The sequence below is a fragment of the Rhinopithecus roxellana genome, chromosome 14, assembly GCF_007565055.1.
Source record: "Rhinopithecus roxellana isolate Shanxi Qingling chromosome 14, ASM756505v1, whole genome shotgun sequence".
NCBI classification, from domain to species: domain Eukaryota; kingdom Metazoa; phylum Chordata; class Mammalia; order Primates; family Cercopithecidae; genus Rhinopithecus; species Rhinopithecus roxellana.
The window spans coordinates 44,968,472-45,256,829 of record NC_044562.1 but is presented as its reverse complement, the minus strand read 5'-3'; the positions used below and the strand labels follow the sequence as shown (position 1 = coordinate 45,256,829).

At 35.1% G+C, this 288,358-nt stretch overlaps 2 protein-coding genes and 1 non-coding gene across 3 annotated transcripts; 1 reads left to right on the top strand and 2 right to left on the bottom strand.

Annotated features, from left to right (window-relative positions):
* Positions 1-21,146: 21,146 nt before the first annotated feature.
* On the bottom strand, positions 21,147-21,207 carry LOC115893348. Its single transcript, XR_004053362.1, has one exon. It is a non-coding gene; the product is annotated as a U7 small nuclear RNA (small nuclear RNA).
* Positions 21,208-47,159: 25,952 nt separating this feature from the next.
* Positions 47,160-86,009, top strand: COL3A1 (collagen type III alpha 1 chain). The gene is made up of 51 exons (XM_010370287.2): positions 47,160-47,408; positions 57,395-57,597; positions 57,832-57,882; positions 58,316-58,429; positions 59,708-59,788; positions 60,719-60,772; positions 61,228-61,281; positions 62,048-62,101; positions 62,759-62,812; positions 62,970-63,023; positions 63,662-63,715; positions 64,144-64,188; positions 64,326-64,379; positions 64,839-64,883; positions 66,194-66,247; positions 66,664-66,762; positions 67,304-67,348; positions 67,500-67,598; positions 67,800-67,853; positions 67,988-68,095; positions 68,311-68,364; positions 68,953-69,051; positions 69,386-69,439; positions 69,610-69,708; positions 70,294-70,347; positions 70,465-70,518; positions 70,829-70,882; positions 71,389-71,442; positions 71,761-71,805; positions 72,362-72,460; positions 72,547-72,654; positions 72,932-72,985; positions 74,525-74,578; positions 74,664-74,717; positions 75,433-75,486; positions 76,087-76,194; positions 76,528-76,581; positions 76,848-76,901; positions 77,094-77,255; positions 77,369-77,476; positions 78,451-78,558; positions 79,292-79,345; positions 79,431-79,538; positions 80,024-80,077; positions 80,567-80,674; positions 80,952-81,005; positions 81,092-81,199; positions 81,984-82,281; positions 83,245-83,432; positions 83,894-84,136; positions 84,877-86,009. Exons 1-51 carry the CDS (start codon positions 47,330-47,332, stop codon positions 85,021-85,023), a joined length of 4,401 nt encoding a protein of 1,466 aa, XP_010368589.1. The 5' UTR covers positions 47,160-47,329; the 3' UTR covers positions 85,024-86,009.
* A 16,467-nt stretch (positions 86,010-102,476) lies between these two features.
* COL5A2 (collagen type V alpha 2 chain) lies at positions 102,477-262,458 on the bottom strand. The gene is made up of 54 exons (XM_010370285.2): positions 262,087-262,458; positions 188,213-188,437; positions 181,990-182,003; positions 177,851-177,883; positions 176,398-176,430; positions 174,956-175,009; positions 169,951-170,061; positions 166,394-166,471; positions 164,762-164,806; positions 163,756-163,809; positions 163,253-163,306; positions 162,067-162,120; positions 159,076-159,129; positions 158,048-158,101; positions 157,134-157,178; positions 155,296-155,349; positions 152,180-152,224; positions 148,820-148,873; positions 145,611-145,709; positions 138,880-138,924; positions 138,669-138,767; positions 137,386-137,439; positions 137,050-137,157; positions 135,360-135,413; positions 134,913-135,011; positions 134,322-134,375; positions 133,512-133,610; positions 133,350-133,403; positions 133,205-133,258; positions 131,634-131,687; positions 130,801-130,854; positions 128,913-128,957; positions 128,494-128,592; positions 127,384-127,491; positions 127,044-127,097; positions 124,174-124,227; positions 123,905-123,958; positions 123,438-123,491; positions 122,921-123,028; positions 122,759-122,812; positions 122,183-122,236; positions 121,309-121,470; positions 120,541-120,648; positions 119,316-119,423; positions 118,182-118,235; positions 115,786-115,893; positions 115,185-115,238; positions 113,178-113,285; positions 112,745-112,798; positions 111,612-111,719; positions 109,284-109,575; positions 106,592-106,779; positions 104,899-105,138; positions 102,477-104,179 (listed from the first exon to the last, which is right to left on the bottom strand). Exons 1-54 carry the CDS (start codon positions 262,181-262,183, stop codon positions 104,033-104,035), a joined length of 4,500 nt encoding a protein of 1,499 aa, XP_010368587.1. The 5' UTR covers positions 262,184-262,458; the 3' UTR covers positions 102,477-104,032.
* Positions 262,459-288,358: the final 25,900 nt, after the last annotated feature.

Sequence of the window (288,358 nt, the reverse complement as noted above, 5' to 3'; positions counted from 1 at the left end):
TTATGGTGTCCCATAATTCCTATGGTTCTTTATTCTTTTTCATTTTTTCTCAAAAAGAGATTGAATAATTTCAAATGTCTTCTCTTTGAGTCTGATGACTCTTTATTCTACTTAATCAGGTCTGCTGTTGAAGCTTTCTACTGAATGTTTCAGTTTAGTTCTTGTATTCTTTATCTCTAGGATTTCTATTTTTAATTGTTACTATGTCTTTTTCAAAATTCTCATTTTGTTCACACTTGTATTTCAAATTGTAATTACATTTCTATATTTTTTTATTTCCCTGAACTACTTCATAAGGACTATTTAAAATTATTTGTCAGTTATTTCATAGATCTTCATTTCTTCTAGGTACATTATTGGACCTAGTTTCTTTTGTGGTGCCATATTTTCCTGATTTTTTAATAATTCTTGTGTCTTTATGTTGATGCCTGCATATTTGATGAGACAAATCCTTCTTTCAGCCTTTGTGGACATTCTTTAGTGGTAATAATTCTTTACTATTTAGTCTAGGTTGAAAATTCTGGATGAGTTGGCTGATAGCAACACAAGGCAGAAAGATGTTGGTGTCAGATTTTCTAGTTGAATTGGGTCACTTCCTATTCTCTGAGGTCTAATGATTCTCTGTTGTCTATGCTGCATGCTCTGGTGAGACCACTGGCTAAATTCTGCTGTCAGGCAGAGTTGCTAGCTAGGTTCTGTGGTATTCTGTAACAAAGCAGGGTTGCAGGTTGTCCTTCCTGGTTAGGAGACACTGTTATTTGGAATCTATAGTTGGGCAGAGCCATGTGCTGGGATCTGAGGCTAGGTAAGGTATCTCAGGTTGCTACTTAGCCATACAAAGTGGGCAGTGTGAGAGGCAATGCTCCATATATATGATGAACTTGGGCTTGCTTTTCTGCCTAGGATAGGCTTAAATAGAGCACAAAGGCTTGGTGGAGTTGCTGTTCACCAGCTGGGGATGGATGGGTACAGATATGCCCTCTTCCCTTTATCACTGACTTGAATTTGTCTCCAGATGAGAGAAAGACTTAGCTAGAGCACAAAGGCTCTGTGAGGAAGCTGGCTAGGGACTCAAGCCTGGTAAACCTGTGAACTAAGATTCCTGCAATGTGATATCATTGGCTAGTCCTCTGACGTGGGTACTTTGTCGACCAGAATGCAGAACAATAAATTCTAAGATTATTCCCCAAATATCCTATTCTAATATCTGAGAATGTGAATAAAATAGATACTATTCCCATGATTAGATTATGCTATGGCACAGTTGACTCTAAAACAGAGATTATTTAAGTGGTCCTGACCTAATTGTAAGAGTCCGCAAAAGCCAAGAGTTTCTTATGGCTGATTACAGAAGAGAACATCAAGAATTTGAAATTCAGGAAGGATCTTACATGTCATTGCTGACTTGAAGATGGCAGACTTTACTTGCCAAAGAACGAGAGTGACCTTTAGGAGCTGAGAGCAATTCTCAATTGATAGTGAACAAGAGAATGAGAACCTCAGCCCTACAACTGCAAGAAATAAGCATAAGCTTAGAAATAATATTTTCACTGAGGCCAGCCACAATGGCTCGCACCTATAATCCCTACACTTTGGGAGGCCAAGACAAAAGAATTACTTGAAGCCATGAGTTCGAGACCAGCCTGGCCAAACTGGTGAAACCCCATCTCTACTGAAAACACAAAACTTATCCGGGCAGGGTGGCACATGCTTGTAATCCCAGCTACTCAGCAGGCTGAGGCATGAGAATCGCTTGTACTCAGGAAGTGGAGGTTGCAGTAAGCTGAGATAGTGCCAATGCACTCCAGCCTGGGCAACAAAGTGATACCCTGTCTCAAAAAAAAAAAAAAAGAAAAGAAAAGAAAAAAGAAAAAAGTAATATTTCCACTGAACCTCCAACTGAGAACTCAACCATTCAATATGTGGGTTTTAGCCTTGTGATACTCTGAGCAGAAAACCCAGCACACTATACCAAACTTCTAAATGATCGAATTTTAAACTAATTAGTGGATGTTGTTTCAGGCCACCAAGTTTGCAGTAATTTTTTGCACGAAAATAAAAAAAAAACTAATGCTAACCAAGCTGGCCTCATTTTTAAATGCAAGTTTAATAGTTATAAAAGCATACTACACAGAAAATTATCATTTAAAAAAATAAATAATTATATTTTTCGTGGAAGAGCTTTGATATGGCATTTCAAACTTTCTTTGGGCAAACATAAATCTAATTTATCCCCCCAGGTATGAACTATTCTATTTCTAAGCCATTCCAGAAAACCCTTTCCCAGTGTATTTCTGTGTTAAATAATTCTCACTACTATGACATTTCCTTCTAAGTCTTCATTTCTTCAGGTTAGTGGCAATTAGTGTAGTATATGGATACTATCCTACCTAGGCATGTTACACCTTATATAAAAAATGTACACATACTGCTGTGAAAACATAAAAATACATAAATAATCTCCTTAAAGCTCTTAGACCTGGGAGGTGGAAGTTGCAGTGAGCTGAGATATCGTGCCACTGCACTTCAGTCTGGCAACAGAGTGAGACTGTCTCAAAAAAAAAAAAAAAAGAAAAGAAAAAGAAAAAAAAGGAAAAGAAAAAATAATGTTAGCGATGGAAGGGAAAGTGGAAAGAACTGCAAATGGGACCTAGAATGGCAGCAAGAACCCAGGGAATTTTAGCAACCATTTTGTTTCTCTTTCATAAACTGCAGGATTTTTCTCAATGCATTTCTAACAACCAATTTTCTCTGACTTCTAAAAATTTTAGCTTCATTTTGTCGTAATATGATTCACATGTATAGCAATTTTTTGAGTTCTGATCTTTTTCTCAATTGGTAAATCATTTCCATATTTCTGACTCAGTGTTGTAAGGAGAGAACCTGGCTGGATAAGCTCACTTTATTCCACCACTCCACATTTAAGGCCAGTAGCCAGTCTAAGGAAGGCTACCACTGGATCCCTGAGGCTAAAGAAGGGTGAGATCACAAGCTCTAAAATTGATTGCCTGTGCAAACAATAGAGATATTTGCTTCCAAGAACAGACTTTGCCCAGTGGTCATCAGCTCTAATAAAGACCTCATATTTATTTTCTCCATCTCTCTGATTTACAAACTAAAATTTGCCTTATCTCCTCCTACTGAAATAAGAGAAAAATCACACTTACTAATAGGTGGGAGACATAGGTACAAAAACAAATCTCTGCAATTGAACAATTACAATGCAACTAAGCTTTCCACAGAAGATTTTACTCAAAAATAATTTTCTTGAATGTTACTATAGTTGTATAATAACTATATGTCTATAAAAGTAAATGGAAAATAAAACTGAGCCAAAGTTAATATTGAAACTACCAGATAATCAGAACTGAGCTGGGAATAAAGTTATTAAATTGTGTCCCTCAATCCTTCAAAAAATACCAGCTAATAAAGAATTTTGGTTTGACATTGCTTATATTAAAATCAACATTCTGGTCCTAATTAGCCAACAGTGAACAATGCTCCAATCAAACAGTTCTTTAATTTCAAGAATATAATAAATGCAATACAAGTTCCAAGGAAATGATATCACCTTTCTCTTGTATGACTAAAAACAACCTGTAAACTTAATCTTGCCTTTGGATAATTAATGATTCCTAGACTCATACAGGAGAGAAAGGCACAGCTGAAGGGGATAATAGTATGAGTAAAAGTATAGCAAAGGTGAAAATGGACAATGCCAGTAGAGATACTATGAAGACATGCAACAAACCATTAATAAAGTGTTTTAGAAGTTGGTTTGTAGTAAATTAAGCCCTTGATATACAGGATGTATGGATAGAAATGTGCAAAATACACTGTTCGTAACAATCTAATGAATATAAGATAATACATTTGACAGCCGGGCATGGTGGCTCACACCTGTAATCCCAGCACTTTGGGAGGCCAAGGCGGGCAGATCACCAGAGGTTGGGAGCTCGACACCAGCCTGACCGACATAGAGAAACCCTGTCTCTACTAAAAATACAAAATTAGCTGGACATGGTGGCACAAGCTTGTAATCCCAGCTACTCGGGTGGCTGAGGCAGGAGAATCGCTTCAACCCAGGAGACGAAGGTTGTGGTGAGCCGAGATCACACCATTGCACTTCAGCCTGGGTGACAAAAGCAAAACTTCACCTCAAAAAAAAAAAAAAAAAGAAGAAGATACTACATTTGATAACAACAACTGAGGTTTGTCCGGCCTTTAGTTAGCTTTATGTGAGGACCTCTTCTTTATGCGTATATGTGTGTGTGTGTGTGTGTGTGTGTGTGTATAAAATATGAACTTACATAGTTCTCACAATAATCTTGATGTAGATGTTATTATTAATTTCCATTTTAAGATGAGGAATCTGACGCAAAGTGGTTAAATGACTTGCCCAAGCTCAAATAGCTAAAAGAGAAAGTTAAAACCAAAAATATCTTATATGCTATTATCTACTTTTTGTCACTAAACCTACTTTTTCTACCCTGTTTACTTTTCTTTTTTGTATGTTTTAAGAAAATTAGCTACAGTCTGTAAAGAAATCAATTATATATATGTGAGTGCGTGGAGCTATAGATGAGTATGTTTCTGTGTTACTATCTCAAGGGCTAATTGGAGAGAAATGGCAACATGAAATCCAAGTTTGGCTTGGATTGGAACAAGCACAAACTTGTTGAACCTAAAAACTATATTCATTATATTCATTTTTAAATGCATTTGGAAAACTAATAAACAACAATTATTTTATGGGTAAATTTCCTAGTAGGCCATTTTAAACTCTGAAATATTTTGACTATCCAAGGCAACATTCAATATGCCATTTATTTCAAAGAGCATATAGTTTATAACTCTGAGTTGTTATTTATCCCCAGTTCCCACAATTTATCCATTTGGAGTCTACAAACTTGAATTTCTTTTTCAGAACCTAGCTACGTTTTCCTTCATCTAGGTTATAAAATTGAGATCTGTGGAAGTGTATTAGTTCTTGCACTGGCATAAAGAAATGCCTGAGACTTGGTAATTTATAAAGAAAAAATGTTTAATTGTTCTGCAGGCTGTACAGAAAATACAGTGCTGGCATCTGCTCCACTTCTGGGCAGGACTGAGGAAACTTACAATAATGGGGAAGGTAAGGGGGAGTGAGCATGGCTGGAATAGGAAGAAGAGAGATGTGAGAAGATGCCACACACTTAAACAACCAGATCTCATGAGAACTCTATCAGGAGAAAAGCATGAAATGCATGATGCTAAACCATTCATTAAGGACTCACTCCCATGATTCAATCACCTCCCACCAGGCTCCACCTTCAACACTGGGGATTACAATTGAACATGAGATTAGGGTGGGTACATAGATCCAAACCATACCAGGAAGCTTCTTGTCAATTTATTATTTGGAGGCCAACAATTTGTGATAAATACTAGTCTTAAAAATAAAATTAAAAAGTTGATTTTCATAAGAAAAAAAATCCTAGCATTTTTTTTGGTGTTTATGATTGTTGAACGGACTGCCATAGAAAAGAAAACATCAAATGAATTATCAATTAGTGATTTTTTTCTCTAAATTTGCACTTAGCTACTAATATTCATTGATCTAGCCCTTTTGTCAGTCAAGTTCAGGGAGCTGGAGAAGCATACTTCCTGATCACTCCATTTAGCCTCTTCAGGCACTAGAGCCCTATGTATTATTGATGTATTTTATTCTAATGATAGGCTTACACTCTTGGTTGAAAAACTCATTAATCAATTACTCATGTACTGAGTTTAACTGAAGCCTGGAGGAATCAAGATCCCAAAGAAATAGGACCACCATAAGCTTGCATAAAAATGTAGAGGTACTGATCTGTTCAAATGACAGTGGTTAGTAAATAAGCAGTTAATAGCAAATCAGTTTCATTTTAAATAAAATTAAGTTAGTAGTACATTAATGTTATTTTTAAACAATCTTTGAAATCTTTGAGTAACTGGTTTGCATTTTCCAAATGAAAGTTCTTTGCACATAAAAACTTCTACAACTTATTGAAATGTGATGGTTTCCTTTGATGCAGGAAACTCTTCATGTGGTCTCGTCTTGTCTTCATTGTCTCTTAAGTTAACTCTAGTGGTCTAACTGACCCAAAAATTTCAGCAACTTTGAAACAAACCACTGAGGCTTATATAGTTTTATTAGACATTTCTCTAAAGCCATTTCATTTCAAGCTATTTTAGCTTTATTCAGTCACTTTCAAAAGGCATGTTTGTTTTCTTTTATCTTTTGCTGTCCTGTCAAAGGTCTTAATTACTTTCTAAGTGGATATCTACTAGTTAAATTATAATCTAATATTTGTATGAAAGTTGAAGACTTTATTGCTTTAGACTTTCAATCTCCTGCAAAGATAAAAAGTCAGGTAATTTCTTTACCAAGTAACATCTGATTTGTATATGCAGTGTTTAATAAATATCACCTAAATGGTCTCTCAGTTGTTCATGCATATGTAAATAACTGAACAAGGAATGCATACCAGTGCTCAACTAAATTTCCAGTTTTATTCTGGCATTTTTTTCCTGGAATTTTTCTTCTAAGAGCAAACTTCAGGTCATATTTTCTTTATCTCATGAAAGGTGATCAGAGGTGGCATGCCAATTACCAGTAAGAACAACTAAGAGTGGTCCAGGCTGGGCTCAGTGGCTCACACCTGTAATCCCAGCACTTTGGGAGGCCGAGGTGGGTGGATCACGAGGTCAGGAGTTCAAGACTAGCCTGGTCAAGATGGTGAAACCCCATCTCTACTGAAAGTACAAAAATTAGCCAGGTGTGGTGGCGGGCGCCTGTAATCCCAGCTACTCGGGAGGCTGAGGAAGATAATTACTTGAACCTGGGAGGCGGAGGCTGCAGTGAGCTGAGATCACGACACTGCATTCCAGCCTGGGTGACAGAACGAGACTCCGCCCAAAAAAAAAAAAAAAAAAAAAAAAGTGGTCCAATTCTCTGTATTCTCTTCCCCTAACCTAGAGAACCCTAAAGTTAATATGACAGGAGAGCCTGTATCAGTCCAATTCCCTGTGTGACCTCAATGAGCAGAACCCATATTGATCTGTAGTGATATGTAGCATAAAGACAAAATAAATCTCTGTTATTTTAAGAGTTCTTGGTATACTATAAATACAAGTCTTTTATCAGATATGTGTATTTTCTCCCAGTCAGTGGCCTGTCTCTTCATTGTTATCATGTCATTTACAGAGAAAAACCTTTTAATTTTAATAAAGTGCAATTTATTTTTTTCAATGCATCATGCTTTTGGTATTGTATTTAAAACTAATACCTGAACACCTGGTCATGAAGATTTTCTCTTATTTTTCTTCTAGAAGTTTTATGGATTTGCATTTTACATTTATATCATTGATCCATTTTGACTTAATTTTCTGTGAGGTATGAGACTTATGTGTAGGTTTGGATATCCAATTATATCAATGGCATTTCTTGAAAAGACTCTCCTGTTTCCATTGAATAATGGCATCTTGTCAAAATCAAATGACTATATTTGTGTGTGTTTACTTTTGGGCTCTCTATTTTGTTCCATGAATTAATGTATCTAATTATTTGTGAATACCAGACTGTTTTGATTATAGTAATTTTATAATAAATTTTGAAATCTGTTAGTGAGATTACTCTAATTGTTTGTTTTCAGAATTGCCTTTGTTTTTCTAGTCTCTCTGCCTTTCCATATAAATTTCAGAATATTTTTTATATTTACAAAAAAAGGTTGCTGGGATTGTAATTGGTATTATATTTAATCTATAGATCAGACAGGGAAGAACTGACAACACTGTGGAGTCTCCTAATCCAGAGGCATATCATTTTTCCTATTTAGATATTGTTTGATTTATTTCCAGAGTAATTTGCAGTTTTCTACATACATATTTTTTACACATTTTGCTAGATTTACGACTATTTATTTCACTTTTATGTTTGTTGCTACTACTTTTTTTTTAACTTCAAATTCCAGTTTGTCATTGCTGGTACACAGGAAAACAACTGGCTTGTGCATCTCGCTTTAAACTATTGAAATTTTTGTTTCTTTATTTTGACAATTGACTATCTCTTAGTAATTATACAAATAGAACTTAAAGCATAATTATTCCCTTTAAAAAATCCTAAAATGTATCATGCTGTCTTAGGGACACAATAGCTGGTATTGGGAAAACTGAATCTGGAGACTGAAAAGACAGTGATGTTTGCCCTACAGCATGGAGATAAAACATTTGCTGAAGCAAGACATGCAAGACGGCTCGTGTTCCCAATGCACTTGTGGCTCTAGGGGAGCATATTGCAAAGCAAATGTTGGTTGTGTGTATTGGTTACCAATGGATAGTTTTGCAATAGATTGCAAGAAACAGAAGAACTCAGGAAAGAATTAGTCAGTTTCCAAAGACAAGGAGAAGGGAAATAGAATGAGTCCAGAAACTACTTTTTTCATACCAAACAACCAAAGATTAAGAAATACTTTGTGAGTCCAACATTCACTAAAACCTTTTAATTGATTAAATTACCTCTGGGCATGGAGCAAATTCGGGTATACAACTCAGTAATTTTGTTGTTAGTTTTTTCAAAAAGGATTCATTATTACATGCTCCAGTCTCAAAGGACCTAACACAAAGGACAGAGTGAGAGTGAGAAAGAGCATGAGAGAGAAAACAAAGAAATGTAGCAGTTCTGGCAACTGTGTCTCAGAAAATAGTGTCAGTCTGGTTACAGACCCATGATCAAAATCAGATAGATAATAAGTTCCATGAGTTTCTGAGAGAGCTGTACTTCCAAAAGAGCCAGGAGTCTGTTCCTCCAGACTTGAAATGATCTTTGAGCACCCAACCATATATAGGCAGGAAATGAGTTAAGAAAGCAGCACAGAGTATTCCCATTGCCTACTTTAGATGTGGCCAAGAAATATATTGGAAAAAGCAAACTCTTTCAGAGGGTGTAGCTAGTGACTTGCGAAACAATGAACAAAGGAGTTCTTCCCAAGGAATAGAATCAGAGCATAACCAAGGAACATTCCACACCTCCAGGATAGAGAAGCTGATAATATCTTCCCAGCGGAATTTTAGAATTGATGTGTGTCAGGGCCTATAGAAAGTAAGTCCCCTATTCTTCCTGTTTCTGAAGGAAAGTGTTTATTATCTTCCTTTTCCATCGTTGCATATTGTGGGTGGGGGGCAGCACAGGGTGGGTGAGTGGTTGAGTAGGTGGCACAATTTAGCTTTATTTAGGTCACTCCTCTCTAGATCAAAGCAAGCCAAATTCAGACCTAATGAACAGACCAGTGAACATCATCAGAGAGAGCCTGAATTTTAAGTTCCATACCGTGACTGGAATGACTATTGAGTTGTCTCTCTTTAAGTGGTATTGAGTATGCGCTGCCTGTGGGAAGGAGAGTAATCAGAATACTTAGTGATCAAAAAAGCAAACTGTAATAGATGTTATTATGATATTCTAAGAATTCTAGGTCTCCTCTGCTTCCATAATCATCCACTTTTTATGTCTAAGTATAGTCCTAAGACTTACCTTGGTTAATGAAATGTGAGTGAAAGTGATGTATCACTCTGAACAGAAGCATTTGAAAAACTCAATTCTCCATGTGTTTGTTGGTTTGTTATTTTCATCCTACCATGGCTAAGTCTGAGCCTCACTTCAAATGGCAAAATAACCTGAATCAAGGTAGTTTTTTTAGCAACTCCCTTCTCTGCCAACCCAGATTGCAAATATATTATGAGAAAAAGGAAAAAAAAAATCATAAACCACTGACATATGGGAGTTTTTCTTTTACAGCATAAGGCTACCCTGATTATTGCACCAGGCTTAGCAACACTTGACACTTTGGGAGATTAAATTCAAAAACTTTGTAGATAAATTAAAATGTTCAGATTATGCAGGAAATTATCAGGGAAAAAAATCGAGATTCTACATCCTTCCAAAATGCGGTAGTCATAATAAACACATAAGAAGAATAATACATGCCGATCTGAAGCTAGGAAACCACGTGAAGTTTGTTTTTTAAATCCTTCTACTTCCCTTTTCTGTGGATATTCTGTCTCCAGAGAGCCCTCATGTCTATCCACCAACCCTAACCTCTAAATATGTAATTGTACACAATTTAGAATATGATGGTTTTGGAGAATATGCAAAAGCAGTGCCACTTCGAGTTAGCAAAAATTATCTCTATTATTTGGTTTGGAAATTAGAGAAAATCATATAGGATATAAAAAATAATGAACAGGTTTATACACATTTATCCCTAGATGCAGTAGTCAATCATACTTTCCCTTCTCTTCTTTCTCTTAACTTCTCTTTTTTACTGTTATCTTTTTCCTATAGATAAGAGAAACATCTTTTTCCCACTTTGTATTATTAGTATATGCTTTTTAAAAAGGTAGTTTTAAGATAAAAAGCAACAATTTGGTAGGATTTATCAGGATAATATATGTAATGGTATATCCATTTAAGGTAATTTTTCTCAGAAATCTGTTTTAAGATGTCTTATCTACATATTATACAAAGTCAGAATGTGTCTCATTTTAGAACTTGAAAATTGAAACACAGAGAAGTTCATTTATCTGGAGTTTAATGATAACAGGGAAATTTAGGCGTTTTGCTGGTGGAAACAATTTTGACTAAATGGATCTCAAATTTCATAAGCATGAGGTATGCTATTCATTATATTGAGAAGTTTTACTAGATATTCAAAGATGTATTATAATTTTGTTATAAAATGAAGGCAGATGCCTTATGGAATACATCCTAGTTCTCCTATCTCCCAAGAAATTATTAACTATTATCCAGTTAACTGTTTTCTTATACATTTCTTAACACCTAGATATGGCCTAAACTTTCCAGTGTCTTACAGCTATAAGAAATTAAACATGTAATATAGTAAGCACCAGGAACAAGAAATCAACAAATACCTATTTGCAAACAGCACTTGTTTTCACTATTATTTCAACATTAAATGGAAAACATGTTGATTTTGATAAAATATTATTTTAAAAGTGTGAATTTGTAAAGCTATAAAGTGTCAACACAAAATACACACAACAAATTAAGCCTGTTAGTATAGAAGGCATTTTGATTCTCTCAGGATTATGTTCTCAAGATCAGACCATTTACTGAGTGCTGTTTTCCATGACTGTGATGAGATTCAGCTGGGCCACTAACAATCTCCAGGGAGCTGGCAAGTCAAAAGGGAATTGCTGCAATTGGCGTCCCTGCTCCCCACTCCCACTTCACTGCCCTCAGTGAAATTGACTGTCTGGGAAGACAAAAGCATACAGACAGAGAATTCAACATCAAGTTTAAAGCAGTGCCAAAACCCACTTTATTTAATGTAGACAGTGAGTTTCCACCCACAGCTTCCATGTCCTGTAAGTGTTCCAGTCCTGTCGGCTCATGAACAATCTTTTCCTGTGGACAACTGCCAGTTACTTGATTATTATATTTTTCTTTCTAACTTTGAACTTGAATTATCTTTAACCAGTTGAAAGTCTTTCAAAAATATCCTCCAATAAAAGTTAACTTTCTTTTAATTTTTCTTTTTATTTATAGAAAATTTAAGAACATGAGCCTCACTAGCAGCACTAAAGAAAAATTAGTCAAAAAAATAAAGTAGAATCTACACATTTTATTGGCAAAAAAGAAGAAACTGGTTGATAAAGGGAAAGTAGTTGATCTTTAATATTGTATATTATTTCTTTAAATGAAGGTCTCAACCTCTTCTTCTGTATCTTGTTTTAACTTTTTGGAAAGTTGCATTGAATTTTTTTCTCATATTCATTAGCATGGCCGTAGTGGCTGGGTTTCTCCAATGTAATATTTTTCCTCTTAGCATTCTTCATTATAGCTCCTCCTACTTGAGAATAAGGCACTGTATGTGACTTTATATATAATCCATTATGGCTGTATTAGGCAAAAGAGAATAAAAAAGCTTAACCTAGCTCATTATACTCTTAGTGCACTGACATTTTATCAATAAATATGATAGCAATATAGAAATGGTAACAATTGCCTCAAACACTGGACATAACTATCAAATCAAGAGACAACACATAGATATTCTTGAATTCTCATCTTCTATGTAAAAGTATAATAAATATTAAGCACTAGGTCTGGTTTACCTAGACCAACTAAAGTTTTCTATAAATTACAAAAATTTAAACTGCATTTCATTAGGAAAATAATGTGTTAGGCTTAAATTTCATGAGGGATTGGTAAAGCTTGTTTTTTTTTTATTTGTACACATACATTGGTCCATATATGAATATGAAATACCTAATATGAAAAGGAATATAAACATGTCCTACCTTCTACAGAAAAACAAAACAAACTTGAGACTTTAAAAAGTGGTATTTTCCTCAAAAACATTCTTACTCTGTTACATCCTCAGGACACACAACATTTTCAGTTCCAGGGTAAATGCTTCCATTTCATTTGAGGACAGGTGCCATATGAGGTCAAGAGTACAGTGGTAGAACACGTAGTACACGTTGGCAGTAGGAGACATGACTTTTGGGTAGAAGAATGAGAAACTAATATGTTTCCATCCAGAGTGTCAGTTAAAAACTCAGTATTTGGTAGTGATGACGGGTGGGTGGGGAGGGCTTTGCATGACTTTCTTTCTCTTGATTTTTTTATGATGTTTCAAAAATATATACACTGTTCCAAAATAAGCTGCCTAGTTTTAAATAATAATATAATTGGAGAATAGTACAAATTTGAATAGTGCTAATTGCTTTGATATTAAAAGTCTGCAAAAAAAAATATGGCTTTCCATAGGCAATTGTGGTATTCAAATAGTAATAATAACACAATTAGCAAAGAAAATTATCTATGGAACTTCTAAACAATTGCTATATGAGTAAATTCCTATCCAGTTGTGAAGTGACAGAAAGATTTATCTTTTTATTAAAATCCAAGATTTCCTTCCATCTTCACTAGAACACCTATTGTCAAAATCCATCAAAACTTTTAAGCAAGAGCCCTAGCTATAAATCTTCTTGATATTTAGTAAATTAGTTTTTGAAGTAATATTACTTGTCATTTGCATCTCCTCTATTTTCCTACCTCATAAATTTTAATTTGAGGTAACTAGTTTAATCTTTACAGATACTATATAGAAAGTACTTAGTTTATTACATCATTTGAGGAAACCTCTCCTTCCATATATTTGTTCACATAAGAGTCCAAGATAGTAATTGCCATTGGCTTGTAAGTTCATGTCAGGGAGAACCATAGTCTTTTACATTGATGGAAGGACTGAGTTTATATCAGTGTCCTTTCATTATTGTAAAAATTACCACAACATTGTGGCTTAAAACAACACATATTTATTTTCTCATAATTCTAGAGATCAGGAGTCCAAAATTAATTTCACAGGCTAAAATCATGATGTCAGCAGTGCTGCCTCCCTTTCAAGAGGCTCTAGAGGAGAGTCTGTGTTCCTGCCCTTGCCGACTTTTAGAGGCTGTCCACATGACTCCACATTACTTAGTTTGTTGTGTCCTCCCAAATTCAAAGTCAGCAATGACTTTCTCATGTCATGTCACTCTGACACTGACTCTTCTGCCTCTCTCTTCCACATTTATGGGCCCTTCTGATTACCTTGGCCCCACTCAGATAACACAGGATAATCACCCCATATTTATTTTTTTTTATTTATTTTATTTTATTTTTTTTTTATTATTATACTTTAAGTTCTAAGGTACATGTGCATAATGTGCAGGTTTGTTACATATGTATACTTGTGCCATGTTGGTGTGCTGCACCCATCAACTCGTCAGCACCCATCAACTCGTCATTTACATCAGGTATAACTCCCAATGCAATCCCTTCCCCCTCCCCCCTCCCCATGATAGGCCCCAGTGTGTGATGTTCCCCTTCCCAAGTCCAAGTGATCTCATTGTTCAGTTCCCACCTATGAGTGAGAGCATGCGGTGTTTGGTTTTCTGTTCTTGTGATAGTTTGCTGAGAATGATGGTTTCCAGCTGCATCCATGTCTCTACAAAGGACACAAACTCATCCTTTTTTATGGCTGCGTAGTATTCCATGGTATATATGTGCCACATTTTCTTAATCCAGTCTGTCACTGATGGACATTTGGGTTGATTCCAAGTCTTTGCTATTGCGAATAGTGTCGCAATAAACATACGTGTGCATGTGTCTTTATAGCAGCATGATTTATGATCCTTTGGTTATATATCCAGTAATGGGATGGCTGGGTCATATAATACATCTAGTTCTAGATCCTTGAGGAATCGCCATACTGTTTTCCATAATGGTTGAACTAGTTTACAATCCCACCAACAGTGTAAAAGTGTTCCTATTTCTCCACATCCTCTCCAGCACCTATTGTTTCCTGACTTTTTAATGATTGCCATTCTAACTGGTGTGAGATGGTATCACATTGTGGTTTTGATTTGGATTTCTCTGATGGCCAGTGATGATGAGCATTTTTTCATGTGTCTGTTGGCTGTATGAATGTCTTCTTTTGAGAAATGTCTGCTCATATCCTTTGCCCACTTTTTGATGGGGTTGTTTGTTTTTTTCTTGTAAATTTGCTTGAGTTCTTTGTAGGTTCTGAATATTAGCCCTTTGTCAGATGAGTAGATTGCAAAAATTTTCTCCCATTCTGTGGGTTGCCTGTTCAATCTGATGGTAGTTTCTTTTGCTGTGCAGAAGCTCTTTAGTTTAATTAGATCCCATTTGTCAATTTTGGCTTTTGTTGCCGTTGCTTTTGGTGTTTTAGACATGAAGTCCTTGCCCATGCCTATGTCCTGAATGGTACTACCTAGGTTTTCTTCTAGGGTTTTTATGGTATTAGGTCTAACATTTAAGTCTCTAATCCATCTTGAATTAATTTTCGTATAAGGAGTAAGGAAAGGATCCAGCTTCAGCTTTCTACTTATGGCTAGCCAATTTTCCCAGCACCATTTATTAAATAGGGAATCCTTTCCCCATTTCTTGTTTCTCTCAGGTTTGTCAAAGATGAGATGGCTGTAGATGTGTGGTATTATTTCTGAGGACTCTGTTCTGTTCCACTGGTCTATATCTCTGTGTTGGTACCAGTACCATGCTGTTTTGGTTACTGTAGCCTTGTAGTATAATTTGAAGTCAGGTAGCGTGATGCCTCCAGCTTTGTTCTTTTGACTGAGGATTGTCTTGGCAATGCGGGCTCTTAAAATCTAGAAGAAATGGATAATTTCCTGGACACTTACACTCTTCCAAGACTCAACCAGGAAGAAGTTGAATCCCTGAATAGACCAATAGCAGGCTCTGAAATTGAGGCAATAATTAATAGCCTACCAACCAAAAAAAGTCCAGGACCAGATGGATTCACAGCTGAATTCTACCAGAGGTACAAGGAGGAGCTGGTACCATTCCTTCTGAAACTATTCCAATCAATAGAGAAAGAGGGAATCCTCCCTAACTCATTTTATGAGGCCAACATCATCCTGATACTAAAGCCTGGCAGAGACACAACAAAAAAAGAGAATTTGAGACCAATATCCCTGATGAACATTGATGCAAAAATTCTCAATAAAATACTGGCAAACCGGATTCAGCAGCACATCAAAAACTATCCACCACGATCAAGTGGGCTTCATCCCTGGATTGCAAGGCTGGTTCAACATTCGCAAATCAATAAACGTAATCCAGCATATAAACAGAACCAAAGATAAGAACCACATGATTATCTCAATAGATGCAGAAAAGGCTTTTGACAAAATTCAACAGCCCTTCATGCTAAAAACGCTCAATAAATTCGGTATTGATGGAACGTACCTCAAAATAATAAGAGCTATTTATGACAAACCCACAGCTAATATCATACTGAATGGGCAAAAACTGGAAAAATTCCCTTTGAAATCTGGCACAAGACAGGGATGCCCTCTCTCACCACTCCTATTCAACATAGTGTTGGAAGTTCTGGCTAGGGCAATCAGGCAAGAGAAAGAAATCAAGGGTATTCAGTTAGGAAAAGAAGAAGTCAAATTGTCCCTGTTTGCAGATGACATGATTGTATATTTAGAAAACCCCATCGTCTCAGCCCAAAATCTCCTTAAGCTGATAAGCAACTTCAGCAAAGTCTCAGGATACAAAATTAATGTGCAAAAATCACAAGCATTCTTATACACCAGTAACAGTCAAAAAGAGAGCCAAATCAGGAATGAACTTCCATTCACAATTGCTTCAAAGAGAATAAAATACCTAGGAATCGAACTTACAAGGGATGTAAAGGACCTCTTCAAGGAGAACTACAAACCACTGCTCAGTGAAATCAAAGAGGACACAAACAAATGGAAGAAAATACCATGCTCATGGATAGGAAGAATCAATATCATGAAAATGGCCATACTGCCCAAGGTAATTTATAGATTCAATGCCATCCCCATCAAGCTACCAATCAGTTTCTTCACAGAATTGGAAAAAACTGCTTTAAAAATCACCCCATCTTTAGAGTCAACTGATAAGCAACCTCAATTCCATCTGCAGCTTTAATTCTTTTTGCCATTGAACCTAATATATTCACAGTTTCCAGGAATTAGAATATGGGCACCTTTGGCATGCTATTTTGCTGCTTGCTACAGAGATATTCTTTATACATTTGTGAAACTGAGCATCATAAGGAGGTGATTTTCAATATGAAATATTTGGTTACTAATATATTTTCATGAACTTTCCCAAAAACTAAAAACATCATCTGCTTCTTTTCTTAAGTCATATTTTCATTGTATTTAGCACTTTATTTCTCCAGAAAAAAAGTTTAGAAATCAATATTTCTTAAATGAGTCAGTTGCTGAGATTATATTCAGGCATGTAAATTAATTTAAAACTTTGTAGAATATTATGTAATTTCTAGATTTTAATAATGGCATATAGCTCAGCAATAGTTTCAATAGAGTAAATTAGTCTTTAATAATGACTGATTTGTAAGAAACTTTCCAAGTTTACACCAGTCTTCTTTAAGATTGTCTTATGTACTAAAATATTTTATACATTAAAAGAGGACTGGCCCGGCGCGGTGGCTCAAGCCTGTAATCCCAGCACTTTGGGAGGCCGAGACAGGCGGATCACGAGGTCAGGAGATCGAGACCATCCTGGCTAACATGGTGAAACCCCGTCTCTACTAAAAAATACAAAAAACTAGCCGGGCGAGGTGGCGGGCGCCTGTAGTCCCAGCTACTCGGGAGGCTGAGGCAGGAGAATGGCATAAACCCGGGAGGCAGAGCTTGCAGTGAGCTGAGATCTGGCCACTGCACTCCAGCCTGGGTGACAGAGTGAGACTCCGTCTCAAAAAAAAAAAATAATAAAATAAAATAAAAAATAAAAGAGGACTTTACTTAAATGCATACAACCTTACTTTTTAAATATTGCATATAGCAAATTTAACATATGAGCACTGCTTTATTTACTGTTCCATATTCTCTGAAAGTGTTGTACATACTTTATTTTAACAAATCATCAAGTCATAACCAGGCAAACAGGCATGTTACTATCCTTCCTTTGTAGATGAGAAAACAAGGGACTCAGGTGAATTAACTGCTTTATCTAACATCACTCTTCTAGAAAATGGTACAGACCAACCCTCAACTCAGGGGTTCTGATGACTTATGGTGAAGAGTACTTTCTACCATGGAATTTGTCACAGAGGATAACATAATAGGAAATACTCATAGAAACACAAACAAGATTAGCATCCATACTCAAACAAATAAATAACCAAAATTTAGAGAAAGAAAATAAATAACCCAATTTTAAAAAGGGCAAAAGATCTGAATACACATTTCTCAAAAGAAGACATGCAAATAGACAAAATGAGATATCACTTCATATCTGTTAGAATGGCCATTATAAAAAAGACTCGAAATAGGTGTTGGTGAGGATAAGGGAGAAAGGACAACCCTAGTACACCGTTATTAGAATGTAAATCAGTGAGGCCATTATATTATGGTTACTCAAAAAATAAAATTTAGAACTACCATATGATCCAACAATTCCACATCTGAGTGTATATCCAAAGGAAATAAAATCAGCATGTCAAAGAGATATTTGAATTCCAATATTCATTGCAACATTATTCACAATAGCCAAGATACGGAATCAACCTAAGTGTCCATCATCAGATGAGAGATAAAGAAAATGTGGTATATATGCACAATGGAATACTATCCGGCCTTAAAAAAGACAATTCTGTCATCTGCAACAAGTATGGATCTTGAGGAAATTATGTTACGTGAAACAACCCAGGCACAGAAAGAGAAATACCACATGATTTCATTAATAGGTGGAATCTAAAAAGAGTCAAAACTCTCAAAAGTGGAGTAGAATGGTGGTTACCAGTGGATGGAGGGCCAATGGAGAGATGATGAAATGTTACAAAATCTCAATTAGGAGGAATACATTCTAGAGATCTATTGCACAACATGGTAAGTGTAGTTAATAATGTATTGTATACTTGAAAATTGCTAGGAGAGTAGATTTTAAATGTTTTCATAATAATAAGCGTATGAAGTAACAAATATGTTAATTAGCTTAATCATTCCATATTATGTATATGAATCAGAACGTTGCTTTGTACCACCAAATATATATACAATTTTATTTGTCTGTCAAAAATAAATTTAAATAAGATTAGCATCATAATAATAAATTTATGAATACTCAGTGGAAACAAATTTACGAAAGTAAGTTTCAGCTTCACAGGGAGAAATTGTGATTTTGTCTTAGAATATGTTGCCATTCACCACTGGGATTTCACTTTTTCACTCATCATTGTCATTTCCCCCTTTAGGAATGTATGTCACCAAAATGAAATATCTGACCAATAATTATGGTCACCAAGTTTCCTTGCCTTTGTTTATTTGCTAGAAAGTGTACAAGTTGAAACTAGAACATTGAGTGACAAACAGAAGCCGAAAGAAGGAACTAAGAAAAACCTAGGATGAGATTCCAACAACTGTGTTCAAAGACACGAGAAGTTCGCTGTAAATACTGACTTCATGCCTCAGGAGGAACCAATTAATCTCTATGTGCCTCAATTTCCTCACTTATGAAACTGGGATAAAGTATTTCCCACAAAATTCACAAGAATAAAAATACAATGTGTAATTATAATTAATTTTTGGCTAATGCAAGGATATAATAAACTCAAGATCTTTATTTGAGAAATTTCACATTGTTGTTTTGTTTTCTGATACTGTAAGTCCTCCATAAGCATATTTCAAAGCACTTTTCTCTGTAATTACCAAGGTCAAAAAAAAAAAAACTAATCATGGAAAATTAGTTTTATTTTCCTTTACTTCTTTACCAGGCATCTTACAGTTTTCTTGACATAATCTTATCTATTAGGTACAGATCGCCAATACTTATTAGGTTTGGTTTTAATTTTGAAAATGCTGTGACTGAACCCCAAATCCATCTATTTTTGTAACCACAGTTAAGTCTTTCATGCTGTATCTATAAACTGGTTAAAAACAGATATTATGATGAGATAAAAATTAAACTCTGAAGAGCCCCATGTGTAATAGAAATGTACCCAGGTATTTCTTCTTCTGAAGGTAAAACTTCATGTGCTTTTAACTATCTATGTGATAAGAGTAATTTTTTCTATTCTTTTTTTTTTTTTTTTTTTTTTTTTGAGACCGAATCTCCCTCTGTCACCCAGGCTAGAGTGCAGTGACGTGATCTTGGCTCACTGAAACCTCTGCCCCCTGGGTTCAAGCAATTCCTCTGCCTCAGCCTCCCTAATAGCTGGGATTAAAGCTATTATACAACGTGTATTATGCTGAAATGGGAATAAGTAAAAGCAAATTTTATAGACTAAGTGAATGATAATTTGTGAGTTACCTGTATCTTGATTTTAGTCCTGTTCCCTAAGGCACTACCATGCCTTGCTTTTTTTTTTTTTTTTTTTTTAATTTTTAGTAGAGATGGGGTTTAACCATTTTGGCCAGGGTGGTCTCAAACTCCTAACCTCAGGAGATCCACCCGCCTCAACCTCCCAAAATGCTGGGATTACAGGCACGAGCCACCACGCCCAGCCAATTTTTTCTTTTTGTGCTCCATTAGTTGCTGTAAATCACACTACTTTTTGATTTGATTCATGACATTCTGGTAGGGCATGTATATTTCTTGGAGAGTCTAAAGTGTCTTTATATTTTTGTTGTTATTGACCAAAAAAAAAATGTTCTCTCAATCCTTAAATTTATCAATTTTTCATCAAAACTGTCTGATTTTCCTATGGATATATGCCCTGGAGCCCTCAAGCTTGTGCAGCACTTGAACACACACACGCAAAGATCTTGAATTGATCTGCCTCATATCAGCCTCATGTGTCACTCCCCTCTTTATATTTGCTAGCAATGACACTGAAATCCTCCCTCAACACCTATTGGACAATTAGACTGTCATCATCATCAACATGCCCAATTCTACTATTTTTAGAGTCCTGACCAAGAGAATAAACAGAGGCTACATGAATATGGCTAAATATTTAAAGGCTGTAAGTTTAGTCAACAAGCTGCTAATAAAGTTTGCTTTATCTTTGCTTCTTAACAAATTCATTCATTAATAAATTCAAAATTCTTAATAAATTCAAAATTCTTAATAAATTCAATTTCTTAACATTCAGAAAAACATAATTTAAAAATAGTTGTGTAAAGCCATAGTCTGTATATTACTGAAAGTCAAAATAATATCAAGGATGACTGAATGGAATCATTATTGTACATCTAGGCATTCTATCAGTGATCTGACATTTTTTAGGGAACAGAACTAAAATAAAGATACAGATAACTCACAAATTATCATTCACTTAGTCTATAAAATTTACTTTTACTTATTCCCATTTCAGCATAATACACTTTGTATAATAATATAGAAACACAAAATAAAAATTGATTGTATTAAAATACACATAATTTACTACTTGTATTAAAAATATAAATGTAAAAAATCAAAATGATTATGTTATATTTACACAGTTTTCCAAAAAAAAGATTTTTAATTTCACAATCATCTATTAGAATTTTGAGGAGAAAAGGGAATTATAATCAACAAATATTTAATATTTAAATCAAAATTATTTAAATAAAGCTAATTTTTTGGGGGGGGGGGGGGCTTTCCGGTATTTGCCGGAAAGCCTGCTAGACAAATTAAATAAAGTTAAATTTTTAATCAAACTAATGGAAATTAAATCGTATCTTATTATATCAATATCTATCTAGTTGCCAATTTAAAAAAATCAAAAATACACTTCAAATATGTTTGGTCTAGCCTCCCAGAGAAACAAAGTAAAAGTAATATGAATTATTTAAAATTTCAAAATACTCTTCAACTGCCATGGGCAATACTTGTGAATATAATGCTAATTTGTTAATGTCTCCAAAACCACATATGGAAACTTAAAATGAAACACAATAAATGGATCTTAGTACTACTGGGAAAGACCATTAGGTTAGACAATAATCTCTTACGATATTGTAGTGGAAGAAGATGATGCATTAATTATTTTGAATTTTCTCTTGTCTAAGCTCTTCCACCATTCTAATCCTCTGGACACTTCTAAGCACTGTATGTAGGTCCCCAATTTTGGCATCACACAAACTGGGTTGATTTTTGCTTCTAGAACATACAGCAGGAGAAACAGTTTCCTTGGGGTCTGAATGGTGTTAATGATACGGGAAGAGGGCAAGGAAATACTAGGTAGAAAAGGGCGAGTTCCCTGGTGAGGGTTCTACTCTCAAGATTGTACCTGGGAACCTAAATGAGAACAGGGACTCTTGTTTTCGCACCGGAATGTTGCATTTTCCAAGACCACTCTGGCCTGCCACGCCCCCTATCCTGTGCCCTATACACTGGAAGACTTAGCTGGCTCAGACGTAGTGACTGAATGTCGACAGGAACAGAGGAGCACAGTGGCAGAGAGGAGAAGGGCAGAGAGCCGCAGACCAGTCGACCGGCATGGCAGAGAAGGAGAGAAGAGAAGAGGTGTCTCGATTCCAGGGGAAGATTATCTCTGCCCCAACCTTCCACCCCACCTTCCCACTTCCAGCTCCCCATCCCGCTGAAAGCCACCTCTGCTGCTCAATAAAGTCTTCACATTCTTCATCTTTCAGTCTCTGTGACCTGATTTGTCCAGGACAGCCAGACAAGAACTTGAGGGTTAACACTCAGCCATCCCCGATGGCAGAGCAAAGGAGCATTGTAACACACACCTAGACTCTGCTGTGGGGCAGGAGCTCAAAGATGCTCGCCCCTGGCTCCTGTACTGGCTCACCTGTGTGCTCCCCCTTCCGAAAGGGGTTCTAAGCTGTGGGTTGAGTGAAACGAACCACTCCAGTTTCCTCCTGCCCGCCAAGGGGGTCAAGGGAATGCTCCCCGCTCATCAGTTCAAATTATGGATGTTTAGAGTAACGCATTGCTCTGTTTCGGTGCTAAGTGCTAGATTCTGAGTGAAGGATATACCAAATGTTGTACATATAGAAACATCACATAACAGAAGAACTCATAGGCTCCTTAGTGTACAGTGAATAATTAACTTTACTCAAAGAGGGGTCTGGCCTTTGTCCTTAACTACTAGGAGGTGATCTCTAGGTTCCTTCGATGTCTTAAGAGTGTTTTTGTTTACGGGGGCTTTGGCCACTAAGGCGGCCTAAGGATGTAATTTATGGCGGAGGCTTTGGAACGTACTATATAGTTCCAACCTCTGGAGGAAATGGAGACTAACCTAACTTCTGGATAATGGAGACCAAAGGTCAGCCATGTGGGCAAAATGTAATTGAAACCCAGTACAAATTCTGAACACCAATGGCTAGGGGGAGCTTCCCTGGTTGGTAATACAGTTAGCCCACCATTTCCGTGAATTCCACCAACTATGGATCAAAAATATTAAGAAAAAAGTAGCAATACAATAATAAAAATAATACAGACTAAAAACCAATAAAATATAACAACTATTTGCATAGCATTGACATTGTATTAGGTATTTATAAGCAGTCTAGACATGTTTTAAAGTATATGGGTGGATATGCATAGGTTATATGTAAATCCTATGCCATTTTATATAAGGGACTTGAGTATCTATGTATTTTGGTATCTGCAGAAGGTCCTTGAACCATTTCCCCATAGATACCAATGGACAACTGTATTCTTTGAGTATTGTCACACTTCAATACCAAGAAGGTAATGTGTCCGTGATAATGATGGAAACTTCATTTTCAGAACCCGCCCAGATTTGCTCTATGTTCTGTTCTTTCAGCTGGTTCTAATTTGTATACTTTCATTGTAATACAACTGTAAGCATAAGTATACAGTTTTCTTGAGTTCTGTGAGCTATTCTAGCAAATGACTGAATCTGAGGTGGTCGTGGGAACTCCCAAATTTGTGGCCAGTTGGTCTGAAGTAAGGGTGGTCTTGGGATCCCCAACTTTGTGGCTAGCATTTGAAGCAAGGGAAATATTGTAGGAACTATTCTCTCACTGTTTGCCTAAATGCCATTGCATTTAACACTTTGCATTTTGTGTGTTTGGGATATGTGAGCCCTCTATAGCAGACTGCCAAGTTTCTCTGTACCAAACAAAGTGTGGTCCTGTTCCCCAGAGCACCTCTGTATTTATTTTGTTTAATCCATGAGTACTATTTACCCACATTTCCTCTTGCAAGAAATCTCTTGTCTACTGATCATCCCCCCCATTTTCTTCACTTGTGTATGTTGTTTTTGTTTTATTTTTTAAACAGCTTAGTTTAAATACAGTAAACATAAAATAAGCTGCACATGATAAGATTTGACATATGTATACACCCATGAAAACGTCACCACAATCAACATAATAAACATATTATCTACAAAAGTTTCCTTGAGTCTCTGCAATCCTCTCCCGGCCCCTCCCAATCCCCTCCACCCCAGAAAATCATTTATTTGCTTTCTATCTATAAGCAAACTGTCTAAAGATAAGTTTGAATGTTATAGAATTTTACATAAATAGAATCATACAGCAGTACTCCTTTTAGTCTGGTTTCTTTCATTCAGCATAATTATTCTGTGAGTCTCAAGACTGATGAGTGATTCAGTAGTTATTGCTTTCTGTTGCTGAGTGGTATTCCATTGTATACAAAATTCCACAATGTTTCCCATTGACCTATTGTTGGAGATGTGTATTATTTTCAGTTTTGGTTGTCATAAATAGAGCTGCTATGAACATTTATGAATAAGTATGGACATATACTTTCCTTGCTATTGAGTAAATACTAAACATAGGATGATGGGGTCATGTGGTATAAGAAACATATATCAGTTTCTTAAGAAACTGAAAAACTGTTTTTCAAATCAGTTGTATCATTTTACACATTTTACATTTGTACTAATAACATATGAGAGTTTCAGTTGCAATGCATCCTCATCAACACTTTACACTTTAATTTTAGACTTTCTAATAAGTGTGTAGTGTTATGAAATTGCTGTTCTAATTTGCATTTCTCCAGTGATTAATGATGTTGAGCATCATTTCAATATACTTATTACCATCAATTTATATTCTTTGATAAAGTGTTCAAATCTTTTGATTTTTTTTTTAATTGGGTTCCTTATTGTCTTACTGAGTTTTGAGAGTTCTATATAAACTCTGGATACAAGAGGTTTTTTTTTATTAGATATACAATTTGCAAATATTTTCTTTCGACATGTGACTTCTTTTTTCAATCCCTTAACAATGTTGTTCAAGAGCCAGTTTTTTACTTTGATAACCTTCCATTTAACAACTTTCTTTTATGTGTAATGATTCTGGTGTTGTCTATTTAGTCAACCCAAGGTTAAAACAATGTGTTCTCATATTTTCCTCTAGTGAGTTTGTGGTCTGGGGTGTTACATTTAGGTCTATGACTTATTTTGAGTCTATTTTTTTGTATCTGGAGGTAGGTATGAAGAAAGGTTCTGTTTTTTAAATGAATATCCAATCCAGAACAATTAAACAATTATATTCTTTTTCATGGAATTAACTTCACACTTTTGCTGAATATCAATTGAATATGTAACTGTTTGATTAATCTACTTGTTTATACATAAACCATTATCAATTTGTGTTGAATACCTTAACTTTAAAATAAGTCCTGAAACCAGATACTTTGTCTTCCAACTTGAATGTTTTTTTCAAGTTATTTTGTCTATTCTAAGTGTTTTGTGTTTTTATATGAACCTTAGAATGAGCTCGCCAATTTCTGAAAACAAATCATGCTAAGATTTTGATTGAGACGGCATTAAATCTATAGTTCAACTTGAGGAGAATAGATACCTTAATATTATTATGTGTTCCAATTTATAAAGAAGGTACACCTTTTCATTTATTTAGATATTTTATCATTACATTTTACAATTTTTAGCACACAGGTAAGCCTTGCACATGTTTGTTCTTCAGATTTGTTCTTAAGTATTTTATATTTCATTATTACTACAGATGGTATTTATTTAAATTTCATTTTCCAACTGTAAGTTGCTGACATGTATAAATACAATTAATTTTAGTATATTCGTCTTTTACCCTGCAGTGTGCTAAACTCAGTAGTTCCAATTTCTTATTTTCTAATCTAAATTACTTTATTTTCTTGCCTTATTGCATGGTCAAAAACATCCTGCATGATGTTGGATAGAAGTGATGAGAGTGAACAGCCTTGCCTTCTTGCTGATCTGAGAGAAAAAGTATTCAGTCTTTCATCATAATGTATATTTAACTGTAGATTTTTCATGACCACTCTATCAGGTTGAGAAAGTTTCCTTATATGCTTAGAAAGCTGAACGTTTATGGATGATTGATGTCATCAGATGCTATTTCTGCACCTATTGGGATTATTATGTATTTTTATTTTCTAGTCTGCTGATATAATGAACTACATTGATTTTCAAACTTTAAACAAATTTTGTATTCCTCAGACAAAACCCACTTGGTCAGTGATTTTTATGGTTTATGAAGTATTCTTGGATTCAATTTGCTATCATTTTGTTATGAATTTTTGCACCCATGTTCACAAGGCATGTATGCTTGCTATGTTCTATTGGTTTAAAATCTTAGTCCGATTTTAGGATCACAGAATACAAGCCTCAAATAATGAGTTTTATTTTTATTGATGAGTTGATATAGTATGGATATTACATCTTCTTTATTTAATCGAATTCATCAGTTACCTAGAATTAAACTTCTTTTTATCTGCAAGATATTTTTTTATCTGCAATAACATTGTTATTAATAGACCTATGGCTGTTCAGGTTATCTATTTCTTCTTGAGTAAACATTATAGTTTGTGGTTTTTAAGGAATTTGCCTATTTCGTGTATATTGTCAAATTTACTGACAAGTTTTTATATCCGTTACTATCATTTTAATAACTGTAATATCTGTGCTGATGACACTTTTCTCATTACTATATTGGTAATTGGTTTCTTCTCTCTTTTTTCCCCCTATCAGCCAGATTAGAGTGTTACCAATTTTATTGGTCACCTCAAAAACCAGCTTTTGGTTTCATTGTTTCCCCTGTGGTTTTCCTGGTTGATATTGCATTTATTGTTGCCTTTACATTTATTATTTTCTATCTTGTGAATTTCATATATGCAGCCTCTAGTTGAGCTCACTTATTTATCTAATTTGATAAGCTTTACCTTTTAACAGGGTGTTTAGTCCATTTATATTTAAAGTTATTATTATTAAAATTAGCTTTCAATCTATTTCTGTAAGTTTTTATCTGTCTATATATCTATCTATTACTATATATTTTTCTGTACCATTTGAGAATTATATACACCATAAACCTTTGCCTTAGAAACTTTGATGTGTATTTTCTAAAAATGAAGAGGTACTCTTATGTAATCCCAGTACAATTATCAATTTTGTAAGTTTATATTGATACATTGCTTATATCTATTTTACCATCTATACCTTAATTTTATCAGTTGATCAATTAATGTCTTTTACATCATTTTCTGCTGTCAGACAGGATCCAGTCTAGAGTAAGATAGTGTGTTATCTGGCATGTATCTTTATTTTCCTTTAATCTGGTACATTTTCACAGTTTTTTAAAGAATCTTTTATGACATTGACAATAAAAATCACCTTTTAGACTCAAATTTTTCTTTATTTTTGTATTTGATGTTTTCTCATGATTGGATTATGGTTATGTATTCTCACCTAGAACACTACATAGTTGATTTTATGTCTTTCTAAATTATCACATCTGGAGGTACGTGTTGTCCATCTCTTCCTCACTGATGATGTTAAATTTTTGATCACCCGGTCACAATAGAGTGCTCAAATATCCATTGAATAATTACTGATTTTTTTCTCCATTGAAATTAATATGCAGCCTTTGGGTGACACTTTAAGACACTGCATATATTCTCCGAATGAAAAGTTCTTTCTAAGGTTAGCACAGACATGAGCCTGCCTAAATAAATATATTACATATTTACCAAATGATTATTTTCCAAGTCTAACATTTTCTCCACGTTTGTCAGTTAGTCCTCAATTTTTACCTTAAGGAAGATATCTCTTTTCTCCATTTATTGATTTCTCTATTTATAAATTCCCATTTGTTCAGAAGATTATAATTAATTAAGGTATGTAATTATTTTGGTGCTCAAATTGTCCTAGATTTGGCCAATTAGAGCCCCTTCAGCCTGGTACCTGTATCCTTATGATACACCTCCATTGTTTTTGTTTTGTTTTGTTTTGTTTTTTTAGTACTTCCTTACTTTCAAGCATAACCAGAAGGGCCACAATCATCTTGAACCTATACCTCAGCCCTGCTATTAGACATGTCTTCAAGGTGTCCTGGCTCATTTCAATGAAGAGAAGTAACAGAGAACAAAACAAGTGCATCCAGTGTGTTCGTTACTATTGCTATCTCTTCTTGAATGAGGGTATATATTTAAATACCATATTCATAAGTTACTTTGATTAGTTTGTCATTTAATTTATTTCCCTTCCTTGTGGTTATGATATTCAATAGAAATGCAATTAGATCCACTTGTTTCAGTGTTCTTTCAGTTTTTTAGTCATATTTCCCCTTTCACATTTCTATTAATTTATTTCTAAAATAAACGATGTAGACTTACACTGTTTCAAATGCCACAATTATACAAAGGGTATACTGAAGAAAATGTCATTCTCTCCCTTTATGACTCCCACCTTATTCTCACCTAAAGTTTTTCTACCACTAGTCTTTTTGAACTATGGTGAAATTTCATATAGCAAGCCATGACAGCATTTGAACTTTGTTACTGTTTGTCACTACTTGGTGATAAAAGAGTGGTATGTATTTTCTGAAGTATAAATATGTATATGTATGGTTGTGCATCATCAAAATGAAGACAAAAATATATAAAAGTGTCATAGATAACTCATTGACCTCTGGCAATTTATCTGTGGATTAAAGTACAAGAAATAAAGTACAAGAAATTAAAATAAGAAACTTCTTATTTTCTCTCAGGAATCTTACTGCATAATACAGAAAGAAAGAGATAAGGAAAGAGAGAAAGAGACAGCGAGAGAGAGAGAGCAAGAGAGAGAGAAAGCGAGAGAGAAAGAAAGAAGGAAAGAGATGGAAAGGAAGGAGGAAAGAAGGAGGGAGGGAGGAGGGATGGAGGGAGGAGGAAAGAAGGAAGGAGGAATGAAGGAAGGAAGGAGGAAGGAAGGAAGGAGGAAGGAAGGAAGGAGAAGAAAAAATACGGTAAAACTCCGAGGAGCAAAAGAAAAAGGAAAGAAGAAGAGAAAGAAAAAGAAAGAGAAAAGAAAGAAAGAGAGAGAGAGAGAGAGAAAGAAAGAAAGAAAGAAAGAAAGAAAGAAAGAAAGAAAGAAAGAAAGAAAGAAAGAAAGAAAGAAAGAAAGAGAGAAAGAAAGAAAGAGTGGGCTGCCATCTTTTTTGTTTATAAACCATTGCTTCAGCTCTGCAACAGTATATATTTTTCATGGGGTATATAAATAAAAAGTTATATGTTGAGAAAAGTAAGTAGTGTATGATGTAGGTTACAGTGAATACAATGCATGCTTATTCTTCCTAATGGTATGAATGTGGCCAAATATAAGAAAAAAACCTGTACTTAGCTAATAGGTTTTATTGCTCATATTCCTCACTTGAGTTTTGCTAGAGAGTGTACTTATTATACCAGATTATTTATTACCTGAAGAATTCATAGAAATTCAATAATAATATTCAAATTACGGATATAAAATAAAATAGGAGTACCCAATACCTGTTTGCCAAATCTCTTCTTCCTTTCCTCTATTGCACTCCTAACCCAGTCAACACTTCTGGTTCCTACATCGCAAACTTGTTCAATACTTTTTCCATCTGAAAATTCAATTCTGACTCAATTCCTCTTCCAAGTTATGTTATATGTTAATTGCACATTCTTTCCCCTCACTTCTAATATCTCACTTTCATATATCAAGTTTTGTTAGTCACATCATAATTCTAGAAATTACATTGCAATAAATTGAAAATTTTGAGGTGAATCCAACATATTATCAAATTGTTTTAGTAATTGAAGTAAAGCAGAAAAACAATAAGTAACCAGTATCAGACACTTGGATTTAAGTAACAAAATTTGATTAAATTTTATTTCCTTAGCATTTCATAACTTAATTCTCCTTCCCACATATTACCCTTTCATTTCGTTAGAAAATAGTTGTCTTAGTCATAAATATCTAAGCAGAACTATAAGAAAAGGATTACATTAAAATGTGATTAGAGATATTTTGACTGTGGCAAATAAAAAAATTCCAGGCACAATAAAAATAAAAAACAAATAAAATGTTCCTATGTAAACTCTGTATTTTTAAACTGTTGCTGTTGTTTTGTTTTTCAGTATATATATAATTTTGTTAATGTGATATGAAAGAGAAAGTTCTATTTACTAATATATGAGAGATTCTCATCAGTTATTTGTCTGAAGCATGAAGATCAAGTTCAGTTCTCTAATAATACCAGATGGTCTGCTATCCTTCTGTATTAGCTCATAGTCTGAGGAGAATTCTAACACGTGGCAGACTCAGTAAAGAGTTGAATTCCAAATTCTTAGCAGAGTTCTGAAAGATGGCAATAACATTTTGACAAGGAAAAATAATACACAGGTCTTGGCAGCAGTTTCTCAGGCTCAGACTGGTTCCTCCCTCTTTCTTCACCCACGTTTCCAACTTTTTTTTTTTTTTCAAATTGGTGTTTTGGTTTTGAGAAAAGTGCACAAACAAAAAGCCTCTTATTGGTCTATACATCCTTGAGAGTCTACCCTACCCTATCTGTATCACTCTAACGGGTGATTTTTGTTCCCTTTAAAGTAGCATATTCTTGCCAGCCTTCTACCTTCTTTTTCCTGCTTTATTTTTCTTCTCACCAGTTACGACCCTTTGATATACTATCTATTTTACCGTTTAATGTTACTGTCTTTATAAATGGAGATGTCAGGTCCACGCAGGGCTTCCAGGTCCATGCAGACTGTTTGGAAATATTTGCCTCTGTTTCCTTGAAAGGTAAAAGCAGATAAGAAATTTGATCAAAGTTAAGGAAAACAAGAAGAGATGCTAAGCCTTTGGTGGTTTGGAGTTGTTTGGGAAGTCCAAAAATATTTGAAGTGTTGGGCATCCCAGTAAGCTTTGAATAGGCAGTTTTAGAACAATTGAGAACACTTATTTAACACAGTGACTAATAACTTGATTGCCCAATAGTTGATACTGCCTAAAGATGTAAGCAATTTAATAGTAATTCTCATAATAAGATAATTAAAATACAGTTAGTTTAGAATTACTTGATTAAAATAACAGGAGACATATTGCAGTTGAAAGAGACAAACACATATTGAGACAACCTTTGAGAATCAATACATCCATTTCTACCTGTGATATCACTGTCAGTCTCTAGGTGAATACAAGGCTGGCTGGACCATGTCCTGGCCTGGAGGGCATTTTGAATGCTCTCACTAAAATATAGTAAATGGATTGAACAAGTAATCTATGCATACTCACAAAGTTTACCTCTAGCTATCTGTCTTATGTGTTAATTTTCAGATATTTATTTAGCACCCGTTATGGCCTAGGAAGAATATTGGGTTATTTAAACAAAAGAATGACTTAAGCATAACTGTTGAGATACTCTTTGCTGCGTTTTAGACATGTTTTTATTATCCAATGAAAAACTTTAAGAAAGTTTATTTCCATGGGTAATCTAAGCTGACCATCTTTTAAAACAATAAAATCTAATTCCACATCCTCCCTTCCATTCATTCTTACTCTTTCTCTCGTTTACTTTCAACAAATATCAAGCACATACTAGAAGCTAGGGGCTATGCTGACTTTTAGGGATCTAGGTGTGAGTGAAACAAACAAGATGAATATCTGCTTGATTCTTAGACTCTATTAAAGTTAATAGATAAATCATCCATTTAAATAACATGATGACTGTTTTGAGAAAGTGTAGGTGCGTATGAGAAACAACTGACTTTTCTATGCTTCAGAGAAAACTTCCCACACTATGGCCATCTGACAATGAAAAATGGATATGAGATAGTCTGATAAAGTGGGTTGTGGGAAGAGTGTCAAGTAGAATATATTTGATAATCTTGAGGTTAAGAAAGAAGGTGATCAGTTTTGAGGAACTTAAACTAGTTCAGCATGGTCAGAATGAAGACTAGCACATTGAGATCTGAGACAACAAAGTGAGATGAGGAAAAATTAGGTAATCCTTAAGGTGTAAATTTTTATCCTCTGGGTGGTGAAATGTCATTGACAATTTATGAGTTGGAGAGTGGAACGATGAGATTTGGATTTTAGAACAATTTCTTAAGAAAGTGAAAATAAATATTTTTATAAAACTGAAAACAGGGCTAGAAACTTGGAAGATGTTATATAAATCTAGGCAACAGCTAGACTATAGTGATGATCTCTGGGGTAGCGATGTTCATAGATTTGAAACAATGAATACATAAACGTATTTAAGTTGCCCATGAGACATTCAAGTGGATGCATTTAATAAACAGTTGGATATATGGCTTAGCAATTGGAAAAGAAATCAGAAGTGAAGTCAGTGTTTGAGTTTATTTTGTGATTCATTTATTTAAAAAATATTTGTTTATGACCTACCATGTCCCATATTGGGGACTGAAACTAGCTACTGGTACTGCAGAAAAGAACAAAGCAAGCAATGTTTATAAGTTCTTATAAGCCAGTTGGAGAGAGAATAACATAAAAAGAGGTAAAATAGATAGTATACCAAAGAATCATAAATAGTGAGAAGAAAAACAAAGCAGGATAGAGAAGTCAGAGTGCTGATAAGAATATGCCATTTTAAATGAAAGAAAAAAGTACTCACTAGGATTATATTTGAGCAAAGACCTGAAGAAGATGAGAAAGCACACCATGAAGCCATTGGGAAGGAGTGATCCAGGTGGCAGAACCAGCAAGTTCAAAAGCCCTAGGCAAGGATATGCCCAATAAATAAGTAAGGATATGTCCAATATATAAGTAAGGATACATTGGTAATTAAAATAATAGAATATGGTTTCAGGTCTTAGATTTAAGTCTTTGATCCATCTTGAGTTGATCTTTGTGTAAGGTTAGAGATGAGAATCCAGTTTCATTCTTCTACATGTAACTTGGCAATTATCCCAGCACCATGTGTTGAATAGGGTGCCCTTTCCCTACTTAAGGGTTTTGTTTGCTTTGTTGAAGATCATTGACTGAAAATATTTGGCTTCATTTCTGGGTTCTCTATTCTGTTCCATTGGTCTATGTGCCAATTTTTATATGAGTACCATGCCGTTTTGGTGACTATGGCCTTATAGTATAGTTTGAAGTCAGATAATGTGATGCCTTCAGATTTGTTCTTTTTGCTTAGTCTTGCTTTGGCTATATGGGCTGTTTTTTGGTTCAACATGAATTTCAGGATTGCTTTTTCTGGTTCTCTGATAATGATGGTGCTATTTTGATGGGAATTGCATTGAATTTGTAGATTGCTTTGGAGGTATGGTCATTTTCACAATATTGATTTTACCCATCCATGAGCATGGGTTGTGTTTTCATTTGTTTGTGTCATCTACGATTTCTTTCATCAGTGTTTTGTAGTTTTCCTTGTAGAGCTCTTTCACCTCCTTGGTTAGGTATATTCCTAAGTACTAAATTTTATTTTATTTTTTGCAGCTATTGTAAAAGGGGTTGAGTTCTTTATTTGATTTTTAGCTTGGTCGCTGTTGGTGTATAACAGAGCTATTGATTTGTGTACATTAATTTTGCATCCTGAAACTTTACTGAATTCATTTACCAGTTCCAGGAGCTTTTTGGATCAGTTTTAGGGTTTTCTAGGTATAGAATCATATCATCAGCAAACAGTGATAATTTGACTTTCTCCTTACCAATTTGGATGCCCTTCGTTTCTTTTTCTTGTCTGATTGCTCTGACTAGAACTTCCAATACTATGTTGAATAGAAAAGGTGAAGGTGGGCATCCTTGTCTTGTTCCAACTCTCAGGAGGAATGCTTTCAACTTTTCCTCCGATCAGGATAAGGTTGACTGTGGGTTTGCCATAGATGGCTTTTATTACTTTAATTTATGTCCCTTCTCTGTTGATTTTGCTGAGGGTTTTAATCATAAAGTGATGCTGGATTTGTCAAATGATTTTTCTGCATCTACTGAGATGATCAGGTGATTTTTGTTTTTAATTCTGTTTATGTTGTGTACCACATTTATTGACTTGTAAATGTCAAACCATCCCTACATTCCTAGTATGAAAACCACTTCATCATGGTGGATTATCTTTTTGATATGCTGTTGGATTCAGTTAGCTAGTAATTTGTTGAGGATTTTTGCATCCATGTTCATCAGGGATATTGGTCTGCAGTTTTCTTTTTTTATTATGTTCTTCTTTGGTTTTGGTATTAGGGTTATGCTGGCTTCATAGAAAGATTTAGGAATGGTTCCTTCCTTTCTTTTCCTGTGAAATAGTGTCTTAGGCAAAGACTTCGTGACCAAGAACCTGAAAGCAAAAGCAACAAAAACAAAAATTAAAAATGGAACTTAATTAAGCTAAAAAGCTTAGCAAAGGAAAAGAAATAATCAGCAGAGTTAACAGACAACCCACAGAATGGGAGAAAATCTTCATAATCTGCACATCTGACAAAGGACTAATATCCAGAATCTACAAATAACTCAAACAAATCAGCAAGAAAAAAACAAACAATCCCCTCAGAAAGTGGGCTAAGGACATGAATATACAATTCTCAAAAGAAGATATACAAATGGCCAACAAGCATATGGAAAAATGCTCAACATCACTAATTATCAGGAAAATGCAAATCAAAACCACAATGCAGTACCACCTCACTCCTGCAAGAATGGCCATAATCAAAAAATCAAAAAATAACAGATGTAGGCATAGATGCGGTGAAAAGGGAACACTTTTACACTGTTGGTGGGAATGTAAACTAGTACAGCCACTATGGGAACCAGTGTGGAGATTCCTTAAAAAACTAAAAGTAGATCTACCATTTGATCCAGCATTTCCACTACGAAGTATCTATCCAGAGGAAAAGAAGTCATTATACCAAAAAGATACTTGCACACACGTTTGTGGCAGCACAATTTGCAATTGTAAAAATATAGAACCAGCCCAAATGCCCATCAATCAACGAGTGGATAAAGAAAGTGTAGTAGGTATATACCACGGAATACTACTCAGCCATAAAAAGGAATGAAATAATGACATTTGTAGCAACCTAGGTGGAATTGGAGACTATTATTTTAAATGAAGTAACTCAGGAATGGAAAACCAAATAATGTATGTTCTCACTCATAATTGGAAGCTAAGCTATGAGGACGCAAAAGCATAAGAATGATACAATGGACTTTGGGGACTAGGGAGAAAGGGTGGGAGTGGAATGAGGGATAAAATACTACAATATTGAGTACAGTTTACACTGCTTGGGTGATGGGTGCACTAAAATCTCAGAAATCACCACTAAAGAACTTATTCATGTAATCAAACACCATCTGTTCCCCAAAAACCTATTGAAATATAAAATAAATTTTAAAAAAGAAAAAATATCATAGGATAATAAAGAAGGATTAGAAGAAGAAGGACAAGGAGAAGGAGGCAGGCAGGCAAATAGGCAAGCAGGCAGGCAAGAAGGAAAGAAGGAAGGAAGGAAAGAAGAGGAGAGGAGGGGAAGGGAGGCAAGGAAAGGGAAGGCAAGGGAAGAGAAAAGAAAAGAAAAGGTATTCTTTCCTTTAAAATTAAGATTATTGTATTACTGCCAAAATATCCATTTAGATAAAGCCTTCCTCACATGCATTACAATATTGCCTGTCTCCCTTGTGTAGTATATAACATTCCACTTTTACTGGTAAACATTATTGACAGAACTGTGGGATAGGGTATATTCAGGTTTTTGCAGATGTGCTTGCTCTAACTCTGAATATTTTAAGGATACTAGGATTATGATCTGTACATAAAAAAGAAAAACTAGTCTGCCTTTTATAGTGCTTTTATCTATTCTATTTCCTACTTTATATCATAGAAAAACTGATCTGAAACCCATCTAACTTTTTCATATCAACTAATACTGTGCAGCCATATTTCTCTTCACCATATTCTTGTGCAATCAACTTTTTTACCAATGATTCTACATTTATCTCTTATACAACCTTATTAGTCTAATAGAAAAACAAAAAACTTTTTTCTTTTAATCTTAAGGCTATCATGCAACGTGTAGCCTGGTCTTACCTGCAAATTTGATATGAATTTTTGCTATGTCTACTAATCGTTATTCTATAGAAATATTAGTAAAATAATTTCGTACATCTTATTTCAATATCATTTCACCAAGAGGTCTTAACTTACCTGGGAAGGGATAATATGAGCTTTGCCCAAATTCACTAACATGAACCCTGCAGTATCAGGAAGTAGGTTGAGCATCTCTGCTTATTCTCAAACATGTAGAATTGTCCAAGCATATGGTAGCAACTTTGCAATGTATGCCCTATCATTTTAAGTACACTCACTCTTCTTTACACAAATAAGTGTTATATCATGTTTCAATTTACCACTTTATAAGTGAGAGAATTTATGCCAAGAGTAACCAAATAATCTGTTTAATATTAACTAGATTATAATGTATTTAAGGCTAGGGCTTATGCATTGCTTTTCTGTTTATATCCTGACAAACTCAGTATGGTGCTTTGCATACAGTATGTATTTGAATAGTATATTTAACTAATTGAAGGAAAATTGTTTGAGCTGTAAATTATACCACTATCCACATAGAGGCACTTACTTAAATGATTGGAAAGTAATTTGGAAGCAATATGTACAAAGTGGATAATGCCCTTGAATACCCAAATCTATAAAGTGAGAGTAAATGACACATCCATCAAATGATTAATGTCTAAAAATTAAATACTATAAAAATTGGAATTTGGTTAGCTGTCTTTATTTATTTAACTGTTGGTAATGTATGATGTTCCTCAGTTAACTGTCTTTCATGTTCTTCAACTGCTTTTGGGCACTGCATAAATTATATATACATAATATGTACACACACATAACTATATGTATATATAACAATTAAAATGTTATTTGGAGCAAAAAATTTTCTTTGAAGAAACTGGGGAATTTATCAAGCTTGAAAAAGTGATAAAGAGATGTCTAAGTTGAGAAATGTTGGAAAGTCTGGGAGAGTGTTGTAAAGAAAAACCTATGATCCTTTTGGAAATACTTGCCTAAGTATGTCATTTCAGGACAGCTCCCTGCCACATAAGTAAGTTTTGTTGGAAACTGTGTTCATTTGTGCACTGTCAGGGTGGGATCATTTTGTACAGTTTACAACGTGGACAGGCCCTGAGGGGAGGGAAAGCCTAATTTTTCACTTTCTGGCTTTACTCAACTAATCTAAGCTTAATACTGACTACAGTAAAACTTGGATTATCCTAACAGATTTTAAGAAAAATAAAAATAGGATTAAAAATTCTAGTTTAGTAGAAGAATGTGAGTCTACTCATTCAGATCTTTTGTATTCCATTGTATGGTCACTACCATCTCAATTCAAAACAATAAATGTAAAGGAGCCTTCTATTGACTTTTAAATTTCATAGAGTACTGAGTTTTTCTCTTTTCTATTATTTACTTTTATTGTTGCAATCACAACAGAAAGAATGTGTGTTTGACTGGATCCTCACATATTTTTCAAAAACACTCTTGGAACTTTTCCACGGAATTTACTTTAGGATCATTTTATGAGACATTCATAAAATCAGAATCATTATCATATATTCATATTTTTTAATGCAATGTCAAACCACAACTTGCAACAAATTGCTTTTGGCATTTAAAAAAAGTTAAGCCTACCCTCAATGGTTCCACCAATAAGAACATGAAAATAATATGTTTTGAACAAATAAGTGACTGAGAAAAAATTGAACAAAATGTAGTTACTCAAAATTATTCCATCAAAGAGGAAACCACTCATTTGAATATACAGTTTTGAATATATTTCAAAACATAGGGCTATTAAATTCACATAATATATTGGGATTAAAAGAATGGATTCCAGAACCAGACTTCCTGGATTAGCATCTTGGCTCTGTCATTTACCAAGTGTGTATCTTAGACAAATCAGTTTACTCATTTAAAAAAAAAACATACAAAAGTAGTATACATTCATAAGAATGTGATGAGGGTACTTTCTATGTGTGTGTATGTGAGTGTGTTTGTGTGTGTGTGTATAGTACCTAGCATGCACAAGCCCTATTCTAAGTTGACATATGTGTGCATGTGTATCCATAGCCATTATTAGTCAGAAATGCTTTATTAATTATAAAAAATCATCTACAATTATTTTTTCATAACAACTTTTTCATACTAATAAAATCAACATACGTAGCTCATTTCATAATTCATCACTAAATAGACATTTACTGAGCAACTTACATGCCAGGAGCTTCATCAGACATTAGATATTTAATATTTCTCAGATTTTATTTTGAGATGATTGAAGCGCTCTGCATAACACTTTTGAGGGCTAACTACTTAAATCGCACAGTCAAAAGCCATTTCTGAGACTACTTTAACTGTGAAAGACTGTCTTCCTCTTCTTCACTCAACCCCATTTTTTGCCTTTATCTATGCAAACTAACACTTGTGAGCCAAGCTTTTTCTTACAAGCTTTTGGAAAAAAAAATTATCTCTTGGATAGAGATCCAAAATAAACAGTTCAAATAAGATAGGCTTTGGGAAAATGTTAATAAACTTGCCTCTGGCAAATTATTTGAGTTTCCTTGTATTTCTTTCACTTGGCAGGGATTTTAATTTGGAAGTTAAAAAAAATGCAGAAAAATATCTTAAGATTTCACACATGGATACTTTTATTATAAAGTGAAAATTTTCTTATAAAACCACAACTCAAGATTGAAAATTGGGGGGGGGGGGGAGGCTTAATTTAAACTTATATTAGATAAAATAGACTGGACAAATAATGATATTGCCAGAATCATCCATATTTGACTACAATCTCAGCATCTCATCAGTCAATAGGTCCTTACTAAATGTCTGCCCTTTTGGACTGCTTGCTAGGTGCTAAAGAAACAGTGACCACCAAAACAGAAACAACTCTTTCCCCGAGGAGCTTCCAGTGTTGCAGAAAACATAAAGTAATAATTATGAGCAAATTATTATAACTATCAGAAAATAAATGAAGCACTTTTGGAATGTAGCCATTCATTATGATCCATATTTTAGTATTCTTCTTCAATATATCTTTACCCAAAATTTTGATGCCCATTGTCCCTAAATTCTAAACTTTTGAGAAGAAATAAGAAGCGTTATCCTTATCTTTTCTAGTGAAGCAGAAGAAAAGTTAACTACAGCAATGTAGTGATGGGAATAACAGTGAAGAAAGCTGACACCATGATGGGTACATGTAGGCACTGGAGATGTTGACTAGCCAGTACACTACTGTTGCTGTTTCCTCTGGTTGCCTTGTCATACTTTCTTCTTAATAACAGCTAGGAAGGATTTTGCTAACTAGTGGGCTGCAATCATTAAGGACTTGGTGAAATTCCAAAATCCACAACCCCTAGGAATTTTCCTGGATCCCCTACTTGGAGAAACATTGTAAGCAACTTACAGCACACTAAATCAGAAAGGTTGGCCTGTAAAACCATTTATGTAATTTCTCTGCTTTTGTTTTGGGGAATCTTCCAAAAGAAGTGTCTAGAGAATCAGATATAATTTGAGCAGAGTATGCTAACGTGGCTTCAACAATGATTTTACTTTTCTCGTAATTTTGTACTCAACAATCATTTTTTCCAGTGATGTGTCATGCTGTCCCAGTTGACTGTCTGGCCATATTTTGCCCTGGTGTTTGCTATAGCAAAAAGTGCAGCTATAAAATTATCTTCTTCAGTTTGATGTTAATTTTGATGAAGTCTTCCAAGATGTATCTTTTCCCCCCTCTAAATCCATATGATAATAAAAGATCAAACAGTTCTGGATCATATTTTGAATGGGAAATATTGGTATCATAAAATAATTCAAGAGCCTTATTTTATCTACTTATTTCTTCCCAGTTAGTCATCATAACAAATAACCATAAAATGTACTTTTTTTCTCCCCTTCCTCACCATAAAAACTGTGTCACTTGCACAACTCCAAGTTAGGAAACGGGAAGGGTCAGGGAAATCTCACACAACACTACCCAGTTTGATCACACATTACCTCCAACGCTAGCTTTCAGTTGTTGATCTAACACCGCCAGCCACACCCTAACTAAAATTTTAGAAGTGACTGTTTCAGCTGGACACCAGGACACAATCCATGGCGACACACCCCTGATGCTGAATCTAGGTCAACATGGTTGCCCATTTTCCAGCTAACCTTGCTCTTAACAACCAAAAAATGGATTACAATTCCTACACATAAAGAGACCACTCTAGAATACTATTACCTGCCTTATATGTATCCTTAGCATGCTCAACTAAACAGATTGAAGTTCCCACAATTCTCATGGGAATTGAAGCTAATAAATCAAGCAATAAAATATAAAGCTTTAGATATTTGTCTTACATTACATGTGGGGTGTCTGTAATTTGTGGGAAGGTAAGGAATTTTCAGTATTTTGATTCATATTTTTCCTTTTTTTATTTGACATTTTGCACGATTTTTTCCTTTTGAAATTTTCACAGTAAGGAAATTGAGGCAAGAAAAGTGAAAACAATTTAAACAAAAAGTGTGATAATTCCTCTTTGAAACATTTTAATTTCATGATGCTCATTTATGTCTTTTTTTCTTTTTACCCTAAACTAAAAATAAATTACTATTATGATGCATTTCTAGTTCAATTATTTCAATTCATTTTGAAATTAACTTTTGGCTTTTCTGTCATTCTCTTTCATAATCCTTGGTAAATTACCTGTATTTCTTTCTATTTTATAAATTATTTTTAGTGGTCTCTGACTTGTAATACTTGTGGTGAACACAGTTTGACTGCTTTCAATTTATTTGCTAACTAGTTCTATTGTTTATTTTTTTTCTATTTTATAAATAAATTCATAACATCTGGAAGTTTTTAAATCCGTTATAAATCCAAAGACTTCCTATGCTGGAAAGAGTGACCTTCCTTTTTAAGAGTGATGGAAATACTGGAAATAATTAACTTATTGAAAATTACATGAGATCTAAAGGATACAAAGGAAATAGATTACTTCAGATGTGCTTTTCTGGATTAAGTGTTTCATATTTTAAATCATTTGCCATTTGATTCTTATTAATTTCCTTCTATGCACAAGGCCATGTAATAGCTACAGTGAAGTATAAAAGGAAAGATAAACCTTCGTTTTTTCCTGGAGTAGCTTTCAGCCTAGTAAAGGACATAAAAGGATGTAAATTAAAATAAACTAAGAGGCATAGGAAAGGTAAGGTAAATTAGAAGAAGAGCAAAATGATTTTAACAGGGAGGATCAGAAAGATTTTGTAGATTACTTAATCTTTGGGTTGAATCTTCAAAATAGGATTTGAACATATAGAATGAGGAACAATCATTTTAGACAGAAAGAGAGTATATGCAAAGGTATAGAAACCCAGAAATGTAGAGTAGGTATTGAAAAAAAAAAAAAAAAAAAAAGAGCCATTTGATTTGCTAAGAAGATAGTGCTTGGATCAAGATTAATTGTGTATCAAGAATTATCTAAAATAGTGTTTTGTATCCTGCTGGGTTTAGGTTGAGAAATAGAAAGGGTAGCTGGACATGAAATAATAGAAATCAAATTATATTAGTCTATTTAGTGTTATTATCCAAAGGTTAACACTTTGAGTAATCAATATGGCATAATTTTTATGTGAAGACTTTCTACTTGGAGTAGTTTATTTTCATGAGTCACATGTTTTACCTTAATCACTTTATGAAATGTATCTGGTATCTATAAAATAAAGAGGCGAAGAGCAAAAACTGATCCATGGTCTGGGTCCTATATTTTTTTTAAGAAATGCTTATATTATTAAACACTTCACATTTTAAATACTATTTAATACCATCCTAATTCAGTCAGTCTCCTTTACATCGATCAGTATTCATTATGCACAAGGGACTGTGTTTACTACTGTGTATGATTTTTAAAAGTGAGGGTAGGAAACAAAAAAGGTTATAAAAAGGAATAAAATAAGTACATAAAGAAGTATGAAACAATGCTTCTAAAATGGACATTGCCACAAGGAAACCAAATCTCCAGAGGGCAACACTTGAATCCTTGGGAACAAAAGGAGACTATTTGCTGTGACATCCCTCCTCCAAGAATAACGTTCCATATACCAAGAACATACCTAAACGTAGAGTCTTTAAACATGATTTAATATATAGACAAAATTGAAGGCTTTAGACAATTTAGTAGACAATTTAATAGTCATGGCAAGTTAAACACAGAAAGGCCTGTTTATGTCTGTTTATTTTAGGCAAGGGAGCCTGATGAGGAGGCTTTCAATTTTTGGGTACTTAAGAATTATTTGGAATCAAAGATCCTAAATCTGAGCCCCCACTGTGTATCTGAATAGAAAGAATATTGATAGGAATTAAAAATCAGTCTCCATTTGAAGCATGTAGATTCCCTGTTTGGCTTTGACCTAGCTCATGTATCTATCAGAAAATCATGATTTGGACGTTCCTTTTATCTTTACACAGAACTGGCTACATCTGAAGAGCTGTTACATCTGTGTTGGATATTGCTGAAAATTCCTAAGGATGACTCAGATGACAAATTATATTTGATGGAGAGTCTAGTGGGATTTGCAGAGTGGAGCTTCAACCCTGAGAATGATTAAGTTAACTGAAGACTCAACAGGGAACTCCTGAGCTGCTTCACGATGTGGCATCCCAGTTTCTGGGTCACTCCTGTGGTAAATTTATAAAGTAATCACACTATTCAGGAATGAGATTAGGTAAGGAGATGAATTTCAATTTTCTATGAATTTTCAAATACAATTACAATATTAATTATGATAGCAAATAAAGCTATAATTAAAAAATAAGTATGTAAGGGCTTCGTTCAAGAGAACATGCTTACAATACTTCAGAAAGTTTCACTATTCAAGTAGAGGCTTGCCAGTAGGCTCCCTTTCAATGATTAATAGTCTGTTATGTTAAATAAGATTTCAGGTGACAGGTTTATGTCTACATAAGAGAAAACTCATAGATACTTATCTACTTATGTGAAGGAACATTGATATAACAAATACAAGTTACCTTACATGTATATTAAGGAATTTTCCTAGAAAATTTTACTTGCTCGAATTTTTGTCAGCTTTTAAAAGTATATACATATGTATTTAGTTATACATATATGTGTTGGGGTATATAAACATATACACACATAAACACACAAAAACACATATGTAAATGGTTTTGCATGCTCTAAGATTGTACTTCATTAAGTGTAAAGTAGTGAACTTTTCCTTAAATACAATACTGAAAATTACTCAAAGATTAATGACAAGACAAAAAGCAGAATAGTAATTTTTGTAAATTGGCCATTAACTCCATAACACTATCATTTCACAAGTGCTTCATTAGAAAAAATACAAAATTAAGTGTCAGATTTGTATTCACCACACTCCTAAATTGCATAAAAATATCTTTACCACAATCAGTGATTAGTGGAAAGCATGGTGATAATATTTGTAAAGTGTGCTAGTTAGTTCCAATTGCAATGAATTACGTTGAGGGTCATGTAACCTCTTTGAACTTTCTGTTCAATCTTGGGATACTTCCCAGCTGCAAACTACAAAGATAAAAATTCAGATCCTTAGCTTTAATAGCAAAAAATAGATAGGAATCAAGACAGTTTTTTCTAACTAAATTTTACTGAAACTTTATTTTGCTAAATGTCAAGAAGATATGGATTTTGTACAAAAGTGAAAATTTTTAGTTAGTTACAATTCCAATGAGTAATTTTGAGAGTGATGTAACCTCTTTAAACTTTCTGTTCATTCTTGGGATACTTTTCAGCTGCAAAATACAAAGATAAAAATTTAGAACCTTAAGTTTAATAGAAAGAATAGATAGGAATTGAGATACTTCGTGTTTCCTAACTAAATTTTACCAAAACTTTATTTTACTAAATGTCAAGAAAATATAAATCTTGTACAAAAGTGAATGGAATCTTGTAAAAAGAAATGGTTATTAAAATAGTTCTATAAGAAAAAAAAAACAAGGGGTCAATGAACTCTACCTTGGGGACTAAGGGGAAGTTAAAGAAAAGGGTCTTGAAGTCTTGGTCATATAATCACTCAAATACTGGACTATCATGTCCCACTGCTGGTATAATTTGCCTCAATCCTGGAAATATCTATGGTTAAATATGTTTAAGTCCTGCAAGTACAACATGACTTTTCCAACTGTATTTCTGGCTCTACTATACACATACTAGTATTTGTTCAAATTCTTTTAAAGGAAACAAAGCTCTTCAAATGTGGTTTTAACCTTATCAACTGAGTGAACTGATCCATCTCTCTAGGAATAATAAAAAAGGACCTGCATTGTATTTTACAGTTGTATTGGTAGTTCTATTATCACAAGTACTTTTTAAAAGCCTTTACAGTGATTTGAAACCTAGAAAATGTCCCTAAAAATAAAGCATGTGGTTGGCTTCAAAAAGAAAATCACACATAAAGCAGCACAACAAAGGGGAGGGGAGAGGAAAGAGAGAAAGATTGAAACATTTCTGTTCCATGTGTTTTCCATGATGGAGATAATTGATTTTCTTAGTGGTCTTGTAGAAAGTGCTGCTGGCATTCACTGGCCTACTGAGTTCATCACAGCTGTGCTTGTGCATCTCTCTCAACCTCCACTTTCCACTGAATTGGAAAAGATTTGAATTTTTAGTTGATCATCTGCCACACCCTTGCTTTGCCTCATCTTTCCAGGCACTCTCTTTGTTAAAGGAGATCCAGATAAATCAGTGCTTTAGTTGGTGCAGGTATTTAGATTTGAGTTAAAACTCTAAATGCAATCCAAAAAGCAAAATGACATGTTTATGTGTCCTGGTTAACATCAGTGAAGTCAGGGAAGTATGGGCAGAAATGTGTGTCTAGATAACAATGAGGACAGCAGTTCCTGGATGGCATAATAGGATTCAGAAGTGTATGCATTTCACCTAGTTCAGACCCTGTATTAAGAAATGCTTTGACCCCGTATAAAGAAATGCTTTGACAGGAGGTAGAGAAATAGGATCTGGGACCCAGAATGCAAAGGATCCTAGTGCAAAACCTCCAGATATAATCACATATTTGAGGTAGTGAAGAATGGCAAATCAGAATATCCGGAGAATGAATTTTCTAGGTCTCTCCTGGAGACCTTAAAATGCAACAATCCTTCCATATGCAAAGCATCAGCTAATGTTTCTTGAGTGAGTGCATCAATCATGAATTTTTCTCATGAGTATAAGACTTTTATTTGAATAGCTAAGCTAAGTAAGAATTTTAGAACAGTAGTAATTTTATTTATAATGCCTAAAATAAAGCATAACAAGCATTATTTTTAAAATAACATTTGTCATTTTTCACAGTGGAAAATAAATCTGATGAAGAATTCAATAAATTTCAGCTTTTATTGACCACCTAAAACAATGAGAGAAATCTAATATAGATACATGAATTCTATGTAGATACAAAGACATCATGAGAAAAACTATGTTTCTGAATTGGTGTGAACACAGGAAATATTTTTTATGTACAGGACAAAGATGTTTGAAAGACAGAAAGATGCATACAGCAGCGTTTCCCCAACATCTCTACTGCGATCCAGTAGAAAAGCTTATATTCATGACCATTCTGAACAGTTACTTTTCTCCCACGCCCCCAAGCAGTGACTCTCCAATCTAAAATAAAGATACACAAGAGGTTGGTCTCGTTCTAGTTTTTCTTTCCTGTCATCAAATGATGTCATCTACATTGGGATGTCTTGGTTTGTGCTCCTTGTGACTAAAGATACAAGAAAGCTTGGGAGTCCGAGGCGGGCGGATTACGAGGTCAGGAGATCAAGACCATCCTGGCTAACATGGTGAAACCTCGTCTTTACTAAAAATACAAAAAATTAGCCAGGCGTGGTAGAGGGCGCCTGTAGTCCCAGCTACTCCTGAGGCTGAGGCAGGAGAATGGCGTGAAACCGGGAGGCGGAGCTTGCAGTGAGCTGAGATGGCGCCACTGCACTCCTGCCTGGGCGATAGAAGGAGACCCCGTCTCAAAAAACAAACAAACAAACAAACAAAAATATATAAGAAAGCAAGTGCGCCACTGTCCCTACTTACAGGATTCATGTACACCTGGGAATACACATATGAATTGAGTGAAAATTTAGTAACACAAATTAGAAGAAAGAGAAAGATGAAAGTAAGTTTAAAGGAGGTATTTTACTTAAGGAGGAAAGTTTTGCATTGGGGCATAAGGAAGTGACTTCCATGAATTGGTGTGAAATGGGGAGAATTTTATGTGCACAAGCATAGAGATGGACATGTTTAGGTGAACATGAAGAAAATTAGTTCAAGTGACCTTGATTAGAATTGAAATTTCCACTGTAGATTATAGAGATAGATGAACCAACTGTGAACTGATGATTAGGGTGTAAAGAAATATCTCCATTGCCAGATATATCCTTATACTGTGGACAAGCATATTTTTCCTGCAGAGATTTATCAAAGACCTATAAATGGTATTTGCCCCTCTTTCAAATATGACACAAAAATTACTGCTTGATAGATCCAGAAATACATTGGAAAGTTTTGTGGATGAGGATCTGGAAAGTATACACATAAAAGTCTAAATTAGAAATATTTATACTAAACTTTAGAGTAATGCAGGAAAAAAAGACCACTTTCTCTGGTACTCTTTTGCTATTCTATGTGATAAACTCTTTCTCTTCCAGTTTCCTAAAAAGTTATGTCATGAAAAGGCTGAATTTTTCTCTAGAAAGATCTGTTCTGTCTTTCCCAGGCAACATAAAAATTGGAAATCTCACAAGAAAGCACTCTGGCTTGCTAAAGAAATTTGTGAGAAATGGAAACAGCTATAGATAAGTATCTAACTTTTAGGAAGCCATTTAAACATAGCTCAAATACTTTGTCTTTTGACATTTGCCTGAAACTTAACTTCTAGGACTCAGGGTGGGTGGATGAGTCAAAGGGGCAAACGGAGGCTTTTCTTTCAGTGAATCTCTTACAGTCCCCTATTTAAATTGAGTTAGGATTAATTCTGGCAAAATCCCAACATAACAATCTTCTGGAAGATCAGTTCTGCAAATTAGACATACCAGATGAATAGGCATCCAGCAATTTTTCAAAATTATGGAGTTGTTAACTTTATAAGGGGAAATAAAAATTTATGCATTTACATTGTATATATTAAAACAAGGCAGAACATTTCTATATGTTCCTAAGTTATACAAACATATATGTAAGACTGAAATATGTAACAAACCTTTACATAAGCAGATGCATACAAACACCAGATGTGCTCTTTTTGTTACTGTGGGTTGTGTCTTCTATAAGGGAAAAAGAAATATTTATCATTTCTTTTACTGCTGAGGGGATGGGTGCGGCTCTCATATTTCAGAAAGGGGCTGGAAAGTGAGGGAAGCCAAACTTTTTCCTATTTAAGGCCAAAGCAAAGGAATCTCAGTGGCTGAGTTTTATGACGGGCCCGGTGCTGAAGGGCAGGGAACAACTTGATGGTGCTACTTTGAACTGCTTTTCTTTCCTCCTTTTTGCACAAAGAGTCTCATGTCTGATATTTAGACATGATGAGCTTTGTGCAAAAGGGGAGCTGGCTACTTCTTGCTCTGCTTCATCCCACTATTATTTTGGCACAACAGGAAGGTGAGTAGGTACTGATTTCAAGAAACTTTATGGGATTTTTGTCTTTTCTTCTCCTCACAAAGAGGGGTGTAAAGGGGAAAATCAGCTGCCTGATTAAAGATAATTTCCTCTATAAGCTCCAAATTGTGAAATGTTGAACTGACTATAGCTGTGCTTTTACATTACTTCAAAAATAATTGTGTCATGTGTGTATTTAAGAGTTCTGTGGTTGTTTAAGATAAAATGTTCTTGTACTAACTTGTTTTCATGTTAAAGGCACTGGAAACTTTTTAAAATGGCTTTAAAATTTTTCCCTCCTGGATTGTTAACATCTTGGAATACTTCCCCAGGCAGTCTGGAAGTTATTGGTCTTGCAATAATTTTATGTTCCTCTTTGTCTGCTAGATTCTTTGTAAGGTTAGAATATCGAGCATTGTTTTCTGAATAAGAATGCGTTTCAAATATCATGGATTAAGAACAGTCTAAAGGAAGGTACTATGCATTATCAGAATCATTGAATATATTTCTGTAAAACGGCAACAAAGTACCTATAAATATTCTTCAAAGGGATCAAACTGCTAAAATATTTTATTATTCCTGTTTTTATTTTTTTCAAGAATGATTGATTAATTCATCTTTTCTAGTAGCAAGATGTTAAGGGACTAGTATTTTCCACATATTCTACATTTTAACCGCATTCACATTAACGAAGAAAATATTTTTAAAAATGTTTTCAACAGGAGTTTTGACTTTGCTACAAACAAGGTAAAGATACTAGTACTGTTGGACTTCACAAAGCTGTTTAGCTATATTTTCTAATAATTGCATGTGATGTTTTTCATATTCTAATTTCTCCTAAAAATACATTTGTCTCATTATTTATGTGAAAATATTCTTTTATTTACCATAGTCATGAAAATACTGAACAAATTGGAATACAAACTTCCATAAAAATAAGTATTTAAATGCTAAATGTAAAGATAGCTAGGAGAAATCACTAGAGAATTTTTATTGCACATAACTAAACATGGTTACATTTAAACTTATAGATTTTGCAAAGGACATTGCATGATCATTTGTTTTTTGTTTGTAATATCAAATGTCTTTGTTGTCCTCACAGGTAATACATGTAAATGTGTGTATGAGGGGAGGGGTAGATGTACAGTGAAATGTCTTCGGTTATATTCAGCTCATGGACAAAAAAGAAAAGAAACACCCATATTCCTTGTTCCCTTAATTTCCTCTCCTTCTTACCCCTCCTCTCCTTCCCTTTCCCCTCCTCCTTATCTCTCTCCACCCCTTTTGGCTCCTTTAGACTTCTCTTCACTCATCACCCCACCCCTCCCTAGGCAAGCCCATCTCTACTCCTCTCTCCTCCTCTGTCTTCCCTGCCTGTTCCTCCCTTCCTACTCCCCATGTTGCCTCCTTATGCCTCCATTTCTTTTTTCAGTTCTCTCTCTCCTTGCCTCCTCGCCCCTTCTTTCCCCTGAACTCGCAATCCTTCTTTCTTTCTTATTCCTCTCCTCTTTTCCTCCCTATCCTGCTCCTCCCAGGAGATGCTACAACTCACAGTCCTTTCTTAGGATACCAAATGACTACTATCCCCCACCACCCATTTATTGAAAAGACTACAAACTTGGAGGTTTTAGCTCAAACAATTGTAAGGTATTTGTAGTTGCCTAGTGGTTACAAGCTTTTTATAAGCCCTGTGGCTATTTTTCTTCCCAGTCCAACTTTAGAGGGGGAGTGTTTGACACTTACAGTACCTTGACATCACATTAAATTGTATTTATTTCCCTTTTTCTCTTTAGATGCAGAAAATAATCAATAAGTATAAAATTTTACTGATAAGTGTTTGTGTGCTCTTAAGCTCAAAAAGAGTTGAAAGAGAACTATTCAGCCTATATATTTTTTTTTCATGAGTAAAAGTAAAGTTTAATTGACTTAAGACAGTACATCTTATGTTCCCTATGGGTTTTACAAGAAAATTCTGCTATTAGATAAGATTTGGAAAAGTTACAGGAGGTATCTGAATATTCAGCACACTGAGAACTGTTATAAAGTTCTAGGGTGGTGTTTCTTGTATATGTCCTCATAACTTCAGAGACAGCACAGCTCTAATGAACACTCACTTCTAGTTCACTCACAGGCATTTTTTGGGTATAAACAAGTCCTCAAAAAGAATTTTGGTCTTCTTACAAATTTGTGAAAATTGTATTTAATTCATGTGTTATATTCCACCAATGAAGAAACATGGTCTGTTTTATATTTCCTGTAGTTTATAAACATGCCAAATTTTAAGTGCAAAGATGCGTCACCTAGTGGCTGACAAGACAGGTTACCATTTACATAACGAATGCCAATATTAATGTTCCTTAACTGGCTTCAGTAGTTTATAATGAGCTTTAAAAAAATCATATGCGTGAATTTTAAATGTTAACGCTGCTTTCCTAAGGAAATTAGTATGCTACGGATAAATATTGCAAACACACATACTGACAGAAAAACACAATGGTAACAGTATTCAGAGTCTTTTTGGAAATTAGCTTAAATGTTATGGCCATTTAAAAAATTCCACATATGACTATTTTTTAAATATATTTTTCATTTCTTTGATGTAGTCCTTATTTGACATAAGTATTTTATTCGCTGCTTAATAGATAGATTATAGACAGCTGTTACTAAGTAATACTGCTTCATTAGGGCAGAAACAGAAACTTTAGTTTAATTAAATGTGTACTAATGTTTGAGTTTCTATATTTTGCTACAGTGATAGTTCCAGTAAAATAAACTGTGGAGCTTTAGTTGTTTGAGATTTTTAAAACTATAAATGGACTCAGAGAATCAGTTTCTTCTTAGATATCACGAGAGTATATTTTTCATTATGCTTTAAGAGGGAATTTGTAACTTGCTCAGGTAACATTCAGGTTTTCTGGTTTGCATTTGTCCCTACAATTAAACACATTGAACTACAGGAAAATGTTATAAATTTAGGAACAACTGCATTTTTAAGCAGAGAGGATGCATAGTTGCTCACACATCTCAGTGTCAGTCACCTAACATGGATCAGTGCTTTATTTGAGATTACAAAACTAGAAAATGACAAAGTCAAAGCTAGGACCAATATTCTGTTAAGTCTTAGATAATTACAGAACACACATTAAAATTAGAGTATTTGAATTTTCTTAGTTTTGTAACTATTTGCCATTGACAGGAGATACTGAAAAATTACATATCATCCTAGAAAGCACAGGAGCTAATAATGCATTTCTAAAGGTGAAGAAAGAATAGGTATTTTTCTGTTTAATACTCAATTTTATAGAGAGTAGTACATTTACTTTTTTAAACCCCAGCAGCTCAGGATCTTATTTTAAAAGAAATTATCACCAGTTCTGTGTGAGTAAATAAAGTATTATAATACAACACTTCGTGTTTTTCATTCATGATACTTGTATTTCCTTACCTGAGCTTTATTTCTAGGGAAGGAAAAAATGCTCAGGTAATACCAGAGCTTTGAAAAATTTGGATTTTCAAAAATACCTTTTTATGTATAGGCCTTTAGCTCATCTGATGTTGAATACTCTTTAGATGATCTAAAGGCCTATACATACAAAGGTATTTTTATTAAATTCTGGAATTAAACATTTCAGCATTATAAGAAAAGAAAGCAAAGCCACTGGAACAATTCTGGGAAAGAAGGAAAGACTGTGATTAAATGCCTTTTAACTAATTCAGATTCCTGGATTGATGTCTTATTTACAGGCTTCTTTTTAAAAATCAAGAATGATTGACTGTGAGTTTACCAGGATTATAGTTGAGGCTACAGGACAGCTCCTCAGGAAAGCCCCTGTTCTACATCTACAGTCACATGCTGGACTTGAGTTGTCACTCAGAGAAGAGTGCCATCTACCGAAACTCCACAGTTTCCATTGTGAATGGCTTCTTTGGTGCAGAGTTCCAAAAATTATGTAGCCCAGCTCTTTAATTTTGTAACATCTAGTGATATCCCCGCCTTGAAGTGATTAAAGTAGATTGTTTAAGAATTAAAGCTTTAAAGATGAAAGATGTTATTGCTTTTGCTGGACATGAGGAACAGTTGTAAAGTTTCCAGGTCTACAATAACTTTCTGGAACTCTCTCAGTGAACTGTTTCTTGTAAAAGTTTTCCCTAGGAAAAAAGCTCAATCCCATTGTTTCCATGCTCAAAAAAAAAAGTCATATAGTGTAAAAAAAAAACTCTCCAGACTTTTCAAAGGGGAAACTTTGCCTGTTTCATGTCAAGATGACAACGGAAAAAATGAGATAGCTATTCTTACATAAATCACTTGTGAACTGCAGTTTGGGGAGTTACATTAACCACCAGAGTTTCAGTCTGTGTCTAATGAAAACACAGCAGAAGTGGATTCCTTTCAGATTAACTAATAAAACCCTTGTTTTTTTCCATGACTTAGGTCAAGCACTGATGTTTAAAATGTAGTCTTAATGAGCAAAATGAAATGTTGAAAGAGGACAAGTCAAAATGCCCAAAAAATATAAACATCAAAGAGAAAAGATCCAGAAATTATTAAAAGTTAAATTTCCCTTGAATTCTAGTTTTAAGAAAGTACCGCTTGAGTAAAATGGCATACATTTTTCCGAAACTGTTTTTGTATAGTATTTTGTGTAGAGGATGACGGAGACTGCATTTCTCAAGTAAATTAAAATCATAGATATACTCTTTGGAATTGCATAGCATGTTCACAATGTTCGAGTTTCATTCAATGAAAACTTCTAACGAACTTAGATAAACATTAATAGGAATCATTTAATAACTATATTTTCTGACAAACAGTGTGTTAATGAGACATCTTAAACATATTTTTGCACTGGATGCAGAAGTCTTTTCTGTCTGGTACTATTGTTGTTATAATCCTACTTTTTTGTATATAGAAAAATGTATGCAGGGTTTCTGAGTCACACATTTATTCTGTTGGTGGTCTGGATGTCACCAGGGTGGCTTTAGAGATATAACCCTTCTTCATAAGGTCAAGAGAAAATAAACAGGAGAATTTAACCCCAGATGGCATCTTCCTGTTTTGAGGCCAGATAGAAAAGATATTTTGCAGAGAACTGTTCTCCTTAAAAATATACCTATCTAGATTCAGATTTTAACCTTGCAGTGATAAAAAAAATCATATGGGACAGAGCTTTGGAGTTGACTTCTTTAATCGTATTCAGTTTTGAAATAGCAGAAAGAAAAGAGAATGCAGTAATTAAGAGTATCAAATTTAGAGGAAGTCTTCTTACATTCAAATCTTCTTTTTTACCCTGACAGTGTAAACTTGGGAAATTACTTAATGTTTCTGTGGTTAAGATTCCTCATCTGTAAAATTAGGATTATGACAGCTCTAAGCTCATAAGGCCTTTGGGAGTACAAAGCAAAATAGATAAAACTACTCAGAGCAGTGCCTACAAGATAGGAGGTACTATACAAGCTCTACCTAGCACTAGTTTTACTAACGCTGGCAAATAAAATTACTCTAAGGAAGAAATTAAAGTACTTAGTAACTTAGTGATAAGGATGGTGAAATGTAAAATTTTATTTATAAGACTATACAACTTAAAGTTGTTTGCCAACTGTAATAAGTAGAATATATTCTCTTCAACGTTTTTATAATTTGACACTAAGCAGATTTTATTATATATGCAATTGCTGTTGGTTAGATATAAGATAATTTAAATTTTCTAATTATCTAATTATTTTTATTTTTAACAGGATAAAATATTAATCAACTTAAAGGACATTTCTAACTGGAGATTGAAAAATCATATATCTATAAAATATGAAACAAGAAAATATCTACAACTGATAATTTATCAATTTTTTTTCCTGGAGGTAGCAAGAATAAATAAAATCTTCTTTGTCTATGCAAAAGTGCTTTTAAATTAAAATTATTCACCTAGAATGTCTCCAGATACTTTCTTCAGAGCCCTTTTTGTTAAGTAATCTAACATATTTTAAGATACTGTAATAAAGATATAAGCAGCAAAAAAAATATTTTATTAAAATTTATGGTTTCCAAACAGTATCATTTAAAAGGCAAACTAAACGTATTTCAATTGGAAACTGTATGAATGCCAAATACCCACATGTACAAAATGTTCAGCTTTCTAAAGTAATGAAAATAAATTATTATAATTTACAAATCATATCTGTGATTCTTAGATTTTCAGATTATACATCTTTTCCCAGATAAGGATTCAGTAAGAAGAGAAGAGGAAAAAATATTCACTTTTCATTCAAGCCAAATTAACTATTTAATTAAGTGCTTTAGGGAATAATAATAATAATATTGCTCCAAAAATAGTATTAAGACAAACATATTATGCATTTTTTGTCCTAACAATATTATTTCTTCAAGTCAGCATAATTTAACATAAAGAATGGAAACAAAAGAATCACAAAAAAGTAAGCTTTATGCACACCTAAAAATATAAAATTATGTTATCTGGCTTTATTCTTCTCTAAAATTCCAAAATAGAAAACTAGGAAAGAAGCAGCTAAGAGTGGTTTAAGTCATGTGTTAGCTTCAATATGTTTTATATTATAGATCCCAACAAGGGGATGATTGAGCTTAATACATTGCTTGTGTGATCACAAGTAAATTTCTTTCAGAATTGTACTTTGTAGTAAGGAACAGAAACACCAAATGACATGGGAGATGGAATTTAAAATTAATTACAAATTGGAACAGAGAGATTTAAACAACTAAAATAACGGAAGTAATTGGAAAGTCCATTACTTTCCAATAGTAAAATGAAATTATTTGCCTTTTATTTAATATTTTTGGAAAAAATTAACTTATTATTTTAACCAAAGCTACTCTGAATACAGATTCCTAAGAAATGAAGAGAATAATATGAGATGACTTATTTCAAAATCCCATTTTCTATTCTATATCTAAATGTTGCAAATGGCTAACTAGAGTATTTTTATTCCTCTAGAAACAAAATATTCTTTTCCTTGACTTTGACTTTGCCATGATTTTCACACATATTACTAGGTCCATGAAACATTGATCTAAGAGGTTTAACTTTCAGTAGAATATATTGCTAACTATATTTTGTCATGCATGGAACGATAAAGGAAGCTACACAAAACTCTATTTTTTCAGCAAAGGTAACTAAGGTAGAAAAACAGAGAAAGGGCTAATTTTCAGCCACAAGTTTTTACAGGAACTGACTTTTCAGGAGAGCCAAATTTATTTCAAGTGGATATGAAATAACTTATGGCAATAAACAAAGTTGCATTCATTCTTATTTTTTAAGCATTCCAACTCTCTTCTTTAACTTAAAACAATATGACTTTCTAAAGTAAAACAAAACATGCATGCACCATGTTGACTGTCATGTGCAAGTGAGAAAAAAAAATTTTAAGAATATGACAATTTTTTAAATTGCACTAAAATAATCTTTATATTGAGGCTACTGTGTTTGAAAAAGTACTATAATATGTTTCTAATAAAATTTGGAAACAATAAGCTAAATGACAACCTTAATTTTTATAACATTGCATTTAATCCAATTTTAACAAACTCATTTACAATTTTAATAGGTCAATATTGTGCTTATTTATTTAGTAATTAGCAGAACAAATGGAAAGTACTGTATTTCTAATGATGTGAGGACACCTTTAATGAGACATAAACAGAGGAGGATGAATACACAGGAAGGAAAAGCATTTATGTTAATTTCTAGGCAGATCAAGAACACATAGAAAGTACTTAAAATAGGAAGTGTTTGAGTCTAGCTTTAACTACTATCTTCATTTGTCTTTAATATGCCTTTAGTATTCAATAGCTGTTTTTCATAACCCATATGCTGTATTAAGTGTGAAAAGATGTTCCTGATCCAGGGGCAAAAAGCTAAAAGAATCATCCATACAATCTAACAATGTTCTTGAGGATAGATCTGGGGGGCTTAAAATATACATTATTAATGAGAAAATCTTGAGCTGAAACTAATCTGTAGGAACATTTCATATAAAGTTGATTTGGAGAAAATGTTTAAGTGGTTCATTTTGAGAAAAGGAACCAATGTAATTACAGTGCTCCATGTAATTTTACGGCATAATCTTCCAACCCCAAATTTTCAGACCTTTTCTGCAAACTGGTGAACTTAGTACTTAAATACAAGATGCCAGTTCTGTAATGAGTTTAATGCATAGACTCACCTATGTTATTACTCTTCACACCAATGTGTAAATGACTGTTTGCTCTTCTCTTAAATATGTTTTCCATAACACCATTCAAATAGGCCTACTTCATTTGCACTGAGATAAGCATTTTGGTATTCAGCTTTTATATTCACTAAGAATTAAGAAATACTCCTTTAAAAGCTTAGGAAATGTTTATAGAAAATATATCCCATGTTCTCATATATGTGTTTCAAACATAGGGGAGGAATTAGAATAACTTTTCTAAATAAACTATTTGCCTACTTAAAATTGCATTTAAAAAATGAAGCTTTCCTTCATTAGCTGTAAACTACATTGAGAAATTGTAACATGAAGAAAGAATGGATTATCTATCTTCTCAAATAGATCAAGTGTGTTGTACAATATCATTAAATTTGTATCAGAACACATAAATGGAAATGAGAGGGGGAAGCAATTTCAGTACTCCCTAGAGTCTAGGTTTTGAAATGCTTTTTGGTGAACATTTACTAAATCAGCTAAACATTTCAACTCACTTAAATACAAACCTAAATTATTATTACCCTAGACAGAGAGAAGATATAGAAACAAGAACTTGAAAAGGTGATTTTTTGTGGCTGCATGTCGTGCCCAGATGGAAAAATCTTAGGACCTCTAAAAGGCCTCTTGACCACTAGGCAGCAAAAACTAATTTTGAACTACTTGCCTACTCGGAAGCAGGCCTCCTTCAGTAGACATTTTAAATATCTTGGCTTTGAGAAAATAAAAATTTCACTGTCTCACAAAAATATAAATTACTGAACAGTACATCATTTGTTGTTTGCAAAAATTTTTGCAGATGCTTAAAAACTTATTTATTTGCTTAATTACTGGCAAACTATCATACCAATCGTCAAGAACTAAAGTTGCATTTAACCACAATACACAGCTAATGCTTTAAGAATTGAGACTAGGTTTTGTTTTGGCAATTCCTAAGCTGATTCATAGTTAATAGCTGCTGAAATTTCAGTACCTTGTATATAATTATGAAGCAAGTCTAAAATTTTGGTTGAAGCAATTTTTTTTACCATTTTAAGCCACAAATACAGATGGTTATGATTCATATTTTCCCTATTATTTTTACCTATTCCTTGCCAATATTTATTTTAAAAACATCTTTTTCTTTTCTTTTTGGTGATTTGGAAATGTCTTTACATCCATATGGGATATACAATGTATTATGTCATATCATGTTGACCGAGTAATGCCAAACAGAGCTAACAGTGACATTTGATACGCACAATAAGTTCTATTAAAGCTTTCCCAGGAAAATCTGGTAGAGTTTTATGGTGCCAAGATTAGCTCAGTTTTCCCCTGAATTTCTCAACTAGGTTAATAAAATCCAGAAAGTCTTCAGAGTTAGTGACAAAATAATCTTTTTAGTTTAATGCTCCCATCTGCTGTTAAGGCAAAGAATAGCAATTGGGTAGAAAAGCTTATTTTCAATTGTGCCATTAATAAATAAATGTTTAAATGCTTGTGTGATATACATTGATATTAATTCTTACTATAAATGAAATTAAAATACCTGTTGGTCTTAAGGAAAATTGACTATGGTATGCCAATTTTATGATAATAAGCAGATATGATATTTTAATTAAATCCTTGCTACTTAGCAAATTACGTAGGACAAATATAATTTTCTAATGAAAGGAAGAAATTATTTGTTTCAAACCATTTCAACTTTGGCTATTGTTAGTAGTCCTGACAGAGTAACAAAAATCACATTTCAGCAAAACCTGAGGAAACTTCATGTCATCTAACTTGTTTTTCAGCTGTTGAAGGAGGATGTTCCCATCTTGGTCAGTCCTACGCGGATAGAGATGTCTGGAAGCCAGAACCATGCCAAATTTGTGTCTGTGACTCAGGATCCGTTCTCTGTGATGACATAATATGTGACGATCAAGAATTAGACTGCCCCAACCCAGAAATTCCATTTGGAGAATGTTGTGCAGTTTGCCCACAGCCTCCAACTGCTGTGAGTTCAAAGATAAACTGTGCACCTTCAATATTCATATTTAGACACATGAATAGTTCTTATATCATAGGAGCCTAAAAGGAAATGAAAGTCATGTTCGTCAAATAGCCATGTTTGTATTACAAGTAAATAGTGGACGTTTCAATGTAAAGATAAGGATTGGTTAGAATCTGGGTTAAGAAATAATATGCAAATTCCGTGTCTTCTTTAATTTGTTTCTTTTCCATTTATTAGCCTACTCGCCCTCCTAATGGTCAAGGACCTCAAGGCCCCAAGGGAGATCCAGTAAGTAAACATTCTTCAGTAAAATAAAATTAATACTAATGATAATTCTAGTAAGAGTTTGCTTTTTTTCTGTTCATACCCTTTCTAGATTTGAACTTTCATCACACATTCTCTTTATTTACCACATATTTGAATAATGGCACCAAACAACAGACTGGGAATCCATAATTGTATATGTAAAGATTTCAATTTCCCAAACTTCATATTATGTCTTCACCCCCATGATCAGTTTAAATAAAATATATAGGTCAATATGCAAAGGAATACGTTATACTTAAATTATTCATGTGATTTTGATTAAAAATATGTTATAAAGAAAATATATTACTTGTATTGATTCCTAATATTATAAAGTGGAGAAACAACAATCTGATAATGATTCTGAATCACCAGGATTTTTCACTATTTAATTTATTTTTACCTCTTTTTTTAGGGCCCTCCTGGTATTCCTGGGAGAAATGGTGACCCTGGTATTCCAGGACAACCAGGTTCCCCGGGTTCTCCTGGCCCCCCTGGAATCTGTGAATCATGCCCTACTGGTCCTCAGGTATAATAAATTGTGTTACTTTAAAAATCCCCTCATAAAACTATCTAGCTCATCTTCTTTCTTTACTCTATATTACATCTCACTATTATGAGTTCTTTGTATCTGTTCTCTGATTCTATGTATTTAATAAATCCTTATTTAGTGATTCTGTGTATTAGGCACTATTCTAAGTGCTTTATAAGTATTCATTCATCCTCAATGCTAATGTCATTGCTTCTATATACTTGGAAAAGTTGCCGATTTCTCAGCAGATGTATAGCATACACATTATGTTTAAGAAGTGAACTATCAACTTACAAAAAAATTAACCTACATAATTTAGTTAGTACTATATCTATACTTTATTCTCCTACTAACACCAATGTCAAAGCCTCTAAAAGTTTGGAAAAAAGAAGTTGAAGAACTGTGAATATTCCTATTGAACAGGATTATTTCTGCCTATGAAACTGCTCTTACTAATCCTTCAGAGCACATCTTGCTTCTCCTGAAGCATGGTAACCAAATAAATCTGCATGTAAAACAACCAAATAAAAAAATATGACAAAATTGCTGCTGCATGGAATTAGGTGAAATAAGAAAATATATTACACAAATCTTTGTGAGGTTAAAAAGTGCTTTTCGAAAAGCAATTCAACAAGAACTAAAGTGTATTGTCTAAGTTATTCTTATTCTAGTAACCAAATAGAACCTAACTCTAGATCTAAAACTTAGAATTTAAAAAAAGCTTCAAAGAAATCCAATAAGCATATGAGCTTTTCTACTAATTTTGGCTTATTTTCTGTGGAGATGTTTATTTTTGAGTGAATCTTTTAGTCATATTAACCAGAATCCAGGGGATATGAATTTCACTTGTATCATTAAGTGTTGGAAAAATAATTTGACTTCATTTTCTTTTGCTCAAAATGAGAAGGTGTATTATATGATCTTGAGACTCTTTTGGCCTCAAACAGCCTATGATCCTATGTTTGTAATGATGTAGATACTGCTTAGAAATAATAGCTGAAGTAAGAGTATAATAGGAAAAATTGGGGGAAACGAATGTTTAACACAGTGGAAAGATTTGTGCATCACACAAGAAAATGCTTCTGTAGGATATCTAATGTCTCAATCTACAGAAAAACAGAATAAACAAGATAATTAGTTAATACATACCACATCTTTTGGCACACAAAAACCTATCAGTGGTTACTAGATGTTGCATGCACCTCTAAATGCTTTTTAAAAGACTTATAAACTGTCTATTAAAATGATCATATCTATTTGGTCTCCTTGCCACAGAACTATTCTCCCCAGTATGATTCATATGATGTCAAGTCTGGAGTAGCAGTAGGAGGACTCGGTGGCTATCCTGGACCAGCTGTATGTACAAATGTTTCTCAGCATTTTAGAGCTTTGTTATCTTTCCAGTTTGTAAAATCTTGAATGGTTGCTCTTCTAGGAATTCAGTATTTGTATGGAATTGTACAAAATAGCTTATTCCTAATAAGGCTGGGAAAGAAAATGGTAGCATTATCATGTTCTTTCTATCTCATTCACATTATTAATCCAATTTTTGATCACATATAAACTTTTTACTAAAAAGCAAAAACCAAAGTCAACAGTTATTAACATTTCAGGAAAGTCTTTATAAGAGAAAATGGAAATGTACAAACTATTGTTTTATAAATTTGCTATCAGTATTTAGAAACAGCGTGTTACAAAACTGAAGCATACTGTTTTCAGCATGCTGAAGGTTTTCTAGTTTAATCTGTACTTCTGAACAATGATAAATCAATTGTCCTGTGTATGATGATTCTTGTGTGACCATATAAATCTCTAAGTCAATTAACTGTGATAGATATATCAACATAATTATGGACTTTATGGTTGATTCACATTATTATTTCAGATAACTGATTATAGGATTTGTAGTGTGCCAATAAATGTTTTTCTGCACTGAGTTGGGCTGCCAAGCGAGAAATTGCTTCTTCACCAGTGCAATATAATCCTAACATTGCAGGGATTTTCATAGCATTGTGTACTAATTTTTCCAAATTTTTTAATTCCCTTCCTTAGGAATTCAGGACAACATTTTATAACATTTATTAATAATTTATATGGAATCTGTGAGAATTTCATTACAGTAATGTTTGCTTGCTAAGATCACCATTGTAGGTCTCATCAATAGTTATCAAAAGATGAGATATATTTGTTCACAGTTTTAACAATGCAAGTGTCATTGCTTTGAAGCTTGGACAAAGTGTATTTTGCATTCATTTATTTTGTTTTTCATTCAAATTCACATTCCAGGGCCCCCCAGGCCCTCCCGGTCCCCCTGGTACATCTGGTCATCCTGGTTCCCCTGTAAGTATAGCCATTAGTGGTGTTTTCTTCTTCATTTTTAGAAAAATCAAATTAGTATACATTCTGCTGTAATTCAGCCATTCCAGCATGCATAATCCCAGTTAACTAGAGAAGTCATAACCAAGAAACTGATTAAGGCTTCAAAGATAGAATTCCATATTTAATTCCTTTCCACCAACAACTATTGGCAATTAAAACCCTGGTAAAATTAAACCACATTAATTTGCATGTGACAGGGCTTTTAGTTCAAAACCATTCAGTTTCAATGGATTGCAATGAATGCAATGAAATGCATTAACTCCATTCTGATCTGAAAAAAATTTGGTCTCAATATTTATAAACTGGAGTAAAATTTGCTGATTACATTCACAATTCTGATTTCTTACTGTCAAGATGTAAATGAATTATATGAAGATTTTGTTACTTTTAAAATATTTACATATTCTACTCACTAGGGATCTCCAGGATACCAAGGACCCCCTGGTGAACCTGGACAAGCTGGTCCTGCAGTAAGTAACAATTAAATTTATATTTATATATAAGTTGATAATTCTATATGGAACCTACCTTTGTTTTCTAAAACAAGTATAGGCCCTTACAGAATGGAGATTAAATTTACCCTTAAATTTGCAAATAACAAATAGCATTTTATCAAGTCTTTTGGACTCTTTCAATTGGTTAGCTATCTTAGAGACACTAGTTACTAAAGGAATTCTCTCATCATTAGCCATCAAAATAGTCCACTTCCCAGAGCTGGTACAAATTAAAATTTGTTTATATATTTTCTGTAACCACTCAGTTCACTCTTATATCTAATCTACTGATAAATATAATTATATATATTTACATATGTAAACATGCATATACATATATCTTAGACAGTAGAAATAAACATAATCTAAGAGAGTCCTTTAGAAGGATATGCTCTGTAAATAAGCAGGTAAAATAATTATTTAAATACATTATTTCACGAAATTTAGAAATACCTTTATATTTAGACATATTTAATATTCCAAAACATGTAGAAATACATTTGAATTTATAAATACACATGTGTAATATAAAATACAGATATATGATGTTTTTAATTTTTATTAACAGTAAGTTGATGTAATAGAGGTATAATATTAACTCAGGAAGTATCATTTTCATTATGAGAAACATTAAAAGTATTTTCTAAAAGGAGGTTCCTTCCAGGAATACATACACTGTATAATAATAAATTGTAACAGAAAAACTTACAAATCTATTCATTTTTTATTTTCTTATTTTCAGGGCCCTCCAGGACCTCCTGGTGCTATGGGTCCATCTGGTCCTGCTGGAAAAGATGTAAGTTTTTAAAAATTAAATAAGAATACAGCAAAATTTAACTTGGGGTATTCTAAACAGTATATGCTTTATGTCAGAATCCCAGAAGAAAAAAATGTTATTCAAAATATTGTTATCTTAACAACATTTTAGCTAATACTAATCTTTGAGTAGTTATACAGTATTTGCATACCTATACATATATTTATCATTTGTTGAATTCTAAAATAAAATCCCTAAAGTGCTTTTTGACTGCTGAGAAGACTCATCCATTGAATATAACATTTAACTGGAGGGGAAGTGTCTTTGCCTGCCTCTTGTAATGATGAAATTGATACCACTATTTAATGAACTTGAGAACTTACGGGCACCTTCAATTCAATGACATTCTTTCTTTCCCTTTTAATCTCCAATGACAAATTCTTTTCACTGGGTTGAGGAACGGTTATATTATTTCAGTGATTAGAAGCACCTGCATTATCTCTTTATAAGCTTATATCAAAGTGGGAAAGGTCTTCCTCATGCCTTCTACCCAGAAAGCTGATCTCAACTATACATTTTGTGTGACCATTTTAATGAGTCCTTCGTGAGAAGAATGCAAAGTAATCATTTTGCTTATTGTCTACAATGTATCTTGTCATACATGAACACTTATGTATTCTTTATTTCTCTACCTAGGGAGAATCAGGTAGACCCGGACGACCTGGAGAGCGAGGATTGCCTGGACCTCCAGTAAGTCTTCAGCATCTAATAAATTAATTGGAGTAATCTTTGCTTGAAAACTATTATGTAATTCAATTGAATTAAACTTAAAAACAAAAAGTGTTTTACTACTAGGTTGTGATTCTATTTGAAGGTTCATTAATATTTTTTCATTCATTATTTTTAGGGTATCAAAGGTCCAGCTGGGATACCTGGATTCCCTGGTATGAAAGGACACAGAGTAAGTAGAGTTTCTAAGTTGTTTACAAGGTATTGCACTGGGCTATGTTTACTTGACTAACTAATTTTACTGGATAATTATGTGCCCAAAAGGATGATTCTGTCAATGAATTAATTTGAAATTTTTAAGTCTACCAAGTTTATTTGTTGACCAAAGTAGCCATTTTTTGCAAAATAAAGGAGTTGATTTCTAGTGTATAAAATACTCTTGAAAAATATTTTCTTACTACCACTATCAGAAAAATAAAAACATTTTATGAAATATGTTTTTATTGACTTAATATGATTTATAGATTGAGTTGTACAACTTTATTCTATGCAAAACATTTCATACATTCAACCAACTGTGCCTATAACTTATTAACTTAATTATAATAAAATCTATGAAACTCATGTTTGCTACTCTATAGTTAAGGCAACTTTTTTAGCAGACCACATTGCACTTTCTAGTTAGTTCATATTTTCCTGCTGTAAAATCAGTATGAAATATCTTCAACCTCTTTAAACAAGTTTTAAATTATTTAAGTTAATTTTGCAAGTTGTGTTATAAAGACCAATTAGAAAAATTCAATGTAAACTTTATCAATCATTCTAGGTGAACAGATTTTAATAATTTTGCTATTTTTATACATTTCCTAGGGCTTCGATGGACGAAATGGAGAAAAGGGTGAAACAGGTGCTCCTGGATTAAAGGTAAATCACAACAAAATCACGTTTTCATAAGTAAATTCATTAAATATTAAAGCTACATTTAAGATTCATATTGTGAGGCTTAACTTGTTTGCTGAAATTTACCTGAACTTTCCCTATTAGGTGTGAGTAATGGTAACTAATTGAGATATTCTATTAACGCTTCCATGAAAACTGATAACTTGAAGAGTCTAGATTAGAAATAGTTGAGCATCTTAGTATAACTTATCAATTACTTCTCTTTAGTTTTTAAGTTTTTAAATACAGAAATTGAGATTTCTGGTAAATAAAATACTAACAGAAAATTAATATTGTTAAAATGTATATCTTTTTCTAGGCTCCATAAGCTTTTCCATAATATTCTGTATTTAAAAATCAATAATATATTCTTCCTCTTGTATAAAATAGTAACATATTTTATATGTATCTAGGGTGAAAATGGTCTTCCAGGTGAAAATGGAGCTCCTGGACCCATGGTAATTATGTTTCTTATGCATAATTTTCAGTTTTATTATTAACCTCATTGTTACCTAAAAGTGGCTTTACTCCCACCCCAACTGTTCTTACATATGTCAGGATTAGAGTAAGACCATATTTCAATTTTACTCTCTAGGGTCCAAGAGGGGCTCCTGGTGAGAGAGGACGGCCAGGACTTCCTGGAGCCGCGGTGAGTATTGTTACTAACATCGCACAATTACAACCCAAAGTGACAGATTAGTGTCTCAGTAAAGTTTCAGCCTGTAAAAATAGGTTAGAAAAAAGACCCTCCTACAAAATTATACTCGATACTGTGATAACGTTTTGGCTATAGTTAAAAGGAAATGAATAAATGTTTTACAATTATCTCTATTGAGAATTTTTGTGTTAACTGTTCATATGCAATTAGAGCTATTACATCTGCATTCAGTCCTGAAAACACAGATTCCAATCCTTCTACATTTGATTATTGCTGTATATATCAGAATTGTCTTTACCATATATTGACTTTGAAGTATATAATTAGTAAGCAGATTTTAATGTACTTGAAGAAAACTCAACTCCCTTGAGTCAGAATTTTAGTCAAAATATTATTCATGACCAGCCATTCAGAATTAAATAGATATTTAATGTAAACTTCTCTTTTTAGGGTGCTCGGGGTAATGACGGTGCTCGAGGCAGTGATGGTCAACCAGTAAGTAACTTTCTATCTCTTATTTGTTGTAGGGTAATGAGAAATTATGGATTGTGGGCCGGGCGTGGTGGCTCACGCCTGTAATCCCAGCACTTTGGGAGGCCGAGACGGGCGGATCACGAGGTCAGGAGATCCAGACCATCCTGGCTAACACAGTGAAACCCCGTCTCTACTAAAATACAAAAAAAATTAGCCGGGCGTGGTGGCGGCACCTGTAGTCCCAGCTACTCGGGAGGCTGAGGCAGGAGAATGGCTTGAACCCGGGAGGCGGAGCTTGCAGTGAGCCGAGATCGCGCCACTGCACTCCAGCCTGGGTGACAGAGCGAGACTCCATCTCAAAAAAAAAAAAAAAAAAAAAAAGAAAAGAAATTATGGATTGTGGATTATTTAATATTTTATATATATACACACACTCAGGTATATACATATATGTATATGTATATATCTAACACACACATTAGCATCTCTGTTGACCATTTGTACAATTTAAAAAGTGAAAAAATATCGTAGCCCCAATACTCAATATTATATATATGCATGTGATTAAAACTGACACTGGGCCGGGCGCGGTGGCTCAAGCCTGTAATCCCAGCACTTTGGGAGGCCGAGACGGGCGGATCACGAGGTCAGGAGATCGAGACCATCCTGGCTAACACGGTGAAACCCCGCCTCTACTAAAAAATACAAAAAAAAAAAAAACTAGCCGGGCGAGGTGGCGGCGCCTGTAGTCCCAGCTACTCGGGAGGCTGAGGCAGGAGAATGGCGGGAACCCGGGAGGCGGAGCTTGCAGTGAGCTGAGATCCGGCCACTGCATTCCAGCCCGGGCGACAGAGCGAGACTCTGTCTCAAAAAAAAAAAAAAAAAAAAAACAAAAAAAACTGACACTGAGCCCATAAGCAAAATCTAGGTTCTGACACTCATTCTGCTTGACCAACTGCTAACATTTAATGGTGCTCTCAATGTGAGTTAATATCTTACATAAGACGTGGCACTTTAAAGAGCCCTACAAAATGGATAAAATAGATGTTACCTCCATGTTGTAAAATTGGATACAAACGCTTAGGGAAAAGTAACCTGCACTAAGTCACGGAATTCATGGCAAAGTAGGGAGAAACCAAGAATTTGTAATTTTAGATTTCACTCTTTTCTTATTTTACCACATTGTTTCTCCACATAATATCCATAAAGTATGAATATCTTTTTATCTGCATAAATATCTTCTTTTCTTTATATGTGCTTACTTATTTACTAGTATTCCAGCTTTTGCTTATTTGAAAAGGAGCTTTTGAAATTGTATTTAATTTTTTTAGGGCCCTCCTGGTCCTCCTGGAACTGCTGGATTCCCTGGATCCCCTGGTGCTAAGGTAAACATGAGTTTCTACAGAAGGGTATAAAAATATCTTGGAGACAAGAGAAAACCACTAGATTGTTTCTTGCAACTGATTTTTTAAATCAGTCAAATGGATAGCTTTTATCTATACATGTCTTTAAAGCCCTATTCTTGATTCTAAAAGAGGTGTAGTCCCTAGCATTGAACTATTGATATTTCTTCTGATGCCTTCTTTTTTTCCCCAGACTCTTTCTGGGAAGCTGATAACACAATCACACACATAGTTACATTTTTCTCTGCCTGTATAATGATAGATTCCTTGCTTTACCTGCAGTATAGAGTCCTACTATTCCAACCTTTGGGAGATGTGTTTAAACAGGACTGAAGAGTGAAGTGGCTAAGTGAGTAGAAGTGGTGAGAGGAACTGACTACATAAGGTTTTACCATTAGGGTGAAGTTGGACCTGCAGGGTCTCCTGGTTCAAATGGTGCCCCTGGACAAAGAGGAGAACCTGGACCTCAGGGACATGCTGGTGCTCAAGGTCCTCCTGTAAGTATCATAGTTGGGAGGAAGAGTGCTGCTACACTTACTCCATGAAAGCATGTGCTTCAGTATGGCTATCAGTGAAAATTACTTTGAAAAAGTTGTTGCTTAGTGCTCTAAAATGATCCTCCTGTGACACATACTGCTTTGATTAGTAGTAAAAATGATAGTTTTTGACTGTTGCACTATTCCAGAATTCACGATTTTTTATGTTTATATAAAAGAAGATGGGATAGTTTTCTGATGCTTTCAAGAATGTGCCCCATGCTAATCACAATCATAAAAATTCAGAGAAGAACCAAATTCAAAATCTCTGCTATTTATGTATCATTTAATAATTTATACCAAGTACATATTATCTCTAATCTATTTAGATAATGATGAATCTTTTGACTACATTTCATATGTTGTGTTATAGTTGGAGGATTCACTTAATCTCTACAAAGCATAACACTCATCAATACATTAATTTTCACACAAACAACTTCAAATATATACGAACTATTTGCATTACTATTAATACATTAACTGTTTTTTATATACTTAGGGCCCTCCTGGGAGTAGTGGTAGTCCTGGTGGTAAAGGCGAAATGGTAAGCTGTCCCCACTCCTCACCTTTATCTCATCCACACATTACTGGCTTCTTTTGCATTTTGCATGACAATAGATTTGTGATATTTGAGTGAGATATTCATAAAAGAACGTTCAAGTTTGGCTAATGTAGTGTCTTTGGTTTGTTTTTAGGGTCCCGCTGGCATTCCTGGAGCTCCTGGACTGATGGGAGCCCGCGGTCCTCCAGGACCACCCGGTGCTAATGGTGCTCCTGGACTGCGAGGTGGTGCAGTAAGTTGCCTTGTTTTTTCTCTGTTGACTGAAAGGTATAGTTTAATTCCATCAACAAAAATTAATAGCAAAATTTTGCTCCTGTTCAGTTGAATTTATATTGACTTCACTCTTGTCTTATAACTGAATTATGTGTTGCTGGTGATGATTTTGTTAGTCGAATACTCCCTGTTTTTCAACCAAGACTCTGTTATACTTTAGGGTGAGCCTGGTAAGAATGGTGCCAAAGGAGAGCCAGGACCACGTGGTGAACGCGTAAGTATTACTGCAACAGATCTGGTTATTTCTTGAAAAAATGCAACCTAATTAGAAAGTAAACAGGCAAAAACTTTGAACTAAATTCAGTCATAATTTCTTATTTACCATCTTTTTTTTTTTTTTTTTTTCAGGGTGAGGCTGGTATTCCAGGTGTTCCAGGAGCTAAAGGCGAAGATGGCAAGGATGGATCACCTGGAGAACCTGGCGCAAATGGGCTTCCAGGAGCTGCAGGAGAAAGGGTACGTTTTCCTTGGGGCATCTAAAAGAAAAACAGTATCACTGTCATCTAAATAAAACTACCTTCAGGGTAAGACAGCCAATTTTTCTTAAGTTGAATGTTCAGTGAAAAATATTGTTTAAAGCACTTTATGACATAAAAATGTTTGCCACTCAAGAATTATGAAAAAGAATTGTAATCCTTTGGACTGAAATATTTGTCTTTCATTATTTTCAGGGTGCCCCTGGGTTCCGAGGACCTGCTGGACCAAATGGCATCCCAGGAGAAAAGGTAAATAACTTTAGTTTCTGTGTTCCTAAATGCTAGCACCACAAATAGGTAGTTCTTCCATATAATTTCCCATTCATGAAAACCTAAATATCTGAAAAGCATATACTGGAGTTAAAAAAATTCCAAATGTAATGCATCCTCTGTTCAGCCACTTTCTTGGCTTTGTAACTAAAGCCACTTACTTACCCTCTGTGATAATCCTTTACTTATCTGTTAATTGGAAATCATTTATCTGAGCATCATTGCAAGAGTACAATAAACTAAAATGCCTGAAAAGTCTTTGAAAACTCTAAAGTTAAATGCAAATATGATTTCATATCATTAAGATATTTTATTTTAGATGCACATAAATATATTGTTAAGCATACTAAATACTGTTGTTTTAAGCATGTGATATTCACACATTTGCTTCAAAATTTTTTCAATACAGCAATCCAAGCTAAGATAACTGATTTTACGTGCAAGTTTTTCAGCAACATGCGAACCCTTTTTAAAAGTTCAAATGATGTTCTCTATTTGTAACCAAAATATTGTTGATATCTAGGTTAGTGAAGGCTATTTTTTTTTTTTATTTCTTTCACTACTTAGGGTCCCGCTGGAGAGCGTGGTGCTCCAGGCCCTGCAGGGCCCAGAGGAGCGGCTGGAGAACCTGGCAGAGATGGTGTCCCTGGAGGTCCAGGAATGAGGGTACAGAGAAACATTTGTTTGAATGACACTTTAATTTAGACAGAAGAAAGGCAAGACAAATGAAGAGAGATCAAAAGCAACTGAAATCAATCAGATTACATATTTTGTAGGGCCCCAAACAAAACAAAATTCTTTTAAGTAAACTTAAACCATGATAGTTCAAGGAGAAGAAAACATAGAACACTTGCCTTAGATACTTTATAGACAGGAAAAAAGATGTGCAAATCTGAGACTTCACATGTAAGTGAAAATATCAGAATTGTACAAATAGTATATGTTGTAATTTTGTATTATTTCATTTGAAATCACCTAACAACTGACTTCTTTGCTTCAGGGCATGCCCGGAAGTCCAGGAGGACCAGGAAGTGACGGGAAACCAGGGCCTCCCGTATGTACATTTTTAAATCTCATTTTAAAAGGCCAGTTAAAATGGAATGTATATGTTGGCCTATCCTTGAGTGTGTGTGTGTATATATACACACACACACATACTATATATAGAGTATGTTTTAATCTTATCTTTATCAAACCTTTATTAATGTAATTTTTTCTTATTAGGGAAGTCAAGGAGAAAGCGGTCGACCAGGTCCTCCTGGGCCATCTGGTCCCCGAGGTCAGCCCGGTGTCATGGGTTTCCCCGGTCCTAAAGGAAATGATGTGAGTTCCTTCATTAATTTCTTCAATAAATACTTGACTGGAAGGTGTTTATTTTCCATGTGGAGTATAGAAGTGGTCAAAACTCAGTCTCCTCTTCAAAGCATGGAGGAGTATAGGAAAATCAAATTGCATGTAGGAAGGGAGCTAAATATATAATTGGTTATGGTTGTATGTGTGTGTATGGAGCAGGCAGATAAAACATATGAGACAGGCCGGGTGCACTGACTCACGCCTGTAATCCCAGCACTTTGGGAGGCTGAGGCAGGCAGATCACCTGAGGTCAGGAGTTTGAGACCAGCCTCGTCAACATGGTGAGGCTGTTTTAGTCTCCACTAAAAATACAAAAATTAGCCAGGCATGGTGGCGTGTGCCTGTAATCCCAGCTACCCAGGAGGCTGAGGCAAGAGAATCACTGGAACCCGGGGGGCAGAGGCTACAGTGAGCCAAGATTGCACCACTGCACTCCAGCCTGGGTGACAGAGCAAGACTCCATCTCAAAAATATGTGTATATATATATATGAGACAATAATATGATTAGTTATTGCCCTTTGAGAATTAGTAAATACTGACCACTTCTTCTTTAGGGTGCTCCTGGTAAGAATGGAGAACGAGGTGGCCCTGGAGGACCTGGCCCTCAGGTATATAGCTTTCATCAATTTATTTCTAGCCTTCTAATAGATGCATTAATCTCCAACCTTGTGACTTCTCTCTGTAATATGTATTATTTCTACTTCCCTAACTGTTCTTGTTTTTAGGGTCCTCCTGGAAAGAATGGTGAAACTGGACCTCAGGGACCCCCAGGGCCTACTGTAAGTTTACTCACATAAAATTGGAGATGAAAACAGGGTGGAGGTGGGGCAGGAAGAATGCTTCAAAAATTACATAATCTCTGACACTATGTTATTATAGTTTACCAAAGCAATGATGCAACTTGCTGACCTAGTTATCTAGCTAGATGTTAGCACTGAGTTTAGAGTGTATATGTGTGCTTTGGGTCCAGGTCCTCCCCTTTCTTCACATCACTACTTTTATAATTAAGCAACAGGCCTGTTGAAATGGATACCATAGACTAAATATTAAAGGATGTTTATAACAGAATGTATCATTATACTTTTCTAGGGGCCTGGTGGTGACAAAGGAGACACAGGACCCCCTGGTCCACAGGGATTACAAGTAAGAACTTGTTATTTAAATGTCATGGCATATCTGACCGTCAAATTTTTGTGTCCCTAACAGATTATAATTTATCTGAAGCTTAACTTGTGAGTCTGTCTTTCATCTGGAAATAAAATGTCAGGCAACGTTAACAGATAGGCATATCTTCCATGTCCATTCCAGAGCACATTAATAAGTTTTTAAAAGAATTAATGAAACTCAAATAATTCTATTTGCTTACACTTATTTTTATTATAATATAAATCCATATAGCCAAGTCTATCCTACCATGCTTGCCAATAAATTTTTATGTGTAGCAATTGAAAGAACAAAGAGAGATGAACATGGATTTGTAAGATATGATTATCACATATGTGTCACTGGATTTTGAGTGGCACAATGTTTCTACCCCTAAAAGACCACTGAAATTTTTTCAAATATCTTGCAGAAACGTGTACATATGAGAAGCTTTTCTATAAGCCATGTTTGAGGTAATTGCCTGATACAACTATGATTCTTTCTAGGGCTTGCCTGGTACAGGTGGTCCTCCAGGAGAAAATGGAAAACCTGGGGAACCAGTAAGTTACGTTTCATTTTTCAAAACTCAGAAACAAAAAGAATATATAATAATTGTTTGTCAACTATTAACTTTTTAATTTTCTTATGTCATGATATTTGAGATTTAACATTTAGTTTTGAAATATTATCAAAACAAAGACAAATTATTTAAAAGATAACTATTATATAGAGTTTGAATTTTATCATAAGATAGAGAGCTCATAATTTCAAGATTAGAAAAATTATACAGTATGCCAACATGACAAATGTGTATTTTGCTTATATTTACATAAAACGCATTCTGATATAGACCTAATCATATAATGCAAATCTCCCAGGGTCCAAAGGGTGATGCCGGTTCACCTGGAGCTCCAGGAGGCAAGGTAGTATTTCAATTTATTCTCTACCTTCTTCAGCATGTTATAGAGCAATTGATTAGTAGTATATTTTTAGTATATCAAGTGAAAATACTCTTTTTTTAAAAGAGTATCATTGCAAAGGTTTGGTAAGTACACTTAGAGAAACTCAAGACATTTTCAGTACATTAAATTTGCTTTAATCTGGAAGGTCCAATTCTCTGACATTCATAATCACTACAGAATCAAATATGAGCTTAAAATTTCAAATAGAAAAATATTGCCAATATGTTGATTCTATGTAGGAAAGCTGTTTTGGTAAAAGAACTTTAAAATATTGCCCTTATAAATAAAATAGTAAGTATTTCAATGACAGCTCACACTTAAGCAGACTAAGTATCCAAGTTTTCTTCTGGACACTCTTTTAAGCTTCCAGTTCCCACACAGCTGTTCAACTATTTATAAGTATACAAATTATCACAATGTAATAACCTAGTGGCCTGATTCAAAATGATGCAAGTTAAGGTGTTTTGTTTTTAGCTTTGGGTTGTCTAATATGGTTATTTACATATTTTTATCACAGGGTGATGCTGGTGCCCCTGGTGAACGTGGACCTCCTGGATTGGCTGGGGCCCCAGGACTTAGAGGTGGAGCTGGTCCCCCTGGTCCTGAAGGAGGAAAGGTGACTCCACAGAATTCCATTCACCTAGCTTTAAAAAGTACATTTGATTTCCTTCTGATCATTTATTATTTCTCACTTATTTTCAGGGCGCTGCTGGTCCTCCTGGGCCACCTGGTGCTGCTGGTACTCCTGGTCTGCAAGGAATGCCTGGAGAAAGAGGAGGTCCTGGAAGTCCTGGTCCAAAGGGTGACAAGGTATTGACTTGTTTTCTCTTAATTGTTTCATAAATCAGTCATTGTAGGTTTTGGAAAAAAAAAAAAAAGAAAGCAACACTCCTGGAAAGTAATCAACTGTATTTTCAAAATTAATGTTATCATTTTATAGTAAGTGAAATTTAAGATGGATTCCTAGAGCCACAATGAATTAGAACACCCAATATATATCCCAACAAATCCTGAGGGTTACTCCTCTTCTTGGCCAATTTTCACTGAAGATACTTTGAATCTGATGACATTGGCTTTTATTTGACAGGGTGAACCAGGCGGTCCAGGTGCTGATGGTGTCCCAGGGAAAGATGGTCCAAGGGTAAGTATTCCCAGTGAGGAGAAGCAGGCCTTACCTATATGTCATATGCGACAGTCCTGCACTTCAACTTTTATTTTTTCCAAAAACTACTCAAGATAAATTACATAGTTTACCACCTTTTGAGCATTAAAAAGACCCAAATGACTTGATTTATAATGAAATTCCTGGTCTATATCTATGGCTACTTGATAGGTCTACAGTGACCAAAGAATGAAAAAACCTCAAAAGTATGATAAAGGTCACAAACTAGCATTTGTGAGTCACTAAGATCTGAAATAATCACTGAAATTTAAGATAATCAATGCTGCTCATTAAGAAACTAAAAGTCATCACAATTCAATATAGCAAGTACTCCTAATTAATAGACTTTATATTCAAAAATTGTAATCCTATGGTGCATTCTCACTATGGAATAGTATTTAGCAACAAAAAGGCATGAACAATTGATGCTGTACACACAGCAAATTACAAAAACCTCAAGGACAACATACTCAGTGAAGAAAATTCAGTCTCCAAGGGATACATATTGCATGATTCCATTCCTATAATATTTGCAAAATAACATCCTTTTAGGGATGTAGAACAGATTAGTGGCTGCTAGGAGTTAGGAATGAGAAAGAGAGAGATGGATGTGGCTATGGAGGCATGACAGGTAGTCTCATGGTGATTGCACATTTGAGTATCTAGATTGTGGTCGTAGTCAGGCATATCTACAAATGGGATAAAATTCTATAGAGCTACATACACACACACATAAATAAGTGCGTGTATCACTGGTGAAATCTGAACAAGCTCTATGGATGGTATCAATGTCAATTTCCTAGTTTTGATATTATACTATAGTTGTGTAAGATGTTAACATTAGGGGAGGCTGGGAGAAAGGTGCACAGAATTTCCGGCATATTCCTTTACAACATTCTGTGAATCTATAATTCAAACTAAAAGTCAAAAACAAAACAGAAAACATCTTCTAAATATGATTATAAGTAAGTCATTTAATACATTTATATAATACTTGCCTTAAAGAAATTCATAAATGCTTCACTTTTGACAGATTAAGTAGACAAGCCATCATTCAAGTAAAAAAAAAAGTGCTCAATACTTCACTTTTGTAATATAGGTAAAACAACTATTTGAAAATTTCAAGTTGAAAAATTTAATATGTACAATGATACTTTGAGAAAACATTTAAATTATCAAGCAATTTAATACAGAAATGTACTTTAATTTAAAAAGACATTACTGTAAGATCTTACATGACATCCTATTCATCTTCTACAATGGAGATAAAGATAAATGAATCAATAAACCACTGCTGAACCCTATTTTCTCCCAGAGTTATCCCCAAAGAGTCTTGTGTTTACTGAGCTCTGCAGTATTTACACATCGAGTGAAAAGCACAGCATTCAAGCCATAAAAAAATTTAAAAAGTATGTTATCTAGTTTATTAAGTATCTGTGTCTATATACTTTCTGTTTGATTAATGCAGAAAATGATATTTGCATCTTCAAAATTAAAAAATAGTTTTATTTCCTCTAGGGTCCTACTGGTCCTATTGGTCCTCCTGGCCCAGCTGGCCAGCCTGGAGATAAGGTAACACTTAATACTATCTGGAAATGAAAAGAAAATGTCTCTGTCTCTTGGATGCAAGACAGTGACATGGTTTCTCTTTTTCCAGGGTGAAGGTGGTGCCCCTGGACTTCCAGGTATAGCTGGACCTCGTGGTGGCCCTGTAAGTGTTAAAGACATTCGCAACATACTTTTTAACCCCACACAGACAGCAGCTACTTATGCTTCCCTTTTTAGCAATTCTGCCCCCAGTTCCCTGAGCCTCAATTTGGAGACACTATCTTCAGGAACCATATAGCATGCAAGGGAATGTTAAATTTCTTAAATCTAACATTCACAAGAGACCATTTTAAATCAGGATTTGTTTCCAAAATAACTTCGGAAAAAATACATGAATTGCACAAGTAGTATATGTTTGTAATTAGGTATTTCTTAAGCCTATAGAATCTTTGCCTGAGACTCCTTCTGGATTTAAAATTCTTGACCTTTAGGATTTAAGACACTGGAAAGATATTTAGCAAATGTTTTTTAAAAATAAATCATTTAGTTAATTTTTCAGTTAAGGCTCTACCATATATTGAAATACATAAATAAATAAATATATAAATGTGTTAAATACTTTAAAATTCTCAAACTATTTTTCTTGCAAATAATATCACAGTGGGAGACAGAAGGAATCAATGGTTCTGGTATTTTCTACTCCTAATTTTATTGAGAAGTGGCAAAGTCTTCAGAAGTTTACTGGCTACTCTGCACATTTCCTGCTTAAAGGAAAGAAAAGATAAGATGATAAGATGACATTTCCTGCCTAAAGGAAATGACACACACTCCCCATGGGATATCTTCACTGTGACTAAGGAGGATATTTTTCTCTTCAGGGTGAGAGAGGTGAACCTGGCCCTCCAGGACCTGCTGGCTTCCCTGGTGCTCCTGTAAGTGTGAATATTTACACAGACATGTTCCATAGCCCAGGATCTCTATCACGCCGAAAAATTACAGAAGTATAGTCAAGTTTGGGTTCTAGTCTCATTTTAGCTGCTCATTCCCTATAGGATTATTGTACCCCTATTTTGTTTTACTTTACCCATATTGTTGCTCTTTAAAAGATGGAAATAAAAACACCTGTCCTGCCTTTATGACTAGGTAATGAACTAAAGCAGCACCACAGATTTAAATGCACTCTGAATTTTTGTAAGTTCTTCCATTATAAGATGGTACTAATTAAAATTTTCTCTTAAACCCAGTCTTTCTCAAAGAAATTTACTGGTGGTGATTTTCAAATGTTTAATCCTTAGAGAGAATTCCTCCATCCCTAATGGCAAATAATGTACAATTTATGCTTTCTTGGTCATGTTCTTTGATCATGAAAATATTCTGATTGGCTTTGCTTTGTCATGTCTTCAGAGAGCCTTGTTTTTAAATTTTATTTCAACTCCTTACATCTGAAGAATTCTATATTCTGAAGAGAAATAATAATAATCCAAGTATATCATAAAGAGTGTCAGCTGAGAGATTGTTGTTGCTGCATGTAGGGACAGAATGGTGAGCCTGGTGGTAAAGGAGAAAGAGGGGCTCCGGGTGAGAAAGGTGAAGGAGGCCCTCCTGGAGTTGCAGGACCCCCTGGAGGTTCTGGACCTGCTGTAAGTTCTCTCCTCTTTCTCTATCATCTATCTATCTATTTTTCTATCTATCTTTCCCTCTCTCTCTCCCTCTCCCCCCTTTCTAAGTGCTAAGTGTTCTAATGGAAAAACATGAAGGTTTATCAGTAATTTAATATTTTATACTGAGATAGCATGTCATAGTGGCAAGAGTATAATCTTTATATGAATATAGTTGAAGTGTGAATCTCAGCACCAGCAGTCTAAAAGTTATTTTAACCTCTTCATAGAGTTTCTGGTTTTCAAAGGCTTAATGTTTTTCCCAAATTTTGATTTTGGCACTATTCTTACATACCTTCCTTCCATTTCATATAGGGTCCTCCTGGTCCTCAAGGTGTCAAAGGTGAACGTGGCAGTCCTGGTGGACCCGTAAGTATTGATCCTCTTAACTATTATTGAAAAGTATTCATATCAACCTGCATAAAAGCTGCACTTGAGACACTAGATCCATAAAGAGAATGTAAAAAATGTAATCTCTCATTCATACATGAGTAATGTGTAAATTCCAAGGGGAAAAAGCAAACCATAAATGACTTTCAGGTACAATGTGTCTCATACCACACATTATACTTTTTGTTTGTTGTATAGTTGTTTGTTCTACTTTCTAAATTCAAAAATATATTACCACTTCACAGGGTGCTGCTGGCTTCCCTGGTGCTCGTGGTCTTCCTGGTCCTCCTGGTAATAATGTAAGTAATTGTTAAAGTATTTTCTCATCATACACTTCAGAAAGAGCATTCATATATATATATGATGAGAAACTTACACATTGCTACTTATTTCTCTAGAAAGTCTCAAATAAAATTATTTGAAGTAAGAAAGGAAAGAAAAAAATGCACTTTTTTATTATAAATATTCAAATTTCAAACAATTCTTTGTAGGGTAACCCAGGACCCCCAGGTCCCGGGGGTTCTCCAGGCAAGGATGGTCCCCCAGGTCCTGCGGGTAACACAGGTGCTCCTGGCAGCCCTGGAGTGTCTGGACCAAAAGGTGATGCTGGCCAACCAGGAGAGAAGGGATCACCTGGTGCCCAGGGGCCCCCAGTAAGTAACTTCATTTTTGTAAGTTGATTGTACTATTTTGGTTTTTATCACAAATTGGTTAGAGAAAAAGATTGTCACATAAAGATGAGCTAAGTCTTCATTATCTGTACTAGGGAGCTCCAGGCCCACTTGGAATTGCTGGGATTACTGGAGCACGGGGTCTTGCAGGACCACCAGGCATGCCAGGTCCTAGGGGAAGCCCTGGCCCTCAGGGTGTCAAGGTGAGTAGAGTCATTTTCCACGACACTCTTGCTTCCTTTGGTAGCCTTCAGACATCACTTAACCATATCAAGGATGAAAAGTTTTTCTGTCATTGGAGTAAATTAGCCAGGAGATTTTTTTTATATTTTTAGATTTTTAAAAGCATATATTTTAATAAATGGCTCCAGAACACAAAACAGGGCATATCAAAGACCAACCTTGAATATAAACACAAATAAATTAATATAACCAAAACAACATTACCATCTGAAACACCTCTTTTAGGAAACTTGTGAATGTTCTTCAATTTGTTGATTGTCAGTTTTGAAGGGGGAAATAGTGTTAGCTTATAGACCTAGGAAAGTCTTTCGCTGATGCTAGTTATCCATCCATTCAAGTCATCTTGCACTCCTGACTCTCTTTCACTAGTATTATATTCCTATAACATTCTCATGCTTGGCATCTAAAACACTCATTTGGTAAACAGGGTAATAAAATTGCATTTTTATTAGGGCTCGTATTTTAACACTTTAAGTACTTCTTTCAACAAAATGTTATGTACTATTGTCATAAAATTAATATTTAATATTTAAATGTATCCAATTGATATGATATTTCTAGTAAGTGTATATTCTTCAGATAGAGACAAGTAACCTAATTTTAAGGGTCACCATAAACCTCTAGTTTCATGATGGCTTATTATTATATCTTCTAATAATCATGTCTATGTGTTCATCTCAGATTAGAATGTACAGTATTCTGAATTAGATTATCAGTGTGACTATTCAGCCCTTTGCCATCCAGAGTCACTGAGCAAGTTAGAAAATTCAACAAGCTTGCTCCCCCAAACTTTTTCCCATAACAGGCATAGTTTTAATTTTAAAATTCAATAAAAATTAAATAAGATTTTTACCTGAAAATAAAGATATCTGATAACACCATTTTAATTGATTTCTTAAGTTAAACAAAATATTTTTCATTCCTTTGTATACAGGGTGAAAGTGGGAAACCAGGAGCTAATGGTCTCAATGGAGAACGTGGTCCCCCTGGACCCCAAGGTCTTCCTGGTCTGGCTGGTACAGCTGGTGAACCTGGAAGAGATGTGAGTAGCAGTTCTTATTCAACCAGCCAGGTAGAATTTGATAATTTATTTAAGCAAAGGTGAAATTGAGCCTTAATGTCTAAGAGTATAAATATGGCCACATAGCAAAGTTCTTCTCTCTCTAATAAATTCTTTCATTACAACTTAGAATAGACTTAAAAGCTCTTGCTCATTAATATTTAGTCAATGAATAATCATTAGTGGAGAAAATATTATCTCTAACTAAATTAAGATAAAAGTTAGTGGGGAGAACCACAATTCACATGTTTTCTGAGTGAAAATATTCTGTAGTTATCTGTGATTAGTCTTTTATTATTTTTAAAGAATTTAAAATTAATATTATTTATAATTAACAAACCATAATTGTATACATTTATAAGGTACAATGTGATGTTTTAATATATGTATACAATGTGGAATGATTAAAGCAAACTAAACTGTAGATTTCCATTAATAGTTTAGATCACTATTTCTTAAACTTTTATTTATTAGAGGTCTGTAAAGACTCTTTTTGGATATCATTTTTCTAGTCACCTCTCCTCCATGAATATACTATCTGCTTGGATATTGTGACCCTTTGAAGGGCTACTCCCCACTGTAATATCTAAGATTTCTTACCCCCAAGAACCATTTTCACCCCCTTGAGAATTATATTGTCCTGTTGAGAATGCATGATTAAATGGCATTTGGAAGGTTTTAAGAAACTTTATTTCCTTTCTCATTTTTTAATCAGGGAAACCCTGGATCAGATGGTCTTCCAGGCCGAGATGGATCTCCTGGTGGCAAGGTATAATAAACGCACGTGCAATAGATTTCCGTAATTAAAATAAGTGATCATCATGTTTATTTTGGACCTGTGAATTTGTTCACAGGGTGATCGTGGTGAAAACGGCTCTCCTGGTGCCCCTGGCGCTCCTGGTCATCCAGGCCCACCTGGTCCTGTCGGTCCAGCTGGAAAGAGTGGTGACAGGGGAGAAAGTGTGAGTTCCCAGAAGCAGCATCTCTCTTGTTTATCCGTTTCCTTCAATAAAGACATTTGTAGGCGGAAGACAGAATGTCAGATCTGCCAACCAAAATATCCACTATCATTTCTTTTACAGTTTTAATGCTAGTTGTTCCTTAGACAAATGTGTTAGTAAAGAAATACCAGAAGTACCTGGCAGTAGTCAATAAAGAATTCATTACTGAAACCCGAAATCAGTATTAATCAGACCATCTATCTATTTGCTGGGTAAATGCAAGGCCGAATTAACAGGGCTCTTGCCCAGCTTTTCTGTTTAGATCCCCTGATAAAGCTGTAAACAGGGCTTTAGCACTTTGAAGGCAAAAACAATATTAACTTCCAATAATTGCATGCATACTATAATTCTATTATAATGAAATTATTTACTTTTGAAAACAAAATTGTGTCAACACATAAAACTAATTCCGTGTATGTTTGCTCCATTGAATGTTTTCATCTTAGGGCCCTGCCGGCCCTGCTGGTGCTCCCGGTCCTGCTGGCTCCCGAGGTGCTCCTGTAAGTTTTCTAATTTTTTTGTTTTATTTTGTTTGGTTCTCTTATTTAACTCATTCTACAGTGTAGGAAATATTTTATTTTCCAGCATGTTCAGGAAAAAAACATATATTTGTTCTATCGGTAGATATAGCTAGCTAGCTAGCTAGCTAGCTAGATAGATAGATAGATAGATAGATAGACAGATAGATAGATGATAGATAGAACAAATATAAACTTTCCTTTAATGATGATGATATGGAAAGCAGTTCAGGATCTAAAAGTTCTTTGGAGCCAATGATAGAAACACCAGTTGTTAGGGATCTATGCCATTATCAGTCCAAAATTAAAACAACCACAAAAGCAATCTTATTTCATATCTGAAGTGTCTGTTGATGGGGGATTTTTTAGCTGATAGAAAGCCATAAAATAGACTTAATTATTATAAATTCTGTTTTATTTTTCCAATATGTATGTGTGTATATGACTTCAATTCAAAATATGTTTTTAAAGGGTCCTCAAGGCCCACGTGGTGACAAAGGTGAAACAGGTGAACGTGGAGCTAATGGCATTAAAGGACATCGAGGATTCCCTGGTAATCCAGGTGCCCCAGGTTCTCCAGTAAGTGCATTCATTCTGTTGCAAAATCCCTCCAATGTAAACAAATTTTATAGATTAAGAGAAGAAAGCTTTCCATCTCTAAAAATATGTACTAGAAGAGATGAGAAATGGATTTGAGAGCTAATTTGAAACAACAATCAGTATGAAACAATGGGAAGATTAAAGAAAGAAAAAAATATTTCATCATGATCCCCGTATTTCTTGATCTGATCTTAAATGTACAATTTCCCAGTGCTTTTTAAGGCCTTCACTCATATGCACACTTCTTTCCTTCCAGGGCCCTGCTGGTCAGCAGGGTGCAATCGGTAGTCCAGGACCTGCAGGCCCCAGAGTAAGTAGCACAGAAAGATAATTAGTTTCACATGTCTGCACTTCAGAAAGATATTCTGGCATTGTGATGTCATGATACTTTCTTAGGGACCTGTTGGACCCAGTGGACCTCCTGGCAAAGATGGAACCAGTGGACATCCAGGTCCCATTGGACCACCAGGGCCTCGAGGTAACAGAGGTGAAAGAGGATCTGAGGTAAGACATCACTTATATGTATGTGCATTTAATTTTCTATAATATTCCAGCTTTCAGAACCACTGCATTATCTTTAAATTGAAATAGTGAGTGAGATGCAATACAACCACTCAATTTAGAAAATGAACCATGACTTTAAGACATTCTCCATCACATTAAAAATGTTTCTACCATACTATAACAGGAGAAAAATATCTTTTTAAAAATTTGATCAGGTATCCATGGTATCAGAATAATGACATCTGCCCAATTAACCAAACAAGCCCTGTCTGCATTGCTATCACACTAGAGATCTCGGAATTACAACATTCATAATTATCAGCGTTTATGCAGTGCATTTTATTTCTCAAACAGCTTCCATGGTTACTATTTTGTTAATGATACTATCATTCCTAATACTTTGTATTCCACGCCTTTGGGGTAAATGAAATAAAAACTATTATCCTAACAAATTACACTCCCCTCTGTCATGTCAATATTAGAATTGTAGCCCATAGGCGTTTGCTTACATCATTCATCCAGAAGGAAGAATGATAGAGAAAACGTGTGCTCTGACACTACTGATTCTTACATAGTGGAACAATACCTTTCTTGATAATGAATTGCAGTTATTATACATCGGTGATCACATGACCCTAAAAGCACCCAAATAAATCTTTAGTAAAATAATTATGACGACACAATGAATGAATTATTTTTAAGACATTTTCTTGAACTGGCAATGTATTCTTAGAGTGGCACCCAAACATGCATATCTCAATGATCCATGTTTTACTCATTCTAGGGCTCCCCAGGCCACCCAGGGCAACCAGGCCCCCCTGGACCTCCTGGTGCCCCTGGTCCTTGCTGTGGTGGTGTTGGAGCCGCTGCCATTGCTGGGGTCGGAGGTGAAAAAGCTGGCGGTTTTGCCCCATATTATGGAGATGAACCAATGGATTTCAAAATCAACACCGATGAGATTATGACTTCACTCAAGTCTGTTAACGGTCAAATAGAAAGCCTCATTAGTCCTGATGGTTCTCGTAAAAACCCTGCTAGAAACTGCAGAGACCTGAAATTCTGCCATCCTGAACTCAAGAGTGGTATGTTTGGGAGTCTTTCATCTTCATGGCAACAGGATTACAGAGAAAGTTGTTTAGATTAGAATGAGAACGAAAAAATATCCACTTTCAATGGAAAGCTGAAATAGTACTCCAAGAAAGTTAACTGAATTGAAACTGCTTCATATAAAAGAGTAAACTTTGCAGATGTAAAATATAATGTAACTTCAGGACATGCCAAATATAGAAAAATATAAAGACAGTTTTATAGAAGTTGTAGTATAAATCATAAGTTTTTTGAGTATAAAGTAATGTATGTCTTTTTTCTCAGGATTAAATATACATAATTTGATGTAGACAATTATAATCTGATTATTATACTATTTACTTATTGCAATGAATCTAATTATTAAAATTTTCAAATTAAACACATGACAAATTTCAGAATACTATATAAAATTAAATAGAATATTGTAATAGTTTAAGGTTTTGCATATATTGGGTTAAATATTTCTGAAAAGCCAAATTATTTCAACTTTTCAAATATCTTGACATGGAACACTGCCTTTGCTAGGAGACATTTCTAGAAATTACTTAAAATAGGAGACAAGCATCAATCATAGGGACTTCAGCTTTAGAACTATTGGAATAAATCTGGGTTAGACAGCCAGCTTCTATTATTAAGCAAGATTACATATAATAATCATCTTTTTTTAAAAAAAGGAGAGACTTTTCAAATATTATACAGCCATCAAAAGGTCTTAGCTTAGTGTATCATCCAGATTAGAAACCAAGATGTTGCATTTTATTTCAGTGCTTTCTATAGTCATAGCTAACTCTTTTACCTCAGCAATTTCAATCCAAAAGTTTCTCTATCATTCTATACATAAAATGCAGTCACGTTAGCAGTCAACATTATTAATGCCTTTACAGGTAAACAAACAAAATCACTTTATTACTGGATTTTATAACCAATTCCCATTCTTCTTTTTTGTGGCTATTCAGGAGAATATTGGGTTGACCCTAACCAAGGATGCAAATTGGATGCCATCAAGGTATTCTGTAATATGGAAACTGGGGAAACATGCATAAGTGCCAGTCCTTTGAATGTTCCACGGAAACACTGGTGGACAGATTCTGGTGCTGAGAAGAAACACGTTTGGTTTGGAGAGTCCATGGATGGTGGTTTTCAGGTAAGAAAGGATATACCTTTTTTAAATAAGTCATCCCTATATCCTTTGTATTCTTCCTATATGTTCATCACAAGCAAACTTATTAGGTTGGTACAAACATAATTGCAGTTTTTGCCATTGAAAGTGATGGCAAAACACTGCAATTATGTTTGCACCAACCTAATAATTAATAACCAGAAGAGCTCAAATGATTTTATGTATCCAGGTGACTATACTTTTATAACTTTATTCTCAATAAAAGCTCAGTTAGATTAAATTATTTTTGTATGCAGATACCTTTCTTTCACATCTTAAGACCTTTTTTACTCTGTCATGCAATAAAAATATGTTCCCACATAAAATATTCGTACATAAAATACATAAACAGCCCATATTACAATATGCATACACATACTACATGAATCCCTTGCATGCAGTTGCAACTAAAATGTTTGATCCGTTTTATTTGTTCCCTATTACAGTTTAGCTATGGCAATCCTGAACTTCCTGAAGATGTCCTTGATGTGCAGCTGGCATTCCTTCGACTTCTCTCCAGCCGAGCTTCCCAGAACATCACGTATCACTGCAAAAATAGCATTGCGTACATGGATCAGGCCAGTGGAAATGTAAAGAAGGCCCTGAAGCTGATGGGGTCAAATGAAGGTGAATTCAAGGCTGAAGGAAATAGCAAATTCACCTACACAGTTCTGGAGGATGGTTGCACGGTAAGAAACATTTTTCTCAATATAAGTCATAATGCAGTCAGCATTTTAGTTTAATCATGCAAATTATTTTGAATAAAAGAAATAAAATTAATAGGATGAAATAAAGATAGCATTTGATATGAATTACATACATTGCATCTACTGATTCATTGCAGGGACTGTTAAATGCAACAAAAAGTGAATGGATCTTAGCCTCCAGATGAAAACCAGTTGAAATAAAAGCATTTAAAATTTAAATCCATAATGCAAACTTTATCAGATAATTGGGATAGTCTGTATGTTTTGAATAATATCTGTCACATTAACTCAATCTGAAATATCTGCTTTTAAAAATTTTAAAGGTTAACTTCAAATCTCTCCTTTGTTATTGTTATTTGTGAACAAAGGGAAAACTCATTTCTGATATTGGCAAATTTCACTGTGAGAGACCTATCCTCTTTTTAATAAACCAATTATAAACCTGTTAACAATGGCCGGAACCAGGCCTCCTGAAGATGCACTGGTCTATAGCAATTGCCCTGCTGCGTTTACTAAGAATCCTTACAAAGCATTTGTTTAAGAATATTGTTTATCAACTAAGAAGATTACAGCTTTGAAGTGGAGCAGGTCTCATATATATGAATAACACGGCACAATGAAAGCTCCTTTAGAGTAAAAAGGTGTTTTTTTTAACTTGATCAGTCAGAGTTGTTTAAGTAATTGTAATGTCATGATCACTTGCATTCTGTCCTTTTTTACAGAAACACACTGGGGAATGGAGCAAAACAGTCTTTGAATATCGAACACGCAAGGCTGTGAGACTACCTTTTGTAGATATTGCACCTTATGACATTGGTGGTCCTGATCAAGAATTTGGTGTGGACGTTGGCCCCGTTTGCTTTTTATAAACCAAACTCTATCTGAAATCCCAACAAAAAAAATTTAACTCCATACGTGTTCCTCTTGTTCTAATCTTGTCAACCAGTACAAGTGACCAACAAAATTCCAGTTATTTATTTCCAAAATGTTTGGAAAGAGTATAATTTGACAAAGAAAACTGATACTTCCTTTTTTTTTTTTTTTTTTTTTTTTTTGCTGTTTCACCAAATACAATTCAAATGCTTTTTGTTTTATTTTTTTACCAATTCCAATTTCAAAATGTCTCAATGGTGCTATAATAAATAAACTTCAACACTCTTAACGATAACAACACTGTGTTATATTCTTTGAATCCTAGCCCATCTGCAGAGCAATGACTATGCTCACCAGTAAAAGATAACCTTTCTTTCTGAAATGGTCAAATATGAAATTAGAAAAGCCCTCCCTATTTTAACTACCTCAACTGATCAGAAACACAGATTGTATTCTATGAGTCCCAGAAGACGAAAAAAATTTTATAAGTTGATAAAACTTATAAATTTCATGGATTAATCTCCTGGAAGATTGGTTTAAAAAGAAGAGTGTAGTGCAAGAATTTAAAGAAATATTTTTAAAGCCACAATTATTTTAATCTTGGATATCAACTGCTTTTAAAGGTGCTTCTCTTTTTTCTTGTCATTGCTGGTCAAGATTACTAATATTTGGGAAGGTTTTAAAGACGCATGTTATGGTGCTAATGTACTTTCACTTTTAAACTCTAGATCAGAATTGTTGACTTGCATTCAGAGCATAAATGCACAAAATCTGTACATGTCTCCTGTCAGAAAGTTTAATTGGCATGCCACGGAGGATTCTCTCCTTCATCCTGTAAAGGTCAACAATAAAAACCAAATTATGGGGCTGCTTTTGTCACACTAGCATAGAGGATGTGTTGAAATTTGTAAGCTTGTATGTGGTTGTTGATCTTTTTATTTTTCCTTACAGACACCCGTAATAAAATATCATATTAAAATTCTCTTGTTTTTTTGTCACTTTTCAAAGATTTAAAAAATGCATGTCTACACTAAGGAACTCCAGTAACCTTGAAAAAGTAGATTTAATTCTAACTCTATAGATTAATAATGTGATAACTTTTAAGAATATAAAATAACATATGTTCAGAATAGAGATATGCTCAGTGAGGAATCCTGCTGATATTTAGATCGTATTTACTGGAGCCCCCATGGATCATACTGAATGCTGAGGGCATTCTGTCTGAAAGGATCAGTCCCTGGAAATGGTAACATATTAAATCAAGGTGTCCCCAAAGTGGAATAATAAGGGAGGAAGATGTTTGATAGTTGATCAGAAAGTAATTGTAATATGGGTCTGGTGAAACACATTGATATTAAGAAAACTTGACAAGTACCACACGATCTCACTTCTATGTGGAATCTAAAAGAGTTGAATTCATTGATGTAGAATAGAATGGTGGTTACCAAGGGCTGAAGGTGGGGTGGGTTTGGGAGATTTTAATCTATGGATACACAATTACTGTAAGGTAGGAGTAATAAGCTCAAGAGATCTATTGTAAAACAGGGTGACCACACTTGAATATTGAATATTATATTTGATAATATAACAATGCTTTATAGTTTTGAAAATTGCTAAGAGAGTAAGTGTTCTCACCACAAGAAATGATGAGAACCTGAGGTACTGCCTATATATGTATATGTATCTCTGTCTCTCTACATATATACACACACATACATATATGTATACACACACACTATATATATAACATATATATATATATATAGAGAGAGAGAGAGAGAGAGAGAGAGAACTCAAATCAATAGTATGAATTAATAAACTAGATACTTGGAATTTTATTTTAGACCAAGAAAGATATCTGGAACACAATGTTCTGCCTCCTGCATTTGTAACTTAATATATCATGGAGAGTACATTATCTATAGTTCTAACTTATTGTGTGTTATTGATCCCAATACTCAGTTTAATGAACACACTACAGTTAAAATTAATTGTTTGCCTATTTGGTTATTTATTTGCTACCAAGCCTCTAAAGCCTTATCTTACTGCGGGGAAGTTACAGTTAAATGAGTCTTGGTTGAGGTTAGAGGCCATAGACAGTTGCTTTTCTAACCTCTCTTGAGTTAGGGTGTAGGCAAGTGGCCATGTGACCTGAGCTTGTCAAATTAGAGACACACACCTGAAGGTTTCAATCTGGGGATAGTTGTGTTCATTTCATATTACTGCTGTAGCAAGTTACCATAAATTTAGTGACTTAAAACCACACAGATTTGTTGTCTTACATTTCTGAACATCAAAAGTCTAAACTGAGTCTTGCTGGACTAAAATCCAAGTGTCAAACAAGGTTGTCTTCCTTTCTAGAGACACTAGGGAGAAACTGTGTGTTCCTTTTTCCAGCTTCTAGAGGCTGCCCAGCTTCCTTGGTTCACGAGCCACTTCCAACATCAAAGCCAGAAATATTTGGTCAAGTCTTTCTCATGTTGTCTCATTCTGACATTGACTCTTCTGTCTTCCTATTTCACTTATAAGGAACAAAATTTCTGCATTGGGCCCAGTTGAATAATCCAAGACACTCTCCCCATTTCAAGGTCAGTTGGTAAGCAACCTTGATGCCAGCTGCAACCTTAATTGCTCCTTGCCTTGTCAAAAAAGGTAATATATTTACTGGTTCTGGGAATTAGGGTATGAACACATTGGAGGGAGCATTATTCCACCTACCAACAAGAGTGATGTAAAGAAGTAAAAAGAATTAAAAATCCAGTTTGGTGGTGATCACAGCTCCAGTTGGGGCAGCAACTGCCAGATATCAAAAGAAGCAAGACCAACAGTGCCAGAAATGGCATCCAGTGTCCTTTATGATGTCTTTGCCAGGTTGCTTTTAGGGTATGATTTTGCAGATGGCTCTGAATGTCAGCATTCACTTCATTTTTGTTGATTTGATGCACCTGGATTGTATAGCTTTCTCTGAATTCCTCTGAATTTCAGATAAAAATCCATAAATTACATTTTTACTTCAGTCAGCTAAAGTTGGTTTAGATTGTTTACAACTAAGAAGCCTGACTAGGCCAGCAATTGGTAACAGCAGGGCTGACAGGAAGCAGAAATGCAAGCAAATGGAAAGACTCTGAGATCAAATGTTTGTACTAGTTAGGGGTAAAAATAGAAAACCCAGCTTGTATCCAGGCATGAGAATTTGGAAGTCCATGGAAATAGGATTAATCATTTATGATTACATGGAGTGAATTGCACTCTAAAGGCAAGGCTTCAGGAGAGAAGTGGCCTCTACTACACAACAGTACGTTTGAATTTCATGAGAAATTGCAGGACTGCATGTGAATGTGGCTGCTGTGAATGGTGATGAACAGAAAGAGAATGACAAGTTCAAATCCCTAACTTCTTGATTTAAGACATAGAAGAAAATATGTGCCCTTTCCCTGACTATGCTAAAATAAAAGCATACTATCTTTCTGGAAAAGAAGATTAAAAAACTCATATTTTTGCCAAAGGTTTGAGATAATATAAACCAAATACAAATCTTCATTGTGCAGATCACCAGATTTCAACATAAATCTAAATGGATTTTCCAATTCTCTATTTGATTCTCTACATTTGGGAAATAGCAAAACCCTGGAAATTTAAATGGGGTTTATGGAAGAATTATCTTTAAACATTCCAGTTTCACATTAAGTTTCTTTAGACATCTGCATTCCTTGCCTGGTAATTGTTCCCCCATTCTTAAAATGCAAGATGACTACAAGAAAAAAGCCAGTTATTTTCAGACCTCATTCTCACCACTGCTTATTGTCTCCAGATTTATAACTAAAATCAGATCCCGGAATGCCTCTAGGGGTAGCAATTTAAAGATCAATCTCAAGAAGAGGTTTACACGTAAAAAGAATGGAAGGATTTAATTAATTTATTTTGTTTAAAATCTGAGAAATGTGTGTAGGAGTGAGTTTTGAGATACTAGACAAAAAAGAACTGTGAAATTTGGACAAAATGTATCAATACATCAATGTAACAAAGAGTTATGGAACCATTGTAATTATTAACATGGTTGCACTGAACTCAGGCCTCAGAGGTTGCCCAAACTGAATGAATTGGAGACATTACAAACTTTCTGACAGGTGGAGAATGTAATTCAACAACTTAAGAAGATAGAAATATTGGAATGGATTTATCATATGTGACACAACCATTCACCTTCTAAGTACATTCTCAAGGTGGAAAAGTAAGGTTTTGAGAAACACGTGGTGGGCTGCATGCCAGCACCTTTGAAAAATCTCCTTGTGTGTCTGAGGTCTAAAGATGGAAGCAGAAAAAAAATCTATCTGAAATAGGCTTCTTGATTCCATGGAGATGACAGGATCGGAGCTTGCAGAGGACAAACGGCAACTCTAGACTACCAGAAACAAAGTGAGAATAATATTGTACAAGAGAGCAGGACTGTCATGGTAGAAAAAAATATAATGGCATAATTCAGAAGTAATGTTGTCCATGGCTGATTGATAATGAGAATGATGAGCTGTCTGGGACAGTCACACTTACATCTTTTATAAACAATAATGACAAATATATTTAGTTCAGGTTAAAGAGAACTCAGATCAGCAACCACACAGGCCTCAAGACTTTCCTCAATTCCCAGACTATAAGATGGTTAATAAACCTAGTCTCCTGTTCAGTGCTTTGGAGGAAATCTCCTGCAATAGAATCACAACTGATAAGCACTTACAGGGCCAAGCATTGTTCTAGTCACTTTAAACTTATTAATTTGTGTATTACCCACTTTATTTCAATGAAGTACTAGTATTTTCATTTAACCCCCCCCCCAAAAAAAAAAGAAAAGAAAGAAAATGAGGCACAAGAGATTAAGTAAGTTGTCCCAAGTCCGCTAACTAATAAGAGAGAGGGCTTAGATTTTAACCCAAACATTTTGGCTTTACAGCTAATACTCTAAGGCATGACACTAAACAGTCTAAAATATTTACTATGTTCTTTCTCCAAAAGAAACCTAAGTTAACATTTTTGTGGTACACTGAGGAAAGGTCAAATGCATGACTTTGGGGGAACTATGGAAGAGTAATGATAAATTATTACCAGTTACTACAGGTTCATAATGCCACTCTAAAACTTGAATTGGGATTTTGATAACTCACTCCCAGGGTGGTCATAGCTAATTCGGGTACCATAATTCAGGTAGGCATACATTTACCTTATTTAGTAAATCACTTAGTCACAAGATGTTTATTGAGCATCTAATGTGTACCATGTATGGACATCATATCTTATCCTAAGTGAATTTCCTCCCTTTTCTAGGCCATGCCTTCTCTATCTTCATTATCTTCCTCTACCTAGTCATTAGAGTACCGTCAGTCACTCTACTATCTCTCCTTGACAATCTTATCTATTTCCATAATGCTGGTCATCAATTACATTAAAAATAATTCACAAATTGACTTCTGGTTTTGTGGAACTAAAGCCCCGTATATTCTATGGACTAATTGAAATTCTCATCAAAGTTTTGAATATATTTAATGAAGCAAGTAATATAAAGCTTTTAAAGAGATCATTCCAGGAAGAGAGAAGAGCAATATCATGAGGAGAGGAATGTTCTGGATGTGTTCAAGGAAAAACAAAGGGAATATGGTTGGGACAAAGTGAGCATTTGGGGGAGGAGTATAAGAGAAAGCCATAGAAAAAGAGAGAGACAAATCATGTGGAGTCCTGTAAGAAGCGTGACCATAGGTGTAAGCTTTGCCTGGGAAAGTAACAGTTTATGCCTATGTTCCCAATGTCTAATAAGATTTAGTACTGTAGAACTCAGAAATATCCTGATCTGATGACATTATATGGTCACCCTAATTTTATCTGGCCACTGAGGATATTGGCTGTTGCCTCAGTTAGATGAGAAGCCACTATGATAATGGATGACACAATCTGGCTTGCAGTTTTAGAGTATTTCTGTGACTGCTCTTTTGAGATGACTGTGTGTTAAGAGCAGAAACCATGAGAACAGTCATGAGTCTATTGCAATATTCTAAGCCAAGGATGACAGTCGTTTCTACCTGGGCAGTAATAGAAGTCATGAAAAGTAGTCATGTTCTGGACACATTTTGAATACAGAGCCAATAGGAACTGCTGACAATTCGGATGTATGGTTTAAGAGAAAGAGAGATATCAAGCATGAATCCAAGGCTTTTGGTCCAAGTAGCTGGAATAATAGAGTTATAACTAAGATGGGGGAGACTAAGGTAAAATAATTTGAGGAACTCAGTACTTTGAAGCTAGGCACGTTACATTTTGGATGGTTATCACTCTTCTAACCAGACTTGCTGGAAATCAGAGGAGAGGTCCAGGCTAGAGAAACAAATTTAAGAGTTTCAGCATATTCCTTTTACATCCTTAGAAGTGGAAGACATCAGGCCAGGTGTAGTGGATTACACCTGTAATCCCAGCACTTTGGGAGGCCGAGGCAAGAGGATCACCTGAGGTCAGGACTTCGAGACCAGTTTGACCAACATGGTGAAACCTCACTTCTACTAAAAGTACAAAAAAGTAGCCACAGTGGCATGCGCCTGTAATCCCAGCTACACGGGCGGCTGAGGCGAGGGAATCACTTGAACCCAGGAGGCGGAGTTTGCAGTGAGCTGAAATTATGCCATTGCTTCCAGCTTGGGCAACATGAAACTCCATCTCAGAAAAAAAAAAAAAAAAAGAAGAAGAAGTAGAGGAGATCATGAAATAATGGAGTGTAGAAAGAAGAAAATATGAAAGCCTGAGATACTTTAATATTCACAAATTGGAGAAATGAAGAGGAAGCAACAAAGGAGACAAGGTCATTAAGATAGCTTGATACAATATTGGTGAAAACATTCTATATAACATGGCATACTTGAAAGATCTCCTCAAATCTCCATATTCTCTAGTCTGCCCCATTGAAGGTTTTCAGAAATCTTGCAAATAATCACCTTTTGAGTCAATGCTGTAAACAAAAAGGCTATCATCTATGGCTAATATTTTTTATTAAACAAGTTTTTCTCTGATATTTTGGTCATCCTTTTTCTCTTTATTGCTTTAATCTTCTTCAAAAATACCTCTACCTTTAAAACTCCTGAAGGCTTTCACTAAAATGCATTGAATTACTTTGTATTTTTGGACCATATCTGCTATGGTGTTTATTAATAGAAGCTGGGTTGCCCTTTGAGGTCCATAAAATTTAGAAATAGGAGTTATGATGTTTCTAAATCACATAGAAATATGTGTGATTGTGTGAGAGAAATCACACCAGTTTAGTGATTGTGTGAGAGAAATGATATACTTTCTATTGTCTTGAAAATGAGATACCCCATAATGGAGTAGGAAATGAAGCAAAAGTTAAGCTCTGTCTTTGGTTGAGTTCCCTGAAAACAGACTCTAAGGCAGCTAATGATGAGCAGAAGATTTACTGGGGAGTCATCTTGGGAGATACATCTGTAAGGAAATGAGAAATGTAGGTTTAGACAGAGGGGGAAGCTGACCCCATGCAATTGACGAAGGTTTCCGAGGACTCTACAGGGAACTCTGGAACTGAGATGGCCCTTCAGAGTTGCTATAATTCACAGTAAGAGGAATGGGTCTTTGTATTCCTGAGTTAGACAGTCGTTGACTGTGGGCTGAAATTTGGAAGGGGTGGAGATTATATTTGGTAAAGCAGTGTTCATGACTGGGGTAATTCTGTGTGACAGACACTGCTGTGAAACCTCAGTAACAACTATTTTCAGGTGGCTGCTATCAGCTGTTATCAATGTTTTGGCTTTGAAAAGGGCATACATGTGTATTACCAAATTATAAGCTCATCCTATATGTTCAGTACTCTTCTAAACACTATAGGGAAATATATCACATGATTTTCCCTCTTTAGGTGTGTGTTGTCTAGGGTAGATAGGTTTAACCCATATGAAGTGGCACAAAAGCATTCAAGACAAGCAATTAAGTGCTAAATTGTGCTGGGCTAACTAAAAAAGATATAGATAGTAGATAAGAAAAATAATTGGCCAATGATGATTATATTTTCAGGACTGTCTTCTTTAAAAAGATAAAATGTATTGTGCAATAAAAAAGAGTGTTATTTGAGTAAATGCTGGTGAAAGGGAAAACCACTTTGGACTAATAAGAAAAGAAGAGAACAAATAGAAGAATGATTATCCTGTGTCCACAGCACAGTGAAGGACCTAGGCTACCTAAATACATTCATTTTAATTCAGCCACAGTATTGAGCAATTATTAAATGCAAGACTCAGAACCAAGTGCCCAAGAGGATTCAAGGAGAATAAAAGATCATGAAATTTAGTAGAAGTATGATGACACAAGCATGTCATAAGACTTAATATAATAATTTGAATTAGAGAAATACAAGGCACTAGTGATGACAGTGGCTGTAGCCACCATGCAGGCTGTAGCAGGGAGGTGCAGGGAGGCACAGGGAGGCACGGCTGGGGCTGCACACTCCATGGAGCTGGTGGGAGCCCTCCTGCTTCTGAGTTGGTGCGGAAGCTCCCCAGGTGCCATTGCAGCTGCCCAAACTGCAGCTGCAGACACAGGCCTCCCACTCTGTGGAGCAGGCAGGAGCCCTGCCTTCCTGGGTGGGGATATAGCCACCAAAGCTGTGGCTGTGGATCCGAGCCTCCCTGCGCCCTTGGAGGGGGCAGGAGCTTCTATGTGCAGCTATAGCTGCTCTCTCAGGCCCAGGACCTGGGCATCTCTGTAGCCTGCATCCTTGAGGGCCGGGGAAGTTCCTCCTCGCACATCCCCGCAGGCCTGGGGGTGTCTGCTCTGGCTGTTTGGCGTCTCTCCTCTGCTGCCCCAGCTTTGATCTCACCCCCCGGTTGCAGCTGAGCCCTCAGGTCATGAATAACAGCGGGACACAGAGTCCTGGGCAGAAGTTGATGGGTCCCTGATAAGGCCCCACCTTCAGGCTAGAGAGGGCCTAAAGGTTAGGGGCCAGGCTGCCAGTCCCATAGGACTGGAGTGGGGACTCGTGGTGCCTCTCCTGGGTCACCCATGGCCACCCATGACCAATTGGCAGGCACTTCCGCCCCTCTGAGGTCCATAAAAGCCCTGGGCTCAGCCAGAGAGGGCAGATGGAGAGGACAGAGAGACAACAGGACAACCAACTGCAGAGAGGAACTACCCTCTCTGCTGAGAACTTCAGAGACCTGCAGAGGCATCTGAATGATCTGCAGAGAGGAGCTACCCTCTCCAGGGCTTCTTCTCTGCAGAGAACTGAACACTCCACAGATGACTTGCCTGTGGAGAGGAGCTACCCACTGTGGGTCTCATCTGAGCTGTTGTAAGACTCAATAAAGCTCATCTTTGTCTTATTCACACTTCACTTGTCTGTGTACCTCGTTCTTCCTGGATGCAGAACAAGAACTCAGGCTGAACGAGGCACCATGGCCACAGAGGTTTCCAGCCAGAAAATGGACACCCCAAAGATCCCATAACACGAGAATGGCACAAGGAATGAACAGTCATGTCCATTTGGAGGCTCTCAAGACAGGCTACATGAAGCAGGTGACATGTGGGGCCAACTTTAAATAATATAATGTTTTTCAGGTAGCAAGAGAAAGGAAGACCACAGAAAATACTGTAAGAAAAGAGGTGCAGAGTTAGGAGGCATACTTGGCAATTTAAATTATCCCAGTTTCAGACAGGGCATGGGTTTCAAGTAGTGGTGGTGTGAGAAATGAGGCTGGAAATACAGTCTAGACATGAGGCCTTAGAATAGCAAGGTGATGAGTTTTTATTTTGTCTGCTTCTCAATCTAGAGTCATAAAAAGGTTTAAATATTGGAAGGCTGTTGCTTGAGGAGAGCACAAAATCAAGGGAAACATAGGAAGCCATGGTCAGATTTACAGGCAATGAAGAGATAACCCGTTGTGGGAAGAAGGAGGCAGATTGGATCTCCATTTTAGGAAAGATGAGGATGAGACAAAACAATTTTAGCAGGGAATCAGAACACCTTTTCTTCAAAGATGAGACTGAAGAAAGAGTCATAGAATGTAGACATGCTTGCTGGGAAAATTAGGTTAAGGAGGGAAATGGGGTCAGGTGGAGGGAAATGGGGTCAGGTGGAGGGAAATGGGGTCAGGCTGAAGGACAATATCAAAAGTTAGGCAAGAGATGTTTCCATTTAATAAGGACTGAGTGGAAATTTACACAACTTCAGCCTTACTCGCAGCTTTCTACGTGGCAATTAAACATGGCAGTGATTCATTTGGAAGGGTGGTTGAACATGATAAAATGTGTGACTGATTGGAGAATACTAGGTCAGAGGCAGCTAAGTCTATTTGGAAATTATCCTTCTGCAGATGGTGGATGAAATCATCTGGCTCCAGAATGAAATCATCAGGGACCAAACTTCCAAAGGAAAGGGGAAAAGAACAGCATGGTGTGTACGTGGTGAGAAGGAGGATGTGGAGGAAACATCACCAAGGGTCTGACTGGGGATACTGTAGCTTTTAATCGTTTTTAAAAAGGAGGATTCAATTTTGAGGGCTGAGGTTGTGATTAATTCAGGGCTATGAGAAGAGAGAGGAAACTGAACAGAAGGAGGGATTCATTAGTGCTATTGATAAAAATGGTTTGGGACTGATTTTCAAATTTTGTCCTGAATTTAAACCACCTGGAGACTGTCCTCAGCCGAGTCAGCAAAAGCACAGCTTTGAAAGAGGTGATCACTTTCTGTGAGAACCCAACAAAGCACAGCATTATGCAAGGAAACATATCAAATGTCTCTGGGAGGGGCTTGTACTTTAGCTTCCTTTGAGTCTTTAGGGCTAAAATTCTGACTACAGATGTTTTCAATTTATGTTGCTGTTTTTTCTCATTAGATTGGCTAACAAGTGTGATCATTCTGTATCTCCAGCCGCCTTTCATTATAGGATCTATCTCGTAACAGTTTCAACTGCTGGGAAAATTGTTCACATTACCATTATAGTTCTACATTTCTCTATTTATTACCACTTGAATCTACATTTGTACTTCACATATATGCAGACTAATTTTCTGCTATATCAATGGCATTTAACCATAACTGCTTATCTGCATATGCTTTTGGTATGCACTCTTTAAAATGAGGTGAATCATATTCTTTGATTACAAATAAATGCATCTGGGAGGCCAAGGTGGGACGATCACTTGAGGCCAGGAGTTTGAGGTCAGCCTGGCCAACATAGTGAAACCCCGTCTCTACTAAAAATACAAAAATTAGCTGATGGTGCACACCTGTAATCCCAGCTACTCAGGAGGCTGACGCAGGAGACTTACTTGAACCCAGGAGCCAGAGGTGGCAATGAGCCAAGATCACACCACTGCTGTTTAATCTGAGCAACAGAGCAAGACTCTGTCTCAAAAGAAGATACAGAAATGACCAAGAAACATATTAAAAAATGCTCACCATCACTAATGATTAAAGAAATGCAATTAAGATCACAATGCAATACCATCTAACTCATGCAAAAAAAGGCCGTAATCAAAAAATCAAAAAATAATAGATGTTGGCATGGACACAGTGAACAGGAACACTTCTACACTGCTGGAGGGAATGTAAACTAGTACAACCACTGTGGAATACAGTGTGGAGATTCCTTAAAGGACTAAAAGTAGAATTACCATTTGATTCAGCAATTCCACTACTTGGTATCTACCTAGAGGGAAAGAAGTCATTACACCAAAAAAATACTTGCGTGAGCATGTTTATAGCAGCACAACTTGCAATTGCAAAAATGTGAAACCAACCCAAATGCCCATCAATCAACAGTTTCTTTATCCACCCATATATGTCTTTATCCACACACATATATATACCACCCATATATGTGTGTATATATGTATATGTATACACATATACATATTCCATCATATATGTGTGTGTGTATATACACATATATACGTATATACACACATATATATGATGGAATACTACTCAGCCATAAAAAGGAACTGAATTAATGGCATTTGCAGCAATGTGGATGAGTTGGAGACTATTGTTCTAAGTGAAGTAACTCATGAATGGAAAACCAAAACATTGTATGTTCTTACTCATAAGCGGGAGCTAAGCTATGAGGATGCAAAGGCATAGCAATGACACAGTGGATTTTGGGGAATCAGGGGGAAAGGGTGGAAAGGGAGTGAGCTATTAAAGACTACAAACTGGGTGCAGTGTATACTGCTTGGGTGATGGGTACACCAAAATCTCAGCAATCACCACTAAAGTACTTGCTCATGTAACAAAACACCATCTATTCCCCAATAAACTATGAAAATACAAAACTTTTTTAAAAAAAGAAAAAGAAAATCAAAATAAATGCAATCTTCAGGGCATTTTTTATCCTGTAAGATAGTCACATAATATGAATTAAATATCATTTGAGGTTTTTGTTGATAGCATCAAAATAAAATCCAGCAGAGAATTATGAGCAAATTTTTATAGGATTTTGCTAAATTTTTACAGTTTTATCTCTAGAGCTCCTTATTTATGTCTCACTAATGCTTTTGTCCAGTTCAATTTTCAAATATAATTTTCATTTTCTTTCACATTTCATTCTGTTGGTTTTATTGAGTTTAGTCATTAAAGTATAAAAATGAGAATAAGAGATGTGTTATAGCATTAGACATGGCTTCAAGCTCTCTTTTCTGACTTCACAGTTACCTCTGACATCCAAGGTTTAGAATTCTATGACTAAAAAGTAATATTCATATAATACATATTCCTCCTTCACTCTTTTCCTCTTGAACATCTGCATTCTCCAGTGGTCTGTTTCGGGCTCACTAGTCTCCACTTTTGTGAAAGATTGCACTCACACTGAAATCTCAAACAACTACTGGATGTGATGGCTCACCTATCTTTATGTATAACCCTGACTGTCTCCAGCTAGATGCTCCATGGACATAGAACACATGTCCTCAGCCTGCCCGCTTTGCTAGTCCCCATCTCAGTACATGCCAGCACCTTCCTTCCAGTTTCCTAAGCCGGAAACTTGGCAATAATCTTAAAATCTTGGTTCCTCACCCTCACTCTTTCATCAGATTGAGTTGATGCTTTTTCTTAAATATCTCTCAAATCCATCTCTCTTCATGTGCAGTGACATGAACTGCTCTTTCCTGCTTTTCTTATACATTGTTCAACTAATCTTTCTCTTTTCAGTCTTACTCACATTAAAAATTCTTCCTTCAGTATTGCTGCCAAGGTGATCTTTTTAACATGCAAATCACATGTCTTACTTGCCAAAACACTTCAATATTTTGCAGTGAAACTTGTATTGGTATTTTGGGTGGTTCAGATTTTGTTCTAAGGGATTGGCCTACATACAAGAATTTCAACATCCTTGGCCCATCTACAAAATCCCTAAAATATTCCCCAGTCTTTATTATAACCACTAACACCCTACTCACACATTTCCAAGGGCGCTCTAGAGGGTATGGTTACACACCCAGCTAAGAACCACAGATACTTTCCTTAAAACACCTTCAAAATAATTTTCAATCTCTTTATTTCTACACACAAGTCCCTCTATGATACCTCTTTCTGCTTCTCTAACTTCATCTCCCACCAACCCCTTGTATGCGATCTATTACAGAAACTTCCCACCAGGGGCTCCCCAGGCAAGGCCATGACTTTTAAGAACTCCGTGCCTTGATCTATGTTGTTCTTTGTGTCTTACCTTCTTTCATTGCTTAAGACACTGTCTTTAACCTTCAAGACTCATTAAGAAAGAGTGTATTCCAGCTACTCTTCCTTGCTTCCTCTCCTCTCCAAATTCCAGTCTAGCTTAGATGGCTAGGTCCCATGCTTCCCATATACATACCTAATTAATGTTAGTTATCACCATGTATTTATTCAGCTTAGTTGGTATGTTGGTCCATTTTACCCATTAAATGGTATAAGCAGCATATAAAGCATGGAATGATTTCCTGTACCATGTGCTGGGTAATAATTTTACATTGCAAAGCAAAATATCAGTATCTGACATGAAATCCACATGAAAAGCATGTACCCACAATAGATTCTTAGTCTGTAGTGTAAATAACCTGGCACCATTGTGAAATTGTTTTTGTCATGTTAATTTTTAAGTTCTATTCTATCTTATATCTATACTTATTACTTACATTTGTGGAGTGTTTTTTATCTTTTGTTGTTTTTTGTTTTACAAATACTGTTTTAATTTACTTGTCATCAGGTACAATCAACAGCCCCAGAGGACATCCTAGTATGTACTACTCTATCCTCAACCTCTGGCTCACTTTTGGGCCTACTACCTTCTCACATTTATGGGAACTGTGAATAAACCAATTAGAGAAAATGACTTTAACTATTCTTTCCACATTCCATGGGAAAAAACAGACAAAAAATATATGTGAGTGTTTTTCTCTGTCTTCTTTGACACTTAATACTATCAGGTATTTTAATGTTTGTCAAATTCTGATAGAATTCTATACCTTATTGTTTCTGTTGCATTTTTATTTCTAATGATATTAAATATCTTCCACATTTATCAGTTTTTATATTGTGGCTTTTGTAAATTACCTGTATAGGACTATGCATATTTTGGAGGTTTTTACAGAAACTGTATTAAACCATTTCTGTAATATATATTACATAAATGTTCCCAACTTGAACATGCTTTGAAGCATACTATTGAGAGTTTTATAATATAGTATTTTTTTTTTTTTTTTATGGTAGGAGCTATCTTGCAAGGGCTAGCCTTGAACTCCTGGATTCAAGTGATTGTCCCACCTCAGACTACTGAATAGGTGGAACTACAAGTGAGCAGCATTGTGTCTGGTTATAATACAGATTTAAGATGTATTTTAGAATCTGATTTTTCATCATTTTATTATTTATATATTTGTTTTCTACCGATTTAAGATGTATTTTAGAATCTGATCTTTCATCATTTTATTATTTACATATTTGTTTTCATCTCCATTCCAGGATTATTAAGCTACTCAATAATTTTTAGGCAAATATATTTAGAGGTTTTAAAAATTGAATTAGTTCATTTGGGAACTGTTTTGGTATAAGAATTAAAGAAAGAAACATGCTTTCAAATGATAGTTACAAATTTACTTTAATAGTATTTACTGAATAAACAGGAATTAATTTTTTCTATATTAATTCTAATATAGGTACATAGATTCACTTCTAAATATTTTTTGTTCCCTATGACCGGTAGCTTTTTATTATTTTTAAATATTTCCTTGGGCCAGGGTCCACCTTTATTCACCATTTCTGTTTTGGAGAGGATTTTTTTTTTATCACTTTTCTTGCAAATTTTTCATTCCAATGACCTTTAGAATAGTTTTGTCATGTTTTCAGTTTGTATGATCTTATAGGGATTTTCAGTGGGAGTATTTATTAATTTAGGAAAAATTTACATTTTTCAAATATTGAGCTTCCCTAGGTTAAGGTAGGTTTAGCCCTAATTTTATTTTACATGTCTCAGTCAAGTGTTATGGATTCTTTCAATCGGGTTCTGCAAATTTCTTGTCACGTTTAGGTATATGTTGTATGTTGCTATTGTTATTGGATAATAATCCTTTATTCAATTGTGTTTCTGTCCAGTAGTACTAATAGAAACAGTAACATAATATAATGGTAATAACGATGTATGCTTCACACTAGTACATAAATGAAGTATGATTACTCTCTGAATGTATTTTTCCAGTTACACATAGTATACAATGTTTCATCATTCAGTGAATGTATGTTGAACATGCACAAATACTAAGAAAATTTTTGGATCCTGTGTAAACAGTCCGTGCCTTTGTAACAAATAGAATTAATAGAAAAGACTGACACCTACCAAATAATCACACCCTTTATAAAACATTCTAATTTGTGCTATAAATATATTTATAAGAAGAAATACAGTGTGCCAAGAAAATTTAATGGGGACTATCTTACCTGGATTGTGGTAAGGAGTGAGGAGCCTAGTAAAGATTTTGTGAGGATGAGGCATTGAGAAGAGTTCTGAAAGGTAAGTACAAGTAAACTGGGCAAAAAGAATACACATACAAATGGTTTTCAGTAGGACAGGGAAGAAGCTTTTAGAAAATGGACAAAATCCCATGTGAGTGGAGCACAGAGAAAGGGAGATAGTGGTGTACGGAAGCCTGGGAAGAAAGCAGGAGTCAGGTCATGCCAGTACCTCATATTTGAAGATTTTTGTCTCTATCCTAGAAGCTACCACTGAAACTTTTTATAATAAGATGAGTGCATGTGTGCTGTGTTAGCTAGGGTGGTGGGAGGGGGGGAGGGAGAGGTGACATATTCAGATTTTTATTTCAAATTGATTTCTCTGGCTGTAGTGAGAAGAATGGATCAGAAGAGGGCAAGAGTGGATGCCTGGAAACCTGTCAGAGGCTATTGAAAAAGCTCAGGCGAGACATAATAATTATGTGACAAGGATAGTGGCAGTGTAGATCAAGAGAAGGATAGGACCTTAGGGAATATTTAGGGGGCAGAATTGGAAATATTTAACAAGGATGGGACTCGCGTGATCTGGGAGAGAGAGGTGACAAAAATGACTCTCAGGTTTCTGGCCTGCCTAAATGGATGGATAATGAGGCTATTGTCTTTTTTTTTTTTTTTTTTAATTTCTGTTAATTTTGAGAATTTTTATTTGTATTTTTAAATAAATCAACAAGAAATGTATGCCACCATCCTCCCCCAATGTAGATTATTTCACTTTTTATAGTGTAGAATTTGAGGTGTCTATGGGACATGAAAGTAAAGAAATCCACTGACAGATCAAATATATAGGCAAGAAATTTGAGAACCTTGGAATGGTCTGGGCAGGCTTTTATTGGTAGCATTCCCAAAATCCAAATAAGAAGTGTTATTTCTGTAGTTGGAAATTGTTAGTGTTTGTGACTTAATAGTATTACCACATATTTCTGATGCATCTATATGAACTTATATAATCTGTACAGTTTGAACTTGAAGGAAGTCAAAGAAAACTCACACATGTTTTTAGGCATATAAATACTCAAATTTAAGATATACAGGTCAAAATATAACCAGTTTGGGGGAAAATGATGTCGTAAACTAAATATTGAAAATAAAACTGAAAACAATTAGGCTAAATTCATATGTGATACACTTTGAGACATATGTCTTATTATTACAGTTTATTCAGTCATGAAAAATCTATTGCTTGCCCTTTTTATCAATACTACTACTCTGATATTTTTAAGGGCAGAGGCAGTGATAATTGGTGTCATGTTGCCTTTGTGGGTAATGTTGTAGATAGATTTTCATTTATAAGCCAGTACATATATGATGGAAGGTATTTGTTGTATCTTTTAAACAAATGGCAAACAAAGTATACCACCACATCTCCTTTTCACTATTGGAAATGAAATAGATCTAATATGGTCAAAGGAATTCCACAAAACAAAAACCACGGACATGACAAAAGCGTGCATTTAATTGGATGCTTTGCAGAGATACATGACCAAAGTTGTGTGCATGGCTTGTCTTTTGGGATGGTCCCAGCTGTTTATTTTAAAAGAAAAAAATTAAAATAAAGCCAACAAATGCAATTAAGAAAAAAAAAAAAAGTCTTGAGACACAAGGGGACCTACATGTTCTGGTCTAAGAAGCGTGCAAGTATCACAAAGCATTCCAGATACAGTATGACAGAGGAACAATGAACAAGCATTGGAACAATGCTCTTTCTTTCAGAAACGGGAAGTCTAACAGTTATGTTTTCACAATGGTAGTGATTAAACCATCTTTATTTTTAAAAAATTTTATAGGAAGAATTTTAGCACCATCATTAAAGGAAAAATAATAATACCTTTTCAGCCCTGCCTATCTCCAGTCTTGAAATAATAACAGAAGCACATAGCACCTTTCAGTATCTAAAATATAAACAAGAATAGTAAGTCCATCCCAGCTTCTAGAGATGAGGTAGCTCATGCTAAGAAATGTTGGGTCATTTTTCCTATGAAAGTTCAAAGGCCAAATGGTCTAATTCCGATCATCACATTTGATTAGAGTCAGCTCCACAACTGTTTCTAGATCTTTTTCTTCATTATAGGCTTCAGGATGATGAGATTGTACATGTGGAAGAGTCTCAACTTAGAGTCCTTGGACATATGTTTGTAAAGTTCTATATGTCAATTATTTTGCATTCAATATCTTCTTAAATAAGAAAGTGTAAATTTATTAAATGGTATATACTAGTGTAACTTCTATCCATATTGATAGATTGAGTCAAGAGGAGAAAGATATCTTTAAATTTGAATGAGAAAGATGTCTAAACTTATAGTCTTTTACAAAAATTTAAGAAGTTGAAGTAAATTCACTTTGTTCTCCAAAATGCCACTGAATATATACTATTGAAAAATTCTATTTAAGACAGTGAGAAACTTTTTTTTTTTAAGATTCTCCTAAAAGAGTTTCTATTATAGTTACACAATATCAAGACACGTATGTAGGTCTCAATCACAAGTTAAACATTTTAAACTCATTTTTAATTGACAATCTTGGAATGAGAGGTCACAAAAGGGCACTAATTCCTATTTTTCAACTGCAGCCAAGCAAACTAAACATGTGTTGTGGCTCTGTATACCCCACTCTTTAAGCTACCTGCCAGGAAGAAGAATTTCCTCATAAATACTAAGCAACTTTTTCATTACACTGAAATAAACTGAAGAAACAGAGATTTATTTATTCAATCAGTTTACTTTCTGCAAAGGCGGTCATTGTCATTGGTCATCTTAAACCTAAACTGTTGTATTGAAAAATATTTAAAATCAATTAAAACTTGAGGATTGTAAGTAAAATAAATATTCTGAAGGATAAGGAGGCCAGGCACTTAAGACCATATATACAATGCTGATGCAGGATCAGCCACTACTTCAAGAGTCTCAGGATCAACTTCAAACAGTCAGAGTTCTTGTGAATGGCGGTGGTCATTGATGGTGGTGCTCATTGTCAATGTATCTTGGCTCACTTTACACAAAACAAACTGGCCCAATTTCAACGCCGAATTCCTGGTCTGTGCCGCCAACATCCACAGGGGCAAGATCTAGGATGGGCAAGCGTGCCACATTCTGTGTTCTATATTCAAAGACAGTCTTGCCCACATTTCCATTTCGCTTCTGAAATTAAATGGTGCAATGGGTTAAACGTACATACAATTTTTTCCAAGTATGTTACACAGCAACCTTCCCAGACAACTTTTATAATGTAAAGGCAATGATTTTTAGAGTACTACCTAAAAAAAAAAAAAAAAAAAAAAAAAAAACAAAACGAATGAAAACATAAAGTGAGATATTAGTGTACTTATGTAACAGAATTTCTTTCATGCTTTAAGTAAATTTTCTTTGTTCTTCTGCAGCTTCCCAAATGGTCACTAGCAACATAAATTATGAAAGCTTTTGTGTTTTTCACAAATGAAACTATAATTCACCATTCAGTATTATTTTTGTTTTATATCTCAATATGCAAGTGGGGAGACTTACAAATTGGTGAAAAACTAAAGTATCTTGGATTGATTATGCATTTTAGAAATAAGGCATTTTAAGCATGGGACTGAGATTCTGTAAGTTAAATAACTTGGAAAAGAACCAAAGAAAGTCTGCAGAAGAACTGGATCAGATCTTAGGGATCCAGTTCTTTCTTTACTATATGGATTCAAACCTCTATCACGCTTCATGTGCTAACACACACTCAAGTTTACCCTAAGGAATGACTATAAACTGCTATTATGCTCATACACAAGGTAAAATCGCCCCCAGTTCTAGAGCCGTAATAGTATTTTTAACAAAAATATTTTTTTTTTCCTCAACCAGACCAATGTAGATCAAAAAGTACTTACAGAGCAAGTGTCTTGAAGAACGATATACCGGAATCTAATATTTCCCTCTGCTTTGATATCTAAGTCATTTGCCCCTTTGAGAACCACAGCTTTTTTGAGGTTCTTAGCTTGATCATCCATGTATCCTACACTGTTTTTACAGATGTAAGTAATGTTCTGGGAGGCTTCTTTTGATAAAAGGCGCAAGAAAGTCATCTGAGTAATGGCTGTATTAGGTGACTGGTGGTCTCCATAAGCAAACTAGAAAAACAAAGAGTCTTTGTCATACACAAGACTGAAGCATTTCATAATGCCTTACACATGTATAGATAAATACATAAATTGATTTCAGATAAATCAATTTTGAAGAGTATTACTTTAATTATTGTCATAAAGCAAGCTATTCTACCTGTACATCTAAACATATCTTAAAATGTCTATGAATACTCAAAAGAACCTCTGTTCTTACTAACCCAAAGGGTAATGAAACTAATAACAACAATAATTCACCAGAACAAGCATAAGTATTTTTAAATCTGCTTCAATCATGTATCAAAAATAACTCATTATTTTTATTGCTAATTATAATAAAAATTAGGAATTAACTAGTAGTATAAAATCTTTTTACCCCAACTATTACATAATTGTAGGAAATAAAAGTTTTCCATGAGCTAACAAAATAAATAATCAAAAAATTTTTTCTAAAGACTCTTTCCTACTCACCTTCTACTTTGAGCTTTGGTTTCAGCACTCCCATTTGAGGGTTTTATTTTACATATCATATTAGCTAAATTACATTTCAACTATTTATATTTAAAATTTAAAATTTTGTGCTCATTAAATAATGATAGATACTAGCTTATCTTGTATACACCCATAATGTTCTCATATAATGTTTATTCTGAATGTGATTTCTAGAAAAATGTCAGAAGCAGAAGTGAGAAGAAAATTTCAATTAGGCTGCCATAAAGAAATGCAATATGAAATATTCACATTGCAACAGGCAGTGGCAAGGCCAGAGAGTTGTCTGAACACCAGACCATGACAGAAACAGGGTAGACTGGGACTCAGAAAAATATCAATAGACTTCATAACATTACAAAGATGCCTTAAGTTTAAATAATATTAAAATTTTTACAAAATGATTCAATTATTTAAACATTATTATAGCAGTTATCTAATATTAATTTACCATCTATCCCATAGTACAAGACCCTAAACTAAGAATTTTATATCCACATGGAAACTATGGAATAAACATTATCACCCTTACTTTAAGCTAGCAAAACTGAGTCTCCAAAAAGTTCGGTGACTTTATAAGGCCCCAAAGTCAGTACGAGATCCTGGTGAGGTAACCAGGTCTCCTGAAGCTGAATATACAGAAATAACTGTTTATCAACTGTGGCAAGATCCCTTCTAGTACACTCCACAGTCCATGTCACATACATTAGAGGAATTTACAGTAAAAATAATTACTTTTCTATATTTCATCAATGAGAAAATTTTTAATTCAAAATTTTTGTTAACTTGACTCATAGCAAAACCTTGTTTATGCAATGGTATTACAATTGTAACTAATGAGAATATATCACTTCAAAATAAACATGGTAAAATAAGCCTGGTTAAAAAAATAGCAAAGTCCTAAATAAATCAAAAATATATAATAAGTAGTAAAAAGTAAAGAATATAATTTTAAGTAAGGATATGAAATTACCTGAGACCCTCTGTTCATATCAAGACCATACCAAACAGGCTTATTGTCAGGAGATTTACTGGCCCACCAGGTTTTACGTGGTACACTGGATGGGTTTGCTGAAATACATGTTTCTCCTGTTTCCATGTTGCAGTAAACTTTGATTGCATCTTCAACAGAGCCTTGGTTAGGATCAATCCAGTATTCACCTATTTTTCAAAATAGAAATTTTACTAAATAAAGACAATCTCAATCATGATTATAAGTGTCCAAAAAAATTAACAGAGGGTTTGAAAATATATACCTACTGATTAAGGATTATTTCAAACAAGAGCTCCCCTTAAGAAAACAGTAACTGTTATGCATTGGGGGCCTTCCTACAATCTAGTCGCTATTGTAAGGCACTTTGCCAAACCATGTACTTAAGGCTCAGAACATCCATGTGAAGGAAGTATCATTACCCCCATTTTACAGATGAGAAAACAATACTGAAAAGAGACAATCTACACAGTAAGTGGCTTTGCCAAAATAGATGTGTTCCTAATATTTTAAAGCAAATTAGAATTAGAGTGTAATAATGTAAATAATGTAATACAATAATGTACAATAATGTAATATCAAAACCATGAGTAAAGTGAATAAATGAGTTGAATTACAATTAGAATGCTATGAATCATTTCATTGGCTCTTTTTAAAATTAATTTTCTCATATATAAGAGATTCTTAAAACAGGAAATACCAAGGCAGTGGTCGGTGGTAGGCATACAGTCAAATACACAATTTAATATGCATTTGCATATATGGATGTGTGTATATATACATATTTGTGTGTATATTATATAAATAGTATGTGAGAATTGCACTTTAAATGAAAGTGCCAGAATGTAATATATAGAGTTAATAAAATTGCCCTTTCTTCAATGATAATAATTTTTAGCTATTCCTGTCAATGTCATTTCAAAGTTAACTTAAATTCTTAAGCACTTTGTAGCTCATTTGTCTCCTGTGACTTACGATCCCTCTTCTCTAGGTCGTATTGGATTAATTAAAACGACAGAATAAGGTAAACTTTAAGCTTGATACATGCAACTAGGGCAGAACAACTATTTGATTCCAAAATGTCTTGGAACCTCATAATAATATAATCCCACCAGCAGATATTCCAGAATTATGACTCACAGAACATTAAACTACATGAAAGGAATTACATATTTAAATAAATTTGGGAAATATATGCTTGATGATCCAACAATATGTTAACATTAAGACACTGACAGGTCATGTAAGTAAATAAACATTTTAAACAAAACCAATTATTTTCCACATTTCCACGAAATGCTTTTACTCCACAAAAATATCAATATTTTAAGATTTCTGGATGGAAATGGAACTACCATCATGAGACTGGATTATTAACAGGATATATAATCTATTATAGTACTTTTTTTTAAAAAAAAAGTTAACTTTTATTTTAGATACAAGGGGTACCTGTGCAGACTTGTTACATGGGAATATTGTATGATGTTGAGGTTTGGGGTACAGATCCTGTCACCCAGGTAGTGAGCATAGTATCCAATAGGTAATTTCTCAACCCTTGCTCCCATCCACACTCTCCCCACTGTAGTGACCTGCAGTGTTTATGGTGTCATATTTATGTCTATGTGTGCTCATTAGCTCTTACTTATAAATGAGAACATGCGATATTTGGTTTTCTGTTCCTGCATTAATTTGCTTAGGATTATGGTTTCCCGCTGCATTCATGTTGCTGCAAAGGACATGATTTCATTCTTTTTTATGGCCACATAATGTTCCATCATATGTATGTACCACATTTCCTTTATCCAATCTACCACTGATGGGCATCTGGGTCGATTTCATGTCTTTGCTATTGTGAATAGCACAGTGATGAATATACGAATTCATGGGTCTTTTTGATAGAATGATTTATTTTCCTTTGGTATAAACCCAGTAACAGGATTGTTAGGTCAAATGGTATCTCTGCTTTAAGTTCTTTGAGAAATCTCCAGACTGCTTTCCACAGTGGCTGAACTAATTTACATTCCCATCAATAAGTGTATAAGCATTCCCCTTTCTCCAAAGCCTTGTCAGCATCTGTCGTTTTGTGACTTTTTTTTTTTTTTTTTTTTTTTTTTTTGAGACAGAGTCTCGTTCTCTCGCTCAGGAAGTGGCGCGATCTCGGCTCACTGCAAGCTCCGCCTCGCGGTTTCACGCCATTCTCCTGCCTCAGTCTCCCAAGTAGCTGGGACTATAGGCGCCCGTCAGCACGCCCGGCTAATTTTTTGTATTTTTACTAGAGACGGGGTTTCACCCTGTTAGCCAGGATGGTCTCCATCTCCTGACCTCGTGATCCGGGCGCCTGGGCCTCCCAAAGAGCTGGGATTACAGGCGTGAGCCACTGCGCCCGGCCTGTTTCGTGACTTTTTAATGACAGCCATTCTGACTCACGCGAGATGGCATCTTATTGTGACTTTCATTTTCATTTCTCTGATAATTAGTGATGCTGAGCATTTTTTTTCATGTTTGCACAAAGTTGACTGTTTCCACCATTAAATTATAAGCTCCATGATATGTTTACTATTTTTATCTCAAATCTATCACTAAGTATAAAGTCAGTAGCATATTTTGGAATGCAGTTGAGAATAAAACAAACAGAAACAATGGGTTTTGCTCAAATGGGCTGCTGTCTACTCACCACTCTGCTTTGCGGAATGGCAAAGCTTTAGGTCATCACATGTGCGGGCGGGGTGCTTTTTCGAGCCATCGGGGCTGCGCATGGTTTCAATCTGACTACTGAGTGACTTCAGGGTAGCATGAACCCCTGGGTCCGTTTTGTTTTTGTCATCAGGAGCCGCCTGATCTTCAGTAAACTCAGGAAGTGGATCTGGCATGCTCTCATCATAGTGCCCCATGATATCCCCTAGAGCAGCTGTAAGGTGGCCAGGAGGACCCGGAGGGCCAGGTGGGCCAGGCTCACCAGGAGGGCCCTAATCAAAAAGAAATTGGAAAGACATTTAACACATTGTTTTGATTTTACTTAACTGGTAGAACTTGGTGCATAGGGAGTGCCAGTGAGACACTCCAATTTGACAGTAAAGGGAGATCTATGACTTGTGCCCTTTTGTAACTAGATGGGGGTGGTCTAACAGGCTGTAACATTCAAGGATGAGAAATGATGCCTAACCATTTTTCAGGCAACATGTCTTCAAGTCAGCATCTAAAATAAATAAAGATCAAAGCACAAAATATTTGCTTAGGTGTTTACCTTGAACATACAGCATATTTTCTGTTAATAGCATGGAGATGTGTGTTCATTTGCAAACTATTTTGGTCAAGGTACAATCAAAATGTTTTAAAAGTATTTTTGGACAGAAGCTGAACAAAGGATGCAGGAGAATAGTGGCTGCTGGTTCTATAAGATTACATGTCAATAACAAGAAAATACCCACAAGAAACACTCACAAGAGAATTATACTCCTACTTCTAAAGGAGAGGGAGAGACACACTAGGAAGTCCTTTTATGTGCATTAATTACTATACAGATAAAAATTATCTGCCTAAGCAAAATTGAAGAAATAGTCTTGGCTTTTAGAGACAGGGTCTTTCTACTATGTTGCCCAGGTTGGATTCAAACTACTGGGCTCAAGCAAGCCTCCTGCCTTCACCTCCTGAATAGCTAGAATTACAGGTGTGTGCCAGGGTGCCCAGTTCCTTAGCCTTTTAATTCACATAAATAAGGAGCCCTCCTGCCTTTTTTTTTTTTTTTTTTTTTTTTTTGCCAAATAAGATACACTGAAATGAGAGGGAGATAAGCACAAAAAGTGGCAGAGACTACGAAATGGATCCTCTCTATTAATTCCCTTCTGCACTTCCCCAAGGAAGAACTCAGCAACTTGAAAGAATCAGGTGACAACCTGAAGAGACACATAGTCCACATCTCATATAGCGAGTAAGATCTAGGAGCAAGAACTCTCCAGAAGGCTGGAGTTCTACCATTGGCTCTGCCACTTGTTATATGGCTCCAGACAAGTTGCTTTCACCTTCAGTGCCAATGTTTCCTCACTCTCAAAGGGCTGTTACATAATCTTTATTTCTTTCTGTCTCTAAGGTCATATATTGAGTCCATGCATTCCTTTATACTAATTTCAGGAGAAAAGACTTTTTTGATATATATCAAGGACCACTGAATCACAAAATAAAGTCAATCAACAGCCACATAAGCCAAAGGTATTCCAATTCTCTAGCTGTTTCCCATTCAGAGTTAGAGAAATAAATGAGTAGAAAACATTTCTCTTGTCCATAGGAAATATAAGACTATTGGATCCACATAAGAAATAAATATCTGGCTTAACAGTATTGCTATGAAGGGCAAAGCAAAAGTAAGGAAGAGAAGGTAAAGAAGACCAACGAGGAAGAAACACCAGAGAGAGAAGCATAAGGTCATATACAAACATGCACATGAGTACACTTGTGCATGGAAGATGTATGAAGATGTTTTCCAGACCTGAGAAGCAAGAATCTAACTAACACAGTATACAGCTTTGTATCATCCTCAAGTCAACACTACTGAAACTTTTTAACAAAAAGTTTTAATCAAAGTCCTCCCTGAATGTTGTTTTCAATGGAGAAAAACTTCAATTTCATACTCTTCATTGTCCAGCATTTTTAAGGAGTTTTCATGAAGTAATAACTATACTTCACAGACATTTAAAATATTGCCCTTGAGAGCAAATCAACATTTTCATCACTTTAATTATAAATACGATTATAACTTGTTCTTTGCTCTTATTAGTATCACATTATGCTAATGTCTGGGTAGGCTGGACTCTGATTTTATGTGCTCTAACGTATCTGTATTAAAATACTTGAAATGGTTACTTATATAAACTCTTGTGTAACTTCTAGGTTTGTTTTCAGGGTCCCTGAAGTCTTTTGTCAATCAGGCTGCACAGACATTTCTTGGATGGAATCCGTGCTATTGAAATGAATAGCATTTCTTGCATGTAAACCCTTGTGACTTTACCTCGGGTCCTGCTTCTCCTACACTGCCTCGTACACCTGGAGGTCCAATTGGCCCAAGTGGCCCAGGGTTTCCTTCTTTACCCGAAGGACCAACTGGGCCTGGAGGACCCTGCAAGAAACAAAGACCGCAGTTTAGATTCTGTGAAGAAAAAAATGTTACAATGCCTTTCTCTAATCAAAGAACTATTTTATATATGGAGCTGGTACAGTTATTTCTAAGACTCATTTTCTTACTGATTAATAAATGAACTTCTGGTACTTTGTAACATTTATGATTTCATGACATAAGAATTTTCCATCATCCATGCATGGTAAAAGACAAATATGAGTTTACATCTTTAATGGACTAGTCATCTACTTTTATTGGTAGTAACTTTCATTAAACCTCACATATTGTAAACTTAGAAATTCAATTAACTTGAAAGAAGAAAATGACAGAAGTTGGAGTGTTTAAGTGAAATTTCTGTGCTTATGCCTCAGAACATCATCATGGACTATTATTTTCAATTTTATGTAGGATTTGTTTACGCTGTATTTAGATACACAAGAATTGCTTTGAATTATTTTTTCAAATTTTTTCTGCAAAATGTTTTCTATTTTCCTAAATAATTATGTACATCAATTGTCTTATGCCATCAATGACTTATTACAAGCAACATTAATACTAATGGAGAATTTCTAAAAGCTTCAAATATTGGCTTCATTTTATTATTTACTTCCAAATTAGCGTTATGTAAACTACTTCTGAGGAATTATCACAATTACTTAAAAGACAAAATATATTCAGCTTCAAAATCTGTCTCCACTTCATAGTAAATCCTATTATACCATCTTAAAAATTGAAAGTTTAACAGAAATTTTAATTAACACAATGTAACAAAATGAACTAACAGAGGAATATATCCAAACCCTAGGTAAGAAATTTTAATGCGGGCCCATGAGGTAATATATCATATTTCATGACATTTCTACTTAAAATTAATTGCTAAATAGCTTGTCTCATACGTGTGTTGCCAACCTCAGAGATGAGCCAACTCCAGCTTCAACACCATGAAAATGATACTCAAGCATTAGCAGTACATCAACAAAGGCATTATTACTTACACCTGCAACTTATTACTTTTTGTTACTTACTCTTGGACCAAATGGTCCAGGGATTCCAGCACTTCCTTGTTCACCATTTGGACCCTAAGTAGGAATACAATAAAAAATGTTGCCAAAATATTTGGATCCTGCATTGTGCCATTCTCAAAAATGTGCTATCATTGACTTTAGCAGCATAAACTACTTTGATAAAGTCTTCAATCTCTGCAATGTCTACACGAGTTGACCAATGTTAAAGACATATCTGTAGGAGTAACAGTGCATATAGCTTTTGCTTTATTTCTCCCCTACAAAATTATAGCTTATTATTGGCAATTACCACTTGTTATTCATCAAGATATTCTTTGAACTGAAAAGAAGATACAAACATATCCATCTATTTTATAGGCAGATAAATGTTCATGTCAAGATACCCGTGTATTTTCAACTGGAGGGTAGAATAACACTTAAAGAAATAACTTACAGGAGGGCCAGGAAGACCCTGAAGACCAGTAAAGCCTCTGTGGCCCTTCTGACCTCTGTCGCCTCGGTCTCCATGATCACCTTTGTCACCACGAGGTCCTTGGGGTCCCTAGAAATAGAGATACGGCATGAAAATTACTTGCTACATATTATTGTTGAGACAATTTACTAAAATTTTGCTTTTTATAATTGTATTTACTACAATTTTGAATATGGTATTTTATATGGTTACTTATCTAAATAGTATTAGACCTAGAAATTTCTGTTTATTTTTCCCAAAGAATGGTAGGTGATCACTGAAAAAAGATATATAACAATAGTTTTCTAAATACTCATTTTTAAATGTTTATCTTACATTCATACTAAAATTAGATATTTTTGTTTGATCTAGCCTATCTGAAATGTTTTTTAAAGATTGTTTCACAGATTTAGTTGATATTATATATAAAAATATTGCCACCATATATAGATTCTTTTAAATTAAAACATTTCATACTTGCCATGTGTAACAATGAAATGATTTTAAATTTACATATGCAAATAAAACTAGCTGGATATGACAGTTGCAACTATATTAAGAAATTGGCAAAAACTTGTTTGAACAAATTAAACAGAAATATCATCTTTAAGCCACTTTCCTCTAAAGAACAAAGCAACTCTAAGTTATCCCATATCTGCAACATCTGTAACTAAATCCAGTGATCTTGATGCTGAGAAACTACAAAGAAAGCCATAGCTAAGGATCTTATTTTGGGATAGAAGCTACACCCAGAGAAGAGGTGAAAATTATCTGATCAATCTCAGATGTTTTGTTATTGTTGTTAGTGGTGTTGGTTTGGTTTTATTTCAAGTCCTGGGAAATTAAAAACAGCTCCAGGGAATCGGTGGTTCACAGTAAACTGACAAGTGACATAGAGTCATCTACTATAGAACTGGCTTCTGTTGCTTTTAGTGTTTTCCCAAAAGAGAACTGGATCCCTATTTATCTGATTTTGGAAGATGACTGCAATCAGCAAATCAATTGGCTCTCAGGTTAACTTTTCTCTTATTGTTTTGATTTTGAATTTATATTTCCTAATTATCATACAGTATAGGAACCCATTTATAATAAAAATAAGATGATTTCAGTAGCTTTTACATGTTTTATATAACAATGTAAATTTAAATACTATCAAAATCAGCCTGAAGTTTTTCATAATGTTCGAAAGGTTCTTTTATTTGGGGGATGACCCAAAGTTTCATCATTAAAAATAAACTAAATCAGAAGCCACCTATTTGAATTATTAACTACAATGTATTTATTCACAGAAAACAAAATTACGATGTTTCTATAACTGTTCAAAACACTGTTCACTTGACATGCATGCAACTATAAAATATTCACCAGTCAAGCTCAAATTAAAGCTTAGAATTATTTAATAATATGGCCATGATTTTAAAAGTATAATTGTTCTTTTTGAGAACAGACATTGATTTACCTGATGGGCATGAAAAAGCACGTGACCTATTAGATTGCACATGAGATGATTCATTCATGGTAAGACATCTACATAATAATGTTAACCTGAAAGTGATTGATTGCAAATAGCACAAAGATCAGAACATAGAAAGAAAAATCTCATTGAAAGTGAAACATAATATTTGAATAGTGCTTTTCAAGTTTACAGAGAGCTTTCAAATCCATTTTCCTATGTAGTTTTTAGAATAGCTCAGAGAGAAATACACTATAATCCCTATTATTTTAGGAGAAATCTGTGACTTTAAAAGCCTCCATGATTATTGATAGAATTCATGGTTAAATGCAGAAAAATTGTGTTAAAATTATAAAAATAAACTCATATTATTTTAAAAAATAAGAGTAAACTCATATAATTTTTAATTAATATTTTTGTTCAAGCTTGAGGAATTTCACATTTTTCGGTTATGAATCTTATACTATATTTCTTTGGTAGTATATTTTATATAAGAAAACATTAAAAAAAAAACAAAACAAAAACAGAGAACTTACAGGTAATCCACGTTTCCCAGCTCGACCAGGTGGTCCTATAGGACCCCGAGAACCCTAAATTTACAAAAAAAATTGGCATGTAAAAAAGATATTCACATATTATATAGATACAGGATGTCAAAAATATGTTTATAGTTGGATGCTTTTATATATATGTGAGTGTATGTGTATAGTCTTATGATTAATTAACTGAAATCAGGCAAATGTTTATCTGTAGATAAGACTGTGGTCACTATAACTTCAATGACACTTTTATGGTCAATTTTATTCATCGACTTCATTGAATAAGTATCACCTTAGTTGAATACAGTAAGACATTACTCATTTACATTTAACATGATGCATACTTATTACATTCTCAAACTACAGCATTTTCCCATGATGGAAGTCAAAGCATCAGTATCTTCTATTCCCTCTTAGAAATGAAATTTTGCCTTTCAGACTACGAAACATATACTAGTTCATAATTAGCTGTTTACCATTCATTATTTAGAGTTCTTAACGAAGTGCACATGTATGACTGTGTGTATGCATATATGCAGCTTATAACATAGCATATGGGTGTGCAAAACTGTCAGTGTGAAACTGACTCCCTCCTTACCGGATCTCCTCTTTGTCCTGCATCTCCTGGAGCACCCACAGGGCCAGGAGTTCCAGGGGCACCCTGAGAGCCTGGCAGACCTGCAGGCCCAGGGTCTCCACGATCACCCTGTCAAGAGTAACCATGATATTATTTTTTAACATTTATTCTAAACAACAATATTCCATATGCTTGTTATTCCTATAGTATTAACAATAGGAAAAAATACCCTTTATAACTTATTTTTATTTATTATTTTACTTAACTATTTTACTTATATTTACTAATTAACAAATCAAATTGAAAAGAATAAAGTTATTTCTCCCTAATTTCAGGTCTTATCCTTTCCCTCACCTACTCCCTATTGCTTGCACAGTCAAGATCATTGGGGTACAGGAGTGATCACCTCCAGAATTTATCATGTTTTCCAGGGCACCAATCTTTAAGCTGGAATATTGGTATACTTGGAATACACAAAGACTTTCCAAAGACTGTGAAAACAAAGAAAATTTTAAGGAAACCACCTTCCAGATTTTCCTCTCCATGTGTATTCTTTCAGAAAACTAAATTTTGATTATCCTTCCTTACTTCCCCTAAATAATCCACCTTCTCCCGTTTTGCAAAAGAAAAGCAGAAATCATACCATCTGCAATCTTATTATGATTCAATGTCCCAAGGAATAAATACCTCTAGGCACTGAACTAAGGGACTTTTCCAGAATGCAGAGTTTACTTGAGTATAAAGCTACTAAGGACTTGGAAAATAAAGAGGCTCCTTTTTATTTTATCCAGATGACACAATTATGACAAGGCTCCAAATATTACGTGTCTCCTTAAGAAGTCAGAGGTGAGATAAGCGTTATATGAACATGTCTAAACATAAATATTTGACTTGAAAAATTGAGTCAGACTATATTTTCTGACAAAAAAATTGTCTTATTTGATTGATAAATTTATCAAACTAGATAAACTTCGGCAATTAGGTTACAGAACGGACACATAATACATTGAATAAGCTAAACCAGCAACTTCAAGGTTTTGGAAAAAAAAAATACTTGCCCGGGCACAGTGGCTCACGCCTGTAATCTCAGCACTTTGGGAGGCCAAGGCAGGCAGATCACGAGGTCAAGAGATCGAGACCATCCTGGCCAATGCGGTGAAACCCTGTCTCTACTAAAAATACAAAAATTTGCTGGGTGTGGTGGCAGGCACCTGCAGTCCCAGCTACTGGGGAGGGTGAGGCAGGAGAATCACTTGAACCCGGAAAGTGGAGGTTGCAGTGAGCCGAGATAGCATCACTGCACTCCAGCCTGGCAACAGAGCAAGACTCTGTCTCAAAAAAAAAAAAATTACTTAAAGCACTTGTACATTTAGAGTTTACCAGGAATCACCTCCTTTGCAACTATTTAAACTTGTGATTTTAAAAAGGTGATGGCAACTTAAAATAAGTATAGAGATTTATAGATTTTCATAATTACTTCAGCAAAACCTTTGAAGATGGTTGCACTATATAATATAAATTGACAAAGGAAAAAGCCCAAGATGCCAAGAGAATTTGCAGTCTGTGAACTACAGTAGATGAGCGGACTTTAGCCCAAGCTTTCTCCAAATCCTTTCTTCCCCTTTTTTTCAACATGAGGTTGAGTGTCTATCCTCTACTAGAGTCTTTAAACATGTCTTTTAATATACAAATGCCCAATGGCATATGTATTAATTATATTTAAAGCATTTGAAAACGGAGGTTCAGAAAATCTGCTTAAGATTACATAGCTAATTACTTAGGGAAACAATATTCCAAATCAAGTCTGACTGGCTCCAAAGCTCATTCTGCTACATGATGAGCTTTAATTACATCATAGCAGACTTTGGAGTGGGGAGTGATTTTGCCTTCAGTGACTGATCTCAGCAGCCTGAGACAATTGTGCAACTGCCAGAAGGGACTGGGGCTTCAGAGAAAGTTGAGGACATGTTCAGTTCAGCACATTCTAATTTAAAACACATCATGGAATATACAGTGTTTAAAAGCCACACGGCTTATATTCTCATAGGGCATTCGCTTTAGGTGGTGAGTGGAAAAATTTAGACATTACACAGCACTATTTTGGCTTTCATACTTTTGTTAATGAGTTTAAAATTTGGAACACTTCATATATATCCTCATCCAAAGCCTTTATGTTGAACCAAAGACGGAATCAATTTTATCTTTCTGCTCTGAAAAAATACCATCTTAATTTGTTACATATTCAATATCATTTCACTTACAATATTTAAAAATTATGGCCTTACAGAAACAGTTGTTATTCAGAAAAATCAGAGGTGCTTTGGAACTATCAGGAAAAATGATGGTTTTTAGTGTAAATTAAAAAGATTTCAGATTTGCATGACTTTAGATTTTATAATAAGTGAAATGGCTCTTACACGTTCTCCAACGGCACCATCCCGTCCTGGGGTACCATCATTGCCAGCTGGACCCTATAAAGAATAATGATTTGAAAAACTACTTAACTGAGTAATTCTCATTCCAATTGTCAGAAAAATGACAGCATGTTTTACACTTCTGTTTTATAAACTGTAAATTAGCATTTATGCAAATGTCAGCAGAAGAAAGGTTTCTACCTCTTTTTCATTACTTTGAAATACTGTAAAATTACCACATTCTTACTTAATCCATATTCTTCATTTATATTTCTTCTTTTGAAAAGTGAAAAATCTACAAATATTTTGAAATTGACAGCAATTACATTCTTGCCACTTTATGTTTTGCTTGTATTACCAATGAAAGGTTTTTCTTACATTTGCTTCTGAAAATTATTCAAATCATATCTTTAAAGTTTTGAAATAAAATAACTGTTTCAATGATATTAAGCTAAGAAATATATAGTCTTCCTTTTCTATTTTATTGTGTTTTTTTCATAAACATGTCTTTACTATTTGATCAAAAATTGATCCAAAAGCTATTGATTCTTTCTTTCAACAAAATGTTACATTAACTGTTTGATGATTCACTACTTAAAATGCTGAACAGAGGATATTCCAACATTTAACTTCTCAAATTGACTATCAAACACTGATTTCCTCTCAAAAGTGCCTAAAGGAACATAATATCCATTATGTCACTTTATAGTGATATTTAAGTAAAATGATCTCTACTAACTTTGCCCTTTTCACAAGCTGGAATAGCTATATTAATCCTATCACCAAAAAACTTGGCAATTTTGATAAATATGCCATTACTAAATGAGATAATAACAAGGGGAAAGATGAATGGATGTGTCTTTTTACCTTCAAAACAGTTTGGCAACAGCTTAAATGAACTAAAATACTTAGCTCCAGACTAGATGAAGGTCAGTGCAAAGACACTGATCCTGTTACCTTTTCTTTATGTCATCACTTAGCCAACTCTCTAAGGAAGTAGAGTACATCAAATAACATTACTAAGAAACTTTCGTAAGGTCAAATACGCAATCAAATTCTAAATCAATTGCTAAATGAAAAAATTGTTCCCATGACACCAGATAACAACAGAAGAGTTATTTTCACTGTAGTACTCACTTCTGGTCCAGGTTCCCCTACAGGACCATTGGAGCCCGGGGGTCCCACAGGTCCAGGTGGACCTTTATCTCCTGTTGCACCAGTTGGTCCTACTTTTCCTGGTGTTCCCTGAAATAGAAGTATAAATGTCAAACACTTGTGAAGAAATTGAAGAAGGCTAGTTCCCATAAAGGCTAAGTTTTCAAAATGGTGCCCCTGGGCTCCTTCTATAACAATAATTTTGCATTATCTTACAACACCCATGTAATCATAATGCTTTCTTAGAGGCATGCCCACCTCCTATGAGACTCCTCTTGATATATCTAAGGGACCCAAAACCAACCATCCGTTGCCACCAGCACAGGTGTACATTTTGTGTTCTAATCATGTGTACCATAGTTGACTCTGGCTGCCCTTCTGAAATTTGAATCACTCTTATCCTTTTTCCCCACTCCGCTTTGTCTGTTCATTTTATTTCTATATTCTGATACTGTGATCTCACTCTTGAGAGATCTTACTTTCACGGCTTTGGTTCACTTCTGATAACAATAAGACATCCCTTAGCTCCTACTTTGTTGGTTTCATATTTCTACCCACATGTCTCTCAGTTCCAAGATCCCATACATCTCTCGATCTACATTACATATGAAAACATTATTAATTTTTTTCAAGCACCTGTAATCTTAAGCAATAAAACGTAGTCTCTTCAAAGCTAACTTTGAATCAAAGTTTTATCCATACTCCAGGGAATATAAAATCCTAAAGTACCCTCCAGCGAACAGAGATTACCTTCAGATCCTTCTTCAGCATTCCCTCCACATTCACCTCAAATATTACTTTAGCGCAACTAAGTCTTCCCTTTGATGGTTTACTGTGAAATATGGTGTTTTTGTTAAGCATGTTTACTTAAGAAGACACTACCTACTCACCAGGAGATTATCCCCCTCCTCTAGCTCCAGGGGATCTTTTTAATCTTTGAAGAAGGATTTAAAGGTCACCAAAAATCCATATCCTTATTTGCCTACTTTTCTAGTCTCAGGGTTAAACCAATATATATTTTCAAAGACTTTTGTTTTTAAATTCTTAACTACTAAAGGTAGTTAAGATTTTTAAGATACTCAAAAATTAATGTCCCTACAATACTGTTTAAATCTATTCATCAAGCAAAAAAATAAAATAAAATAAATTCTCTAAACAATTTGTATTGCACATATGAGATAAAATATTGACTGAAGCAGCTACTCACCGCTGGGCCTGGTAGGCCGGGCATGCCTCTCTCTCCACGTTGCCCAGGCATGCCAACAATTCCTCTCTGCCCGGTCGTTCCAGCTGGACCAGGGGGGCCATCTGGACCCTAATGTTGAGGACAAACTAAAATCAGAAACTATCCAGGGTAAAACTGTACCCAAGGAATTTACAATAAGTTGGGTGCAGCTTTACGGGTTTTTTAGTATGAAAAAGAAGTTCTCTGTTTCTCAAAATTATACTACATATGAGTAGTTATAAATTGTCATCCACACAGAACCTCTAACATTATTTAAAGGTGAAAACAGCTCATCAGTTGGAAAGAAACTGAAGATTAATGTGAATACTGACTCAATAAAAGAGGTAACTTCAGAGAAATACTTTTCCTTCTTCATAAAAAGACAAAAAGAAAGTTTAACAATAAAGAAAAAATAGTTATCTAAACACAATATTTAAAGGGATTTGCATATAAAATATAATATACATATATTTTTAAAGTTATTCATACATAATAAACATTTAACTAATAATTTTTTGGTTTAGGTTTTAGATATCATATCCATTACTGTTATTTTTAAAATCTATATATATACACATTTTTCCTAAATCAGAGAATTGTAAATTAAAATCTATAGGGCACAATGCACTTTAAAAATTTAGGAATGTGCCCAGCACAATATTTAAGCATTTTTGTGGCACTGATCATTACGAGTTTCTATTTGTAAGTATCTCAGTTGAAGGTGGTCTGGAACAAATATACCAAACTTACAGGTTGCCCATCTTCTCCTGGGTCCCCTTTGTCTCCTGGGCCACCAGGGGGGCCAGCTGGTCCTCGATCTCCCACGCGCCCATGAGAGCCAGGGTCCCCACGAAGACCTGGAGGTCCCTCCTTCCCGGGTTCCCCTAGGGGCCCTGCAGGTCCTGGAGCTCCCTAGTATAACAAAGAAAGAAACACCCAGGAGGGCAAAATGGAAGCCAAGTAACAGCGACTGACATAACATTGTCTGCCTCAGATGCAGATGTTCAAGCCTCACAGGTTCACTGTGACTGTTAGATAATCAGTTATTCAATAGGATTTAAACAAAACAAAACAAAACAAAACAAAACACAGCTGTAGATTCATTCCCCAGGGGGAAAACTAAATATCATTTGCAGTCAATTCCCTTTGAATAATTTTTTAAAGAGCGGTGCAACTCACTTGAATTTTCAAACTTATTTAAGCCTCCACTCCAATGATGAATATATAATACTTTATTCTGTGATAATTATTTATTCTTATGATTTGATCTTATAATGAATGACACTTATTAAAGAAAGTTTCATAGTTGCATCTTAACTGAAGAGAATGATTATTAGCACACAATACTATAAGTATTCAGTATTTAAATGGAATAATAATAAAACAATGGGGCTAAAAAGAACTTGCAAATTAGCTCCTCCAAGAAATACTATATTATTAATTTGCTTTGCTGAAATTATTAATTTGCTTTGCTGAAATGCCAGTATGCATTACTGGAATAAGAGTTGTTAAATAAGAAAATGCACCATTAAGAAATTAAATAAAATAATAAATATAACTCAAATGTATACGTGTGTGTGTAATTATTTCACTATCAGTGACTTGACTCACTAAGTTGACTTACAGCAGGGCCTGGAGGTCCAACTCTGCCAGCAGAACCAGGAAATCCTGTAGCACCCTAGAACCAGAATATCATATAAGCAATTTCTAAGCAATATAAATTAGTTACATGTATTTTCCTGAGATTTTTTTCACAGGAAGACTGAAGCCTTTAGATTGTCTTTCACGTTGTAAGCAATAATTTTTTTTTCTTCGTATGAATCCCATTTTTTGGGGAATTAATCCAGATTAACTGGTAGGAAGGGTACTATTTTCCTTTTTCCCTGCAAGTAGTACTAGAATCACATTGATATTTTATATAATTGAATTAAATAAAGTGCTTTCACATTATTTATTTACTCTTTTATATAGGTAATATGTTACTTACATTACAGGTGAGGCACCTGGGTCTCCAAGATTACAAACTTGATTTTAACCCAAATCTCCATCTGAGTTAAGTGCCCTTTGCACTATAGTACAGTTGATACAGGTAATAATTTGCTATTTCAGCCTCAGATGGAAATTATCTTTTACATGACCAGGAAGCACTAGAAAACTAGAATTAGCTGTGCATACTTTGCAGAGCGTCAAAGAAACTTACAGGCGGACCTTGGGTTCCTCGACCACCTTTTAGTCCAGGAACACCATTAGGACCCTAAATAGAAACAAACAAAAGAGCACTGTAGTGAAGCAAAAGAGGCTGAATGTACACTTCAAACATGGGACACTTAACTCAAGTTATGCCTTTTTCTTGTTAACTTACATGAGGGCCAGGGGATCCTGCTAACCCTTGTGGTCCAGGAGAACCAGCATCTCCCTTCTGTCCTGGCTCTCCAGGTTCACCTTTTACTCCAGGCTGTCCATCAGGACCCTATAGGAAATCATACAAACAAGCAATTGATTATAAGACTAATAGACAAATTACTTTAGAGTAATTATTACTAATGTATCAATTAATCATATATTGTGAAACAGTGCTTTGTAATCAGTATTAAAGCATAGTAAAGGAAAAAAAGTACTCTGATGAGATCTTTCAAGACAGCATAAAAAATAAGCTATCCCACTGCATTTTTATTGTAACAAATAATTATAGAAGCTCAACTAGCACAAACTCAAGTTTTGGCCAATCTATAAAAAATGTATTGAAAATGAGAATATTGTCTAGAAAACTGTAAACTTTCCAGAATTAATATGACTTCAAAACATATGACAATAATCATTAAACTTATTATAACAAGATAAGCATTTATTTGTAAATTAGGGATATTTGAAAATCATACCTGGGGTCCGGCAAAACCAACAGCTCCAGTTGGGCCATTTTCACCTCGAGAACCCTAGAAGGAGTCAAAGATTACTGTAGCTTTCACAAATTATTCTAAACAGGAACAGTATTTTAAAATATGATCATATAAATTTGATAGTTAGACATGTAAATATAGAAAAATTACACATATTGCTTAAGGAAGGACCTTAAGGATTACATAAAGATATAGGTCATAGAACAAAATTCCCAAGGTCAGAAGTCTCAAAGGAGCCTCCAAATTATAGTAAACAAACTGCCTAACTACACTTAACAGATTGCATAGCAGATAATTTTTAAGTTTAATTAGAAAAGCAAAAGCTAAAAACCAGGAAGTTATAAATAACCTAAAACCAGTAAGCATCATTTTATATAAATATCAGAACAAATGATGAATTGTTGTTTTGCTCAATCTCACACTAAAGAACACCAAGTACTGTCACTTACAGGATTGCCCCGGGAGCCAGGAGGGCCAACTAAACCTCGAGGACCAGGTTCACCCTAGAAAGCAGATTTTAGATGGTTACTGTCCAAAACAGTGGCTAAATATAATATAATTTTAGGATATTGGTCACTGTGTAGGGGGAGACAGCGGAAAAGAACTCTGAAATGATCTTGCTCAGATACCATATGTTATAAAATGAAAAGATTTATGAAAGAGCCAGCTATTCAGGATTCAGAATTTTGAGCGTACAAACTAACAACTTGTGACTTACCTTTTCTCCAGTAGGACCTGCAGGACCTGGAGGGCCCAAAGGACCTGGAAGACCCTGTCAATTAACAGAACATAGTCATATTGAGGTAAAAAATTCACAGAAATCTTCATGCTTAAGCAAATAAACAAAACAAAAAGGACTATTTTGTTATAATTTGGCTGTTTTTGTAAATCATTATCTATAATAAAAGATATAATCTATATATTTTCAAGATTTTTCTGTCTAGTTTAATACTATTTCCACCATATTTTCACCCTACAGTGTTTTAATCTCTTTCATGCAACTTAACTAATGCATACCTAAAACTGTTTTCAGGCATTAGCACTAAATTAATGCTAAGCTACAAAAATGTTTCTATTTCTTAGCATAATTAGCTTTGCTAATATCTATTCGGACATTTGACCACAAATTGAAAAGGGGCTTTCCTTCTTTTGCATATATTATATTCTTAAATTATAATAGCAAAATATCACTTTTTTATTTTTTAAAATTGAAATTGTGTTAAGGCATTTTAGGTTTTTTCTTTTATTATTATTATTATTATTATTATTATTATTAGGCACAGGATCTCCACTCTATGTTGCCCAGACTGGAGTGCAGTAGCTATTCACAGATGTGATCACAGCACATGCATCTTTGAACTCTTGCCCTGGACTCCAGAGATCCTCCCATTTCAGACTCCAAAGTAACTGGAACTACAGGCACAAGCCACTATCCCTGGCTTAGTTTTTCTCATTCTTTTTTTATTTTTTTTTTTGAGACGGAGTCTCGCTCTGTCGCCCAAGCTGGAGTGCAGTGGCGCGATCTCGGCTCATTGCAAGCTCCGCCTCCCGGCTTCCGGCCATTCTCCTGCCTCAGCCTCCCGAGCAGCTGGGACTAGAGGCGCCCGCCACCACGCCCAGCTAATTTTTTGTATTTTTAGTGGAGACGGGGTTTCACCGTTAGCCAGGATGGTCTCGATCTCCTGACCTCGTGATCCGCCGGCCTCAGCCTCCCAAAGTGTTGGGATTACAGGCATGAGTCACAGCGCCCAACCAGTTTTCTTCATTCTTTTGAGATGAAAAGGAAAAGTGGCTAAAATTTACAGCCCAAAACCCCAGCTGCTTTGAGATTTATGGGCATAGGAGAGCTAACACTTAAAGGATAGTACAGCTAACACATGGGGACACAACCTGAGTCTTCTTGAGGCGTAATCACAATCTTGAAACTGCGGGAATATTGGAGTCCTCGCTAAAACAAGTTCTCTATTTTATAACTGTGTATTGCCTCTTTACGTGCAACCCAAATATTCTTTCATCGTTTAATTTCTGTATGTATAACTGAAGAAACTTAAGGAACAAAAATGACTTTAATTTTATAGTTTTGACAAGAACATAAGAAATCTGTGTTCCTATAGTCTCTGGATCTACAATGGAATGATATCATTCCAATAATTTATGTAATATACTTCTTTAAAGGATTTGATGAAATATAAATATCACTTCATTACTTATGTTTATAGATATTTTATATAGAGAAAACATGTTATTCATTTTTTCCCTACTATTAGATTACAGTAAGTACTTTGCTCTGCTTCTTTCCTAAAACAATGTAGTGTCCTCATTAAAAATAAAGCAGTCATTGCTTACTTCCTGATCCTATCACATTGCAATTTCAAAGTTAGTTCATAGGCATAATAGATATGTATTTTGGATTTTCCCTTAAAACAAACTGCCAATGCATTATTCCTATAAATAGTACTGCACTACTTATGCATTCCAGGACATTCATGATGTAAAATGTTAAAAATATACCAGATTTACTTGACTATTTTTGAAATATTAAATTAAATATTAGATTTAACTAAAAGGGAAGGTATATCTTTTGTGCATAATTTGTTTAAAAAAGTGGTGCATCCTTAATTAAATTTGCATAAAAAGGACTAATTACCCTTAAGATGAAAATTTTCTACTACATTTCACTGTATTTCCTTAATCTAAAGCTATTATAACCAATGTACTAACAATGACTCAATGTGCAGAACCAAATAGCAGTTCTCTTTTATTATGTTACAACTGCTATTGCCAGGGCACACATGACAACTAACAGCAAACCATGTCATACTGAAACAGAAACCATTAGTCAAATATCAGGCACTATTCCAAAAAATGATAGATGTTTAAGCCACTGTGACTAGCCACTCTTACATGAAGAAATCATTTATGTCTGAAAATATATTGTCCTTTGAGTCTGACTGTCCTTGGAATTGTAAATGCATTCTAATTTCAAAGACCTAATGCTTGTTAAATGCCAATTTCTGACATGACATTAAACAATGCTTTGAGGGCAACCATCCTTCTTGACATTCTGCTTATTCAAACTCTTTATTAATGATAACATTAACGATAATTCACTGTGCAGTAAATTTCTCACCCCAACATCCAATATACTGAGAAACATTTATCATAACTTTGGTGACTCCACAAAGCTCTACTTGTCTATGCTGGAACGAGGTATTAGCCAACTCACTAGATTAGCATTTTAACAGAAATAAACTTTGTGTATGAAATAAAAAGATGATACAGAAAGATAAAGAGGGCCCCCACCCCCTTAAGGCACTTATCTCATAGGCACAATACATATGTTTTTAAGTTTCATTTAATTCAGGGCAAGCAAAATGAACATATGTTTTTATTTAAGTTTCATTTAATTCAGGGCAAGCAAAATGAATAACCCATGGTTGAATCACAGCAGATCTCACATGCCATTATTCTCCAACTCCTGACTACCAAGGAAACATGATTGACTTTATTTTGGAAACTTCTGGCAAACTCCTATGATACTGTAATGTTGGTTCCTAGCCCAGCTAGAAAAGGAATGTTTTTACTTACTCTCGCACCATCATTTCCAGCTGTGCCTTCAGCACCTTTTTCTCCTATGCCACCCTGGAAAAACATACAAAATACAACTGATTCATTTAATTGTCTCTTTCCCACACTTGTGTGTAAGTTTCATGAGAGTGAAGGCTATTTGTAATTTTCCTAGTTGTATCCAGTTGAACCTGGGATGGTGCCTCACACTGTGCACTTTCTCAGTAAATATTTATTAGAAAAATGAATAAATGAATGACTAGTGACTCAGGATGGTAGAAATAAAAGCCTCCTCAGGAAATCATTTTCAGTTGAAAGTCTGAATAAATGAACTAAAAAAAAAAAAAAAAAAAGTACTTACTCTGTCACCCTTGGGGCCTGGAGTTCCTGCAATTCCTCTTTCTCCTGGCATACCTTGAAGACCTGGTGGGCCTGTATCTCCAGGGGTCCCAGATGGACCTGGACTGCCCTAAAATGAACCAACATTAAGTGACCATATCAATATATTAAGATTAAACTGATGAAATTGCTTTTTAGTGGGTCAAAAATAGCTGTCAGCAATTTCAAGTAGTTCAACTTAGTGCTTATATTTTTCATCTGAGAAAGTTTCTTTGAGTGAGTTGATTTTTTTTGAAATTAAAAAAATCAGATTTTCTTTTTTGATTGTTGGTTTATATTTTTAACTTTTCCCTTAAGAGGCAATTGAACACTATTTCAAATAAAAAAGATAGAGTTGCCTTTTTTTCCCTCTGTTGGCAACATAATAGAAGATACTAAGAAAGAAAGACATTACAATTTGAGAAATATTTCATTCTCTCTTTAATAAAACTGATATTTGATATTAACCTGGTTTTCAGGCTAATATAGTATCTAAATTGTAGTAGACCGTATCAATCACTCTAAATCCTGAAAACAATAAGGGGTCTCATGTCACATGATCATGAAAAATTCTACTTCAATTGTTTATACTGAAGTTGGCCACATTATCTTCTACCAGTCACTAAATGGCACACATTTCTGCCTTATGATGCACTGTATTTTCAGATTTCAAAAGTTCTATATTTTCACATATGTAGTAAGCAGAACTGTGAAACCTGACACAAGGGAAATGGAGCATATTATCAGAAAAGCCTTCTAATAAATTATGCAATTTTCTATTTCTTTCCTCTGCTTATTCATAGAAGCCACTAATAAAATGTACATAAACATTAGGAATGTGTTTGTATACGGAAATCTATTACCATGTGCACTAAACCACAATCCCCATCACAGAAGAGAGTCTTCTTTTTAGCTGACATTTTAGTTGCAAGGAAAAAGCCTAGTAAGCGCTCATTAAATATTTGTGGAAGAAGAAAATGATATAATCAAATTATCTTTCAAAAACAAGACAAATGCATTCTTGCACCATCATGCGTTTATTGAGCAGTAATTTTAAAGCATTTTAAAACACTGAGATCACTATGACACTTACTTTTGGGCCATCGGGACCATGTCCTCCAGCCATTCCCTTCTCACCAGGGAGTCCAGTTATTCCAGGTTCTCCTCTTTCCCCGGGATTTCCTCGTTCTCCCTAGCACAAAATTGTGATGTCAAATAATCTCAACACTTGATCTAAAAATAATTTAAAATGTTTCTGAGAAATGGCTTCTACTGGTGGAAAATTTAGAAATGAGACATTACTAAATCTCAATTTTATAATTTAGTGATAAGAAACAAACTTCAAGTAAGGATATGCTAGCTTCATAGCACAAAATATTTCTCACAAAATTGATTTTTATCCAGTCAAAGAATTTACAGTTCAAATAAATCCCAGTTTAAGATTTTTAAAGATAGCTTTTAAAACTGAAGCCAGTGGGAAACAAAATTAATCATGAAGATTAAAGTACTTACTCTAGGTCCTAATGGGCCAACTGCTCCAGGATCTCCAGGAACACCCTATAAATACATTTTTTCTTTTTTTTAATGGAACAAGAGCTTTGAGTTTAGGCATTTATCAGAAAACTTTCCAGGTCATACACCTATTTTCTACTAATGTGCCATTAGAAGGCTGCATAAGCCAACAATTTAAAGAAAGAAAAGTACGTATATTTTTATAAATGAGGGAATATTACATGTTTTAGATGAAAACATTTTTCCAAAACACTTTGTATTATACCTGAATGTTTGATTTTTGGCAATGAGAATATGCAAAATACTATTTCACAACGATAGAGTGTTAGTTTTTTAGAGGCAACAAAATCTAAATGTCTTTTTTTTTAACTAATAGAAGATGAAAAAGCTTAAATAAAGAAAAGTTATACAAAAAGGGCTAAAGAGTTTTCTTTTAAATAGAACCAATTCAATTCTACTCAATTTAGTAAATCTTTCTTGAGCCTATAATATGGACAAAGCACTCTACTAGTATTGTGGGTTCAAACTAGTAAAGTCATGTCTACATTAAAAGTTTCAGTTTGTTCTTACACAAAAGAAAATTTGTCAGTTTGAAATTTCTTTCTTTTATGAAGATGATAACTTTATCAAATAGGTCTCCAATCTTATTCTCCGAAATGGACTGTCCTCATTGTGGTCTGATCTCCCTAAAAGCCAAATCTGATCATATTACTCCTTCCTTAAAAGCCCTTCTTTTTTTTGTTGTTTTATTTTGTTTTGTTTTGTGTTTTGAGACGGAGTCTCACTCTATCACCCATGCTAGAGTACAATGGCTTGATCTCGGCTCACCGCACCCTCCACCTCCTGGATTAAAGTGATTCTCCTGCCTTAGCCCGCCAAGTAGCTGGGATTACAGGCATGTGCCACCATGCCCAGGTAATTTTTGTATTTTTAGTAGAGACAGTTGGCCAGGCTGGTCTTGAACTCCTAACGCCAAGTGATTCACCTGCTCTGGTCTCCCAAAGTCCTGGGATTACAGGTGTGAGTCACTGTGCCAGGCCTAAAAACCCTTCCTTAGCTTCCCATTACTCTACTGATAAAGAACAAATTAGAATCAAATTAAAACCCTCCATAATCAGGTCCCTGGTTCACCCCTACAGAGTCCCCTTTCTATTTTCCCCAAATTACATTACCCACTCTGATTTGTAAGCTTGTCTCGTTTCCTGGAGGTTTTTCCTATCTTCCCTCCTTCATCTTTACCATCATTCATCCCTCAGATCTCATACAAGATATTATTTTGTCTGGAAAACCTTTCCTAAACCCCCCAAGTCTTATTCAGGTGCATCTTTTTTGTTTCCATAAGCATAGTACCTCCCCTATCATAGCATTTAGAGCATGATATTATTGTAATTGTCTTATAGTCTCTGAATCCTACTTTACTGTAAGGACAGCAAGGTCCAAATCCATTTTGTTCAGCTGGTTCAGGCCAGTGCTTTGTAGAGCCAAGCACACAGAGTGCTCAGCAAATATTTATTAAATGGTTAAATGAACAAATGAATCACTCAAAGAAAAATAAATAAATCTATGTGCCAGGAAAATGACAGAATAAAATTGTTAGTATTTGTTCATAATTGTTTATATAAAGTGGTTAAGAACACATCTTGGGAAGCAGATGACCTGGGTTCAAATCTATTAATCTTGTGACTTTGGGAAAGTTATCTAACATCTGTATGCCCCATTTTCCTCATCTATAAAATGGAGGTAATGATAGTACCCAGTACACAGGGCTGCTTTGAGAACTCAAAGAGATAATGTATGTAAAGGAAAGCACAACAGAGCCTCACGCATAAAAAGTGATAATTGAGCCAGCGATGTATAGTGTTGCCATTATTATTATTCCAACACTTACTTGATCACCTGGCTTTCCACCTTCTCCAGGAGGCCCTGGAGGACCAGGAAGCCCCTAAAACAAAAGTAAGAAAATAAAATTGTGAATCAATCTGTGAAAGTGCAATAGGCTACCAGTGTTAACAGTTTAACTTTTACAATTCATGGAGTCTCCAAGACTATATTTTCAAGGAAAATATATTGTTCAGACATTTTAAGCAAAAAATATTGTTCAGAAGCATTAAAAATGAACTACCAACAAAATAAACAGCTAGTTAATTTATAGGATTGTATTTTCATCAGTGCAACACTTAGCAAATAAAGAGATAATGTAACAGGAGGTTTTCATATCTGTAGAGTTTTTATGGCTCTGTGAACAACATTTTAGACTGCAAGAATATTATTTAAAGTCAGTCCAGAAAGTTTTTTTTACAAATTATGATCATCCTCCTATTAAATAATGTATGTACTGATATATGTAGATAAATTATGAAAATTTGTTCAATAAAAAATTCTAGTCACTGTGCCAATAAAATTAGATCAGCCTTAAAATGGCTGAATAAACTTTGTTGAGATATCAGAAACATTTTATTCCTGATATCTTTTTATCACTTTTTTGTTATTTTTTATTTGTTTTGTTCATAATTTGCAGGTTTGATTAGTTTTTTTAGAAGTCCATTCCTTTACTCGGAACAAAAATGTTTGATTTATCCAAATGTCTATCCTATCTACTAAAAGAGGGATGACTTTTTGAAAATTGTAGAATTTCAAATCTTCTGACCATATTTTTTTTTCTTTTTAAAAATAGCATTTTAGTTAATGGAAGATGAAATGGAAAACCAAATTAGTGCATACCTGAAAACCTGTGGGGCCCGGAGGTCCTTGTTCTCCTCTTTCACCAGCTAGACCCTAAGTTGTGAAGGAGAAAAAAAAATGTGAATATAGCCAGATCTTTGTCTGCTTCCTCTCTATATGAACCACTAGAAGTACTGATATTTCTTTGTATTTCTTCCAATCACATGTTCTTCTCTTTAGCCAGATAATAAACTAGTATTAGCAGTAAGCAAATGTTATTGTTTGAAGTCTCTGGACGTGAGAAAATATCTTCTAAAGCCAGTGAAGTGACTGATAATATGTATTTATTTTTTGACCCAAACTTAAATGTCTGGAGCCAATTGTAAACTTATGGGAAAATTGGATTGAATATAGGAAAATCCATTACTTTTGTATATCTAATCTAAAAACAAAATATTTTTATTATAGTTTATTTAATATTTAAACTGCCCTACCCCAAAACAAATAAATATGCCAAAATACTTCTGATAAACACTTCATTTTAAATTCCTAAAATGAAAATAGACCTCAAAGAATAAGTATTATTCCTTTTACCACCTAAAAAATACCTTAATTTTTTTTTTGAGACGGAGTCTTGCTCTGCCGCCCAGGCTGGAGTGCAATGGTGTGATCTCAGTTCACTGCAACCTCCGCCTCCCAAGTTCAAGTGATTCTCCCACCTCAGCCTCCTGAGTAGCTAGGATTACAGGCACATGCCACCATGCCTGGCTAATTTTTGTATTTTTAGTAGAGATGGGGTTTCACCATGTTGGCCAGGCTGGTCCTGAACTCCTGGCCTCAGGTAATCCACCCACTTTGGCCTCGCAAAGTGCTGGGATTACAGGCATGAGCCACCATGCCTGGCCTTAAATAAATTTTTATGAGATGCATTATTGAGAGAAGGTAGATAATTAAGTATTTAAATGTTTTAAATAAAATATTTTATAAAATATTTGTTACACACTATTTTCCTCAGTTGATATATTCTTTGACTGTGACATATAAAAACCTTTGCAGTCAGACTTTTAAAGAAGTTTAAAGCAAGAAGATTAATCATGGCCAGGTACAGTGGCTCACGCCTGTAATCCCAACATTTTGGGAGGCCGAGGCAGGCGGACCACGAGGTCAAGAAATCGAGACCATTCTGGATAACACAGTGAAACCCCATCTCTACTAAAAATACAAAAAATTAGCCATGTGTGGTGGCAGGCACCTGTAGTCCCAGCTACTAGGGAGGCTAAGGCAGGAGAATGACTTGAACCCGGGAGGTGGAGCTTGCAGTGAGTCGAGATTGCACCACTGCACTGCAGCCTGGGGACAGAGTCAGTCTCCATTTCAAAAAAAGAGAAAAAAAAAAAGAAAAGAGAAAAGATTCATCATTATATTTAAAAAGGCAGAAGACACTATACCACAGAAATCAAAAGAGAAGGTAAAACAGAAATTCTTCATTCCCATACATTCTTACTCACTTTCCCTGAAACTTATGCATAAGTCTTGAATAAACATCATTGAAAAATGCAGTGTGTTTATATTCTCTCTCTCTCTCTCTCACACACACACACACACACACACACACACACAAAATCACATACCGGTGGGCCCACGGGACCAGAAGGACCAACTTCACCATCTTTTCCAGGAGCTCCCTAGTATCACACACAGATATTTGTGAGGTGAGTCCATGAGAATTTAAATAGTCCTTATATTATTTTTCTTTAGCAGAAAATGTATATTTACCCTCTGCCCAGGAACTCCAGCATTTCCTGCTTCTCCAGGTTTCCCAGGGTCACCCTGAAGAATAAATGAAACTTTTGTAAAATTCCATCAATTTGTCACAAACATACCTCCTCCAAATGAGGATCATAATGAGGTGGCAAACATATTATACACTGTACTCACACTGCTACCTTTGGGGCCTGGAAGACCCATGCTCCCAGGCTGCCCTCTGATTCCTATGGAGCCTGGAGGACCTGGACGGCCATCTTCCCCTGGAGCACCCTATGGAATTGACAGGAGTCATGTAAGTTTCATGTAAGTTTTTCTAAATATGCCATCATCCAAAGTATCACTTGCATTTGCTTACTATGATGTTATATAAATTTTAAATTATCTTGAATTTTCATGTTAAATGATCAGGACAGTTGAACGGGTTTTTTTTAAAAAACACTGAAGTATTTTAAGTAACTAGAAGAGATATTTTATTCTTATTCTAGACATAAGCTTCCTCATCATGTCTCCTGACAATCATATTAATAGGGGAAATCTTTCTTCTTTCATTTACTCTGGTTTGTGGTAATGAAAATTCAGGACTTGTATTTCGTATTGCAGGATAAGGGAAGATCTTAGAATATATAAGTTGTCAAAATTCATACTACTTATCTCTTAAATAAAATTAAAAGAATATCAAAAATGAGAATATTGCTAATAGACAAATTTCACCAGTATTAAAAACTATATCATTTTAACTTTTTCACTGATGTCAGGTAGGGAAGCAATTTCAATCTCAAACATTTATCTTAGTAAAATTTAATCTACATTTTTGTCAACTTGGAAACAGATTCGAAGAATATGCTTCCAGAAGCTGTTTTAAGTATGTCAATATGACCAGCATCCACATAATCAAAAGCATTAACCTCAAATAAATATCATTTAAGTTGCATGTCTAATGAAAAATATTAGTGGTTGTGGACTTCTGTTTAAATTACTTACCAAAGGTCCAAGTTTTCCTTCAGGACCTTGAACACCAGGATTTCCTGTCAAACCCTGAAAATAAAAAAGCAACTGTCAGTTTGTTGCTGACCTGCAGCTGAAGTAAAGATTCTTAAGAGTAAAACTAGTGTTGCTTTTTTGTCAACTGAATAGAATGACAGTTCTGTAAATCAAATAAATTTTTAAGTGATATATTGTTAAAATAAAATTTGTCAGAATTTCTCTGCCAAAATTACTTTACTTGCTATATTGCTATAAAAGTATATTTACAAATATTTATAAATTCTTTACTTGCTAACAAGTAAAGTTATAAAAGTTGACAAACAGGATTTTTTTCTCATGCCAAGTGATAAAGCTATTAATACATACTCCTTTGAGAAAGAGAGACTAGAAGTTACTGTGTTTTCTATATATGATAAAAATAACAAATCAGTATTTTTTAAAATAATGAATTGGATCAAAACCATAAAAACAAAGAAATGTTCTAAACTGTAAAAACAAACTAAATTTAAAAACAAACAAAAACCCTTTCAATGCATGCTCAGGAGCACTTCTCCCCACTGATGTAGCAAACACTTGCTACATTCTTACCCGAGCACCTGGAAGCCCAGGTTCGCCTGGACGTCCTGGATCCCCCTGGCTTCCTTTGGGTCCTGAAGAACCTACAGGACCCCGTTCTCCTTGAGCACCCTGTACCGAGGCAAAGCAGATGCATGAAGAAAAACAGTATAGAAAAACAAAAGCAAGCCGAAGTAAAATTACTGTTTTACAAATCAAGGCACTAATATAACATCCAAATCAAGGAACTAATATAACATGCAAAATTTTGTCACCACATTCCTCCAACTAGCATCCTTCTCCCCTATGCCTCTTAATACAGAAATTACACAAGAGAGAATTGGGGTTAGGCCTGATATTTGTATCCATCTCCTTTCTGGATCTGAGCCCATGCAGGTCATAGCTAGATCACTGTGCTGAAAAATGGCATCTTCTGGAGCACCCCCCACGTAAGTATCAACATTGACAGGGCAACCTCACCTTTGGCCCAGGTAAACCATCAGAGCCTGGAAAACCACGATTGCCAGGAGCACCCTACAAATGACCAAAATGTGATTCTTAATTGCCATTGATATTTTTGCATATGTAATGAATAGATGAGTTTTATTTTTAGTACTATAAAGTTTTAGGAGCCATGTTCAAGCCAACATGGCTATAGGTATGTATGAGAAAAATCTGACTCAGTGGAAAAAATTTAAAATTTTGAAGAATAGATAAGTACTGAGCCAAATAATTCTTCAAATCAAGAAATATTCTGCACTTTGGGAGGCCAAGGCAGGCAGATCACCTGAGGTCAGGAGTTCAAGACCAGCCTGGCCAACATGGCGAAAACCTGTCTCTACTAAAAATACAAAAATTAGCTGGGTATAGTGGCAGGTACCTGTATCCCAGCTACTCAAGAGGCTGAGGCACAAGAATTTCTTGAACCTGGGAGGCAGAGGTTGTAGTGAGCCAAGATGGTGCCACTGCACTCCAGCCTGGGCAACAGAGCAAGACTCTGTCAGAAAAAAAAAAAAAAAAGGAAGGAAGGAAGGAAATATTCTAACGATTCATTGTAAAATTAAACAGAGAAAGCATAGCTAGAGATGAGAGGCAAAGGTACCATCTATAGCAATTAAAATGTCAACAATAACATTCATTAATGAGATTTTTGTGAAACCCTTTGCATTCTCCAAAGCTCTAGATAAATGTGAGATTATTGTTCTTCTTTTCAGACCTGTCTCACTATGCTCCAGTCACAGCTACCTCTTCTGGTCTTTAAAATCACCAGGTCCTTTCTGCCCTTCTAGCTTTGCATTTGCTTTTTCCTCTGCTAAGAATGTTCTTTCTTCCAAGTTTTCTACTGGCTTAAAGTCATCTTCAGGTCTCAGCTAAAATGCTATCTTCTCAGAGGATCCTATTTCCTAACCACCGAATCTATCATTACAACACTGACATACATATGTAGTTACTCTCCAACATGTCACGCCTTTATTTGGTGTGTGTATGGCACTTTTTAAAGTGTGTACATACATTTTTATTTACCTGTTGACTTGTTTATTGTTTACCTCTCCACTAAAATAAACAACTATTTACTAGTCTCCACATGAGGACTAGGACCATAGCCTTCTTGTTCACTGATACAATTCCAAGCACAGATGGCTCAAATTGGCATAGAGTAGTGATATAACCAATATTAGTTGAATAAATGGATAATGATTAGTCAGTTGTCTCTTTTTTTTTTTTTTTTTTTTGAGACGGAGTCTTGCTCTGTCGCCCAGGCTGGAGTGCAGTGGCGCAATCTTGGCTCACTGCAAGCTCCGCCCCCTGGGTTCACGCTATTCTCCTGCCTCAGCCTCCCGAGTAGCTGGGTCTACAGGCGCCGGCCACCACACTGGGCTCATTTTTTGTGTTTTTAGTAGAGACGGGGTTTCACCGTGTTAGCCAGGATGGTCTTGATCTCCTGACCTCGTGATCTGCCCGCCTCAGCCTCCCAAAGTGCTGGGATTACAGGCGTGAGCCATTGCGCCCGGCCATTAGTTGGCTCTTTCTATTTGCACATAACTGTACTGAACTGTGCAAGGAACCTGCAAGCATTTTTCTGAACTCCTCTAGTTTTCCTTACTATTCTTAGACTTACTCAAATAATTCCCCCACAACTATAAGAATGTGTTGTATTATTCAAATTTACCCTTTCTCCCACTGGCCCTGGAGGACCAACCGTTCCTGGGTCACCTCTGGGACCTCTTTTGCCTTCTTCACCGGGTGGGCCTATCGGGCCCTGAATACCATGTGGCCCCTGTTAAAAACAGAAGGATAGTTACCAGAAAGACCCATTCAACCAGTGAATTATAGTTGGAAGTCTCCTTTAACGAAGTCAGTCACAAATTTTAAAGTATATGGAATGATGAGATATTTTCATCTCAAGCTATTATAATTCTCATTATTATTTTAAACCCTTGAGCATTTTGAGCTGTACACTTCTAGACAATACTATGTTCTTCTTATTAAAACAATGAAACCTTACTGGTTCCCCTTTTGGGCCAGCTTCTCCTTTGAAACCTGGAACTCCTGGATCACCCTGAAAAAAATATATTGATATTTGTAAGAACCAGGACATTTAGCTAATCCAATCTGCTCAAATTAGTTATAGTAAATGGGTTTTAAAAATTCTCTCCAGTTGAGTCTGCTTTGCATCAGTAGTATAATATAACCATTTTTAAATGAATGTATGTGGATATGTTAATATGTGTAAATTTTTATAAAATTCAGTATAATTTGGTAGCTGCTTATTTAATTTATAGTGGTCTTTAAGATATTTATTTTTTAAATTATGTTTTTTATCATGTGTAGTAGAATAAATAGAATTATTGAGTTATTATTCAAATTTGAAAATTAAAATTGGAACTATCAATAACTTCTATAGATAAATATATTTAGGCTGTATTTTAGGATGTGAAACTGTTTACCCAGAATCAAAATAATTTTATATTTATGCTATATTTATTGAGAATTTAGCAACTTCAAATAGGGCATTTCACTCTTGGAGTGTTCGAGGGTTTTTCTGTAGGTGTATCTTTAAATACCAACTGTAATTTAGGTTGTAAGAACCGGATTGCAAAATTCAGAACTTGGTAAAATCAAATGTGACACTAGCAACATTCATGTTTTAATAAATCTGTCACCAGCACTTAAAGAGAATTTATCAGCACGACCACATTACTTGGAACAGAATTGAAAATATTTGTTTAAATATTTATTTTTATACATCAAGCTAAAAGCTATTAAGTACAACTTCTCAGTTGCTTTATTATGGGTTCATCAAAATATTTTTCTAATAAATAATTTCTGTAAAATATTAAAACATTCAATCTGACATTCAGTCTGATTAATATATTTTAATCACTCTTTAAGAATAACTCAAGAAATAGTTGCTGAACCAATTTTTAGCCAAATTGTCATTATAAATTCCTATTGAAGCTCCATACTTCCTCACACTGGCTTGCATAATATTTTTATAATATTTATTATTCAATTACTCATAAAAGTCTATGAGGTGAACCATAAAGTTATAACCTTATTATTTTAAATAAAAGAACACTAAAATTTAACATAATGCAATAATGTTCCCACTTAGAATTTAAACATCTACATTGTACCACAACATTTGGCTTTCACAAAGACTCCCATCTTCCCTCATTTGGATAAGTCATGTTATTTATGTTTCATTGCATCACATTACATGTTATTACTCTTGGTGCTCTTAGTTAGATTACACTAAAGGATGATAGTTCTTTCAAAGGTCATTACCGGTTGGCCTCGAATTCCCTGAGGACCAGTGCTACCCTGAGGTCCTGGAGATCCAGGAGGTCCTGCCGAGCCAGGAGGACCAGAGGTACCTGGAGAGCCCTATTGAACAGCAAGAGTGATGTGATAAGTAGAGACACAGGTAACAGTCTGGGGCCAATGTCTAAAGAATCATGTCCATTTGAGCTTCACATGGCATAAATGCATTACTCACCGTTGGGCCTTTGGCACCAGGAGTACCATCAGTTCCTATTGCACCCTAAAAGGTACATTAAAAGTATATAATGAAATATTAAGCAATATCTAGATACAAATGTGGTAGTATACAGATGTCCAGCCATCTTCAAAAAGGAAGTAGAAGCATTTTTTAAACATCAACCACCATTATATCATAAAAATTACTTTTTTGACTAATTCTCTTTTACATAAAATAGGTAAAACTTACAGAGTTGACAACGGAAATACATTTTTTCACAGTTGTAAGCACTCATTCAGAATTCAGAGAATATATTAAATTTTATAATTCAAAATAGCTAGAAAAAGAGGACTGAAAATGTTCCCAACACATAGAAGTGATATATGCTCAATGGGATGGATATCTTAAATACCCTGACTTGATTTTTACACATCTTAGGCATATAACAAAACATTACAGGTATCCCCCTAAATATGTATAAATGTTATGTATCAATAAAAAAAAATAGGTTGGAGAGGGCAGAGCAAGACGGCCGAATAGGAACAGCTCCAGTCTCCAACTCCCGGCACGAGCAACACAGAAGACCAGTGATTTCTGCATTTTCAACTGAGGTACTGGGGTCATCTCACTGGGGAGTGCCAGACAATTGGTGCTGGTCAGCTGCTGCAGCCCGACCAGCGAGAGCTGAAGCAGGGCGAGGCATTGCCTCACCTGGGAAGCGCAAGGGGAAGGGAATCCCTTTTCCTAGCCAGGCGAACTGAGACACACAACACCTGGAAAATCGGGTAATTCCCACCCCAATACTGCGATTTAAGCAAACGGGCACACCAGGACATTATACCCACACCTGGCCGGGAGGGTACCACGGCCACGGAGCCTCCCTCATTGCTAGCACAGCAGTCTGCGCTCTAACTGCAAGGCAGCAGCGAGGCTGGGGGAGGGGCGCCTGCCATTGCTGAGGCTTAAGTAGGTAAACAAAGCCGCTGGGAAGCTCGAATTGGGTGGAGCTCACAGCAGCTCAAGGAATCCTGCCTGTCTCTGTAGACTCCACCTCTGGGGACAGGGCAGAGCTAAAAAAACAACAGGGGAAGCAGCAGAGGCCTGTGCAGACCCAAACGACTCTGTCTGACAGCTTTAGAGAGCAGTGGATCTCCCAACACGGAGGTTGAGATCTGAGAACAGACAGACTGCCTGCTCAAGTGGGTCCCTGACCCCTGAGTAGCCTAACTGGGAGACATCCCCTACTAGGGGCAGTCTGACACCCCACACCTCACAGGGTGGAGTACACCCCTGAGAGGAAGCTTCCAAAGTAAGAATCAGACAGGTACACTCACTGTTCAGCAATATTCTATCTTCTGCAACCTCTGCTGCTGATACCCAGGCAAACAGGGTCTGGAGTGGACCTCAAGCAATCTCCAACAGACCTACAGCTGAGGGTCCTGACTTCAGAAGGAAAACTATCAAACAGGAAGAACACCTATACCAAAACCCCATCAGTACATCACCATCATCAAAGACCAGAGGCAGATAAAACCACAAAGATGGGGAAGAAGCAGGGCAGAAAAGCTGGAAACTCAAAAAATTAGAGCGCATCTCCCCCTGCAAAGGAGCGCAGCTCATCGCCAGCAACGGATCAAAGCTGGTCAGAGAATGACTTTCACGAGATGAGAGAAGAAGGCTTCAGTCCATCAAACTTCTCAGAGCTAAAGGAGGAATTACGTACCCAGCACAAAGAAACTGAAAATCTTGAAAAAAGAGTGGAAGAATTGATAGCTACAATAATTAATGCAGAGGTCATAGATGAAATGACAGAGATGAAAACCATTACACGAGAAATACGTGACAAATCCACAAGCTTCAGTAACCGACTTGATCAACTGGAAGAAAGAGTATCAGCGATTGAGGATCAAATGAATGAAATGAAGCAAGAAGAGAAACCAAAAGAAAAAAGAAGAAAAAGAAATGAACAAAGCCTGCAAGAAGTATGGGATTATGTAAAAAGACCAAATCTACGTCTGATTGGGGTGCCTGAAAGTGAGGGGGAAAATGGAACCAAGTTGGAAAACACTCTTCAGGATATCATCCAGGAGAACTTCCCCAACCTAGTAGGGCAGGCCAACATTCAAATTCAGGAAATACAGAGAACACCACAAAGATACTCCTCAAGAAGAGCAACTCCAAGACACATAATTGCCAGATTCACCAAAGTTGAAATGAAGGAAAAAATCTTAAGGGCAGCCAGAGAGAAAGGTCGGGTTAACCACAAAGGGAAGCCCATCAGACTAACAGCAGACCTCTCGGCAGAAACTCTACAAGCCAGAAGAGAGTGGGGGCCAATATTCAACATTCTTAAAGAAAAGAATTTTAAACCCAGAATTTCATATCCAGCCAAACTAAGTTTCATAAGTGAAGGAGAAATAAAATCCTTTACAGATCAGCAAATGCTTAGAGATTTTGCCACCACCAGGCCTGCCTTACAAGAGACCCTGAAGGAAGCCCTAAACATGGAAAGGAACAACCGGTACCAGCCATTGCAAAAACATGCCAAAATGTAAAGACCATCGAGGCTAGGAAGAAACTGCATCAACTAACGAGCAAAAAAAACCAGTTAATATCATAATGGCAGGATCAAGTTCACACATAACAATATTAACCTTAAATGTAAATGGACTAAATGCTCCAATTAAAAGACACAGACTGGCAAACTGGATAAAGAGTCAAGACCCATCAGTCTGCTGTATTCAGGAGACACATCTCACATGCAGAGACATACATAGGCTCAAAATAAAGGGATGGAGGAAGATCTACCAAGCAAATGGAGAACAAAAAAAAGCAGGGGTTGCAATCCTAGTCTCTGATAAAATAGACTTTAAACCATCAAAGATCAAAAGAGACAAAGAAGGCCATTACATAATGGTAAAGGGATCAATTCAACAGGAAGAGCTAACTCTCCTAAATATATATGCACCCAATACAGGAGCACCCAAATTCATAAAGCAAGTCCTTAGAGACTTACAAAGAGACTTAGACTCCCATACAATAATAATGGGAGACTTCAACACTCCACTGTCAACATTAGACAGATCAACGAGACAGAAAGTTAACAAGGATATCCAGGAATTGAACTCATCTCTGCACCAAGCAGACCTAATAGACATCTATAGAACTCTCCACCCCAAATCAACAGAATATACATTCTTCTCAGCACCACATCGCACTTATTCCAAAATTGACCACATAATTGGAAGTAAAGCACTCCTTAGCAAATGTAAAAGAACAGAAATTCTAACAAACTGTCTCTCAGACCACAGTGCAATCAAACTAGAACTCAGGACTAAGAAACTCAATCAAAACCGCTCAACTACATGGAAACTGAACAACCTGCTCCTGAATGACTACTGGGTACATAACGAAATGAAGGCAGAAATAAAGATGTTCTTTGAAACCAATGAGAACAAAGATACAACATACCAGAATCTCTGGGACACATTTAAAGCAGTGTGTAGAGGGAAATTTATAGCACTAAATGCCCACAAGAGAAAGCTGGAAAGATCTAAAATTGACACTCTAACATCACAATTAAAAGAACTGGAGAAGCAAGAGCAAACACATTCAAAAGCTAGCAGAAGGCAAGAAATAACTAAGATCAGAGCAGAACTGAAGGAGATAGAGACACAAAAAACCCTCCAAAAAATCAATGAATCCAGGAGTTGGTTTTTTGAAAAGATCAACAAAATTGACAGACCGCTAGCAAGACTAATAAAAAAGAAAAGAGAGAAGAATCAAATAGATGCAATAAAAAATGATAAAGGGGATATCACCACCGACCCCACAGAAATACAAACTACCATCAGAGAATACTATAAACACCTCTACGCAAATAAACTAGAAAATCTAGAAAAAATGGATAATTTCCTGGACACTTACACTCTCCCAAGACTAAACCAGGAAGAAGTTGAATCCCTGAACAGACCAATAGCAGGCTCTGAAATTGAGGCAATAATTAATAGCCTACCCACCAAAAAAAGTCCAGGACCAGATGGATTCACAGCTGAATTCTACCAGAGGTACAAAGAGGAGCTGGTACCATTCCTTCTGAAACTATTCCATTCAATTGAAAAAGAGGGAATCCTCCCTAACTCATTTTATGAGGCCAACATCATCTTGATACCAAAGCCTGGCAGAGACACAACAAAAAAAGAAAATTTTAGGCCAATATCCCTGATGAACATCGATGCAAAAATCCTCAATAAAATACTGGCAAACCGGATTCAGCAGCACATCAAAAAGCTATCCACCATGATCAAGTGGGCTTCATCCCTGGGATGCAAGGCTGGTTCAACATTCGCAAATCAATAAACGTAATCCAGCATATAAACAGAACCAAAGTCAAGAACCACATGATTATCTCAATAGATGCAGAAAAGGGTTTTGACAAAATTCAACAGCCCTTCATGCTAAAAACGCTCAATAAATTCGGTATTGATGGAACGTACCTCAAAATAATAAGAGCTATTTATGACAAACCCACAGCCAATATCATACTGAATGGGCAAAAACTGGAAAAATTCCCTTTGAAAATTGGCACAAGACAGGGATGCCCTCTCTCACCACTCCTATTCAACATAGTGTTGGAAGTTCTGGCTAGGGCAATCAGGTAAGAGAAAGAAATCAAGGGTATCCAGTTAGGAAAAGAAGAAGTTAAATTGTCCCTGTTTGCAGATGACATGATTGTATATTTAGAAAACCCCATTGTCTCAGCCCAAAATCTCCTTAAGCTGATAAGCAACTGCAGCAAAGTCTCAGGACACAAAATCAATGTGCAAAAATCACAAGCATTCTTATACACCAGTAACAGACAAACAGGAGCCAAATCATGAATGAACTTCCATTCACAATTGCTTCAAAGAGAATAAAATACCTAGGAATCCAACTTACAAGGGATGTCAAGGACCTCTTCAAGGAGAACTACAAACCACTGCTCAGTGAAATCAAAGAGGACACTAACAAATGGAAGAACATACCATGCTCATGGATAGGAAGAATCAATATCATGAAAATGGCCATACTGCTCAAGGTTATTTATAGATTCAATGCCATCCCCATCAAGGTACCAATGAGTTTCTTCACAGAACTGGAAAAAATGGCTTTAAAGTTCATATGGAACCAAAAAAGAGCCCGCATTGCCAAGACAATCCTAAGTCAAAAGAACAAAGCTGGAGGCATCACGCTACCTGACTTCAAACTATACTACAAGGCTACAGTAACCAAAACAGCATGGTACTGGTACCAAAACAGAGATATAGACCAATGGAACAGAACAGAGTCCTCAGAAATAATACCACACATCTACAGCCATCTGATCTTTGACAAATCTGAGAGAAACAAGAAATGGGGAAAGGACTCCCTGTTTAATAAAGGTGCTGGGAAAATTGGCTAGCCATAAGTAGAAAGCTGAAACTGGATCCTTTCCTTACTCCTTATACGAAAATTAATTCAAGATGGATTAGAGACTTAAATGTTAGACCTAATACCATAAAAACCCTAGAAGAAAACCTAGGTAGTACCATTGAGGACATAGGCATGGGCAAGGACTTCATGTCTAAAACACCAAAAGCAACGGCAGCAAAAGCCAAAATTGACAAATGGGATCTAATTAAACTAAAGAGCTTCTGCACAGCAAAAGAAACTATCATCAGAGTGAACAGGCAACCTACAGAATGGGAGAAAATTTTTGCAATCTACTCATCTGACAAAGGGCTAGTATCCAGAATCTACAAAGAACTCAAACAAATTTACAAGAAAAAAACAACCCCATCAAAAAGTGGGCAAAGGATATGAACAGACATTTCTCAAAAGAAGACATTCATACAGCCAACAGACACATGAAAAAATGCTCATCATCACTGGCCATCAGAGAAATCCAAATCAAAACCACAATGAGATACCATCTCACACCAGTTAGAATGGCAATCATTAAAAAGTCAGGAAACAACAGGTGCTGGAGAGGATGTGGAGAAATAGGAACACTTTTACACTGTTGGTGGGATTGTAAACTAGTTCAACCATTATGGAAAACAGTATGGTGATTCCTCAAGGATCTAGAACTAGATGTACCATATGACCCAGCCATCCCACTACTGGGTATATACCCAAAGGATTATAAATCATGCTCCTATAAAGACATATGCACACATATGTTTATTGCGGCACTATTCACAATAGCAAAGACTTGGAATCAACCCAAATGTCCATCTGTGACAGACTGGATTAAGAAAATGTGGCACATATACACCATGGATTATGCAGCCATAAAAAAGGATGAGTTTGCGTCCTTTGTAGGGACATGGATGCAGCTGGAAACCATCATTCTTAGCAAACTATCACAAGAACGGAAAACCAAACACCACATGTTCTCACTCATAGGTGGGAACTGAACAATGAGATCACTTGGACTTGGGAAGGGGAACATCACACACCAGGGCCTATCATGGGGAGGGGGGAGGGGGGAGGGATTGCACTGGGAGTTATACCTGATATAAATGATGAATTGATGGGTGCTGACGAGTTGATGGGTGCAGCACACCAACATGGCACAATTATACATATGTAACAAACCTGCACATTATGCACATGTATCCTAGAACTTAAAGTATAATAATAATAAAAAAAAAAAGGTTGAATTTGTTCTGATGTTACAAGAAATGTCCAGCTCTCTGGGCTGGTTCTTAGATACGCCACAAACTTACAGGAAGACCTGGAGAGCCAACTGGACCTGGGGGCCCAGTTTCACCTCTCTGCCCCTGAGGACCTTCAGGGCCTCGCGCCCCTGTAGGACCTGCTTCTCCCTAAAAGGGTGCAAAGGGAAATGTTAATTTAAGAAGAATACAAGAGTGACATTGTACAAAGTTGACTGCTTATTTGGAATTTTACATTTGAAACCCAAATATTTAAAGAGGCCAAGGAGGATTACAAGAGATATGTGCCCAACCAAGCTTAAGGAGTGTACTCACTTTCCCATTTCCTTCTTAAGGGATGATGCTAGTGGCCTCTTCACTAGGAATATTCTCCATATCCAATCTCCAGTTAGAGAAGCCCTACACCAGGGTTAGCTTAAGTTCCCTCTCCTCTGAACCTCCACAAAATCTGGACTTTTTCTTACCACATCTGTCAGAATTTATACTTATTACATATTAAACAGTTAAGATAATCTAAGTTCATAAAGAAAAACTAGAAACAGACCTACACCTCATGCACATCGAGTTACTCAAAGAATAAGATATTCTTAAATTTTTGTTATTTAAGATATTTATCAAAGAATAGATATTCTTAAATCTGCATGGTTTACTTTTAATATGTTCTTCCATAAATACTCAGGTTATTCAAGCCCATTTCTGTATAAATAGTGTATACATTCAGACTCTTCAACACAAATCAAATGAGGGAGAAAAACTGACCAACCCACTGTGTTTAAAGGGGTTGTTTCTGTTCAATGTAAAGCTAGACATTTCAAGCCTAGCAATTTACTACACAATTAAAGCTTCATGCAATCGTTAGAGGATAAATCATATTATTTTCCAATTTTTATAAAGCAACCTAATATCAGCTAAAATGTGCTGCAAGATTCAGACAATAGTTTTCCAAATGTGTGAGACTCACTGTAAAAAGTCTACATAAAATTTCATACCATCATTACAGAACACGAAATTGTTTCCTTGCTATATAAGCAATATAACAAATCATATTTCAGAGTATAAGATTTCAGTTGTAAAATTCAGTTCCACTGACCTTCAAGAAAGCATTTATCAGCAAAGTGAAAAACATCTGGACTACAAATGTCTAATCAACTTAATTTTTGGCAACCTTATAAGCAAAATACCATCTATTTTTAAACCAAAGAAACAACACTTCTTTGATAAGAATTAAAAGATATTTTTAAACTGCAACATTAAGAGCAGAGTGAAGTGGTTAAGGTAACTTAATAGCTCCCTTTATTTCAAGCCAAGATAGTGAGTCCAGCTGGCAAATAAAAATGCCTAGTTGAGTTTTAATTCATATAAACAATAACTTTTAGCATAAGTTTTTCCCATGCAATATTTGGGACATACACATACTACACATGTATTCTTTGCTTATCTGAAATTCAAACTTCACTTGGCTTCTGTATTTTATCTGGCTTATTATGTACCTATGTGGATCTAATCATAAAGGGGCCTGGAAAACCAAAATTCTAAGCCTTAGGAATCTCATCAGTATCAGTAAAGCATATTGAATCTCTGTTTCACTTCATTGAAATGCAAAGAACTGGATTTAGAAGTTTATTCTTTAGTCAGAGAGCAGAGACCATGGCAGAACTTTGTAGGAAAAGCAGGATCCTGTCCAAAAACAAAGATCCAGGAATTTTATGGTGGAGAGAAGCAGGAAGGAAAAGACAGAAAATTTCTAACAGAACAGTTTTGCTAGATGTTTGAGTTTTATTAAGCAATTTTCAGTAGCCAACAACCAGTACCACAAACACCCAGGAGGAGAGAGAAGTAACCAGAGTGAATGGTTGGGTTGTGTAAACTATGATTGCTAGTGAAGTTAAAGTAAATCCTATGAAAGTTGGAGTATAAACCTCTTTCTGCTAATTCATAGATCTGTGAGTATTTCCTTAACCAGAACTCAGCCTGGGGGCAGAGGGTCTCACAAAAAGAGGGAAGGGATTTTGCATGTTTTGACAGGGGTATACAGAGAGTCTGGGCCAGAGTCTGTGGTAGTGACATTATTAGGACTTCAGGGACAAGATTAGATTCAGAGGAGACCCAAGAAGATCCCACCCACTTGAGTTCACACTGAGTTCTCAGTGAACACGGGGAAAGGAATTAAGGCACCGTTTTCAAGCAGCGGCATCCCCATAGCACCGTATTTGAATATGTCATTAGAGAGAGCCTAAAGAATAATTTGACTTGGTGATTCTCACATTTTCAAGGAATATCTGAAATGTCAGCTACAGACATTTTTCTTAAAGTCCAATTTGAGTAGCACAACTAATAAGAAGCATGAACCTACATTTAGGGTGTCCTCTGCATCAGGCTCTATGTGATGGGTTCATGTAGATGATGTCACTTAATCCTCAACAAAATTCCATGAGAAAACAAGGTTTGGAGGGGCCAGGTGACTGTCTGTGACTGCAGTCATTTTTGTACAGCATAGTCTTGTGCATAATCTCTTCAGGATGAAGAAAGTCATTGCCAAAGGGAAACATGGCATCAGGGGGAATCAGATGTGTTATATTGCTTATGACTTGAAAGAGGTATTCTGAATTAATTCACCAGTTTATCTAATGTAATCCTAATGTCCTTCTACTGTCGTCCTTGAATTTATCTGAAAGTACTGAAAGAACCAATTGTGACTCACTACAAATGTAAGTCATCCCACAGAATACTTTAATCATTCCTACATGGAGAGCCAAATATTCTCCATGTCCACTCCTTTAATGGTTGCATAGACTTGGGTTGGGGGTCTGGGGGAGTGCAGAGTGATAACAAATGTTAGGTGAAAGAACAGCCTTTTGACAGCATCTAATTTATTTTAACCTACTATTGTTTGGAACCTTCTGTTGTTTACTACTTCCAAGTACTCTATTCAAGAATAGAGAATAGAGTTCCAATTCAGTTTAAAGCTCCTATTCCTTAGAGCTGTTTTGATTGGCTGGCATTAGAGTCCTAACACATCAGGTTCTTTGATATTATAAGGGTACAATTATAAGTGATTCTCCTTTAATTATATTTATACAGTTAATTTTATTTTTTCGTTTATCTTCTTCCATGTAATAATGAACAAAGGGCATACTCTAGGCTCTTTCCTTAGTTAAAAGTAACTTCCACACTTTTCAATTAATTAAATGTCATTCTTCACTTTGGGGCTCATGTAATCATGTAGAGTTAAATACTGTATATTAACATTAACGTCTTACCTTCATTCCAGGATTTCCTGGAAAACCAGAAGAGCCTGGTATCCCAAGAGGACCCTATTAAAAGAAACCAGAAAGGTAATCAGACATGTATTTAATTAGTATCTAATTAGGTCATTTTTAAGTCTTTGGTGTCATTTTGTATTTGACACATAAGAATAACCTGCCTTTCACTTTAAAATTACAAAGATAATAGTCTAATTTCATTATAAGTACCTTTCAACATCAATCTAAAGTAATGCTAAAAGACATATCCAAGGTATTAAATATAATTGGATTACTCAAATAGCATATAGGATTAAATCAATCACAAACATAAAGTGTTTCAAACAATTGCCTCTTGAGAGATGTACTTTCTTTGTGTCAATCAAATAATGTAGTTTTTAGAAAGTTTTATTTTATATCAAAATCTAGTACTTTGTTCTATAAAAATGATGCTTAAGAACCACCTGGAGGCCAGGCGTGGTGGCTCACGCCTGTAATCCCAGCACTTTGGGAGGCCAAGGCAGGCAGATCACCTGAGGTCAGGAGCTGGAGTCCAGCCTGGCCAATGCGGTGAAACCCAGTCTCTACTAAAAATACAAAAATTAGCTGGGTGTGATGGCGGGTGCCTATAATCCTGGCTACTTGGGAGGCTGAGGTAGGAGAATTGCTGGAACCTGGAAGGTGGAGGTTGCAGTGAGCTGTGATCGCACCATTGCACTCCAACCTAGAGTGAGACTCCATCTCCAAAAAAAAAAAAAAAAAAAAGCCTAGATATTTTAGAGAGGTTTTTCAGGCAATAACAAGTGGATATTTATATTACCCTCCATTTGGAAAGGCATGCATAGAATTTAAGCCATTGATTAAAAGACTAAATTTAAAAGAAGTGAGTATAAGAGGAATTCTAGTACAGATTATTCTGACTCTTCAAGGACTGTACTTTAATCCCATCAGTTTTGAATTAATAAAAGCCCTTTCAAAATACACTTATTTTTTCATCCTATGTTTTCTTTCCTACTTATGAGAAACAAGGAAGAAAAGATCCCTGGGGCAAATGATTTCAATTACTATAATTATGCTTTACTTTTGGCTAATAGCTTTAAATTTTTTTCTTTTTTGATCATTCAGTCTTGGCCCATGTTGACCATGAATATTTCCTACAATATCTTCTCTCTTTCCCTCATAATATTTTCTTTCCTTGGTGTTTTGTTAGCATAATTTACCTTGTAGAGCTTGACTCAACTTTTCCTATTGGAGTAAAATAAAATTGTTCTACGGACTATTTATTTAGGAGCATTTTCAGTAGCAACTTCGTGCTCAATTAGTACATTAAAAAATGACTAGAGATAACATTCTATAAATATATTTGTGCTATTATAAAACACCACTTTTTGGTTTCCTGCAGCAGCTATCCACATTAATGACCCTATGGAATCATCTGTAGAGCTTTAAAAAATACTGATTTCTGAGTCTACCTCTAGAGATTACGTTTAAATTGGATTGGACATCAATATTTTTAAGTTTCCAGGTAATTCTAATGTACAGCCAAAGTTGAGAACCACTAATTTCATGATGAACAGATAAAGTTTACTACATGATGCCTACAATACAACTATGTACATTTTACTAGCAACCAGTGTTAATCATATATGAAATAATTTATTCTAGATACCATTATATCTTCCTTTTAAAAGTCAGGGCACTGCTATTAAAATCACATAATTGATGGGAAAAGCACATGTATAACAAATTGCTCTAAATTTCAGAAAATAACTTTATGTCTTGAAGCTCTTTTTAAAAATTAAATTAGTTTTATTTTGCTTGTAAAGATATAATTTAAGTGTCCTTGACAGAATAGTAGTAGAGACCTTGATCCACAGCACTGTTTCAACTAAAATCTAGTTCAGCTCCACACATCTCTTAGGATCCTTTGTACCTCTGGGTAACTCAGCAGTTAATGAGCAGCAATTGAGGCTATTCACATGGGAGAACTATTGCAAGTAAGGGAATTTAAAAAAGGGAATATGTTTGAAATGTGTCAAATTTAAAATATTTGCCTTTGTTTATAATTTACAATTCATTCTTTGTTTATAATTTACAGATGATTCTTTAGTCTTAGCCATCTTCATTTCATCATCCACATTACCAGGAGATGATCTTTCTGGTCATAAAGTTCCTATGTTTAAAATCTCTGAATGATCTCACATTAATTATAATAGAAAAGAACTCAAAAGTCCTTTAAGTGTGTAAGTATAGCCCTTCATGATCTAGATCTAGTTATTTAGCTAATTTGCAATAGCTAAATAAGTGTCCAGATTTCCATCTTCAAGCGTGAATTAAAGGTTCATAGTTACAGAGGATTACCTATGAAATACTGCAAGATGGTCTGAAGCAAAATACAATAGCCTTGTCCATACTAAGCACAAAAAAGCACAGTATACAAAATATTGGTACACGTTGAGACCTCATCATTTCTCATTCCGTGTTACACTTTTACTCCCACAGCTGTATGTATTGCCTGTATGTTAAAAATTTCCAAAACTACATTTGAAATTCAAATTTCTATCCTGAGCTCCTCTTGCAAATCTAATCACAAAATTGAACTCATTTATTCCCATTCTAAACTCAAACCCACAAATGGTATCCTGTTCCTCTTTCTTTATTTCCAATTTCAGATAAATTACATCATCCATCAAACACTTTAAACCAGAAATCTACTGGGTCATGTCCATTAGAGTTGTTAGCTCACTGACTTGCAGTCGGCCTCTGTTACTACCATAATAAGTTTAGTTCACATCTTTGTAATTTCTTTCTGGAATTATGCCAGTGGTATTCAAACTCATTCTTTATTCTTAGCTGTCTTCATTTTATCTTCAAACATTACCAGCAGATTATCCTCTGGTCATAATGTTCTTATGTTTAAAATCCCTGAATGATCTCACATTAACTATAGAAAAAAGCTCAAAAACCATTTAACATGGTAAGTATAGTCCTTCATGATCTAGCTCCCGCCTCTGAATCCAATTTTGCCTTCCTGGAATTTTCTGAGCCCACTGTGTTTTCTCATCTATATATCCTCTGGCCAATGCTATATTCTTGCCCATTTTATATATTAAATACTTATCTTTCAGGACTTGACTTGAAAGTTGTTCCCACACCTGAAGTTGTCTACTATATTATGGAGTTAACAATTATGTTACATAACAATATGAATATCTCTCTGTTCCTTAATAGAACAGTGTGGAAGAAGTACTGTGTGTCCATCAGCTTTTTATTCCAAGTGTCTGGAACATGGTGAGTGCTCTGTAAATGTTTCTGAATATACAAATGGAAGAATGCATGAATAAATTAATGAATTAATATGAAAGTAATATAACTCACCATTGGTCCAGGTTTTCCAGGCATACCATGTGCACCTCGTTGTCCCTAATTAAGAGAAAAAGGACAAGATAGGATAAGATTACATTTTATACTACATTTTCTCATAATCTATTTGCTTTATAAAAAATTTCCATGTTACAAATTGAAGAATAAATATTAAAGTTAGCTGACAATAACCCTCACTCAGTTAATAGCAATATAAACACATTTACACAAGCTGATATGGTAGTCATAAATGCATCTATCCTTATAGCAATAAGAAATAAAATCAAGATTGAGAAAATGAAACTGATTAAAATGATTCTTTTTAATGTATCATCTTCTTACATATGAACTCAGAGACAATGAAAATTTGAACACCTCAATATTCTTAATAGCCAGATTAACTCAGAGAAGCAATGTCCAGAAAATAAAACACACAGAAAGAGATAAGTTATAATGAATCCTGTGGGTTTCACCCAGGGCTCCCTTAAGTACTGAAGTATTCATCCTGTCAGCTGGAAATATAACCTGCTGATGGCTCGCTATTGAGACATTCCCTAGGAATTGCCCTCAGCTAAAGGGAATTAGCTCTCTCAAGACTGTACTCTTTCCTTGGTCAATGCAGGGATACAAAGCATTGGCCCTTATTTGAGACAAGTCTGCAAGAGCCATCTCAACTCCATAGTTCCCCTGAAATTGACTGAGATCTCTGTTGCAATTGCAACACAATTCAATTTCTCCCTCTGACAAACCCTGCTTTTATTCATTCCTTCAAAAATAGTTTCTAAGAGTACTCACCAATAAATTTCCTGTACTGTATACAAGTCACTTTCCTGTGGCTGTTTCCTAGGAAACCTGACCTAATACCCTAAGACCATTGATGCCAGAGTGATTACAAGAAAGCAAACTCTAAAATGGGATTTTAAAGCTGGATTTCCCACTGGTCAGCTGGTGACAGTCAGAGTATGAATCATCCTTGGCATGCTGCGATGGCACAACAGCAAATATTGTCACCAATGGTGAACAGAGATATTTTAAGGGAATGGGATAGTGGTGCAATATCTCGGGCATTTGAGAAGAATTAAGAAAATAACAATTATAAAGTTGATGGAATTGCATGGGTCTTGTATAGTGTATTTATTGGAGAAAGATACTAAAAGGCTGATGGTGATTAATCACCAATGCAAGACTCCTTGGCAGCATTTTTTTTTTAATTCTCACCTTCTGCAACCAGAGAGAAGAAAAAGCTGAATAACAGGCCAAGCACAGGGCTTAATGCAAGACTATGAGAGCTCGTGGGATGGCTGAAATCTCAAACCTAGAAAGTCTGTTATGTCATGGTCAGGGTCCTGGATTGAGAGGAGTGGGACTCTGAGATATGGCATTAGGATATGTGCATCAACACACTGAAGAACTTCAGCTGGGCCTGGTAACTTATGCCTGTAATTCCAGCACTTTGGGAGCCTGAGACAGGAGGATTGCTTGAAGCCAGGAGTTTTAGACCAGCTTGGGCAACAATGTGAGACTCCGTTTCTTCAAAAAAAATTAGCCAGTATTGGTGGCATGCGCCTGTAGTCCCAGCTATTTGGGAGCCTGAGGTGAGAGTATCACTTGAGCCCAGGAGTTCAAGGCTACAGTGAGCTATGATTGTGCCACTACCCTGTAGCCTGGGCAACAGAGTAAGACCCTGTCCTCAAAATTTAAACGAAAATAAAAGAACTTAAAATCTCAGGTCCATCTAAAGTCACTGGGCCTAGAGAAGTGGCCCATTCCCCCCATTAATAGTTGGTACTTCTCTCTTGTTGAAGCTTCTACTTTGGCAGACAACTTAAGCCTCACTTCTGTACACCAGACCAATAACTAGCACTACTACTTTTTAAAAAGATATCATACACCAAAGCACCTATAAGACCTAAACATCAGGTAGAGGTGGGATCTGAGAAAGAATGTTATGGATCTTGGTCCTGAAGGCACTGTATCAAAAATCAGAATACAAAGTTGGAAACCTTTAATGATGTGGATATGCTGTCTCATGATATGACAATTTAACACCCTGGTAAGAACCCTGAGAAATAGTGCTAACATGGGAGACAGTTCTTAGAAATGTGGGAAGAGAAATAGCCCATGCTGGGGCAGAAATGTCAGACCTCCCTTGGCAGACAGTAGAAGAAAGCACAGAGAAGTGAGCATACTATATTGATAGATGATGTTAGCCTGGATAAGCCAATAGCTGACTATATTCTATAATATTCTCTATATCCCCTTAGGACACTCTGCTTACTAAACTGATATAGAATGGCCTGGTGAGACAGCCTTACACTTTCCAAATCAGGGCCCTGAATCTGGTACTGTTGAGTAACTCTGAGTTGGTTGTCCTCTATGGGCTGGAGGTAATAGCAGAGACAGTGTAAACCTGGGATTGCTAATAGTAATGGTGATGATCAGGATCTTGAAATAATAGAGGAAAGGTGACAGTCCTTAACTCTCTAAAGCAAAGTAGGTGCAAAGTAATGAACTATAAGTTTGAAATATTAGTCAGCATAGCCTGACCTTCAGAGAGTTGTGAAAGGAATAATTAGAATATGCCTCCTATACAGATTCAAGTTACATAAATAGTCTGCAAGAGTATTTCTCAATCTGTATAATTAAAATGAATCAAAGACAGGTGATCAGGAGACTCAGACCTTTCGAAGACTGCACTCAGAGTACTCACCTTTTAGGAGTATGAGGAACATAAAATAAAATGCTTGGAAGAATTCTTGGCATACAATAAGGTTTTGATAAATGTTTCTTATTATTGTAATTTTATTACTATATCCAAGTTTGTGTTTTTCTATGGACTATATTCAAAGCTGCTATATGTATTCATTATTTTCTTAATTTTTGTATTAAAGTAGACAACAAATGTACTGTGGCTGTATGTTAACATTAAAAGCAAAGGGAAGGTTGTTCAAGAATTCTCTGTGCTTTATTTTCAACTTTTCTGTAAAACTGACTTTATTCCAAAAGGAAAAGAAAAAAAAAAAGGTGACCAGTACTGTTAATTTCATTTAAAAGGCAAGTTCAGTAAACTAAATCTAAAAATGAATTGAAATATACATCTCAGCAGTATAAGTAAAAACAGATATACTTACAGGAGCACCCTGTGGCCCAAGTCTCCCTCTCTCTCCTGGCATTCCCCTCGGACCCTATGACGATAGAGAAGAAATATCTCTTGAAGCACCTAATTTGAAATGTAGGGTAGTCTGACTACCCCACTCAATCCAATTGAGACTCAAGATAATTGGCCACCAAGCAGTAGTATTTCCAGGGGCAATGTTGGGTTTGAAAAACTCTCCCCATTTGGAGATAAATAACCTATCACCCCTTACATAAATAGATTTCACTTAACTGGCTTTAATGGGCTGAATATACAATAATCTTGATTTGATCACTGAGTATAGAAAAAGAATAAGGGCATTCAACTGGTAAGAGAAACAATGAAATGTAGAAAGCCTTTTCTATTAGAAGGGCTCAACTCTCTTGTGCTTGTCTATCAGCTAGTAATCAAGATTATTTTACCAGCCAACTTATGCTCTCCATTTTTTATTTTACATTAAAACATTCTCTTGTTATAATCTAAAAGGCAAGGAAATATGACCTTAGAAATTTAAGAAACAGCCCTTTGTCAGATGAGTAGATTGCAAAAATTTTCTCCCATTCTGTAGGATGCCTGTTCACTCTGATGGTAGTTTCTTTTGCTATGCAGAAGCTCTTTAGTTTAATTAGATCCCATTTGTCAATTTTGACTTTTGCTGCCATTGCTTTTGGTGTTTTAGACATGAAGTCCTTGCCCATGCCTATGTCCTGAATGGAACTACCTAGGTTTTCTTCTAGGGTTTTTATGGTATTAGGTCTAACATTTAAGTCTCTAATCCATCTTGAATTAATCTTCGTATAAGGAGTAAGGAAAATATCCAGTTTCAGCTTTCTACTTATGGCTAGCCAATTTTCCCAGCACCATTTATTAAATAGGGAATCCTTTCTCCATTTCTTGTTTCTCTCAGGTTTGTCAAAGATCAGATGGCTGTAGATGTGTGGTATTATTTCTGAGGACTCCGTTCTGTTCCATTAGTCTATATCTCTGTTTTGGTACCAGTACCGTGCTGTTTTGGTTACTGTAGCCTTGTAGTATAGTTTGAAGTCAGGTAGCGTGACGCCTCCAGCTTTGTCCTTTTGACTTAGGATTGTCTTGGCAATGCGGGCTCTTTTTTGGTTCCATATGAACTGTAAAGCAGTTTTTTCCAATTCTGTGAAGAAACTCATTGGTAGCTTGATGGGGATGGCATTGAATCTATAAATAACCTTGGGCAGTATGGCCATTTTCACAATATTGATATCCAGAATCTACAAAGATTATAAATCATGCTGCTATAAAGACACATGCACACATATGTTTATTGCGGCACTATTCACAATAGCAAAGACTTGGAATCAACCCAAATGTTCATCTGTGACAGACTGGATTAAGAAAATGTGGCACATATACACCATGGAATACTATGCAGCCATAAAAAAGGATGAGTTTGCATCCTTTGTAGGGACATGGATGCAGCTGGAAACCATCATTCTTAGCAAACTATCACAAGAACAGAAAACCAAACACCGCATGTTCTCACTCATAGGTGGGAACTGAACAATGAGATCACTTGGACTCGGGAAGGGGAACATCACACACTGGGGCCTATCATGGGGAGGGGGGAGGGGGGAGGGATTGCATTGGGAGTTATACATGATATAAATGATGAGTTGATGGGTGCTGACGAGTTGATGGGTGCAGCACACCAACATGGCAGAAGTATACATATGTAACAAACCTGCACGTTATGCACATGTACCCTAGAACTTAAAGTATAATAAAAATAAATAAATAAATAATAAATAAATAAATAAATAAATAAGAAATTTAAGAAACAAGAAAACCAGCACATACCAGAGGACCCATGGCACCCATTGAACCAGTGGGGCCAGCTTCACCCTAAAACAAAAATGAGAATACATTACAATATGAGAAGCCTACAACTGATACTCACATCACTTTGCTGTGTGTGTGTAATTTTAAAAGCATATTTTCAAAGAGGGCATATGAAAGATGTACTTTTGACATAGGATCTCAGAATGTTCTATTACTTCTTCTCAAAATGCAATAGTAGTATAGTTTTAAAGAAATACATATAAATTAATATTGGGGACTTAAGATTGATGGAAACTATCATACCTAGCCACAGTAACTAGTCTCAGGAAAGGACTTATCTGGCTATGTCTGATATGTCTCAAGTAAAACTTTACAAAGCTAAAATTGATTGTAATATTCTCTTAAGATCTATTCTAGGAGACTTAGAAATAAAAAAATTTAAAGTCAAATGATTTCCACATTAGGTCATGATGTTTTCCACTAAAAATTCCGTTATAATTCCTTGATGTTTTTTCTCCCTATAGAAATACAAATAAATTTTGAGAAGAAACAATGGGTAGAGGGTCTTGGTATTAAAGGAGTACTCAATAATGGGACGAATGAACTATCTAAACCTTTCAGATATTTTTTAAGACGAAAAATGAACGACTGTATTTTAGAAGATAGATTCACAGTGCCATCTTCATATGAAGACAACACCCATCCTACACTGGCAGACACCCAGTGCCATGGAGGCTGTTCTTGGAGGCATATTAAGTCATGTCATCGTAAAGCCGTTGCCACTCATCTTTGAAAAATTACGTTTATTTACCTAACCATTTATTTATAGCCCTCTCTCCTGCTGAATTAAGATGGTTCTGAAAAATGTGTAAACATTTGAAGCAAAATTAAGAAGCCAAAGTGAGGCTACAGTGAGATAATTATAAGATTACCTTGGAACCAGGTGCTCCAACTTCACCTTTAGGGCCTTCAAGACCTTTGTGTCCCTGAGAAGAAAAATATAAATTTGTATTTGTATCCTGTTTTTTTTCAATTCTCAAAGGCACAAAAGAAGAACCAAAAATAAGCTTGCAGAAATTGCCTTATAAAAATGAATCTCAAATTTAAAGTTGTTGCTCAAAATATTTTCAAATTCTCAACCTATTCTGAAAGCTTATTCAAGGAAAATTAGAGTTTTCACCTTTAAATAACATTTTCAGCTTGCAATGTTCTCACCCTTCAAACATTTGTGACTTTGTAGAAATTTAATCTGTAGCTACAAATAAAAAACTTATAGTGGCGTTAGAGGAAACACATAACTACAGAGTTCATATAGTTCTAAAATATCATTTGTATTCAAGGTGAATGTTCAAAATACTTAATAACGAGTATAGCAGCAGACCAGACATCTTAATCAAAATCTCAATTACTGAAAACAGAGGCCAGTGTATATTGATTGAAAATCCCTATTTGATATTATGACAAATAGATTAGACAGATGATAGATTCTACATATGTAAACAATATATAATAGTTACATTGTAATTATCTTCAGTTATAAGAAAGGCATTCTATTGCTTTCCAAGTCTAGGTAGACTGGGCCCCTTCTGTGACCTAGTACTCTCTATCTCTACCACGTCACCTCTTCCACTATATAGGAATTGCCTAACTTTTCATCTGTATCCCCCATTAGCCTGAAGCTTCAGGTCAGAGATTTTTCTCATTCATCACTGTATCCTCTTTTGTAGCATAGTGTCCAGTACATAGTAATAACTCAAAATATATTTCTTTATCGAATCAAATTAAACCCAAAGGAAATGTATAAAAAAATTATGATTTCAGTAACCACAGATAAATACCGCAACGATAGGCAGTTAAGGACAATCAACAAATTGACTAGTAAAGATTTTGAAGGTAATGCTCCCCGGAGCCTATTCACTAAACTACAGTATCTGAGAGGATTACAATAGATTGAACTTACTCGGTGACCCTTCAGACCTGGAAGACCAGGAGCCCCAGGAAAGCCACGAGCTCCCTGGAAGGAAAACATAGATAAGGCAGTTTAGAGTCACTAATAAGGATGCAAAATTCCTTAATATATCATTTTCCCCAAAAAATACCTAGTACACAGTTTTCCAGCAACATATTAAGAAGAAGAACAACAACAACAAGCAATATACTTTTATCTGTCAAAATATATCTGGGTGACCAAAATTAGCAAAGTAAATATGCTGTTAGAAATGGAAACATGACTTATACAAGGATACAAATTAATACCAGGTATTGAGTTAATGACATTTAAAATTTTTCACATGACATCACTGTGTTATAATTATTAATGAAAACAAAACAAGAACATAAGCATGAATCAATATGTCCAATATGAGAATTGACTATACCAAGGTAGAGAAAAAATATTCAGGAGAGAAATTCAAGATAAAATATCCTTTTCTTTCTTTATTGTGCTTTATGGTACAACATTAAATGCCTTCGTAGCAAACCAATGTTTTTATTTTCTATGAATTTCTGAATATTGGCAGCAGAATATGATGGGAAGAATAGTATTATAATGTGATCAGGAATTTTTAAAATAAATTGTTTAGGATAAACTTTGTGGATTTATAATTATTTTAAAAACTAAATGAATAAACAAAATATCCAACAGAAAAGAAAGTCGAGAAATATGAGAATGCTTTGCTTCTTGACTAAAATTAATTTCTGCAAATTCTACGTAGCTTTCACCTAAACACATTAAATAAAAAACAACAGAAATACCACAGAAAATCAAATCCAGTGGTACAACTACTTTGAAATAATGCATAAAAGTTTTTTTTATACTGTCTTAAAATAGATACCAAGCTAGTGACTTACTTACTTACTTATTATCATGGCCTACATTAATTTGATTTTGCATTGAATTGGCATTACCACTGTCGCCAGTATATTTAGCACGATGATAGCATTGATTGGTATTATCACTTATTGATTATTATTGTTAATTTATGTATAGCTGGCAGTTAGCCTTATGTTTGGTTAATGGACATTCAATGAATAATCATTGGATAAACAACTGAATAAAGAAATGGTTTAATATTTCTTACTTTCATAGCCCTTTAACCTTTCCTAATGAACTTCTCTTGTCCTAGCATGATCTTACACAGATAACAAAATCCTTCTGCTCTGCAAATTATAGGTTTCATTCACTATTTCTAAATGGTTGAATAAGAACTCAATGAATGAAATTCATATAACAAAATCAAAGCAATAATTCCTCTGTGACCTCTTGAAAGAAAATTATTTCTTTAGTGTTTTAGAGGGTTATCACAGTAGGGGTAAAACAAATCATGCTCTCTGAACAAATGAAGTCCCATTAATTCTTCTGTTTACACAACCCTGCTCAAGAATTCTTTCACATCAAGAACTCCCGTTAAGTCTTCAACTTAAGGTCTCATTTTACAGAGATTTGTCTCCTCTCCATCCTTAGCAGGCAACTTAGTGCAGACCCATCTAAGCCTATAGGGGAATTGCTGAGCTATGTTATTTCAAATAATTAGTTAACTTCAGTTTTTATGGTCTGCAAGGGAAATTCTCATGTGATTACATATCCCTAATGTAACAAGAAAATGAACCAGATGTCCTAATGCTCATAAAAAATTCTCATTCTGCTGACCCAGGACTGTCATTACAGCACAATCACACATTGCACTGAGCTTGCACAGTGCATCTGTGGTGTGCTGGCGGGGCACCCTTCCTCCCCATGGAGGGCCCACACTGTGAGCATGAGCAAGAGTGCAGCAGGACATGGGAAGTTCAAACCTGGATGGGTTGAAAAGGACATCTGTGCTAATGATTAAACCTCATGCCTTTATCTGCATTTATTTCCCAGGCTGATGGAGGAGGAAAGAAAGCAGGGAGTTGGGAAACTGGTTTATGTTTGCAACCAAATAATCCTTTGAGCCTTGTAAATTTCCCTTAAAAGATAAGGGAGCATTCATTTGTTTAAAACATTTCCTAGCATTGAACCTCATCAATTTTCAGAAAGTAAACAGAAAGTAATGTGGTACTGTTGATTGTATTGAGTGGTAGAAACAAAAGGAAATTATAGAAAGCATAATAAATAGGAGAGTGAATGTTTGGGGCTATTGGGCAGGAGAAACTCAAGAAGTAGGAATGCTTGAGGAAGATTTTTGCTTGCTTATCATACTCTAATTTTCCCCATGGCCAGTGTAACACATTCTAGAAGAGGGCCTGGCAAAGCAATTTGAGTGACGAGAGACAGGTGGGTTCAGAGAAAGGCCAAGGGGCCAGGTCTTGGATTCTGGTGGAGTAGTTGCCAGGGGTCTATTCTTTTAGGGAGCCAAAGGGGAAGAAGACAGCTGTGTTAGGAGGGCTGGAAATCAGTGTATATTGTCATATGATTTTAGGACCCAGAACATTAATCAAGAATTTCAGCCAAAATTATGGTTTGGGGAGCAGCCAAAGAGGCATCTCGTCCATAATTTATTGTCCCTAGTTGATACAAAACAAGGCAACAAGCTTTTCTTCAAGCTATTGTTTAGACATATGTGACAATATAAAGTAAAAATATTCAAAGGATTTTAAAAAGCTAAAACAGGATTGAAGTGTGAACTGTAAATAAGTCAAGCTGGTAACTCATTTTAAGAGAAAAAAAAAAACTATTTTTTCTGAATTTTCTGAGGATTTGATACTCAGTTTGGACGGTATTCATGTTATGTTCGATATACTTCTCTAGCTCCAGAAGGCGTATTTATGGTGTCAATGCAAAGCAGAGAACTGGAGTTAACCATCAGTCTGGCAAAATGTCCTGTGACATTTCACATTTTTACAGAAACAAACAATGCTTGTTTGTCTCCATTTACTTAGTGCCTGATACATGTGCATACAGAGAATTGCAATTTACTTCAATGTTATTTATTTTTCAAAGTTTGCCTTATGTTGAGTATAAACTTACCGGAGATCCTGCAAATCCCACTTCACCAGGATTTCCATTTCTGCCAGGTTCACCCTTTATGGAAAAAATGTAGGAGATTGGGGAGGCAAAAGTGATTAAAAGGTTCTTCTTTGAAACTAAATGATAAATTACTGATAAAACAGCCTTCTTTAGAAAGCTAATGTGCAATTCGCCAAACAGTGCAAAAAAATAAAATAAAAATAGACTCTATTCCTTATATTCCTGATAGTACTCAATTCTATCAGGTTAGTCTGTGGCTTTCATTAATTTATCCAGAAGAATAAATTGCTGAAAATTTTCCTGGTCTGATCTAGCTCACTATTTTATGAATATCAAAATTTATACACACAAACATACATGTATGCTATAGGATATATACTATAGAATTCTATATGAGCACATGACACTGAATTAAAGTATTGCTTCTTAAAATACTACTTTCCATTTCTTTCCTGTGGTTAAAAAGAAAGGGCTACCAGAAATACGTGCTCTATAGCCAAATTCAATGTAACCTGTTTAAATGAATCTTATGACTCACAAAGAGAAAATATTTATTAATACTTGGTTTAGTATCACATAGTAATTAACGGCCTACCCATAATTTGATCCTCAACTTTGGTACAACTAAGAAAAGAATCTAGAAATGTAAGTCTGCTATTGCACACTGTTCTCTGATTACATGTCCTTAATGCTAAAATCTGGAGTTGGGTCTTAACTTTAATTAAAAATCCAATTGAAGAAATCATTTTTTCATCATTGGGGAGCCATATTGGCACTATACTACTAACACATTTTAAAAATTCCTTTTATATAAGACCTCATAATGATTTTTTATATACATTTTATTTCAGATAATTTATTTTTTCTTCAGATAATTTCAGTGGTTCCACTAGGAAAGGTTTTTGCTACTGTGACAACAAGCCTAGCATCTAATGGAAAAATCTTAACAAAAACCCAGGGAATGCAGGAAGAGACAGTAGTACCTAATAATACAATACTATGCAAATTAAGAGCCCCTTTTAGATATTTGTAAACTTCTATTCTGAGTTGTCCTGTTTCCATTGAATTTAATGGAAGCTAAAAGGGTGGGGAAATGTAATGGAAATTAATACAGAACATTCTTTTTAACACTGTAACTGCTTCGCCTCTTCAAAACCTTACTGGAAAATGAGGAATGGTAGCTTACATCTTCCCCAGGTTTACCAGGGGGGCCCTCTGGTCCACGTGCACCAATCGGACCCTAATAACAAAACAAAAGGAAAAAAAGAATATTTACTTTTACTTACCAATAATATAAATCAAAATATTATTGAGACAAATGAAATGTCACAATATTATTGAGACGAATGAAAATAATAAATATTGTTGAAAAAGAGAAAATAGTTTTATTAACGTTTTGAATTTTTTGTTGCATCCCTCAGATCATGTGCTCAACAAGAAAAAAAGTGTAATTGCATGAATGCAAATCACTCAGCACTGTCTAATGATCATAATCAGTCTTCGAATTTAAATATTCTGCTACGAGAAACATATAGCTTAAGAACGGGTCATAGAACAGGACTCCCAAACTGGATTGTTATGTCTTCCTACATTAGGGAGGACCTGGGAAGACAAATTAACTCAGTATTTGACATCATTATAATGGTGGACCCAAATGTAACTGGGTCTACATGCTTACTTGACATTTACCATTGGTCCAGGATCACCAGGTTCACCAGGAGGTCCTGTAGGTCCTGCACCACCCTACAATTGAGAACAAAGTATATATACAAACCAAGGAAAAATAGAATATTAAATCCTGTGCTCTCTCAATATACAGTGTAATTGTTCAGACAGCTGGCTCTGCCATCTTCATCTTAAGTGACTTTGGGCAAGTTACTTAATCTGTCTATAACTGTTTCCTAAAGTGCAAAATCAGAATAATATTGGTACTTACCTTATTAGGCTGTTATGGCTGCTTAAGTAATTAATGTATGTTAAGAACCTAGAATAGTGCTGGCACAGAGTGCGTGAGTGCTCAATCAGTGGCAGTTCTCCTCATCAACATCATCATCATCACCATCATCAACCACCTTTTCTATTCACTGATTGCTTGAAGTAAAATTCCACATACATGATAATGACAATGTGGTAATCTTGACTGAACTAAAGGTTATTTTCATTCTTTCTTTTAAAATATTATTTTCTGATGCCTGTTGAATTGCTATAAAAAATAAAAATAGCTCTACATCACTATTTTACTGGCATCTGATAGGCATTTTAAAAGTATATTGTATTATGTTCTTCCTAAATATCCCATGGAACAAACATCTTGATTCTTATTTCTAATAATATCACATGGGGATTGCCTCCTATTATCTGATTTCATAGCTTCAGAGTTGGCATATAACCAATTATGAACATTTTCATGACATAACATAATGAATTTCTTACTTCAGATGCAAAGGCATGTAATCTTGTTTTCGGAGGTCAGTCACATAAAGAAATCAGATGATGAAAATTTATCCCAATAAAATTTGCAAAAACATGCTGCATGTATTTCTAAATAAAAACTCTTTAATATATCCTATTTGAAGTGAGCATTACAATATAAAATTTTAAAACCAGCCAAAAGCAGTCATGTCACAGAGACCTTATGTAATATATGTGTGTATCTTTTTCCTATAGTATGTAACTTAATTATAAAGAGACTTACTTGCTGTCCTTGTAAACCTTGTGGTCCCCTTGGGCCAACAGGACCCTGAAAAACAAATGAGGAGAAACGTTGCATAGTACTCATGACAATTCAGTCAAATATTTCAAAAATGTTGAATCATCTCTAGAATCTGGAAAAGTGAAGCTTTGACAAAGGGGGATGATGACATTCTCCATCTGCATTCATTTGGAAGGCAGCTAAATTCACGATTAAAGCTTGGACAACATTTGGGATGATTTTATACATACCCTCAGTGTTATAAAGAGAAATGAGCCATATGTCTGTACACACCCCATGTCTTTAGAACAAGAACACTTGCGTGTTTAATGGATGGTTCTGTTAATGAAAACATCCAAATAAAGAAAAATCTTGGCAGACATAAGTTAGTTCTCAAACTGCCTATTTAATTCTATAGATTCACAGCAGATAATTCTTATAACTTACATAAGTTGAATTAAAGGTAGATGAAACGTCAACAATAATGACTAGATTATATTAAATGTGAGTTGAAAATGATCTGGGGCACTGAGTTTCCTGGGTGATTTCTTTCTTTGACAACATTGATTGAAATTATCCACACAGGCTTTCCTCATTTAAACATAAAATCGTTCCACTGAGGCATAACAAAAGGAAGAAAACAAAAATGCGATTTTAGAACATTTATTATTATATGTCTATTACTATTTTTAAATATCATACTTTTAAAAAAGTTGAATATATTAAAATCAAATTTATTCTTACGGCAAAATTTTAAATTTTTATTTTGAATGGAACATATAGTAAGAAAAGCTCCATTTAAAATTACATATGTAATTTAAACTCCAAATGGATAAAAACATGCAACTCAAAAAAGAATCCCAAAAGAATCCCTAAATGATGCCATATTACTAGTAACTTTAAAAATACACAAATAATATTTAAAATGCTCATAATGCTGGCCTTAAGGATGGATAGTAGGGGTGGTTATCTATGAGGTCTGATTTTGCACTTCTTACTGCCTGAAATTCTATTAACCTGGAATTATTTTGAATTATGTTATGAGCAATAAAATATGGAGAGTTGGTTTTAAAAGTGTTAATTTAGTCAATAAAATTGCATTGCTCCAAATATCCAGGGAAAAAATGGGAGTCTTTCTGATGTTGAAGAAATTCAAAAGAGGATAAAAATGTTGAGAAGACCCAGCCAGGAAACCATAGAGCTGTTGGAATAAGGCAGCCAGAGGATATTGAGTAGAAAATAATAAAAATGAAAATAGCAAAACATCTCATTTAAAAGTTTTACCAAACCACTGTTTCTAACAGCACCATAAAATAGTTTTGTTTTCTTTTTATAAAGCTATAGGTTTTATGATTGTGATTGTGGTTATATGTCTTAAACTCCTTTATTTTCTTCCAATATTAAATAAAATACACAGACCTTTATTAATGTCAGCAAACACTTTGCATAATTATGAATGAAACATGCTGGGCTTTTAACTGGCACACAGTAGAGTAAATAAATTAAATGAATGAATGAATGAATGAGTGTGTTTAAGAAGATGCATGTTATTCTTTGACTAGTTAACTCAAGATTCTCTTTTTAAAATAATTTTTTCACTGAAGTACTTCAATGAACAGTAAAATTTATGCTTACCACAGAGCCAGGCATTAGTCCTACTTGACTCCCAAGTCCAGATTTTTCATCCAACCCAGCCATTTGAGCTGAAAACGGCTGTAAAAGCAATATGTTGACATTATTTCTACAGTAAAAGACATACATCAACATCCTTTTCATATGGATAAATGGACACTCTCTGGAATTCTTACAGAATGCCTCTTCTAACAACCATTCTAAGTGCTTGATTTTAAAGCTTGGAAAAAGACTTAAGTTGTTTTGATTGTTTCTGCCTTTGATTGACCATTCTTTCCCAGAGTATTTTATAAGTATGTTGCTTCAGAGCAATTTCTGCAACGTGGCAAATGTCTGATACATGATAAAAACATGGGTTGTTCTGATAAGCACTAGCCAGTCTAATTGATTGCAGGTTTAAGTCTCTTTAACTGATGTCTTCCCACAGTTAGACAGGCCAAACATCTAAACAAAACCTAACAGATGCCTTTAGAACATTTGTCCTAAAGATTCCAGATTCCATTTTGGACTATTTTTGGATGATATTCTTTGTTCAATGTCCAGTAAACTTTAAATTATATTTATGTAAGTTGATAAAACTTTTATAGTCCTTTTAATTAATCCCTGACTGTTCCAAGATTGGAAACAGTTTGACCTACTCTCTTTCACAATTAAAAAACCCTAGTAATCAAACTGACCAAAATTGTTCATATACATTTTAGTAGTCACATTAGTTTCCAAATTTTGGTGGGAAAGAATGTGTGTGCTGTTTATAAATAAATTGACAATTGCTTCTATAATCTGTTGAAAGAAATGTGTATGAACTTTTGTAAAGCAAAAACCATATTCAGGCTTCATATGTATCCTTGCTAAGGTCTCAATCTACAGGCATGCCTCATTTTACTGTGCTTTACCAATATTATGTTTATTACAAATTCAAGTCTTGTGGCAACCCTGCACCAAGCAAGACAACTGGTGCCATTTTTGCAACAGCATGTGTTTACTCTGTGTCTCTGTGTCACATTTTGTTAGTTCTTATAATACTTTAGTATCTTTATTGTTCTTATATCGCTTATGATGATCTGTGTTCAGTGATCTTTGATGTTACTAAAGTAATTGTTTTGGGTGCCTTGAATCATGCTCATACAAGACAGTAAACTTGATCGATAAATACTGTGTGTGTTCTTCTACCAACCAGGTGTTCCCCATCTCTCTTCCTCTACATGGGCCTACTTATTCCCTGAGACACAACAGTGAAAGAAAGAGTCTCACATCTTTCACTTTACATTGCAAGCTAGAAATGGTCTAGTAAGGAAGGCATGTTGAAACCCAAGATAGGCCAAAGTTAGACCTCTTGCACCCAACAGTCATCCAACTTATGAACGCAAAGGAAAAGGTCTTAAAGAAAATTAGAAGTACTACTTCAGTAAACACAAATAATAAGAAAGTAAAACAGCCTTAATGCTAATATGGAGAAAGGTTTAGTAGTCTGGATAGAAGATCAAATGAGCCACAACATTATCTTACCCAAAATCGAATCCAGAGCAAGGCCCTAACCCTCTTCAATTCTGTGAAGGCTGAAAGAAGCAAGGAAGTGGCAGAAGAAAAGTTGGAAGCTAGAAAATGTTGGTTTATGAGGTTTAAGGAAAGAAGCCATCTCCATAATATAAAAGTGCAAAGTGAAGCAGCAAATGCTGATGTAGACACTGCAGCAAGTTATCCAGAAGATCAAGTTAACATCATTGATGAACGTGGCTACACTCGACAATAGATTTTCAATGTATACAAAACAGTCTTCTATTGGAAGAAGATGTCATCTAGGACTTTCATTTTTAGAGAGAAAAAGTCAATGCCTGGCTTCAAAGCTTCCAAGAACAGGCTTACTCTCTTGTTAGGGGTTAATGTAGCTGGTAACTTTAAGCTAAGACTGGGGTTTATTTCTTATTATGGAAATCCTAGCATCCTTAGGAATTATGATTAAAACTCCAGCCTGTACCCTATAAATGGAACAACAAGGCCTTGATAACAGCACATCTGTTCGCAGCCTTTACAGCATTGTTTACTGAATATTTCAAGCCCACTATTGAGACCTATTGCTCAGGAACAAAGGATTCCTTTCAAAATATTACTGCCCAGTGACAATGCACTAGGTCACATAAGAGCTCTGATGGAGATACACAAGGATATTAATGTCGTTTTCATGCCTGCTAATACAAAAACCATTTTGCAGCCCATGGATCAAAATAAATTTCAACTTTTAAATCTTATTACTTAAGAATATAATGGTCAAAATAAATTGAGAATCTTCTGGAAAGGATTCATCATTCTAGGTGCCATTAAGAACATTCTTGATTGATTGGTCAAAATATTAGCCTCAACAGAAGTTTGGAAGAAGCTGATTCCAGCCTTCATGAATGAATTTTAGTGGTTGAAGACTGCAATGGGGTAAGTAATTGCAGATATGATGGCAACAGCAACAGAACTAGAATTATAAGTAGAGCCTGAAGATGTTGCTTAATTGTTGTAATCTCATGATAAAAATTTAACAGATGAGGACTTGCTTCTTATGAATAAGCAAAGAAAGTAGTTTCTTAAGATGCAATCTAGTCCTGATGAAGATACTGTGAATAGTGTTGAAATGACAACAAAGGATTTTGATATGGCAAACTTCACTGTTGTCTTATTTTTAAAATTACCATAGCAACTCCAGCCTTCAGCAATACCACCCTTATTAGTCAGCAAATATCAGCATCAAAGCAAAACACCCCATCAGCAAAAAGATTATGGCTTCCTCAAGGGTCAGATGATTATTAGCAACTTTTAACAATAAGGTATTTTTAATTAAAGAATATACCTTGTTTTTTAGACATAATGCTATCACACACTTTATAACAGACCTACATTGTGGAAAAATGTAAGTTTATATGCACTGAGAAACAAAAAAAATTCACACAACTCATTTTACTGCAGTATTTCACTTTATTGAGGTGGTTTGGAACTGAACCCACAATATTTCCATGGTATGCCTGTACTCACAAATCCCCTATGTCTGCCACTAACAATTCAAAGAAGTAGGTATTGAAAGACATTTTGTTTGATTTTACTTCAAGTAAAAAAACTAAAATTGGAGAAATAATTAGGTGTCATTTTTAGTATCAACTCAATGGCCTTCTCACATCCCTCATCACGGATGTGTCATCCTCTCTTGTGGAGGATATGGAGCAGATTTTGTTGGCATTCTTAGCCTAGAGAATAAGACAGATGAATCTCTCATTTCATTTAAAGGGGGAAAAAGCAGTGGTTCTTTAGAATCAATAGAAAAAGCAAAGCTCATGAAATCCAGACCTGACATTGAGAAATACAAACAATTTGAAATAGTACTTTACAAAATAGTTCTTCAAATTTTTCCAACAATTCCCTGTGGGTTTATTAGTTTTATTGTCCACAGCAGTGTTGACCTTATTTAACTGCTCGTACAGTCAAGTGTCAATATCTGAACTGAGACAATTTAAAATCCTAACAATATATCAATAATTTAAAACACGACCTGTACATGACATTGAACAATGCACACAACTCACCCTGCTCATGCCATCGGGTCCTGGGTGGGACGGATGTCCAGGAGGTCCTGGAGCACCAGGTTGACCAGGAACACCTGGTTCTCCATCAATTCCCTGAGGTCCACGAGGACCCTAGAAAACAAGCCAGTTAAAATTAGAACCCACTGCCAAATATACACTTAGTAGAAAGCTAAAGGCACAGACTTCTTAATGGCAAGGGAGTGTTTATTGTTTTAAAAATAAATGGCAATCTAGCCACTTAGAGTAATTTCATCAGCCACATCACTGCTGATTTTAGCATAGGTCTGAACTTCTACCATTCAGATATGGTCTGGGTAAGAACTTTATTTAGTGTGTTAAATACCGAGAAATCAGCATTCTTAGAATAATTATTTTAAAATTTTTCAGTTCAATCCTATTCTAGAGTGAACTTCCTTATTTGATTGAGTTTTTGCCGTGCAAGGGTATTTGATCAAAAATTATAAATTCACTTGTCTGTCAGTAAAATTACAGTAACTATGTACATGTCTGCTTAACTTCTCCCTCCCCCCAAAAGTCAAGAACCCCTTGATTGGAGTTTGTAGAAATTTTCTATCTAATTGTTTAACTCTTTGCATAGTTCCTGGTACATACTAGACACTCAGTACATGCATATTGTGTTGTTACCTTTCAGTCCTCTTTTATACTTTAAGCCTGGCACCCTTTATTTTCCTTCCCACCCCCACAGGAAGACTAGACCATTGAGAAATTAGAGGCAAAGGCACTGTGACCCAGTCAAGTCTAAGTTCTCAGAGAAGTGAGCAATGATTTCTAGCTGCCAAATTCCACCCTTCTCCTAACCCACATTCTGAAGGCAGCTTGGGGAACAGCCACATCCTCAGTTCTGGAAATGCTCTATCTTCTAACTTCATCATTCCCACAAGGCTAGTTAAGTATTTTCTGGCTCCTTAACCCTAAAGAATCTTGACAGACTTTAAAAAGAAAGGACCAAAAAGTCATAAGACCATATGCTTTTTATAATTTTAAGCAGGGATCAAGGGAAATATGGTAAATGAAGTTTAATAATTAAAAAAAAAGAACACCCATGCTTAAACATGAGAATATCTATGGGCCCACAGTAAGCAATTCAAATGGGAGCAGATAGTGCAGAGGGAGCAAACATAGGACAAGCTCAGGTGGCAGAGGCGGCAGTTTGTATATGATGGTTTTAGGGAGGGTGGCATCATAGCTATTCAGAAATTTAATTATTGTAATATATTTAAACATTTATATAGACATTTATTTCTTGCAGTAGTGGGATAAATAGGCAAATTTATCTATTAAATAGAAGCAGAATACTTAGCCTGAAAAACTTATATTAAAAAATGATATCTTAGAAAAATATTCTTAGTATTTAAAAATCAAAACTTTTCTGACTCCTAAGCTACTATCAATTTACTTCTCACTTCATTATACAAAACAGAGGTTGATTTCAGTTGTTCTCTAGGACTCCTGGATCATATGAATGTGAGTAACATGAACTGGATATGTATAAGGCAGCATAGATAAAATAATAGTCTGGTTTATTCATACAGCCTTGTGTAGAAAACTCTGAATCTGTTCTTGCAATGTTCAGTTGCTAATTAATAACCAGATATTATTATATACACAAAGTGAACTAATGTATAATCTCTGCTCCCAATGAGATTTCCAAAGAGACACACACAAAACTATGTTTAGTGTCAATAGGAGTAGAGACAAGTTTGTGAAATATTCACTAGTCCTCCAAAGAGATTGTGACTTTCTCCATTCTTCTGTAATTAACAATCATATTTCAAAGTCTGATCCTAAGATTGTTTTCATTGATTCATGATATATTATATACCTCCATGGAATCCCCTCTAAATAGCTTATGAAATTTACTGTTGTACAAATAAGATTAAAATTAATAAAAACTTTTATAAAAATTATCTGAAATTAAGTGAACACAAGAATGTTTACTGGTAAATACCAAAGCAAATTAGAATTTGGGAGCTCATTAAAAGTATCTATTTTTATATCTCCAAGTGAGCTGAATTACATAATTCTTATATTAAGGTAAATGTTACATTTATTATCCCTCCCTTCCATTTCCAAGATACTCAAATATCTCCGCAGTAATCTACAATAAAAAAGTACTTCGAGGTTGCCACTAGGTGGCGATGTTTAAACATCCACAAGGAGAAAAGACGAATGACCAGGAACTGTCAAGAACTTCATTTCTCTCGTTTCTCTGTCTCTTTCTCTCTGAGACACACACACACACACACACACACACACACACACACACACACACACACACACACGTTATAGATGTTAAGATCTAGTATATTTCCCATTTTACCATTTTACAGATCAGGAAACATACCAATAGTGATTAAGGGTCACATGCAACTAGAACTTAGCACATCATTGACGGTCCATCTCCTGTCAGGTTGCTAGTTTGTCACTATAAAGTTATCTGAACAATACACTTAAAATTGAGGATGTGTGATGAAAGACAGTAGTGAAAATCATTGGCTAATCCTGAAGGCTTTATGGGAGTATCTCATACTGAACTACGACATAGTAGTTCTCAGTCCAGAGCTATTTTGCCTAGATTTGACAATGTCAGGAAACATTTTTAACTGTCACAATTGTATGGGGGATGGCAGTTTCAACTGGCATCCAGTGGGTAGATAACAGGAATGCTGAAAAACTTTCTACTATGCATATGGAATTATTTGGCCTAAAATATCAATAGTGTTGACAGTGAGAAACCGTGCTGTACATTGTGAGCCTTCTGTACTGTTTGATGGTTATATAATTGCACAGGCGGGGGGAATGCTATTTCTGATTGCAGAACCACCCTATATTGTGACAGCCATAATTTTAGTCCAGTTAAGCAGCTCCTAGAAGGCTCGAGGTATGAGGCAAAACATTCTGCCTATGGGCATTCTGTTACATCATGCCGATCATTTCATATACATCATTTCATGCAAAGCTATACATCATTTCATATCTTGAAACCCACGTAGGCGGGCATTAAAAGAGTTGTATCACACTATCTCTTTGCTAGGATTAACAGAGGAAGAGATTTCCTACTTGGATATCTGCCAGGGTTGTCTCACTTGATTCCTCATAAAAATCTACCCCCCTTTCTCTCTCTCTCTCTCTCTCTCTCTCTCTCTCTCTCTCTCTCTCTCTCGCTCGCTCGCTCGCTCTCTCTTTCTGACACACACACACAAAACGCACACACACTTACACCCAATTCGCATTGATTGTCTCAGGCCTAACCAAGGAGGAAACTGACCACATCACAAAGCCAAATAGGGAAAATAAGTGAGAAGTGTTGGGAAGCAGATTCTTCAGATCTTAACCAGCAACTCTGGAAGTCTGGTCCCACAACTTCTACGTAGATTTAGGACCCAATGTTGTCAATTACTTACAGTGTACAAATACACTGATGCAAAATCTTTTTTTTTTATGACCACCCATCCTCCACCCAACTGATGTTATTTTCTACCTATTTCTGTCTTTCTAGATGTAGGGCAGACATCTGGAGAGCTACAGCAGTGTTTAAGCTACCAACACTAGTGAGAAAACTCAATACAACCACAGTGAAGACTGGGGCATAAAATAATCTGAACACAGTTCTGTTGCTTACCTATATGGATATGTCCAACCTCTTGGGGCACTGCTTTGCACCTACATGCTTGCAAATACCATCCATACTGCAGCCCCATTTAAGAAAAAGTACTGACATCACACTATATATGAGGTGAAATGAGTAGAAGGATAATGTAGTAACAAGGATGAAACTAGTGGCAAGAGTTCCTAGGCATATGATCTAAAATATATTTTATCCTCATTTATACATTTCAAGTTGTCTATTGTTTCCTTAGCTTCTAATCTTCCCATTTAAATATGGATAAATATATATTTAAAAGGATAAAAATCTACTGAGAGTTTTAGTAGATATCATTAGAGAAAAAATTAAACAGTACAAACAAACTTTTCTAATTGAAACATGGGATAATGAGAGCAATATACAAATTAATACAGTTATGTAATATATGAAAGACATTAGATTTTAGAAGTGATATATAAGAAAAAACATTGTAGGGAGGCCGAGGTGGGCAGATCACGAGGTCAGGAGATCGAGACCATTCTGGCTAACACGGTGAAACCCCATCTCTACTAAAAAACACAAAAAACTAGCTGGGTGTGGTAGCTGGTGCCTGTAGTCCCAGCTACTCGGGAGACTGAGGCAGAAGAATGGCATGAACCCGGGAGGCAGAGCTTGCTGTGAGCCGAGATCACGCTACTGCACTCCAGCCTGGATGACAGAGTGAGGCACTCTCCAAAAAAAAAAAAAAAAAAAAAAAAATGAAAAGAAAAAATATTGTAACCTTAACACTTGAGAACAATATGTATTCTGTGCAGATAAGTAATAAAAGAAAACGTTTGGTATATATTATATAATATCCTTATGTTTTATCTCAAGGATATTGAGGTCATTAATTTATTTTAAAGGTATTTCACTTGTCTGGTAATGGGATTGCTGATTTTTAAAATTACTACTTTGATATCTCTGCAGTGGCTGCTGAGTGTAAAAGGCAGAGTGCTACCTGGGAAATAAACTTGTGCAACCACTTGAAAGAAAATTTTACCCTCTAACAATTGTTTCCCATATCCAGCTTGGTTATTCCTGTGGCAACCACAGATCACATAACTTGGATGTTTTATCTCAACAGTGCATTCTTGGCATTGCTTACTCATGAGTGAAACTCATGATATGTTAATTATGCTTCCTTAAGTTCTACTTTATTTTGATTTGACCTCATAAGAGACAAGGAAATATCATTTGTGTTATCTAATAAGATAATATACAATTATTATTGTATTTTTGTAACATTTAATGGAGGTGAAAGAGGAACAGTGCTCCCAGCTCCTTGCTGCATTCAGAGAACACAGTGTAAACTGACTGGCTACACGTTCCCCACAAGGAGCCCTCCTGTCAACTCACAGGTCTTCCTTTTGGCCCTCGCTCTCCTCTTGGTCCCTGTGATCCTGGAGGTCCCTAAAACAGAAAATGATGATTATGCATGCAAAAATTTATACTTTCTTATTGAATTTTTTAAAAGTTTACTTGATAAAAGAAAATTGGAAAACAGAAATACCACACTTAATTCAGTTCAGTTGAAGACTATAGAGAATAAAGCCATGTGCATATAAAAGTTCTGTACACTTAGAAGGGTTGTTTATTTTATCAGCAAAATTTAAAAACCTATAAAGAACTAGGTGTACATTATGGCATCATGAAGCATAGTGAGCTAAATAGATTAGCTTGATGAGTAATTGCAAATGTTTAAGGATCATATTTATTGTCTTCTCCCAGGTATAGCCTTTGCCACAAAACTCTGAGCATAAAAACTTACAGTTCTGATTTTGAAAAATTATATAAATGTGCAAACCACAAATTATTATCAATTATTCCAGGGACTGTATGAAATCAAATTGGTATATGATACCCCAAAATGTTCATTACTGTTCAAGTTGCTGATTAAAACAATGGAAAGGAAAGCCTCTTAAACTACTACAGTACTGCTTTATGTACATTCAAGCATCTTTTCTTTTTACTTTACTTAGAATACGGCATTATTTCCCTTGTATGTTTAAAACCTCTTAGAAATTTCCAATTCTTACAGTTACTTTTCCCTTATATTTCAAAAGTGGTGTTATAGTGCTGATATCTTAAAATGGCTTTTTTTCCCCTGGGAAATGGATGTTGTCAGGGGGACTTTGTTTCTCTTTAAAAGAGGATTTAAACTGAGTTATGAAGATTATATTGTGTATTTACTCAACCCAACATATAGCATCGTTTAAAAGTGAGGGCTTCAGAAGAACCAGAGTGAGACCATTAAAGCTGACTTAGTATTTTATTTAAGTTGATTTGATGTGCTTAACATTTATATGAAGTATGTGTATATGTTATGAATACTGCTGATAATCCAAACTTGAAAAAATTAGTCTTTTATACTAAGCCATAAATATGCTTTCTGGCTGTATGATTTCCCATATTCTACTGCAATATATAATTTAATTTTATTAAGCAGATAAAACTAGCCCACCATCAATCATAGTCAAACAACACACAAGTATGCCCTAATTTCAGTGAACAAAGTCAAACCAAAATTAACAAATGTAACAATAAAGTGTTTTGCCTTTTACATAACCAACAGCAAGACTAACATGATGTTTCTTCAGTTTCAGAATAAAACGACCCCTTATCTACCATTCACTGCTGCAAAGGAATGTCTAACTTGAAGATGGTTTAAGACAAAATGCTTTAAGAGACCAAGCATCGTTGTTTAATTCTTTTATCTTCTCATGGATATAATAAGTGTAAAGATTTTCAGTATATCAAGGAATACAAGAGTACCATGAATATTGGGAGAAGCTACTTACTGCCGGTCCTGGACGACCACGTATACCTGTTACCTAAACAATAAACAAGAAAATTTGTAAAGGTAAAGTTTCTGCAGATATTCAGAGAGGTCAACAGTCAACAAATAAGAATAACAACAAAAAAAACAGCAATTATTTTGACAAATGGATGTTGTCAGTTGATGCCCATTTCCTCCTCTCCTTAAGATTTAAGATATTATCTAATTTTAACTGTAACATAGGGAGGCAATGCTGGAGTAGTGATAAAGAGCACCAACACTGGAGCCAAGAGGCCTGGGTTCAAATTCCGACACTGCCCCTTACCAGATGTGTGACTTCTGACTAATTACTCATCCTCTTTGTTCTTAAGAACCTTAAGTGGAAACTTAAATGTAAAATGGTAGTGATGATTACGTAATTACCTCCCTCATAGAGTTATGAAGATAAATAATAAATATTTGTATTTGTAAAGCACTTAACACCTAAAACATAGTAAGCACACATAAATGCTTTTTAAAGTGAAATTAAACAATATGAATTATTTAATTTTTAGGTAATCTTTGTAAAAAAACACACACACAAGCCAATTAAAGGCAAATAAAGAATATAAACACTGCTAAATAAATCAACATGGATATTCTTTTTGTCTTGACAGACTGATGATAATGCCTTTAAAACCCAGGAGAATGAGGCTAAGGTGGGTGGATCACTTGAGGTCAGGAGTTGAAGACCAGCCCGGCCAAATTGGTGAAACCCCGTCTTTACTAAAAATACAAAATTTAGCCAGGCATGGTGGCTCTCGCCTGTAGTCCCAGCTACTCAGGAGGCTGAGGCACAAGAATCACTTGAAACTGGGAGGTGGAGGTTGTAGTGAGCTGAGGTTGTGCCACTGCACTCCAGCCTGGGTGACAGAGCGAGACTCTGTTTCAAAAAAATAAAAATAAAAAAAATAATGAAACCTAGGAGGATAGCTGAAGGTGACAGAGCAAGACTCTGTTTCAAAAAAATAAAAAAATAATGAAACCTAGGAGGATAGCTGAAGAGTTTTAATCCTGTTTAGTAATATACTTCTTGATCCATTAACAAGTTTAAAGAAGTCTTAGGAATTCTTATGCAACATGGAATTTTGATCAGGATCAGGGCATGACATATTTCCAGAAGTGTGGAACAATAAACTACTATCCTAATTAGTACTAATATTAACTATCAGTGTATATCCACATGTAATATATTTAACTTTTTAAAACACTGACTTTCTACCTTTAGTCATGGGAGTATAAAAGTCAGGAACACAGAATATCAAATATTGTATTAAGTAACTAATCTGTTCTGGTTTGCTTGTGTTATACTAAAAACTTGTTTTTAAAATAACTAATTTATTTTTGAGAGTATGTATATAAGCAATAATATACAATTATACTATAAGCTAAGTTTATTTAAGGTACAAGGAAACAATAATTATATATATACTTACAACAGGCACTAATCCTGGTTCTCCCTTTTGTCCCTATGACATTAAAAACAATTTAAAAGTTCAATTAGCACAATATAATGGCTTGCTGGGCAAAAACATGCCACCCTAGAATATGCCATGTAAACACAGGGAATTTCTATGTAAGAAATGCAAAAAAACTGCAAAAAGAAAGTTAACAATTTTTAGGATATTTAGTCAGACATCATTCATTAAAATATTACTGCTCACCTGAAAGACATTAAAAAAATCCAATGTGTGAAATATGTAAAGCTATTTTGCTTCAGTTTTTACATAGATCAGATCCAAAGAGTTGACTAGAGCACAAAATAGTTGCAACAAAAAGATGTAAAGACGAAGCACCAGAGGAAAAACTACTGAAAGACTGAAAATACAAAAAGAGTCAGAAATTGTAATACATCAAAATTAATATAAATTAATATATACAAATTACACACTTTTATTATATGACATATAGTTTTCAGGATCTAATCAGATGCCATTCCTGAACTACTAGCACCCTTTTTTAGTACTCATGGAAGGGCATTAAAAATGAGTACATGTGCTCATCTTTAGTAAAAAAGAAAGAAAAAATAATAATTCCACTCAGATAATTCTCAATACCTGAAGAAAATCTAGGAAAAAAAATCAATTGACTAAAAAAATCAAAAACAACATAAGAAACTATCATGTAAGTAAATAGGGTCAGGTCAGTATAATTGCTTTTATAATAGATGTAACAAATATAATAGATGTAGATAGAATTTATTTTGATTCTTACAACTTTTCTCAGAAATTGAATCCTCATTGCGTGATATCAGGTACATAGATTAAATAATATTGGACGAATTGTAGCTTTATATATTTCTACTTAATCATTTACTAATTTGTATTCTTCACTTCAAAATTTGTCTTCCAACAGATTTTGATCTCCTCAAAGTCATGGTTGTGTCTTAGTCTACTTTATATGCTGAGCATAGCATACGGAAGCATTCAATGAATTCTTAAAATGTATTACTTTCCATTAATGTATTATGAAATAATGCTTTTTACTGGGCAATTGTGTAGGATGAATACGCATTTAACAACTATCTCTAAAATGTAGAAAAAAAAGAAGAATGAGTTCTAGTTTATTTTATTTCTCCTTTAATATATATTATTCCTTAATCTGATTATAAAAATAATATCTGTTCATAGTAGGAAATTTTGAAAATAGAAGAAATATACAAAAAAAAAAAAAAAAAACCCTAACTATCCTACTCTACACCCTGGAGATAACCACTGTTAATGTTCTGGCATTCTTAGTTTTCCACCATCTACATGCACTTTGAGTATCTAATCAATGCCTCATTATCTTACTGTTAAATTATGTTTTCATTTTTAAGTTTAAGGATGACATTAAAATGAATATCCTTGTTCATAAATGTGTGCATGGTATCTCTATTAATACCTTATGATATGTTTTTAGAAGTTAAATTTGTAGATTAAAGACATTTTAAGATTTTTAACCCATATCACCAAATTGTACTACTAAAGACACAATCTTGTATCCTTCCAATACTATCCTGACAAAACTCCGTGAAGTGAAATGATGGACTTCACGGCAGACCTAATAATAACTCAATCATACTTGCTGATTCTAATGTTGAAGCAGTAAATACTCTGGAAGTCAGGAATAAATTGAGAATCCAAAAGAAGGAAAGGGCTCTCCAGAAGCAGGAGGCAGTTCTATAGGGTAAGTTCAAGATAGAAACACTAGGGACTAACAGCCAACCTACACAAAGCCTAGGACAAGAAAGAATCAACATATATGGGTTTCAAAGTAAAATAGGCTTATTTCTGCATGTTCACATCCACTAACTTCTAGAGCTTTATATTTTAAAAAATACAAAAATAATAAAAATTTACCATGTAAGAGCTATAATAAAAGATATTTTTCAAAATGCTGAAAGAATTTGAATTGTTTAGAAAGGGTACATAAATTTGTGTCCAATAAACAAAGGACTTTATGATGCTGAAACAATGCTCCTTCTAAAGCAAGACTAGAAGAACAAATAAAAAGAGAGGACAAATTATTTCAGTCAGAATGAGAAAAATGGAATAGTCTGCTAAGAACAGTTGTGAAATTTCCATCCTAAGAGACCTACAAGCAAAATGCATTTTATACTTACTTTGTATGTAGGGAAATAGAACTCTCTGATACCTGTCTTACCTAAATTGTAGGCTTTTTGATACAAAAAGCTGCACAATATTTAAAAGGGATTAAGTGCTCAATTATAAGTTTCTGATAATAAATTCCCTAATGATTCTATAGATTTCTTATTTTGTATATAAGCCACAAATGTAAATATTTGTTTCTACTGTTTTTATTAATACAGGCTCTGAAAGTTAATTTGTATGGAATAATGGTTTGTCTAAAGTTTTACTAAATTTAATTTTCATATCCACTGAGAAACATAAAGTTCATGTACTCAGATCCAGATGTGCATTACAATTACTTATCATTTAATACCATGTGGACATGCTTTGTAGAATGTCATTACTATGGAAGCAGTCATAGTGTTTTTCTCACATTTGCATCATCTACACCATTTGCCTCACAGCCATATAAAAAAGGTTCAGTAATTATGTTGGAGTTAACATGAATCAATCAATCAATCAATGAGTTGTAAGTAAATATCAATATGGCTATAAACCAAGAACAAATTGCATTTTTATAATATTGCTTTGCTCTTGCGTTTCTGATGATACCTGATGACAAATGAAAACGAGTCATGAAGATAGTGGCACACAACTACAGTCTGCTACATTGGCAGCTGCTTTGAGTATATTCCTCACCCAGCTCTCCCACACTGCCTTTGGAGAAAGGCAGCAAATGACACAGTCTACCAGTTATCTCTCTAAGTCGGGTAACTGCTAACTGAATTAAACTGATTATTTCATGGCAGTACTCATTGTTAGGTTTTTGTGTTGTTTCATAGATCGATCTGTCTGTCTATCCATGCATCCATGCATCCATCCATCTATCTTTCACCTATCTATCAACTTTGTTCAAGGCCTATACCAGTCTGCTAAGTTTCAATTTATTTTCATTTTCACAATAAATTAAATGTGAGACAGCATTTGCAGCCTTTCTCCTTTGACATATATTCATATCTAATTTATTCCAAATGAGACAAATTTATGAATTGCCTTCTGAAACAAAATGTGTAAAACTGGCCAAGATCTCCCCTTGACAGCATCACTCTCATTTATCAAGAAAGTGTAGAATAGCTTTGTCCGTTATCTGATAAATTTGTTTATTAAAGTTCCACTGTGTGCAAAAGTAAAGAAAATTTATGGAAATTGGGAGGACCAGTAACCATTTCTACTCCCTTGATCCCTGTGCCCATCTCATTTGGATAGGAATGAAGCAAATGCCATTATTTTCAAGATAACCAAAAAACAGAGAGCACTCTTGGGCAAAAAGAACTCTCTTCACTTCGTAGGATTACTTTACTGATGGCAAGTGACCAAGCTGACCAGCTATACTTGAGTCATGGATGCAGCCTACTACCCTGTTTTCAAGGGTAAAGCTTGTGTCCAGAATTAGATTTTAAGCTATCTGAAGGTGAAAGAGGGAAAAGGAGGGGAAGAAATGCCTGTTTGGTAAAATGTTCAATTAATTCTGGATCTTTACTTCCCAACCAATGAGAGAGGGGCTACAGGCCCATTGAAGTCAAATTGACATTCTTCATTCCTTCCTTCCTTCCTCCCTTTCTTCCTTCCTCCTTACCTTCCCCCTATCTTTTCTTTCTTCCATCAAATGTGTATTGTACTTCTAATATGTGCAAAGTATGTACTATGCAATCATAAATGCAAAGAATAAAAAGGTTAGTAAGACACTGTCAATCCCTAAAGATGTCACAACTTTCTGGCAGAAACAGATATACAAACAGAAATTAACCATAAAGTGAATGGTTAGAGGCATCTGTCCTTTGGAAACACAGTAGCTGAACTGTGCTCATATACTTGTCACAATGTATTTGTATGGTACTTTGTACTTTTCAAAAGCTTTCAAACGTTTCAGAGCACAGTTCTGTGTGGATAGTATTGGATATAACTCTGCTTATGAAAAAGAAACAATGCAAAGTAGCACTTACCTTTCTTCCTCTACCTGTAAAAAGAAAAGAGTAAATGTGTTATTTTATGAAGAAACAATGATTGAGAATCTGCTAAATATTTACTTTCAATAATAGATTTCTTCTGGAGTCAGAATTACGGTGATAGTGATTACACTCTTCAGCAGTAAGCAGAACTCAAAAGGTTTTGAATCAACACTTCCATAAAAGGCAAAAAATGCATCTTTTTGGAAAATTCTAACATGATATTAATATTCTTCACAAAATTTATATGACATTTAAAGTTCATTAAATTATTAAATTAACTATTAAAGCTATAATGAATTATTTCATCAATATTCTCTATTTTTGCTTTTTATAATTTTATGAGTAAGGCTGTTTATTCATATGGTTCAAAAGCAAAAATGTGTTAAAAGTATACAATTACACACGAAAAAATTTCATTCCATCCAGTCCTATTTTCCCTATTTCCACTTTACCCCCAACCCCACAGGAGGCCACTACTATTGGTTTCTTATATGTTGTTGTCAAGTTTAGTTTGGCATATTTAAGAAAATTGTTATAGACTCATTTTTCTACTTTTTCAATACTGTTCTTCACTTGTCTGTATATCACATAGATCGTTAAATCTTACAGATCTTGCTTATCAGTATATAGTTTATTGTTTTTCTTAATTTTTTATAAGATTCCACTATATTAATCTAACACAATCTATTTAATTAATCTTGACCTTTACCCATTAAGGACATTTGGATAGTTTCTAATCTTTTGTTATCACTGGAATGTACTTTATCAACTAACCAGGACAATTTTAAGAATGAAAGGGAAAGCTATTGTTTATTATACCAAGAAAATTGATATAATTTGAGGTTTTCCTGGGTAAGCTAGAATGGAGGTCATGCTGGCTATTAAAAATATTGTAATGAGTAATTGTTACATATATGCTACATGCAAGTATATTTGTAAGATAAATTCCCCAATATCCTTTTAGAGTTGAAAGGTATAGGCATTGGTAACTTGACAGATACTACCAATGTCCCTTCATAGAAATTATACCATTTTACACTCCACAAATCTGGACACATTTCCCTACAAGCAATACACAGTGATACCCAGTATGCTATCAAACATTTTAATTTTGGCCAATCTGATACGTAAAACATGATAGCTCAGTATAGTTTTCATTCACATTTATTTTATTATGAGAAAATTTGACAGTCTTGTCATATATTGAAAAATCATTTGTATTTCCTTGCTTGAATGATTAGCTAACTTCCCTTTCCTGTATTTTTATTGGTTTTTTTATATCTAGCATTTCTTTATATGTAAAGAATATTAATTCTTTGTGAATTGAGTTGCAAACATTTCTACTTTGCTCATTTTTTGTGTCACACAAATGTTATTATTTTTGTACATTTTTATGGCTTCTGGGCTTTGAGTCAGAATTAATAAAATCATATATTTTTAAAGTCTATAAAGAAATTATCCTATGTTATCTTTGAAATCATTATGATTTAATTTTTCTCATTTAAATCATTGCTTTATTTAGAATTTGTGCTAGTGCAGAATATATTTTTATTATTCAACTTAATTTTTTTTCCAGATGATTGCCTAGCTATTCCAACAAGGTTTATGAAATAATTCTTCTTTTCTCCACTGCGAAGATGCCATCCTTATTGTATTCAATCTGACCATGTATATTTGGATCTACTTCAAGATTTTATTTTATTCAGGTTTCTACATCACATTTTTTAAACTAATGAATCCTTTTAAAAATCTTGGAGGGCTAGTCATCCTTAATTGCTCTTATTCTTAAGGATTTGCCTGATTATTCTTTCTTATTTAATCTATGTAAACTTTAATTTACAATATGTTGAATTCTCAAAGAAAGTGTGCTATGTTTATACTGGCATCATGTTAAAGTCACTAATTAACTTATGGATAATTTATGTGAGTGTAATGTTTAGTCTTTCTAACCAAGAACATAATATGACATTCAGTTTTTTAAAGACTTAGTTTCAATTAGCAATATTTAAAAACGTTTGTCAAATCTCATACATTTTGTGTATCCTTAAGCATCTGTTGCTATTACAAATGAGGAATTTTTATTCCTATTATTTCTTCTATGATGTAATTGTTCATATATAGTAAATCTATTAATTTCTGCTTGTTTATTTTGCACTCTCGTGTCTTACCAAATTATTTTATTTTTTGTAGTTTTTTTTTTTTTTTTTTTTTTTTTTACTCAATTTAACAGGTTTGTAAGCATACAACTGTATTTTCTGCAAGTGGATAGTTTTTGCTCCTCTTTTTAGATTTTCAAAAACTCTGATTTCATTTTTTAATGTCAAATTATTTATTCAGGCACATTCAGTACTGTTAAATGGTAATGGTGATAATAGATACTCATTCTATCTTTGTGTTTAGTAGGGATGCTTTTAGTATTAAGCATAATGAAACTTTTAAATTGAGGTGTAAATATTGTATTGTGTTATTATCATTTATTACCAAGTTAGTAACTGTCTTTATCAAAAGTATTTACTGATCATTGTCAAACAGTTTTACTTTAATTATAAAGGAATTAATATGCTTTCTCTTCATAGATCTGTTAAGATAATTATTTTTATAATAGCTTTGTTAATATTCAATTATTTTGCATTTGTAGAATAAGCTCTACTTTTTCATGACTAATTACTCTCTTAATATGCTAATAGACTTAATATTTTATTTAGAATTTTAAAAAATATTTATAAGATCAGTTCATAGTTTTTTGTGCGTGTCATTGTTATTACTTTTGCTGTAAATAATATACTTCCTTCATAGCAAAACTTTGAAAGTTTGCTGTCTCAGTGTTCAAGAAGAGGTTTTAAAAGCATTAAAACCATCTTTTTAAGACCTTTTAGCTGTTTGACACAACTGTGAAAACATCTGGAGTCGCTGCTTTGGGAATCTAGCTGCTTTACAAATTTCTGTCTCTTCTAAGAAAATCCATGTTCTAAGATTTTCTCTTTCTACCAGGGCTAGTCTTAGTAAATTACATTGTCTTAGAAAATTATTCATTTCATATTGGTTTTCAAATTTATAAAGATACAATTGAATAAAGGGACCTCTTAATAATTCTTTTATGTTGTTTTATTTTCATTAGGCAATTTTTCTTTATCATTTTTTGCTTTAGGTTAGATCTTTTGGTTGGGTTTTTATAGGACCATATTTTGGATTTACATGTTATTTCCACTATATTTCAGTTTTCTCACTTTTCAACTTCTGTTTTTACCTTTACAATTTTTTCTTCTACTTACTTTCAGTTTATTTTGTTGATTTTTTTAACTTTTTGAGAAAGATGCTAAATGAATATGCTTTTATTCTTTCTTTTTTATTTATATAAGCATAGAACTATGATTTTTCATTAAAATTTTAAAAATAAAATGTTTCACTATGTTTTGAAGTATCTTTGGTGTATTAGAACTTCTTATGTTTAAAAAGATTTATATATAAGTTCTATCAATTATATTCCATATTCTGTTAAATTATGTTAACATTCTTTTACATTACTCATAGGTCTATAGTTGTTTAGACAGTTTCTATTAGTTCCACTAAAATGAGCAAAGATAAAATTGACAGTATTTCTTTTTTCTTACATGCCCCTCAGGTTTTCTTCTAGCATTCAATTTTAACAAGGAAATGTTCTTTTTAGCATTTACTTTTGTAGTGTTAAATGTGCCACTACTTTGTTCATGTGATTTATCAGGTTTGAATGATATTTTCTGACTTTCACCCAAACTCACTCTAGTTCATACGTTCTTTTGCCTCCCCCTTTCATTATATGTAAATTTTATAATTATTTCTGCATTGTCAGAAGCTATAATATTTACAGTCCCATCTGTCACCCTAACTTACACTTTTGTTTTAGTCTTTTTCTAGAGTTAAATATAATAAATGCTCACATAAGTTCTTTGACAGTTTCCTCAATTAACTCTTGGTTGTCTTGCATTTAGCCGATGGTAGTTTCCCTGGGAAATTTATAGAAACAATATCCCCAGAGAAATTTTTTCTATAGCTTTTATATTTGAAGGAGAGAATGGATTTATATTTAACATTAATTAACCATATTCTCTCCTTAAGAAATATGTATATATTGATCCACTATCTTCTGACACTGGATATTGTGGAGAAATTTGTGACCAGTCTTAATAACTTCTCCCTTTAGAAATAATCTGTTCTTATTCTTTGGAATTCTAAAGAAGTATTTATTTATCTTTAAAGTTTAATGACTTTAAATAAGTTACATATGTCTCTGTTAACTCTTTTGGATCAATTTTTCAGACATGTGGTTGCCATTTAAATATTGAAATTAAAGTTTTATTTTACTTCACAAAATTTTTATTGTATTATGTTGTTATTTGTTCCACTCAATTGTATTATTTTTTTCTTTGGGTACTTGTCTTCAGGGTTATCCCTTGCTTGTCTTCCACATCAATTATTTCTTAACTCTTTAAAAATTGTAATTCATTATTTTCCTATTCTCATGGCCCTTGCTTTATTTTGTGTAATATCAACTCTCCTTGTGATCCCTCCTATTTCATCTTCATTTTATTGTGATGACTTGATTTTCCATTTCTTTTCTGACCATTACTTTTTTCTGCTTTATAGCCTTCTTTCTTAAAGAGAATTACTTTATTAAGTTTTTTTTGGTTCACGGTAAAATGATAGGTCAGAATTTTCACGTGGTCTACAGTAATGCATTTTATGGTGTGTTCTTTATCTCATAAATTTAGCTGAACTCAACCACTTTTTACCTTATGGCATCTGTGTATAATGTGATTGCCAGCTCCTAGACCAACCATTTGAAGGAGACTGTACATTTTGGTGTGTTTTCTGATATTTGCCACCATTGTTCCCATTTGCTCTTCACTTATCCCCACAGATTTAATTTTACTTTATTCCTGGGCTTCTTTGATGATTGCATTTGCTTTGGGTAGCTCTTATATGTCTTGGTTTTAATTCTTTCTTTTATATATTTCTTATTACATTACTGAAAATTGAGTGTAGGTATTTATCCAAGGCACATTGCTTCTGTTCAAGAGGCAGAGAAGAGGTAAGTTGCTATCTATTTCCATGTACATACTGTTGAAACCCTTATTGTATTTGCTGTTATTTGCAATGAAATTTTGAAAAACAAAATAAAGCCTTGATATTGTCTTGACAATGATGAATTAGAAGTCTCATGATTGCTAACACAAATAACCTAAAGGTTTAATATTGCTCTTACTTAGTTTATTGAAACCTATAAATATAAACTTGTTTCCCTGACATGTATCTTTAAAATATGTACTCATACTGAAATACATAATATCTGTTAAACACAGAAACTTTTTCTTCAAAGAAGTTTTAAAAGCTATACTTTATATTATTTTTTCTCATGGAAATCTGTTTCATTCTTTACCTAGCCAACATGAAAAGCATTCTGCATTTAAGAGCCAATGTAGGCTGGGCGCGGTGGCTCACACCTGTGATCCAGCACTCTGGGAGGCCGAGGCGGGTGGATCACGAGGTCAGGAGATCGAGACCATCCTAGCTACTGTGAAACCCCGTCTCTACTAAAAATACAGAAAATTAGCTGGGCGTGGTGGCGGCCCCTGTAATCCCAGCTACTAGGGAGCTTGAGGCAGGAGAATGGTGTGAACCCGGGAGGCTGAGCTGGCAGTGAGCCCAGATCGCGCCACTGTACTCCAGCCTGGGCTACAGAGCGAGACTCCGTCTCAAAAAGAAAAAAAAAATAGAAGAGTCAATGTAATACAGGGTGCTGTGGCACTAAATTACATTAGGAATAAGTATTCCATTCACTAGGACAAAGTTGGCATCATTGAGGATAAATGTGTTTTCTAGATCTTCTCTTAGGCATTAATGGACTTAAAGGGAAACTGAAAAATAACTTGGAGGCACTCATCATGCATATGGTAACAAATGACCATCTTAAGTGATTCAAGAAATTCTCAGATTAGACATAACCACTCAAAATTCAGCCCCAAATACTTCAGATATTTAAGAAGACAGGAAATTACTGTCTGCTTCTATCTAACTTTAGATAAAGTGAGTGAGCAAAATCATTAATCATTAACCCCAAAAGCCCCCGAAAAAGCTGCTTAATTATTCTCTTGGGTTGCTGAACGCTGAAAGTGAAAAACACTGCGACTATAAAGGTGAGTAACTGGATCAATTATGAGTTGGCCCTAAACATTCTTACCAAAATTTGTATTGCCACCTCCAGGTGTTTGTGAACAGACAGGACAGCATTCCCCAGGGGGCGTTACAGGGTCGGCACAGTCCAGCACATCCTGGCACTCTATCTTGTCACAGAGAATGGCTCCATTGTCACAGACACAGATCTGGCAAGGGGCAGGTTTCCAAATGTCCCTGTTTAAGTACATCTGGCCATTCTGAGTGCAGGCTATTTCTTCACCATATCCTTCTAAAATAAGAAGAAAAGAAAGAAGAGGTTAGTAATCTGAAATTATGGAATTGGGAAAATATTTTAAAAGGTGAGCCATCTTGTGGATTCTAAAAAATTCTGGACTAAGAAGTAACCTTCCAAGGAGCCAAACACAAATGAACTGATTTCATTTTGTAACAAAATAATATGTAATTCACCATGAAATGATGATAATGTATCCTTGCATGATAGGGGAAGAAATAAAAGTGATACAATGGAAGTATATTTTTTAACCAGATAATGCTTCCTTCAAGATTTTATTCTTGAAGGTATGAATGATGAATGAGAATATCAGTAAAGAGGAATAAAAGAGAACCACCCGAAAATGGGGAAAAAATGAATAATTCAAAGGAGAATATATAATTTGAATGTTTGGTGAACCCTATTATGACTTGCAACTCACTGGAAACTTTAGTAAATTCCACAACAGGAGACAGTACGTTTTCATGTACCATAGAAAAAAACTGCAAAAAGGAAAAAAGGTATATGTTTTTATTAAAATTATTTTTAAATGTACAGGGAAAAAAGAATAACCATCTCCCATTTCATGGAGTAGAATTCCATTTGATATCCTAAATTAATGGTGTTTACTCAACTGTGGCAGAAATGTCAAAACTTACGCAGGTAATGAGTTAATTATGTTTGCATCAAAATTAATTAAGGAAAACCATAGCCAAAATAATACAGTAAGTTAATATATATTTGCCTAGTGCTTTTCTACATTTACATTACAATTAAGAAAACTTGGGAAAATACATATATATGTGTGTGTACATATATCGCACAAGAGCAGTTCTATTATACATTACTAATAAGTAAACACATATATTACATCATTAACTTTGTGATTTTATAACAATACTATAGAATTTTAAAACATAATGTGGATCAAATCATCCTTGCTTAAATACATCAAGAACTTCCCAACTACTTAAATTCAAAACTTCCTATAATTATAAAGGCTAAAGACCTTCTTTCTCATTTCTTACACAACTTGACCACTTTTGCCTAGCACTACCTCTCCTTCCTTCATCCCAGGACCACATGGCTATCTATCATTACTTCAATGTCATCTCCCCATGAAATTCTTTTCTGACTACCCTGCAAAAATTAGACTTCCTTTACCCAATTGATATTTTTCAGAGACCTTTTCAAAGAACTCATTCACTTGGCCATTCGTTCATTTATTCATTCATTCATTGTGTATTATATGCTAGGTAATTGAAGAGATACTAAAATGTGAACAAATAGGCAAAAATCACTGCCCTCAGGAAGTTTATTAGAATGAGTATTAATTTTTAATTATTGTTTATTTTATCTCCCTCACTAGAGAAAAACTACATGAAAGTAAGGACTAGGTGTCTTGTTCATCACTGTATTTCTTTTCTTTTCTTCTTTTCTTTTTTCTTTGAAATAACAAAATGGAGTTTTGTTCTTGTCACCCAGGCTGGAGTCCAATGGCGTGATCTCAGCTCATTGCAACCTCTGCCTCCTGGGTTCAAGCAATTCTCCTGCCTCAGCTTCCCAAGTAGCTGGGATTACTGGCGCCTGCACCATGCCCAGCGAATTTTTGTATTTTTAGTGGAGACAGGGTTTCACCATGTTTGCCAGGCTGGTCTCCTGACCTCAAGTGATCCGCCAGCCTCAGCCTCCCAAAGTGCTGGGATTACAGGCGTGAACCACTGTGCCTGGCCTCATCATTGTATTTCTAAAGCTTGATGCTATACCTTTCATAGAACTGCCATTTAATAAATACTTGTCTACTGGATGGATATAATGAATGAATCTAAACTATGGTAAACTAGTTTAATTGCACAGCATGAACTTTGTGCTTCATAAAAAGATGTTTTAATGTAGTTGTAATGTAGTTGTAAGAATGTAATGAAAGATATTATCATTTGGCATATAAATATATTCAAATGATAATGCAAAGCTACATATGAAAATTATTTTAGTTTACAATACAGATGTTAATCCAAAAATCTGCTTTATATCATTTTTATTTGTCAATTATACCTTTAAAAAGCTGGAATAAAAACATTTTTCTCACTGTCCTGTGGAATACTTTGCTTTATATATTTAGTCTTTCATCACAGATATTTGGCAAATGGAAAATTGCTCTCAGAGAGTAACACTACTATATGCTAATGGTTTGTGTGCTGTTTTATAAGATGAAGACTAAGTTTCTAATCTGTTTTATCTTCATTAAAAGACTTATATCACATAATACATATCTAATCAACAAAACAGTATTAGCTCCATGTCCATAGTGCTATTATAGTCATTTAAAACCAAGGGAAAAATAGAAATTATGTTTTAATATGCTTTTCTGGAAGATTATTTTGAAAAAATGAGAAATATATTCATCAAATAAAAAGTGTGACTTTTACATGAAATATCACTTTAACACAGTGTAATTCCATGATGAACATTTCCAGAGACACAACCTGTATAAAAATGGGCTTATGTCCGTAGTTCACTGAACAATTCCGTTAAGTAGATAACTTAAGAGTAACTTTGCTCATTAAGTTTTATGATTGAGAAGGAAATATCCACTTACAAATGTTAAATGCTATTACCTGAAAATGAGATACTACTTCAATTAGCTTGTTTCTCTCATTACACACTCTTGGGTGGGGGTGCTGGGAGTTAAGTGCATAAGTGTCTAGTACTAATTGTGCAAAATATTGAAAGCATATGTGGCTGGGTGTTGTGGCTCACACCTACAATCCCAGCACGTTGGGAGGCCAAGGTGAGAGGATTGCTTGAGGCCAAGAGTTCAAGACCAGCCTGGGCAATACAGTGAGACATTCTCTCTGCAAAAATTTAAAAGTTAGCCAGGCATAGTGGCACGTGCCTGTAGCTCCAGCTACTCTGAAGGTGAGGTGGGAAGATGATTTTAGCTCAGGAGTTCTAGGCTGCAGTGAGCTATGGCCATGCTATGCTGCTGCACTCCAGCTTGAGCAACAGAGTGAGACCCTGACTCACAAAAAGAAAAGAAGGAAGCATATGTGTTCCTTTCTGTCCTCAAAATATATATTATTGTGGAGTATTATATATATTATATATGTTACACATATAACTATATATATGTTTTATATATATAACATTGTGGAGTGCTATATTTGTTATATAATAAATGAATATAATTAACTTATTATATAATTATAATTATATAATATGTTTATTGTACAAATCTTGAAGGAGCCAGAGAACAGGATAAGCTATCCCCTGAAGATTTATAAAATGAATTATTATAACAATATATGTTATTATTGGATAGACATTATATATGAGGATATATATTGCTGATGGAATAATTAGATATTTGGAAGTAGAGAATATGAAAAACAAAAACCAGATGACATGTAACAATGTCAATTAAATATTAAAATATGTGAGGGACTCTTCAAGGAGTAGCTTATCTTGTTCTTTGTGGCTCCTTTAGGGTTGGAACAAAAAGACACATTGTTTCGTCTTGTGTTAACACCTAGAAGAGCAGTTTCTTTCTGAAAGTTTAAGACAACATAACTTCAACTCAAGGGGCAAAGAAGTAGGCCACTGGATTACTTTCTTTAAATGACAAAGCTAAAGGTTAGTTTTATACTCTGAGTCATCATGGGTTCCTTTCTCCTGAGAATTTATAATTAAATTTAAGATGATGTGGAAAGTTAGTTGGAATGCTTTTAAATAGTAAGGAGATGAAAAACCACATTCACTGTTAAACCTTGTCTCCTCTTCACTCAAAAAGAATCCATGCACATCAGAGAGGGCTCAAAAACTCAGTGAACTCTCATTGTTCATGTCTGAATGAAAGACATGTACAAAGAAACAGTGGGTAGAAAATACAGGGTGTCTTGCAGTTTTCACGGATCTACATGGTAGTTGTACACCATATGATTAAGTTGTCCCTTCTGTTTTCTACACACTTACTTAAACGAAAAGAAAAGTCAAAAAGAAAGCAAAATTGCAGCCAATTTGTTGAAAAAAATTGCAGTAAAGTTGTCATAATAGAATTATTTTATAAATGACAGTACAGTATAAAATAACAAACATTTTCAAATGACATTCTGAGAAATTCAATTCTGTCCTCCTGGTTTCCCTATCCAAATCACAAAATTAACCCAAGCTGACATCCAAAGCTTAGATTCAAGGCCCAGGACTAAAAAAAAATAAAAATAAATAAATGTTTCTTAAAATACCTGTATACTGGGGCCGGTTAGGGGGTGGGGTGGGGTTGAGAAAGGGAGAGCATTAGTAAAAATTAGAAAAAATAGCTAATGCATGCTGGGCTTAATACTTAGGTGATGGGTTGATAGGTGCAGCAAACCACAATGGCACACGTTTACCTACGTTAACAAACCTGCACATCCTGCCATGTACCCTGGAATTTTTTTTTTTTTTTTTTTTTTGAGACGGAGTCTCGCTCTGTCGCCCAGGCTGGAGTGCAGTGGCGCGATCTCGGCTCACTGTCACTGCAAGCTCCGCCTCCCGGGTTCACGCCATTCTCCCGCCTCAGCCTCCGAGTAGCGGGGACTACAGGCGCCCGCCACCGCGCCCGGCTAGTTTTTTGTATTTTTAGTAGAGACGGGGTTTCACCGTGTTAGCCAGGAGGGTCTCGATCTCCTGACCTCGTGATCCACCCGCCTCGGCCTCCCAAAGTGCTGGGATTACAGGCTTGAGCCACCGCGCCCGGCCCCTGGAACTTAAAATAAAAATAAAATTTAAATTTAAAAGTTGGATAAACAAATATTTTTATATAATCTAAAAATGAACCCCAAAACTATCATTTTGCATTACTTGTATTTTCTGCTGTTTATGTTTAACTTTCCTAAAATTGATTAGGACTGGTAGAAATCTGATAATATCATCACTATTTTTTAATTTTCATGGTGTTTTAATTTCCAAAATTTGTATCTTCCAAGCTACAAGATTCTTTTACCCTCACCAACTGTTCCAATAAATTGAATCCATTGTGAAGTCATTCCCACAAAACTTCTGACACTGATGTATTACAGAGAAAAGATGTATTTTACCTGATCACATTTTATTTGAAGTCAACTCAATTTCTCAATGTTTCTCATATATCCTCATAGATTTCTCTTCTCAGAAATCTTAAGTGCTTTTAAATTTAGTTGTAAGAATTCAGTTCTTAATCACTAGATGGCAGACCAAATCCACTATCTTATTATAACAATTAGAAACTAAATTATCACAATTGCAGCTTGCCAACTATATGTTATGCCCTGCATCCACATTTTTTCATAAATTATACTTGTGGAAAAAAAAATGCCTGCATAGAAATGACCATATTGAAACCTTGAACTGGCCAAGAGAGACGATTGTATTTGCATATTAAAGTATTGGAGTCTACTTAAAGGTTTTGAAAAATATATGAAATAAAAGTCCCTACAATTATGTTAGATATTCTCTAGTCATTAACTAAAATTCTTCCATGCAGAAATAATATACAACACACACGTTTTACAAAAATTTTAAATCTCTTATTCAGACAAATGTTTGCGCTGATCATTTTTCCCTGTGAGCTGTGAGACTGTGAGTTCCTTGACAGCCAGAACTGTGTTTACCTCAGCAACGTTCACATTTAATGTCATACAATCCGTCTTTGATAAATGTGTGTGTAGCGTGGATGAATGCAGATGTGAATGAGGAAAGTAAGGAACTAGTACATTGATATGCCTATTATAAAGATAAGCACTTTTAGCTCTCTTTCCTCCTTCCCTAATCTTTCCAGAGAGGATGTGCACTTAGGACCCTTTTTTTGAATGAAAGGGAATGGTCACTTGGTGGTTTTTACCAGGTGTGTCCCTGACATTCAGGCCTCTGTGTGACCAGAAAGGAAGGAGACTGTGTCAGTCACAAAAGTTCATATTTTAGAACAACCTTCAGCAAGCTATAGCAACCCTTCAGCCTTCCTGACCCAGCTGATTTAGGACCCTTTTGGGATTGTGAAGATCTGGGCTACCATTATTTAAAGTTTCTCTGACTGTAGAGGTCTTTGAGAGACTATAATCATGACACTGTCAGCCGGTGGCCTCATGAAGTGGAGAAAGAATGCCTTGTGGGACAAAGGAGGAGGTAGTAATGCAGCCCACGTGTCCGTCTGGATGCCGCAGATGCTGCCTTTAGTAATGCACAGCAGAGTGTGGGCTGCTGGATGGGGTTCCAGAGAACCTACCAAGGAAATCCTTCCCTTCCTTCTGCTCTAGGGCACTGTTTATCATTAGAAGGGAAAGACGAAGAGGGACAGCATTCAATTCCTTCTTTAGACCCTGCAGAGGAGATGCCCAAAATTCCACATTCCTCATTTTGTTTTCCTTAAAAATTTCCAAATTTTAAAAGTTAGATACATATGAAGCCACCAGGGATAACTGAGGGGGATCTATTCCATACTTTGACAATTTATTCTGTCTCAGCCTCAAGATCTATGGGATGGTGGGAGGATAAGTATGTATGGGGCAGGCCTATGGGGTTTTACATCTTCTGTTCTTCAATTCACTACAAGGACTTTTACTTTCTAGTGAGCCCCGCAAGCTTAAATCTGGTTTTACGATAGTTATCCAAATTATTATTTTTTCTGTGCCCTGCTCCTTTTTCCTTGTACCAACTGAACAAGAGTAGGCATTCAATAATTATTTGAGCTGAGCTAAATTTCTGTTCCACTAAGGACAATCATGTTTTATATTCTGAAGCAATATAATGACAATTGTGAAAATTTTCCTTGAAATCTGAAAAATTAAAAAGGAGACAACTCATAGAAAGCATTCATTTCAAAGCATTTCAGTGAGCATATGAATTTTAAAAATTAGATAAACTGTGAAGTTGGTTGGTTTCTTCAGTGCAACCATTAAATGCTTTCCAATCTCATCAGCAAAGTTTTTCAGTTAACTAGCAACACTGCTGTTTTTACTTTACTTAAAATGGAAAAAATAGAAAGGAAAAACTCTCATATTAGGTACTACTTAAGTTTTTTTCCATGTATCATTGGGAAATCTAAATGACTGTGGCCAAAATGTGAAACTAAAACTACACATACTGCACATGCAATGCTCATCTACAATTCTGTCTGGAAGAGCAGATTTCAGTCTGCTAATGCATTTGACATAGATTTTTTTTCCCCAAATACATACCTCAAACTACTAACTAGTTGCAAAACACCACAAAGAGAATTGAGCCAACTCTATAATCTATACACTAGAAATTTCAGCTGTAATTTTTATAGCCAACCTTAGTTCTAATCTTAAATATTAATCCTCAGTGAATGTTTGGTACAGAGCTATGCCAAATGTGTCTGCCTACCTAAATACATGAAAAATTTGTAATTGTTCTGAATGATGTCTACTTAATCTCTCCTAGCCTAATATTGCTTGAGATAAACAGGAGAACCAAAAATCTGCTTAGCTATTTCTCTTTCAAAGGAGAAGTAAATATTCAGTAATATATAATATCCACATTTCAGATTCCCTTCATCTCCTTCCAGTCTTAGCTCAAATGTTAACTACTCTGGACACTTTACCAAAAAAATTGCACATGACTACACACACATACAACCATAACACTCTCAATTCACCAATTCTTATTCTTTTTTTTCTTTTAATGTAGTAGTTATCACTTTCAAGCCTACTATATATTGAATTTATTATGTTTATTGTTTGTCACCCCATGATAGGATTATAGCGCTGTGAGAACAGATATAATTTATTTTGCTTCCTTTGTTGATATATCCTGATATCCTAGAATAGTGTCAGGATCACAGTAAATGTTCAACAAGTATTTGTCGAATTAATTTGTTGAATATTAGTTGTTTGCTTAAGAAGCTTTATATGGTAAAGTCATTTTGTAATATTCTTTTTTATATAAAAAGGGACTTTTATATCTAAAGTCAATTGTAAGAATACCAAGTAAGAGATCTATGCCACATTGAATACAAAATGATATGCTTCAACCCTGGGCTATTACCTGATTTTTAGAGAAGCCCCATTTTAGCTGCTTATTTAAATGTGGGCCAAACCTACAAGGCTTTAAAATACCATTAATTATAGGAATATGATGTATTATCATTTATTCCAGACATTATATCCTAAGAAGAGCATATATTTTTACTCATTTTTGTAACCAAAAATAATTATTGTGTTTTAAGAGAATATCCATTATTGTATACTCAATGAGTATAAAATTAAATATTTTACACAAAACATTTTAGAATCAATTTAACTCTGTATTTTATTATGTCTTTGCAGCTGCATTTTGCCTTCTTTTTCAATTTTCCCTGATACAGAAGAATATTTAGGGCCTCTAGAGAAAATCCAGACATTGTAGTCAGCTTATTTCTTCCAATTCATTCTTTATTCTCTGCTCTTGCCTTGAGCAAGTTGAAATTTCTTTTACAATCCACCAAACATTCCACAGTTCTCAATGGCTCTTTGATCCCATTCATTTCACTACCAAGGATTCTAAAATATTTTGAAGAAAATTTCTAAGAGGAATTTAAAGGGATGCCTCTTCCTGCATTATTCCCTCTGGAGCTGAGTTCTGGAGGCATGGGGTGAAGGGAGACTAGTGCTGTCATCCCAAAGGCCAATTTCTCATTTTACCCTCCTGGAAATATCTAGTGACTTGAATTAGTATTCAGTTTTGTTCTGCTTTACATAGATTTAATTTACATCTATTTTGTAGCTATTAAAAAATAAGTGATTTTGCTGAACAACAAAACTAAAATTAGATTTTACTCTTCTTTCTGGCATTCCTTTCCAAGTCACTTCCAGAACATGTAATAGAATCTTTAAATAAAATTGTAATTATTATTTCAGAACCTAAATTCATCTCTTAATCTTCATATTTAGTTTATCCCTTATAATGTGAATAATTGTATGGAAGCCAATTTATTTACTGCATGTTTAAGATCAAACTCAATATGCTCTGAATCTCAATACCAGCCAAATGCCATAGTCATACTTGGTATGAGAAAGAGAAGTTGTTGCCTTTACTGGAAAGTTATATCAATAACTTTTTAGATGCACAGCAAAGCTCATCATTGGGTAATTTCTCTACTTATAGGGAGAACAAAAGACAAGAAAAGCAAACAGACAAGGAGGATGAAGAGAGGAATGAGGGAGAGGGGTAGAGGAAGGAGGAGGAGACAATCATCTTCTTTCTATATAACTTTACTACATCAAGAAGGAGGTTTTACAAGTTTCTTTAGAAAACAACAGAATTAACCTGAAGATACTTCTTTATCCTATTAGGAAAAATATAAAGAATGAATCCAAGATTTTTCACCTAAAAATCCATGTGCTTCTAAGGAGAAGTTGCTATTTTCCTTAACAAGTAAACATGGGCAAACTTTATTGGAATTTCAAAAGTTTTAGATTATTACTTAATGTTATTCATTCCATTTTTTAAATTCTGAATTTTATCATTATTGTATAATTCACATTTTAATTTCTTTAAACATGATGACTATGAATAAAATATCTATAAAGGAAAATAATACTCTTGTAATTTTCTTTAAATACCCGTGGAAAGATTTGAAGTCTCTAAAATCTTTCGATAATTTGCTAATTCCAAGTAACTACAGAACACTTATTTCTTGCTAATACAGTCATTAGCACATGCTGAGATCAGAGGAGAAACTAAGGAGTATAAAATTTAGTTTGGACAAAAGATTATATTGTTCACTAGTCAACTGATTATTACTAAATCAATAAATGAAAAGTTTGCCTCAATTTTTCTACTTGTTAACATATAGAAAAAGATAAAATAGGAGCAATTACTTTTGGGGAAAAGAAATATTTAAAGATGTCATAAATAAGTTTGCTTTAAAGTGTGGTCGAAATCTCATCCTAAATTTGTCAATCTGGAAAAAGGAATAACGTCATTAGTTAATCCATTTAATCGACAGTTATTTATCTAGCAAATTAATAATAATTTTATTAAATACTTGTTTAGTACAAAAGCAAGCTTTGGATCAGAGAATGAGACATTTTGAGTTCAACTTCTTTGCCAAAAACAACCAAAATATACAGAAGTTGTAAAAGATAATGAATTTTTTGTAGAATAATTTTGCCCATATGTGTATTTCACTAGTGCATTCTGGAAAAATTACATACACACTGAAACTTCATAAACTCATTCTATTTTCTCATTTCTCTAACCTATATGTATCCTGGGGTCTTTTGAATTATTGGTCCTTAGCTTGGAAATCTTCCTCTGTGTTTTGAGAGATTTTTGTCTAATGCTGTTTATTTTCATTAATTACAACTAAATCTGGGGAATATCAACCTGAGGATTTCCTAGAATCCAAAACAAAAACAACCTTCAATCATTATGGAAATATAAAATTCTCTTTATAAAAGCAAACTTCAAATTAGCAAGGGTGAACAGAATACAGAATAACATTACATTCTCTTATGAGTATATCACCTATTGACTCTCCTTTGGTGTCCTATTTGATAATGAAATATATTTTAAACCATTAGACAGCAAGACAGTCTGGATACATAGCAGAGAGAAAGTGGAAAGCCATAAATGCAAATCATTCAATGATCCCTCAGAATATACCAGCCATAATAATGGCTAAGGCCACAGTTCTGAGATCCCTTGTGTGAGTTTCAGTTCTCTCTTCATGTTTTAGTCTTCCAACACCTTTGGCATTAAGAATGTGTTCAAATCATAAAATAAATACATTTATTCTTGAAGCAAACATCAAAATAACATAATATATGAATTTTGATAATATGTTTATTTATTCAACAAATATTTATCTGTTATTTTGCCAAGCACTGGGAATACAGTTAAAGTAATGAATTCCTCCCTACCTTTAAGGAGTTTACAGACTACTGAGAGAACCAGTGCAGTAACAGATTATTAGAACAATTCTTTAAACATAAATTTATAGGCAAACCTTGGTTGTTGTGGGAACACGTAGGAAGGGCATATCATCTAGGCCGGAGGTCAGAGAAGTCAAAAGAGTTCTAGGATTTGAGTTCTTTAACTTCCTTAATTCCTTTCTTTAATTTATTGTTTTGGGGGTTGCTTTTTTTTAAGTGAGAAAATTAAAATCCAAAGCAGTTTCTTCCAAAAATTCATTTCCAAGGTGTATAATATTGTTACCCCTGGCTCCTTGCTGGTAATTGGCAATAGATTCCTTCTCTCTACCAAGTGACCAGGATGGATCTGAAGGAGACCAGGTACTCCCTCTCAACCGTGACTCTGATTTTAACTTCTTTACCATCTCTTCCTTTGCCTGAGGGTAAAACAACAGCACTCTTGTTTCTAAACCAACTGGTGTGTCCACAGGAGGGTGCCTTGGAGGAGGGGTGGGGCTCTTGTGGTGGTGCGGGCCAGCAGTCCAGAATCCAAGACAGTAGTGCACAGCAACATGGCAGGAACCATTTGTTGCCGATGACTAACTAACTCTAGCCACACTGGGACAAACTATACAAGCATTTTTCTAGGTCCAATTCCATAGTCTTTCTTCAATTGTAGATACAGAATTTTGGATTATTGTGTTTTGACATTTTAGGAAGCCAAAAAAAAATAGTATAATGTCTAGTTTGAAAGAAGTTGACTTTTGTAATTTAGAAAACACTGTGAAGTAAGATATTAAATACCCATACTAAAAGTTTATTTTATTTATACTTAGCACATCCACTTATACTCATTTTCATAGATTACTTAAGTATTTATTGAGTCTACTTACTGTATGCCTGACTCTATCCCATGGAAGAAAGACACAAAAGTTAAAGACACACAAGATACTCCAGAGGAGCTTAGAGGAAAGTTTATAAAATCACATTTTAAACAAATATTTACTAAGAACATTCAAAATGTAAAGTATCTTTTATCCAGTTGTTTCTTCAATGACCACAATTAGTCGCAGCAGCAAATAGTTTATATAAGATACTAGGTATGAGAATTACAAATAAGAAATCTGAAAAGATGATATCACTATAAGCTGAAATTATCGAGGAGGGGTGAGTAGAAGTGAGTTCTTAACCAGGCCTTGAAAAATGGAAGGTATTTGAGATGGTGGGAGTAAGGAAAACTCTGCCTGGAAAAAAGGCAGGGAACCACCTAAAACAGGAACACAGAGGGGGGAAAACATTATATACATAGCATCAGGAGGGGATGGTTTAATTTATCGAAAAAAGGAGGTGATGAGAATACTTCGTACAAGCGATACCTCTTCCACTAGGAAAGTTTTAACACCATGCCCACATGGAATTTGGTCATTCTCTTCTCTTGCCCTCATCTCACCTTAGCCATACACCTGGCAAATAACTGCAACATTCTATTACACTTATTGGTTTGTTTGCATGTAAACTCTACTGGGCTGTACATTTCTTGAGAACGAAAAACGTTTAATTTCTCTCTATATCATGAGTGTATTACAGTGCCTGATACATGGAAAACATCCAATAAATGCTTGCTGAATAAATGAATAAAGGTAATAAATAAAAGAATATATAAGAAGCTTTCAGGAATATTAATGTTACTACATAGTTAAAGAAAAATCAGAAATAAATGAGACCAAAGGCCACTAGTGGAAAATGTTATACTGGAGTTAGGAGAAACAGTAGTTACGAAAAGAGAGAGGTAAAGCCAGGAGACACTAGGTAGAAAATATGAAGGGTTTGATGAAGTTTGTGTGGGATAAAGTATTTAATTTTTTTTTTTTTTTTTGAAACAGAGTTTTGCTCTTGTTGCCCAGGCTGGAGTGCAATGCCGTGATCTTGACTCACCGCAACCTCTGCCTCCCAGGTTCAAGTGATTCTCCTACTTCAGCCTCCCGAGTAGCTGGGACTAAAGGCATGTGCCATCATGCACAGCTAATTTTGTATTTTCAGTAGAGACAAGATTTCACCCGTTGGTCAGGTTGGTCTCGAACTGCTGACCTCAAGTGATCCACCCACCTCGGCCTCCCAGAGTGCTGGGAATATAGGTGTGAGCCACCGTTTCAGGCCTAAAAATTTTTAAAGATAATTTCAGAGTCTCATAAATGAATGGAGGAAGAAATACCTACTGGGTACTTTGGGTTAAATTGTGTCCCGCTAAAAGATACACTGAATTGCTAATCCTCTGTACTTCAGAATGTGACATTATTTGAAAATAAGGTCACTGAAGATGACCTAATTAGTTAAGTTGAGGTCATCCTGGAATATGATGGGCCCTTAACCCAATATGACTAGTGTCCTTATAAGGAGGGAAGAGGGGAAGAGACACAGAGACTCAGACACTCATTTCTGTTGTCAAAAGCCACCCAGTTTGTGGTACTTTGTTTTCAAGCAGCCCTAGGAAAATAACACAGGTATATGGTCTAGACATTGAATGAACTAAAAGTTTTGGAGAGATAAACAAATTTTATTTAAAAAATTCTAAACTCTATTTAAGGCATGTTGGAGTGAATCTTAAGGAAGAATAACCCAGTAGAAATATTAATGGCAGCTATTAATAGTGTTCTAAGAGTTATGCTAAGTGCCTGATAAAAATTTTCCAGGTAGTCCTAACAATCATCCTGGTAGAGGCTTGGAGTCAATCATGATCACAAAGCTAGTGAGTGGCAGAGCCAATATTTAAACAAATATACACCCGTAATTATTATGTATTGTGTTAGACTACCAGACTGCTATGTTAGAGAAAAGATAAGGGGATGGCACATTTACATGTACAAAAGTCTTAAGTCATACTTTAAATGTGGATTTTGAATAAGAGAGTGGCAAAGTGACAAATAGAGCTCCTATGAAGAATGAAGAGCAATAGAAGCCCGGGTTAACGAAAAAACAGGTAAAGCATGGTTTACCTTAGAGATGAGAAAAGGAAGCGATTAAGAAGGGTGTTTTAAAAGAAAATGTGTTAGAACGAGAAGCAATTAAAATATACTAAGGTTGTGAACCCCATTCTTTCTATTCATTTCCCAACTCTAAATGGTGGAAATTTCATTTCCTGGTGCTCTGCCTGTGTAGTCACCAAATGTTACCATCCTAATATCCGGTGAAATTTCCCCTAGCTTTCCTGAGGCCTCACAGGATATTGATGGGGGAAAGACTATCTCCATGACATGAATAAGTCTTTCAGTTATTTTAATGAGTAGGGTTAGTAAATGATTGCATACCAACTATTATTTAGTTCTTTTTAGATTAGTTTATAGGGCGCAGGAAATGAAATTTTTCCCCAGAATATTCAGCTTGCATTATATAAACATGACTCCCTTCAGCAAACAGAATGCACTATGCTTGCTATTTCATTTAAACTAAACAGGGGATGATAAAAAAGTCACTGAGGAAAAATTCAATAAAATTCCACACATTATAAAATACAATTTAAAGAAAACTATCAACTGTCACTTTTTAAATTACATTACATTCATGTTTTCATTTTCTTTAATTTTTCTGAAGTCTGAACTAGTATTTTTAAAAGTTCTTAACTGTGTTTTCCTTGTTTTATTTTTTTAATTTAATCTTTGCTATAGATTTGAAAATGGAATCTTCCTTCCAGGACCAACTTATAACTTCAATTTTTTCCTGTTTAGTAACTGTCAGGTTAGTCACAATAGATTTGACTGGCAATAAGGATTAGAAATAAAAGCAAATAATGAAATAAATGTAACTGCTCAGTTTGTTTTATAGTGATAAAAGCATATGATCTAATAAAAAATTCTAAATATGATCCATTTGCATACTGATTTAATGGAAGATAACTGAGTGACTCTGGATATTCTTATGATGTTAATGGAATAGCAATGACTAAAAATTATTTAATGGAATTTTATGGGCTAAATATCAAGTATAAAGAATTATGGGATTTATCATGAACTCAACCAAACTTTTCATGACTGGACCACACTACCAAATGAGATGACAAGATGTGCTAGATACAAAAAGAAACTCAAGGTATGTATCCACCAATAGAAACCTCTCTGATGTTGCAGAGGTTCAACCATAAGGGAATAAGGCCATTCACAGTATCTGAATTGGTAAACAGAACAGTTAAGTAGATTTAGAGGCATTATTTTATGTCCAGTTACATTTACCAATGACTTCCCTGGGAGTTAGGAATTCTAAGGCATAGACAAAATTATTCTGCATGTCCACACCAAATTGCACATACAGCAGTATTCACATACAGTTGACTCTTGAGCAACATGGGTTTGAACTGCATGGGTCCACTTATAAGGGGATTTCCTTCCACCTCTGCCACCCCTAGACAAACCCCTTCTCTTCCTCCTCCTTTTCAGCCTACTCAAAGTGAAGACAATAAGAATGACTACATTTATGATGATCCACATCCACTTAATAAATCATAAATATATTTTACCTTCCTTACAGTTTTCTTAAGAACATCTTCCTTTTTCTAGCTTCATTTATTATAAGAATACAGTATATAATACAAACAACATATAAAATACATGATAATCATCTGTTTATGTTATAGGTAAGGTTTCCAGTCAACAGTAGGCTATTAGTAGTTAATTTTGGGGGGAGTTAAAAAGTTGTATGTGGATTTTCAACTGCACAAGCACCCATAACTCCCATATTGTTTGAGAGATGACTGTATGCAACATGATTCTTCCTCATCTCATAAAATTAAAAGAAAGTTGCTTATTTCTTATGGGACCCAGGCTTTGGATTCCTTTAACTATAGATAGATAGGTAAAGAGTTTAGTCAAAACTTATATGAAATCTACGATGATAACCCTCTCCCAGCCATGACTTTACACTACTTTATACCAGCCTATACATGATAAATTACAAACTCCACTACATATGTTCTAAAGTTTTCAGAAATTTAAAAATTGATTTTTACATAGGAACTATGTTATACTTAAATTTATTGGAGATTAATTTCACTTAACAATCATTCAGCTTGTTCATCTTAAGATTTAAATATTAGAAATATTAGTAAAGAAAAAAAAACAATATGATGATAAAGTAGCAAAATGTATATTACCTAAAAGTCAGTATATGTGGATTCTTTCCAATGGTAATATTTTGTGTAATGAGAAGAGTTTATGGAAAGTTTATTTAAGTTATGATTATTAAACCCAAAGTAATATTTTTATTTTAAAATGTTAATATCTAGTGTTTATTATCAAAAGAAATTATTTCTTTTTCTTAAAGTTATTAAAAAATAAGTTTTTTATTTCTTTTCATAGTGCTAAACAAGAATAAATTTCAAGAAAAGTGACATGGCACTTAGAGCACATCAAGTGGAACATTCTGCAGAATTTCTTAAGAGGAAAGGGAAATCAGCTCTTTGGCTTCTAAAAGTCAGGAAGAATAAATTAGGTTTTTTAGTAAAGCATGTAAGTCAAATCTAATTTCCCCTACAGAGGTAGCATTATAATAATAAAATGCATTCCAAACCAAGGGACTAATAACAATATAACAAAAAATGGCCACATTTAGTAAATGAAATATATGCAGTCCAGTGTGCCATGTAGGGGATTTGAAGTGGTCCTGGCAGGGTGAGGAAACAGACTGGGGTCTCCAAAGAAATATCCACAGAAATACTGCACTGCATGGAATGCTAAGGCCATGAGCAGAGACAATAGTTTTCCATCCAACAAATACTGAGTACCTATTATGTGCCATTTACTCTTTAGGTGTCAAAACTGAACAAAACAAAAGACACCCTTCTAACTCCAAGTAGCTATATCCTAATGAGGAAGACAATCAGATAACCAAGCAACTAAAGTACACAACGATAAGCAACTTACGGAAAGAAATACAGAGTGCTAAGGGAGTGTGTATCAGCATTGCTTAGCCATTGTAGGGGGACTGGGATACCTTTTCTGGTGGAAGTGATGTATGAACTGAGAATTGAGAAAGAAGTAGAATTTATCCGGGAACCATTTGTAATTCAATACAGTTAAAAGGGAAAGAGAAGAGAAAAAAAAAAAAAAAGGAAAGCAAACTTGAGTGGTTAAAAAAGGGAGAAGGTTGTAAAAAATGGCAGCATCAGGTGTCTGGAACACAGATTTCTGATGGCCTTCTGTCTTCTTTCTTTGGCTCCATCTTCAGAGTGAGTAGGATCTTGCCAACCCAAATCAAAAGAATGAGAAATGGAGGAAGAGAAAACAAATTTGCAGCTCTAACTAATAGCCTTTCAGATGTATTTTGGCTCTTAATCTACTCACTGGAAACCCTTAAGAGGCAAAACGATGCAGGAGGAATGGAAATTGAGGAGTTCAGAAAACCTAGGCTTTTTTATTTTACTTTTTCACACAAACAATGAAAATTACTTGCTATGTAACGCTTGACAAATTACAAGTTTTTTGATTGTCATTTATTTTCATCTAAAAAATAGGGATAATATACCCCTTCCCAAGGCTGTTCTGAGAATCAAATAGATGTGAGAGTGCTTTGAAAAATAAGTATGTGTTATTTACACAAAAACCACTATTATTTAGCACAGAGGTTCCCAGATTTCTCTTGCCTGATTCAAATCCATTTACATGTATATTAAATGTAGAGTCATGCTCACCTCTCTCCTCCTTATAGGGCCTAACAGAATCTGGAGTAGGATGAAGCAGGAGAGAAAAATGTACATTATATTGACAAAAATCCATTTATATAGGGCTATGGTCACAGTGAAGGAGTGCTGCTTCTCCTACAAAATGCCCTGAGGTCAAATCTGTCTATATAAATAAGGTCATAAAACAGAGGTGCACTCAGATTTCAAGAACAGAAATGGTAAGAGTAGGAAAGAGAGGAAAGTGACTTCTGCTGGGCAAGATAAATTTTTTCTGAGTAAGCATATGATACTGCACAAAGCCACTGCAGTAATTAGTTGGGCCTATTAATGCCACAGTGCCTGATCTAGCTGCCCACAGCAATACACCTGTATTTAATGGAATCACAGCTGGAAGGCTTTTGAAGCTAATTATAGGGTACCTTGACAAGAGGCATTTTAAGCCATTGAAGTATGTTTTGTGACTTCTGCCAATATAACCCATACATACCTTGCTAGTTATGTTTGTAAAAAGTAAGGTGGCATTTTGCTTGCAGAACTGGGAGGCAAATCCTAGTAATTATCTTTCCAAGCCATCCAAAGCTTCAGGTTATTTTTGTGCCCATATATTTATGATCTTTCAGTTCTTCTGTAATTCAAATATTTTATCCAAAATCAGTTCCATAAAAATTATATGTAGTTTGTGATTTTAAATGCTGTGTATCCCTCATATTGAAGAGTTTTTTTTTTCTTTGTAATTTCAGTCTTGATTTTCTTTTAAGTTGGTGCTCCTCAAACCTGGCTTTGCATCAGCATCACTCAGATAATTTTTTAAAATAGTGATTCCTAGACCCTACTTCTGGTGACTCTGATTTTGTTTTGAAACTGGAAACTTGTATTGTTTAGAAGCATCTCTAGTATTTTGATGCCAGATTCAGAAATAATTACTATCATCCTCACAATAAGTACTCCAATGATGTGCAACAGGAAAAATGTTGTTCTTTAGAATGATCATCCCCATTTGGGACCTTTCCTTCCTTATGTCCAGTTGTTAGAGAAGACTATATCTTCTGCTTCTTCCTTATAATAACAGAGAAAAGCTAAATGGCACTTGCTTCCTCAGGAAAGTTTATCACCAAAAACTACCACAATCCTGAAATCTCTCTCAATAATCATCTTTTGTAAGGCGTAAACCCTCTTGAATTAAAATTGCTTTAATCAATTAGGATTCTTTGGTATTTTGGTAATAAATCTCCATGGAAAAAAGTCTCCAATTTAGATTAGTAAAGTGAGATTCTGGTGTGAATATAAGGAGTCTCACAACTCTCCCAGATTCCATTTGTGCCTTTATGGTCCCCTGGTGAGTTTTATCACTGGGTAGAATTCACAAACCAAAAAGGAAAAAAAAAAAAAAACTCAAGAAAAACATTTCATATGGGGAACTTAACAGGAAAAAACAACTACCTTATAGAAAACAGATGGCTAGCAATGCTAAAGCTGAAAGGCTGTCAGCTGTGTCTTCAGCCTGTTTTTTCTATGCTTTTATAAATTGGCAGGAAAAACTCCTTACATCTCACTAAAAGAGGCCCAGACCATAAATGATTTGCTAAATGAATCTGAAAATCCATGTTTTTCAATATGAAATACGTAAAATGTTTGAAGATTGACTTTTTCAATGAAGATTTTTCAAGCTTCTATTTTGAGAGATGATTCTGGGACATTCCTTGAATTATTCAGAAATGAAGAGAAAATGGTGTAAATAAAGTAATAATTTTATGGCAAATTTCCTTTTTTTCTCATCTTTTAAAATCTCTCTTTTACATGCAAAAGCTACTAGGTACTAGGTGACATTTACTTTTGTAAATTACCTATTTGATTTCAAAAGGGACAAGTTATAGTATATGATTTAGGAAATCATTTTCAAATTAGGAATTGAAGAGCAACTCATCTGTATCATACATCCACTTAAACTTCATCCATATTAAGATTTAGGGGAAGAGGTTGGATTATAATTTAGCCATTTACCAAATATACATATTATGCAGCTACATTAAAGACTGTGTGGTGGGAGGTTTACCGTAATATAGTTTATGCCCTCATGTGGCTTACACTTGTTTGAAATTATGCTCTCTTAATGGTTCTGCCTGCAGCAGTTGTAAATTACATGAGCATATATGACCTTGAAGCAAAGGAAGATGAAATAAATTAATAGTTATCTAAAGATGTCTGTATTGTGATATTGTAGAAATCTTTTTGGCCACAGAACTAAAATCTTTTCCCTCCTTATTTCCTTCAGTTCGATTCAACAGAAATGCATTTTCTGTCTTCTCCATGCCAGACACTGCCCTGGATTGTGGTGATACAGCAATGGACAAACACATTCCTGAATACTTTTATTTCTGAAAGAAACAGTCTTGTTTAATTTCACATGAGAATTTTCCTTCCTTTAGTAATTTGTGGGAAGATGGAAGTATTTTGTGGTTAGAACCTATGAGTATGCTTTTAGACAATTTACTTCAAATCCTTTTAGTCACTGAGATATTTTAAGAGGTGAGTCTATGAAATAGACTTCTAGAAGTAAGTGTAAGGATTTAAGTTTTGATATATAGCCTCGTTACAAATGTATTTACTGATTTATTTAACAATGGTTTTTGAGCACCTAATATGTGCTCAATTTAAAACGGCATTTACTTGTAAAAACACTAATTATATTTATTCCTAATTTTTGCTTTAATAGCTAGGCTACTCTCCACTGAAGCAAGGTATCTGTGTGTTGTTCATAGCTGTACCCCTTACATCTAGCAAGGGATCTAGGACATAGTGGATCTCCACTGTAGCCACATGAACTAAAAGGGAAATGAGGAAATGAAATCAGAGTATTGCCACCATATTTAAATAGCCACCTTGGCTCTGAAAAGATTTCAAATAGATCTAGCATCTAGTATCTATTCTACACAGATAAGTTTCCATTGCATTTCATAAATGAAATATTAGAGTATAAACCAGTCTACAAACCTACCTTTTACACAAGTGGCTGTGAAAAATTTAGTTTATAAAGCCCAAGTCACATCACAAATGCTTAATACATTTATTTTTATTTATTCAACACATTATTGACTACCTTCTATATCTTAGGCACCATATCAATGTTAGAAATATAAGTGTTAACAGACAGAAAAGATTTAGTCCTTAAAGAGCTTATACTCTAGTAGAAAGAAACAGGAAATAAGCAAATATTATACTTACTAACCATGCAATATGTCTAGTATCAAGAAGTGTTATCAAAATGATGCAGCAAGGTAAAGACAAACAGTGCCAGGAGAAAAGTGAATTGAGTGGAGAGCGGGGACTGGGCTTAATTTTGAATAATCAGGGACAGGCTCACAAATAAAATGGAATTTGAGCAGAGACCTGAGGGAAATAACATAGTATTTTCAAATGACAATTCTTATTGGAAGAAATGTCATCTTCAAGTCCTGTCATCATAAAAAGTGATTTCAAGTTCTTTATTGGGTTACCAGAAATGACTTTGACAACTAAGGGAATTGTAAGGTTCATAAAATGGAACAATGAGTTTCTTTGCCTATGCAATTTCCCAGCAAATAAAATGCAAAGCATCAAAAAGGTTTTTTTCTTCTTAAACTGCTCAAACTATTGCAAATATTTCATGAAAATATAAAATTCGCTGACAAAATTTAACATTTGCTTAATTTATTAGGTGAAAAAAATGTCTTAATGACTTAGGTAGGCTTAGGAGACCACAGACAATCAGGATACTTTATTGGACAGAAAATTAAGGGTCAAATGTTTACTTTGAGATGCCATTGGACATTGAAAATTTTTTGAGCAAAAACAGCAACTAGGCCTGGAGCTCAATAATAAGCTCTGTCTGGACCAGGAGGAGGGAAAATATGGGATAATTTTTTCTGCAATGAGGCTTCAGGAAAACACATTGATGGTACCCTCTTTGTACAAAAAGGTGAAAACCTAGCAACTCTAATGAAATATGCGTTAAAAAACTGAATTGTTGAAAAGAACAAATATATCAAGTAAGATTCAATTAGTTTTAGAGTCTCTCTAAGAGAATTTCTTCATCTATATATATAACTTTTAGCTAAGTTATCTCCCATACTTGTTAAAACAAATTAGAGAAAGAAAGAAATTATATGTGTAAATTAGTAATTGTGTATTTCTCATAAGAATAAAATATTTCAAGCAAGGCAATTCTGTGTAATATAATTGATAAAATGTGAATACCGAACTTTCGTTTAATTCAGAGGCTGAAAGATTTTGATTATAAGGTATCTATTAACTCATCCACTGAGGTTCATATTTTGATTGTCTTGTATTAAAGTGTCTATTCTTTGAAAAAATAAGTCATTGAGTTGTATGGACATGTAATTAAACATAGTCATGGCAAAGTTCTCTGACCTCAAGTAGCCAGAATAGCCACGTTTTGCATCTATTTTTATGATCCGTAATCATGGTCTAGATTTTACAGACATAAGTAGAAGTTTCCTACCACATCAACATTCCAAAATAACAGTATCATTTTGGTACAGACAACTTCAGAAAATCAGAGAAGAAAAAAAGGGAACTTGTTTTTGGAAAGGTTACAAACCTGATTTTACATTTTTCTTTTAATTTCTGTTAAACAGAGAAAATGAACTTTGTATATTTAAGGGAGCTGCGTATTTATTAGCCCTGGCTGCAGGTATGAAGTAAAAACTCTTAAATTTATAATAATTTGACTATACTTTTACTTAAATCAAGTATCTTTATCATCTTTGGAAAAGAAGAATAGTATTGAAAAACAGTGAGTGAAATTCAAATAACCAAATCGCAACGTATAAGAAAAAAGATGCATTTCATGGAGTTTTTAACAATTCATCTTCTTTATTGTCAAAATTAATAAACAGTCTGGGTTCAGTAGCTTAGGCCTGTAATCCCAGGACTTTGGAAGGCCGAGGTGGGTGGATCACTCAAGGTCAGGAGTTTGAGATCAGTCTGGCCAACATGGTGAAGTCCCATCTCTACTAAAAACACAAAAATGATCTGGGTGTGGTGGTGCACACCTGTTGTCCCAGCTACTCGGGTGGCTGAGGCAGGAGAATCGCTTGCACCCACGAGGCAGAGATTGCAGCTAGCTAAGATTGCGCCACTGCACTCCAGCCTGGATAACAGAGCGAGACTCCATCTCAAATAAATAAATAAATTAATAGATAAATAAAACAATATTAATTGAGTGTTCTCTGGCTAGGTGTTTTGGAAATAACTGTTGGGGAGATATAAGCAATTTCTCAGAGATAAAGAAGTTGAATATAGGATATGCTTGGGCAGCAGCATAGAGATTAGTTTGAATTCAGTAGCAGGCAAACCAATCTCTACACTACTGCCCAAGCACAACTCTTTTTTTTTTTTTTTTTTGAGATGGAGTGTTGCTCTGTCACCAGGCTGGAGTGCAGTGGCGCAGTCTTGGCTCACTGCAACCTCCACCTCCTGGGTTCAAGTGATTCTCCTGCCTTAGTCTCTCGAGTAGCTGGGACTACAGCACCTGCCACCACGCCCGGCTAATTTTTTGTATTTTTAGTAGAGACGGGGTTTCACCATGTTGGCCAGGATGGTCTCAAACTCCTGACCTTGAGTGATCCGCCCACCTCAGCCTTCCAAAGTGCTGGGATTACAGGCGTGAGCCACTGCGCCTGGCCTATTCAACTTCTTTATGAAAGAAAGAAGTTCTTTGTGGGATACATGCCAAAGGGTGTTGGCTGCCTTTAATCAGACATCTTGAACATCAACTAACAGCATTGCATTTAACTTGGTTGATAGTGATAGGGATGGCATGAAATCTTTTCCTTCATTGAGCTGCAAAATGGAAAAAGGAAGACTGAATCTTCTGAGATTACAGAATGAACTAAGAGCATCAGGCAGCAGGGAAAGATTTCATGCAGTAAGCCAGTTAGGTGTTCGTTACTCTGGGTCTAATGTAAATTGAGAAGGGTCCATCCTTAAGACAGAGGGGAAGAAAAGAAAAGGAAGCTAGAGAGACCGCTTCACCAACCAAGTGTTAATGGCAGAATCAGAGGAGTTCAGAAGTTATGTTTCACACAAGAAAAAGATTTTTAAAGCACCATATCCTGCTTTGAGTGACTATTTTAGTTTTCCTTCAGGTGTTTATTTCTGAGTGAAGGACTGACATACGTGAAATCGCTGCCACACCCTCTGCTTGAAAATGACCATGCAGTCCAGTGAGGACACAGCCATGTACAGTTGCTTGACCATTTATGAAAGCTCTTCTTTCACCAACAAAAAAGAAAAAAATACTAAAAATGATATGCTGATTGATTTCTGTGAAATCAATACAGGTTGTTAGATCTGGCATCCCCTTCACGCCACTCTGAGAGTAATTGGTGTCCTTGCCCTCCATTCTGTATTAAAGCCAGTCATGCAGAACCTTATGTCTTCTCACCAACCAGCTGGCCTTTACAGAGTTAGTTCTAATCTAAGCCTAAAAATTCCTCTAAGGTACTTGACAATATAAATATAACCTTTTGGCAATTTGCTAGGATGCAGTGGCTCACACCTATAATCCCAACACTTTGGGAGGCCAAGGTGGGTGGATAACCTGAGTTCAAGAGTTCCAGACCAGCCTGGCCAAATGGCGAAACCCTGTCTCCACTAAAAATAGAAAAATTAGTCATGTGTTGTGGCGTGTGCCTGTAATCCCAGTTACTCGGGAGGCTGAGGTAGCAGAATCGCTTGAACTTGGGTGGCGGAGGTTGCAGTGAGTCGAGATTGTGCCACTGCACTCCAGCCTGGGAAACAGAGCGAGACTCCATCTCAAAAATAAATTTTTAAAAGTACATCATTGTCAACAGTTTTGCATAAAGCAAATTCAAATTGATGAACTCACAGAGTAAAACATCCTACATGAAAATGCCTTCCTGGAATTTGAGGGTCAGCAAACAAACCAAGGGCAAATTTCAGGAAAATGAAAAAATTATGTCATAACTGCCATTCAAAAGAGTTGCACATACATCTCTTAAGCTTGACTAAAATCAGGAAAATAGGGTGGATAATCAGTTTTATTATTTAGCAAATGAAATTCTTCTAATCCCAATTAATCTTTCATTAGTAATAACATTAGCTTCTGCAGGCCTTATTAACCACATGAAATTAGTACAGACTGAGACGTTATACAAAGCATTAATTTTAAAGCTTTGAAAAGTTATCTTACCCTTAAGGATAGTATTCATATCTCCAGCTCATAACCTTGGGTTGGCTGGATTATGTATAACATATGTAATAAATCTTCATTTCAAGTCACAACTTTTCTTCTTGTTATCTTTCTATTCCTATTTTCCATTTCAGCTTACATCATGGCTGCAGTCAAATCATAAAAAATGACTGGCTTAATTTAAAACCACATACATTCTAATTCAAAACAACCAAATTACAAAAACAGAACCTACCACAGATGGTGATGGATTACTGGACAATTACCTCAACCCTATTGGCAACTTTTTTCTTCCTAACCTGAATATTTAAGTAATATATACTTTATAATGGAGATATTTTATGAGAAAATATTGCCATACAGTCAGTTGCGAGTTATTAAGAGTGACACAAGGGCTTTGAATGCTCTATGAATCTGCAGAGTACCTATCTGGTAAAAGAAATACTGCCTAAGCTTGAAAATGAAGTACTACAATGATTTCTGACAAACCCTACTTCTCTGTGTCATAAATATTTTTTGCAAACAGTGAACTGAAGAACAAAAGATAATACTCCACATGGCAGTTTATCATTCATAATCTGTAGACTAATGTCTTTCAATTGTTTCAGCTTCAAGTAGTTGTAAACACTATGTTTATATCTACACATTTAGAAAATCTCCAGATTAATGAAAAAAAACACATACTTTATAAGAGATATTAAAAGATCATTCAGTTTAAAAGGATTTTGTTTAAATTGTTAGTAGCTATAATAGTAGTAATAGGAGAGGCAGCAATAGAAGCTTATATTTATTGAATACTTAATATGTGCTATATATTGTCCTGTTTTATATTCTTGATCTCACTTAATCCTCAATAAACAGTATCATTCCCATGCGGCAACCAACAGTAGCTCAGAGCAACTCCCATCCCTCATAAGTGATAGGTCCTGGATTTGAAACAAGAGAGTGTTATTGCAGGTGTAAACCTTTTCATCAGTAAGAAGGATCAGCAGGGAAAGAGGTCCACCAGTCACATTTATTCCCTGGATGGGCTGTGGTCAGGGAGGTATTAGAATAAAATGATTGCTAGTATGGGACCTACTGAGCTAGGCCCTGACTAAAGCTCTGGTTTCTCAGCACTGAAAGTGCAGAAACTTAATAGTTAACTCACTCTGTATTTATCAGATTAATTTTTTAATGCTAATCTATGCTACACATGTTCATAGGAAATTAATTTGTATATAAAAAGACAACATATTATTCTGCAAACCAGAGAGTTTCCAGTGAGCTAATCAGCATCTTCTAATGAAAACCTTACTGCTATGTATACAAAAATATCTGAGTACAAATTTACATGTATATAAATACATATTTATATATATATGTTTACATGTATATACGTATATATATGTAAAAGCTTCATATGTGTGTATTGAGGATGTAGACATTTTCTTTTACACAGGTGTGGTTACATAGGTTAACCAGGAGGTAGTTATACATACACTCACATTTGGCAGCTGCATATTTTTTCTTTTTATAAATACATATATGTATATTAAAATATCATACATGTATAATAATGACAAAATCTTGTGTTTGTATGTTTATATAGACAGACATAAACACATGAAATTTTATGATGCTAACAATAATACAATGATATGGAGAGTGGGGAAAACAGACAGTCAAACTTCCAAACCTGATCTTTTTATACTTTTTAATGTTATATTTTATAATAGTTATTATATTTTGTCTTACATTTATTTTTAATACTTGGAATTAGACCTAAATTCAACCTTATTCAAGTAATTACACTGCTTTTTTCCATTTTCTTGCCATAAGTACAATGTCCTTCCAAATATATTTAGTTTGGTTCAGTTAGTAAAACATGGCAAGCTATAAACTTGCTTCACTTCCAGCTACTTACAATCTGAACTTTATTTTCATTTTAACTGCTGATGGCCCAAACTTTTTATTGTCTGATAATTTCATCATTTTGAAAAATAGAAGTCAGATGTCAAATAAAATGCTGAATCTAAATTCCACCTCTTTAGTGCAATAGAAATCTATATTATAGATTCTATAATTATAATTATTAATCTATAATTAATAAATGTTTTCTTCATTTGTGTTTCTTCTGAATAAAACTAACTGGACCAATCTCTTCAAGCAAAAACACAAACATAACACATTAAATATAGCAATAGAATGTGGTTTATGGATCTTCAGTGAATTATCATTGGTCTTTTATAGAAAATGACAACAGGTATAAAATTATCACAGAAAATAAAATCCTACTCTTACATGAGAGGTGCGTTCTGAAGTTTTGAAATCTAATAATAACATACATATCAAGGCCACGCCTAAATCCAAATTCTGTATTGGCTCATGTTACTTGGTGAAGTCATTTGTACAAGTAGCAGGAAGGAAGACTTATGTTCTGATCACTATTTAAGAACACAAGATTAGAGAAATCCAAATTTAGTGAGCTGGGTTGATTTTGTACTGAAATTTTAAGTAATATTCTTTTGACATAGTCACACATTGTGTATTAAACAAAAAATTATACTTTTCACTTAGAGGAAAATGCTTTCTCTTATTAATTTGTTAGCCATGGATCCAGGAAATATTTTCCTTTCTTCTTTACAATAGAAAAAATAGCAGCACATGGACTAGAACCTGAGCTAGCTTCTAACTGTGCAGAACACAGTGAGCTGGGGCCTGGGACGGGTAGATGGGCTGTTGAACTGGGGCTTGTGCAATACTCATGAAGGCTTGAACCACCATTCAGTGCAGGGTGATGGGTGCATAAATGATGTGTGTCTAGGATTTCTCAGACCTGGCAAATTTTAAAGAGAAGACAGAAATCAATACTTGTGTTTGACATCTGTCAATTTTTTGATGTTAATGATGTAATTCAAATAGTTTTCCAAAGCACTGTTTGAGCCCAGGAAATATCTGTGTGAGCCTAATCCAGCTGAAGACTCCAGGTTTAGGAGATATATATATGTATGTGTGTGTGTGTATATATATATATGTGTGTGTGTGTGTGTGTGTATATATATGCATGTGTGTGTGTATATATATAGCATATATGTGTGTGTGTGTGTGTGTGTGTGTGTGTGTGTGTGTGTATGATGGAGTCTTGCTCGATCACCCAGGCTGGAGTGGAGTGACGTGATCTCGACTCACTGCAACCTCTGCCTCCCAGGTTCAAGCAAGTCTCCTGCCTCAGCCTCCTGAGTAGCTAGGATTACAGGTGCACACCACAATGCCCAGCTAATTTTTGTATTTCTTTAGTAGAGATGGGGTTTCACCATGTTGGCCAGGCTGATCTCGAACTCCTGACCTTGTGATCTGCCCTCCTCGGCATCCCGAAGTGCTGGGATTATAGATGTGAGCCAACATGCCCAGCCAGTTATATTTGTAAGGTATTATTTCCAGCCTCTGTCTAGCTCTACCTTTATTTATTAATATGTCTTGATTTGCTTCTGTTTATATATCACATATAGGAAAAGTTTGAGAAGAAATGCTATAAAACCCCAGGCTATTCTACTGTCTCTGCCTCCAAATATTAATACACACACATGTTTCATTGAAATATTTATAGATATGTATACATACACCCATTAGTACATATTTATATATTTCCTTGTTCTGTGCGCTGACAGAATAGTAGAAGCAACAATTCCCAGGTAGCAATGAACACACCTAGGTCCCAGATTGTGGTTTCTGATAGCATTCTCCAATACAAGGAACAAGAGCTCTTTGAATGAATAGCTGATTCTAGAACTGGCTAATAAATATACAAAATGAGCCTAGAACATCTTATAGTAACAGAAAGTAAAAAAGTACATACACACAAAAAAAAGTCCACATGATGGGGATATATCAAAGAGACACAGAATCCAACTAAAGGACCTTCACCTTCCAATGGCCAAAACTGAAACAGTTTGACAAATCAAATAAGCAAAGTAGCATTTGAATAAATATCTATGAGTCCATACTGATGGAAATACATACAAAATATAAAATAGAATAGAATAGGACAAATCTCCTGTAGGCAGAACTGCAAATGATTTATGTAACTACTCCACCCTTAAGGAGTTGGAGAGTAAGTCTCCACTCCTTAAGCACGGACTGTATGTACATAGTGGCTTCCTTCCAAAGGGTACACAACGGAAAGGGGAGGAAATAGCAAATTTACAGTGGAGACACAGGACAAATACTACACCAGACAGGTGATCAAATTTAACATCAGGCCTGGCGTGGTGGTTCATGTCTGTAATCCCAGGACTTTGGGAGGCCGAGGCAAGAGAATTACTTGAACCCAAGAGGTAGAGGTTGCAGTGAGCTGAGATCACGCCATTGCACTCCAGCCTGGGCAATAAGAGCAAAACTCATTCTCAAAAAAAAAAAAAAGTTTAGCATCAGTAACAATAATTCATGTTGATAGTTGAGAATGGTACTTTACCTCCTCCCAACACCCATAACTCCAATCTAATCATGAAAGCAAAAATCATACACATCCTAATTGAGGGACATGGTACAAAATATCAAGCCAGTACTTTTGAAAATTGTCAAAATCCTAAAAAACAAGGAATGTCTGGAAACTATCATAGCCAAAAGGAGCCTAAGGAGAAATGCCAACTAAATGTAATATGGGATCCTGTGTGGGATCCTGGAACAGAAAGAGGTCATTAGGTAAAAACTAAGAGAACCTAACTAAAGTATGACTCTAGTTAATAGTAAAGTATCAATATTGGTTTATTAGTTGTGAATGTAAAATGTTAAGAAGAAGGAAAATTGGGTCTAGATTATTTGAGACTGTTACAATTATTTTGTAAAAAAACTTCTAAAATTAAAAAGTATATTTTAAAAGTGACCAGATGTTGGCAGGGTGCAGTGGCTCATGCCTATAATCCCAACACTTTGGGAAGCCGAGGCAGGCGGACCATGAGGTCAGGAATTTGAGACCAGCCTGGCCAATATGGTGACACCCCATCTCTACTAAAAATTAAAAAATTAGCTGGGCATGGTGGCGTGCACCTGAAGTCCCAGCTGCTCAGGAGGCTGAGGCAGAGGATCACTTGAATCCAGGAGGCAGAGGTTGCAGTGAGCCAAGATGGTGCCACCGCACTCCAGCCTGGGTGACACAGCGAGACTCCATCTCAAAAAAAAAAAAAAAAGTGAAATATATATGCACCCAATACAGGAGCACCCAGATTCATAAAGCAAGTCCTTAGAGACTTACAAAGAGACTTAGACTCCCATACAATAATAATGGGAGACTTCAACACTCCGCTGTCAACATTAGACAGATCAACGAGACAGAAAGTTAACAAGGATATCCAGGAATTGAACTCATCTCTGCACCAAGCGGACCTAATAGACATCTATAGAACTCTCCACCCCAAATCAACAGAATATACATTCTTCTCAGCACCACATCGCACTTATTCCAAAATTGACCACATAATTGGAAGTAAAGCACTCCTCAGCAAATGTAAAAGAACAGAAATTATAACAAACTGTCTCTCAGACCACAGTGCAATCAAACTAGAACTCAGGACTAAGAAACTCAATCAAAACCGCTCAACTACATGGAAACTGAACAACCTGCTCCTGAATGACTACTGGGTACATAACGAAATGAAAGCGGAAATAAAGATGTTCTTTGAAACCAATGAGAACAAAGATACAACATACCAGAATCTCTGGGACACATTTAAAGCAGTGTGTAGAGGGAAATTTATAGCACTAAATGCCCACAAGAGAAAGCAGGAAAGATCTAAAATTGACACTCTAACATCACAATTAAAAGAACTAGAGAGGCAAGAGCAATCACATTCAAAAGCTAGCAGAAGGCAAGAAATAACTAAGATCAGAGCAGAACTGAAGGAGATAGAGACACAAAAAACCCTCCAAAAAATCAGTGAATCCAGGAGTTGGTTTTTTGAAAAGATCAACAAAATTGACAGACCGCTAGCAAGGCTAATAAAGAAAAAAAGAGAGAGGAATCAAATAGACGCAATAAAAAATGATAAAGGGGATATCACCACTGACCCCACAGAAATACAAACTACCATCAGAGAATACTATAAACGCCTCTACGCAAATCAACTAGAAAATCTAGAAGAAATGGATAATTTCCTGGACACTTACACTATCCCAAGGCTAAACCAGGAAGAAGTTGAATCCCTGAATAGACCAATAGCAGGCTCTGAAATTGAGGCAACAATTAATAGCCTACCCACCAAAAAAAGTCCAGGACCAGATGGATTCACAGCTGAATTCTACCAGAGGTACAAGGAGGAGCTGGTACCATTCCTTCTGAAACTATTCCAATCAATAGAAAAAGAGGGAATCCTCCCTAACTCATTTTATGAGGCCAACATCATCCTGATACCAAAGCCTGGCAGAGACACAACAAAAAAAGAGAATTTTAGACCAATATCCCTGATGAACATTGATGCAAAAATCCTCAATAAAATACTGGCAAACCGGATTCAGCAGCACATCAAAAAGCTTATCCACCATGATCAAGTGGGCTTCATCCCTGGGATGCAAGGCTGGTTCAACATTCGCAAATCAATAAACGTAATCCAGCATATAAACAGAACCAAAGACAAGAACCACATGATTGTCTCAATAGATGCAGAAAAGGCTTTTGACAAAATTCAACAGCCCTTCATGCTAAAAACGCTCAATAAATTCGGTATTGATGGAACATACCTCAAAATAATAAGAGCTATTTATGACAAACCCACAGCTAATATCATACTGAATGGGCAAAAACTGGAAAAATTCCCTTTGAAAACTGGCACAAGACAGGGATGCCCTCTCTCACCACTCCTATTCAACATAGTGTTGGAAGTTCTGGCTAGGGCAATCAGGCAAGAGAAAGAAATCAAGGGTATCCAGTTAGGAAAAGAAGAAGTCAAATTGTCCCTGTTTGCAGATGACATGATTGTATATTTAGAAAACCCCATCGTCTCAGCCCAAAATCTCCTTAAGCTGATAAGCAACTTCAGCAAAGTCTCAGGATACAAAATTAATGTGCAAAAATCACAAGCATTCTTATACACCAGTAACAGACAAGCAGAGAGCCAAATCAGGAATGAACTTCCATTCACAATTGCTTCAAAGAGAATAAAATACCTAGGAATCCAGCTTACAAGGGATGTAAAGGACCTCTTCAAGGAGAACTACAAACCACTGCTCAGTGAAATCAAAGAGGACACAAACAAATGGAAGAACATACCATGCTCATGGATAGGAAGAATCAATATCGTGAAAATGGCCATACTCCCTAAGGTTATTTATAGATTCAATGCCATCCCCATCAAGCTACCAATGACTTTCTTCACAGAATTGGAAAAAACTGCTTTAAAGTTCATATGGAACCAAAAAAGAGCCCGCATTGCCAAGACAATCCTAAGTCAAAAGGACAAAGCTGGAGGCGTCACGCTACCTGACTTCAAACTATACTACAAGGCTACAGTAACCAAAACAGCATGGTACTGGTACCAAAACAGAGATATAGACCAATGGAACAGAACAGAGTCCTCAGAAATAATACCGCACATCTACAGCCATCTGATCTTTGACAAACCTGAGAGAAACAAGAAATGGGGAAATGATTCCCTATTTAATAAATGGTGCTGGGAAAATTGGCTAGCCATAAGTAGAAAGCTGAAACTGGATCCTTTCCTTACCCCTTATACGAAGATTAATTCAAGATGGATTAGAGACTTAAATGTTAGACCTAATACCATAAAAACCCTAGAAGAAAATCTAGGTAGTACCATTCAGGACATAGGCATGGGCAAGGACTTCATGTCTAAAACACCAAAAGCAACGGCAGCAAAAGCCAAAATTGACAAATGGGATCTAATTAAACTAAAGAGCTTTTGCACAGCAAAAGAAACTACCATCAGAGTGAACAGGCAACCTACAGAATGGGAGAAAATTTTTGCAACCTACTCATCTGACAAAGGGCTAATATCCAGAATCTACAAAGAACTCAAACAAATATACGAGAAAAAAACAAACAACCCCATCAAAAAGTGGGGAAAGGATATGAACAGACATTTCTCAAAAGAAGATATTCATACAGCCAACAGACACATGAAAAAATGCTCATCATCACTGGCCATCAGAGAAATGCAAATCAAAACCACAATGAGATACCATCTCACACCAGTTAGAATGGCAATCATTAAGAAGTCAGGAAACAACAGGTGTTGGAGAGGATGTGGAGAAATAGGAACACTTTTACACTGTTGGTGGGATTGTAAACTAGTTCAACCATTATGGAAAACAGTATGGCAATTCCTCAAGGATCTAGAACTAGATGTACCATATGACCCAGCCATCCCACTACTGGGTATATACCCAAAGGATTATAAATTAGTCTACTACAAAGACACATGTACACGTATGTTTATTGCGGCACTATTCACAATAGCAAAGACTTGGAATCAACCCAAATGTCCATCTGTGACAGACTGGATTAAGAAAATGTGGCACATATACACCATGGAATACTATGCAGCCATAAAAAAGGATGAGTTTGCGTCCTTTGTAGGGACATGGATGCAGCTGGAAACCATCATTCTTAGCAAACTATCACAAGAAGAGAAAACCAAACACCGCATGTTCTCACTCATAGGTGGGAACTGAACAATGAGATCACTTGGACTCGGGAAGGGAAACATCACACACTGGGGTCTATCATGGGGAGGGGGGAGGGGGGAGGAGGGAGGGATTGCATTGGGGAGTTATACATGATATAAATGATGAATTGATGGGTGCTGACGAGTTGATGGGTGCAGCACACCAACATGGCATAAGTATACATATGTAACAAACCTGCACGTTATGCACATGTACCCTAGAACTTAAAGTATAATAAAAAAAAAAAAAAAAAAAAAAAAAAAAAAAAAAAAAAAAGTGACCAGATGTTCAATCATGTTCAAAATACAATTGGTTAGCATTTCTATAATTCTCCAGTTATAAAAATCAAGAATAAAAATAAGAATCAACGTGTAAAATATGTATTTATACCAAAATAATCACACTTTACCATTGTAATGATTATCATCAAACAATACATACATCATGCAATACCATATAGGGCAAAAAATAAAACCAACATTTTCCAGCAATTGTAAACAGAAAAAACATGCCCAAGGCCTCAATGGAGAACAGAGCCCTCTGATTCGACGTTGCCTTTTTTCTTTTGTCTTGTCTTAAACAGATTAGAGGACTCTTCTGAACATTAATACATGTGAAGCCTGGAGGCACATTGGGCACTATATTATGAAACAAAGTTATGTTTATAGAAGCAGAAATTTAAACATAGAGACACCATTGTGCTTCAACAAAGATTATAATAAAAATACAGAAAATCTATGTGTGTATGCACATGCGCATATACATAGAAAGGAAGAAAGAGAATGGGGAAGTTGATCTTTATTTAAAATGTACAACGCTATAGTTAGAGCTTTCATTTCCTTACTATTTCCCTTTTAGGTATTATCTGCATCCCCTCCCCTTCTTTTTATTAAATCTTATTTCTCATTGTAGAGGCTTAATGTATACTAGGAAAAACAGTTTCTAGTATTCAGAAGACCTAGCTCTGGTAATTACCATCAGGGAGACCTTGGGTAAGTAATATGTTTTTCTAAGGCTCAGGTTTCCCAAATTAAAAATTAGTTTTAATAATTCTTATTGCAAATGAAATGGATAAATTACATGAAAAAAGCATTTTAAACTATTAAGCACTACACAGACATTACTTGTTAATCTTAGATTCAAATATTTTATTCTAAAATACGCTAAAATTTTCACGTTGCCTGCTTAAGATTTAAAAATAGTTTAATGATAAAATCAGCATTCTTTTATTAAAAGGAACTATAAAATAGCCGGATGTATTCCTTTTAATAGAGATGTGCTGAAAGTGAGGTATTCTGGGAAATGAAGCAGGACTTTGACAGGCAGAGATGGGGATGGCAATATGAGCTGAGGATTCCCCATGGTTTGGTAAGGAAGCCGAGTTGGAAGTTAGCTGGAAATATAGTGTGCAGTAGACCAGTTAAACACATTGGTGAATTAACATGCTTAAGGTTCCTATTAATAATAATAATAAAGATCATCTAGTGTTTATACAAGGCAGTTTTCAGATGTTATCTGATAAATGCTCATGACTATTCAAGGTAGAAATTCTTTGCCTATTTTGCCTTATTACATATAAAGGGACTGGGGTTCACAGGGGCAAAATGATTTCACTGGCAGTGAAAAGTCAGTTTTCAGAGCCTTATCTTTGCAGATGCATTCTTTCTATTATTTTAACCAAAGACTATGCTGATTATATATTAATATATACAATCATCTGACTGGGATAATTTATTTATGGCTCCAGTTAAAGATTTCCTCTTACCAAACAATATCAAATAATAAGTTCATATAGTGACATGGGTCATGTAGTTAACACAAGTTTTAAAGTTAGCACACTCATTTCCCAACTTCCCCCGAATTCTTGAAATTTACTAATGCTACATCAAAATAGCAAAATGCACTGTTATATTTGTTCTAGATTCTTAAGATGTATTCTGACCTAAAAACTTAAGCAAACAGTCCTTTTAATTGGATCAAGGAGTTTATAGAGTTTAATAGTGAAGCCATCTCTTTTTCACTTGAAGAAATCCAATTCTGTATATTTCACTTGCATAATTTGATAACAAAGTATATGTCAATGATGAAAGACTAAAAGTTGAGCTTCATCAAACTAAGGGAAAATATTTAAGATGTTTTATGGATAGTAATTTTAGAAGTAATGTCAAATTCTTTTCTGGAATTTCCTAAGCCTATGGTGAGAGATAATATAAAACTGATATAATCAAGAGCCAGATTTTTCCCTATTATATGTAAATGTAAACACTGCATAGACTTGATAAGTTATCATTGGAATGGATACAGATTATTCCAAAATATTTGAAGTTTAATCTATATGTTTTCATATTATGACTGACAATAATTTTAAACAAAAATGTTTTTAATAATAAAATACATTTTAGTGTGAAACAAGATTACTATTCAAACTAGGTGTATTTAAACATCCATACTTAAAAAGGCTTTTTTTTTATTTTTAAAATAAATGTTTAACATTTATGACATATGTATACCATAGATTACTATTTTCCATACTACAGCCAACTAGCTCACCATAATTATAAATGTTTTATATCTGTGCATATCATTTACCAATATTTATGTGTTTTGTTAGACTAAAATCTATTTTGAGTCAATTATTCCCTTTCTTAAACTTTAATTTTAAATCAACCTCAGATTTAACAAGCTATATAGTTTTCTCTATTATACATATAAGCATGTAACTTACAAATACAAAATGTTGTGTGCTACTTGAAATTATCTCATGTACTACTAGTGACTAGTGTCACTCATAGATCATAGAATTCATAGACCTATGAGAAACACTCATAGATCATAGAATTCCAGAGTGTGTGCAATTTCTAAAGTTAGCTGATACCATAAAAATTATGAGTAGATTGTAAACTGAGGAAATTAAATGGTACTATAATAAAAATAATACTTTAAACCTGTACTGAGGAGATATCTTAATGCCACCTTAACACTATGTACTTGCTTTATTTATACGAATTCACTATACATAGGCTTAATAATTGAACGTACTTATTAAGCACTCAATAAATGGTAGCCTCAAAGTAATGATTACCATTATATTAATGAACGTCCACTAAAGAATATAATTTAAATGCTTATTATCTTATGCCCACTCTTTCATAAAGTCAACCAAAAAATTCTCCCCATATTTTACCTTAATTAATTCCTGATCATTCTGCTTTTAATATGACAGACATCCTTCAGATTTCTTTGTACTATGATTACCCTTCAATCTATCTTAAAAATAGCTATCAAAACCTCTTCTTAAATGGCCCTTCAATTGTGTCACCTTTCTCAAACCTCAGCAATTGTCCTCAGTCACATTCTGGCCCAAGAACAACTTTGTCCTCACCTTCAGAACTGTGTCATTTTTTTTTTTTTCACTCTGGTTGTTGTTCACACCTTACAAATCTCATCGACTGCTTTCTGACCTACTTGCCCATTCTCTGGGCTATTCATTCTCTTAAATATTATTTTTATATAACAACAAAAAATCTACATTCTTAAGTAAATATTTTCCACATCAGCCATGACTGTTCAATCTCTCTCCTAAAGTGTAACACATAAAATTTCTAGGTGCTTAGCCTCTAGCTTCATGCCACACAGAGTATGCAGTGTTAGCTACTTCATAAGCCACCAAGCCACCTTGATTTGCCTGCATTATCTATATCACTATTTGGAGGGCTGCTGTATATTGTTTGCAGTTTGTACACTTCACAAAGACTCCAACTGAGGGGGTCAGTGGGAAATGACATTCAATCCAAGCTCTCCTTGTCATCTCTGAACCCTCGTTTGGGACTGTATCTACTGGAAGAAGGAATGCCTTTTCTTTTGCTCCTGTCCACTTGCCTAGGGTCATCCGGAGGTGACACTGTTTTCTATTTCAGACAAAAGTCACCCAGAGGTGGCACTGTTTTCTATTTCTAATGTTATTTCAGACAAAACGTGTGTAAAGGCCTACTCTAACCCCGTAATTGAGGTCAATATTTCCCACTGTAAAACTTTCTGCCTAACTTAATCCCATCCCGATATAGTCTCTCTCACATCCTCTATTAGGATGAGACTTCTTCGATGGCATTAATGAAGTATTAATTCGACAACTAGGTTCTAAATATCCACTGTGTCCATTATACTATGATTACAAAACATATAAACAATCTGTTATCAAACAACTCATACTCTGATTAGGGAGCTAAGCACATGCATGAAACTTTTAAACAAATATATACCTTGCTTTGGTGTGAAGGCAAGTCTTCCAATCAATGAAAGAGAGACATGTGGAGGTTAGAATAACTAGAGAAGACTTCACAGGGGAAACAGGTCTTAAACTGGACTTTGAAAAAGGAGTAAGATATTACTAGACTGTAGGAATAAATGAAGACATTATAACACATAAAAAGATCCTACAAGTGGTATATCATATGTATGATGTGCTCAGTCTTTAAAAAATATTTAGCTGCAGAACTGGAATTCTTAAAGAACTAGACATGGTAATGAAGATTAATATATTGAGATCGCCAGGGTAGAATTTTAAGTTCAATCTGTTTCCCAGATCTTTAGGGGAGGAAGAAAAAGAAACAACGTAGTGTTTGTATTTATCATCTGCAAACCAGATGGTTATGGCAAGGGGTGTAGACATTCAAACACATTCTTCCCTGCAAGAAACCATGTTGCTGTGATGCAAGACTCTTGGGCCTCTGAAAATAGTGAACATAAAAGTACTTGAGAATTTTCTGAACAATTCAAAAACTCAAAAGATAGACAAATGAAAAGAAAAAAAAAGGTACAGTTTGACACACAGTTTCAGTAAACAAGTACATAGTTAGGAATTTGCTTAGTTTTACTTAGTTAGGAGAGCACAAGTTTTGTTTTTGAGCAAGAATCTTCTCAAAGGAGAGGGGAGAAAAACAAATAATCAGCATTTATTTATTATAAATTTTGAATTAAAGAACAGGTCTGTGTTTGTATAGTCATGTATGTTAGCTTCATAAGGACAGTGGAGGTTGCAGTATCCTTGTTGTAACCATACAATGCTGAATGAGTGAGAGCAAACAAAAACATATGTGCATACATACATATACATGTTATATATATATATATATATATATATATGTTATATTTAGATATTTTTCAAGACTGAAAAAATCTGTTTTCCATCTTCTTGAATTAAAAAGTACATATATTTTATATATACACTTTTATCAGAGTTTTTTAATCCTAATGAACTGGGAAGATGATAAGTGATTATAATTCCAACAAATAATGTGAAACACCAGATGCACTAATCAGTCCGCATGAGTAGAACATCCTGAGCAGTAAGCACAGTTGGGGCACTAAGCAGGCCTGACTTGCTAATGTAGATGAAGAATAAGAATTCTCCATTTGGTTCTGAGTGGGAACAGATGCCTCATATCTTTTAGAAAGGAAATTACATTCTACAGAAGAGGAACTCAACACTGCCAAATTAATAAGATGAGAGATTTCATCATCTCCTGGAATACATTAGCGTGCAACTTTCCTTATTCCAATGATCCTTTCTGAACTAGCACTTCTTAGAGTTTAGAACCTCACGGAAGGCCGAGCTGACCTAGTCCACAACCAGAATTGCCTTCAGAGCACTGCAAAATACTTTCTTAATTCCTATACGTATGGAAGAGTAGAAGCCATGAGTGTTTCCATGTTTGTATGAAAACTTCCTTACTTCAGACTCTGAGTAAGTGGGATGTGAGAGCATGGAAGGATTCTTGCACTTAGAAAGGGTTAGAAATATGACATGGGAACTATACATCCAATAGAAATTTAACTTAAAAAAGTAATGTGAAAAATTGCACATGTCAGGAATTAAGAATGATATATTTCTTGACCGTCTTTTTCTTCTTGTTTATTTTTTACATGGATTCAAGGCAGCGTTCACTGCATTTCCTATTTAAATAGTAAAATACAGTAATGCAAATATACCACAATTCACTAAAATAATACAAATAAGCTGAAAATATAAAATATTCACTTGCATAACCCCAAATATCTATTGAATATCTAATTTACAATTTATATTGCTATTTGGATCACACACTAAAACTTTATGAGCACAAAAGCTTGCCCTGCAATTTTCTTGATATATAATCAGTGTCTATTATATTGCCTAGATCATTCTGGGCTCTTTAGAAACTATAGTCAATTAATGAGCTGAAGAAGATCTTATTCAGAAGGATTTTTATTGGGCAAGTACCACATTTTAAAGAAAAATACATACTTTTCTAAGCTACTTAGAGCATAGGGGAAGACCTGTATAATAGGTGAGACCAGGCTACAAAAGTATATGAGATAAGGCATAATTATTATTTTCTGAGAAGGAAAAAAGGAGAAAGTAGATAGATAGTCCTTAATACTGCAATCCTTCTTTAGAACCAAAAATCTTCAGTTAAATTATTAAATTTCCAAAAATTTGACATGAATGGAGTTTGCCATGTACATGAGTGAGGATAATGACTCTCACACCTGGACTCATACAGAGCAAGACAGTAGAATTACATTGAAGGCAAGGACCAAGGGTTTAGGAAGATTACATGCAATTTAACTGAAAAGGCACCTACAGCTAACTTCTTGACGAGAATGATGATATCTTAATGACACTGAATGGATGAACAATGAAGGAAATGGGAAAGATATTCCAGAAAGATCTGGGAGAAGGTACAGTTGTGAAATTTTGCCATTTAGTAAGAACTGTACTGCAAAAGAAAAGAAAAAGTTCAGTGGGAAGTGAATGAAGATACAATAATTAGGGATCAAAATTATGAAAGGCATTGGTTGTTAAACTAAAAAATATGAACCTTACTTATTCTATGGGATGCAGGGACACTTTTTAAGCAAAATTATCTAAACAGTGTATCACGAGAAAGACAGTGAAAACATTTGATAAAGAATAATTAAGGTGAATTTATATTGTAATCCCATCATAGACATATAGAATGCACACTGGAGTACAAGAATACAGATGATTACAGACATCAGTTTGCCAAAATGGGATTTTCTGAGTCTAGGCAGACTTGAGCAGAAACTGATGCAGGTTGTATCATGGGTGCCCACTTCTGTCTACTCAGTATTCACAATGATTAAGCCTAGCATTTGGCAAGGAAAAAGGAATGTCATATAAAATAATTTAATTTTAGTAAAGGGAACTTAGGAAAATCTGGCCATTATTAAAAAAGAAGTAAAAAGAAATAGTTTAAAATAAAATGAACCACAGGATGTCTGGAGACTATTTGAAAATACACCATTAGAAGCCCAAGATGAATCTGTTGTCATGAATCATAAAAACAAGCCAGATGCATTAAAAAAATGCTTTCACAGCAAACTATTACAGTAAAAGCTGCCTTCATAGGAAGAAACAAGCATCTAAATCAAATTTTCCCAAGTCAAGGTAGAAAGGGAAGCCTCCAAAATTTGACACATCAGATATAACTGGAAATTAGACCAGAAAAAGATTTGTGAAACTATCTTACAAGTAACTTCAAAGCCAACAATAAGAAGACCCTTAAAAATGTCAAAGAAAGGAAGGAATCCAGTTCCAGAATCCAAAGAAATCCTAAATATAAAATTGTATTATTTGGGAAATACTCAAAGAATAGTTAGTTATTTTCTCTTTTAATGTATTCATTTGACGATTTCAACACCTAAACTACATATTAAAGTACGTGTGTCCAAAGTACTGGATCAAATTGCCAAAAACACGTTGTTATATTTGACACAGATAAATACCTAAGATGCTATAACATCTATATGAAAATTATGAAAAAACGTAAGGGAATGTTGAACAGTAAGCCAAGACAAATGACCTGCCAGTAACAAATTAAGCAAACCAGAAAAAACAAGTTGTCAATAATTATCCCCATTCATAAAGACAGAATTCAGTGAAGACCCTGGAAATCTAAGGTTTACTTCCAACCAGGTGATCTGGTGGAATCTGCTACAAAGGAGAGAATAACTATGTTCTTAAAACAACACAAATCACAGAGGAACCATGGTCCTAGGAGGGAAAATGATGCTTGAATACTTGTATGACTAGGTTCATACAAAAACTGCTTGAAGATTGAATCACCATAGGATTTTGAAAGATGTTCTAACATGCTTAAGGAGCTGTCTTAAGAGTCAAGAAACAAGTAAAGACCAAAAAATATTTCTTCAGGTGGAAAAGTTCAAATACTGAGGCCTTCCTAGGACTACAGTGCTATAACGTCTTTAGAAAAAACAGTACCCAGAGAATGTTCTGGGCTTACAGATAATATCAGAGTGCTTGTTTACCTTGCAGTCCATCTACATGCCTTAACTAATACCCCAGGGTCCCAGCAAAGTCCCAAGGGTAAAGAAGTAGGTGGAGAAGGAGGAAGAGAAGCTTTATCTCCTCTCTGATGGTCCCCGGGACACTACCAAATGAGTTGGTGGAGAATTTCTTGAGGATTCTATCACAGATTCTTAGAACCATTTCTGGATTATCCTAAACTTCAGGCATTAAAAAATGTCAATGATTATCATTAAAAAGTGCCATGATGCTCTTAGTATTAACAGAAAAAGGACAAATGAACTTCTCTGTGGAAAATGTACTTGCATTCACAAAAAAATTATGTTCCTATTCACTGGGGGGAGGGGAATCCAAATTTTACTTAGATGACAAACTATATTATGATGGGAAAGACCCAGAAAAATGAGCTCAGAGTTTTTGCACAGGCATACTTTGAGATAGCCAAGCAGGGTGCTAGTTTTATAGGTCAACAATTATTTGTCAAGAAAAAAATATGCATATATATAGTAGTATCTGACACTTGAAGTCACAATATGGGTAGGTTAGAAAAAGTCATGTGGCATAACTTGACACATGTAAGAAAAGATGTGTAGAAGTGGAAAGAATCAAGCAAAGGGCAACCACAGACCCAAGGGAGGTAAGAACTCTGGATGAATCCATGCAGAAGACACAGGTCTTCTAGGCAGGAAGACGAAACTCAGAAGAGTGTGATAGGCCAGTGAAGTCTACTAAACTGTGAAAGGTGTGAATTGAGACTTAAAAGATATAAAAAGAGGATTAAGAAGAGAAAAACATTATAAAGTTAGTAATAAACATGAATCCATATTGCCCTCCAATAGGATGTCAGAAAATTACAAAATGCTCTAACAATCAAAAAGACTTAGCTAAACCTAGAAATGTATATTCTAGAATCATAGATTTAGGTGAATCTTCATTCTTCCATAAAGCACAAATTTAATCTCATATATGCACTTACAGAACACTGCCTTAACCAAAAATGGAAATTCCCAAAATATATTAATGGTCATTAAGCTCATTTTAATTTTGACATGGTCTTCAACATGAAATACCAGTTGTGGCTGGGTGCAGTGGCTCACACCTGTAATCCCAGCACTTTGGGAGGCCGAGGCAGGAGGATCACTTGAGGTCAGAAGTTGGAGACCAGCTTGACCAACATGGCAAAAACCCATCTCTATTAAATATACAAAAATTAATTGGGCGTGGTGGCATGCACCTGTAATCCCACCTACTGGGGAGGCCGAGGCAGCAGAATCACTTGAACCCAGAAGGCAGAGATTGCAGTGAGCCAAGATCGCACCACTGCACTCCCACCTGGGTGACAGAATAAGACTCATTGTACTCCAATAAAGTTTTGAAAAATGAAAACTACTCCTCCAGCCAAAGACATTTCAACTTTCTTCTTATCAAAAAGAAAACTTGTGCTAATGTTAGGTGAAGATTTTCCCATGATAACATCTTATATGTTGCTTCAAAACCTAGTGAAAACAATAGACATAAGGTTCTATAAACTTCAAACAAAATTGTTTTATAAAGTGAAATAAATGAAGTAATATTTGCTGATTAATAATATTGGAACCTTAATATCTGATTGATAACTAAAACTGTTGGCCTCCACTACCTAAATTATTAGTAAATACATTTAATATTGGCTCTATAGTCCATTAAACTCTGAAAGTCCATGATTTTTTAAAATAGTCACATAGAATGCAATTTCATTTGCAGAGGTCTTGTGTATATTTTATATTTTTAAAAACTGACTACACTATTAACCAAAAAAATCACATATGAAAAAGGTTAATTATAAAATTAAATTGAACTTGGCTAAACATCAACATTATTCTGAAATTTCAAGAATGAAGAAACTATAAGTAAATTTTAAAACTCACGAATGTTTTCAGGGGGTTGAGATCTAAATTCTACATTTGCATTTTCCTAAGTGTTTAGTGGTTTCAAGACTGTTTGGAAGCCTAGCATTAGAAATTTCTATCATCAAGTCAATAACCTCCAGAATAAAAACACTGGCAATCCTCTTTCTTAACCAAGTTTTTCTAGAGAAAACCTCCATGGTAATGCTTATTAAAATAGAACCTTTTATTTAGTGTTCTTCGTAAAGTCTTAGTAGAAACTTAAACATACACTTTTCAAAAATGATATATGTGTCTTATGGCAATATAATTTCAAGCCTGGTACAATGCAAGGGCTTTAAAATCTCTCTGTGAAGTGTATTTTCTGTGTACCCTCAGTTGTTATAGGTTTGCTTTAATTCATGTAATTATGTATGAGGTCAATATGGAAAACTAGCCCTCACTCATTACTGGCAAACATTCCTGAACAATGTGTGTGCCTTCAGGAATCAAACTAACAGGCTCACAGTCTATAACAAGGTCAAATGAAAGCAAGCAATTGTTCAAACACTAAACAGTTGTGATTGTTTACTGTATTACAATCGTACTTTAGAGATGACTTAACAGGCATTAAATTATATCCAGAATGCTCTCAGATGACAATCAACTGAGCACACAAGGCAAATAGAGCTCATGCTAATTGCCAAATATCAGGACACAAATGCAACTCTCATTCAGTCATATCAATATAAAAATCCTTAGGACACAGTGCTGAGGTGATTGTTGTTTGGAATTTAATCAACTGGAGTTCTCTTGGACGCACTAATTTTTGAAGATGTAAATTTTAAAGTTTTTAAAAAAATTCTCAAAAATTAAAATGTTAGTGTGAAATGCCAGTGTCTCCATGGACTTCTATTATTTTCCATCTTATAATAAAATCAACCTAAATCAAGCTGGGATTTCTTGATATAACCTACTCCCATTTAAAAAACCTTGAAAGATAAAAAGTTTTTTTGTAGACAATAAATGTTTCTTGATGTATATTGGAACCTCTACTATGTTTAGACCTTTGTTCTGGAAGGAACTTAGGAAGCTTATCTTTGGTTCCTCAATTCCTAAATTCATTTATACAGGGCATCAGAAGAGAACAAGAAGCTATTTAGTCCAGTTTCTTAGGAATTTCTTCTATAGCACCCATAAGTGGCTGTAAAGTTCCTGCTTGGTTACTTCCAGAGACAGAGAATTCATTACCTCAAAGGGAACCCATTGTATTCTCAGTTAGGTCAAAGGTTAAAAAAGATTGTCCACAGGGAATCCCACATAACGTTTTAGAAAGGTTTTCCATGCATAAATATGGAGCATAGTAGTCTGTAACATAATTTGACGAAAAAAATCATGGATGGCCGGGCGCGGTGGCTCAAGCCTGTAATCCCAGCACTATGGGAGGCCGAGACGGGTGGATCACGAGGTCAGGAGATCGAGACTATCCTGGCTAACACGGTGAAACCCCGTCTCTACTAAAAAATACAAAAAACTAGCCGGGCGTGGTGGCGGGCGCCTGTAGTCCCAGCTACTTGGGAGGCTGAGGCAGGAGAATGGCATGAACCCGGGAGGCGGAGCTTGCAGTGAGCTGAAGTGAGGTGAGATCCAGCCACTGCACTCCAGCCCGGGTGGCAGAGCGAGACTCCATCTCAAAAAAGAAAAAAAAAAAAAAAATCATGGATTACCTAGCAGCCAAAACTGGCCTATTATTCTTTCTACCATAAGGAACTACCATGGCCTATAATAAGAAGTAAATGTAACCCATTTCCACACAGATAATCACTGCAAACATTTTAAGACACACTAACCAGGCCCTCCCCCCAGCATCTTACTCTTACATTCTTTGAAATGAACTTATGCCCTTCACCCCTTTCATTAAAATAGAATAAACACATTCTTACATGGATAGACATCCAAAATGTATATTCTTTAAAGCAAACTAATTTCTATGGCAAATGGTGTTACAGTAGGTCTTCAAATTGTTTATGTTTTATATTTAATAAAGGCATAATAACAAATGAAGCAATCTTCAGAGCGAAGACAATCTAGATAACAGATCTCAAGAAAAGCAATAGTGAAAATAACTGGGTTTTGACTGTCTTATTTTCTGTTGAATCCATGACTGAAAACATACATGATGGTAAATGTTCAAAGAGTAAGGATGATCTAGCTAATTGGCAAATCAAATAAACACCTGACATTTAGCTATTGCTTCTATACGATTCATTTCAGTTAGTTTACCCCTCTTCTGTGATGAGTTGCAAGGTGTGTTTAAAATCTAAGCAAGGCCATAAAAACACATATTCATCTGTAACTCTTTTTCTTACCTTCTTCACTGTAAAACTCACTAGTGTACCTTCTCTAATTTTACTCTCTATAATTATTCTTAAAACTCTGCTGTAATGGAGCCTCTTCAACTGACTGCACACACCTTATATAGTCCTCAATAACTTTGGTTAAACACTATCCTAGTAAGAAATTATAGAAAAGCTATATTTATTTAAAAGCCACTTTACTTTAAAAATCACATAACTATGGAGTTCACTTCAAAGTTGTACTGTTGGGTCTAAGATCCAGTAGTTATATTAGAAAGAGAACTATTATGCTATTCTGCTTACTTCATGGCTTAAAAAATTAATCTCTGTTTTTGAGTCAATAGAGGGGAAGAGTCAAATAATTATAATGCAATATGAACAGAATTCTTCAAAATCTCAGAGGAGAACTAGGAAGAGAACCATCTGCATTGCTTTAAGTACTTCAACACACACAATTTCATTCACTCTTTACATACTGCAAAGTAATCAGAGCAAGTATTCTCATCCTTTCCATTTTTTAGATATAGAACCTGACACATGTATGATTTAAAATACAAGATGATGCAGCCTATAGATGAAAAATCTAGGATTTAAGATGAGAGTTTCTAACTTCAAGTACAATAATAGGTAAGGTCAGCACTCCAATGACTTCTGGGCTACAAGTTATGATACCAAAAAGTTCTAAATTTTATCTCTGTGATGTTTCCTCAGCGAAATTAAGATGGCAAAGGGCATGGACAGATAATATGATAAGTTGAAATGGCAAGAGAGCCAACACACAATGTAGCTCAACTCAAAATACAGACTTCAAAACCTTCCCCAGAGAATTCACAGTGGAACACAGCCAGGTGTCCAGGTGTGGAATGAGCTAGTTCCCTACAGTGATTCCTTCCTGTTATCCTGGCTCCTGTTGCTCCACCCCCTGGGAAAATAGTTGCAGTATGAATTAGATTTTTAGGTTCCAACTCCCACAGAGGCTGGCTTTTTGGAAGAGTCTGGCTTTTTAGAAGAGCCTGGCTTTTTCTGGCCCAGGACCAGGCTTAGCACACAGATTGGAAAAAATCTCTCTCTCAGAAAGGAGCTAGGGTGGAGAGCATTGTAGAAGTAAGGAGGGGGAGGGTGGAGAGGAATCAAAATGATTTAGAAATGAAGGTCAAAGATCTCACCAAGATGTGAAGGCAGACGGGGAATTTTATTTATCTTGAACTGCTTAGAACTGGTTGGTTTGGGATAACAGTTAATAGTCTGTATTGTAAAATCAACACATATGTTTAAAAAAACGTTGGTGAAAAGAAACACTGCAGATATTCAGAGTGTAAAAGGACATATTCAATCAAGGTTGGATTTTTATTTTTGTATTTTTCTCATCTTTTAGAAAACAATCCCAAGGGGGTTCCTGATTTGTGGACACAGTATCTGGTTGCCTATGTGATTCTAAACCAAAAGCCCACAAAAAGTCAACCTAGCTAAACATTTTCAATCTGTGAGTCTGCCAACATGACATTCAATTTTCAGATGTTTTCTGAACATGTATTTTTCCTAACTGGACAAAAACGTAGTATTACTTCTGGAAATTGGTTGGAAGGAGTCAGATGGAAGAAGAAACCCATTCTTGCATGCTCTTCACATACATTATTTCATTTGGTTCTCACAACAACTCCTTGGTCATATTGTAACCTCCATTCTACAGATGAAGAAACTGAACCATCTAGAGGTTACATGATTCAGTCAAGACCATACTGGTAGTCAAGAATGAACTCAAGATCTGAAGACAAATCGGCTTAACCCCAGTCATGCATGCTTCACTAACCCATAATATCTAATTAACAAGCATATTAGCCAGGAAGAGTTTTCCCAATTAACATAATGACATCAATAGTTACAGGAAATATAATGAAAAAAGCACAGCAAAGTGTAAGTGGGGTGGGGGGTGATAAGCTTGGGTGTGCATCCTCATACAGAGGCAGATATGCTTTTGCTACATGTAATTACTGGTGCTCTAAAGTTTGTTCTCTTGGCTCAGCTATCTACCCTCTCTGGTATCTCTATACATACTCTCTGGTTTCTGCTTGCCTTGCTTTCCATAGCCTGATCCCTCTTACATCAGTGCTTCACATCCCTTTTGGTTGTTCTGGCAATACATGTTTCAGCTTTCTGTAGCAGTTGCCAAAACAAGCATTTGAACATCTGGAAATCATCCTCCATCACTTTCACCAGTAAGATGCATTTGCCTTAAAAGGTAGTTCCCATATAGACCCCCTAAGATTCTGCATTGCCTTTGAATAACAGCTTTCCAATATTCCCTGGCTATGGAAAATTGCAACCTACTGACTGCAAACTCTGGCACTTTCAGTCATATTAATAACTACACATTTTATGAGTCAATGTTATGGTGTCTTGAAATAACACATTTTAAAAAATTAATCAAGCAAACATAAAAAGCACATACATATACACACATATGCATGCACATATACAGACAATTCACAACTCTTTGGATTCCTTAAAGGAGATTACTATATCAGAAACTCTATTTTTTATTCTCTAAGACATGATATTTGAAAGTCAATGTCATTAATACAAACTACACAGCAAGAATGAAGTGAATGCATAGCAGTAACACCAACAAAACTATAGTACGAAGTTAAAGTTCTAGCTCCAAATGTATTCGCAGGACTTAACAAAGTTTAATAAAGATGCTGCTCATTTGCTAGGAGAAGCATAATTCATGACTCCTGCTTCTTCTTCTTCTGCAAATATGATGTGGGTTGATACCAGAGTGGAATCAGGTCCACAAAATGATCTGGTGCATATCTCTGATACGGGACAAGTAGGCAGTCCCCAGCGTAGCAGAATCTTGCCAGTCTCCCTCTTCCCTCACCCTCCCTAGCATGATGAGAAATTGCAGTTTAATTCTCCACCTATAGAATCAATGGCCTCTGTGGCCATGAAAATGAACCATAATTTTTATTTAGTTAGTTTTTTAGATGAAGTCTCGCTAGGTTGCCCAGGCTGTTCTTGAACTAAAAAGCAATCCTCCCACTTTGGCCACACAAAGCACTGGGATTTCAGGAATGAGCCACCATGTTGTCTAAAATGAACCATATTTTTTAAAAGGAGAATTCTACTAGATTCTGGTTCTATGAGTTTAGCACCTCTATTATATTCACTTTTGTATATATTTTGCCTGGCATAAAACTTGAAATAAAATTAGGTTGTCAGTATATGCTTGACGAATGAATGAACAAATAAGTGGTTATGAGCACCTTGAAATAAAATAATAATAAGGTCCCTAAAGTATCCTGAAAGATTATTTATTTATTTATTTATTTATTTATTTATTTATTTATTTTAGAGAGAGGGTCTCACTCTAATGTGTAAGCTGGAGTGCAGTGGCACAATCAGAGCTCACTGCACCCTTGACCTCCTGGGCTCAAGGGACCCTCCCACCTGGGCCTCCTAAGTAACTGGGACTACAGGTGCGTGTCACCAAGCCTGGTTACCTTTTTTAAATAATTTCTTTTTTGTAGAGACAGTGTCTCACTGTGTTGCCCAGGCTGGTCTCGAACTCCTGGACTCAAGCTATCCTTCAGCTTTGGCCTCCCAAAGTGCTGGGATAACAGGCATGAGCCATTGCACTAGGCATTTGGGAGATTTTAAAATGTTATACATCACATGTATTTCATTTATTTTATAGCACATATTACTCTACATTTTGCTCCTTTGGCCTTTCATTTGCCTGATTCCTTCTTCTCACATCCTCATACAAACTGAATCCACTCTGTGTGAAGTAGTACCATTCTCCAGAACAGCACTGTCTGAGACAAGTTTCTATGATGATGGCAATGTCCTATTATCTGCATTGTCCAAGATAGTAGTCACTGGCCACACTAGTAGCACTTAGATTTTAATTAATTTAAATTTAAACAGCTGCATGTGTTAGTGTATATTATATTGGACAGCACTGTTTCAGAATCCTATCCCATTTTTAATTCCTTTATGGCACTTATTATTGGAAATTATCTTTTTAAAATATGTATTTTGGTTCATTTATTGTCTTTTATTTCTCTGTATTAGTTTCTGCCATAATAAACTAGCACAAACCTAGTGATTTAAAACATCAAAAATTCATTATCTTATAGTTCTGGAGGTCAGAAGTCTGAAATGGGTCTCACTGGGTTAACATCAAGATATTGACAGGGCTGCACCCCTTCTGGAGGCCCCAGAAGAGAATCCATTTTTTTGCCTTTTCCAGCTTCTAGAGGCCAACTACCTTCCTTTACTCGTGGCTCTCTTCATTTTCAGAACCAGAAGAGTGGTATCTTCAAATCTATCTCTCTCTGGCTATGATTCCTGCTTTTGTTGTCACATCTTCAACCTCTTTTTCTTAGAAGGATGCTGGAGATTACATGGGGCCCAGCTGGTTAATCCAAAATAATCTCTGTATTTTAAAATTAGTTGATTGGCAATCATGATGTCATCGAAAAACTTAATTCTCCTTTTCCACATAATGTAATATATTCACAGGTTACAGAGATTAGAGCATGAACATCTTTGGGGATGGCCATTATTTTACCATTCACACTCTGCAGTATAATTCAAGTTCCATGAAGCTGAGAGACTTGCTCATTACTATATCTTCAAAGTGATAACACTGCCCTTAAATAAATAACACTGCCCTTAAGTAAATAAATTTCAAAATTTCTTCTTTGGGGAACAAGTTTTGATATATACTGACTGCAAAATTTCAAAAATATAAAAATTACATTTGAAGACAAACTCATATATAAAATTATTCTTTTTAATATATTACTTTTTCACAAGGCTTTGTCAAGACTTGGAAGTTTCAATTATGCTCAGATTTCTGATGTATATTGATAGTCTTGTCCTCATAAATTAATTTTAAAAGAGTCTGGCTATCCAGCTTTGCTGGAGAGACTGCACCAGTAAGATATAGGCTTTCATAAGCAGAATATTATCATACAATGATGCTTCAGCACAAAAAATTAATATTATTTGTCTATAGCAAAAAATATGTATTGACATTTCTCAACTATGTTTTTGTGCTGAATATTTGAGTCTGTTATCTGATAATAAGTTCCACTAAACTCATAGTGTAAAATCACATTATCTTCTGAAATTCCAAAATAGCTAGCATAAAATCCACTATTAATTCACACTAGAGAATATAATAAGTATGTAGTCTATTCAGTTACTCTAATAATTTGCAATAAAATAGTGGAAATATGGCTGAAGATTAGTTGCCACAGTAGCTGAAAAATAATGTCTATTGACAAAATGGTAAATTCACCCTAGGCAACTGTTAATATGACTATGTAATACTTCTAACTACCTGTCTGTGTTTTTTACTCATCTCCACAATGGATAGCACTGAGGCTCTACTGAAGCAAGTAGTTAAATATTCTGCACAATTTAATGAAACTTCCAGCTGTGATATATATATATGTGTGTGTGTGTGTGTGTGTGTGTGTGTGTGTGTGCTCAGCACATGAAGTCCCAAATACAAATAATGCTAAGACTTTTAGATCATATTTCACATTAAAAATGAAAGTTGAATAAATCTGCTTTATTTTTTAAATATATTTCTTCCAAGTGTGTTAAAGCATACACAAACAGTCACATGTCTGGAAGTTTAACCCAAAACAAAGATAAAGGCAAAAAAGAAAAGAGTGGTACAGAAGAATTTAAAATATTCATTAAATTGACAGAGTATGCTAAGGACATTTAAATAAAGAAGGCTAAAAAAAAGCAAGAATATGATTTCATCATATATCTTCAACAATAATTACAAACACATAGTTCTGTTATCTTCTAGAGCAGGTGATATTTCACTACTCTGCAAACCTGACTGGACAGAGTAGACTACATGGAATCCCAATCCAGACTATTATCTACTTCAAAGTGTTTTTCACACATACCAGTAAAAGGAAGATTGGAATGTAAGTTTTTGGATGACAAAAATAAAATGTGGGCTAATTCTTCAGTAGAACTAAATGTTTTGTGGTATTCTTGTTTGAAATAAAACTTCAAGGCTTTGGTCAAAATGTTCTGCTTCATCTGGTATGTCCTGGTTTGAAGAAACAACTTAACATTTTTACCATCAATGAAATCACTGCAATAATAAACTACAGTATTTTTAATCTTATATTAGTCACACATACATTATTTGTTCTTGACCTAAAAGGAAATAATATTTTTGTGGCAACTAAATTTTCAAAACATTCCCATTCTACACATCTGTGTTTTTCTCTCTCTAGATAGACTCTCCCTCCAGCCTAGCACAATACCTGAAACATAGAACACGTCCAATAAATATTTGCTGCATTTTAACTATTAAGTCATAGTGTTAAGTAATCATACAGTAGTCAGTTGGTGAATTATTAAGAATCGTTAGAGTAATAGATACAGATACGTGCAATGACTGACTCCACAGTAATGACTTTTATGAGTAATTTATGGAAATTTTGGGTTATTTATGTTAACAACCAATATTATTATTACATAAAGGATTAAATATTAAACCAAAACATTTTTGCAATTATTTACTAAAGCCAGTGATCACAGTCCTCTATTTTTGTAGTGCTTACTAGCACTATGAACATTTATTAGCACTAAAAGGTATTCACGGTGCAAATACCAATAGACCATAGCCATCATTTTATTAGTATTCAAGAGGTCCCTAAGATGAAGAAACAATATAAAACTAAAAGAAATTAGCTGAGTAGAATTTAAGTCAAATATACGATCCAAATGGCTACAGTGTGGAATTAGTTCAGAAATCAATATATTAGAATATACAAGAGATTTAACCTCTGGAAATTTTACGAAATTTTACTTTGGTTCTTAACTGTAAAAACAACTACTCTCTCAAAAATAGTTAGAAAACACCACAGTACCAGATCCAGTATCTTTTCTTCATCCTTCCTCGGATCTCTGTGACACAGGAACTGTCAATCTCTTCTAAGAGTATCTCTGATACCTTCCATAACACTATATTCTCCTGTCTGCTTCCTCTCTGAAATCTTTCACTCATTTCCTGACAACTCCAACTTTTCCCCTTTCCTGAACTGACTCTAGACTTATTACCAAAACTTTAATGTCTTTTCATTCGGTGTTTATATATCCTATTTCTTAGCCTAATTATTTCAAGTGTTTATTTTGCAACTAAATTTGAAACTCCCCAAGGTCAGGAACCAAGGATTCTGCTTCTGAATTTCTTACTAAATATATAGATTGAATGCACCATTGTACTTTGTTTGGTGCACTGAAGTCACACAAATATTTATTATCTATGGATTGATTGATTATAAATAGGCAGCATTCATACAAATTGGTAAAACATTTCTGCAGGTGATTACATTTTTAACTCAATTGTAACCACCCTCAAAGAAACCTGAACAAAGGTGTTGATCATCTATATCACTACATCAGGAAGAAAAACATTTTCTTAGCAAATGAACATTTTCACTAGAGAACGTCCTCCTGAAAATATTTGGTTCAGATGTGGTCTCCGCTTAAGCTGGTCTACATGCATGTTGTTAGTTATATACCCATTGGTTCTATTCACAGAAATCTACAGCTAATTGTATCTCTCATATTAGGTATCTAAGTAAGCACACTTCTAATTCTTCTTCCTACTTGCAATGTCTAACATAGTGCTTAGAATCCAGAGACCCAGAAAGCACTCAATAAATATTTGGCCAATGACTGTTTCATTGATTTTAAAATCAGCAGAGTATCTAAAGCTAAGGCAGAAAATCTAACAATTAGGAGTGTCTCACTGAATGCTGAACAAGCATTATATTTTTCTCAAAAGTCATTTTTGGCTCTTGCACTGTCACACAGCCTGTGATTATATTTGTTTTCAACTCTACACAGATTCCAGCTACAATGTTGCTGCTTTTATTACAAGTAAATGTATTACTTGAGTAAATTAAAAGTTGTATGGTTCTATCTTCCTAGCAACAGTTCTTTATGCACATTCACTGAAAAAAGTATTTTAAAAAATCTAAGCTTCTAAAACATGAAATTGGCCAGGCACAGTGGCTCATGCCTGGACTCTCAGCACTTTGGAAGGCCGAGGCTGAGGCACTAGAATCACTTTAACCCAGGAGGCAGAGGTTGCTGAGATCGAACCACTGCACTCCAGCCTGGGTGGCAGAGCGGGACCCTGTCTCAAAGAAAATTAATAATAATAATTAAATTATAAATAAATAAATAAATGTTTTAAATAAAACACCAAACTATATTTTCCCTCATTATTGCCTGCCCCAGGTTTGGTCTCACCAAAGTCTCTAACAACTCAGCACTGAACACAAATGATTTTCATGTAACCTAGAGTGTTGCTCTTGGTGACTAAAATTGCCATTCTCCCTTTTTTTCTCCTCTCTGTAAGATACAATTGAAAGAGCCCTGAAATAGAAGCCAGAAAACTGAAGCTCTAAATTTCTGTCCAACATCTTCTGAATCATTCATTCCTTGTAGATTTAGTGTCCTAATCTTTAATCTGAGGTTCTGAGAATGTATGCATAGAAGTGGGAATGCTTCATGAATTGTATACTACTACTTACATGTAGTGTGATATTATTTATAGAGGCAGAAGACACCTAAACTGAATGTCAACAGAGTATAGACCACTAGCCAACTCAGAAAACCCTGACTTTGTCTCTACAAAAGCCTTTCTATATCTTAGGCAATCTTTATCCCCCCTTTTTTTCTATCTTCAACATCTTCCTCTTTATGTAGTTTTTTTCTGAAGCCTATAAACAGCCTACTCTGCCATCTGAAAGTAAAATAAAACAAAAATTCTCACTGGACTCTACATCCTGTTCTGACTAGGGTCCTATAGCTCTTCTTCCCTTTATAATTCCGCTTTTTAATGCACAGAGAAAGAAAAATAAAAGTCTATACCTGCTGTCTTCCCTACTACTGAAGACTGAGTTTATAATTAATCAATAAATTGTCAAAAAAATCAAAACTCTAATAATAGTGTCTTCCTACCTTTCATTCTATGCTCTAAGACATTAAAGTAGTTGTAGTTTTCTGCACAACAATGCTAATTAATATTCCTGAGAATTTCTTCATTTTTTTTTTTTTTTTTTTTGAGACGGAGTTTCACTCTTGTTGCCCAGCCTAGAGCCCAATGGCGTGATCTCGGCTTGCCACAACCTCTGCTTCCCGGATTCAAGTGATTCTTCTGTCTCAGCCTCCCGAGTAACTGAGATTACTGGCATGTGCCACCACACCGGTTAATTTTGTATTTTTAGTAGAGATGGGGTTTCTCCATGTTGGTCAGGCTGGTCTCGAACTCCCAACCTCAGGTGATCTGCCCACCTCGGCCTCCCAAAGTGCTGGGATTACAGGCATGGGCCACCTTTTATCTAGATGCCATCCTCTTGTCCTCCGTCTTGTCTCATTTCTGCTAGTTACTGCACATCTATCCTTTACGGTTTGGATACATCTGCAAGAAACCAACTCATGCTCTCAAGGGTGGGTTGGATACTCCTCCTATGCCATTCTTTTTCACTGTATTTATTACACAGCATTATAGTTATTTGTTGATGTATCTATTCCTCTCATTATGTATTCCTTAAATACAAGATAATATGTCAATCATCTTTGTGTCCCTATACTCTGACTCAAGTCACTATAAATAAAACAAGTAAAATATAAACTTAACTTTGTTCCCATTTAATTACAGTGCTTTGATGTACATATTTTTATAAGGCTTGGGACCAAAAGACACTAAATATAGCTAAATTATGCATAAGAGCTGGTTCCATGTTTTTAAGTTCAATGCTATGTATATAAAAACTTAGGCAAGGTTGCACAATGTAATTAGACAGCAATCTAACAACAGAGAGAAAGCACTTAATTCTGAAACATGAAGAAAAATATATTTTGCTTGAAATATCAGTCACAAACTTTTATTGAATTTCTACTATATGCATAGCACTGGATTTGGATCTGACTTTCTGGGTTTGAGAGATGGTCTTTACCCTCAAAGAGCATATGATATAACTAAAAATTAATGACATTTATAATAAGTGTTATTTAGAAAACAATGGACAATGAATAAAAGGATTTATTGTGTGCTAAATGTCTTAAAGAAAGAGGAAGTGTTACCATTTAGAGAAAAGAGAAAAAATATGTCATGGTATTCAAAAAGGTTTCAAAGAGGATGCACATCAGACTTGATGGTGGACTTGAAGGATTTGGATGTGAAGGGTAGGAGAAAATAAGGGATAAGGAAAATAACAGAGTTCATGCAGTGGAATGACTTCTCAGGTGTGCCCTCTGCGTAGGCCTTCCCTGAGCTCCCATCTCAGTCCTCCACCTCTCAGGCAGTACGTGGGAGGGAAGTCTTCCGTTACTCCCCTGATGCTTTGTCTGCCTCTGCCACAGCACAGACCATAAAGTATTATCCTTGTTTCATTTGTCTCATTCCCTCTAGACGATTAACTTCTTGAGAGTAAGAATTAAATATTTGTTTCTGTATCAATCAGTAAAGAGCCTGATAAAGAGTAGGTACTCAGCAAATGTTTACCAAATTAATGACTAAATGAAGATAAATGCCTCATAACTTGCATGGTGAGGGATATACTCCTCTGTAGAGAAAAGCAAGTTGAAATCTCCATCATTTGAGACCAGAGCATAATTTTGTTTAATAAAACATCGAATTTGTCAGAATCACCCAAAGCAAATTATAATGTTACTGATAACACTTTCATAATGACTTCTGAAGATAGAATGGGATTTAAATTCCCTAAAGTAGTAAATTATTGGCAAATGCTTTAAGATGACCAAAGTATATCTCACTTATTGAAGAATACATTAAGCTAGAACCTAATAGTGTTCTCCCACTGGAATCCCTGATTTAAACATGGATGTATTTGTGGGTAGACTGGAATTTCTAAAATATTATCAGATTTTTAATCTGAATGTTTCATGCACTTGAATTCCACACACACGCTACTTGTAAAGATGTAAAAAAGAGGGTTGTTTTCTGCCCAGAATCCCTGGGGGAGGAATTCTAGCAGGACTTGAGAAGATAAATGTTTGCAGGACTCAGTCAGTACTAGTGAAGGAGGGAAATGGGGGAACAAACACAAAGATGGAGTCTCATTTTCCCAGAAGATAAAGGAGGGCAAGCAGCATATTCCAAAAAATTTCTGTGCTCAAGGAATATCAATGGAATAAATCAAATTTTCTAAATATTCATAGTAAACACCTATGTATCTCCAAATAAACACAATTGCAAAGAAAAATAAGAAGTCAAGAAGAGGCAAAAAATAAGGAATTGAGAACAAATACGATCTCCTCAGGTAAAAGCCCACAACCATTTAATAATAATAATAATAATAAAAATAATTCACCTTCTCTCTCCCCCATTATTCTGCTCCTTCTCCACCTCTCCCATTGTTCTCCTTCTTTTTCTCATTATTATTTTTATTCTTATTCTGAATGAAATAGCAGTTCAGTATGTTCAGGGATTGTTGGAAAAATATAAGCATTGCAAAGATGGATCCACCAGCATCAGGGCAAGAAGGCACGCTGCTAAACTCTGACATCCCATCTCACCAAAAACATATGGAGAACACTGAGTCTGTGATTAAACAGTATAACACAGCACATGATACATTTACAAATTTTCTCTCTAATTAGAAAAGTCAGTTAATATGAAAAATTTGATATCAGATTATTTTGAATTTTTTTTACAATCATCTCCTTTTATAACACTGTCTAGGAACTTTATTGTAGAGTCACTCACTGAAAAGCAGATCAATTTACAAGTTATAAATTGGGAGCTGTGCTCCTTAAATAAACCATATTTAGGGAAATAACTACAAACCTGAATTGATCTAAACTTCAAATGCAAACTTACAAGTACAGAAATATATTACCATACAGATTATGTGTGATGCTTCCGTTACCAAAATGTGTAGGTGAGACTTTCCACTGTATTACAGCACAAATATGACTTAAATGAAGTACCTTTATGTAAATATTCTGTAGTCATAGGCTTTCAAAGCAGACAGTGGCCCTGGGTAATGTATCACAGGTTTTGCAACAGAAGTAACTGAGGTCCAGAGAATTTAAGTCACTTCCACAAAATCACCAAGTTAGTCCATGACAGAGCTGCAATTATGATGCAGATTTCCTGTGTCCTGCTCCAGTTTTAATTTAGAAGCTTTTCTTTCAAATTATTTCAACAATTCATTCATGAAAGTAACAGCCTATTTAGTCGAGGCCCTCATATCTTTAACTGCATGTTTCTCTGTACACAAGTAGAGAGTCTTAAAATACCAGAATGTAGACAGGCCTGAGGGATGATAGGACTTTTTTCTAAACATTTGGCTCAGATGCCTGTGGATATTTGTCACCAGTTTAAACTTCTAGCTCCAAGTCCCCTTCTGACCCAGGGAAAAGGGATACCATGCTACAAACAGGCTTTTAGCATTTAACTTTGAATTTGAGACAAGCTTCCTGATGTGAGATGAATAAAGAAAAAGTAACAATAATAGTGATTCAGGCTTCTGCCAGGAAGCTACATTTTGCTGTAGAGAGACTACAGCCCAGTTAGAGCAGAAAAATCACATTTTGTTTTTCTATCTGTTCTGTTTTTCCTCAAGTCAAAGCCTCTACGTGTGTGTGTGTGTGTGTGTGTGTGTGTGTGTGTGTGTGTGTGTGTGTGTGTGTATTTTTTTTTTTTACTATTTAATTCCTATTCTGGGGCTTTGGGAGATGTTCTAGATAGTTATATAAGCAGTCTATTTTATTTTGCTAAATAAAAGATTTAAATATGACTTTGAAAAAATACAACTTTGCCTTCTTTTATTTCTATGGAAAGTCTTATATTCCTTTTGATTATTATTATTGTTGTTTACTTCAAAGAAGAATTTTATTTTGCATTTAGCTAACTGTTCATCACAGTAAGAGCATGCTAAACAATAACACCTTTATGTAATATAATATATGCTTATATAACAGGGTTTTACAGCTAAGAATTTCCACAGATATTATGAACTCTTTCTTTTGAACCAATAAGGTAGAAAAATATAAAGTATTATCCCTGTTTTGTAAATGAGAAAATTAAGATCCCAGCACATTAAGTTTATAAAGAATTTATAAGGAAAGAGTCAGAGCTTTATTGTAGTCGTCTGACACAGGGCCAGTTGCTATCTGGACTCTATCCATGTTGAGTTAGTAGAAGTTGAGCAAGCTCAAACAGCTGCTTTCTCTTCATTGACTGCTCAGGCAAGGTGCATGCCATCCCTCACAAAAATACTGCCCCGGGGCTCAAGTAAGTCTGTCTTGACATCAGTAAAATATCGTTAAAGTAAACAGATGTTTTATATCTTGAGCATATTTCCACTTTTCTCAAGCAACTCTACCTGAGCCAAATGTGCAAACAATTGCCAAACCCTTTATATTAGAAAGAAAGAATTAAATTAAATGTGTATATGTACCACTAAATTTGCAAAATGCATTCTAATATGAAAGGATAATTTGGGGGGTTTTTGCTGGTTTGCTTTTCCTGAATTGCTTCATAAATAATCAAGAGCTAAGCACAAACCTGGCCAAAGAGAAAAACATGAGATAAATAAAAATAATTATAAATATAAATAAATAGTAAATGAAAATTTACTATTGTCATTTCAAATCTCCCAGTTATACTTTTTCCTCTTCTACTCCCCTGCCTAATTTTGCCCCAGGTGCCTAGGATTCACTGTTCCCTTATCCTTCCTCCTATCAAACCTAGTAACTGGGAATAATCTGATAAAAATTGTTTTAGTTATTGGAGGAAAAGTCTGTAATGAGCCAATCAAGGAATCCATTCTAAAAGTACTAATAACATCCACATTTCTTCAGTGCCCATTAAGGCCATGCATTTTAATTTAACTCCTCAATATGCAGATCAGGAGAGGAAACTGAATCTTAAAGAAGAACAGGATCTTGCTCAAGGTCACAAGGTTAGCAAGCGGCAAAGCCTAGACCCAAAGGTGCGAATCCAAAGACCCTTATTTTGTTAAATGTGTATTGAAAGTAAACGGAAAAGAAGTGTTAACTGTAAAAAGCTCTATATGTAGAAAAATGGTAATAGTTAGGAACTCTTGGGAAGCTCCCAAAATAAAAATTTAAAACAAAAATTCATTGCTGAGTCAGTGTCCTACTCCTACAGCGTGTTGGCCTAGTTGACAGAATATGTGCCTTTAGCCAAAAGAATATAGTATTGTGACACAGTTTATTTATTTATCTATTTATTTATTCTAAAATGACTATGTTTAAAAAATAGGGTAAAAAAATAGAAGAGTCAAAGAACAAATATTGAGAGATGTCATCTACTTTCCCAAATTTTTTGAAATTCACTAAATAAAACCCCCAAGACATCATTTAGGTAAAGCCATACTAAATTAGCATGGAGCCTTACATTTTAGTGCATTTCAGTGAGGCTATCTGAGCCACCTGTCCATTGGTATCACTTATATATTTTCAGAGAGCCCTTCTTCCCTGACCCTTGCTGCTTTCCATACCCTCTCTCCTGTCTTCCACATCCTGCAGACTCTACAGAGGCATAAGGGTCTACTCCGGTGTGACTTGAAACTTGCTTTTGAAGAGAAGAAAGACAGGTTGAAATTTTTTTTTTTAAATCACCTAAGACAGGAAAGGGGCATTACAGGCAGAGAAGTGACCATTCTGAAATTATTCCAGTGAAACTGTCATCTTGGAAAGCATCTCCCTGAAATTCAGCTGGCCACATTAGGTCACTTTGGGGCATACATCATGAGGCAATTTTAGCGTTCTATCCTGAAGAAACTCAAAAGCCCTCTTCAGAAATAGTAGGAATCTGGCTGACAAATTTCCATTTTGATTATAACCAGACAACTTTCAGTTTCTATTAGAAAAGACTTGAAGTAAGTTTAACATTTGGATTGTGGAACCTTCCATGGGCAAATAGAGTGTCTATGAGAGCTGAATTTTATTCGTCTATAGTGTGAGCCACAGAGTCCATCTGGGATACTGGGGCTTTTACCCAGAGCCGCTATGTCAGTTGATTCTCATGGCCACAAAATATTGAGACAAAGATCTTAAAAGGCAAATTACCATATAATGAGCATGCATGACAAGAGCATAATATCATTAAGTTAGCATAATATCATATAGTTAGCGTCCTAGGACGCTAACTATAGGGCATCTGGACTCTATTGGTTCCCCATGGGGTTCAGAAAGAAAAGAATGCCAAACAGGTAAATTGTGATAAGAGGTCAGGCTGGAAGGAAAAGTCTGAAATTTGAAAGAAAATCTGGGAAAGAGACATCCAGATGGAGCTTAGTGCGAAACAGTGGAAAGGCAAGGATGGCCTCCCAATCCTGAAAAATGCCTTTCCTTCAAACAGAAAGGTGAACGAAAGCATATTTCCCTTAAAAACTAAAAATAAAACAGCTATACAACATTTTTTTCTTAGAACTAGACCTGCTCTTACTCCTAGCAAATGTTGCATCCAAGGAACCAAGGAAAGTCAGGAGGCACAAGGTAGTTCAGGTGAGCAGGATACTTAGCAACTTTACAAGACATATTTATATGCTGAATATACTAAAACTTACCAATTCTATTTTATTGTGTCATCCTTCCTATGCCCCAACACAAACACCCACAGTGAAACTTAGAGTCTATTCACTGATTTATCTTTATAGAACTAATTCTATTTCAATTTGTTGTCATCCTTTGCATAACAGAATACACTCCTCCACTCCATTTTTTAAAACAAACAAACAAAAATGATTCTAAGTACTATATAAGGAAATATTTCTAGGCTAATGAGAACTCCATTGGTTTACAAACCTATGAGTTGTTTCTAAGCAAAATTCAGTTCAGCTATACTATGCTTAAGAGAGAACAACAAAAGCCACAAATAAAAAACTTGCCTAATCTAATCGACAATTATCAAAACTTAAGGAAAAATAGGGAAGGAATGAAGAAAGAAGTGATTTTTGGTTTCGTTTTTGTTTTTTAACAAACACCTAGAAGGGCATAACACTGTAGCATCTCAAAGGCTTGAACACCAGCTCCCTGATTGATAGAATTTACAGTTGCTCTTCATTCATCAGCCTCAAGTCTCTTTTTTCCCAGTACAAACTCCTTTTTTTTTTTTTTTGAGATGGAGTCTCGCTCTGTCGCCCAGGTTGGAGCCCAGTGGCATGATCTCAGCTCACTGTAAGCTCCACCTCCTGGATTCACGCCATTCTCCTGCCTCAGCCTCCCAAGTAGCTGGGACTACAGACGCCCGCCACCACGCCCAGCTAAATTTTTTGTATTTTTAGTAGAGGTCGGGTTTCACTGTGTTAGCCAGGATGGTCTTGATCTCCTGACCTCGTGATCCACCCACCTTGGCATCCCAAAGTGCTGGGATTACAGGCATGAGCCACTGTGCCCGGCTTTTTTTTTTTTTTTTTTTTAATTCTTACAACAGAATCTCTCACTTGCCATGGAATGGTCAGTGCCCTCTGTCCTCTCAAAGCAAGTATAGCCGTTTTTGCTGAAACCTCAGAAGTTTTGTTTGTAGCCAAGAAAACTAGGAAATTTGCAGTTAATCTTTCCATGGTAGTCAGTTAACCTCACTGTCCACCAATCCACTCCACTCCACCAAAACTTCTAGCTAAAAATTCATCACAACATGAAAACCATAGTACCCTGAATTAAACTGTAACTTTCCATTTATTTAATATAAAAATCTGAGAATGAAAGAATGACGGAAAAAAAAAAAAGGCTTTAAAATACTTCCAAACTAGCATAAATGAATCTGAGAGGTTCTTCGACCTCAAGAGCAAACAAGCCTATTACTATGAAAGCTAATGAAAATATTAAATCTCTATAAATAAATTGTATTTGCTATGGGAATCATCCATATTTTCAGAATTCCATAATAAAAAATCTAAAGTTGATGACCACAGAACAACCATATTGAATATCAAAAATTTAATTAAAGAATTTCATAGCTACAAATTATCTGGTAAAATTCTACCTGCATCTCTCCTTCCAAGTTAAACCCATCATTTTTTTATTATGAATTTGAAAACCTACAAAGAAAGAAAAGTGCAGCAAAGTAAGGAAAGTGTGAGTACGAAAAATGTGCCAGTATCCCACACCAGTTTCTGCTTTCTGGAGTCAATTTCAGAAAAGTCTCCTGGGAGTGAAGGGAGTGAGGTAAATTAACAGCTTTTGGAAAGTGAAGAGACTTGCTACAGAGTCTGGGAAAAGATGGTCACCCCTACTACTGTATCCAAATAGTCCTGGGAGCTGCCTTGTAAATCTCTGTGCAGTGAAGCAATGCCTCTCATTCCAAATGCAACCCAGAGCAATGCAGAGTGGAAAACAGGTTTCCAGTTTTTAATAGAGACTTCTATGACTATCATAGTTTCACAAAATAAACTCTGAAGTAGACAGGGATGGTAGACAGGCATGAGGTGGCCCTGGAACATGGAGTGGATCGTGTTTGGCTTGCTCACACACTGGGAACCAGCACAAAGTAAATGTATGTGGGGCTGTGAAACAGGAGAGGGGCAGTGATGCTTCAGATCACAGCGTCATTAGAAACTCTCCAATGGGAAGCGCCTTTTATATTTTTTTCTTTCTTTTGTTTTTTGTAGTAGTAAACCTACAAAAGGAAATAATATGATACAGCCTTTTTATTTGAACAGTAAAAATTTTAAATGGATTTTAAAAGCTTATTAACACATAGATAAAAATCACTGATATATTATCAAAATGATCATAGTAGAATAATACATAAAAATTGCATTTTAAAGGTTTTATGCTAGGCTTAATCTCTGAGAGCAAAAGTTGTTTCTTTATTTCTCTGTAACATCTAACATCTTGGTTCTCATAATCACCCAATAAGCATTTATTATCTCTATTATTATTAAATAATAATTTTCTTTGAGATGGAATTTTGCTCTTGTTGCCCAGACTGGAGCGCAATGGCACGATCTCAGCTCACTGCAACCTCGACCTCCCGGGTTCAAGTGATTCTCCTGCCTCAGCTTCCCGAGTAGCTGGGAGCTGGGATTACAGGCATGCGCCACCACGCCCAGCTAATTTTGTATTTTTAGCAGAGATGGGCTTTCACCATGTTGGTCAAGCTGTTCTCAAACTCCTGACCTCAGGTGATCCACCTGGCTTGGCCTCCCAAAGTGCTGGGATTACAGGTGTGAGCCACTGTGCCCAGGCTGTTATTATTAAATAGTAATCTAATAATATTCATCTACCATATTCATGAGTTCCTATTGTTAGTTTGGAGTCATGCTATCATGTAGGAGATAGATAGATAGATAGATAGATAGATAGATAGATAGATAGATAGATAGTATTCATCGTAATTATTTGAAGTATCATTCCAATTTGATAGATGAAGAAACTGTAACACACAGAAATCAAAAAAATTGCCCAAGAATATGCAAATACAATTTGCAAAACCTAAATTTGAATTCAGATCACTCATACTTGAGTGAAAAAAATGTGGAAAAAATTTTTCTAGATTTTCCCAAATAGTACTCAACTGGCATTTATGCATGGGTGGATCTAAAATGTAAAATGACTTCATGACATAGTCCCTATCTCCCAGGAAACTTATTCTTGGTTAACACCAACACACTTGCAACATAAGGACCATCCCTTGAAAGGAAAGGGGATATTTATTGCAGATAAGAATCTCTTAGTTTCTTAGAGGACATAAGATTTGAAATAGAACTTGGAGGAAAACATCAATAGGCAGAGCGAACATAAAAAGAGAAGCACAGAAGTACCTAAATCACAAAAGTTAGATGTGGGAATAGTAAAAAGTTAGGTCTGAAGTAAAAAAGGATGCTGCATGGTGTGCAGCAATCAACAGTGTTAAGGACAGTAATGGAAATCATAGTAGTTGTTTAGACAGAGTGGAAGAGAAACATGAGCAGTCTTGCAAGGCAGCTGGATACTCTTGGCACTCTTAGGTTAAAAAAAAGTCACACAGAAGTAAGGTCAATATAATGTGTTAAGTGTGATGCAATAGTCAATGGCAGCTCAGAATAAATTGTTAAACTGGAGAGTGACATTATAAACATGGGACTTAGAAAGACTAATCTGGTGGGAATACGTAAAATGGATTAATGGAAAGAAAGCATTCTCAGTATAGTATGGTTCCTGCATGGCAGAGGTGTACTGACTGTTGTGAGATGGCCAGAGGAGCACTTAGCTCAACTAAAAAGAGAATGTCAGTTCTGAGTGGAATCTGGACAGCAGAGAATAAAAGAGGATAGAGAGAGAATGAGAGAGTTTGCATATGTCTGTGTGTATTGGGGGTGGGAGCCTCAAGCAATTCCTTATTTTGAGGCTGAGAATGATAGCTGATGCAACTAAAATTCAGAAATGGGCTAGATCAGCAGGATCTTGTATGTCACACTAAGAAGCCTGGACCTTATTCTTTCTACAAGTCATGGAACCCAGTGAAAGTTGTTAAGGAAGATAAAGATAAAATTAGATATTAGTTTTATATCACACCAGCAACAGAGGGCACCAATATATGTGTTTGTTGAAAAGTAGACACATGAGAGGCAAGGAGATGAATTTAGATGCTTATCACAGTAACTGAGGGATGGATGATGAGGGCCTAAACTGAGGCATTTGTAGTAGGGATGGAGAAGATGTACACTTGAGAAATATTTAACAGGTAAAATGGTAGATCTTAGCGAATGATTGGAATTGTGCTGATTGAATGACTGAATGACCAGGTAGCATCATATTGCCATTAACTGGCATAAGGGGGACTATATAAGAAAAATGACTAAGTCTTGAATGGAAGCCAATAAATTGGGTTTTGGATACACTGAACTTGAAGTGGTTGTAGGCTGCCTTAGGGACAATTGAATATATATATTTATCTGAAGTTCATATGAAAGATTGGGGTTGAAGAGATTTTATAATTATCAGCATTCAGCTGTTAAACAAAACCCTTAATTCTAGATGGCCTAGGAAGAGAATATCCAGAGAGAACCAATGAACTAAGTCCTGTAAGAAGAGCAAAATGCTAAAGGAAAAGAGAAGAAGGAGCCCATGGGTGAAGCTGAGAGGGAAAGGTCAGGGAGGTGGAGGAAGAACCTTCAGAGAGTAGCATTTTAGGAAAGCTGGAGTGGTCAATGGTCTCCAATAAAGGAGAAAGACCTGATAAGATAAGATTAAAAGGGACCCTTGGAACATCATACATTTTAATCCTCACCATGCTAGACCAGCTTAAGTGGAAGGAGAGGCCAACTGAGTGCATAGGAGGCAGAGACAGAAAACTGCACTGCTCCTTTTAAAGCAGCTGGGCTAAGAATAAAGACTGGGTGGGAGCTAGACACAGGCTGTGGGAGAGAGTTGAACTTGTTTACAAGCTAAAGGGAAAGAGCAGATAGAAAGGAAGTGACTGAAGTTATAGAAGAGAGCACGACTGATGGAACAAGTTCCCCAAGGAGATGGAGAACAAATAAAACACAAAATAACAAATCCAGGAGGTGCTTCAAAACAATTCAAATATTTGGTGAAAGCAAAAAAATACACTACTAGGGTTTATATCTGTGGTCAGTGAAATAGATTGCAATGTCACTTACAGTGTCTCATTTAAGTACTCTAAAGTTACTTGTAGGTAAATTTCTTAAATGATCCTCCTAAGAATCCCACCAGATGACAAAGGTGTGTACTATTTGCGATGAGGACACAAATTTCCAGTGAGGTTAAGGACCCTCTGCAGGTAGCAAAACTGCTAAATAGAACAAGGACCAGAACCCAGATGTTCTCTCACATGATGGCTGGACCAAGCTTTATTATACTTGTTATACTACATAGACTACAACAAGGCTATGATGCTTATGTTGCAAGTCTGGGCTGGCCGAGGCCGGAACCAGCTCCCTCTGCTTGCGGGGAGGTTTTCCACCAAGAATATAGTTTGCTGTCATCTTAAAGCTGAATTCACAATTCTGATTGGACATCCCAAAAATGAAAGGTAAAAAGGGATACAAAACTGTGAGACTGTCTTTCCTTCTTCCTAGTCTTAAACTTAAAAAAAAAAAAGCATGTAAACATTTTTGAGTTTGAACATAACACCAGAAGGCTATAGGAACAAAGTTTGATTCATTAATTTATATTAATTAATTAATATTGTTAACAGTTTTCCTTTTTTTGAGACAGAGTCTCGCTTTGTTGCCTAGGCTGGAGTGCAGTGGCATGATCTCGGCTCACTGCAGCCTCCGCCTCCCAGGTTCAAGTGATTCTCCTGCCTCAGCCTCCCAAGTAGCTGGAATTACAGGCTCCCACCACCATATTCGGATAATTTTTTTTGTATTTTTAGTAGAGACGGGGTTTCACCATGATGGTCAGACTGGTCTCAAACTCCTGACCTCAGGTGATCTGCCCACCTCAGTCTCCCAAAGTGCTGAGATTATAGGAGTGAGCCATGCACCCGGCCTCTATCTTCTCTGCAGAAGGCAAGATTTAGATAGGAATAATCTTGCTTTATTGTAATTTCCCTTATACATTGTTTATTAGTGAATATTTTAGTATAAGATGAAGCCATCTTGATTTATTTGAAGGGTTTAGTTTTTAAAACATTGATAAAACAAAATAAAAGCCTTAAGGTTGCCAATATAGTCACACCTTTAAAGCAAAATTTTCTATAGGATACACTACTTCCCATGCAAATGCCAAGAGTAAATAGTCTTTTAAATATTGAATATCACAGCTCATTCATCTTACATAAAATTTAGGTAAATATATATGAAATTTATATGGAAATAAATTTAAAGGAAAACTAGATTATCAGGATCTTATTTCATTCAGACTCTAAAAGCCTACTCAAGCTGTGACTTTTAGCTATATGAAAAGTTCAAAGACTTCATATTTATCAGTAAGTTGATAATGTCTCATGTTACATTTTTAGTGGAAATTCTAGTTTCATGGATATAAATAATAAAAATATTAAATCAAGGAATATCTTTATATAACTCTAAGATTTGTCTTATATAAACTTGTGTAACTTGCCCAAATTTATACAATAGATCAATTAATAATTAACACTTCCAGTCTTTTCCCCCACCCTTACTATATCTCTTATGTGTAAATCTAAGCTTTTCAATGTTGTGATCTCAGAAAAGCAAATCAGATTAAAAATCAGCTGATCCACATCCATACATTTTGAGAATGCCACGTAAGGCCAGGTGATGATGCATTAATCATTCTTCAAATCAGAGAAAACTGTATGATTTTTAAAAATTACATTCTGTGGCCACAGATTAACATGATTCCAATCTTCTAATTTCCAGCTTCTTAAAACAAAGCTTCCTCTTTCTGGTTTTGCCTCACAGCCTGCATTAGGTACCTGTCTAGAATGATGAATGCAATGAAGTTCAGGCCTGTAGTGATAGTGCTGAAAGTGTGAAGAGCAGACAGTAAGAGAGAGGAAATATTAAAAATGAAAAACATACATTCACCTGGAAACATATTTGAATGGCATGTGTCTTCCGCATAGTAGAATGATTCGCCTAATCCACCATGAGGGGGATTTGGGCCTTGAGTTTTTTTTTTCCAGAAGTGATGGTGAATTTGCAATAGTTTATCTACAAACTTCAACTAAGCAGCCTTATAAGTAAAATGAATAATCAGAATAGCAAGTTATTACCAAAATCTTAATGTGTAGCCTTGGAACATAAAAGCCAACAGGTCCACAACAAGATTGAGAGTGTCAGTCAAATATTTAATACAGTGGTTTACCAATGTAAATCAGAGTCACCTGGAGAACTCTAAAAACATACAGATGCCCAGACCCCATCCAAACCTCCTAGATATTTGGAAAGTTGGGGGGGGTCTAGAATCTATATTAGTCACAAGATCTTAGGTGATTCTTTATACCATTTTTTATCAACACTGATCTGTGACTTGCTTACCAACTACCCTACAGAGCCATAGTCCAAGTATACATTGTGTTAGTCAATATTAAAAATTCACTAAATCTATGAATCTACCAATGTACATATGTAGAAAGAGATATACTCTTCAAACTAAAGCTTCAGTTTAGTTTGAAAAAAAGTTACAGGTGTCAAAATTTATCTAAAGACAGGAAGCAAAGAAAATGTAATCTAATATTTATGTGCCATTCAGTCTTCTTGGCTTCACAGTCTACTTAGAAATAAATAATAACCAAGGTGGATCTAGTCATACAACTATGTTTTGTCCATTGAAACCGTAGGATCTAGGCCACTAAAAGTAGCTGACATTTTTGCTCACTGAGGTAGGGACCATAAAACTCTCAATAGTGGTGCTTCCTTATATCCCTCATAGCAGAACTCAATTCCGTAGAGTATATTGCCAGCACCACCCAGGTAAAGGCTACATTTCCTAGTCCCTCTTGAAATTTTGTGTCACCATACGACTAAATTCTGGCCAACTGTAAGTAAGTTTAAATGTTATGAAGACTTTAAAGTCTTCAAAAAAGGGAGCAGGGTGGGGAATGGCTCACAGTTTTTGTTTCCCATCCTCTATCCACGTGCCTAGAAAGTACATGCAATGGCTGGAGCTTCAGCAGCCATTTAGGATCATAAAAATAAATTTAAAAAAATACCTAAAGATATGGGTGTCAGGAGAGGCAGAAAAAACCTCAGTCCCTGATGACTTTGTGGAGCCAATATTCCAGCCTTTCACTACCTGCTTAAAAGCATTTCTTTATATTTAAAAAAGAAAAGCTTTTTTTTTTTTTTTTTTTTTTTTTTTTCCGAGACAGAGTCTCACTCTGTCACCCAGACTGGAGTGCAGTGGCACGATCTCTGCTCACTGCAACCTCTGCCTCCTGGGTTCAAGTGACGCTCATGCCTCAGTCTCTCGAGTAGCTGGGACTACAGGCATGTGCCACCACATCTACCTAATTTTTGTATTTTGGGTAGAGATGGAGTTTCACCATGTTGGCCAGGCTGGTCTCGAACTCCTGACCTCAGGTGATCCGCCCACCTCGGCCTCCCAAAGTGCTGGGATTACAGGCATGAGCCACTGTGCCCGGCCAGAATACCCTTTTGTGTTTGTTTAAACTACTGCATTCTGCTACATGTACCCACTATAAAAGTCTGAATGTCCTACATGGTTCATAGCATGTATTTTAACAGTAATGAGTTTAAAACAATTTATGAGTGAACATGTATCTTAAGCTATGTATACATATTCTGTACCTTCTTTAAAATGATGTCATCCAAATACTACTGAGTGTTAACTATCTGCTTCCTCATATTCGTATCATAACAATGAGATGAATGGCAGACATATCATAAAAATGCAAGAGACCTGTGACATATAAGACATATAAGACTGTGAGTCCTTCATCTCTCAGTAATCAAAAGTTAGCTTGGGTCTACGAGGATATCAGTGTAGGATTGCAACATGATGGCCATGAGCCAAATATATGCTCAGATAAATTTTATTTGGCATATGCAATATCTTCTGAAAATGTTAATTCTAAATGCCTTAAAGTGGGCATGCACCTTCAGTTCTCCATAGGCCCATCATCACCTGTTGATGTACAAACACTGGCTTGCTTCACTTGTTTATATTACCTGCCTGGCCTCTGAAAGCATTGAAGTTTACAGTATTTGGAAACAAAATGATATATTTCTGCACCTTCCCTTCTCCATTGCTTGTCCCATGTTGAATACAGTGATTCATAACAAAGATTATTTTCTAAAATTAAGTATGCCTACTTCTAATAACAAGAATATATATAGCTCACTAGATGCTAGGCATTAACTTAGGAATATAAACTATACTGTAAATGCTCTAGCATTTTCCTTAACACAAATGTGGAATCTTTCAAAGACCACCACCCCCATGCACACATACTCTCACCACACGCACACACACACACACACACACACTCTTTAAAAGCTGATTTTGTCATTTTAACTCCCTGATTTTTCACACACACATATACACCCACACAAACTCTTTAAAAGCTGATTTTTTCATTTTAACTCCCTAATTTTTGTTACATTAGTTTTAACTAAAGTCAGCCCAACTCCCAAACTTTCTCCTTTCAGTTTCTTATAAATTTAAAAAACCAAATCAGTTCTTAAAACTCAGTGAGAATGGAACTGAATTTTGGCTTAAAATGCCTAAAACTTTATTTACTTTTATCTTCTCATTCATGTGTTTCTATCAGGCAGGCACACTCTGATTATATTTTACATTTCTGGTAAATAACCACAATCAAGTAAAAAGAAATATACCCTGAAGTCATAAAAAGAAAGGAAAAATAAAAACTTATTAATATGCATTTACATGCAAAAACAGATCTCCACATTTCCAGGAAGACATACTTGTACAAAATGTAAATATCACATTATGTGACTGTTATAGATAAAACTTGAAAAATGTACTTGCTTTTCATGTGTGCCTTAGATATTTCTTTAATTTAAAGCATCAGTCTAAGCTTACGCTTTCCCAAACTCAAAATCAAATGGAGTTTCTAAATTATGACACCTTTATTAAGCTTGTGATAGGCCTGAACAGGGAAAAGAAAGTATTGCCAAGTATCCATACAATATCAACTTAAACCAAAATATTCATGGTAAGTAAGTACAATACAAGTTAAGTAGCTCTGAATATACTATATTCTGGAATTATTTTCTCTATTATCTTTGATTAGGGCAGTGACGACTTTCTTTTGCTATTGAATTTTTATCACTTATATTCTCTTGAGAAATAAAATACTGGAATTTTTACAACACATATGCAAGCAATTACACATTCTGTAAAATCTGATGTTTGGAATTCCATTTTCTGTGCTGTTTGGTTATACCGGTCCGGGGTGGGCACTGGGGTTGGATTGAAGTTGGGGACTTTTTTGCAACAAGCATCACATTCCTTACATTTATGTCAATTACTATTAAGAAAAACTATCTGCTCATTTTTCGAAAACACCTACAGAGTAATTATAACTATTTCAGAATGTCTTTTAAAATATGGCCTATTTCATGTACCTTGTGAAACATTCCTTTCATTTATTCACATATTCAATTATTTCCATACTTTATTAAAGTACTTTATTTATTTTAACATAAATTAACAAAGAAAGTGGTATTAAAGGTTTTAAATTAAAGTTGGTTGCTTTGGTGGGGTAGGGGAGTAAACTGTTCTTTTTAGAGTCAAATTTTCAATTTCTATTGTAATTTTTCTGTATTTTTCTCCTTCTGCTTTCTTACTTCTACTTTCTATTCAATTATTTTTGCCACCCTTCCAAACAACACGTGCTTTTCATGCCATTACAAAGAAACTCAAAAGTTTTTACCTTTTACAAATTACCTCATATTTTAAAAACATAAAATGTAACATAAAAAGTTCCAAGTCTTAGAAAGTGCCCCCTCTATGGGACTCCTGACAGACTGTTGGATATTCATCTACAAATTTGTATTTTCACTTTTTAAACTTTTTAGAACTTCTGATCTCTAGATTAATTTTATAAAGTTTTTGAAAGCATAAACACACAGAAGCAGATAATTGTATTAAAACTACAGATATACACATAGTATATATACATATATACTTGTATGTATGTGTCTACATATGAAAGTAATAGAAAAGGTTAATGAATGCCCAAAGTTTTAAAAGCTTAAGTTTGATGTTAAATGGTTGAGTTGATGAAAATCTATAGTGGCTTATTTTAAAAGAGTACATGTCTGTATTTGAAACTGCAACCCTCAAGAGTAAAGATTTAATAGAGGAAGCAACTTAAGTATTTTCTTATATACTATAACAGCTATGCATTTTTGCTTAACCATACCATATAACCCAACTGTAACATATGAAAATTGCATAGGAAAAAAATTTGGTCACCAGGCAAGATTTATCTTAAAAAAAAAAAAAAAAAGCTTGTGTCTAAGGGGTAATGTCCATGCAAATATTCCATGCCAAATAAGATATATATAAGGCATGCTGATTTCCTGCCTTCCGCCATCCAACCGGGAACCACCACTGTCCTATTAATCAAGCCAGTAGGGTGGGAAAATACCACTGTTTAAGAAATCTGGCTTCTATCAGCCTCTGTCATGGAGAAACAAACGAGACTGCCTCCCAGCAAGCAAAAGTGATCACATTTTCATAAAAGAAAATGGTAAAAAGAAGTGTAAATTGTTAAAGAAGAAAGAATGAGGAGCCAAAGACAAAGAAAAATCAAAGCTAGCAGAGTTGCTGTAGAGGTTTTTCTAAACAAAGAATTTTATGAAGCAGCTGAAGTGCAGTACAAAGACTCCACCCTACCCAGCTTCTGCCGCGACTTTTCCTTGCTCTGAAAACTCCAGCCCACAGAACAGAGCTCATCTAACTAAAATGCCTTTAGTGCTCCGTTTTAAGCATTCGCTCTTTTCTTCTTTTAAACTTCCCACTCTCACATTGAGGCAAAAGGACTTATTGTAGGCTTTCCTAGAAAAATTTAGTAGTGTAGTCTCTCCAACGGCAGATCTAGAAGCTCCGGATTTACTAACATCCCAATTGTCTTTCAAGTCGTTTTCCAGGTGCAAATCCGTCAGCCCCCTTCTCAGACTTCAAACCAGAACCTCCTCTTCACGCTCTTCCTGAGGCTTAACATTCCACCTATTTCCCAAACCGTGCAATAAACACTAAAGCAAAGCAAATGGCAAACTCACCATCCTCGCCTTCTTCCTGGGCTTTTATTGAGACAAATTGCCCTAATAAAACAGTAAGAATGAGGAGAGGTCTTGCTTCCGCCCAGTTTGCCATCATGTCTAAATATTAGACATGTGGGTTCTCCTGAGAGTGAAAAGTAGATTCTGAGGTTATTGTAGCACCATGAAGTCAGCTGTGGGCTCTTCTTTCAGCACCAGCCCCAGGGCAGCCTCTGCAAACCCCCTTTTTCAGCACCAGCTCCAGCACAGTCTGCGAAAACTTTTTTCAAGCGATGCAGCTTTAAATAGGAAGAATGCTGCCTCCACTTCTTTTCCTGCCCCTTTTCAGCTTGTTCAGGCTCATAACCATCCAGTGTCTGCCAAGCAACGGTCTGATTGATGGTAAACAACCAAATCAGAACACGCGTCTCTGTGCCTGAACTTTCCCTATTTCATTTAACTTTTAAGCATAGATGGGGCTTAATAACAGAAACAAACATTTGTTTCTCTTTTCTTTTATTTTTTAAGAAAGGCTGTTAGAAGGGTTCTATTTTCCCCTCCCTAACCCTTTCCCCCAGACACACACCCTTTAACTTTTCCCCTATAAGCTGAAAAAGACATTCTGAAGAAAATCCAGTCGTTTAGCCTAGTTTTTTTTTTTTTTTTTTAAGATAATTCAAGACTCTCTTCTCCACCTTAAATCTTTAAAGAATCACATTTTAACCCTTTCTTTTGACTGAATAGGGAGTATTCTTCTCCCCTTCTCAGATTCAGTTTCTTTCCCCATACTCTGGAAGGGGATTATTAGAATGTTCCCCAGGTAAAATCCAGGTGAGAAAAGCATTTTGAATAAATGAATTTGTGATACATTGTAATCTGAATTAAGAAGGCAGGTCCTTTCCTAATTTCTCTACGTCTCTTATTAAGGGGCCACATCTTCAGGTTCCTCTTGTCCCGGAGAGTTTTACTATATTGAAAAGTAGTCTACTAAGCAGTGCAGAGGAATGGGAAGTACTCTACCTTTGGATGAAAAAAGGCTGGTTTCTGCCTTTTGTGAGTGGTTCTGCCACTCAACAATTTTGTAAGTGTGCACATAGTCCTTTATCTCTGTGCACTCCAGTTTTCTCATTTGAGAAAAGGGCTTTACCCTGACCAGTGTACAGGGTTTAGTGACACTAAAATGAGTAATGTATTATTAATGAAGTTCCAAATTGCAAAGAGCTACATAAAAGTAGATGGTGGTATTATTAACTCTAAGCCAGGTTTGCAGGGAATATGATAGCCCCAGGTGCACAGGCATTTTAAGGACAATTATCGATGAACTTTTGTGCCACCCTCACACTTGCCAAGATCTTAATGACCTCAGAGAGTTCTATATAATCTAATGTATTTACCACCTTGAGTCTCCCTAGAATCAGAAATGGATGTTCCATACAATACGAGTGAGTCAATTATTTATAATTATTTGGCAACAGGTACCTTGCACTGTGCTAAGCACTGGGCAGAAAGGATGACATAAAAGAAATAAAAGACATACCCATTACCTTCAAGGAACATATGTAGGTGTTGAGAAACTAAATTTACAAGAAATAAAGATATATACGCCAGAGCATTAAATATGTGAGGAATGCATTAAGCCCAGAGAGAGGAGAAATTATAAAATGAGATTAGGCAATAAGACTTTTATTATTTTTTATTATTATTTTTATTATTACTTTTCTTAATAGAAGAAATCTAAGAACCTTTGCATTTTAGCTTTGGAACTAGACTCTGGATAAATATTCCAGTAGAGATCAACTTTCCCAGTCATTTCCAGTTTTCTAACCCTATACCCCTCGTTTATCTTTTCATTTAGACACGTCCCATTTCAATGACTTCTGTCACCATCACACTGTTCTCAGGGGTGCCCTTCCACTTAATGAATGGGCCAAGTAAGGAATTCTTTCTAGAATATCTGAGAGAGGCTAGGACTTGAAATCCACCTGACTATATATTCAAAGATAACAGGAAGATAAGTAAACATGGGGGGAAGGAATTATTAACCTTTCTCTGAGCTTGCCAGTCCTATTCTACCATGAGGCAATTTTAGACCAATACCACCCTGATACCGAAGGGCTGCCACCATTTTCAGGCACCTTGTGCAGCACTTTTACTGAAGTGCAAGATGACAGACATTTATGGAGAATCTACAGCTCTCAGAACCTATGCTGGAGATGCAACAATGATTAGATAAGATTGCAGGACTTGTAGCAGAGTCAGTGTATGGAACACTCAGTGGCTGCTCAGATCAGTAGTTTAGTATCTGTTATCTGTTTGTTAATAAAGTTGTTTTAAATTTAACTATAAACATGGCTTATATAAGAAAGGTTAAAACCACCATGCAGTCTCTGATGGTTGCCACCAGTTTCAGTCTCCTCTTCACCCTACTGAAAGCTCATGGTATGACAGGGGCATAGCAAATATTTGTCAGAAGACCTGAGCTAAATAAATATTCCATATTGTCCTTGTGAACTCTTGAAATCTTAATGCCATCAAGTCATAAATAGCAAAATGTTTTGCAACTTGGGCTTTTTCTCTATGTCTGGTTTTAGGGTCCCACATTACAATTTGGAAAAGACTAAAATATACACAGGTATTAACCAGGAATGTCTGTTTAATATATGTGGTTGAATTCAGAATAGAGGACAATGCCATTTCCTAGTCCTTAAAGAACTGATTATAGACCTCACTGCTGCAGTGGAGTACTTAGAAATCTGTCCCAATTCCAGTGAAGCCTATCCTAACAGTGTATATATGTGCTAATGGGTGAATATTTTCCAATTCTCACAACAACCCTGAAAGGTATTTATTATTTTTCTTAAATCATATATAGGCGATTATGGTTCAAAGATGTTTACTTGCTCAAGTTTGCTCACCTAATAAGCAGTAAATCTGGGGTTCCACTTCAGTGATGTCTGACTCCAGAGTCAATGTTCTCACCCTTTTTTAGCTCTTTTTAGACCTACCTGACACTCAAACTTCTATTACCACCACACTGTACCCAGGAGAAGCCTACTTCCAATTAATGAATGGGCTGAGTAAGCACCAAAAACCACCCTTCAGCTACTTCTTTCTGGAATATATGAGAAAATCAGGACTTGTAAACCACCTTGCTAAACATTCAGTAAGAATAACAGAAAAAAATAATAATAAAATCCAAAGGTTCTTGTATTTCTTCCACCAAGAAAAGTGATAATAATGCCTTACTTACCTAATCTCATTTTATAATCTTCCCTTTCTCTAAACTTCTGCTGAGCTTAATGCATGCCACACATATTTATATGCTCAGGCCTATAAGAAAAGTTGTCTCAGTGCCCTTTCAGGGTTGATCCCTCCGTCTGCACTCCTTATCCCATTTCTTCAAATCTCCTTGAAGATGTTACTCTGTCAGTGTCTCCTTCTCTCTTCTCTACCTTCCACCTTTCTTCTTCTGCTAGTACCTTTCCTATAGCCTGTAAAGCTGTTCCTCACCAATAGCCGATCTTGAAAATAAAAAAAGAAGGAGAGATTTCCCTTAACCCCACATCTTCTGTGGTCTCTTTTTCCCTTCCACTCCTTCTTCTTTTCAGTAATCCTCCATCCCTGTATCAGGATCTTACTTCTAGGACTCTAGTATAGATTGCACTGCCAGAGACACCAACATCCCTTTGTTGATAAACCCAAAGATCTTTCTTCTTTCCCCTCCTAACAGTTGATATTCTGATTACTCCCTTAATACTGAATCTCTTTCCATTCATGGCTTCCCTGGTCTCACATACTCCTAGTCAAACTTCCTTTTCTAATTCCTCTCAGAAAGTCATCTGTGCTCTCCAATCTTGTACTATCAGCTTTTTTTCCCTTGTTGCCCATTTACTTGGGGTATATTAACTATTAAATTAAATCCCTTGACTTTATTTCTGTTTACATGTTAATGACTCCCAGTCAAGGCTTTCCTCCTGAGCTGCAGACCTATGTTTTCAAGTGCCTCAATTAAAAATCTCCCACTGGAGAGGCATAAAACTCAGAATCCAAAATGAAACCATTATCCACAATTGGTCTTTATACCAATTAACACTACCGCCATCATTTTAGTCCCAAAGATCTGAAATAGGGAAAGATACTCTTCATTTTCCCTCAACCTGCATCCTATTGCTCAGCAAGTCCTCTTGATTTTGTTATGCATTCTTTCATTCTTACTCCTCTTTCTAAGAAAGCTGACTCCCAGTTACCTACAAAATATAATAACATGAGTTTAACATAATTATAATAATGCATGCCTACTTCTTGGTTCCAATCTTCTGCTTTCCTCTTGTTGTTTTATCCGGAGGAAACAGATTTTCCCAGACACATAAAGCAGTTTCACACCTCATAATTTTACTCAGGCTCTGACCTCTGCATGAAATAACCACCTCCCTGGTCTAATTCACTCCCTTATTTAACAAATACTTATTGAGGGTCTATTATTTGTCAGGTTCTAATGAAGGCACTAAGGATATATAGCTGTGAACAACACAGACAAGGTCCCTGATTCCACACAGTTTACAACCTTGAGTGGAAAAACAGCAATAAACAAGCAGGCAAATATACAAACAAGGTGATCTTAGATAAATGCCATGCAAGAAATAAATAGTTATTTTAGGTTGCTCAGGAGTTGGTGGCAGAAGGGATGCTTCAATAGTGCCATTGGGAAATATAGCATTTTAAGGAAGCAACAGTGAACTTGAGACCTAAAATTTGAAAAAAAAAAAAAAAAAAATTATCACTGGAAAACAGAAAAGAAGTCATTTCAAGCTAAAGAAACAGCAAGTGGGAATGACCTGGACTGGTGTACGTGTTTTCTATTGCTGCCATAAAAATTACTACTGACTGTGGCATAAAACACTAATATATTATCTTATATTTCAGAAGGTCAGAAATCTGACATGGATCTCTTTGGGATAAAATCGAATTGTTAGTAGGGCTGCATTCCTTTTGGGGGTGCTTGGGGAAAATCCATTTCCTTGTTTTTTGAACTTTTAGAAGTTACCTGCATTCCTTGTTTTGTGGCCTCTTCCTCCATCTTCAAAGCCAGCAACATAGCATATTCCTGACATGTCTTTGTTGTCACATTTTTCCCTGACTACAAACTGGAAAGGACTTTTAAGGATCCATGTGACGACATTGGGCCTCTCTGGATATTCCAGGATAGTCTCCCTCATCTCAAAGTCTTTAATTACATCAGCCAAGTCCTTTCTGATATGGTAAGGTAACATACTCACAGGTTCTAGGGATTAGGATATGAGGGCATCTTTGGGGGTTATTATTCTTTCTATACCATAGACAGAAATAAAGTTTGATCATGTAAAAGTAGGCAGAAAGTCATTATGGCTAGCATGATATGATATAAGATCGGACATGAGGTTTATCATTAATTCCTTGTCGGTCATGGGGAAGAATTCAAATTTTTTTCCTAAATGCAATGAGAAATCAACAAAGCGTTGTTATACAAACAAATGGCATACTCTAATATGCTTCTTTGTTTTGGTTTTTTTTTTTTTTTGAGACAGAGTATCACCCTGTCGCCCAGGCTGGAGTGCAATGGCGCGATCTCGGCTCACTGCAACCTCCGCCTCCCAGGTTCAAGTGACTGTCCTGCCTCAGCCTCCCAAGTAGCTGGGATTACAGGTGCACACCACTACGCCTGGCTAATTTATTTTATCTTTAGTAGAGATGGCACTTCACCATGTTGGACAGGCTGGTCTCGAACTCCTGACCTTGTGATCTGCCCATCTCAGCCTCCCAAAGTGCTGGGATTACAGGCGTGAGCCAGCGCGCCCAGCCCTAATATGCTAACTTTTAAAAGATCTGTATGGCATGTGAGAAACGCATTATGCAAAGGCAAAGATAGAAGCAGGGACACCAGTTAGAAGTACTTTTACTCCAAATGAGAAATAATGGAGTCCTAAAAATGGACTGTGGAAATAGAAAGAAGCAGAAAGATTCAGGATGTATTTTGGAAATAACATTTCTGATGGATTATGAAGAGCTAGGAAAAAATGAGAAATTGAGGAAGACACTTCTGTTGACTGAGTAGATGATACAGCTGGCAAAGCTCAACTATTGCCTCCCCTGACAAACGGGTCTGCTTCTTCATAAAACCCACCAGCATGTTCTGTGTAGACCTCTATTAACATCACACTGTATTTACATGTCTGTTTCCCTTATCATATTGAAACCTTCCTGAGATTAAAGACATTGTTGAGTCATTGTTTGCTCGATAGCTATTTGCTGAACATATATTGTTTGATAAGGAATCAATAGAAAATGATGATTGAATGACCATGAGACAAGTGGCAGTGAACATAAATAAATATAATTCCAAGGTGTCAATCCCAGAGAACCAGGAAAATGATTGTCCTAGAGAAAGAAATATCTAAGCAAGGAGGAGAAACTAGTAATAGAGCAGGAAAGCACAGAAATGATCAGGTGCATCTGTGCACATATATGCTTTGAAATAGCAAACTACTTTTTTATTTTTATTTTTTTTTCTTAAGAGAGGGAGTCTCGCTCTCTCACCCAGGCTGCAGTGCAGTGGCACAATCACAGTTCACTGCATCCTCGAACTCCTGGGCTCAAGGGATCCTCTCACCTCAGGCTCCTGGGCACCCACCTTCACAATCAGCTATTTTGTTTTTACTTTTTTGTAGAGACGGGTCTCTCCATCTTGCACAGGCTGGTTTCGAATTCCTGGGCTCAAGCAATCCTCCTGCCTCGGCCTCCCAAAGTGCTGGAATTACAGACATGACCCGCCTTGCCAAGCCAACAAACCATAATTTTTGAACAGAAAAAGACTGCATATTGTGAATATACTTTTTCTCACTGAAAGCCACTATGAAAATAATAACCAGAACAATAATAATAATAGTTAGAATGTATTAAGGAAAAAGACTTCATATAGTGAGTACACTTTTCCTCACTGAAAGCCACTATGAAAATAATAACCAGAACAACAATAATAATAGTTAGAATGTATTAAGTACTTACTATGTGTCAAATACTGTGTTAGCACTTTATATGTATTACTCAATTTAATCCTAAAATCGACGCTGTGGGGTAAGTGCTATTATTTTTCGTATTCTACAGATGAGGAAGGAAATTGAGGCTAATAAAAAACTAATTTGCATCAAATTACACATCAAGGAATGACTATTAATAGATCCTGCTTTGAAATTCTGGCTGCACAGTTTTTTCTCTTAACAAGGAGGTTCAAAAAATTAAATGATGTTTATTTTCTTAGCTTAAGCTCCATTACTGCTTTTTAAAAAAATTACCTTATTGGGAGAATCACTCAAAATGTCATTATAATAATATCTTTTCAAGGAAAACAAATGCATGTACCAATTAATTTAATTATCAATGCTATCTATATCCAAACTTTATAAATATGTTACCTTTATCTGAAAATCTCTGCTGAAAATACATCTTTAACATTTAGACATTATTAGAGGTATTTCCTTTTTTGTATTAGAAATTTTTACCTTCATTTTAACATTCTTACGATGTGAATTTTCATTTTAATCTGAATACTTATATTTTAGCTTAGTCATATTTTGAGAAAAGCTGGCATTTTACATTTTAGAATATTGTGCTGTCTCCTAAGGCATCAACCATTACATTTAGAGATTATGGAGAGTCTTGTAAGCCAAGATCATAAATAACATGAGAGCTTGGCTTGTGTAGCACTCTTCTCTTTACGTACTATTCTAGCTCACACACACTCTTTGAGACTTACAGTGACCCAGTGAAATAATATGCACTAGTGGTCACTCCCATTTTATATTGAGATTCAGAGATACTAAGTGACTTGTCAGAAGTCATACAATATAATGAATGGCCTCATATATTGGTTTTTAAGACCTAGAACTCTATCCACTGTACCTTGATAATTAAACCAGCAATTCAAATTTTATGAACTAGGAAGATAGCAGCAAAAATGTCTGCAGATATGTAGTGGTTATGAATCAGACAGAGTCCAAATGCTGGCCCCGCCACTTACTACCTGGGTGATGATGAAAAAATCACGTCTTTTCTGCATTTCAATTTCCTCATCTGAAAAATGGGGATAATAATATTACCTACCTCATTGGTAATTGTTGTGAGTATTAAATGAGTTGAAATTTGTAAAACTCTTGGAACAATTTCTGGCATAGAGGTAATATTACATAAGTGCTGATTAAATAAAAATAGGAAACTGTTAGTGTTTCTTCTAAAAAACATATAATGTGTCATTAGTTTAAAATGTTACTATTAAAATTTACTCAAAGACCAAAAACCCAGGCTAACTAGAAGGAAGTTTAATCATGTACCATACTATGTTCCACTCACCCTCTCATTCTGTTGTGTTTTTTTTTCTTTTATATTATGTTTATTGAGATGTGGTTTACATAATTTCATCTTTTTAGGTGTACAGTTCTTTGAGCAAATGTATACAATCATGTGACTGCCATTACAATTTATATGATATTTTCTTCACTGCAAAAAGTTCCACCATTTGCAGTCAATGTCTTTCTTCCATTCCCATCCCTGGCACCATCGATCTGTTTTCCATTTCTTTAGTTTTGCTTTTCTACAATGTTATATAAATGAAATCACACCATATGTAGCCTTTTGTGCCTTATTCCAAATTCATCCATGCTGTTGCATGTATAAGCAGTTCATTCCTTTCTTTAAAGCTTTTATGTTTACATTTTTAAAATCTATTTCCTCATTCTTAATCATTCATCCATCAGTTATTTTTTAAGCCTAATAAATCTTGAGACATGGATGATTGTTTGTATTGGAATAGACGATTTTCTGTAGCTAAATTGAGAATCCATGAGTCAAGGCTTCCCCTGAGGGAAGCTTTTTAAATGGCAGGACTAGGCACAGGCTACAAAGGGGAAATTGTCCAGAAACGCAATGGCACCAAAGACCTCCTATACCAAATGAGTGTGCTATGCTCCACGTACTGCTTTTACAAAGTTAAAGGTCTAAGTCTCAAGTTGGGTCTCAACAAATAAGGAGTCATTCAGCTCAACAGGATCTGAGTTCTAGCATTGTTCAGCTGACAATTATGTGGCGACCAGAGGTCTGGGAAACATGTCTTTTCTTGGTATGGAGAGGGCAGCACAGGGCAGGGAAGTCAAAGTGACATATTTTTTCATATTTAATCTATCAGTATTTTGTTTAATACTTTAAAGACTCCTGTGTATTGGAGAAAACTATCTCTTCTACTCTTTCAGTAAAATTAATTCTGTTTTGCAGATTTATAGAATTTTCTGTCTTTGAGAGAAGATAAAAGAAGTTTTTTTTAATAAACTGGCCCTTGAGAGAAAAAGAGTTTTCTATAAATCTGCCATTTTAAATGCCATTTCTGTTGTATTTTTGTGTACTGTATTTGAATGAAATAATTGCACTAGCCCTCAACATGCCAAAAGAATTCAATATCAAATAATTTGAAAATACTTTTTTAGAAAATCTGAGTAATAAAAATATTCATCCCTATCTTCTTCTCCTGATATAGATGTATCAAATGGGAAATGGCCAGCAGTGATCAAGTCTTGATTAATACTGAAAAGTAGAAGCTTGTGCTCACAATCCCTGTGATCACAATTCTTTATAGTGTGTAAATACTTTAATCATTATGAAGCTAAAATGGCATTATTGATTTAAAACTATATGATGTCCCTATAATTCCAGTTACTTGGGAGGCCAAGTCTGGAGAATCACTTGAGACCAGGAGTTAGAGACCAGCCTGAGCAACATAATGAGACTCCATCTCTGAAACAAATAACAATAATAAAATAAATTAGCCGTGCATGGTGAGGACCACTTGAGCCCAGGAGTCTGAAGTTGCAGTGAGCTATAATCATGCCACTGTATTCCAACCTCGGTAACAGAGCAAGACTCTGTCTCTTAAGTAAAAAAGAAAATATGTATGTGTGTGTAAATATATATACATATATATATATAATTCATTTGAATTAGAATTTCTATTTAAATATCTTCAAGTAATCAATGCATTCACATTGGTATAAATAACAAATATGCATTAAGAAAAGCTCTGACCACAGCAATTGAAGTCTTAATTATATATTAAAGTATGGTCAGTATATAGCCAAGTTTTTCAACGTCCTAAACATCACAAGGACCCATGCATTGATTATACTGCTTAGAAATCAGCAGCAATCCATATATTTGTCACTAATGACTATTTAATTAAAACATGTACATATCCATACACTAAAATATACATGCAAAGAAAAAAGTTGGTGAAAGAGCAATTCATAAACTTGATTATCACATCTACATAAATCTGAGTCCTTCTTGACACCCAAAGGTAAGAAAACCAAAGGCCCTGTGAACACTTACTACAAAAAACGGTACACAGTAAATACTAAATACACAGTAAATACTAAAGCAGGTTTCATTCACCAGTTGGAGAGTGTACTATTTTAATGTTTTCTTAAAGTATGTGAGTGATATCATCTCATGAGACTTGGAGGAACACATGGATTTCATTTTGTTGTCTTATAGAGACTTACTTTTGTTTTCTCTGGAATAACTGCAGTCGGAAGATATTATTGGATGAGTGAGATTTAATAAATGTGCCTTGTCTTCCCTTTCAGCATCATCTTCACTTCCATAATTTTGTAATGAAAGCAATCTTGAAAATCCGTAAATACAATACACAGCTAACACACTCAAGGGATACTTAGAACATTCGGCAATTTGTCTTCCTGCTAATTTACTTTAAAAAGTTTATACACATTTATTTGTAAGAAGAGTAAGTAAAATAAAATAATTTTTATTTTATTAATTTTTGGCTTGTAATCAATCTCTAAGGCCCAGCAGTTGACTCCAGAAACCACAACGTACTTAATTTGCTAGATTTTTTTTTTCTGTATTCTACTCAATTTTTATAAATCTGTTAAAAACTCTACAAATAATTTGGGACATTGAAATTATCAATAGCAGGAAGAATTAAGAAGTTACGGCCGGGCGCAGTGGCTCACGCCTGTAATCCCAGCACTTTGGGAGGCCGAGGCAGGCGGATCACAAGGTCAGGTGATCCAGACCATCCTGGCTAACACTGTGAAACCCCATCTCTACTAAAAATACAACAAATTAGCCGGGCGTGGTGGTGGGCGCCTGTAGTCCCAGCTACTTGGCAGGCTGAGGCAGGAGAATGGCATGAACCCGAGGGGCGGAGCCTCCAGTGAGCCAAGATGGTGCCACCATACTCCAGCCTGGGAGAGAGAACCAGACTCCGTTTCAAAAAAAAAAAAAAAAGAAGTTACTGTGCTCCTAATGCATGAGCATCAGTCATCACACCCTTGTTTCAAATGTGACTTATTCATACTAATTTGCTCATCCGGCTTAAGATGGGTTTTAGTTTCAAAAGTTATATGATTTTAATTCAAATCAATGTAATGCACATTTGTTACAGAGATACTTTGAGAATGCAAATATGTACAGGATATACTCCTGGCCCACCAAGGGCTTATGTGGTTTGGTGGTAATAGATGCAATCACTGATATCTAACACATAATAAAGGAATGAGTTCTATTATACAAACACACAGAACAATAGGAGAACAGGGTATGGTAAAAGGATTTGAAGTCACAAGGAACTTGGAAAGAAGTTCTGGATGTGATAGGATTTAAGCAGAGCTTCAGAAAATGCATAGCACTCCAACAAAGATTGCCTGAAGGGAGATTAGGGAAACCAAAAAAATAAAAAGAAAAAAAAACCACTCAGGTGGCTTAAAGAAATTGTTAGTAGCCTTAGTAGCCTAGCAGAGTTAAGACAGCTACAACAGCAGGGACTAAAAACCTAATATTTTCAAATTGTAAGAGGAAAGCATGTTGAATTTACAGTAATAGGCTGGGTACAGTGGCTCAAGCCTGTAATCCCAGCACTTTGGGAGGCTGAGGCGGGTGGATCACCTGAGGTCAGGAGTTTGTGACCAGCCTGGCCAACATGTCAAAACCCTGTCTCTACTAAAAACACAAAAATTAGCCAGGGATGGTGGGGGGGACTGGTAGTCCCAGCTAGTTGGGAGGCTGAGGCACGAGAATCACTTGAACCTGGGAGGCAGAGATTGCAGTGAGCCGAGATTGCACTCCAGCCTGGGTGACTGAGCAAGACTCCATCTCAATAAATAAATAAATAAATAAATAAATAAATAAAGCTAACTGCAGTAAATCTCAACCTTAACAATACTTTCATCTTTTAATGGTCTAGCCAGTATTTCAAGATAATTTATATATTTATCATTATACTTCAGAGTACTTTTATTTTTTATGATTTTACTAAGCTAATGAACTACTGAACTGTATTCTTCAGAATGCTGTGTGTCTTGAGGGAGGCACAGAGAGACGTCAATAATATCCCCACATCTTTACTCTTGTAGGAAAAAAAAAAAGCACTTCTACTACTCTGCATGGTTTTGTTTATTGTAGAACCACACCCATATCTTTGCTTCCAAAAGAAGACATAGCTCAAGAAAAAATGTGGATGAATCAGTAACCATACATAGATTTGAATTCTGCTTTTCACATAACAACCTCAACCTATCTTCCAAGCTCCTATGAAAGTAGTCATCTTTTTCAGCAGCCTGCATCAATATAGCAGAGAAATGGAAAATACACATAGGTAGGTTCCACATTTATTTAAATCTGTGAGGGTTACCAGATCCGTAAAGTAAAAAGCTTCACTTTAAAGACAACATGTAGTTCTAAATACCAAATCCTGACGAAAAGGAAATGAATAATTTAATCAAAGTAATTTTAAGTTAAAAAAAAAAGGAAACAAAAACTTATCTTGTGTCATTAAGAACTTGAAGTGTGACATTTCTGAAGGGACTATTCTACAGAATATTCTCTCTGGAAGTAGGTATTTGGGAAACATGAGCTTTGGTCCTAAAAGCCTCTCACTAACCACTTTACATGAGGACGACCCCGTAGGTCCTTCGAGCCCAATTCCTCATTTGCAAAATGCAATGGTAAAAGCCCCTTAATATTTCCAAGTATTGTACAGGAACTATTCATTAATAAGTTTTATAAATTCTATAAATTAATAAAATATGTTGTCATTCTCATTACTTCACTTATTTTACCTACATATAAAGAGTGATTAAAAACAAATAGATTGAGAAGAGCCCTATTCAATTATTTGGTCAAGTATGAACAATATGAAGTCTCAAAGCTATTTTTGGACATTAAAAGTGTATTTTCCATGGGTAAAAGGATAAAACCAGTGCTACGGTTTGAATGTCTCCTCCAAAACTCATGTTGAAATTTAATTGCCATTGTAACAATATTAAGAGTTAACAGATTGAAGAGGTGATTAAACCACGAGGGCTCTGCCCTTGTGAATGAATTAATGCCTTTATCTCAAGCATGGGTTCCTATCACAAGAGTGTGCTACTTATCACAAAAGTGCTACTTATCACAAGAGGATTCCTATCACAAGAGTGTAATACTTATCACAAGAGTGCTACTTATCACAAGAGGATGTATTTGGTTCTGTTTTGTCTCTGTCACTCTCTCTTGCCCTTCTACCTTCTGCCATGGGATGACGCAGCAAGAAGGCCCCTGCCAGATGCTGGCCCCTGGATCTTGGATTTCTCAGCCTCAAGAACCATGAGCCAATACATCTCTGTTCATTATAAATTACCCAGTCTCAGGCATTTTGTTTCACTAGCACAAAGCAGACTAAGAAATCAATAAGCAATACAATGTTACTTGGTTTCGCTTGGTTTTCCTACTGCCTAAACTCAGAAAGATTTTCCAACTTGAGCATTGATCTAATAGGATGAACTAAAAGGAGAACAAGTTTGGAGGGAAAGAAAGATAAAGAATAATGAGAAAGATGTCTAATAACCTGCTGGGAAAAAAAATAGACATTTCATCTGCTTAAAAGTAATATACAAAATTAAAATACTATTTATTTACCACTTATGACCATAAGAGTTTCAAATATATAAACTATAAATGATCTTTGTTGATTGAATAGCGATAATGCAAAAATGATATTTGTTGATCCTAAGTCTTTGTTTTGAAATTGCAAAGGACTTTCACAACAACACCCACTGAATTGTCTCAACTGAAATGGGCAGCACAAATTTCATTTTACAGATAACATTTAGTTAAGAGGGATTAAATAACATGCAAAAATCACACAAGTAGTGAGTAAATCACTCAGGACGCAAACCCAGATCTGACTTACAGTTCTTCCTCTACTCCAGAGAAGGGCATAAGCACTCTTAGATGCTCTCAAGACATTATTTTCTGGGGGAGAGAGGATGAGTTTATGAGATTCTTCCTTTTCCAACTACAAATCTGTATAAGGCCAGATCTTTTCATATACTTTAACCATAACAATTTATGGCAACAGATTAAAATTGGATGCAATCATGAGAATTCTGCTGTATTCTATTAAGCCAGATATTAAAGAGACTTTCAAAAATGAAAAATAACACCACTCTTCTAATTAGTTGTTTTGATTAAGTAAATGCAGTTATTTTCATAAAATGCATTATTTATATTAATATGTAATAGGTATGTTGTTATTTTAAACAAGTTAATAAATGTTTAGAAGTCTTTCATTTCAAATTTCTAAAATGGTAAATGCCAATAGATATAATCCACCACAAAAAGTTATTTGGGGTCCTCAATACTTTTAAGAGTACAAAGGACTCCTGATACCAAACCAAAGTCTGACAAATACTGCTCTACACTATGGTCCAAGCAAGTCCATTTCTCATCTATATTTTTAATATAGCATTTAATTTTCAAATTTACCAAAGTAGGCCATGCTTTTCTCTCACCCCTAGAAAAGGGCTAATGAAGAAAATATTTAAAAAATCATTTGACTAACAAACCCATCACCCTAATATAATCATTGTTAGCATTTACAACATTTATTTCTCTCTGAGATTTCTTTCTCACTTAGGAATACATTTTACATGTAATCTCTTGCTTGACGTACTGCTTTTTTTCCAATTAACACTGTGCAAAGACTATTTAATGTGTGATGCTACAAATCCTACGTGCAGGTCTTTTAATGGCTGCATAATATTCTAACTCATATCTATAATTAATTTAGCCACTTCCCAGTTGTTAAATTCTTAAGCTGTGCCCTAATTTAAAATACTATAAATAGGAGTGGTGAAAGAGGGCATCCTTGTCTTTCACTGGATTTCAACAGGAATGCCTGCCAGTTTTTGCCCATTCAGTATGACATTGGCTGTGGGTCTGCCATAAATAGCTCTTATTATTTCGAGATAAGTTCCATCAATACCTACTTTATTGAAAGATTTTAACATGAAGGGATGTTGAATTTTATCGAAGGCCTTTTCTGCATCTATTGGGATGATTGTGTGGTTTTGTCATTGGTTCTGTTTACATGATGGATTACATTTATTGATTTGTGTATGTTGAACCAGCCTTGCATCCCAGGGATGAACATAGTGCTAGAAGCTCTGGCCAGGGCAATCAGGCAAGAAAATGAAGTAAAGCGTATTCGAACAGGAAGACAGGAAGTCAAATTGTCTCTGTTTGCAGATGACATGATTCTCTATTTAGAAAACCCCATTGTCTCAGCCCCAAAACTCCTTAAGCTGATAAGTAACTTCAACAAAGTCTCAAGATATAAAATCAATGTGCAAAAACCACAAGCATTCCTATACACCAACAACAGACAAGCACGGAGCCAAATTATGAATGAACTTCCACTCACAATTGCGACAAAAAGAATAAAATACCTAGGCATACAGCTAACAAATAACCTGAAGGGCCTCTTCAAGGAGAACTACAAACCATTGCTCAAGAAAATAACAGAGGACACAAACAAAGGAAAAACATTCCATCTTCATGGATAGGAAGAATCAATATCGTGAAAATGGCCATGCTGCCCAAAGTAATTCATAGATTCACTGCTATTCCCATCAAACTACTATTAACATTCTTCACAGAATTAGAAAAAATTACTTTAAATTTCATATGAAACCAAAAAAGAGCTCATATAGCAAAGACAATCCTAAGCAAAAAGAACAAAGTTGGAGGCATCATCCTACCTGACTTCAAACCATACTACAAGTCTACAATAACCAAAACAGTATGGTACTGGTACCAAAACAGACATATAGACCAATGAAACAGAACAGAGACCTCAGAAATAACACCACCCATCTATAGCCATCTGATCTTCCACAAACCTGACAAAAACAAGCAATGTGGGAAGGATTTCCTATTTAATAAATGGAAAGGATTTCCTATTTAATAAATAATGAGAAAACTGGCTAGCCATATGAAGAAAGCTGAAACTGGACCTCTTCCTTATACCTGATACAAAAACTAACTCACAATAGATTAAATGTAAAACCCCAAACCATAAAAATCCTAGAATAAAGCCTAGGAAATACCATTCAGGACATAGGCATGGGCAAAGACTGTATGATGAAAATGCCAAAAATAATTGTGACAAAAGCAAAAATTGACAAATGGGATCTAATTAAACTAAAGAGCTTCCGCACAGCAAAAGAAACTATCATTAGAGTGAACAGGAAACCTACAGAATAGGAGAAAAATTTTGCAATCTACCCATCTGACCAATGTCTAATATACAGAATCTACAATGAACTTAAACAAATTTAGAACAAGAAAACAATCCCATCAAGAAATGGGCAAAGGATATGAACAGACACTTCTCAAAATAAGACATTTATGCAGCCAACAAACATATGAAAAAAAGCTCAATGTCACTGATCATTAGATAAATGCAAATCAAAACCACAATGAGATACCATCTCATGACAGAATGGCGATTATTAAAAAGTCAAGAAACAAGAGATGCTGGTGAGGCTGTGGAGAAATAAGAACGCTTTTACACTCTTGGTGGGGATATAAATTAGTTCAACCATTGTGAAAGACAGTGTGGCAATCCCTCAAGGATCTAGAAGCAGAAATACCATTTGACCCAGCAATCCCATTACTGGGTGTATAACCAAGGAATATAAATCATTCTACTATAAAGACACATACACATGTATATTTCTTGCAGCACTATTTACAATAGCAAAGACATGGAACCAACCCAAATGCCCATCAATGACAGACTGGATACATATACACCATGGAATACTATGCAGCCATAAAAAGGAATGAGAATATGTCTTTTGCAGGGGCATGGATGAAGCTGGAAGCCATTATCCTCAGCAAACATTGCAACAGAAAACCAAACACAAGTTCTCACTCATAAGTAGGAGTTGAACAATGAGAACACATGTACACAGGGAGGGGAACAACACTCACCAGCGCCAGCCAGGGGGTTGGGGGACGATGGGAGGGAAAGCATTAGGACAAATAGTTAATGCATGTGGGGCTTAAAACCTAGATGACAGGTTGATAGGTATGCCAAACCACCATGGCACACATATACTTATGTAACAAACCTACACGTTCTGTACTTGTATCCCAGAACTTAAGGTAAAATAAAAAATTAATTAATTAATTAATTAAAATATTATAAATAAGGGTCGGTGCAAAGAGTCCCTAGTGCTATTCCCCATTTCTGGGTGGTAGATGAAGGCACTCGAAAGAAATCATATGCTTTATTGTGGCAAGGAAGGATTTGCTAATGCAACTAAATTGGCTTTAAATAATGTCCATTTAAGTTAATTTATTTATTCTACAAATGATCGTTAAGCTAAGATTCAAATGACAAAAAAAAAGTAGCCAACCGTGAGAAATTCCAGGGAAGAACACTTCAGCAAAACTTCATACAAATACATTCAGGCAGAATCTGTTTGATATCTTTAAGGAACAGAAATAAATGACCAGTATGGCCAGATGCTTCAAATTAATATTTTCCTTATGTGGCAAAAGTTTCTCATAGGGTCTTGTTTTTGTTTTGTTTTGTTTTGTTTTTTTGAGACAAAGTCTCGCACTGTCGCCCAGGCTGGAGTGCAGTGGAGCGATCTCGGCTCACTGCAAGCTCCGCCTCCCGGGTTCACGCCATTCTCCTGCCTCAGCCTCCTGAGTAGATGGGACTACAGGCGCCCGCCACCTCGCCCGGCTAGTTTTTTTGTATTTTTTTAGTAGAGACGGGGTTTCACCGTGTTAGCCAGGATGGTCTCAGTCTCCTGACCTCGTGATCCGCCCGCCTACCTTAACCTTTAATATGATACATATTTAGATCTAGGAGTATATTATTCCTACCTGAAGAAGAGTATGTTACTATTTATCCTGCCCGTTTTCCACATGGATGCTGGAAGAATGAATGCATAGGATATGTTAACTTTATATAATAAATATAAAGATGTATAAAGACAATTAAAATATAAAGATAAGTAATGGGCTGACAAGCACAGAACCTAATCTGGCGATCATTTACGTTTTGCAGTACTGTTGGAGTAAAGTAGGATCTCTTATCTCTACTCAGTGATTATTTGATTATAAGCAAAAGATCTTATAAATATAAAACCATATATAATTTTATCTTGAACTGAATGGGATATGAATAGAAAAAGAGAAGACATATAGTAGAAGGTACCATTATTTGAAGAAATCCAGTGGTGAAGAAAAGACAGGGTAGAAAGTTTGTTACACAGATGGGATGGACAAGAAAAAGTTGTATTTGTTGGTATGAGACATAATGAACAGAGTCATTTATCAGATACCTTCATTAGTGATATATCAAAAATCAATGTAATCAATTTCTGGATGCAGAAATTGTTTTCACAATAGTGAAAATGTGAAGTTAAACATGTGAAAATCAACTCTGTACCTGCCCTTGTAAAACACATATAAGTTTTCATTTTGAGGGATATAGTAGGGTAATAATAATATGCAATTAATGGAAATGATGGTCAACATCAAGCCACTATTTCTCAACCTGAAAGGTAAACTAAAAACTTTTCTCAGAGACAGTCAGTTGTTTCGATTCTAAGTTGGGAAGCAAGAGAAAGTTGATCATTTTTATTTTCACACTAATTCTACTTTAATTTACAATTTTTTTAATCAACCACTTTATGTATTCGCTCATTCAACCATGCTAACATTTCCTTCCCTAAAATTCTGTACACTTACTCACCTAAATTTTTAATTCCCCACATATCATATGCTGGTGTATACTATTATTTATCCTTTCATATGACTATATTTATCACCTCAGTAGACTATGGCTCCTTAAGAGAAAAAATCAAGACTAAACCTTTTTGAAATTTTTTGTGAGCTGGATTCCCATAAATATGAATAATTGGTCAGCATATGATCAAAAAGCAACACTGGCCACTTTATTAATTCTATTCATGTTTAGCAAAGATTTATATAACCTATATCTAAGTAATAACTAAAAACTTAAATGTAAAAGCACATGACTATTGCCAAAAATGGAGATAGACCATGGAGTAAGTCCACAATTATCTATAGAGTAAGATTCACAAAGTTATAATATCTTTTAGTCAAGAGCTTTAATTTGTTTAGAGGGAAATAAAGCATTTATTAAAGTTACAATAACATATAAAAATGTCCATCATACTTTTGAAGGCTCTAAACTAGGCACAAGGGCAAAAAAAGGCATGGTCACACCCACTACAAGCAAACACATGTTCATAACCAAAGCAGAAAGGGAAATAGAGGGGTGGTGGTGAGTATTCTCTTCAAAAGGTTCATCTTCTCCTTAAAATTGGAACAGCCCACAAAGTTGTTTAAGTCATCCGATCACCAAGCTGTACTGTGGCTAATCAAAAAGTAAAATAAAAGTCAGAACCCTAAGAATCCAGTAATAAAAGCCAGTACAATTCAAAGTTCTAATTTTGTAAAAATACAACTAAACAAAATTTTCTACAGATAAAATACAATAAATGTCCAAAGGAAACAACATAAGTGTACTTGGTTTTCTAATTTTACTCCACCAGATTCATTCTCCATCCTTCTTTGTACATCACTATATCCTACAAGTTGACCATTACAGGTTGCATCAACAGACACTCATCCTCTGGCTTTTTGTTGGGGTTAGGCCAATGGAAAGCAAAACAGGGGATTGAAAGGCAGGGAGAGAATGAGGTCAGGGCACTGATTCTCCCAATCCCCTCCTGCCAGCTGTGGTTAGAGAGTGGCTACAGTCAGTGAAGTAGCTTTTTCCTACAGTTACATCTCCGCAGGTTCAGTAACTTCGCTCTTCCTTGCACCTTCAGGATCAAGGGTAATAAAGGCAGGCCCTGGGTTCTGTACCATCTTTTTGGTCTTACTTTGATGGCATAAATAATACCTTGATGGTATAAAAAATAAACTAAACAACTAATCCAAATTAAAAGTTGGAGAAGAGGGAGGCAGAAAAAAGATGAAATGTACTAATTTTCACATCTCTAATTGCTCAAAGTTGTTAGATAATACCTCAAAATAAATATGTAATTAGAGGGCTTTCAACTTCTCACAAGAAAGTAGGAAGCTGGTGAGTGAATTACTCCTAGCTTAATAGTAATTAAATGCCAGATAACCTTCAAAATTAAAATTTTTCCTTAACCCAGCAGAAAGTTTAGGTTATAGGGTAGCTAAGTAAGCTGGATTCTAACAATATGGGAAGAAGATGGGATTGCAATACAAATAGAAGGAAAAGAGAGAGAACAAAACAGAAAAAAATACTTGAAGAGATAATGACCAAGAGTTTTCCCAACATAATAAAATATACTGATTCAAGTAGCTCAGAAAATGCCAAGCAGAATAAATACCAAAGACAAAACAACTACACACATTATATTTATGCTCCTGAAAGCCTTAAAAAAAGAAAATATTTAATGCAGCCAAAATAAAGAGATATAATACATAATGAGGGAAAAAGAATCACATGAAATTTCTTATCAGAAACATTGCAAGACAGAAAATCAATGGCACACCACCTTTGAAGTCCTGAAATAAAAAAAAACAAAGTCAATCAAAAATTCTTTCCCTAGCAAGCTACCTTTCAAAATTAAGGAGAAATAATGGCTTTCTTTCACACAAAAAATAACTAATATAATTCCTTATTGGCAGTCCTGTACTACAAGAAATGTTAAAGAAAGTTCTTCAGACAAAAGAAGTATGATGGAAACCTGGATCTACACACACACAAATATAAGATATTTCAAAATAGTTAAAGTGAAGGTAAATATTTTATTTTAAAAACAAAAAAGACTTTATTACTTTTACTCTAAAATATAATTGAATCTCTAAAGCAACAATACTAGCAATTATATTAAAAGTTAATTACATGATAAAGGTAGCACAAAAGATGTGAAAATGAATTGGAAAAATACTGTTGGAAAGTTTAACAATACGTATGATGATTAACCTTCATTAAAAAGGCATATCCTAAAGCCTAGGGCAAGCACTAACAAAATATTAAAAAGTGGTTTTAATAATAAGTCCATAATGAAGATAAAATGAAATAATGCAAAATACTTAGTTAATCCAAAGGAGACAGAGTGAACATATTTAAAGGGAAAATTCAAAAATTGGAAGATACAAATTAAGAAAATACACAGAACGCAACACAGGAAACAATAAGATGAGAAACATGAAAGGCACAAGAAGTAACAGAGATTAGAGTACAGGGTACTAAAAAATATCTAATTAGAATCCCAGAAGGAGGGAAACAAGACAATGGAAAAGAGATATTCAAAAAGATAATGACTAATAATTTTCCAAAGTCAGAAGTTACCTTGATTCTAAAGTTAGAGAGAAGTAAAAAACCCTAAGAAGGATAAATACAAATAAAATAATCAATAAACACATTGCATTGAAACTGCAGCACATCAAAGACAAAGTATTACAAAAACAGCATGAGGAAAACAAAGACAAACTGCTGTGAAGGGAACAACAAATAAGCTAAGAGCTAATTTCTCAACAACAATAAAAATCAGAAGGCAGTAGAATTCTCAAGAGATATGCTTTAGGAAGAAAAATGTTACCTCGGAAAAAACATGTGCAAAAGGAATACACAGGCAAGGAAAAGTGATATGCATATAGGTAAATCTAAATAATCCATTGATCATATAAAACATTTTTAAATCTAGTCTGTTAATAAAAAAAACTAAACATATATATTATATATGCACATATAATAATAAATATATATTCATAGTTTGGGGAGCAAAGCATTTTAAGCTCCTGTTTTAGCTGGTAAGAGATTAAAGATATTATTTTTAGGCTGTTAAGTTTAATATATGTGCTAAAATACCTAGGATAATAATTAAAAGGGTAAAAATTAAATGCAAAAAATACAGTCTAGCAGTGGGGGGAGAATATAATGTGAACAATAAACAAAATGCACTAACCCCCCTCCCTGCAAAAGCAAGAAAGTAGAAAATAGGAAAAGAGAAAAAGTTGAATAAATCAAAAGAATAAAATGCAATGTTAAATGTAATTCACACAAAATGGAAATAAACAGAATTATGCAGTTAAAAGCAACAGAATGTCAGACCAGCAATAGACTGTTCAGACTTCTCATGAGTTGAGAAAAGACAGGAGTTGGAATGAATGAAAGAGAGGTGAGAAGAACAAGTGTGGAGACTAGAATAACCTTGACTTACTGAAGAAGCAATAAGTAAACTAGTCGGATGTGGCAGAGTGTTCACATTCGGAAGCAGTAGAAATTAATTTCTCCAGGTTTAGAATTCATGTGGTAGAAAATTGTGAGCTACTGAGCAAAAGAAAAGAAATGATAATGGTAGTACATAAGCGTGGAGGGTAAACTGACAATAGATGAGTTAGAGTGTGAGATTCCATAACTCACTCTGAGGAAGATACTACTATAGGCATGATGAATTTGAGAATCATCTTTAAAATCATTATCTTTGTTGGGATATTTGGCAAGACAGTAGGGATGAGGATAAGAGGACAGGAAAGTGGAATCAGAGACACAAAATTCATTTATTAACCTTTTCTAGTTATCAATTTTGATAATTTTAATTTCACTACTTATTACACTTAAATTTTCTAATCTGAAAATGAAGTTTTTTATTCTTCAAAAGAGTTCTGCTTAACAGCTCACTCTTCCAGAATAATACAATTACTGATACATTTCAAACCCCTCTTCTGCTAAGTACTTTTTCCTATGGTAGAATGGAAATGCATTAAAATGCTAAAAATAAAGTTCAAATTCAGTAACTTTCCATTGGTACAGATAAAATATAAGTCTGTAATGGAGCCCTTTAATGTATATTTTGGAAAGAAAAGAAAAGATGAGTACTTGAAACATATGTACAGGTCAAGGAAATACAATGTGGATATATCATGACCATAGTATCATTGCCCTGCCTTATTTATTTTCACCCTCCCAAATCTAAAAGTGGCATTGCTTTCAAGTTTTAGCCAAAAAAGCATAGAATGAACTTAAATACAATGTAGTCAAGAACCAAACACCAGAACTCTAACTTATAATCAACACACCCATCCCATAAATACAGGAGAAACTCTAGTGGAGTGGTAGAATTACAGGGAGCAGACCAGTATTTGCTTTGGCAGATGTGGAGTCTGTGCAAATAGGAACACAGCTGTATGCAGAATATTTTAGTGTTTCTAAAACTGCTGAATTAGACATAAAGAAACACTCAAAGTTGCAATGTATCAGCAAGTTTACAGAACAAAGTGCCATTTTGATATTTTAAAATTTTTTCACAGAATCTGTCATCTGTACTAAGCATTTTTGTCACCTTGTTAGCTGTAATGCAATACTTCCAGCTTCATGGTAGAGGCCACGCCCTACTTACATGATTACAGTTCTTTTCTTACTTTAGAGACTTTATTATTTTCCACAAGTATATTCCAAACTCCAGAGGAACTGGTGACTCTTTAGCCTAAAAGAGACTTAATTAAATGTATAATTAGTTACATATGTGTGAAAATTTCAATAAACGTGAAATATCTCACACTGAAGTTCAGAAAAGCAAGGTTAGAAAATTATTGAGAATAAAATTGGAGAACTTAGTCTATATCTTTTCCTAAGATTGAAGCATTTCCCATCAAGCTCTTTGAATTCCCCAATTTTGTACATTATGCTATTTTTATGGAGAACTTTAGGTTGCTTTAACATTTCAAAACTGAAAATGAAAGAGAAGCACCATTCCATTCACTAAGCAGGGCTTTGCCCAAAGATGTTTGCTAAATGAATAATGACTGAATATCCCCATAGTACCTTACTTCTCCCACTCTTCGAAATTTTAAGGACTTCTTTCTTAAAAGAACCTACTGCAACCTACGTTGTTTCTAAATTAGGAGTTCATGTGTGTCTATTTCCCTGCTGATTCAGCTTTAGATCTGTATGACTCGTGTTTCAGTAATTCTTAAATTGTCTTAAACACACTTTTGAACTACTGAATTCATTTCATCTTTAAACTTTAATTTCAGCATGCTAGGGTTTAATTCATTTAATTCCTTTTATTCCTTTATGCATACTCCTTTAATTCATGTTTCCTTTAGATTTCTGTCCTAATACTATAAAAAATATAGGGCTTAATCAAAGACTACAAATAGGTTTCATCCTGTGGGTTAATTCCTGATTGATTCATGTGACTGCCTGGAGCATTGTGATGGGAAGAGCTTGAGGACAAGTCTCTGTCTTGTCTTGGGTTAATTATGTCATGTTGAATTAATTATGTCTGCTATGGGCTTGGAATGGTGGACTGAGAAGTGGTAGAATACCTGTGATTTATTTGTGACCCCAGGTCTTGGGATCTCCTGGTAGATATTAAGATTTTATCTCATAAAACTCTAAACTAGTTAAAACTACCACACATCTTTCTGCAGCATTCTCTGTAGATTTTCACACCTTGAAATAGGGAAGGAGACTCCTAACACCGTTATCCTGACAACAGTGACATTTGATCTCTGTTTCACTGAAGGATTTTACCGATAGTCACCTCTACCTCCCACCTTTATGTTGAGTCATTTATAAAGAAGCAAAGAAGTATAATTTCTTCCTACAAGAATATGGAGACTCTTGCCTTAAAAACACAGCTTATTCTGTTTCCCATTTTGTTAGCCAAAAGAGAAGAAACCTTTAAGGAGGCCGAAATATCTGAATTAACAAAAGAACATTTTGTGTTCACTCTATACCAGCCACTGTGCTAAGTGCTCCACATGGATTATTTCATTTAGCACAGACATTTAGTCCTGGGGATCTTCAGTAATGTGTTCAGGGACCCAGTGCTGGTGAATAGCAGAAAAGGAATATGAACCCACGAAATCAAATCCCAAATCTCATGTTCTTAATTACAATGTGAGGTTACTTCTCTCAACTAGGCAACGGCCACTTCTCTCAACTAGGCAATGGCCACTTTTAGTTTTCAGTAAAATAATGGAACTGAATGTTGATGTTCAGAAAAAGCAGTTTATATTTGGCTTTGGGTTAGATTCTTATGTTCATAACCTACTTGTTATCTGAGTCACTATGAACCACTCTTCCCTTGAATGGAAAATGGAAGTAATGCTCCCTAAATGGTGAAATTAATATGAAGGTTAGTAAAGTATTGCATATAGGACACCTGGACCATAGTAAATGTCAGTAATTATTGGTTATCTACATTCATATTGTAATTTCTTGTGATTCCTATATGTAATAAGACCTTTAGGTTTAAAAAAAAAATTTACTAGAAAAGCAAAAATAATGATTTCTTATGAATTAGAAGTTTGTATAACATAATAGAATTAGGATATCACATTTATTAGAAAAATTGGTGGAAGTTTTAAGTAATTATAGAACAACTTCTTATTACCCCACCAAAATCCCATGTCTTAAAATAAACTGTTTAAAGTAGGAGAGCGATTACCCCCTCCCCATTTAACAAACTGCTCTTACCATTTCCTAAGTCTGCAGTAAAATGTTCAATGATTACGAGGTGTATACATCACATAACAGCCCAGAAGTAAAGGAGCTAAGTAGGGAACAGGAAACTGTAGAGAAAAAGCTAGTTTAAGTGAATTCAGGCTCACTGGTGGACTCTGTCGGAAGGATATGTAGTTAGGACTATGTCAAAGCTGAGAAGGGGGGAACCGGGAAGGGCAGGGAGTTACCATCATCACATAAACAAATGGCAAGAGCAAGAGCAGCCAAGACTGAACCAACCAAATGCTGAAAGAAGATCAAAGGGGGTAAATTCAACAAAGCAGTAGATGTATAGCATCCCAGACCAAATTCTGCTGTCTTTATCTGTTACGACACTCTCAGAAACCTAAGGGCCTATACTCAGCTTGAACAGAGGGCACATATGCT

Excerpts from the sequence above, each read along its gene's own strand:
- COL3A1 (XM_010370287.2), top strand. The coding sequence starts at position 47,330 with ATGATGAGCTTTGTGCAAAAGGGGAGCTGGCTACTTCTTGCTCTGCTT. Across the intron at positions 63,024-63,661 it reads CTGGTATGAAAGGACACAGA|GGCTTCGATGGACGAAATGG; the intron begins GTAAGTAGAGTT and ends TACATTTCCTAG. Across the intron at positions 64,189-64,325 it reads ATGGAGCTCCTGGACCCATG|GGTCCAAGAGGGGCTCCTGG; the intron begins GTAATTATGTTT and ends TTTACTCTCTAG.
- COL5A2 (XM_010370285.2), bottom strand. The coding sequence starts at position 262,183 with ATGATGGCAAACTGGGCGGAAGCAAGACCTCTCCTCATTCTTACTGTT. Across the intron at positions 128,958-130,800 it reads GTGGAAAGCCAGGTGATCAA|GGTGTTCCTGGAGATCCTGG; the intron begins GTAAGTGTTGGA and ends ATGTATTTATAG. Across the intron at positions 121,471-122,182 it reads TTGGACCTCCAGGCCCTGCT|GGAGCTCCAGGACCTGCAGG; the intron begins GTAAGTCAACTT and ends TTGTTATACTAG.